Consider the following 288,358-nt stretch of genomic DNA (forward strand, 5'->3'; position numbering starts at 1 on the left):
GGTTAGCAATGAATAAATTAGGAAGGATTGAAAAAATACCAAAATTTCTGGTATGAGTTTCTTCTCTACTTTGGAATTTTTTTTATTTGATTTGGGTTTTAACAGAGGCGGTCATCGGGAGATGCGGAGATGACAAAGCAAAATAATAAAAATATTGCTTTTTAAATATTTTAGGGAAGAAGAAAAAATAAATCAGAGTATTCGTATATTTGAGCGAAAGTAGTCAAAGTAACATCATTAAACAGCTAGAAATACGCAAGAGATTTGCAAAGTTTAGCGCATCGAAAGGAGAGCCCAGTTCAACACCCACCTCCCGCCGTGCCCAACCCTCCCGCTGCGTTTTCGTTGAGTGCAATGGTGTCAGGCGGACCAGCTCATCGCAGCAGGTCTGCGAATCCAAGGTCCTTCGACCGCTTTTCCCCCGCTTTTGAAGGTCTTGTCATGAGAGACCTTTTTTTCAGCCTCCTTGTTTACAAACACGGCAGGGTTTCTGTGACATCAAGATGAAACTTCTCAGAATGTCCAGCACTGTAAAGCATTCAACGCTCTTGTTTTTTTAAGAGAAAAAAAAACATATTGAAGAGCATCGCAACGCAACTTACGCAGAATACATGATGAAGGTAATGGTGCATGGAAAAAAATATAAGTAAGCAAAAGCATAAATTTCCCCACGGTGAGTGCTAGAAAGAACTGAAAAAAAAAGCAATTCTGGATCCATTCTATTTTCTTGATAGTATTTCTTCTTTTATTTTTTTTGGGATTCTGCGGTTCAAATATCGATTTTTGGGGGAAAAAACGTTCTTGGTTTACAAAACACGAAATACTTCCTGCTGTTTTGTGTTTACTATGCTTACAAATTACAAGATTAATCAAGATTTTTGTTCTCGAGGTGATAGACATACTTACTCAAACAGAACCTTTTCCCTAACATATCTTACTTTCACACCAGGGATGGCCAAAAATATCATGATTCCGGAAATTCTAAAAATCTCGATTCAAAAATTCTACTACCCGGATTTCGGAAGCAATCGGAATTTCGGAGAGAGAAGTTTAACAATTTTTCCATTTTTTTTCTTTTTAAGAATAGATTTAGCCATCTATACTTCACACGTCATGTACGAACACTTCCCCTTCCCGGGTTGAAAGATTGACCCTGACGTTTGGCAAGTCTTGCGATGAATACGTAAAAATGTCACGCTTCGACATTGGGTTTTAAGTCTACTTTTATCACCAATATGTTAATTTGGACAGGAGATACAATATAAAGTAAGATCCGAACTATTATGTGCCTCCAATGGGTATCGAACCCGGGACCTTTTGTTTACAAGCCGACGACGTTACCACTATGGCATCGGAGAGGAAAATAAAAATGTTTTACATTCTGCATATATAGCAGAATTCTTTGGATGTTGTCTTGGGAGTATCTGTTAATCCTTTAACACTTACTATTTTTAAGGATAAAACTAGTAGAAGCCGTGTTCATTCATGGTGCTGTATCGCGAGTGGTTTCTGATAAGCAGGGTCCGGATTTTGATGGCATTTCATCTTTTAACTGGTGCAACGTAGACATTGCTAACTAGTACAGAAATCCTGAACACCCTCCTCAGGTTGAAGAAATGTAATTTTTTGGGTAATTTTTTTAATTTTTTTGACATTTTTTAAAAAAATTGCGTCATTTTAGGTCATTTTTTAAAATTTTCCGTCATTTTTAGGTTATTTTTGAAAATTTTCCGTCATTTTTAGGTCATTTTAAAAAAAAATTCCGTCATTTTTAGGTATTTTTTTCAAAATTTTGTGTCATTGCATGTTGAAACATAAGAAGTTTAACAAGTTAAGTTTTGTCCGAATGTTATCTTGCGGTACTTACTCTGTGTTTAACTACCAGCGCAACAAAGCCTGTCTGAAAATCGTGAAATGCAACATTGTCGAGTTTCTTATTCACGGTCCCTACAACACACCAAGGTGAAGAAGAAATTGTTAAATTGTTTGTTTCGGAATGAACAAAAAAGTTCATTTTGAAAATTAACAATGAATACAATAAATCAATCTACATGTGGCAGATTGCCTTATAAATACATGATTTTATTTTCAGGCATTACCTTCATCTTGCTGAAGTAGAAAGTTGACCCTTAATACAAAAAAGAACTTTGGACACCCCTGTTCTACATAATATGAATTTTCCTTTTTATTTAATGTTACGACACTTTTCTTCCACTTTAGGCTAATCACAACAATGAGGATGAATTGTGATTGGCTGAAACTAATTAAGATACATGCAAGAAGCCACGCCCAAACCAAGACAGCTGAACCCGTGAGTAGCACATCGCGCTACGACGTCAGGGGTCCCTGATTGGAATCTCGATCAGAGTTTTTTTTTTTATTGTCCCTTTGTAAATTTCATCATGTCATCACTCATTCACGTCGTCGCGATTAGTCAAAAGTCGCAGAAAAGCAACGTATAATAGCCTAATTCAGTTAATCATTCAACCATGCCAAGTTTCGAACTTGCAACCTTCGGGGGCCAGATCGTGTGTGGAGCACTCAAACGCCGTGGACAACTACATCGGGTGCATTGTTTATACGCGCATACTGTATTATCTGCCCTTTTGGCTAATCGCGTCGATATGGATGCGTGGTGATTCAATGAGACTGATGAATGGACACTCATAAAGAACACCTACGTCCAGGCCAGGACTCGAACCCACGAACTTCAGTGGGCAGTTCGAACGGTTACCGAACCGCTATGGCGATACTTAGATACTTAGAGGCATAATGAAAGCTCATATGCGTATACTGTGTGGATCAACAAAATGTCCTCTTTCACGTAGAGCTTGACTGCTTTTTTTGTTCCCTGTCCATGTGTGTTTGTGATTGTTCTTTCGTCATATCATCACCATTCATTCTCATCGCCGCTATTATCCAAAAGTGGCTGAAAAGTGATTGGAGAATAAAAAATACACTGTATATACAGTAAAAACTGCATATCTCGGAACCTCTATAAGAAAGAAACCTGTAAATACGGGAAAAAAAAGTCCCCAGAAAGAACCGATTTTATACCTGAAAATGACCTGCTTAAGGCGGAAACCTCCTTAAAGCGGAAACGGAACGCCATTTAAAGACCAACGAGATGTTTTCATTCTCAGTAAGACGGAAATTTCTTCCTTTATTTTTTTCGCTCGCAAGGAAATAATGCTATTACTGTAAGTGGAACACGCCTCTGTTGCCACTCGCTTATCGGTAACATTGTCGATATGAAAGAATGCGCTACAATACTCATAGCTGTTACGATTCCGTTTCTTTCTTTCATCTCTTACCCTCTTTCTCCACCTTTCTTTGTCTATTTCTCCTCTGTTCTTTTGTCATCTTTCTATTTTTCTTGTTATCACTCTTTGTTTCTTTCTTCACTTTTATCTCAATCTTTCTTCACCTCTCTTATTCCATCTTTCAATCTTTCTCTTTCCCTCTATGCACATCGCGCTACGACGACAGGGGTCCCGGGTTTGAAAAGATACATAAGGACGTACTGTACGTTCTTACAATACTGTAAAAAGTGAACCAACACGTTGTGTAGTTACATAATTGTAATCTCTGCTATGCTTATTGCGACTGTATCGCAATTTTATTTATGTTCGTACATGCATTAGTACTGTACATTATAAGTATTGCGAAATGTAAATCTGTCTTTCCATTATTTCCTGCAGCGCTCTATACTGTATTTAAAGTCAATCCTGTATAAGAAGGAAACCTGTTAAGACGGAAAATTTTGCTTGGAACCATCATTTTCCGGGATAGACATTTACTGCATTTCCATGCACAATGAGTGTGAAAAGTATTATTACCCCGCAAAATGTATATTCAAAGTAATAATTTTATCACCTTGTTCATAGGTGGTGCGACTTTCAATAATTTATGCAAATGAAAATTACATACACCAGAAGTTTAAGAAAATCACTAAAATTGCTCATAAATGAGGTGTAAATGTATTCGTACATGTTCTGATGGCTTATAGTAGGAGGGTGAAATATTTAGGCGCGTACTTAATTTTATATTAGGCACTGTTATTAATTACTGGACTTTGTAATATTGAATAGAGCTTAGTGTTCATTCGCCTCAAGAAATAGGCCTGACATCCATGTGCTCCTATGATCCTAATGTTTAAATTTTAATAAAAGTTGCACAATATTTAATGTTAAAAAATTAAGCACAATGGATAAAATGTTCAGTTGTTTTTAGTACATACTCCAGCAGTCTTTGTTTTTTGGCGCTGTTCACTCGAAATGAAATTTAATATTTTAGACTTTGTTTCACAATTTTACTAGATTATCAAAATACAGTTTGTTCTCGATGTTTATACACACAATAACCTGGTTGTCAGAAGATGTAGAATTGCAACCATATAGGACACAGAACTTCAAAAGTAATAGATTGAAGACTCGTAGAAGTTGAGTGGGTGGAAAAAGCAACTTTCAAGATGATATATTACTTTTTAGTAGCGCGTAAGGTGTGACCGTTTCTGAAGTCACCAAATGTCAACCTTTCTTTCACGTGGTACACCTTGGACTCCATTTTGCTGACCAGCGAAGCTCTGGCGTCCTCCTTGGGGCTCGTGTTGTGTTGCCCATATATGTTCGTGATTGTCCCTTCATCCATCTTACCTTATTACCATTCATCCTCATCTTCGCGATTAGCCAAAGGTGGCAGAAAAACGAAGTAAAATAAATAAATTAAATAAATTATTAGTAAGACCAGGATAATTATGTAATTGCCTGTTGTTTTTTTTTTCTACCATTTTCAGATGAAAAATCTGAAGTTTCATGCCATATAGAGCCTAAAAACGTGCATTCTAAAGTAACATATATATTTATATTTTTTTTACTAATAAGCACTGTGCGAATTATACTTTTGCTTTGGGGGGGGGGGATGCCCATTCCAAGGCCGCCCGCAGGATTTTTCTTGCGAGGAGTGTGGATAGTAAGGTTTCATACCTTGCCCTTAGACTTGTATTATTTTTGCTTTTGTTGTTGTTGTTAATAATAAAAATATTGATATTAGTATTATTTCTGTTATTACATTATTGTTATTGCTATATTATTATTATTACAGTGTAAATCATAAAATTCATAATAGTGACAATGAAGTTCGACCAGTCATAAATATAGGAGTGCTTTGTGAAAGAAGGAGAACACATGCATATGCTGAACATATTTTATTCAGCAGGCTACATGGAACAAAGGAAAACATAAATTTCCGCTGCAACGCAGCAATGTATGGTGTCCACACAAAATAAAACATTTTCGTCCATCTACACGTGACATTGAAGTTCGACCACTGTTAGAGGGGATCCTGTTTTCCATGGTGTGACGCCGCCCCGTCGGCGAATAACTGTGGCAATGCGTCGGTGCATGCTGCGGACGAGTCGTTCAAGGTATTCCACATCGATGCGGTGCCATTCCTCCTGCAGGCAGGCGATAAGAGCAGCCACTGTCGTGGGTCCCCTCTGTTGCACACGTCGCTTAAGAACACGCCACACATTCTCAATGGGCGAGAGGTAGGCACTCGATGGTGGCCATGGCAGAGTTCGCACGTGATGGCGAGTCAACCATTCTCTTGTCAGCCGCGCTGCATGAGGCCTGGCATTGTCGTGTTGAAAGATGAGACGCCGCCTGTGGAACAGGTGCCTTCGAACTATGGGAAGATGCCGCTCCAGTATGCGTGTATAGGCGTGTGCATTCACAATGGCCACACAGACGTGTAGTGGGCCAACCCCAGATGCCGTCATGCATCCCCATACCATCACTGACGCAGGTTTCTGTACCCGACGTGCATAACATTTTGCTTCATTCTGTTCCTCCTTCCGACAAATGACTGTTTTCCTTATTTTCCCGTACACAACATTGAAAATGGATTCGTCCGTCCACAAAACCCTGTTCCACTGCCGAAATGTCCATCCCCGGTACATTCGTGTCCACCGTAGTCGATTGCCTTTGTTCAATATGGAAAGGAAGGGTTTACGTTTCGCCTTGTACACTCGGTAACCGCATCGCTGTAGGTAACGGCGAATGGTTCTGGTTGAAACTTCAATGTGAAAGCGTTCTCGAGTCCACAGTCGTAATTCGGCCACAGAAACATGATTGTTGGTCTGGATATAGCGCCTAAATATCCGTAGGTCACGCACGCTCAGCAGGCGTTTTCGACCGGGGGCCTTACCTGGTTCTGTAGTACCCGTATTTTGGTGGTGTTTGATGATGCAGTGGACGGTTGACTTGGGTAAGTTCAGTTGGCACCCTATTTCCCGTTCACTGAGTCCATCCCGTTGCAACTCCACCACTCTTCTCCTCACGGTGTTGTCAATAGGTTTGCCCCTGGCCATGGTGATGATGCACTGCGGTTCCTCGGTGCACAGCACGCGCTTATATACGGCGGACTCCCTTATCGTGTCCGTGACGTCATGCTTCCGTCGAATGCGCCACTATCTGGAATTTCCGTATGGGTCTGGTGCCTGGTCGAAGTTCAATGTCACGCGTATAGTTCCCCGTTTTCGTTCTTTACGTGACCTTGGGTGCAACATGCTGGGATCACGATTCTTGCCTGCTCACACGCCTCCTCTTACACACATGCGTCACTTCTGCGGGTCACCCATTCCACCGCCTATGCCTCTGTGCATTTAATCACGTATTCCTTTCTGGTCAAACTTCATTGTCACCAAGGTTGTATGCATAAATTCAGACTCCAGTCTCCTATCTAGATAGAAACTGAATTCGCCTTACTTCCTTTCCATACACATCTATCACTTTGGTGATGAACAGTTCTTTGGATTTTGTAGTTCTTCACAAAGACAAATATCAATCAGATACCACTTAACCATATTGTACATGCCGAAGGGTACTGTAAAAATAAAATTAATAATTTAAAATGACTGGCACAGTATAGACAATTAATGGACACGAATAATCTATCATTCCGTATTTCACTAAATTACTGATGTAGGGAGTGGTGGCCACAATCCTACCTTGTCCAGGCGATGCACGTCGTCCTCCGTCCAGCACCGGTCAGTGTATAGGGTCTCGGGATCACTATGGAGTCCTCGGATCGAGTCCCGACAGCATGGAGCAGGAAGTCAGCGTGCCGACACTGCGATTACAGTCAGCCCGTCCTTTCGCGGCCGTATGATATCATCGTCGAACTCTAACGCAGTAGCGTGCATTCCATTGCTAAACCCAATCGCTTTCTCCCCTTCTCTACCGTTATGCACGGCCTTGCTTCACACATTCTGGAGACATAGTGTGAGGGCACGTCTTATTCTCGTCTCCAATCTTGAAATAATACTTACGGTCGCCGGCAATAAAGATGGGACACGTAGATCCCGAAATACTCGTTTCCTTCCAAGGCGTTATGTGTGTTGCCTAACCATACGGCGATAAGTGGATTTTAATAGCAAATTTTCAATGGCAACTGCTGTCACCGCCCTAGAGTTAGGCAATACACACAACACCTCGCAAGGAAGGGAATATTTCAGGATCTAGTCTCATTTTGAGTGTACATACAAAACTAACTAAACACATACGAAAACAGGCTGAAACATCATTTGTGCACGTAATACAAATACCTATAACTTACCAATGATGAATCAAGACACCACCCAGTTTGATATATCTGAATCAGTACACTGAAACCAATTCAATTTTCGAATTTTCACATAAAATAACATTTCAGCCTTTAAAATTCGTCAACAGATGGCAGCAATGATTATATAAGCACTCGCTTAATCCTTGACATCTCTCAACATTCCTTTAATTACAAATAGTCACTTCAATAGGAAGAGGTGTCTAGTTGTAGTTATATTAGTGGAAGTATGTCATAACTAAAGTTTATGCCGTTTAAACAACTTGCTGTAATTCAATTTCTCACTATTGTACGTATTGCTTTAAAGTATAATATTGATTAAAGTACTTTCTTTTGGAATATCAATCAATATCCTTAAATTTTTTATATTTGATTTATTTTACTTCGCTTCTTGTGCCACTTTTGGCTAATTTGCGAAGATGGGGATTCGAACCTCTGGCGTCGTACCGCGATGTGCTAACCACTCCGCCACAGGAGGGACAGGAAGGTGGGATCAGGGCCTCCCCGATGGCGCAGTGGTAGCGTCGTCACCTTGTAATCAAGGGGTCCCGGGTTCGATACCCGGTGGAGGCACAAGTGGTTCGGATCCCACTTTAAACTGTAGGTCCAGTCCCGATTAGCCTTACTGTGCATAAAGTGGACTTAAAACAACATATCAATCAATCAACACGAAGGTGGGATCCTCCGCCTCCACGCACCACTCGCTCTTTATTCACTCTCTCACTCAGTGTCTTCTTCTTTGCTTAGATCTTCTTTCTTCAAAAACTGAGTGCGGTTTTGACGTACGTGTCCTGGTAATAAGACGAGCATAAGTGAAACTTGAGTCTTGGTACCTTTATGAAAACCAAGACGTATGAAATTTAGTGTTGGTTCTTAATAAGTTTGTTGAGTATATATAATATAATATAATAAGAGAAAGAATATATATAAAATACAGTAAGATGATAAACGAACATAAGCAATATATATATATATATATATAAATTTATATACATTATACATTTATGAAGGAATATAATAATAGATTATATGGGTACTGGGATGATGAACTATCCAGTATAATTGGGTGTTCCGTATTTGGTATCTTCTTCTTTCTTCAGTCTAGAGTTGTCGGTGTGAATCTCTGACAGTTTGGATTCATTCCAGTGGGCCTCTTTCTGAGTGTAGTTATGTAGTATCTTCTTCTATATTTATGGAAGTAGGTCCATCCTCATAGAACTTGATATTACCATCAGGATCCTCCTCTTCTGAGTCCAAAGATTCAGGGTCAGTCCTCTCATGTCTTCTTGTAGATCTTCTTAGTTCAGCTGTGACTCTTCTCTCTGTCACTGGTTTCCCAGGATTTGGTTGGCCATTTCCGGGCACCCTTTTTGAGGTTCTGTATTCAAGCTCTTCATTGCTTGAAATTATTTCAGCCAACTTATTTACTATATCAGTCATTGTTAGATGCAATACATTCTGTCGAAGATTAGCCCCCAATTTCCTGATCCGGGTATCCTGGAATTTTGTGCAATGAATCAAGGCATATTCAGGTGTATCTAATGTTTTGCAAGTTGGACACTGGTCGTCCGTGCAAAGGTCGAATCTCTTTAAATAAGTTCTGTAAGGAGCGTGTCCCGTAATGTAGTGTGTTAGTCCCTTTGTGGGTTTTATATAAGATTTAGATGATCGGACTTTGGCCTCTGGTATGTATTCCTTGGTGTGTTGAGATCCCTGATGTTCTCTCCACTCTGCATACCAGGCACTTTGAAGGTGTTGATCAATATCTTGCAGGGAATATATAACGTCGTTCGGAAAGTAAGTTCCATCATGCAATAAAATGAAAAATATAAATAGTAATATCACGACCTTTATAGGGATGAGAATATATACATGGTACAACATTCACACATAATCGCCATAAGAATTCAAGCACGCATCATAGCGAAATAACAAGTTCGTTATACCCCTATCATAGAACGTTTCCGCCTGAATGGAAAACCATTGGGAAACTGCACGTTTCAGTTCTTCGTCAGTACCATAATGTTTTCCAGCAAGGAATGCCTTAAGGTGGAGGAACAAATGAAAATCAGATGGGGCAAGATCAGTACTGTAAGGGGTGTGTGGTAGTTTTTCCCAATGAAAGGTCGTCAGGAGTTCCTGAGTTGCATTTGCCACATGCGGACGAGCATTGTCGTGGAGGAGAATGACACCCCGACTGAGCATGCCACGTCGTTTGTTTTGGATTGCACGACGCAGGTTTTGAAGTGCCACACAATAGGTTTCGGCATTGATGTGCTGTCCACGCTCCATAAATTCCACGAGCAATACTCCATGCCTATCCCAAAACACAGTGCACATGATTTTTTTTTGTTTGTAAGCTTTGGTTTTGGTTCCGTTTTCCGCGGTGACGCGGAGTGCCTCCACTCCATGGTGCTTTGTTTCTGTTCTGGGGTTTCATGCAAAACCCATGTCTCGTCTCCAGTCACAATCCGATCCAACAACTCTTCTCCCTCCTCACTATACCGTTTCAAAAACTCTAATGCACTTCCCATTCTTTCCTTTTTGGCATTTTCGGAGAGCTGGTGAGGGACCCAACGGTTACACAATTTGCGAAATTTCAAATTCACTGTCACAATTTCATACAGCACAGTTCTGGAGATTTGTGGAAACTCTAATGACAGCTCAGACAAAGTGAATCGTCTGTTCTCCCTAATCTGCTCTTCCACTAAACGAACCAAATTGGGATTCACAACAGACGGTCGACCACTTCGTTCTGCATCATGAACACTAACCCGTCCACCACGAAACTGTCTCACCCATCTTCTTACCATTGAAGCACTCAATATTCCTTCTCCATACACCTCACAAATCTGACGGTGGATCTCCGCAGCTGGAACATTACGTGCATCCAGAAAACGGATCACGGATCGCACCTCACACGTGGCGGGAGTTTGGATTGTCTGAAACATAACAACAACGCACTACGCACTACTATCCTGACCAACCTGCCTCAAACTCAAGGAATATAGAAGTATTTTAGGAAGAGCATTCCGAGACACGGAGCTCTCCCATTGGCCAGAAGCCGCAACGAGCTCTGACGTGACCAAGGGGATCTGTCAAGGGGCGAGGCTCGCGTAGCAATGGAAGCTTACGGGAAATATTTTCATTTTTAATTGTCCATATCTTGGTTCTATTAACCATTTGAGGCAGAATAATAAGCAAAACGCAAGGAATAAGAACTAGGCAATAATATGAAGAAGTTTACAGCACGCAATTACAATAAATGGCGTTATACAAATCAAACAAAAAGTAATCACGACTATCCTCTTATATCGCCCCTACATTGAAATCTGAAGTTGCGTATGGGTAAATAAATACAATTTTACGTATTAAATATTTCGCTACCACACCAATACGTATTATCCTTCATACCATCAAATTTTCACAGATGTTTGTTATTATTAATTTGTTCATTATAATTTATATATCTAGTATACATAGGATGTCGCTGTTGTTATATGACGTCGCTTTTCTACGTATTTAGGGTAACCGCAACAATAAAATGATAAAATGATAAATTTGATGGGAGCGTAGGCTAGATGAGTGTGGCAAGTACTGGCGTACGCAAGGGGGGCTTAAGGGGCTGCAGCCCGCCGAAATTCTTAGAAAATCAAAAAATCAAATGAAGACAATCATGAAGTAAAAAAAAACAACAACTTTAAAATAACCCCCGATAACTATTTTTGTGTTTGAATAACTTTTAAAACGAAGGATTAAAATGGTAATTGGAGCTCGTATCTAATGAAAATAGAACAGCGACAACGGGATATCAGCGAAATTGATTTTCGGCCATACATTCTATGAACGAATCTCATTCTGTTCAGTAAAGGTTAGATTCATGGCACTGAACCCGCGTACAATTTGAATTGAATTAACATAATCCTTGAGTGAGGTGGAAATGGGTTTTGGATATTTTTTTTTGTAGATGTGAAAATCTTTAACTAGTGATGCACACATGCTTTCGCTTACATTAAAGTTTACACTATGGTAAAATTGCAGAAATATCCTACCTAAACTGATTTGTGTTTAAAAAACCGTAACATTAAAATATGTTTTTTAGAACTTAATAAGTAAATAATAAATGTATAAAATGCAATGTCGTGGGAAAGCGTACCAGCTCGATGGCGAATCTGGTCAACCGTGTGTTCGACTTTGAATCCCGTCACTGAAGTTCCCGACTTGGAGTCACGTCGCGGGCATTGATGTCCTTTGTGCCTGCCCTTTCATCAATTTTATGTGATCAACACTCATCGCCGCGATTAACCAAAAGTGGTAAAAAAGCGACGTCAAATAACAAATACATGAACAATAGGCCTAGCCTCTGTCTTGGTTTAGCAATGTGATTTGTTAATCACTATACGGTGGAGGCCGAGGCGGAAATAAATATCAGTAAGAATAAAAATTCATTACAACTTACCCTTCCTGGAGACTTATGATTTTGAAGACGATGCTACCCACTGTCGTCTTTTTCTCGCTGCACTTGCTTCCATGGACTTGAGTTTCATTAGTTTATTCAAATGTCGAATTCTAATAAAAGTTCTTGTTCTGACATACAGGGAAATAATCTTTTCGTTAACTTCAGGAAATTTTGACTGAAGTACTGTCTTTAGAGTGTCCATAACTTTATGTTGCTTGGAAACAGACCCATGGAAGGATGCAAACACAATCTCAAATTGAATAACTTTTTCCATATCCGAACCACTACGTGCCTCCACCGGGTACCGAACCGGAATCCCTCGATTACAAGGCGATGACGCCACCACTACGCCGTCGGGGAGGCCCTCAAAATAGAAATAGATGTGGTGCCAGATTCCTTAAAGCCCCAATTGGTACATTCTGCAACAGCACAAGAATGTTTACCTTTGGCACGCTTATTCATGGTACAGACACCGAATAAACCTAATACGACCTAAAATTACTCGCTTAATATTCAAGACAAACAGCACAAGCACTTCTGTAAACGAATACCTGATCGCTACTACTGGACCTGCAGATTTTTCTGACACCTGGGAGAAATCTGTGCCTCGAAGTTGGCTTATACCGAACAATGAAAGCCATGTCGCTTTCGGAAACTGGAAGAAATTACTTTCCATTTGAATGTTCCCAACTGCAGGTATGAACCCCCTCGGTGTACGTCAAATCGTCTGTCGTATATCCCTTACCTGGAGGAATCGCTAGCGTAACGCTCTATGAACTCAGAAGCGAACCTTGGTTGAGGCATGGGTGTGTACCATTGTGTGTCTTATCTATGTCATCTTTCATTTTCATTTCATTGCCCTAGTTTGCTCTATATGTCAAAAAGCGACGTGAAATAATAAAACAGATTGATTGAATTGGCGTTTTAAGTCCAGTTTATGTACATTGAGGCTATTTGTACCTACAGTTTAAAGTGGGATCCGAACCACTACGTGCCTCCACCGGGTACCGAACCAGGGATCCCTCGATTATAAGGCGATGACGCCACCACTACGCCATCCGGGAAGCCCTCAAAATAGAAATAGATGAGAACGTTAATTGGTTCAGTAACGATCTCGCTACCCAGCGAAGGTTTAAGGCTCGAGTCCCGCCTGGACATTGTGTCCCTTTGCGGGTGTCCATCAATTTCATCTATTCGTTACTCATCCTCGCCTTCCAATTAGGTAAAAGTTACAGGAAAGCAACCCAAAAATAAGAAAAAAATATTTGCCTCGTAATGACGCAATTTGACAAGGACGACCGCAAGATTTTTTCACAGGAGAGGCAGCAGTGCTCAAAGAGGGAAAGGTTTTGGAATGCTATCTCTATAGTTAAGAAAATCCTCTTAAAGAAAATTCCCCCACTAGGATAAATTGCATAGACATTCTCCACCCACTGCATTTTGTCTACGATTTTGCAATATACTCGTACTTATTATGTTATGCAGCAGTAACTTCAATTAATTCTTGTCAACAATAAGTCGCCCCTGCAAAGAAGTTGCTGAAATTCTACTGCTGGAAATTTTTAAAATACAACACTACCTGAATATATGTACAATATATTGACATAATTTGATGCATGTTTCTTCCGTATAAAAAAAAACAAAAACTACGTGTTAAATAAAAATTAAATAAGAAGGATACTGTTATAGACATTCGTATTATTGAAACTGATGGCATTATTTGCATTCATACGGCTTAGACGTTTATTATTGCGTAACTGTAACTTCATAATAATAATAGTTTTATTCACAGGCACACAACACCGACATTTTGGAGCTTCCCGTGGATACAACTCGACAGGACTCATACCACTGCATTTTACATACTAGTGACTAGCGAGGCTTTGGCGTCTGGACTCGTGGCCATTATAATCCTTGGTGGGGCTCGTATTGTGTTGTCCTTACATGTTTATGATTGTCCCTTCATCCGCCTCATCTTATCACGATTCATCCTCATCTTCGCGATTAGCCAGAAGAAGCAGAAAAACGAAATAATAATAAATCAATACGTATGTATGTGTCGTTCATTTAAATAGGAATTTCTACTGGGTTGATCGCTACTATGAGGAAGAATGATGAACTAATGAGTGGAGAATGAGACAAACATTGCTATATGCCTTACTATGATTCAAACTGGGGCCTCTGGCTTCCTAAAGCGTTATGCTGGCATGGAGACCGGTTATATACATGTAGAGGGACTTACTTAATCCTTTCCGTTCAATCTTACTCTCTCGATCCTGTTGCAGTTATGTCCACGCTATAATTAATTAAGTTAGTAAAATATTTGCATGAAAATATGCGCACGAGACACTACTCCCACCCCCCCTCCAGCACACACAGGCATTTCAAATTGTTTCACTTTACGATTTTTCGGTTGTTCTCTATTGTGCTCGTCTCAAGATGAGCCTCTCATCTAATAATCATTTAACTTCATTGCTGTGTCTCGTAATCAAGGGGTCCCGGGATCGATACCCGGTGAAGGCACATGGTGGTTCGGATTCCACTTTAACATGTAGGTCCAGTACCGATTAGCCTTACTGTGCATAAAGTGGACTTAAAACACCAAATCAACCAATCAACCAACCAACCAACTTTATTTCTGCGTGTAGAAGTGTAGACAAATAGTGTTAAAGAACCAAAGACATTGATTCCCTTTTTTCTGAATTCAGCATGAATTTGTTCGTTTGCTATCCTCAGTTAACTTGAGAAGGTACGGGAAAGCAGTGAAGAAGAACTACATGTTATAAACATTGCTTCCCAAGAGTTATAATCGCCTCTATGAGGCGATAAACTTGTATGATTTTACATGTTATTAAGCGGCCCGCAGCTGAGGGATCCCCTTTTTGACGTCACTCTAGCAGAAGACCTTCACGTGCCGCCGTAGCGCGGGAAGCCGGAATAGCACCCCCTGCCTCAAACTGACGTCTGCACTTCATCAAGGTTGTGGCTAGACAAGGCGCATGCGCATTCACACTGCCCCGCTTGCAGCGCCACGGTATTCATCAGTGGAACTTACTTTACGAACGACGTAATATAATATGTTGATTCCTAGAAGTTGCTCTATCTTTCGATATTCCCTTTCCTCCACCAATACCTGGCTTCAATTCTTTGGATTTCCATATCAAGGGGTAAAACTCCTTCTATGACTATGACTGCTAAGGTGGCTGTTGTTCTGAAAGCTCAAAAGATACGCAAAAGTACATTTCGTTGAGCTTCCCGAAGTCGTTGTCTTATTTGCTTGTTGATAGTGAGCATTGCCCATGCCGACGCGGCATAACTTACAGTAGGTACGAATACTGATTTGTAATAATTCATCGCCGTTGCAAATGGGATTTTATATGCGGAATTTCCCATACTCAATATGGTATGCATGGCAGTCTTTGCCTTGGACAGAGCCTTAGTTATGTGAGTTCTTAGACTTAGCTGTGCTTCCATTGTAACTCCCAGGTATTTAATTTCCTTGACAAACCTTATTGATTGTTGTAAAAGCCTGACAATTGAAGGTCTTTGTAATTTCCCTTTGAGTAGGATCTGATGTATTTTCTTTCGCTATTTCGAGCTTAGATTCCAATGTGGAATCTTCATTGCACTGTTAGCCTTCACACTCTGTCATAGCTCTTCATTGCTTGAAATTATTTCAGCATAGTTCCAAAACGGCCAAACCCTACTGAAAGTGTTTCCTCGTTAACCAATAGGTTTTTATTTATGGAGACGGGTTTCCACCATTTTGAAAAAAGTCCGCCATATTGGATTTTGTGCTTCAATTTCATTTTTCGGCAAAAATTACCATTTCATCGGCCTTTTTTTTTTCAAATAAAACTTCTTTGCACGATGTCAGGTGTAAACCGTTATCTTCCATCTCTTCTCGAATTTTGTTAACTTGTAATTCAACCTTAGAGCATGACACTGGTAGCCTACTTTAATGAAGCTGAAGTCTGCAGACACCACTCCCGTGGCGCGTCCTTCGACACCTCGTTGTTTTCCATAACAGCCATGTGGTATCTTTATCAACTCTCAAAGGCACAACAGCACATATCAGGAGACCAGCTTCACTCTCTACAATAAAAATGAAGTGACGAAGTGAAATGAACTGCAGCATTTGCAATAAGAAAAGTTCGCATGGTCACCTTTTCAAGTGTTCTGCATTTGCCTGAGTCACCGCTTTGTCACTCACGCTGCACTACTGAAACACTATCACGCCTAACAGTAAGGCGGAGTGGTTAGCACATCGCACTACGACAACAGGGGTCCCGGGTTCGAATCCCGACCCGGGCATGGATGTTTGCGAGTGTCCGTTCATCAATTTCATTATGTCGTCACTTGACCTCGGATTTTCGCGTCACTTCGGTGCTTTGTGGCATTCACGCCTTGCAAACTAACATATAAAAAAGGAAAGTTAAAAATTGTACTTACGTATGTGAGTATAGTGCTCTTATTGTAGAACGACGTTTCAGAGATTGACTATCTCTTTCCTCAGGTTCGTATAAAAAACTAAGTATTTGGCATAGTACTGCGTCAAAAATGTAATATGAGGATTGTGGTTAAGGGTTGGTTAGGGTACATTTAAAATATTAAGTTTTTGCTATTAGAAGTACGTAAAAACCAAGCCGTTCCCTAAAAAAACTTGTACAGTAGACCTATTCACAGGTAAAAAATATTACATTTTTGACGCAGTACTATGCCAAGTACTTAGTTTTTTATACGAACCTGAGGAAAGAGATAGTCAATCTCTGAAACGTCGTTCTACAATAAGAGCACTATACTCACATACGTAAGTACAATTTTTAACTTTCCTTTTTTATATTCTGGATTTGTGAGTAACACGCGACAAACCTATAAAATGCTATTGCAAACTAACATTTCAGCATTCATGTTTGCACCACTGACTATTATGTTTTTGTTGAAAGATTATTTTCAGCATATAAGATGATCATCACAGACACAATTGCGGAGTTTGACTGGGGATAACATGAAAAAAGATTGTTGTCTAACTATACGTCGAAGAGTGGATTTTAATAAGAAATTTGCAATGTTAAGTTCTGCCATCTCCGTTGGATTACGCAACACACGTAACGTTATGCAAGATAGTGCATATTTCAGGATATAGGTATCCCATTTTCATTGCCGGTGACTATACCTAATCAGCATTTTTCAGGAATTTTGAACTATTTTAATTTTTTTAATCTACTTCAGGATTTTTCGAGTCTTCCATGATTTTTAGGACCTATTTTAAGATTTTTAGAACCTATTTTAGGGTTTTTCGAACCAATTTAAGCATTTTTAGAGCATATTTTAGGAACCTAAAAGCACACTTTTAGAACCTGAAAATCCGAGGTCTAGTCATCACTCATCCTCACATTAGCAAATTAACTAAAAGTGGCACAGAAGCAAACTAAATAGAGCAAATCAATCAAGTAAGCCCGCATATATGCAATTTTCCGCAGTCACTAGTAAACTGCCTTGCAACAGTCGTGTGGAGTAGTGATTTATCCGCCCGATCCCAACACCCCCTAACGCGTTCCTCCAAATTCCGTGGATACTCTCCCAAGATTTTTCACAAAAGTCGAATTTTTGTTAATTTTGTCTCCAAATTTGCCCTTGCACCTCCATAAATTTTATAAGGAAAATTCTGGAAAAAATGTCAGGGTGAAGTTCATACCTTTCAATGGAATCCACTAGTTTGCCCACATTACCCTTTTTTGGATTACCAGAACTCTGTACCAACAGTTATACCGTGTGACAGTACCTTCGTTCGTTTGACGTTAGCACTTAAAAACTCAGACTACAAACCAAGAAATGAGGATATATGAGATGAGGAACGAAGCGGGTGTCAATATTGAGAAATTCAATGACAGCGTGTTACTTAAAGCACACCGTCAAATGTCTCCATTTCAAGAGCTGTAACTACTCGCATTTTTCGTACAATTTGTCGCGAACCAAAGGAACATAACACCAAAAAATGCTGTTTTCGGTTTTGTTTAAATAAAATCTCCCGAAGGGCTCTACGTGGAGTCAGAGCTACATATCTCCACTTCTAATCGTTAGCAGGAAGGTGGAGCCACGTTTCCAGGTTTCGAAATGGACTGGATCTGACCGGAAAAGCGTTCCGGTTCCTGAATATCTGAAACCTTCCTGTTTCGTCTCGTCAGAAATGGTAACGGGCAGTTCCGGTCGTTCATTATTATTTTTTTTTTACAGATGTTTAACTACATTCTCCATTTCAGTGTCAACTAAATTATTAATAATCTTTAATGGAAGGGTTGGCCGGGGCAAGTTGATACAATTTGAGAGTTTTACTTTTTTTTTCTTTCTTATGTTGCTAGCTAAAAAATAAAACATGTTACTATACTACTCAATAGCTTAGCTCTTTACCTTTAGAAAAAGCATATAAAAATTTCACAGATATAATTTGTAAGCTCCTGTGTAGAGTGGCATTGTGATCATGGCACGGTCTCCGTCATTCACAAGTGGAAACGAGTTACCCAAGCCTAATTTACCTGGTAACTTGAACGTGAGTTTCATTGTCATGAATCTCCAATCATCGCTCATACTACAAAGCAAATCACTGACGTCATCTCCACATGGGCCAATGCTTTTCTCTCTTTCGCACAAGGTGTGATGTCTGTAGGCTCGCTGATCGTCTACATAGAGATGAAATGGCCAGAGACTGAGAGACAATATTCTGATTGCTGCAAAAAAATTGTGAAGTACCGTTGATGTGGTTGATTTTGACATAAAATGAAATGATCAAGTACATAGATGAGATTGAGAATAGTGGGTAATAGAGAATAAGACACCACGAAAGAGAGAGTTTAAAACATTTATTGTATTGCACATCACTTCCTTTCAATCAACCGGAATTTCAACGGATCAATAGGAGAGCTAACAACTTTTCTTGAGAAGCCTATTTCTCCATGGTGGTACTCTATCTTGAAGTGTTGCACCATCTGAAAATAAAACATCACATATTTATTATCAAGGAATATCAACTTTATATTGCAGAGTTCCAATATTTGGCACTAAATTTAATAATCACGTGAAAGAATCGCATGACCTAAGTGATTACAGAATTAACAAGTATGATAAATAGTGTAAACGTAAAAAGCTTCCATGAATTTATACGAGGACCATTCAGAAATCAACTTCGGATTGGCTTGTACAAAAACTGACTTGTGACTTGATAGTGAATGTGCCACAGATGAACCAAACATGTACTGAATCATGATCCCAACATATAAGTTGGTCCTTGGGGCTCGAAACCACTGAAGAATAATTTACCTTGTTACCATGGTAAATAGTCCTTTTGAAAGTCCATAAAAAACGGATTTTTTAGAAAACACAAGTACGGATGCATTGCTGGTGTGGTGCGCACTAGATGTCTCCTACCGCTAGTCAGGTGGATTGTGTTCGTCAAGACTGTCGGCTTAGTTTATATAGCGCGCGTCGCGGCGACAATTATCTTGGGTGAGGGGGGAGTATATGTTTATTTGTATGTAGTTATTAGAAGATCTTAATAATATGGAGAAGAAGCTTTTATTTGGCAGTCGCAATTGGTATTCACAAAAATTACAAAATAAATTTACTTTATCTACAAGCAGCATCCCCCAGCTATCACCATTTTTGCAAAACACCCCCCCCCCCTAGATGCCTCATTGTCACCATATTAAAGCACAGGAGCATTCCCCCACGTAACTTCAAGGCTCCACCAAGCATCCCCCCCAGCTAACATTTTGCACTTCAAGCGTTGGCTATAAGTAAATGGAACATTGACCTGTGCCTTATACTAACCACGTACGTATATTTAAAAATCCTTCTTATATCTACAATTTGCTACTTTTAGTATTCTGTATTATACATATATTATTCGTAGTCAATCAGCATTAAGAAAATAAATATCATGATACATGGATTTATGAGATTTTTCGTTAACTTAAAAGTCCAGTGGTTGAGAACACCCAGTGTTTTTCAAAATTTGGCGCCCCTGTACTTAATTATTTACCATTGTTTTCAAATGTTCTGTTTGTATAAGAGAGAGCTGAGCTACTCTGTGATAGTAGTATACAATTTGTCCATCGGTAATTTTCTTCTTCTTTCTACGTGTTTTTGTGACATGGAATTCTACTTATGCTGTGGCAGATATTGTTTTCTGCTTATTGATTCGTCTTTTTCAATTTCTGAACCTCACATTGGGGAAATGAAATTAAATGAGCATGGTGATGGACATTTTGCCTACTATTATCTTTGTCGTTTTCTGTACAGTCGGTTGAAATGTGCTCAATAATTTGAGACCACCCTGTACATTACAGCTGTCACCATTGAAATTGAAAACCGTCCAATAATTCGTGACCACCCTGCACATTTCAGCTGTCACCATTGAAATTGAAAAGCGTCCAATAATTTGTGACCACCCTGTACATTACAGCTGTCAATTTTGAAATTGAAAAGTGTCCAATAATTTGTGACCACCCTGCACATTGCAGCTGTCACCGTTGAAATTGAAAAGCGTCCAATAATTTCTGACCACCTTGTACATTGCAGCTGTCACCGTTGAAATTGAAAAGCGTTCAATAATTTGTGACCACCCTGTACATTGCAGCTGTCACCATTGAAATTGAAAAGCGTCCAATAATTTGTGACCACCCTGCACATTGCAGTTGCTAGGGAACACTTCTGACTATATTTTTACCTTAAGAAATACCGAAAGTTGTTAATGCCCCAAATCATTATTACCTTTGCTACAAGAGTTTGTAGCTCCAACTCAGCGAATCGTCGCCCGATGCAAGTACGAGGCCCATAGCCAAAAGGTCGTGAAATGAACGGATGCACTTTCTCCCTCTCGTTGTTGCCCTTCAACCATCTTTCCGGGATGAACTTCTTGGCCTCGGGGAAGTATTCATCTTTATGGGAGAGCACCATGTGCGGGAGATGAACCATCGTCTGCGAACAGAACAACAACTGAGAACATCCAAATTACACTGGGGAACAAAATTGAACTTTTTTTGGCACACGAGGGAAAATAGCTAATCCTAATAGTACTTTTTGCACTGAATGCAAATGTGTAAGTAGTTTTTCTCCATCACCCACAGTTTCTTTGTGGCACCCAGGTTAAGTGAGAAAAATATTTGTATATCTTTACATACATACATGACACTATTAAACTTAACTAAAATGTGAGAGTCGTTGATTTCCTTCTGCATTTTGCACCTCGAACATCACTCTTCAGCATCCAATAGTAATCAGTAAGCATTCTTGCCCTCCATTGTCTCTGGCACCTGTTTCCCATGACACGGATGCCACTGACGGCAGCAAGATTGGCAGAGAAGAAATCCAGGTGACAGTCCAAGTTTGTATTTTGAGGGACATATTACACCCCCATATCTTTGTATGACTGTAACAGTTCACCCACAGTCCTAACAAATTTAAGAATAAACTAAAGAATGTTCTGTTAGATGAACAATATCTCTGTTCAAGCTCCCACGAGTAACACTAAACAATACAGCATAGACTACATACGAGCCTCGCCAATCCCATCCTTGACAAATCTTGAACTATATTGTAATATTTACGTATGCATTGTTCTATCGTATCTCACAAAACTAGCATAATCATGTACATCAATCTCAACATCCGTGCGTGAATGTCCTGCTCAAAAATGTTTAGTATGTGTGTGTACGTGTGCGTGAATGTGTTCTTTCTCTTTCCTTTATATGTGTTGTCTTGATTTTTTAAAATCTTGTCCTTGTTCTTTCCTTGTAACTATTTTTTATTGTATTTTCTTCTCTCTTTTTATGATTTTGTTAATGTACAGTAGGTAAATGTCAAACGGGGTTAGGTGGGAGAACAGCCACAGGCTGAACCTCGCTCTTTAATAAAGAAAATTTGAATTTGAATTTGAATTTGAATCTAACGGTAGTTCGGATCTTTACGATTTCCTAAAATGTTTTACACACAACGCTTTTAAATTAACTCCACGCTGATCTTTCCATTTCACAAAAGAGGCCTTCACATTTTTTATTCGTTATCAAAGCTCTAATTTGGGAACACACAAGAAACCCTTCATTGATTTTAACATCCTAACACGAGGAAATTTTTCCTTCAAGCAATGAAACCAAGCACCATTTTTGTCCATCGCCTTATCGATAAAAAGGTAAAAAAAGGTAAAGTGCTCCCCTGTGCTTAGCACCACGCCATGAAGGCGTATAGGTGGTATGGGGGTAACGCCCCACACTTTCTTGATCCGGTCGTGAGTGGGGGTGATGTGAATAGCATCACGCCCCTCTACCCCCAAGGGTTTCCCCCAGGTACCTATGTCATTCGATGTTGGGTGGGCGCCGGAGCCGCTTCCAACGTTAGAAAAGTTCACTGAGTCCATCGCCTTATCGAAGTTTTTGAAATGCCCTCCCTAACTTGATATGAAGTGGAGGAAGAAGAATCATATCAGAGTTGACTAGTGAGGTATGTAGGCTACAACATTTTGACTGTCCAGGTATAGTATGTGATTCACGATTTGGCCATTCTTTCTTGTTGCAATGATTATTCTTGTCCCTGCTGTCCCATTTCGCACAAGAAGCAGTAAAATTTAGTGTAACCAATCTGCAAACCCTTTAGAAACGCAATGACTTTTAAATCGAAGCATAAGATCCACCAATACTTGTCATATTGATTTTTTTCGAACAGCATTTTCATATCTTCATGTGTTTACTTCATGTTAGTAGAACAAACTAACGGCACAGAAGGAAATATGTTCCCATTGTGCAAAAGAAAAGCATTCAAACTAGTTTTCGAGGAATCAGTGAAACAGTCTCCGCTATATTATTTCATATTCAGGAACAAATAAATCCATCACATCGCAAATATTTTTACAATACACTATCGATTTTTCTGGAATTAAAATCTTCAAACTCCCTTCCTGTCGGTCACGAAAGAAACACACTTTGGTGTCTTTCTGAAGGAGATTCCAGGCTTTCTGCCTAGATTCCAAAAGTTCTTCTTCTTTCCCAATTTCAAATCCCGATCAGGGTTGTTTAATTCACCTTGTGTTAGCAGATGAGGTTCACAAGAAGAGGCTTCGAAAGTAGAATGATCTTGCTTCTCATTTTGAACTTTGGTAGCTGCCTCATGTTCCCATCCATCTTCTACAGTTAGATGTGTACTGGGATGTGGTACAGGTACTGGCCTCACAGCAGATGGCAAATTTGGTTAATTTACTGTTTATTTGGATTTACTATTCAGTCCTTTTACCTGATGGTAAGAGACCTGTAGGAAGGCCAAGACGAAGATGGAGGGACAACGTTGAGATGGACCTAAAGGAAATCGGTAGGGATGGAAAAGAGTATATAGAACTTGCTCAAGATAGGGAAAGATGGAAGGCCTGTGTTGCTGCAGCCATGAACCTTCGGGTTTAAGAAGGCTAGGGAGTTAGTTAGTTAGTTAGTCCTTTTACCTTCGTAAAACAGAGATAACAGTCTGGTGAATAATCTCGTGGTTCAAGTTACAACATTCCATTTCCATTCAAGTCGCATCAAATACGAGGTTCGCCTTCCCCCCCACCCCGAAATAAAATTCGCGTGTGTCATTTTGCGTTCATAAATGTTAAACTGTTTGTGCCCACCTTCTGTTCGAAATCATTTAAAATATTGTTTTACATATTACTTATCACAGAAAAAAATCCTAAAATTCCGTAAAAGCAATACTTAAAAGATATCAATTGTACAAAAACTGTAGGTGATAGAAAAATTCTGAGTGTATATTTGAATTCAGCGTAAAATTTTACATTAAAATCACAATACACTTTTCATGTGCCAAAAAGTGTGTTCTTCAGCGTTATTTTACACAAGGCATGCGTAAGCGAACCAGAAATAAACTTTAAAAGGTCAGTTGCAACAAAGGATTTGGGATGCAATTATAAATATGAAATTGAAACGAATTAATAAGGAATAGTGCCGAGACGAAACAAATTAGAAAGTCAATCCATTGGTGGCAAACTACCAATCTCCGTGGCGAAGTGATTAGGACGACGCCAATGGCTACGGGGTCGAATCCCGGCCTGGACATACGTGTTGTGTTATTTATTCCACATAGTGAAGTCAGTCAAAGCCGTGATTATCCGAAATGGCAGAAAATAACAAAAAATACAAATTCACTTCTTTAGGAACTACTTGCAAAATAGGCTCGAATTTACCTATAGTTTAACGTGGTATCTGACACACAGTCAGGCGTTCTTTGTGAGTGTCCCTTCATCAATTTCATCGTATCATCATTCATCGCGATGAGTCGAATGTGGCAGAAAAGCGATGCTAAGAACTTACCAAGCTATCACCTATTCAAAGCCATAACCAGCAAGTAACTAACTTAACATAGGCTCAAAAAACAATACTTACTCCTTTCTTAATTTGATAGTTCCCAATTACAATATCATTAATCGTCGTTCGGCCATTCGCCACTACGACAGGTGATAATCTGAAATTGAAAATATAGTACTTATCGATATAATTCCATTACAAATATGCCTATCTGAAATTACATTTATGCAGGGTGTCACCGAACAAAACCTACATTTTCACACCGTGTACAGTGTCTCTCAAAAGTTTTAGGACAACGACATTTTAAACTAGGCAACCCAATTTACACAAGCCGTTGGTGGGTTGCGTGCAGAGTTAGGCTCAATTTCAGGGTTGCCACATGCACAATAGATATTTATAAAATACGCGAAAGAAATATAAACAATTATTATTGTATAAAATTATTAAAAATATCACTATCATATCGCAAATGACAAAATTCTTTCTGAAAGAAAAAAATAGGTTTTCTAGTATTTCATCGCTGATGAGTCTACAGTAAGGAAAAGAGGTGAGAGGAAACGAAGGAGAGGAGAAAGAGAAAGCGAAAGGAGAAGAGGAAAAGTAGAGGAGAGAAGAAAGAGAGGATAGACGAGGAGAGGAGATGTAGTGAGGAGAATGGAAAAAGATTCGAGGAGAGATGAGGAAAAAAGAACAAAGAAGAGAAAAGAGGAGGAAAACGAGAGGAGAGGAGAGGAGAGGAGGAGACGAGAAGAGGGAAGTGGAGAGTAGAGTAAAGGAGAGAAAAAGAGAAGAACGAAAAAAGAGAGTGCAGTGGAGTCGGAAATCTAAGACAGGAAAGGAGATAAGAGGAGTGGAGAAGAGTGGGATGGAGATAAGATGCGAGAAAAGTAGGGAAGGCGATGTGAGATAAAAACAGAACAGAAAGAGGGGAGAGGAGAAGGAGAAGGAACTGGAGAGAAGAGGTAGTTGCAGAAAATATCGTCTGAGCGTCAAGAATGGATGCATTGGTCAAATTATCGACATGAAACATTCAATAACATTTTGAAATGTATTGGAGAATATATTAGATCGGTGCGAAATGCCTTTTGGCTGAGTTCAGAGCAAATTAAAATCTTCCATGTAAGATCTTTGATTTTACCTGCGATTACACCACTAAAAAAATTAACGTAGTTTTTAATATTTATAAGAATTATTCAATTTATCTCTACTTCTCGGTTCGTTGAAATGGAGATTTTGTAATTCAATATTTCCCCTCCCCCCATCGTTAATTCCAAACTGATTCATTCCGTTTCACACGGCGCGGACAATGAACACAATGGGATATGTCTAAAACTTACGAAAATTTTCTGCCACCAGAAGGGTTCGAACCTACGACCGTCAAACTGACAAACCTGAACGGTAGCCACTACCCTACAAGCTTTCGTTCCTTAAACCAGGTAGAAGAACCGCTACACCACGACTTTACCTTCGAATGAATCAACATTTTTTTTTAAAGTATTCTGTCCCTTTAATATTGTAAATGTCGTTTGGTATACGTGTAGTTGAACTTTTACTTTAATTTTGATTTCCTTTCTTGTAGTATAACCTATATCTTCGAGAAATAATTTTCGAAGTGATTAAAGCGAGAATATTGGTAGTTGTGAAAATGCCAGTTATTTCTTCTAACTTGTTATTGTGATTAGACATTACTAATGGAAAATATCTAGAGGCTTGAACATTACAGGACGATGTTCTTTTCCTGTGATACTGTAACAGACAAGATGCTTGTTTACTGATGCAAGTCTTGTGTCCAGAACAGTCTTATGAAATGTATTTGCTGTTGCGTAAGGTAACACGAAATAATTACACCGTGTGCGAACTACCAAATCTGTGCAACGTTATACGTAAACAGGCGGAAAATTTTATTCATAAAATCATGTCACATTTGACAGTATTAGTCAAAAGAGACTCGTGGGACACTGTGTTAAGGTCCTGGACTAAATCCTTCTAATTTTTCTTCCTCGAAGAACAACAATTTCTAAGAAAGAGCAACAGTGATGATCTTTCTTATTTCTTTTAAATCCTTATACTTTCCTTTAATTGGGTTAAAAATAAATAAGAATATTGCTTGCATTTCTGTCATTGACGTAGACCAGAGAGAGAGACAGACAGATATTACAAAATAGTTCAAATAGTGCTAGCGCCATTAAAAAGTCATGATAATTCTATGTTGCGTACTTAGAATTATTCATACAATAAAGAACATGTCTAATTATGAGTTAACAAAAAAACAATAATAAAGAGACATTTTCGCATCACGATTGCAGTTCGAAAAAGTCGGGACAGGGATTGAAAGTAACGCACTGTCCTGACTAAATCGGTGAATCGGACGTCTGCTAGCCTTGCATCAATGATTATAAAACTAAAACTACCCAATATTGCAGATTGAAGACTTTTGCGCAAGAAACAGATTCATTTATGCAAGAGCAAAATTGAAATTTTTACACATTTCAAAAATCGACGATGTTATTTTCGTACTTATTTATTTATAGGTTCACATTTAAATATTTTAGGATTCGAGGGGGGAGCATGGCCCACATGGCCCCTCCCCTGGGTACTGACCTTACGTAGACAGTGGAAGAGAAATTTTGGAGAATCTTTCTATTAAATTTAGTATTTACATTCACCTTATGCTCAGATAGATTAAACCGTTTATTGACAATCGTGAACTTTTCGTTTAATAGATACTATTTGGTTTTAGACGACGGGAGAACATTGGTCGAATTTCCTTTCTTGCTCTTTTGAGAGAATATATGCTTCTACAATAGCAATCGCGTTCGGAAACCGTGAAAAAAATGACTTGGTTTTCAAAGGCAGACAAGCTTGGTAGTCTAGTTTGCCCGCGATCAAAGTGACTCACTCACGCTATTCAAGACCGCTTCTTATCGCAAACACTGTGGTTCGATGCACAGTGTCTGCACCCAGCACGTTACAAGTGACCAGAGTCGAATTTGAAAGAGAATCTGAAGAATGGTAGATTTCATCAGAGGCGGCTAGGTAGGCACCAGCTCAACATGCAATAGTTTAAGTGATAATTCCTGACAAACAAAAAACCGTATTGAATAATTATTGGGATAGTAATACGTGTATCCGCTCCTTTTTAACAATGTAAGCTCGAAGGCAATCTGTATTCCATTTATTTATATTGGCAACTTGGTCAACCGGAGGTTATTTTATCGCCTTCGATAATCGAATTGTCTGATCGATTATTTTTTGTTTACCCAGGAACATGCCCCATAGGAGATTTCCGAGATCGGGTTACGCTACTCACTCGTAGCTCCCCGATTTCTTCACGATGGTGGGTTGCCACCGGTCCCATACACAGGCCGAGAACCTAGAGAGTGAGCATAGGCGGACTCGAATCCATGCCGTCCTGCAGTCGGAGTCCAAAGCACAGCTCCTTCGACCGCACGGTCACGGAGGAGGACTTTTCTTATTTTACCTTTGGCTAATCGCGACGATGAGGATGAATTATGAATAGAAAAATAAAGAAGGTCACGCACAAAGTAGAGGACGATCTTCAACCTCTTGGGATGACGAGTTCAAGCCCTAAATATGAGGATTTCAACCTTAGACGACCTCAATTTCAAAATTATAAACAAAATTCCTACTTACACTAAACTTCTCATCAAGGCCAAAATAGTTTGTAACTGTAAAACTACCCCTGAATACAAATTGACATTTTTTTTCCATGTGAGTAAGAATTCAATGTGTGGCATACAGACATAGATGATACCTTTTGAGAAACAATTAACTGTACCCTGTCCCAGCATCTCTGGAGCACAGCCACGCATAGCGGAAGAGAAGTGGGGAGAGGGGATCGAGTGGACAGAGCGAATCAGTGCACGCTGCTGGGAAGGCTGGTAACTGCAGTGGTTTTCCTCCCTCCACGCAATCCCGTTCCTCTCACGTGTTCATTGCTGCTCAGATACTTTTTTTCGTTCACCTGCTCCAGAGATAAGTGGGACAGAGTGTAGTTCGCATACATGTAGCAAGTAAAGAAACTTATCCCAGAATTAAAATTCCACGTAGTTTTAAAACGTTTGTTTAAGCAATGAATGACTGGAAACGGATCACACATAATTCCCTTGCCAAAATCTAGTGGTCGAAAATTAATTTCAAGACATTTCATATCTATTCACCATATTCCAAGTTATAAGGAACTATTTCGTAGATGTTCATGAAACCGTTATAAAATTACAAATAAAATATATTCACAAGCTTAGATATACTAATACGAAGAAAGAAATTCAGAGTTAAATTTCAAATGCATGTGTATAAAGTAATTCTAGAAGTACAGAGCTATATCTGAGTATTTAACTTCTTTTTTGCAGATAACGTTACAATATTGAGGCGACAGAATAATTAGGAACTGTAGCTCCAAGAAAACAAAGGGCGTAGTGTATTGGTTAGAGTTCTTGAAAGCATTGCGGTCCCACGTTCGATCCTCCATACTAGATGTTCCTTAAAAAAGAATCCCTTCCATTAAACAAGAGCATGGTAACATTATTTGTAATAGCAGTATATAGTCGCTACATTGTTCTGCATATGAAATTTATATAAAAAAAATAAACAAATAAATGAATTGACACACATTCAACGGGATATTTTTATATATAGATCGTGAATTATGATACTCTAACGATAATTGTGTACTGCTTCAAAGACATTGACAAATATTAATGAAATAACTATTTATATGTGTGGCAATTCAGGACATGCTAATTTTAGCCCTTTTCCCAGTTGAGTTCAATGCAAGGATACCTCCGCAAATATCGAATGAAAAGTTCTCACCATGTGCAATTCTCCATTAAATGTTTTCGCCGAGTCTTACTACTTTCGTTTTCTTTGTTACAAACAATACTTGTTTGCACGTTACATGCAGGAGAGTTACATCTACATTTCACATTGGTCAGCTCCTTTTACCTTGCTTAAGGAGCGAAAGCTTGTAGGGTAGTGGCTACCGTTCAGGTTTGTCAGTTTGATGGTCGTAGGTTCAAACCCTTCTGGTGGCAGAAAATTTTCGTAAGTTTTAGACATATCCCATTGTGTTCATTGTCCGCGCCGTTTGAAACGGAATGAATCAGTTTGGAATTAACGAAGGGGGGAGGGGAAATATTGAATTACAAAATCTCAATTTCAACGAACCGAGAAGTAGAGATAAATTGAATAGTTCTTATAAATATTAAAAATTACGTTAATTTTTTTAGTGGTGTAATCGCAGGTAAAATCAAAGATCTTACATGGAAGATTTTAATTTGCTCTGAACTCAGCCAAAAGGCATTTCGCACCGATCTAATATATTCTCCAATACATTTCAAAATGTTATTGAATGTTTCATGTCGATAATTTGACCAATGCATCCATTCTTGACGCTCAGACGATATTTTCTGCAACTACCTCTTCTCTCCAGTTCCTTCTCCTTCTCCTCTCCCCTCTTTCTGTTCTGTTTTTATCTCACATCGCCTTCCCTACTTTTCTCGCATCTTATCTCCATCCCACTCTTCTCCACTCCTCTTATCTCCTTTCCTGTCTTAGATTTCCGACTCCACTGCACTCTCTTTTTTCGTTCTTCTCTTTTTCTCTCCTTTACTCTACTCTCCACTTCCCTCTTCTCGTCTCCTCCTCTCCTCTCCTCTCCTCTCGTTTTCCTCCTCTTTTCTCTTCTTTGTTCTTTTTTCCTCATCTCTCCTCGAATCTTTTTCCATTCTCCTCACTACATCTCCTCTCCTCGTCTATCCTCTCTTTCTTCTCTCCTCTACTTTTCCTCTTCTCCTTTCGCTTTCTCTTTCTCCTCTCCTTCGTTTCCTCTCACCTCTTTTCCTTACTGTAGACTCATCAGCGATGAAATACTAGAAAACCTATTTTTTTCTTTCAGAAAGAATTTTGTCATTTGCGATATGATAGTGATATTTTTAATAATTTTATACAATAATAATTGTTTATATTTCTTTCGCGTATTTTATAAATATCTATTGTGCATGTGGCAACCCTGAAATTGAGCCTAACTCTGCACGCAACCCACCAACGGCTTGTGTAAATTGGGTTGCCTAGCTTAAAATGTCGTTGTCCTAAAACTTTTGAGAGACACTGTACAAGACATCAGAATGGACGACATTTCTTAATGATGTTTTCCTCGTTAAAGCCTCGTTTCGACGCTAGGAGATATTAAAAAACTATGTTTTCTATTCTGTATGTATGCAGCCATGTAGCACAAATTGAAGTTTACCACTGACATTTAATTTTCGCAAACATGAATCCGTCTGTGCTCTAGAAAAAGGCTTGTGTCCCGTTTCTGTAAAATAACAGGCAGACCGTTAAATATTAACGGTAGGGTATATTGTAAATCTTACCGTAACTCTAACAGTGCAGTGAATGGTCGGAAGCAGTGTGAGAAAATGAATGATTTATTATTAAGTTATTAAATAATTATTGAAGCTTTCCTGGCGGCGAAAATTGAAGAGGTTTCTCAGCCAGTTGATTGCCTGAGAAAATCTCTTCACTATGAAGTTATTGTCTTAATAGTTTTCTTACCTTAGTAATACTAGTCCTACAATTGCAATTAGTAGTAATAATAATTAATAATAATAATAATAATTTGCATTTTCTTGCTCCATAAAGAGAATAAGATATTCTAAAGTTGACTAGAAAAAAACGCAAAATTCCGCATAGTTGATTTAAATTTAGTGATTCATTTTTTAAGAAAATATATTTTTGACGTTCACAACTGCAATTTTTAATTACTATCCACCTTTATCAAAGATAGATTATTCAAATTTAAATAAAATAACGGTTGCGCCCCGTTTTTATAAATTGACAGGCAGACTGGTAAATTTAACGATAACTTCTAGCAATGTAGTGTCCTTCCACCTACAATAAGAAGTTTAGTTCGCATGTTTTGATTTGCATTGAATTACATTTGAAGTTGTGAATTTGAGCATCGGGCAATTTACGCCATTGGCCATATGAAAACTGTCTTTTGAAGTGTGTTATAAAAATGAAGAATGTCCGTGGTTATGTGTGTGTATTGTATCTGCAACTATCGCAAGACAACTAATCAACACTCATAAATTTAAATTACTATAATTTCAACAGCGATAAACATGTAACATAACATTTACAGAACAATAACTTGGATACCATAACATATTACCATATATTTGTAATAATATGTTTGCGGAAAGTGGTTAAAATAATTTCGGAAGAAAACACAGCAAATCTAATTGATGTGTTGTAACTTGAACAGGTCCAATTGTTAAGCAATATACGGTTAAATTAAAACAAAGAAATACTGGTAAAAGCAATTAAATGACAATAATTTAGAATTGACTATTTCTTAGTAATTTAGAGTCTGATTTGCAACATCCCTTAACAAAAGTGACTCTGTATATTTACCCCCATCTATTGATTAGTTTCTAAGGTATTTCTTTCAGAAACCGAAATAAAAAATAAACATCACCTGAACATTTCCTTGGCGCATGCTTTCAGGTATTTCATATCTTCCAAATTTTCCTCTGTGATGATTTCCTTCTTGCAAATCACCTTTGAAATTTCTTCAGCCAGTTTTTCCTGTTTGTCTTCATTCTTGGCCAACTGGTAAAGAAGATTTGACACTGCCACAGATGTCTGCGAAAGAAACAAATGAAAATGTATGGATTAAAGCGTACCTGTATTTAATCGTTTGATTTTCCTATGTGGGGTGACATTCTTGGCTTACAGGCTAGGAAATGAAACGTCTTGAAACTCATACAAAGTATTGTATGTTTTGTTGAAGAGCTTTGGAGGGAAATATGAGTGAAATATTTGGTGAGATCTATTTTAAGAACGAATTGCATCTACCAACGTTAGTTGGCAATCCTGTGTGAACGCAGGCGCGCGTGCGCAGAAATATCACATGTTTAGGGGCCGCTGCTGAGAGAACAAATGTTCCTTTGTTGGTTTTTCTATGGACATAGCAACAGCATATTTAGGTTGTCAGATAATGCAGAGCCATTGGCAGTGTGCTGCACACACGGCCAACGTTCCGTTGCGGACTGAGTGCGAGTCTTGGAGCTGCGCAAGCATGGGAGATTTCTGCGTATGCGTCCCTGTGCTCGGACAGAGTTGCCAACTGACACTGGTAGATACAATATGACGTTCAAGAATGTCATCAGTTACAATATAAATTACCCATGACAAGATGGAAGCTAGAGACGTGTTAGAGTATTATTTGCGCTACAATTTGGTAATATAACTTTTGAAATATACAGCATTACATGAAATATGGAGGGGAAGCCAAGGGACCCTTGTGAATAACTTGATGATCATCGTAATTACTGCAAATATAGATATTTCGTTCGAAACTCGATCAGTACCTTGAAGATACAGAACGAACATTTCTGGTAGTCCACATATTCAACCATGTGCAGATGTAATGGTCGCATCATTAGACCATTAGAGATAAGTCAGGACAATATGGAGGATGAGATATAACATCTTACTTCAATTTTATCAAAGCTGTGGTACGGGGACGCATGTTGTCATGAAGGAAACAAACAGAATACTGCTCTTTCATTCCCTTGGAGCAGTTGCTTCCTGGAGAGTGATAAATAATACCTTGGGAGCTATCTATGTGGCAATGGACTTAGAGGGTGTGTTTGCTGCAATCTCTGGCAATCTCATTAACATGAACGTTCTAGGAACAACATCAGCTGCCTTTAGACAATGTTGCCAAGTATTGCGCTTTAAGAGAGAGGAAGTGCAATGAGCCAATCTCCTTGAATGAATATTTTCCCTGCGCAAATGAGTGTTACTCTTTGGCAACCTACCCGTTTTGAATTCTGCGAGGAAGGAAACAATGCGCGTAGAAGAGATTTGGCAACATGAGATGTCTCAGCTTGTAGTTTGTTTGGTTCCGCGAGCAGCGTTCGGCACCTTGGGACACGAAAATAAACTATGTCAGCCGAACGCAAGCGAGCATATAGTACAAAATGCGGTCACTATAATTTTGTGTGTGTGTGTGTATGAGGGAGAGGGGGCGGTAGAGTAGAAAAGTACTTACTCACCGTATCAACGCCTGCCATCAACATGTCCAGCGCCATTATTATTGCAGTTTTGGGATTCGAGTCCTTGGCGAGGATTTTCTGGAGAACAGACATACTTTTATCCTCCTCTGATATTATTTGCTTCGACTCTTCAATGGCCTTGTGTATGTACTTGGTTGACACTCTAAAAAAAATGTGAAGAGAAACCAAATTATCTAATTTCCATTGCTACAAAATTAAATTTATTTTAAATACATTTTAGACTTGGGCTTAATATGCTCTCTGTAGTTTGCATTTTATCTTGACATCCAGCTGTTTTAAGTATGCAGGCATGGGCTGAATCGATCATAAGTTCAATCTTATTTGTTTTTTTCACGGTAACATGCTGTTAATTCTATTGTATGTTAAGAAGTTTTAAAATTGTATGAACCCACAAATTTTTATTAGTCTATTGAATCAAATACGTGGATTCACATACACTCCTCACAAAAAGTTTGAAATATTGATATATTAGGCAATAGGGATAGGTATGGCCTTGGAATTCAATAATACATGGTATCTGACTGCCTGATGGACATATATACCACTATGCCTATCACCTATTGCCTAATACAACAATATTCCAAACTTTTGTGCTTAATATACTCCAAACTTTTTGTGAAGAGTGTATTTTTAAAAAATTCTAAACATACAAAAGTATGAACAACAAATATAATTTTAAAATTATGGTCGATTCAGCCCATGGTTGCATATTAAAACTTTCTAATCTATATCACCCAGCGCGGTGGGTGAAATGATAGATGTCATTATGCAGTCATGAACTCGAATTACAGCCACTGCATTTTACACTTCGTCTTTCCATTGACAAATGGTCACTGCTTTTCGTTACTACTTTCCTGACATACTACAATTGTATTTTTCTATTCATTATTAACATTAGAGAACTTGAAATTCCCCTGGAACTTGACCCTATCTCAAGTCTTTTTAGTGTATTTTGCTTCAGAGAACAAAATCTGAAAACTAACCCTTTTATGATAATTAAGAGTATTTTTGTGTATAATGGATGCATGATTGGTAACAGTAAATACAGGGTGCCCATTAGGGTTGTTTACAATTTCACACTTTAATAACAAGAATTGTACATACGAAAGCATATTGTTGCTCATATGGTGTTCAGTCCACTTCCCTGGTTGTACGTACAATACCTAAACGGCATTCCAATTATGTCCTTTCTTCCTTTTACCCGTCAACATTAGTTATTCTGATCTCCAAATCTCAAGATTTATCAGAGGAGTTTGATACACTTTGTCCTTAGCATAACCCAACAAAAGGAGTTTAAGGATGTAATATCAGGGGACCTAGGAGGCCAGGTAATTGGACCACATATACCAATCCAAGTTTCTTGCTGTTGGGTTGTGAAGTTGTAAACAACCTTTATGGACAGACACCCTGCCGATTTAACGAGCTACAAAAGAAAATTCAATAACACAAAAATTATTCTCAGTGCTTTCCGTTAAAATTTGGACAGATCTCTCTTTCCAGAAGAAAAACATTGCTTAAGACAAGAGCAAGGTCCAGCGAAATCTTTTAAGTCGATTTTTTTGTTAATATCGGTTGACAAAATTGTAACTTACTCTAGGAAGTAATCCAATGATTCCACGTATCTCTTCCATGTGGGAGTTGAGAAGAACTTCCAGAACGGGAACTGGAAGTTGAGTTTGGAGAGCGCGTCGAACATCACATGAACGCTGTCTATCATTCTCTGAGGTTCAGACTCTGGAGGGAGGTTTTCTGCTAGACATCCCAAACGTGTGTCCAAAGCTATCACTGCTATTGCTGCAAAGGCAGAATGGTAGATAGGATTGTAAAAAAACAAATTGATGTTGTGTAAACACGATATACTCCACAGGTACGAATAATAATAAAATCATTTTAATCTTAATTATACCGTTCACTTGGTAGTCCCTGAAGGTGAGAGTGATTAGCTCCCCAAACCTCGGAAACCTTTCAGGAACTCACTTGGTAGGTCTAAAATGTGAGTCTTGTTAGTTCTCCAAAAATCAGAAACTTTTCCGGAACTCACTAGGTAGTTTCTGGAGGTGAGAGTGATACTTGGCACGGGAGAAAGGCGCCCCCAGGAGACAAACTCCGCCGGGGGTACTGGTGCTTGGGGAAGGGGGTTAGTGAACCGGAAAGCCCAGGAACGTTTCCAGGAATTCAACCCAAGAGGAGATCCCAGGTTGCGGAGTCGAAGCAGGGGAGGCGTGCCGTGACCTTTGGACCCGGCTGTAAACGAAGGGAGCATCAGGCAGGAACCAGGTTCTCAAATACTGCGATCACCTGCATGGGAAATGGTACTTTTCGGAGGTTCGAGCCATTTTTGCCCGGCGTTACCTTCTCCAGAATGTGGCCATCGAGATCTTCCTCGCCAGCCGAATTTGCTCCTCAGGTTCCAGGAGGTCAGGAGGCCCTCACGTAGCCACGCCCATCGTCTGCAACATCCAGGTAAGGTGACGCCGAGTGTGTCTGTCTTGGAAAGCAATGAGACCGCGAGATCCCCCTTCATTCAGGAATGCAAGAAGAGCGACCCTCTCGCCTGTGACTCAGTAAATTGCAATCCAAAACGAAACACCTTTGTTCAGTTAAACTTTCATAATAACAATAACAATAGCAAACACTTTAATATTGCATATCAGAACGTACGAGGGCTAAGAACGAAAACAAAACAGTTTTACCTAAGTGTATTATCCAATAATTACGATGCGGTGGCATGTTCCGAGACTTGGTTAACGTCTGCGCATGCTAGCGAGGAACTGTTTGACGACAGATACGTCGTATTCAGGACAGACCGTGACCCGATCGCCTCGGGAAAAACCAAAGGCGGAGGTGTCCTGTTGGGTGTTCGACGGAAATTCCAAGCCTCCAAAATAGACTGCAATCTTGAGGACCCTACCGTTGAATGTTTAATTGTTAAAGTTAAAATGGATGACGAAACTAACTTGAATATGTGTGTAGTATATGTCCCGCCTGATTCCCCATCTAAAACGTACGATACACTGTTTGATCACATAACCTCGCAATGCCCGACTGGGTGTCGATTACTTCTGACCATGGCCGTAGGCAGGAAAAATTTTCGGGGGGGGGGGTTCATTCATAATTGTTCCCAGGGCGTCGCCAGAAATTTGAATAATAGAAATAATAATAATAATTGTACAATAATAATTAAAATTTCATAATAATAAAACAATTTTATTCCATAATAATAATACTAATAATAATTATTATTATATTATTGTTATATCCTTGAGGGGGCTTACTCAATCCAGCAGATGAGTGAATATCCAGCATAAGTTTCTTTTTGTTTTTTTTACGTTTCATACAGTGTGTACTGAAATGCACAATTATTTTACTTCGTCATTAAACTTTAGATACCTTCAAGAAAAAAACTTTAAAAGTTAGATGGAAATTTTAGTCATAAAGTTTTTGTTGTTTGACTTTAAAATAAAATTTTTGGAATTTTGAAAAGTGTGGAACCAGTTATTCTCTTTAAAAGCTTAGCCTGGTGCATGGATTGTAACCTCAATCGCGAACGTAATGAGCTACGAAACTGGAGGTTTGAACTCCTATCAAGGGGGATTTATTTTCGACTTTATCGGACGGGGAATTTAAAAGCTGGAAAGGGAATTTTGGGACAATCATAAGGGAATCTTCAGTCTATATTCCTTGTGACGCAGGAACAACACTGGAAAGATGACAGCAGAAGTGATAATGGAGGGGTCGCCAGTGGGCTTCGATTCCGAGAATAAATCCTGTTTCACTCAACTTTCAGAATTCCAAATGTATGAAAATTCTAGCTCGATCGTTTCAACATTGTCTCCATGTATTTTTGTGATGCTTCGAAAAAAAATTGAAAATTTGTTACAGATTTTGGTTTTTGAACATCCATTAATCCAACATGTCAGAAGTTTCGGGGGGGTTGAACCCTAGAAACCCCCCCCCTCTAAATACGGCCATGCTTCTGACAGGCAACTTTAATATTCCAGAAATCGTAGGCTCACATTCAGATTTACTCAATTCAGGAAACACGTGTCTACATTTGCAAAATTTCCTCGAATTCCATTAATTAAAAAACTGTAACGATGTGTTAAACACTTATCGCAAAACGTTAGGCTTAATCATAACCAATTTGAACTACGTGTCTGTTAAAATGAATGAGCTTCCGATAGTACCTGAAGATAAGCACCATCCTGCACTAATTCTGTGTGCTTCTCACCCACAACCACGCAAAATCAAACCCGAGGCAAGACTAAAACGATGTAATTTTCAAAAGGCCGATTTTTTTAAAACTATTCAAAGAATTTCAAGTTGTAAACTGGGATGTATTAAGAAATTATACAGATGTAAATGATGCGGTCCGTACATTCTATGCCATTTTAAACTCGGTATTTGATAAATGCGTCCCCTACACGAACCTCAAGTCGCAACTATATCCATGCTGGTTCACCTGGAAAATAAAAAAGGATATAGCTCTTAAAGCTATGCATCATCGGAAATGGAAAAGACTGATCGGGGATGCCGCCTTTCATGAAGCTAAATTTAAAGAATTGCGAAAGAACGTTAAAAAACGAATCTCCAAGGCATACGATGAATATCTGCTAAACTGTGAATTAGGTATACAATACGATCCCAAAAGATTTTGGTCCTTTGTAAAAAACAAAAGAAAGAAAACACCTACCCACCCCACCACCTACCAAAATAAATCTCTACGAAGCGGAAAAGAGATTGCGGATGCATTTGCTCGTCATTTCAAATCAATCTATAGCGATGATAAATCAAGCTACGAAAGAACATTCCCCCTGGATAACACTAACGAACTATTGGACATGCTCCATATTGGTGAAATTTCCCTAAATAACGTGGAAGATGCAATAAAATCACTAAAACCGAAAAGATCTGTTGGTCCCGATGCTCGGAAAGCCTTAAGTACCCGCTACACATCTTATTCAACCTTTCACTCTCCACCTGCGTTTTCCCGGAAATATGGAAGCTTTCTGAGGTGTGTCCCGTACCAAAGACCTCCGACAAAGCTGATATCAACAACTATAGACCAGTCGCTCTTATTTCAACTCCTGCAAAACTCTTGGAACAAATCTTATGTAAATACATTTCCAGACACCTTCATCCGATACTGTCCCCTCACCAGCATGGATTCATACCTAAACGGTCCATTGTAACAAATGTATTGGAAATCTCCGACTTTATAACCTTGATGCTGGACGGGAAAGGGCACGTTGGTGTAATTTATACTGATTTTTCAAAGGCGTTCGATCTTGTTGACCATGATACACCTTTCCAAAAGCTTCACCATCTTAACATCTCAGCCCGTGTTTTAAAACTCATCTCCTCCTACCTGAAAGACCGAAAACAGTATGTTAGATATGATAATAGCATGTCTACTGTATTTCAGACCTCCTCGGGTATCCCGCAAGGATCGAACCTTGGACCACTGCTATTTCTTGTGATTGTTAACGATCTCCCAGAATGCCTGCTACATTCCAAGAACCTCTTGTACGCGGATGACCTGAAAATATTTAAGTCTATAACGAACGATAAAGATACCTTGGAACTGCAAAGCGACATTGAAAATCGTGTAGAATGGTGCGCTAAAAACAAACTAAAACTCAATTTTAACAAATGCAAAATTATGACTTTCACTCGAAAGAAACAACCCTACACGCACACTTATACAATCAGTGGCCACACGTTAGGCAGAGTGTCAAGTTATAAAGATCTTGGTGTTCAGTTTGAAGAAAATAACAGTTTCCGAAAACACATCGACCTCATTGTAGCAGAAGGGTACCGAAACCTAGGGTTTATAATGAGAATGGGAAACGACTTTAAGAAATTAGAAACATTCCAAACGCTATACAATACCTACGTAAGGTCGAAATTGGAATACGCGTCTATCGTCTGGTCCCCACAAAACCTAAATGAAACCAGCAGAATAGAGAATGTACAAAGCAAGTTCCTTCAATTCCTAGGACTGAAAAGAGACGGCGTTTACCCCAAATATACTCCTTATCATACCCTAAAAAAATACTTCAATGTACAGTGTCTCTCAAAAGTTTTAGGACAACGACATTTTAAACTAGGCAACCCAATTTACACAAGGCGTTGGTGGGTTGCGTGTAGAGTTAGGCTCAATTTCAGGGTTGCCACATGCACAATAGATATTTATAAAATACGCGAAAGAAATGAAAACAAGTATTATTGCATAAAATTATTAAAAATATCACTATTATATCGCAAGAGACAAAATTCTTTCTCAAGGGGAAAAAATAGGTTTTCTAGTATTTCATCGCTGATGAGTCTACAGAATGGAAAAGAGGTGAGAGAAAACGAGAGGTGACAAAGGACAGGAGAAAGAGAAAGCGAGAGGAGAAGAGGAAAAGTAGAGGAGAGAAGAAAGAGAGGATAGACGAGGAGAGGAGATGTAGTGTGGGGATTGGAAAAGATTCAAGGAGAGATGAGGAAAATGGAGCAAAGAAGAGAAAAGAGAAGGAAAACGAGATGATAGAAGAGGAGACGAGAAGAGGGGAGTGGAGAGTAGAGTAAAGGAGAGAAAAAGAGAAGAACGAAAAGAAGAGGAGAAGAGTGCAGTGGAGTCGGAAATCTAAGACAGGAAAGGAGATACGAGGAGTGGAGATGAGTGGGATGGAGATAAGATGCGAGAAAAGTAGGGAAGGCGATATGAGATAAAAGCAGAGCAGAAGGAGAGGAGAGAAGAAGGAGAAGAGAAGAACAGAAGGGATTGAAGATAAGAGGTAGTTGCAGAAAATATCGTCTCAGCGTCAAGAATTGACGCATTGGTCAAATGATCGACTTGAAACATTCAATAACATTTTGAAATGTATTGGAGAATGTATTAGATCGGTTCTAAATGCCTTTTGGCTTAGTTCAGAGCAAGGTAAAATCTTCCATGTAAGATCTTTGATTTTACCTGCGATTATACCACTAAAAACATGAATGTAATTTGAATATTTATAAGAATTATCCAATTTTTGTCCACTTCTCGCTTCGTTGAAATGGAGATTTTGTAATTTAATATTTCCCCTCCCCCCATCGTTAATTCCAAACTGAATCATTCCGTTTCACACTGCGTGGACAATGAACACAATGGGATAGGTCTAAAACTTACCAAAATTTTCTGCCACCGGAAGGGATTGAACCTACGACCATCAGATTGACAGTCCTGAACGGTAAACACTACCCTACAAGCTTTCGCTTCTGAAAGTAAGTAGAAGGAGCTGACCAATGTGAAATGTAGATGTAACTCTCCTCCGACATGTAATGTGCAATCAATACTTGTTTGTAACAAAGAAAACGAAGGTAGTACGACTCGGCGAAAACATTTAATGGAGAATTGCACATGATGAGAACTTTTCATTCGATATTTGCGGAGGTATCCTTGCATTGAACTCGAGTGAGAAAAGGGGTAAAATTAGTATGTCCTGAATTTCCACAAATATAAATAGTTATTTCATTAATATTTGTCGATGTCTTTGAAGGAGTACACAATTATCGTTAGAGTATCATAATTCACGATCTTATACATGAAATTATCCCTTTGAACGTGTGTCAATTCATTTATTTGATTATTTTTTTTTTAATTCCATATGAAGAACAATGTAGCCACTATACACTGCTATTACAAATAATGTTACCATGCTCTTGTTTATAATAAAAGGAGAATTAAAAAAAACACCTCCTAAGGAGAATCGAACCTCGGATCGCTAGCAGCCCAATCCAGAACTCTAACCACTACACCACGACGTTACCTTTGATTGAAACAACAATTTTTAAGTATTCTGTACCTCCAATATTGTAAATGTCGTTGGGTATACATGTAGTTGAACTTTTACTTTAATTTTGAATTGCTTTCTTGTAGCACAGCAGATATCTTCGAGAAATAATTTTCAAGTGATGAAGAAAAAAGAGAATATTGGTAGTTGTGAAAATGCGAGTTATTTCTTCTAACCTACTTTTATTTTATTAAACATTATTAATGGAAAATATCTAGAGGCTTGAACATTGCAGGACGATGTTCTTTTCCTGTGATACTGCAACAGACGAAATGCTTGTTTACTGATGCAAGTCTCGTGTTCAGGACAGTCTTATGAAATGTATTTGCTGTTGCGTAAGGTAACATGAAATAATTACATCGTTTGCAAACTACCAAATTTGCGCAAAGTTAGACGTAAAGACGCGGAAATTTTTATTCATAAAATCACTTCACATTTGCACATTTGACAGTATTAGTTAAGAGAGATTCGTGGGACACTGTGTTAAAGTGCTAGAGTAAATCCTTCTTATTTTTCTTCCTCGAAGAACAACAACTTTTAAAGTAGAGCAACAGTAGTTCCGCTCTTTTTATTTCTTTTAAATTCTTCCACATTCCTTTAATTGGGTTGAAAATAAATAAAAATATTGCTTGCATTTCTGTCATTGGCGTATACCAGGCTCGTACGCACGATTTCTTTGAGGGAGGGGCCAGACCCAAATATTTTTATTTATTATTTATATATATATATATATATATATATATATATATATATATATATATATATATATGAGAGAGAGAGATTACAAAATAGTTCAAATAGTGCGAGCGCCATTGAAAAGTCATGATAATTCTATGTTTAGAAAATAATATATTTATAAATTAAATGTTGCGTACTAGGAATTATTATCACAATAAAGAACATGTCTAATTTTGAGTTAAGAGAAAAACAATAATAAAGAGACATTCTCGCATCACGATTGCAGTTCGCAAAAGTCAGGACAGGGATTGAAAGTAACGCACTGTCCTGACTAAATCGGTGAATCGGACGTCTGCTAGCCTTTCTTTATAAAACTAAAACCATCCAATATTGCAGCCTGAAGACTTTTGCGCAAGAAACAGATTCATTTAGGTAAGAACAAAATTGAAATTTTTACACATTTCTAATATCGACAATGTTATGTTCGTAGTTATTGATAGGTTCAAATTTAAATATTCCAGGTTTCGAGGGGGGCATGACCCCCTATGTCCCCCCCCCCCGGATACTGGCCTGACGTAGACAGTGGGAGAGAAATTTTGGAGAATCTTTGTATTAAATTTATTATTTACATCCACCTTATGCTCAGATAGGTTTATTGACAATCGTGAACTTTTTGTTTATTAGAAAATATTTGGTTTTATACGACGGGAGAACATTGGTCGAATTTGCTTTCTTGTTCTTTTGAGAGAATATATACTTCTACAATAGCAATCGCGTTCGGGAACGGTGAAAAAAAAAGCGACTTGGTTTTCAAAGGCAGACAAGCTTGGTAGCGTAGCTTGCTCGCGTTCAAAGTGACTCACTCACGCTTTCAAGGTCGCTTGTTATCGCAAAACATGGTCCGTCGATGCACAGTGTCTGTACCCAGCAAGTTACAAGTGACCAGAGTCGAATTTTAAAGAGAATCTGAAGAAGGATAGATTTCATCAGAGGCGGCTAGGTGGGCACTAGCTCAACATGCAATAGTTTAAGTGATAATTTCTGACAAACAAGAAACCTTATTGAATAAGTATTGGGATAGTAATACGTGTATTCGCTCCTTTTTAACAATGTAAGCTCGCAGACAATCTATAATCCATTTCTTTATATTGGCAACTTGGTCAATCGGAGGTTATTATAAAGAACAAATTTCGTAGATGTTCATGTAACCGTTATAAAATTACATGCTATAAAATATATTCACAAGCTTAGATATACTAACAACGAAGAAATAAATTCAGAGATAAATTTCAAATGCATGTGTATAGAGTAATTCTAGAAGTACAGAGCTATATCAGAGTATTGGACTTCCCTTTGCAGGATAACGTTTACAATATTGACGCGACAGAATAATTAAGAACTGTTGCACCAAGGGAAACAAAGGGCGTAGTGTGGTTAGAGTTCTTGAAAGCATTGATTGCGGTCCCAGGTCGTCCATACTAGGTGTTCTTTTTATTATTTTTTTAAAAATCCCCTTCTATTAAAAAAGAGCATAGTAACATTATTTGTAATAGCAGTGTATAGTGGCTACATTGTTCTGCATATGGAATTTATAAAAAAAAAAATCAAATAAATGAATTGACACACGTTCAAAGGGATAATTTCATGTATAAGATCGTGAATTATGATACTCTAACGATAATTGTGTACTCCTTCAAAGACATCGACAAATATTAATGAAATAACTATTTATATTTGTGGAAATTCAGGACATACTAATTTTACCCCTTTTCCCACTCGAGTTCAATGCAAGGATACCTCCGTAAATATCGAATGAAAAGTTCTCATCATGTACAATTCTCCATTAAATGTTTTCGCCGAGTCGTACTACCTTCGTTTTCTTTGTTACAAACAAGTATTGATTGCACATTACATGTCGGAGGAGAGTTACATCTACATTTCACATTGGTCAGCTCCTTCTATTTACTTTCAGAAGCGAAAGCTTGTAGGGTAGTGTTTACCGTTCAGGACTGTCAATCTGATGGTCGTAGGTTCAATCCCTTCCGGTGGCAGAAAATTTTGGTAAGTTTTAGACCTATCCCATTGTGTTCATTGTCCACGCAGTGTGAAACGGAATGATTCAGTTTGGAATTAACGATGGGGGGAGGGGAAATATTAAATTACAAAATCTCCATTTCAACGAAGCGAGAAGTGGACAAAAATTGGATAATTCTTATAAATATTCAAATTACATTCATGTTTTTAGTGGTATAATCGCAGGTAAAATCAAAGATCTTACATGGAAGATTTTACCTTGCTCTGAACTAAGCCAAAAGGCATTTAGAACCGATCTAATACATTCTCCAATACATTTCAAAATGTTATTGAATGTTTCAAGTCGATCATTTGACCAATGCGTCAATTCTTGACGCTGAGACGATATTTTCTGCAACTACCTCTTATCTTCAATCCCTTCTGTTCTTCTCTTCTCCTTCTTCTCTCCTCTCCTTCTGCTCTGCTTTTATCTCATATCGCCTTCCCTACTTTTCTCGCATCTTATCTCCATCCCACTCATCTCCACTCCTCGTATCTCCTTTCCTGTCTTAGATTTCCGACTCCACTGCACTCTTCTCCTCTTCTTTTCGTTCTTCTCTTTTACTCTCCTTTACTCTACTCTCCACTCCCCTCTTCTCGTCTCCTCTTCTATCATTTCGTTTTCCTTCTCTTTTCTCTTCTTTGCTCCATTTTCCTCATCTCTCCTTGAATCTTTTCCAATCCCCACACTACATCTCCTCTCCTCGTCTATCCTCTCTTTCTTCTCTCCTCTACTTTTCCTCTTCTCCTCTCGCTTTCAATTTCTCCTGTCCTTTGTCACCTCTCGTTTTCTCTCACCTCTTTTCCATTCTGTAGACTCATCAGCGATGAAATACTAGAAAACCTATTTTTTCCCCTTGAGAAAGAATTTTGTCTCTTGCGATATAATAGTGATATTTTTAATAATTTTATGCAATAATACTTGTTTTCATTTCTTTCGCGTATTTTATAAATATCTATTGTGCATGTGGCAACCCTGAAATTGAGCCTAACTCTACACGCAACCCACCAACGCCTTGTGTAAATTGGGTTGCCTAGTTTAAAATGTCGTTGTCCTAAAACTTTTGAGAGACACTGTACAATCCCTAGGCGATAGAAGAAACATACATCAGTTACTATTCTTACATAAACTTTTAAACAACTCATTAGACTCCTCTCAGCTGCTTTCAGAAATCCCTTTTTATGTACCATATAATAAGGTAAGACCACGGAAAGAGCTGTTTCAAGTACCGAGAGCTCAAACAAAGTCAGCCAATGCGGCACCCACTCGGAGAATGTGTAGGTTATATAACGAAATTGCAAAGACATATGATAAGATAGACATCTTCCAAAGTTTTCGAAAATTCAAAAGGGAAACTTATTTCCAAAGCCAGACTTAACTTTGTTTATTAGTTCAGTCTGTTTATGTACAGGCGTAGAGTCCATCCTATTTTTCTTTTTTCTTTTGTGTTATTTACTAATTACTGTCATTACATCTATATATCGATAACACGATAATGCAAGTATCGTGGAAATTTCAACGTACAAAACTATTGATATTATATAACGAGAATCTGTAATCTCGTACTTATGATTAAGTATGCATTTCTGTTCTTGTTACACTGTAAAAGCCAAATTTATTTATAAAAATCTAAGTAGTATGCTATACTTGCATTCAAGAGACCATTTGCAAAGTTCGTTCGAGAAGTCATCAGGAAGCTCCATGTTTGGATCGCGCATTTTGTAGATCCTAAATAAATAAACAAGCAATAACATATTTTCAATTTGTCTTCTAATAAAGATTTTAATAACAAAACCAATCATACCAGTTCAGATGGAATAACTTGATTAGAAACTCTTAATTTCATACCAGTTCTGAGAAACTTTCTTAGAAATGACTCTGCATACAAAATCTGACCTTTCTTGGTCATGTACACTAATGTAATTAATCGTTTTATTTAAGTAACTATGGAATAGCTATGCAAAATATAATCTGTAGTGTAGCACGTAAACATGTACAAAGGTAATTTCAAGTGTTTTATTTTAGGATATTTAATAATTGCTGCTAGCCATTGAGTTTATGAATCCTTCTAATATATAGATATCTATTGGATATCGGACCTAGAACAGCTGATTACAGGACAGTAGGTTAATCACATTTCTATCAATGAGCATTCAAAATGTGCGTCAGTGAGAAGGAAGTTATAAATATATAATGATATTCAGATGTTTCAAAATCATTACATCCAATTTGTGTAGCTGAAGTGGTCTTACTTGCTCACAATAAACTTAAAACAAAAAATTAATATTTTTATGCATCGTATATTATTCCATAATAACCATATTTCGATAATTGCCCATTTCTTAAATCCAATATATGTTAACAATCTTTTGGATGCAATCTCAAACAATTTACAGTTAACATGTCACAGTTTAGTCTCATCTGTTATAACGTAAGGCAGGATTACAAACTCTACGCCTTTGGAACAAGATTTGTGTATGTGTGTGTGTTGAACAGCATGATCGTTAAAGTGCAAATTAACTGGGATTTAACAATGATTACTTATGCCCCTTACTAGAGCTAAATATTTCTGGAAACAAAGTTAGATTTTTGTCAACCGAAAGGATAATTTTATCCCACATCCCGTAACAATATAATGATTACATTTGTAACACAAATAGTTCGTGAGGTTAGTAACTTTTGACAATTTCAAATATTTTAAGCACAATAAAATGAGACCTTGCCACAGAGGTTATCTGGTTCGAGTGCTGGCCTGAGCATTGGCGTTCTCTGTATCTCTTCATCTAATCATCACCCATCGTCGTCGTCGCGATTAACCAAAAGTGGCCAAAGGGACGTAAAATAACAAAAATACAAATAATGTCACATCTATCTGTTGCGAAACTGGCCCAACATATTATGAAGGAATGCATCACTTTAAGTCAATGTTATTGTTGGCGTAAAAATAATCATTCATATAACTCGGTAATCTCTACAACCATTGCAAAGCAAAGCTTTGTATATTCAATGAACTTAAATATGATTTCCATAAAAACACAGTTTTGTTACAGAATTAAATACATAGAGTAATACATTTTTCAAGATGTAATGACAATGCTTAAGATTCAATAGAGTCAGTAAATGAACAGTGAAAGTGTGAAAACAAAATGAATACGATTTTTGTGCATTTCTTATGTTACTTATATTATTAATGTTCTTCTCTAATGTGAATTTAACTACTTCTAAACCAGAGTGGGTTGGTTTTCGTGCATACACTAAAGGAAAAGCTTTATTTATCACATTGATAAACATTGAATTAAAATAAATATTTAATACGTCTTTAGTTATCAGAACACATGTTAAGGGAAGTGTTTATTTTCTAAGAGAATTATCAGATTTCACTAATTCTTATGAACACTACAAAGTACTATATTGCAAAATACTATTCAATATTGGTGCAAGATTATATATGTGTTTGGATAGAACTGATGATCTTTAAGTAACCTTAGGCCAATGCAATTGAACCGTTCATTCTGAACATTGTCCTTCCATCTTTGCCTTTGCCTTACTACAGCTCTCTTACCATCCGGTTTCCCAAGAAATCATCCTTCCTCTCCCATGCATTAGCATGGGCCACACATTAAAAGCCTTCTTGATTTGACTATTCTAATAACATTAGGATACAAATGCACATTGTACAGTTCCGAATTATTAAACTTTCCTCACTCATCCGTTTCTTCAGTTAATGTTGTTCTACAAATCTCTTAAATTGGTTTCATCACATTTGTTAATCAATACTCCGTATGGTCCTATAATTCACATTACTTTAAGATACGATAGATGTTCATTGTTTTTGAATAACCTTTCTGGAACTTACTTGTCGATGAACTCGTTCGCCACATTGTTTATAGGTCCAATGTACGGTTTTGCTGCACTTGCATGCATCATAGGTTGATTCACCTTCCTTCGAAACGAATGCCAACGTTCTCCTTGCCTAAATTACGAACACAAGAATACAAGAATTAGCAAGTTACACGCCAGAGTATTTAAGAACACATGCATTAAGCATATCGTCGATGTTTTCACGAACTGGCGAATATGTCAACTCCCCTGCATCACGAACCGGCGAATGTGCAAAATATTGATTTTGAGAAAAACGAAGTTGAAAGTAGCCAATTTTGCGTTATTTGCGAATCATTGAAAAAAATATTCGAGCTAAACTATATTTTGAGATAACAATAAATGCTGTGTGAGAAGGCAGTTCACGTTAGAAAGAACACCGTAGAAAGAATTTTAATGAACAATAAATGAACAAAGGATTTCATTGCATCTATTCGTCAGTTCGTGAAAACAAAACAAATTTTTTTTTGGAATATTTTTAGCTTGATTCGTCATTGTAATTTTCACAAAAATTGCGAATTCTACAGTTCAAGGCTAAAAACTTCAACTTATTTATTGGATATTTATACAGAGTTAAATATTAGGCCAATCCTTAATACACTAATCATAATATACATCATAACAGTTTAATACGTAACAGTGAGAAACAGAGAAATTCACACAACACTTGACGTACCCGCACATAAATTTCAAGAATAATAAAATTCAGGAAATAAAATGCAAGGAACAAAATAGTAATACATTGACCAACACTAGTCTGTTATCAAATACAACGTTACTAGACGCAAAATGGTTGTACAATTAGTGAGGTAATCTGACATAGAAGTCTTTATAATCAGGATGGGAAATTACTGGTATTACTCCTTGACATTATGACAGCAAGTCCTGGTATTTTTTCATAGTCCGTTTTGGCTTTGAAGTAAAAGCCCTTGGTGGTAAATTGTTCTCTTTAGTACTGCGTGGATTAGGAAGTGATATACTTGAGTGTGTGTTTAGGGTATGCGATGTGTTTATATATATATTGGGACAACCCTTGCGCACTTGAATTTGCATGATTTTTGTCCAGTCCACGGGTTGACCCTCATTTGTTGTTCTAACTTTTAGGATACGCAGGTACTGCGAATATTGTTTCCAATCTAAGACGTCTTTAATATGCAACTCATGAACAGCATATGGTTGTTTCTTTTTTACCATCCTGATTTCCGGGATGAGTTGGGCAGGGATAAAGATATCTTCACTCCGTCGAAGTGCGTTTTCAATTGTACTGTGAATAGCATCACCTTCACTTTGTCCGTGACTCGTTTCGAAGATGAAAACATGTATGGTGTTGATGTTTTGTACTTGATTGTTTAAAAAATAAACGAACATAGAAGGCAGGATACTGTTTTTGTTCTGAGATGCACATCCATCGGCGAAGAACGCTACCTGTTTTACACCTTGTTCATCTTTCATCAGCAGAAACTTCCTTACGTTTGTTGCAACTTCATTCGGACCTCTTTTCGCTAATCCTTCGTGCCAAACGTAGCAATGACCGCTTTTACTAGCTAATTAATAAATTGTAAAATTGTAGGCTGATAAATTTCTTTTGTAATGCAGTTCAGTTCGTTTGCTCTGTGGTAGATTTATGACTTGCTCCATGTCAAAGCAAGCAGCCACGAACTCCTGTGGATTTTGTACAGCTGTATCTTTCATCGAACCTTTAATTTCCCTCACATTCTGTTTTTCCTGTATGTGCCTGTTATATTTTTCAATCAAGTCAGAATGATTAGATAAACAATTAGTTGATTTCAATGAGTTGTACGTACGTATCACACAAACCACAAAGATCTTTTTTTGGAGAACGAAATGTTAACTTCATACATTTAAAAACTGATCTGTATAAGGAGTAACATGCCGAGCTGTTTGGAAATTCCTTTTTGAATAGTTCATACATCTTTGCAATACTTAAGTTGGACAACAAGTACTGTTGGCTAGAACTTCTGCGGCAAAAATGAGATTCCATCCTGGGGAACATATTTTTGTGCTTTTTAATATATGTACGGATTTTTCGTATCTTTCTTTACACGTTGTCTGACGTCCACCTCTCTTTTCTTCTTCTACCATGCACTGGTTCTTTAACTTCATTAGCATTGTCCTTACCTGTCTCTCAGCAATTGCAATTGCAAGTGTATTAAGAAACATTTTACGACATACTCTTTGTCTTACGTTATGGTCATCTGGTAAAAAATAATGAAGCGTTCTTTCCTTCATCTTTTTGTCTTCTGACTTCGTTGACCTTACAGGAGCATTGGAAGCGATGAACTTAATCAACCATTCTCGTTGTCGGGAAACATTTCCTAAATTAAAATACACATTATTTATTAACTTTCAATCTTGTGTTGTCATCAAAATCGTTGCATTTCAATCCTCTTGTTTGGCATGTCCGTGACGCAGAACGTGGACGAGGCAATCTGCGAGAAGGAAGAACTTGATGACTCTTTTCACTTACATACTCATAACCCAAAGAACGACAGGCTTTTACATTTTTTCTTACTTTTTCTTTTCGTAAACCCTTCGCTTTACCAAACCATCTACTTTAAAATCTGTATGGCTTGATCCCGGAGGGTTGTTTTTCTCTTGTACACTAACACGTCTGTTGTGCTCGAATCCAATATGAAGTGATTGTAACAAACCAAATCCTGACACGTTACGCATGCAGCAAATATTTCTTCTTCACAATGCAAGGAACTACATACGGACGATTCATTATCACTAGAAGATATAAGAAAATCAGGATCCTTGTCCTCATCATCCGCTAACGTTTCTGAAGAACTGTCAACGTCACTAACTACTGCACTCGAGTCATTGATCACACCACCTGAGCTCTTCTTTGGCACTGACAGAGGAAGTTCATCACTTGTATCACTACTTTCAGAATCTTCTTGCATCCCGATCACAACACCTTCATAATAAATTTTCTCAGGATCCCACCACATTTTCACTTTCGCTCCGTATTGCAACTTCTTCATTCCATGGGGGAGTGTAAGTTCTTGGCTTCTGACGATGTTAGTACTGCCATCAGTCCACTTCACAAGCACGTCCTTATTCATATCTTCTGAATAATTTCACAACGAGCCGCACCACTAGAAGGCTATTCTTCAAAATAATATCAAAGAAATATGGCATTTCTTTTATAAACCATTCGAAGTAATTTAGTTGCGAGAAGTAAACCAGATGATTGCCAATTTCATTGAAAGTCTCAAAATATAGACTGTACATTGTTCCAATAGAAACACAAATAACTGTGCCTTACATGTTTTCTGATATCTTACAAATGGGTTATATTTCTTATGAAAAAAATGAAATGTAAAACGTTTTATTACAGCGGCATCTGTTAGGCAAAATGTAGTCTAACTGACACATCCTGAATGGATTGTAAAATGATATGTTTTTCTCCACGAAGCGGCGAATTTCATATTCGTCGGTTCGTGAAATTATCACAATACTAGTTTTCATATTCGTCAAAACGTTGTCCACCTTTATCTCCTAAGCAATATTTAATAGAAACTTGAAACTTTGTGAGAGCAAAGTACAAGTTGTTCCAACATATGCAGCGTCAAAAACTCAAAATGTCAAATTTTGCACATTCGCCCGTTCGTGATGCAAGGGAGTTGACATATTCGCCAGTTCGTGAAAACATCGACGATATGGGAGACTGGATAAAGGATACGTACTGCTGTTTAAATAACTTGTATCACTCCTTAAAATTTCAAATATCTTCAGAATAACCTAGACCTGAATCTTATAGAGCAATGATACATAATCTTTCACTTACTATCACACTCTTTAAATATCGTTTGTTTTTCTGACCTCTTAGGCATAATATTTGAAATCCTAAAGTGTACATCAAATATGCTATTTAAAGTTGCTCATCAATGGTTTTTGTTACAATCATATCATACTCGTGTTTATTGAAGTAAATAAATAATAATGAATAGTGAATAATGGCTTAATGTTATTCTAACAAGAAATGTAAAACTTGTAATGCTGTCAATACGTTTACCAAAGTTTCTGTACTTATTCTCAAGATAGAGGTGAACAGTAAAATATATTCTACACAAATATATCCTTACGATAGGCGTCAATACATTCGAGTCCTCTTCAATGGTTTTGGAAAGTCTATATTAAGCTTACCCGGGAGTTTTATAAATACACGAAGTTGTTGTTAGCCCAAATGAGTAATCATTGGCCTGAGTCTGTGTATTCGAAACTGCATATATATCATTGAACATATTTGGAGCTGACTAACATCACCATAACCTCAATATTATGACAGTATATGTGCTATACTTTAATAATGAAGTTGATAGAGATAGACCCTGGACCTACGAAGATAGTTATTCTGAAAAGGGTGTTTTCACTTACTCTGCTACCAGTCCTGCGTGTTCGAAGAAATCTTTCCTGGTGACTTTCCTATAATAGTCAAAGCTCTCTAGTCCTTCCCTCAATGGCATGTTCCCTTCAGATCTGTAAACTTTTTCCACCCAGTCCGGGTTAAAGACTATCACCATGCTTCGATTGTCGGGGAGACCACCAATCCTGCAGATGTCTCCATACTGGCTGTGCACTTTGTTGTGTAGGTCATAGAAGTCCCCTCCAGAATATTCTCCTGAAGAAAAATGAGGAAGGTTAGACCCTAAGAAATAGTGATTTACCGATGGTCTAGAGGTAACAACGTCCCATTGTAAGCAAGTATCCCGTAGCGGTTCGGATCCCACTATAAACTATAAGTCCAGGCCTGATTAGCCTATCAGTGCATGAAGTGAACCTGAATCAAAAGCCAAGCTAAAAGAAACTCAAACTTACCTTGTAATCAAGGGGCCCCTAGGTTCGATGGAGGCACAATGGTTCGGATCCCATTCTGAACTATAGGTCTAGTCGTGATTAGACTATCCTTGTCTAAAGTTGACATGGACAAAGTTTTCAAAATTTGATAGTTGGTCTCATAATTTCCCAGCCTTAGCAAAGTTACCTTTAAAATCAAGGTAGTTTTTGTTACTTACTTGAACTAGGAACTAGGTCAACTTTCAAACTAAGTTCCAATTATTGCATTGAACAAGTACCTAAGTAAGTTATTTTAAAAATTGACTCAATTGTGGCTAATTACTTAAACTCTTCACTTAGTTGCTTCGTTGAAGTTACTTTCTAAAATTAAACTGAGTTAAAGGGACTTCCTTAACTCAGTTAATTCAGAAAAAGTGAACACAAATTTCTTTCCTAAATAAATATCTCAATTAAATTTATCGTTCCTTCAAAAGTAAAATATGTGATTTAGTGTCAAATTTCAAAATACACACAAAACTTGAACTACATCAAATCAAGGTTGAAGCAGCTTTGGTACATGAATTGACTCAATTGAACACGTAATTTTGGTTTCTTTACTTTGAATACCTTTTTGAGCAGGCCTCATCTCCAGAAGATATTAACTCGAAGCACCTACCGACCTGTTGGGTGAGAATGAGTCAAGGTAAGTACTTAAGAAAACCTTTTCCAAAATTGATCGTGCGTAATCTTCACAATTCATGCATTTTTAGTGTATGGTACAGAACAGCAGCTGATTCATTTCACTGTGTACTTCGATGCAGCAAAAGTGCATCATTAGAACTTTATACACTTTAATATATCACTGAAGGCAATATACTTGCTTCAGTTGACACATTTTTGTGTTTTGTATGTAGAGAGAAAATAGTAAAATATTTCTAGTGCTGGCTCCTAGAGGAAGGAAAAGCAAACGACTGTTGCTACGTAATAGTTTGTGAAAACATGTTAGAATTAGTTGCGTTAACATGTAAAGTTTTACTTTGTGAGTTTGGAATAAATCTAGTTTATCTTCATAATGCATGTGTTTACATCGCACAGCAATACGTTTATCAGATAGTCACATTATCAGCTCTTAAACAAATATTGAACTATTAATCTACCTAATATAAATTAGTGCTAAATTTATTAAATTCTGCTATAAAAATTTCCCTACAAAGCCAATATTGAAAATTCTAGATAAACCTGTATCAATTACAAACTATTGATAGAAATCAAATTTCAGTTAAATTTGGAATGTGGCAATATTAATGGTGAACACTGGGACTTAGTGGACATTATAAGTTACCTATTTTAGGCAAGAACTTGTATCCTATTCCAATAAGTGGCAACACTCTCGGGCCAGGGATATCCTCGAATGGTCGAGCGTTATTCCACTCATCAGTGCTTGTAACTGGTGCAGTGACTACCTCAGCAGAAGTGGACTGTTGGCGGATGATTAAAGAGTAGTGCCGTGTGCCAGCTCGGGCTGCTAGACGATACGATTGCATCCTGTCCTTTGTCCTGAAATAAAGCCAACACGACAGTTATTTAACATGCAACACCTTAAGTACTCTTCTTACAAATGGTGATGATACAATTTCTATGCATATACCTGTGCATAAAATAACACGTATTCTTTGTCCGCTGTAAGATCAAAGTCAATATAAACAAATAAACATTAGTTCTGGGAAATCCTATTGGCGGAAACTGTCCCAAGATAAACCATCTGGTTTCTAAGTTATAAAAAGCAAGTTTTAAGTTTCTTTCACGATCTTTCTTGTAATCAACAAGGTTCAGTGAATTTCCAGGCAGTTAATGTTTATTAATTTGTGATTTGTGGCACTGTAGAAAAGTACCAAGGGCTAGAAATAAATATGTAGGATTGAAAACTCGTTTTCAATTTAGCGGTGACCACGGCTTGAATTTGAAACCGCGAATTTTGGAGATTCTACAAGCAAACAAATTGGAACTTCATTTACCACGAAACCGTGATAGGTTCGATGAGTACTAATCAATGAATTCGTACCCTAATCGCCCCAGTTTATTGGTTAGAGACTCCTAACGAATTACTAACGAAGATAATTTATATGGCATTATTAATTACCATTGACGTCTCTTCACCAAATTTTATCTTCCTACCGTTCGTGGTTTCCTAAATAGCAAAATGGAGGTAACATTTTTTTCTTTTTTTAATAATAATAATAATAATATTATCGATATTTAGCAGGAACGTTGCCCGAGCGCATTACCGAAGTTCTTGATTTCGAGTGATTGGCATGAGAATTCTTTCTGAGTATCCCTTCGTATCCCCATTATAAAGGCTACTTGTGATTTTGGTGAGGGCGGGGGGATATTTCTATACAATGCAAATTGTTGTCAAAAGTTTTAGATTCCTTCGACATACAATTCGATAACGGTATTACAGATTTCCCTGTACCATATCTTCTTCTTTAATTGGCTCGCACCGCCTTTAAGCGATTTCTAGCCAAAGTTGCCGAGTACTGGCTTTTTTGTCTTTGATCTTGTTCCCAACGCAGTAACATGTATGCTATTCACTTTCCTCAAGAAATTATATTCTCCAATGTCACTTTTTCAGTATTATAGACCTTTCTGTTCCTAAGGTATGGTGAGGTTTTGTGGTGTGCTTTAATATTGTTTATTGTGGGGGTTATGAACATGTTTATATTGTGATGTTATGTTTCCTGGCAAATCTATGCAAGATCCACATAATCGTAGTTTGAGGTTTGGGAGTTCCAGTCCACGAAATGTTGTCTTTGTATCTATAGTAGCGTCCGAGTAATTAAAAAGTATCAAATGGTTTCATTCTTTACATGAACCGACAACCAATAGACCATAGGCGCCGACTCCAAGCCCCCCAATGTTAACGATGTGGGGGCAGTGCCCCCCAAATAATTTTGCTTAAGAGGATATAATATATTATTTTGCTTCTCTTGTAAAGTTTACTCTGAATTGTGCCACATGAACTTAACTTTAAATACACATTTGAAATGTTCTAGACCATCAATTTTAGGGGGCTGAGACCGCTAAACCATCAACTTTGGGGGACTATGACCGGAGACAGCAAAGCGCATGACTTATTACTATATACTAAGTATATAATTATTATTTACTATTATACATATATTAATCAGACATAATGAATTTAGCCAACGACTTGTTAAAGACTGTTTTGGAATCCCCTGAAAGAATGCAAATATTTAGGAATATTTTTGATGTGAATGAGAAGGCTGGCCATACTGGACTGCGACCACTTTGCCCTCGTCGGTGGACGTTGAGAGCCTCCAGTATGCAACTGATCTTAAGGAAATACGAAAACCTTCTCAAATTTTTTTGAGAAATTTTCTGAAGAAGATTCTACTGACGCAGCATGAAAATATGCTGGATACCTGGAGACAACGTTTCACTTCAAGACATTTTTCTTTCTCTCCCTCTACTGCCATGAGATGGATCCAATAGATTGATTGATTGATTGATATGTTGTTTTAAGTCCACTTTATGCACAGTTAGGCTAATCGGGACTGGACCTACAGTTTAAAGTGGGATCCGAACCACTTGTGCCTCCACCGGGTATCGAACCCGGGTCCCCTTGATTACAAGGCGACGACGCTACCACTGCGCCATCGGGGAGGCCTGGATCCAATAGAAGAGGTAAACTGTAAGATTCAGTCTCCATTCATTGGTGCTACAGAAGTGGAATCAAAACTAAAATACTTGACTCCATCTTTCAAGAAAAGCGAATGGGTTTTGAGCAGTTCTGGCAGAAATGCACAGAGGGCAAACCCAGCCTCGTTGATGAGCCAGAATTGCCCCTGCAACGTCACGTCCCTAAGAGACTTGAAAATCCTGATGCTGCCAAACATCACAAGTTCTACACTCCAAAATAGTATTATAAATCAATATACACTGACGTGTGCGACACAGCAAAATCACGTGTTAAACAAGGACATGAATCTACAGGACTACAAAAAGTAACAGCCGTAGAGAAAGAATGCATCTCAGCTGTAAACAGTTGCACAACATACTTTCAGCAAACGCGAGAATTCTTTCGCCAAGATTTGGATGCCGATAGGCTCTCCTTACACATGTCCATGCTTGGTGATATCGCCAAACAGAAGAAAGTGGTTCTAACTACCATGCGTGACATAAGGAAGTTTCTTTTGGAAGACAGCACCCTCCAGGAGCTTCTGCCTGAAGTTGTCAAATTCATGATGGTCCTCCGCACTGTGCCAGTGATGACAGCCACAGCCGAAAGGTCATTCAGTGCTATTCGCCGACTAAAGACATATTTGAGGTCTACAATGGGGCAGAAGAGACTAAGCAGCTTAGCGGTAGTCCACATACATCAAACTGTGCTCGATAATTTGGACCTGAGACCGCTCGTTAATGAGTTCATAAAAAAATAACCCAGTGCGTAGAGCAACTTCTGCTTTATTTTAAAATCATGTTCATATGTTTTTGTTGTGTATGTTACTTTATATCTTAGTGTACATGCTATTTTTTCAATTATTGCAAAATTCAATGTAAAAAGTAAAATATTGTAGCAAGAACAAAAAAGTAAATTATTTTCCTGCGATTTGTGTTAGCATTTATATAAATAATTAAATAAAACTGTTAAATATTGTAAATATTCATTATTGTATGGGTACGTCAACACTAAGATTATTTTCAAACCGTCACATGTCTGTTGCGTACATTAAAACACACTCATGCCTTCGCCGAGCCTCGAATCCGAGACCTCTGGATCAAAGCGAATTGAGTCGACCACCCAACACGCTCGGCTACCGAGGACGGCATAAAAGTGTTAGGTTGGCCTCGTAATGTAAATACATACTTTTCAATAAAAATGTTAATTATCTAAACAACAAATGAGCAGACACAAAAGACATAAAGAGACTTTGAAACATTTTCTAAACGTTTTTCATGTTACATTTAATTTGCATGAGGAATATACATAATAGCTGCTTAAAAACTCCTATACGAAGACGTAATTTTTATTTTTAAAAAAGGGAGGGAGTGAGTCATTCATTCATTTATTTCAGTGATCAGAGCCCCCCCCCCCCCCAATAATTTTGACAAGTCGGCGCCCCTGCAATAGACCAATCGTTAACATTTGCAGAAATAAATTGTTGTTTTATATCTTTCGGTGTACAGTGGGATCCATGAGAATTACCGTGCAAATTGTCCATGACTATTTTCACTATTTTTTCTCTTACACCCTATGTGTTTTTAAGCGATGGATTTTTATGTATGCTAATGCAGAAGTTGTCAACAGCTTGGTTTTTTTTTTAATTTCTGAAGCTCTTATTCGGTCAAATAAAGTGCACAAACATGGTGATGGACAATTTGCAGGGTGATACTCATGGATCCCACTGTACCAGATTACACGTTTGCATCACTATTTAATTCTGAATTATCGAAAGTTAAAACATATATCGATTGTTGACATTCGATAGACAGGCACTCAGATCGAGAACCATCTAGAGCAGCTTCTGAGAAATCGATATGTATCGATTGGTTTCGATAGTTGAATAGAAAGTACAAATGGAGAGGCATGCCGAGAAGATAAATCTAAATCTTAAGATATAAAAGGGTTTGTTGTTCTCACTTACCGACTCAACAACGTATATCCCAAACCCTAGGATCTAGAAACATGAAAGTACTTAGACTATAAAGAAAGTCCTCAACAGATGGCACTGCGTGTATTTATTACACATTTTTATATGTTTGCGTTTTGCAGAGATCCATATAAAAGGAATAATAAACAAACCTATTATATAAATATAAAATTTGTAAACATATTACAACGCGGAAGAAGCTGCTGGCGTGCTACTAGTAGATTTATCGCACAAAATATATAAATTCACAGTTCTTTTAATACGTCGAACTTTATATTTACAGCTCGAATGACTAATATACTACATAGAAATAACATCCCGAGAACAGTGCTGTGTGACAGGAAAAAGTTGGCAAAAGATGGGATTGTTATTAAAAAAATATATGGAATAATCCACAAGCAATTATACTAAAGTGGTTTCTGTAGAAAGACACAAAACAGTACTCACGGTCGAGGTCGATATTCTCTTGTTCACTTTATCAGCGGTGCGTGTTTCCTTGCCGACAGACACAGGACGAATGATTTGGCAACTTCAAGTGACCTTGGGGAGGATGCGTGCTTATTAACTTGGCACGATGTCAAAGAGTTCGGCTCTATAATTTTCATCCACTCTTCCACTTCTTCACTTAAAAAAAAAATGAAAAAAAACATTACGAGACTAAGGTCTTCTGTACTTGTCAAGTTCAATGTTGTGGGAACGTTAGCTCTTGGTTTTCCTGGTATGCCTTAAGGCGCGTCCACACTATGCCAGTTGGCAAGGCCACGCGGAAAAGCCAAACAAGTGGGTACGTGCCGTTGACATGCGTGGACAGGTCAGTTGCCAGATCGATTCCAACCCGATTAAAATAGCGATTTTCTTCAAAGGAAATCGTGCCGACGCTCCAAGAGGGGGACGCACAGACTGGCGCCAAGCGTGGGCAGTGAAGGGAAGGATTAGATCTTGTTTCTTCAACTTTTGATCATGGAGTGGAAAGGACGGACTCATAAGTTATAGCATTATATAAATACAAAACAATATATAATTTATATTAAACCTTTAAAACACACGACATTGTTTTTTTTACAAATGTTTAAAACGTTCAAAACACAATGTTGTAACGTTTTTTAGACTTGTTTATAACACACATTGATAACTTATTTTAAACCTTTAAAACATACGACATTGTTTTTTACAATAGTTTTTTTTTACAATTGTTTAAAACGTTTGAAACACAGTGTTGTATTTGTATAGACTTGATTAAAACATATTTTGATCCTTTATATTTGACATTCTGGTTACGTATTTACGTGTTTTGTAACTTTGTATTTCCATTCACTCCGTGTCATTTTGTTTATTGTGCACAAAAGTCTGTATTGTATTTTCAGTTAACAAAGAAACATATCGTACCCGTGGAGCACGTTTAAAACACCTATCTTTTTTTTCCCCCCAAGTGCTTGAAACATTTATAAAATTAAATAGTATATGGATGAAACAGATTTGTTCCTCACTTGACACACTGCACATAGTTGTTAATGTCAATATTTTGTTGCATTCACGATAAAAAAGTATTTCGGAAAACAGAGTAGTTAGCACATGGATAGTGTGTATTAGTTAAGCATTCTCGAAGAGCTTACATGTGAGATTTAAGGTATTTTAAGAAGTTAATCAAGTGTTTACTTTATAACTAGAAACACAGTCCTTCGTTGAATGATTAACAGATTCCTAGTTAAGCATCATTCTTAGAAAATAATTATTTTTAGCATTATTTTAAACGTTTCATTTGGTTAAAACATGTTTTTTGTTCTTCATTAAATCATATTTAAAACAAAAAAACTGTTTTATTTGTTTCTTTTTTTTATTTTAAAAAAACACAAAATTCGCCAACCGTACTTGCCATGCATTTTCACGGAGTATTTCACGTGTGCTGCCAACAAGCCGTCGAACCAGACTGGTGCACGTCTCCACACCGCAGTGCTGTGGGGAAGTCCATCGAGTTCGGCAGAGCAGAACGACTTTTGCGCAGAGCCTTGCCAGTTGGCATAGTGGGAATGCACCTTAAGGGAGATATTGCGACACGTGTCATTTGGGAACGAACCAATCGACAACATTTCGCGCGATGACAAGCCGCAAAAGCGTGTATTTGATTGGTGAAATCCTCAAGTGACGCGGGACACGTATTGCTTGTAGTTTTCCTAATCTCAGGAAGCATTCAGGTCGAAGTGGCAGTGACAAGCGACACTTGTCAGGTGTCACTTGGAAAAGAGTGCAAACGTTCAGCACAGGTGCCGCTTGTAGTTTCATTCAATCCAAAGGCATCTTTTTCTCACTAGCGCGCATCGTGTCGTCTGGGTCTGTTGATTTCGAATGCGCAGTGAAAGCTTCATTTACACACTGGAACTGGAGGTGAATGTCGCTTGTCTCTTTTCTCCTCGGTTTGAACCCCCTCTCCCCGTGTCGCCTGTCTTGTCGCTTCGGTCTAGAAGCTGCCTGACGCCGTTGCATTGTGATCGGGGTGTCTGGATTTGATTCCAGGTGGTGACACCATTTCATAGCCATTCGGATCTTACGTTAAACTGCAGATCCAGTCCCGATTAGCCTATCGAACATAAAATGGACTTAAACCGCTTTACAAGGATTAAAACACTGTCTGCACATATGTTAGAGATAATCCCTCAAAATATCTACATTCTTTTTGGGCGATATAACAGTTCCTGTGCTAAATTGCTCTTGCGAGGAAAAGTCCGTTAATGTACGATGTATAAAAAATCATGCAAACAACTAGAAAAATTAAAACCCCATCCTGCATTGTAATAAGGCGGTCCCGGATTCGAGACTCGGTGGAGGCATACGGATCCAACTTTAAGCTGTATATCCATTCCCGGTTAGCTTATCTATGCATAACGTGAACTTAAAACTCAAACTTTCTCACATGTGACTAAAACGTTTGTGTTGCGTTTCTTGTGTAACCCCGAAATCGACTTTATTTCGATCCGAACCTGGCATATGCATATTCAGAAAAATAAAATTTTGACCTAATTTTAATTATACCATTAGTTTCTCAAATATGTGTAAGTGCACATTTTCATTATTGTTGTAAATACTTAAATATGGAAAATTACAATGTAATATTGCCCCATTTTGTTCAAATTTGTGAAAGTCTTCACATGCATCGCACAAAAATTCCCTATCGCAAGACACATATACGGTGAAATAGCAATCTACATACCTACGAGGTTGATTTGCACCAGACGATTAACGAAAATGTATATAGAAAATGTTTTAAGGTTTCACAAATCCACATTTTCATAAAATAATGTATAACTGTGTCAGATGACTCTTAATGTAACGCATAGCTCCAAGTATAGAGGATAGAAAATGCCGTCACCAGAAATTTTTGTAGGGGTGGTCAGATCGTGACTGATAATAATGGTAATTATCATAATTATAAACTGTTTACAGAAACACTGCATTGTATGATATGTGTTTGATTGGTGCTGCCACCTGGTGGCTGAGTGTAGAACTTATGACTGTTGGTGAGTAGTACGTGTGAACCGTGAACCACGGAGTATTCTGTGTGAGCAGTCTCGACTGCAAGGACGTTGGCTTTTTCCTTGTTCGTTCTATTTTCTTTTGTCATGCTGTTTGGACGCTAACTACAGGGTGCCCCACGAACGGCGCAACTGGGAATTAAGAGTGGCGTTACTTTGTAACCGAAACCTGTACATACATAAGTCATACACCAAATGTTAGCCCTGTCCAAGTAGATATTTTTAAACATAGAAACAACAAACGGGGTGCAGTGTTGTTCATGCAGTGTTGCCAAATGTAAGTGAAAGTGTAAATTTATTTTTCCACAAAGCATGGAAAATTGCATGTCAAACATTCGTACGGAAATTTGGACGCCAATTTCCACCTTGGATAGGTGGACTATTTCGCCATCTATAGTTCAGAGAAGAAAACCGATCGTTTTCGCGTATAGCCAATCCTGAAATGGCTCGTAAAGGCGTACCGGTGGGTGTTTTAAAAAAATTATGAGGTACAGTGGTAACACTGTTGATGTTTGAAGGCAACAAAAGGTGTGTTTAGTGATGGTCTACGACATGGAAATACTGGAAACAGGAAAAAAAGAAAATGAAAATTATGGTGAAAAAAGTGTTACTTACCTACTCCTGGCAACCATGCAATATACAATATACGCTACAAATTGATACTTTGGCCTATTTTCTTCAAATAACTTTAACATACACTAATAATAATAAAAAACTATTTTATTATTGTCAATTATTATTATTATAACCTTGAGAGAGAGACTCCTACTCGAGGAGCCTACACGAATGAAAATCCGACACAACTCCTTTTCTATATTTTTTCCGCTCCTTACATTTAATATACTGAATTCTATAGTTGCGTTATTTTCTTATTAACTTTTACACATATCGCCCAAGGAAAATATGAAAGTAGGGAGGACATTTTATTAATGAAGGTTTACGTTAGGTAACCTCTTAATATCAAAAACTTACATTTGGAATTGTGAAAAATTATGGATCTATCTGGTATTGGGATTAAGTGGTGCATTATGAAAACACGAAATTCTGATCAGAATCGTGCATTTTTCATCCAATTCTCCCTTCTAACGTATTTACTTACATTACATTTATATTGTACTTTCCATTATAATAACAACAAGCTTTTTTTCTCCTAATTTGAATTGAAGGATGCAATTTTGCAGGCAGGATCAATGGAGTGGTACGACCCATCTGCCCTCTCCTGACGTCCATGCATCTCATGCTCTTCCTACAAATTACAGTAAAACCTCGTTAATTCGGACTAATGGGGGGGGATAAGTTGACCGGTTTAACTAAAGTCCGGATTAACTGAAATAACCTAAAAGAATAGTAGAAAGTGAATTACAACATCTTTATAGCAACAAAACACGTTTATTACGGTGTATTTAAAGGGCATAGGCCTAAATACACTATACAGTACAGTAAAATGTAACATTAAAGCAATACTACAGTGCAGTACGTACATCCGTTACGGAGCAATATGACGAATGCATTCCCCCCCCTTTCCTTTGCCTGTCCGGATTAAGCGAAGTCCGGATTAACGAGGTTTTACTGTATTCTATTTCTCTTAATTATTGATGTAAGTTATCAATATTAAGTTAATACGTCCATATTTACGTCAGATGGAGGGGTAACGTAGCCTCAACGGAACTGCAAAAGGAACTATATCAACATATATCATCCATACAGTTATTATATACATATCAGAAACACTTTTATGAAGTGTTTCAAGATCACGTGTAGTAACGACAAAATGGTCTAAAAAATAGGTCCTCACCTTTTTCCTTTCCCTCCCGAGGCTATTGGAAGCGCTTCCTGAGTTGGGACTATATTCCATGGAAATATTCCGCCAGAAAAGAACAGTTCCTGAAATGGGTACTTTCGTCACACTTCCTCAGTTGGCACTTCCTGAGTTGGGACCTTAGGACAGTACTCAATGAATTGTGCAAACTTAAGTCCATACAGTGTTGCCTCCTAGTGGAGAATTTCTCTACTACTTTATTGATATTTTTTCATGGAGGGATTAAGAGGAAGGACAGAGAGGGTGGTAATCAATACCAGAGACATCTATCAATATTAATAGTGACCTTAAGTCTCTTGCAATCACAGTAACATGGAAAAACATTGTTGCCAGAAAATGTTTACACGTGTATGAATAGTATACTGCAAAGCAACAAGTTAAGCAAGTTTTATCTTTTACGCAATTGTTAGGGTTTCACGTGGATTCTTAATACTTTTCAAGTGCATGAGGTGAAAAATGAACTTCCAGCTACTTATTCTTGATGTGTTATATTTTTGTGCAGTTCTATTTTCCTATTGTATTTTTTAACTTCTTTTTAGAGCGCAAGGAGATGTTCAAACTGCTGCTAAATTTCTCCATTGATTGATACAGTGTGTTCCTTTTAGCTAAGAACGGGAATCGATAAATAACATGTTTTCTTTTTGCATAATAGGTATATCTTTTCAGTGTGAAATATTTCAGTGTACAAATATTTTATTTTTGTGGGGAAACCCCACGCCTCTCCCCTGTTCGCTGTGTGAGCCAAGCAGAGTAGACCAATTTTAAAATTTTGGGCTGACTTCCGTGGCTGAGTGGTTATCACAGTGCGCTAGGATGGTAGTGGTCCTGGTTTCGAATCCCGGCCTTGGCATAGGTGTTCTCTGTGACTGTCCCTCCATCAAATTCATCATATCACGCATCCTCATCGTCTCCACTAGCCAAATGTGGCAGGAAAAAGAGAGGAAAAATATGCCAAACCAATCTATAAATATTTTAATTTTGGCAATTTTGATTCCTTGAATTTACTGAAACTAATTGCATACAGGAAAATTGGGTACTTGTATTGCGAGCATGCTCTTGGCGAAGCCCAGGGGTCCCGAAACGTTTTCATTTCACGGCGCCCTAAGTCAAAATGTAGGCCTATTTAACACTTGCAACACTCAGATAGTGTGATTAGGTTGCATGCCTTAAGTTAAAAAATAAACACATATTTCAAATTCGGAAACATTTTATGTGTAAAAAGTACTAAATAAGCATATATTTAGGAACAATCATATCATTTCAGTGAAAATGTTGGAACATTTCGTGGCGCCCCTGTGAGCTGGCCACGGCTCCCCAGGTCCGTGTAGGCTACAACCTTGCACCACTTTCAACAGCCCCTCCCTCATTAAGAGAGGATCAGATTTTTTTCTTGAAAAATATTGTCAAACTATGAAACGCATAAAACTTCGATTGGCTGCATATTCGACTTGTGTTGAGTGGCACATTTCAGCAGGTTAACGATAGTTTTACCATGAGAATGATTTTCATTCACTCACTCACTCACACACACCATCACACACACACACACACACACATGAACTTAATTTCTAATAACTATGAAATGAAACTGAGCACATAGATAAGTGTAATATCCTTTATTTATTTATGGAATTTTGTAAAATGAAATGGTAGCCTGTGAAAAATATACAACCTTTCCTGCAATTACATAAACCTTCTGTCTTACTCCCTGAAGAATGGCTTGTTGGTCAGATTGCTATAAAAGCTGAATATGAGTCCACAGATTATCATTTTCACATACAGTTTTTCAGATGATTCATTTCACAGTTACAATACACCTTTTCTTATATTTATTTACAAAAGTGTAGTATAGAAAAGCAAAGTCCGTGGATATAAAAAAAATCAGAGCCTGCCCTAGGAGTGGCAGAAGCGTGGGACATATTACCGAAATTTTCTCTGGCCTGAGGAGATATCGAAAAAAAATAGATTTTTAGTCTGAAGCTGTCGTATCATATAATCAGTGTCATAATTATTAATGAATATATTTATATTTTGACACTTAAAAGAACTTTCGTCTCAACAACCAATTTCGGCATTTTGGGGGACCTAAGACGACTCTATCCAATTTGATGAGATGAGTGTACGTTATTTATTAAAGTATTTCTGCTAACAAGGCGATTAAAATACATATTTCACATATGAATTAACCGTTATTGCATGGCATGGTTAAAGGACAATATGGGCCTATGAGAGCCAGCACACTATAACAAACATAAAATTTTATGTTTCGTTTTCTGGTGGAACATTAAATCTTTCTGACATCTTCAACTGCACATTTGTTCACACTTTGCCACCAAATCTACGATTTTTAAATTATTATGTGATTTTGTATGTTCAGTTTCTTATTTTCCAATTACCAACCATAGTGCTTAGAAGGGGAAAAATAGAAAGTGTATACATTTTTTAAAAGATAATTAAAAGATTGTAAATTGGCGGCAAATTGTGAACGAATATTAAGTTGCAGATGCCAGAAAGGTTTATTCCACAAGAAAACGAACATAAAATTTTACGTTTTTTATAACATACCACGTCTCATATTCCCCCATTGTGCTTTTAAGGGTTAAGTGTCATTAATAACAATTTCCATGTGTTTTTTCTTACTTGCCAGTTTCGTACTTGCCACCGAACAAAGTTGGATTGAATTTACAATTTCTGCATACAAACTTTTATCCATATTAATATATCGTATCGTACATGTATAGTACACGTATATTAAGGTGGGTTATAGGGTTTGAATCACTCCGAAACATCCTCAGAGTAACTTATTAACTTACAATTTCTTATTTTATGGAATACTACACTTACATTGTGACTGCCCTACGGTGTAACTGCAGTGTAACAATCGTCGATGTGCGGACTGGAGACAACATTTGATACACTTTAGTCAAACATTACCCTACCTAAGGCGAAATCGTAAATACATGACAACATTTTTGACAGATACGTTACTTCTTGGAATATTCCATTGCTTATAGAACGATTTTAGTAATCTGCAATGTAAAGAATGTATTTTTTAGAACTGCCTAGTCTAATGGCAAAACCCCTTGACGCAGGAGCCCTTGAAGATTGTGCCCCTTTTGTCCCTCCTTAGGACAGGCTCTATCAGGTTAAACTGATCGTCGTGAAACTTCATCGTTTAACGTACAGTTCTTTGAATAATGTTTGTTTAACATATTGACTGATGTTTAAAATAACTCAATGGTCAATAATTGCAGTACGAACGATATGCCGAGTTGAAAGTTTTCAATGAAAAAATACTGTATATCAGTGTATTTAAAGCTGTGTGAGCACCTCCTGTCGATTGGTACTTGAGTTCATGTGTCCATGGCACTACTTGTTTGACGCTTGGAGTGTTGACTCTGCTGAAGACTTTCAAAGAACCGCTTTCCAGAATTCACCAATGTACAGTCACGGCCACTGTCGGCTTGTAATGAATACATTGACTTTCAATGGAATCGTTACAAGCCGGCAGTGTCCGTGACTGTACACTAGAGGTTTCACCAGCTGCAATTGTGACGTCATAGATTTCCCTACCTCAGAGAACATATGAATCAAAATGGCGTCGTCTGAATTGATACTTGTTGAGGATATTAACCTTTCACTGCGCAGTGGATCTCAGATGAAATAAACTTAATGCAATATATAAAGATTTTTACGAACAGTTTTATAGGATTTCATCCTCATTATTAAGAGACAATTGTTAATGTTGTTTCTAAGCAATAATAAAGTGTGGCACCCTGATTGCATTTGGTCAAAGGTGAACAAACTGGATGTGGACATGTGCTACAGACACCTTAAATATTGTGCCTTTATTTGCATGGAATATCGTTACTATTTTGGCAAGTAACTTTAATTATATTTATAGAAAACATCTAAGATGGAATTTCAATAAGTGTATATATTATTTCAATGAGATATGTTGGCAATTTCATCACATCATGACGTCATATATGCTTCACCAGTCTGATGTACTCTCGTGGATTCTGGGTAAAGGGTCATTCTGTCGAGTAGGGGACAATCTCTTTATTTCGATGTGGCCAATGCTTTCGTATTCTTAGCTTCGATTGCAGCCAGCTTCCTTCTCCTCAGCCGAAAGTATAGCACCACTGTCGCCAGAGCGCCTACCAGTATAAGTCCAAGCGAGAGTCCTGCCACCAAGTTCACGTGCAACATATTCCCGTAAGTTCTTGCAGGAGCGTCTTCGTCGAGTGGTATCTCGACGGAGCTGACGATAGCTTCAGCTCTCGGCAGTTCCTCCTGCTCGCTAGCGACCAGGAGACCGCGAACACCAAGAGTGATTCGAACAGTCTGCTGCTGTTCGACGTGCCTCTTACTGATTCTGTGGAGTCCCGAACTGGTTTGTGGAACCGGTGCTTCTCGTTTGCCGAAATTTCTTCTGTGTGATGGTCTCCTTGGACTTGGCTCATACATCCCTATTGAAAGAAAAGATAGAAAAAAACTTAGCACAACATTTGGTTCGTACATCCCTATTGAAGAGAAAAGAGAGGAAAAACAATAGCACAACATTTGGTTCGTACATCCCTACTGAAGAGAAAAGAGACAGAAAAGCCTAGCACAACATTTAGTTCGTACATCCCTATTGAAGAGAAAAGAGAGGAAAAAGAATAGCACAACATTTGGTTCGTAAATCCCTATTGAAGAGAAAAGAGAGGAAAAAGCTTAACACAACATTTGGTTCGTACATCCCTATTGAAAAGAAAAGAGAGGAAAACGTTTAGCACAACATTTGGCTCGTAAATCCCTATTGAAAAGAAAAGGGAGGAAAAAGCTTAGCACAACATTTGACTCGTACATCCCCATTGAAAAGAAAACAGACAGAAAAGCCTAGCACAACATTTGGTTCGTAAATCCCTATTGAAGAGAAAAGAGAGGAAAAAGAATAGCACAACATTTGGTTCGTACATCACTATTGAAGAGAAAAGAGAGGAAAAAGCTTAGCACAACATTTGGTTCGTAAATCCCTATTGAAAGGAAAAGGGAGGAAAAAGCTTAGCACAACATTTGACTCGGACATCCCTATTGAAAAGAAAAAGAGACAGAAAAGCCTAGCGCAACATTTGGTTCGTACATCCCTATCGAAAAGAGAAGAAAGGAAAAAGCTTAGCACAACATTTGGTTCGTACATCCCTATTGAAGAGAAAAGAGAGGAAAAAGCTTAGCACAACATTTGGTTCGTAAATCCCTATTGAAAAGAAAAGAGAGGAAAAGCTTAGCACAACATTTGGTTCGTACATCCCTATTGAAAAGAAAATATAGGAAAAGGCTTAGCACAACATTTGGCTCGTAAATCCCTATATTGAAAAGAAAAGAGGAAATAGTTAAAACAACATTTAATAGACAATATCATTTGATAAAATGTTAAATAATGATCAGAAAGTAAAGGAAAAGCTGCCCTGTGCATGTTGCAACATGCCATGAAGACATATAGGAGAGTATGTGGAAACAGGGCAACACACATTCACAATATCAGAAACTGGTATAGGACATGTGATCAGCAGCACGTTCCAGCCCCTCAGCGTTGTACGTCTTATTTATTAGGTAGCCGCTACGCCTGGAAAAAATCCTACCTCAAATCACCCACTTCGGGAATCGATCGCAGTTCTCCCCAGCCTCTAATAATGAGAAAGTGCAGATGGTGATGTACAAACTGAGCACTTCGCTTGCAAAATGGGATAATGTCAACTGCTGAAATCGTATGCGAGTACGTTTGTACAAGTAAAGTTGACTGCGTGTATGTCGACTTAGACAAAGCATTATTCAAATACTGCTATTACAGCTGAGGTTGGGCAATTTTCTAGTGGGCGTTACTGGTATTCAGGAAACTTATAACGGTTTTTTTATAACATCTGGAAACTATTGAACAATGCCATGTTACTGTATTTTTATTGGTTTGTACATTAATACATTAATAATAATTTAGTAATATATTGCTGTTGGTACGTATGTGCGATATGTTCAAGATAACAGAATTCTGTATTTGATTTAAATCCACTTCATGCTCAGATAGGCCAATCGAAATTGGACCTAGAGTTTAGAGTGGGATCCTAACTACTGTGCAATGTGCCCTCACAGGAACGCCTTCATTACAAGGCGACAGCCTTACCTATACGCCATCGGGATGTTTGTAGTGGAAACCATGCCCGAGACACGTTTTTGACTGTTTTTTAGAACTCCCGAGTTGCAAAGGAGCAATGAAGAGGTGAATTAGTCAAACTTTCACGTAATGACTTCAATAAATCTTCATTTAATATGTCATCATGGGTTAATCCAAATCCCTTACATATGAGACTCAAAATGAATACTTAGTTCATACTAGAGTCGATATACCAGCTGTTTAGATGCTCATTACGGCCCTCCGGAATATTTCTGTACATCCCGGGTCAACATGCAGTATTTGTGAATGAGTGCTCACGTACGCACATGTGGAATACGGAACGAACGGCGGTACTGTAGCGGTGTGTAAGATAGGAAGGAGTGAGTGAGCGAAGCGGTAGCGTTCATGTAGTGAGAAACTTTGAAACTCGTGACTGCCATGGAATTGCATTAATGGCAGAGGAAACAAGCACCATCCGTGCTATGCTACTGGCCAGTGGTGCATTGTACATACAGGGAGTTGCCATCGATACCTTCCACAAGTGCAAATTGCTCAAGCCGGTTGTTTTTGCTAACGTTGTTGCTTTGTAATCAAATCATCGACTCTGTGGAGATTATCGGTTCCAATTTCTTTAAAACTGTAAATCTAGTCTCGTGGGAACTCCTTCTGTATGCGGGCATAAAACAACCTTTGCAAAACTTTGCCTAGGAATTGTATAAACTGAAGGAAAATATGAGAATACAGGGCATATGAGAATGAATGTACATTAATTCCCAAAATCCTTTCCTCCCCGCTCTTCCTTTGGTATTCAGAAAAAAAAAATACTTTCATTCATACAATGTTTTGAACTTTCAAAAAACTCCGTGGTGCAACAGTGTCGTGGGTGTCAAGAACAGAACAGTTCCCCCCCCCCCCCTGGACCAGTCAAGGTCAGAGCACGGAGTTCTGTCTCTGCCATTATCAAACTTTCCATAACTGATTCCGCTTCTCTTCATTTCCAATAGATGTTTAATTGTCGTCACGGTGCTGAGTCTACAATCACTTGAATAGGGGATACTATCAACAAGGACTTCAGTTTTGAGATCAGTTTTAGTAATGTTAATTCATGGAACTACAAAGGAAAGTTATTTGTGAAAATATAACAAACTTACACGAGTGGAATGCGTGGTATCTAGGATCTTGGTCTTTCCCGTGGAAATCGTCACCGTGGTCTCTGCTGGGCTTTGGTGTTCTAGTCGTGGAACATCTCGGATCCGTAGAACCAGGGAAGCACTCTGGTCTCCTAGTCGTTGGAGTCGTTGGAAGACACCTTGGATCTTTAGTTCCAGGGAAACATTTTGGTGGGAGGATATTTTGAGGGAAATTAATAGAGGTGTCGCCTGTGCAGTTGGCTCCAGGAAAACCTGGAATACATCCCGGAAGAGGTTCGGGTGTGGTCGGCGCGCAACTTGGATCAGTGGATCCGGGATAGCAACGCGCGAATGTGGAAGGTTTTGTTGTAGTAGGAGTAGGTCTGCATGCAGGATCGTTGCTTCCAGGATAACAGCCAGTAGGTCTTGTTGTTGGTTGTTGACAACGAGGATCCTTGCTCCCAGGATAACATTCGAATCTTGTCGTTGGAGGGGCTGTTGTGGGTTGTGGACATCTTGGATCCTTGCTTCCTGGATAACATTGGAATCTTGTTGGAGGGGCTGTTGTGGGCTGTGGGCATCTTGGATCTCTGCTTCCAGGATAACATTGGAATCTTGTTGTTGGAGGGGCTGTTGTGGGTTGTGGACATCTTGGATCCTTGCTTCCTGGATAACATTGGAATCTTGTTGTTGGAGGGGCTGTTGTGGGCTGTGGGCATCTTGGATCTCTGCTTCCAGGATAACATTGGAATCTTGTTGTTGGAGGGGCTGTTGTGGGTTGTGGACATCTTGGATCCTTGCTTCCTGGATAACATTGGAATCTTGTTGTTGGAGGGGCTGTTGTGGGTTGTGAGCATCTTGGATCTCTGCTTCCGGGATAACATTGGAATCTTGTTGTTGGAGGAGCTGTTGTGGGTTGTGGGCACCGTGGATCTCTGCTTCCAGGATAACATTGGAATTTCGTTGTTGGAGGAACTGTTGTGGGTTGTGGGCATCTTGGATCTCTGCTTCCAGGATAACATTGGAATCTTGTTGTTGGAGCGATTGTTGTTGGTTGTGAACATCTCGGATCCTTGCTTCCAGGATAACATTGGAATCTTGTTGTTGGAGGTTGGGTTGGGTTGCGACACCTTGGATCTGGGCTTCCGGGATAGCACTGCGGTGATTTGGTACTTGTAGGTGGAGCGGATGTACCACACCTAGGATCTGAACTACCTGGGTAACAGCGACTTGACTGAGTGGATGTAACGGGAGGAAGATATGTTGGTCCACTGGTGGACGGACTGACACAACGTGGATCGGTGCTGCCTGGAAAACACCTCGGATATACTGGAGTTTCGGTTGTAGTAGTCTTGGGACACCTAGGATCGGTGCTACCAGGATAGCATTGTGGAGGTCTCGTTGTAGGTGATTGGGTTGGTTTCGGACATCTTGAGTCAGTGCTTCCTGGGAAACATCGTGGAGGGGCTGTTGTTGGAGGCCTCGTGGGTTTAGGACATCGTGCATCTGTGCTTCCTGGATAACATTGTGGAGGTCTCGTTGTAGGTGTTTGGGTTGGTTTAGGACACCTTGAGTCGGAACTTCCAGGGAAACATCGTGGAGGGGCTGTTGTTGGAGGCCTCGTGGGTTTCGGACATCGTGCATCTGTGCTTCCTGGATAACATTGTGGAGGTCTCGTTGTAGGTGGTTGGGTTGGTTTAGGACACCTTGAGTCGGTACTTCCTGGGTAACATCGTGGAGGGGCTGTTGTTGGAGGCCTCGTGGGTTTCGGACATCGTGCATCTGTGCTTCCTGGGTAACATTGTGGAGGTCTCGTTGTTGGTGGTTGGGTTGGTTTCGGACACCTTGAATCGGTACTTCCTGGGTAACATCGTGGAGGGGCTGTTGTTGGAGGCCTCGTGGGTTTCGGACATCGTGCATCTGTGCTTCCTGGGTAACATTGTGGAGGTCTCGTTGTTGGTGGTTGGGTTGGTTTAGGGCACCTTGAGTCGGTACTTCCTGGGTAACATCGTGGAGGGGCTGTTGTTGGAGGCCTCGTGGGTTTCGGACATCGTGCATCAGTGCTTCCTGGATAACATTGTGGAGGTCTCGTTGTAGGTGGTTGGGTTGGTTTAGGACACCTTGAGTCGGTACTTCCTGGGTAACATCGTGAAGGGGCTGTTGTTGGAGGCCTCGTGGGTTTCGGACATCGTGCATCTGTGCTTCCTGGATAACATTGTGGAGGTCTCGTTGTAGGTGGTTGGGTTGGTTTCGGACACCTTGAGTCGGTACTTCCTGGGTAACATCGTGGAGGGGCTGTTGTTGGAGGCCTCGTGGGTTTCGGACATCGTGCATCAGTGCTTCCTGGATAACATTGTGGAGGTCTCGTTGTAGGTGGTTGGGTTGGTTGCGGACACCTTGAGTCGGTACTTCCTGGGTAACATCGTGAAGGGGCTGTTGTTGGAGGCCTCGTAGGTTTCGGACATCGTGCATCTGTGCTTCCTGGGTAACATTGTGGAGGTCTCGCTGTGGTAGGTTTCGTAGGCTGTGGGCAATTTGGATCTGAGCTTCCTGGAAAGCAGCGAGGGTAACCAGTAAATGGTGGTTCCGTGGGTTTCGGACATCGTGCATCTGTGCTTCCTGGATAACATTGTGGAGGTCTCGTTGTAGGTGGTTGGGTTGGTTTAGGACACCTTGAGTCGGTACTTCCTGGGTAACATCGTGAAGGGGCTGTTGTTGGAGGCCTCGTGGGTTTCGGACATCGTGCATCTGTGCTTCCTGGATAACATTGTGGAGGTCTCGTTGTAGGTGGTTGGGTTGGTTTCGGACACCTTGAGTCGGTACTTCCTGGATAACATCGTGGAGGGGCTGTTGTTGGAGGCCTCGTGGGTTTCGGACATCGTGCATCTGTGCTTCCTGGATAACATTGTGGAGGTCTCGTTGTAGGTGTTTGGGTTGGTTTCGGACACCTTGAGTCGGTACTTCCAGGGAAACATCGTGGAGGGGCTGTTGTTGGAGGCCTCGTGGGTTTCGGACATCGAGCATCTGTGCTTCCTGGATAACATTGTGGAGGTCTCGTTGTAGGTGGTTGGGTTGGTTGCGGACACCTTGAGTCGGTACTTCCTGGATAACATCGTGGAGGGGCTGTTGTTGGAGGCCTCGTGGGTTTCGGACATCGTGCATCTGTGCTTCCTGGGTAACATTGTGGAGGTCTCGCTGTGGTAGGTTTCGTAGGCTGTGGGCAATTTGGATCTGAGCTTCCTGGAAAGCAGCGAGGGTAACCAGTAAATGGTGGTTCCGTGGGTTTCGGACATCGTGCATCTGTGCTTCCTGGATAACATTGTGGAGGTCTCGTTGTAGGTGGTTGGGTTGGTTTAGGACACCTTGAGTCGGTACTTCCTGGGTAACATCGTGAAGGGGCTGTTGTTGGAGGCCTCGTGGGTTTCGGACATCGTGCATCTGTGCTTCCTGGATAACATTGTGGAGGTCTCGTTGTAGGTGGTTGGGTTGGTTTCGGACACCTTGAGTCGGTACTCCCAGGGTAACATCGTGGAGGGGCTGTTGTTGGAGGCCTCGTGGGTTTAGGACATCGTGCATCTGTGCTTCCTGGGTAACATTGTGGAGGTCTCGTTGTTGGTGTTTGGGTTGGTTTCGGACACCTTGAATCGGTACTTCCTGGATAACATCGTGGAGGGGCTGTTGTTGGAGGCCTCGTGGGTTTCGGACATCGTGCATCTGTGCTTCCTGGATAACATTGTGGAGGTCTCGTTGTAGGTGGTTGGGTTGGTTTCGGACATCTTGAGTCGGTACTTCCTGGGTAACATCGTGGAGGGGTTGTTGTTGGAGGCCTCGTGGGTTTCGGACATCGCGCATCTGTGCTTCCTGGGTAACATTGTGGAGGTCTCGCTGTGGTAGGTTTCGTAGGCTGTGGGCAATTTGGATCTGAGCTTCCTGGAAAGCAGCGAGGGTAACCAGTAAAAGGTGGTTCCGTGGGTTTCGGACATCGTGCATCTGTGCTTCCTGGATAACATTGTGGAGGTCTCGTTGTAGGTGGTTGGGTTGGTTTCGGACACCTTGAGTCGGTACTTCCAGGGAAACATCGTGGAGGGGCTGTTGTTGGAGGCCTCGTGGGTTTCGGACATCGTGCATCTGTGCTTCCTGGGTAACATTGTGGAGGTCTCGTTGTTGGTGGTTGGGTTGGTTGCGGACACCTTGAGTCGGTACTTCCAGGATAACATCGTGGAGGGGCTGTTGTTGGAGGTCTCGTGGGTTTCGGACATCGTGCATCTGTGCTTCCTGGATAACATTGTGGAGGTCTCGTTGTAGGTGGTTGGGTTGGTTGCGGACACCTTGAGTCGGTACTTCCTGGGTAACATCGTGGAGGTGCTGTTGTTGGAGGCCTCGTGGGTCTCGGACATCGTGCATCTGTGCTTCCTGGATAACATTGTGGAGGTCTCGCTGTTGGTGGTTGGGTTGGTTGCGGACACCTTGAGTCGGTACTTCCAGGATAACATCGTGGAGGGGCTGTTGTTGGAGGTCTCGTGGGTTTCGGACATCGTGCATCTGTGCTTCCTGGATAACATTGTGGAGGTCTCGTTGTAGGTGGTTGGGTTGGTTGCGGACACCTTGAGTCGGTACTTCCTGGGTAACATCGTGGAGGGGCTGTTGTTGGAGGCCTCGTGGGTTTCGGACATCGTGCATCTGTGCTTCCTGGATAACATTGTGGAGGTCTCGTTGTTGGTGGTTTGGTTGGTTTCGGACACCTTGAATCGGTACTTCCTGGGTAACATCGTGGAGGTGCTGTTGTTGGAGGCCTCGTGGGTTTCGGACATCGTGCATCAGTGCTTCCTGGATAACATTGTGGAGGTCTCGTTGTAGGTGGTTGGGTTGGTTTAGGACACCTTGAGTCGGTACTTCCAGGATAACATCGTGGAGGGGCTGTTGTTGGAGGCCTCGTGGGTTTCGGACATCGTGCATCTGTGCTTCCTGGGTAACATTGTGGAGGTCTCGCTGTGGTAGGTTTCGTAGGCTGTGGGCAATTTGGGTCTGAGCTTCCTGGAAAGCAGCGAGGGTAACCAGTAAATGGTGGTTCCGTGGGTTTCGGACATCGTGCATCTGTGCTTCCTGGATAACATTGTGGAGGTCTCGTTGTAGGTGGTTGGGTTGGTTGCGGACACCTTGAGTCGGTACTTCCTGGGTAACATCGTGGAGGGGCTGTTGTTGGAGGCCTCGTGGGTTTCGGACATCGTGCATCTGTGCTTCCTGGATAACATTGTGGAGGTCTCGTTGTAGGTGGTTGGGTTGGTTTAGGACACCTTGAGTCGGTACTTCCAGGGTAACATCGTGGAGGGGCTGTTGTTGGAGGCCTCGTGGGTTTCGGACATCGTGCATCTGTGCTTCCTGGATAACATTGTGGAGGTCTCGTTGTAGGTGGTTGGGTTGGTTTAGGACACCTTGAGTCGGTACTTCCAGGGTAACATCGTGGAGGGGCTGTTGTTGGAGGCCTCGTGGGTTTCGGACATCGTGCATCTGTGCTTCCTGGATAACATTGTGGAGGTCTCGTTGTAGGTGGTTGGGTTGGTTTAGGACACCTTGAGTCGGTACTTCCAGGGTAACATCGTGGAGGGGCTATTGTTGGAGGCCTCGTAGGTTTCGGACATCGTGCATCTGTGCTTCCTGGGTAACATTGCGGAGGTCTGGTTGTAGGTGGTTGAGTTGGTTTGGGACACCTTGAGTCGGTACTTCCTGGGTAACATCGTGGAGGGGCTGTTGTTGGAGGCCTCGTGGGTTTCGGACATCGTGCATCTGTGCTTCCTGGATAACATTGTGGAGGTCTCGTTGTAGGTGGTTGGGTTGTTTTGGGACACCTTGAGTCGGTACTTCCTGGGTAACATCGTGGAGGGGCTGTTGTTGGAGGCCTCGTGGGTTTCGGACATCGTGCATCTGTGCTTCCTGGGTAACATTGAGGTCTTGCTGTTGTAGGTTTTGTAGGCTGTGGGCAATTTGGATCTAGACTTCCCGGATAACAACGTGGGTAACCAGTAGTTGGTGGCTGCGTTGGTTTCTGACATCTTGAATCCGTACTCCCCGGGTAACACCTTGGTGGAGCAGTTGTTGGAGGTTGGATGGGTTTCGGACATCTGGAATCAGTGCTTCCTGGATAACATTGAGGTTTTCTTGTGGTCGGTGGTGTGGTTGGTCGTGGGCATCTAGGATCTGTACTTCCTGGATAACATTGAGGTTGTGTCGTTGTGGGAGGCTCTGTGGGCCTAGGGCATCTTGGATCTGTACTTCCCGGGTAACATCTCGGTTGAGCAGTCGTTGGAGGCTCTGTAGGTTGTGGACATCTTGGGTCAGTACTTCCTGGATAACATTGTGGTTGCCTAGTTGTTGGAGGCTGTGTGGGCCTAGGACATCTTGGGTCAGTACTTCCTGGATAACATTGAGGTTGTCTCGTTGTTGGAGGCTGTGTGGGTGTTGGGCACCTTGGATCTCGGCTACCAGGGTAACATCTTGGACTTGTTGGTGGTGGTGTCTGTGTTGGCTGTGGGCATCGTGGATCTTTACTGCCAGGCCTGCAGATTCTTTGGGTAGTTGGTCTGGTTGTTATTTGCCTCCCAGGTTCTTCCTGACAACTGCCTTCGCATTCTCCAGAGCATATCTGTAATAAAGATAGTAATTGTTTCACATACTTAGTCCTTTCGTAAAGTATATTCGAATGATCACAATGTTCGTGCCTTAATTTTCGTTAGCTTCTTAAAATTTACACATTTCTCCATGAACACACGTACGTTTAAAATTTGATTTTATGTTGTAAATTAGTTGAATACATGCATTGCACATTTGTTGGAAAGACAAGTTTCAGCTTTTTGAATATTCAAAATGAATTCATTATGCAAGAAAGTCTGAGACTATTGATGGACAGTTGAACGCATTGTAGGTTGTTGATTCCATGTGACAAAGAAAGAAAACTTCGTCTGTGGTATATCAAATGTTGCTTTTGTAGCCATGTTAAGGTCGTCATTGGTAGTGACACTATTTCAATAACGACTACGGTGCAGACAATGTTGTCAAGACAGTTAAATAAAAGAATATTCCGAATGTCCTAGGTTTTTGGAGAAATACTTTCAATATAGAATTTTCTGAAAAACTGCAGACAGTTTATTTCTTAGTGAGAGAAGAAGTTCAACAGTAGCTGACAAGAAGTGGTTTGAGGGTTATGTAAAGTGTACAATTGGAGTAATGCATATTTTTTTTATTGTTATATTCGTCACTTTTCTACCTCTGTGGGTAAATCGCAACGATGAGGGTGAATTATACAGTGGTATGCAGTAGTAGGTGTGCTCGCTTGTCTCCACAAGTGCACACAAATTACTCAAGCCTGTAGCCTAACGTAAAATTATGCAAGAAATGTGTGTGCTTGCCTAACTTTCAGGGGTGTAAGAACCTGATAACCGAAAGTCCGAGTCAAGTATCTCTACACAACATAGCCTATTTTTCAGTTTTCTTTCTCCAGAGTGCAGGCTATGTTCCTTTAATTACATAAACACATCCAATGTTTATAATTAAAGCTTATCGCCCGCTAAGTCACACCACGCCACCTAGAAGAATGCCTGCTTCTTAGGAAATCAAATGGTGTACCACTTTAAACTTTAGGTCCAGTTACGATTAGCCTATCTGTGCATAAAATATACATAAAACAAAAACTCAAACTCAAATCAAATGGTGCAATTCCCAATGCCGAAACGCAAAGCAGATGCTTGTGGAATTTCCATGCCAGTCTGGAGAAACGCTTTCGATACTCGACAGTTGTCACTTCGATTGCCTTCGTGTATATTCGGCGTTCTTTGTAGATGTCAACGGGCAAAGGCTGACCTACTCCGAAAGCACTCAAATGTCAACCTCTCTTCCACGTAGTGCACCCTGCGGTGCAATCTCGCAGACTAACGAGGCTCTGGTGTCTGTGGTATCCACCACAGCCAGCATATTCCTATGAGAGTATTGTGCTGTGTCGTTCTCATGTATCCGTGAATGCATCCTCATCCATTTCATCACTATTCATTTCTTTCGTCATGATTACTCAATAGTGGCAGAAAATGAAGTAAAATAAACTAAATCACACCATAATTTTCCAACACGAGGCTGTTTGGAGCGGTGTAGGACACCATATGCGCCATTGTGGAGGACAAGCGTAATGAAGAGGCATTTTCCTTCATTCCAAACTTACCTCTACATTGCATGTTAGAAACACTTGCATTTTATCTGGAAATTTGAAGGCTGTAATGTTGTTGAAAGCAATTATGCTTGCTCCAGATGCCCCTGTCTCGTGTGTAGTTCTCCAGTAGTGAATCAGCTTTCTTTTCCTGAAAAGAAAATCATAATGGTGGGAAACAGTTTCAACTAATCCTTACTCACCAATGTCCACATCATATGTCTAAGTTTCTAAACATGATATCTCAGTATTAAAATTTCTATGACTAATGACATGAAAAAACTATATGTTATGTATTATTGTTATCTACGCGATTGCTAATACCTGATTGTTATATAACATGACATTTCAAATATGTTGTTACTATTATGCCCGGTGAAGTTGCAGCTATGGCCAATTCTAACAGTCTGTGCATAGCAACTATGTTAAACTTTGTTTATGTATGTGTTTATCTGTGAAAATGTTAATCCACTTTGATATAAGTTGAAATATATTTATTTATGAAGTTCCACTCTTGACATGTGTATTTCTGTTTATGCCATGAAGATTAAGACTTAACACTGATGGTTGGAATTAATACCACAACACTTTCTTCTTCTTCTTCTTCTTCTATCTAACTTAACCTAACCTCACACTAATGACGCCACATCACGTCAGCCAATCAGATTGCTTAAAACTGTTGTGGCAGCAATCACTACGAACACTGATACCATGAAATACTACTCATTTTTAACAGCACGCTCTGGATTCAGTGATGTCTGCATAATAAACCTGGTTAGAATCCAGAAATAGTTTAAGGTTCGTCAACCATGTTACATGTACACAACTCATTATAAACAATAACAAAAGAGAAGTGCTTTAAAACAAGTTGATGCTGCAGGGGAAAAATCAACGAAGAGCATCCAAATCACTCAACAGCATGGAAGTGGAAATTTATAATAATCAACCCAATGGAATTACACCAAGATGGCCTTTCAGTGTTATTCATAATCCAAGTATTCAGTATTATTTCGTATAGTGCAAACCAAGATTGGCTTAAATTGTTTCAATATATCGAGCAGCATAGTTATGAAAACTGTGATAACAACACGCACAATCGTTTTATAACCATAATAATTATCAATAATTAAGTAATAAATATTCAAATTAACTCTTTGAGTATAGAGTGAGACCCTATAATGTAATGAAGCTAATATGTAAAGGGTAAAAAACAAAGCTGCTACTGTGCATTATAACATACCATGAAGGCATATGAGGGAGGTAGGGCCCCACATCACGTAGAAGTTATGTGATCAGTATCACGCTGCGGCCGCCTCCCCCATTTATTAGTTTGACTGCTACGGCGAGACCCGGGTTAGATTCCCGGCGTGGATAATTTCAGCAACGTCCATTATAAAGCTGCTCTGCGATTCACCCAGCCTCAAATAAGTTGGTACTTTGGGGAAACCCAGGAGGAGGGTTAATCACGGCATATTGAAATATGGAAGCGGTAGCTTTACCTTTTAATGATAGGACAATATGATAATATTTGTTTGATAATTATGATTATGATGAAATCTAATATTTAATCTCCAGAATATCATTTGTCCCCATTACCTCGGGCATCCTTCCGAGTCAGTGAGCTGTAACTTGTAGGTTCCCGGGGCATCGTACTTCTCGTCGTCATATGCCCAACAGTCTCTAACTCTGATATCGTACTTATTCTCGTCATCTTTTAGATAGACCAGAATAGTAAGAGTTTCTCCAATTTTGATAATCTCGTCTATCGGTGCGGTCTGCAAGAAATTCAATATTACAATCAAATTTTCACATTTACAAATGATGGATTCATTCAGCAAAACAGTTTTTCGTTAGATAACTGACAGATAAAGATAACAATTTGTCATTGTTGCTAATTACAATTTCAATTCTAAGATAACTGCATTTATCTCATAAGTATTATCTCTCTGTGAATTTTAATAATTCGATTTCAACAATCGCTATAGCTACATTGTCAAATATGGTGAACCACAAGATTGTACGAGCTTTTGCTTCTCAGTGGCATCAATTCGTATTTTTTTATAAGGAATATCATGGTTGCATTACAACTATTGAATTTCAAATGACCATAATATCAACAACTGTGAATTTTTTCAGCGATTATATTCACCAGAAAACCTTCAATATCCTGCTTTATCGCAATAAAACAAAAATCTAAATTGTGAAATTTAAGATTTTTAGTTTGTTATGTGTGAACGAAATGTAACACAACCTATAATTTCTTACACCACCATTCAAGAAACCTACCAAATAAAATGCATTAAAGTGAATAAGTAAACAATATTACATAAGACTGTTCCATACGTTAGGATATTCTCCTCGCTGGATGTCCATCCAACAATCGACTGTCCCTGTCCCCACAGGAACAGACATAACATCCAACATGTCCACCACGAATGGACGGAATATGACTTGCTTCTTGTTGTTTTTAAAGCCGCCTCCCAGAGGGCAGGACAGTCTTTTAGCTGTGTCCCATATTTCCTGTAAAAAGTAATAATATTTTACATGTCAATTTCATTCATCGTGTAGAAAATGATTACAAGATTATACATACTAGGTCGTTCAAGTCAATCGGGGACTTTTTTTTAAAAAAAATAGAAGAACAAATTTCAAAGTGTGGTAACTGGATTTATTTTTCCACATAACCTCCTGCTACAGTTATACACTTATCCCAGCGTTTAACTAACGCCTGGAATGCTTCCGCATAGAAGGATTTATCATTACGGCGGAACCATTGTAGGACAGCATTCTTCACTTCATCATCAGTGTTGAAATGTTTTCCTCCAAGGAATTCCTTCAGGGGTCCAAACAGGTGAAAATCACTTGGCGCTAAGTCAGGACTATAGGGGGGGGTAATATCTCCCAGCCGATTTCCTGGAATGTTTGGAATGTGTGTTGAGCGGTATGCGGTCGTGCATTGTCTTGCAAAAAGAGAACACCCTTTGTGATGAAACCCGGACGTTTCTTCCGTAAACTCTTATGCACATCACGCAGAACACGGCAGTAATACTCACTGTTGATAGTGACACCATGGGGTAAAAAATCAACGTGAATAATCCCCTGTTTATCCCAAAAGACACTTGCCATCACTTTACCAGCAGACGTAACTGTTCGAAATTTCTTGGGAGGTGGTGATTCCGTATGCTTCCACTGCATCGATGCTCTTTTGGATTCTGGAGTGAAATGGTGAACCCATGTTTCATCACATGTCATGATGCGGTTCAGAAAATCCTGGCCTTCCATGTCATAGCGGTCCTTGAGTTCTCTGCACACTTCAACTCTTCTGTGTCGGTCAAAAGCGGACAGATGCTTTGGGACCCACCGTGCACTCACTTTTCGGAACAACAAATGATCATGAATTATTGTGTTCACTGTTCCTAACGACAGATTACACACCCTTGCAATTTCACGACAGGTTATGCGACGATTGTCCAGGATCAGCTGCTCCACGGGCTGAATGTTTCCAGGAATGATTGCCGTGGGCTGTGATCCACCACGACCGGGATCGTCAGTAATAGAGATACGGCCATCTTTGAAGCGCTTACACCATTCAAATGTCTTACTGCGACAGAGTGTCTCATCACCGTACTGAGCCTGAAGTCTTCTGTAAATATCTGCAGGTTTTCTGTCCTCGTTCACTAAAAACTTCATCACAACACGCTGTTCCATGTAGACATTCACACTGTTGTCCGCCATCTTGAATAACGATCTATGCAGAAACGCGGGAAATGAGCACCGCCTACCAGTAACAGCACACAGTTGCCAGTTCCTACTGCATACAAAACCTCCAGCCTAGGCGTCTATTTAAACCTGAAAAAAAAAGTCCCCGATTGACTTGAACGGCCCACGTAATTAAACTTTCTGGTAACAACCAGTTCTCAGAATACAGAAAACTTGTGCTTAAGTGTTTGCTTTTGGTTTGGTAAAATTAACCATCTTTTTATTATTTTTTTGCTGGCAACAAGAAAGAATGAATAATACAAATTCATAAATCGTGAAAGAAGTTGTCATTTCAAATTGACTTCCTAGTAATCCATAAGTCAGAAGGACGTCTGACTATCGCGGAAGAGACATGAGTTCAATCTCTAAGGTAGGTGGAAATGTTCCCGTTAATGTTCCTGCATGAGTGGATCTGTGGATCCCCTAGCCTCTTCCTGATGGATGTGTGTGACACGTGACCTAAACCCTGTCCCAACTATCTGTGGAGCAAGGCTGCACATAGCGTCATAGAAGCGAAGTAAATTGAGTGGCCAGAGCGAAGCTGTACACGCTGCTCACAGGCTGGTAACTGCAGTCACTTTACCCCCTCCATGCAACAACGTTCCCTCCCGCGTGTTCATTGGTGGAGCCGTCTCACGTCACTACTTACGCAGAGATTTGTTTTCGATCTCCTGCTCCACAGTTAGCTGGGACAGTGTGTGTGTATATATATATATATATAGTGCTTGCTGGTCCACCATGGCATACATCGAGAATGGGTGGAGCCGCACTTCCATACCTCTATGGCATAGTAATGCGCAGGGTAAAGTACAAAAAAAGTGTAAAGCACATTGCAATATGCCGTGAGAGCATATGGAGGAATGTGGAGGTAGAGCTCTACACATTCACGATCACCATCATTTGTGGAGGTGATGTCACCACGCTCTGGCCGCCTTTACTCTTCTCCCCCTGGTAGGCCTAGCCATTTATCAGAGTCTTGGTGAACTCAAGAGCCATTGTATACAAATACATTGCTGGAAAAATTCCTACACTGTAAAAAATGTTGGTGTTAAAACAACGCAGAGTGTGGTCCCTGGAGGTCTACACCACATTTTGGTCAACATTTAACCTCAGTGGTGTCAAAAAGGTGTTGATTGCAACCATTTGCCTGTGTTATTTCAACACCAGTGAGGTTAAACGTTGACCAAAATGTGGTGTAGACCTCCAGGGACCACATTCTGTGTCGTTTTAACACCAACATTTTTTACAGTGTACTGAAAATGCCCTCGCATGGTAGTCAGGCATATATACATATATATAAGGATGTAGGCGCTTCCCAAATTCGTCTGTCATTAATGGTAGCTTATAAGAGGAATGTTAAATATAAAACTATGTTCACTTTTATCAAACACTTGAGACAAAGGATTATAAAGATTTAACATACCTGCACAGCTCCATCGCTTTGTATGATGATAATGGTGTCCATTGTACCACTGCTACTTAAAGTTGTTCCACAACCATCGGATGGAACAATAAAGTTGAAGGAGTTTCGCTGGGCGTTCGACTCCACGAACCTGAAAAAGTAACGTAAGTTGTCATCATTTCATCATCAATTTCAGCTGCAAAGAGTAACAAATTTAACATTTTAATCATTTTTTTGGAAAATGCAAGTATTTATTGAACAATTATTTATAAAATAGTAAAAAGATACTCGTATTTGAAGTTAACTTTACATATTTATATTATTTACCTTGTTGTGTCCAAATATTACCGTTAAAAGGTAGTTTTTAAGACAACCAAACTTGAGTCCTGGAGTGTGTAAATTTAGACACACTGGCACGCGACAACTATGGAATAAGACAGTAAATATATCTAAAGTTAGGTCATAACTAGTGAAATGTGAACGTTTCTTTCTTTTCAAATGGGTCTTACCTGCTGATCTCATGTTTAGTTTATCATCATTGTCGCTTATAAATTACAAGTAAACATCATTCGTCCCCATCGTTGCCTTTAGCCGAAAGAGGCGAAAGAGCGACGGGGAAAAGATGAATACAGAAACCTCGTATTCTCTCTGATGCTACAACATCGTCTCATCATCTAGTTAGATATTTTTTGAGACTCCCTGTGTGCGAAGGTAAAGTATTTACAAGTTACTCCAATGAAAGTGATTTAATTTCTTATAATAACTTATTAGTTTGAATTTTGTATTATTGCAGGAAAGGTTACAATGCAACAATTAAGAGAAGAAATACGATTCATCTTAACTAATTGCAGTATTAATAAAATGAGAATTATTTTATTTTTCCAGTGTTTTGTTTTCAAATTTAAAAACCATAAAATTAATTAGTAAATTACCCCATCCCCACACTCATATGCTATACTTTGAAGAAATTACGTAGATGAATATATACGAATTTTCATTTCCAAATGTTCTAATTGACAGAAAGTGTATGCTTGCTCTATAAATAAAAAAGATCAAAAATGTTATCTAATTAAATTGAAAATCCAAATATCAATTTATCCTTATTTTTTTGTGTTTGTTTTTCAGATACATTTGGAGATTTTAAATCCAGATGCCCTTACAGCTGAAAACAACGCTCTAAATCAATATTCTTAAGATCAGAGATCAGCTTAAGGTAAGTACAAAACTTCCTCCACGACATTTTTGTTACTACATTCTAAGAAAAGTGTAAAAAGCTTCACACAATGAAACATGAAAACAGTAGAACAATTGCTCTGAACTAAATGTGAAAAACTCTCCCCAAGAAAAACGTTAACCAAATTAAATAGGACCAGACAATAAAGAGGATCATCATCATAATCGTTGCTGATGGCAATCTCTGAAGGTTCTCATAACTATTTCCAAACACGCATTAAATACTGATGGGAAATTTACTAACCTTGCATCCACACATAGTCCATCGTAATGGCTGTCTACGTGTCAAACTTATTTGCTTTCAAATTAAAAATATACGTATGTAGTTTGTCCTTTGTATTATAAATAGAATTCATTACTGGAAAAGTTGCAGAAAGACCAAACAGCTCATTTCTTGAAGAGAAAATTGAATAACATTGTATGCAATAAATTGCACATAACGTGTTTTATAGAGAAAATTATTATTTTTATGATGTATGTATAATTATTATATAAAATGTATTATTTATATAATAATATACCGATGCTTCAAGATTAGTTACTGGAATTCTTTCCACTATAAATTTTTGAAATACAACACTGTATGTAGTCAATCTTGTCCGTGCAAAATTAATTTGAAGGCGCTACAAGACATTGTTATATTAAATTCAGTAGAGAGTATCAGAATTGGTCTATATTGTTTGTTGTTCTGTAAACACAAATGAGATGACCCTTCCTTCATCAGTTTCATGAAATCACGATTCATCGTTCAACGGTTGGAGGAATTACAGCGCACATAGTACTCAGGTTTGCCGTGTAGATGTCTCTGGCCATCCTTCCCGCCAGCGTCCTCTTACATGAACTTTCGGAAATGGTGGCTCTATGCTCATGAAGTTTGTTAAAATTTCGTCTTACATCTCGGGATTGAACCGGATTTTGAACCCAGTATCCCTTACACCTGTGTGTTACAAATAGTTTAGCAGTTTTCTTCTTTGTAATTGATCAGTGGTAGAAAGAGATAATCAGCCAGTAGTTGTGCACAAATCTTAGGGTCCGTATTTTGATGACGTCATATTATTTCCTTATGTAGTATGCATTGGTCTTAAGTATAAAAATCATGACTATGAACCTCTGATTATAAAAATGCTAATTTTATTGTGCATTTTTCGTCACATTTTCTATTTGTTTAAGTTTAGGTCATTTTTTCAAGTTTTACTTCATTTTTCGGTAATTTTTCGCGTTGTCTTTCGCGAAATTGCAAAAAAAGAAGTAAGTGAGTGAAACGTAACGGAATTTTGCAGGAACGAAGTAACATGACGCTCGACATTACCTACTGCAATAATTTTGAATAAGTTAAGATTTTTACAGATTTTTATACTTAACATTCACATACATCTTGAAATTTCAGTTCTAACGTTACAGAAATAAGAACTATGCCGTACTGACTGTAATACCCTGAAATAAAGAAAAAAATTAAGTCATTTCTTTAGGTCATTTTATTGATATTTTAAGGTCATCAGAATCCGGGCCTTGGACATTCCAATCCTGAAGTCGTCACTCCACGTTCCTTGTAACATGTTCCTTACAAGGACCCCTCCGACTCTTGTAAGGACCACAGATTCGTCAAAAGACGGACTCCAAGCGGTAGGCACAAGGATCGTAGAATCCATACTGCAAGGAAAACACCAGTGAACCAGCCAACACCAAAGAAATTCAGAGAAACGAAACTTTCCAACAATCGCTAAATAACCAGTCAGTCAGGTGGTTGATTCATGATGAATTGCTTGAATGTCCCGGCCTTGGACATTCCAATCCTGAAGTCGTCACTCCACGTCCCTTGTAACATGTTCCTTACAAGGATCCCTTCGACTCTTGTAAGGACCACAGATTCGTCAAAAGACGGACTCCAAGCGGTAGGCACAAGGGTCGTAGAATCCATACTGCAAGGAAAACACCAGTGAACCAGCCAACACCAAAGGAATTCAGAGAAACGAAACTTTCCAACAATCGCTAAATAACCAGTCAGTCAGGTGGTTAATTCATGATTAATTGCTTGAACTTTTATACACTGATTTTTTTTTCAAGCTACATACCAACGTTTCAGACTAGTTCCGTACTGTGCCCTGTATGTGACCACGTGGCACAATAAAAGTGTCCCTAAGATCGGGACAGAACGAGTCTCTGAAACGTTGGTATACATTTACGAAACCAAATAAAGTGCCTAAACGTCTAACAAACAGTTTGGGCTTCCCCGATGGTGTGGTGGTTAATGTCGTTGCCTTGTAATCAAGAGGTACTGAGTTTAATACCCGGGGGAAGCACATAGTGGTTCGGTGTCGTTTTTAAAATGCAGGACCAACCCCGATTAGCCTATTTCTGCATAAAGTGGACTCAAAAGCACAAAAACGCAAATCCAAAACAGTCCTGCTCTGGCTGATTTGTATGAAAACTTGTAATCTCTCTTGTCCAGTTCGTACCCAATAAGTTTCCAAGTGACTGGGTTTGCCTAGTGTTTATGGCTTCCTGGTGAATGAGTCCTGTTCGAGAAAAGTGCCACTTCTGGGTGTAGTGTTCACCACTGGTTAGAATTAAGACAAATATTCCTTAATAACTGTGGTACTAAAGGGATCATTTGACGGACCCCTCTTTGCTAGACTCTTATCAACGCCGCTGGTTTCTTAAAGTTTTTGCATTTAGGGCTTCCCTGATGGCGTAATGGTAACTTTGTCGCCTTGTAATCAAGGGGTCCCGGGTTCGATACCTGGTTGAGACACATAGTGGTTTGGATCCCACTTTAAACTGTAGGTCCCATCGCGATTAGCCTTACTGTGCATAAAGTGGACTTAAAACACAAACTCAATCAATCAAACTCAAAACTGCTTTTTTCGCGCTAGGAAATCAACTCTTTTTGGGGCGTATTAATCAGAGGAAAACATGAAAATAGTTATTACTATAATAAATCATTCATTTTCTCGCACAACTTTTTCTGTAACTTTCGCTGCTCCAATACTATTTCCAAGTTTACATCCATATTTATTGTCTAGAAGAAGCTGAGGTGATCTGGGGAGACTATGGTTCCATTCCCGGGTTGGTTGATTTGGGATTGGGATTTTTTCCAACAATGTACCTGTTTGGAGCCCTTCTGGGATTAATCCAGCCTCTATAAACAGTCGTAAAGGCGACGGACCCTGGTGCTGATCACATCACCTCCTTCAAAGGAATGGCCGAGATTTTGACTATGTGGGGCTTCATGTGCCACGGGGACGTTACTTATTTGTGTAGAAATCTCGTTTATGCACAAAAAAGTCTAAATGTCCCCTTTTATAGTCGAGACTTAAGCCCGCATCACACGGAACTGGTTTCCAGTAGGTATGCACTAGTTGGCGCTGGACTGGCTACCAATTTGCTAGTTTTCGCCTCACACGATACTTATCAGCGTACTTGTCGATAGACTTTTGTTCCCATACGAGGGAAGTTGGAATGGCGGCCGCGTGAGATGTAAACAATGTATCACTTCACATTTTTAAAAGCCGATAACTATTCAACGGAGAGGAATAACGTTTCGTGTAAAACGTTATTAGGTACAAAACAATGGCGCTGCTTAAATACATACTTTACAACGTTTACTGTACACGTATGGAAGAATATTTTAGTTGTTTCAAATGTAAACACCGTGCACTCAGCATAGATGGTGTAACTCAACGCCCCTTTCATGCTGTATACGTTATACATTGCTGGAGCAACACTCGGAAGCCACAGACAAAAACGCTCCTTTGACCACTCACAGATTATCTTCACATGGCGAAACTTCGCTCTGATTGGCTGTTCCACAGAATCCAGTCGAGGAAAGCAAGTAGCAATTAGAACATGTCCTATTCCTCCAAACCAGTTAAGCAGTCAGCCAGGTGGCCATGATTGCTACCTAGAAAGTTAGTTCAGCGCCAACTAGGGCATTCCTACTAGAAATCCAGTTCCGTGTAATAGGGGCTTTAGGTACATTTGAACATGGGGCAGATTTGGACTTCGTGAATTTCCCCGTAAAGCGAAGAAATTGTGCGGAGTTGACAGCAGTGGTGGTAGATGACATCACTGCTTACGGTAGTCGCACCATTGATTAGTTCGTAAACATTCAGGATGAGATAATTTGTCTTAACTCCTTGAAGAGTAATTCTTCTCCTCAAAAGTTGTAAGAAAATAATAACGACGTAGGCTAGAAGGCCAAGAAGTGTGTTTAGTTACAGAATATTAATGCTTATGGATAGGTTTCTGTGGTACTATTGTGAAACGTATATATCTACTAGCTTTTCCCTATGATGTGTGGATTTGCCTGTCATAGCCTTGTGAGACTGATTTGAACAGTCCTGTCAGGGCACATTGAACAGCACTCTTGGAGCACATTTGAACAGCGATCTAAGTTCCTGTAAGTTCATCAAAAAAATATTAACTAATGCGATTTTAAATGATAAACAGCCAATGTAGTTCATGAATGACAGGAATTTTGTTGACAAAATTTCTTGAACGTTTTAAGAAACTTGCTAGATGTAACAAACTATTTAACTAATGCATAGCCACGAAAACCATTTCACTCTTAAAGCTATTCTGGTTGCAGAAGAGAATGGTTCTAGTACCATAATTCATTGATGAGACTTTTTAAGGAGTGGCACTAAACGCCCGGATGCCAGCCAATCCTGAAAAAACATATCACTATTCACGATCTAGCATTTTCAAAACACAGTTTATATAACTTTATTTACGACGAAGAATAAGGTAGTTGAACCAAAGGTAGCCCTAGTTAAGTTTCTAGGGCAATTTACAAATCTCTAATGAGAGATAAAATTTCTGAAATTAAAAGAAAAAAACAAATGGATATTTTGAAACATTGCTTGTAACTTTGTTTTTAAAAAATAATTACAAAACCGTTACATCTGTTCTCAAGGTGGCCCACGGCTTATAGTTGGCTTAGAAAATTATGCTTGTGCTCAGGAAAACATATGTATTCATGTTTATTCACGTTTCCACTTCTCCTTAGAGAAAATTGTTGGTGTCAAACTTTTGATTGTTGACATGCATTGTATACAGTAAGGACGAACAGCCGACCTCCGTGGAGGACTGGTCTGAACAGTCCCTAAGACGCCAGCGTTCCACAAGAACTTAAATAAAATGGCTGCTGGCAGCTCGAGACAGTTCGTTTTCTGCATGGTGCACCTGAGGGGGACTGGGTACATTAATACAGTGCCATTTGTTAGCTGTGTTAATATGATTTTCGTAATGTGGGCCACCTTGGGAACACCTATGGCTTACCTACCTTATTATATCAGCATATTCTCTTAAAGATTTCGAGATATCGTCTGTAACCAATCGGCTTTAACCAACACGAGAGCTAAGATCATGTAAAATAATAGCACGTACGAGTATTAAACATTTTGTTTCCAATAAGATTAATAAGAACAGGACATTGTTCAGAAGTGCCCCATGTCTGTTCAAAGGTCCACCATGCATGGGACAGATTTGAACATATTACCGATGTTTTGTTTAAGCATTTAACGTGCAAAATAACTTTGACTCTTGTATGCAAAAATGTTTACATGTACTAAAACTGCTTTTGTTTGTTTTTCTATTAAAAAGTAATAAAATAATTTTTACCATTTGACCTTAGTGTTCAAATGTGTCACAATCTCCCATATATGGCCTTGTGTAAGCGTTTCATGTTTGAGTAACTAAAAAAAAAGTCTTCCATTAAATTCATACCCTTTGCACCTCTGTAATCAATAACAATACAATAAATATTGTGTATGTTCTGCCAGTTTCACAATGATTCCAAGTAATCCCCTTTGTCAGTTATTGTATGGCCATAAAGCCTTTCCCCGATAATGAACATTTACAACGTGTAAAAACTATGAGTGAGGAACATGCAGCTTGCGACAATACATAACGTAGTGATGCACGTTTTTCATATTATGTCTATGGTTCTGACAACTGTGAACCGCATTTGTGACGCTGCAGTCAGTAGTGTCCAAAATGGTCCACACATACTGAGTGCGAGGGCAAATTTCTTTAAAAAGATTACCCCCATTCTTACATGCTAGATGCTCATGATACCTTTAAAAGATAAATGGTTCTTCCTCATTGACTGTAAAGTTTAGACCCAAATGATTTATTGGTGTTACATTACATCATAATAAAATTGTTTTGATGAGGGATGGAAATTGGTTGCCATGGATACTTGAGTCTGGTGGGGGAGGGTGGCGGCATTTTAAATAACACCACTTTTGAGGAACTGGTCATTGGGCATCCGCACAAGAACTACGTCCGTCAAGGACAGAATTCTGAATCTGGATTCCTTGAGAAAACCCTGCATTACTCTGAACACCTATCCTCCACCTACTGAAAGAACAAAGTCAGAGTAAGAAATTCTATTGGTTGATTCCGATGGTGAGTTTCGGCAAAAATGTTACGCGTAAGAAAATAGTCCGTGTGTTAAAGCCAAAAGCAACTATTGCGAAATTGGTGAGTCAAGCTGAATTAAGAATAAACCAAAGGTAAAGCAGTTACTTTTTTTCGCGTGCATATATTTATATTGATTTTGCTCTTGCAGTGGACGAAGAATAGAATCTAAGCATGGGCAGGTTAGAATTTGATATTTCTTGCCAACGTCTGTGAGTTCTAACAAATAGTCAAAAATTTGCTTGCGTCGACCTTTGTATGCCAAGGTCCCGAATTCCACGCTGTTCAAATTTGATTTCTTTGTCCGAAGTAGACGTTGATGGAAAGACAATCGCTAGGGGACAAACACAAGAAGCCTCGCATCACCTTGGCCCATTTGCTTGCTTCTTGTCTCTTGCTGTTCTTTTGTGTGGGGGTGTACATAAAGTTATTTCTACTTCATTTGTTAACTTCACGGTTCATGACCAAGATGTGCTAAATTCTATTCGACACTCCTGCATCTAGAAGGACTATTCTGAAAGGTGATTTAAAGATATGGTTGCTGATTTTAAGGACTTCTAGGCTTGCTTAAGTATTTCTGGGACAGCGTAACCACTACAACAGCCTCGACTTTTAAATGTAAACAAAATAAAATTACATAATTGACGTTTCTTCTGGATACTTTCATTTGATTTCAGTGACTTAACGTCACTTTTCTGCGAATTTTAGCTAATCGCGACGATGGGTGATGAATGGTGATAAAATGATATGGATAAAGAGACAATCATAAATAAATATGGACGCAAGCCCAACAGAAGATTGTCTCGGCTGTGGGTCCAGGCGCCAGAGCCTCGTTAGTCTGCAGCAATGCAGTCCAGATGGAAGAAACGTAGACATTTGGGTGTCTTCATGGAAGATCACTCCTTTCATCTCTCCACAACATTTTGGATTAAACTGCAAAAAATAATGGAATAACATGCAGTTCCAACATATTCTTCTACATCAGTCAGTGAACGACGATTGTAAATTTCCTGATTCTGGCATTTTCTTTTCCTAAAGGCATAAATGAAACACAATGGGAATTTCTCACTAATCGGAACATGCACAACCAACGGTAAGGCGGGACCTATTTAATGTTACGCCATTTATTTTTCACTTTCGGCTAATTGCGACAATGACTATGTAACTATGCTGTGATGTCACCAGAGAACTGGAAGGCTGGAAGTGAACGAAATATCTTCAGGTCGGATAATCTTTAGTCGTCACAGATTCATTTCCTTTTTCTCTCATTTATTCCCTTTTCTCCTCTATTTATCATTTTCTGTCATTATCCTTTCTTCCTCTCTTTGTTTCTTTCTACACCTATTTATCTTTATTTTTCTCTTTATTCCACTGTTTCTTATTTCACTTTCACTGTTTCCCTATTTTACTTTCTGCGTTACGCTACCCATTTCTTTCCTTTAGTCGCATCCTCCCTCATTCTGTTTGTCCATTCTCTCTATTTTTCTTTCTGTTTCCATATCTTTTTATTTTCTTACTTTTGTCTCTTCTTCTGTCTGTCTTCTGTCTCTCTCTGTATATCTATCTTTTCCATTTACATCCTTTTCCTTCTGTATTTCTCTTATCTTTATATTTTCTTCCTCTGTTTCTTTTTCTGTTTCTCCATTTATCTTTCGTTCTCCGCATTTCTTTCTTTTCCATTCCTTAATTCTCTCTCTCTCTCTTCTTTTCTATTTGTCTGTCTTTCTATTACTCTCTCTCTTTCATTTTCTTAATTCTCTCTCTCTTCTTCTCTTTGTCTGTCTTTCTCTTACTCTCACTCTCTTTTTCTGTCCTTCTCTTACTCTCTCTCTTTCTCTTTGTCTGTCCTTCTCTTACTCTCTCTCTCTCTTTCCTTTCCTTAATTCTCTATCTCTCTCTCTTTCTCTGTGTGTTTCCTTTCCTTAATTCTCTCCCTCTCTTCTTTTCTATTTGTCTGTCTTTCTCTTACTTTCTCTCTCTTTCCTCTCTTTCTCTCTGTGTTTCCTTTCCTTAATTCTCTATCATTTTCTCTCCATTTCTTTTCTTTTCATTCTTTCTTTATCCTGTATAATGTGTGTGTGGAGAGAAATCCTGTCATTTGGATAGGCAGGAGGGGTGTTAAGACTTTTTTCAAGGTGGCCTAGACCCCTCCCGGTGGCGACGCCTCTATGATGAACGCTGATTACAGGATACTTTTGGAAATGGCACTTAGAAGGTAACAAAACAGTGCTCAGGCTAGGATTCGAACACGGAACCTTCGGTGGTCGTTTGGCTTATTCGTGTAAAGTCTTGAAACAGCCAATGGTTTTTTACCTTGTATTCATAATTTCGATTCGAACTGAAGGAAGATGTGCTTCCTGCAGCAACAAATATAGTTTTGCGCTGTAATTTATTGTTCAGGAAAGGTTAGTGATTATCTGATGGCTTCTTGTATTACTGGCCTCTGCACATTGAAATGAAGGACAACCGGTTTCTCCAATAGCTGAAGTGTCTGATAGCCTGCTCGTAAAATCCAGTATAAGTATCTATTCTTTCCCTGCACATGCGAGCGTTGCGAAAGATATGCACTAAATCACAAGGAACGGCCACAAACAACGGCCACGGCGGGATCTAACAATTGCGAACTGCTGCGGCACGTATGGAAGTATCTTCATTGTTTCATTTATCGTATTTTATGCTGTTGCTTCACGAATTCCTGTGCACAGCTTAACCAAGAAGAGAAAAGAAAACTCGAATTTTCAACTCTAAGCGATCTAGAACTGCTTACAATGTAATCCTGCTCCTGCGTCAGACCCGTAACCATTTGGGGATGAGGGAGCCATGTCCTTCCCGAACTATGAAATGTTTTAACAATCTTCGAAAATTGCAATGACGATTTTTCAAATGTTTCTACAATTTCGATTTTATCCTTGTATAATGAATGGGTTGAGGGTGACGAGAGGCAGGCTCCAGAAATCTGCAGCCTGCAATATTTGCTATTTTTAGTTTTCTGACCACTGATGCAAAGCTACCAGACGTCCCCATTTTTTTTCGAACTGCAGTCGTGATGCGAAAATGTACCTATTTTTGTTCACACACATATGAAGGCATTTTCTTCATTATAACAATCAATATAATTTATAAATGGAGTATTTTTTTCTATTTTAAAAAATGATTCTGGTTGTTCAATTGTACCGATCAAATAAAATTAAACGACATTCGAAGCCATTGTTGATTGTTTGTCTGGTCAGGGGGTCTCTCGGTGAGTTGATTTCTTTCCCAGTTACTTTGGGCCATAATATTGCAAATCTATAATTGTATGTCTCGCCCAACACTAGCGTAGTGCTGATGGTCACATCTAATACCTCAACAGCATTTCGGATCTTCTCTTTGTTCCATATTTTCGGATCTGCTCCCCTGTTCTGCCTTGCCAAAATGTTGTGGGGGTTCTTCAATGCATCGTAGTCATCTTCATTCAGTGCCAAGTGTTTGTATCATTTACACAGCGAAAGTGTATATTTAATGTCCAAGTTTTTGACAGCGAAGAGAGACGGAAGTAATACATTTGGAAACACGGGGGTGGGGGCGGCACTCGGGCTAAAGCGAAGGGTAAACGAGAGGGTCTCGCTAATTTGCCGGGGATATTCTCATCTTGGTTGTGCTATAACTTCTTCTGAAAGAAGGTCTCTATAGGTCTATACTCAACAGTATTAGACCTATACAAAGTTACCAGTATGTGTTTCATGGTGCCGAATATTGGTGAAAGCTACTCTCGTGTACCGACTGATCATCTACGCTCATCTACACCAAACAATGATCCTGGTAAACCCTGTGATAATTGTAATTCCTTTCATCCTAACGGAAAATGCCCAGTTTTCGGGGCTAATTCTAGCAAAAACAAATTGGTTTCTAGTACAAACATTGTGCTTAACACACGTGTTAATGAAAGATCTATCAATGTCCCAGCTCATTCAAAACCTACGATTGTACCTAACAATCACTGCAATTTCAACCATATGTTCCGATAATCATCCATTGATTATTCAGATTTTGATGTGCCATGCTTTCCCACAGATCACAAATTTGCAGATATAAGAAGAAAAATCTGAGAACAAACTTGTTGATTGCAGCGCCACTGGTATCCATTGTAATGCTCAGTGTCCTAAAATTTTCACTGCTCTCGTTACTAAAGGAAGTGAGTCTGTTTGGCATACAGAGGGATCCTTATTAATCGACTTCGAAGTCAAAGATTCCATTCCTAGTGGATACAGGTTCCATTTATACTTTGATTGACAGTAGACAATTTGAGTCTTCATTGCGAGGTTGCACTATACACAATTTTCCTATCATCTTGAAAGCAGCAAATGGTAATAATCTTGGTGTTTTAGGACAAGTTAACGTTGAAGTTGTATTTCAAGGAATGAAGCATAGCTTAGATCTGAATGTTGTAAAGACAAAATTGAATCGTGCTATCATGGGTCTGTCTTGGATTGACATTTTCATGCCTGAATGGCGAAACATTTTTGTTTCTCATGTTCCTCAAATGGTTGCAACTACTGTTGAATTATCACCAATACAGGAACTGGTTGAGAATCTAAGGAAAGATTTTCCTATACCTTTTGATGGTGATATGTCCAAGTCAATCAAGCGCTTTGAGATAGACTTGCCATTGAAAGACGATGCTACACCAGTGTTCAAGTTATATTATGACGTCCCGTACTCGCTAAAGGAACCGGTCAAAGATGAATTGCAGAAGTTGGTTAGTGACGGGGTCATTGAACCGATCAAATCATCATCGTGGGATTCTCCTCTTGTTGTTCGTAAGAAAAACGGTGAATTAAAGCTATGTGTGGCCTACAAGAACACTGTAAATCCGCAACTTAGGAAGATGGGTCATCCATTACCTAAAATAGAGGACCTCTTCAACAAGATGGTTGGTTGCAGTTGGTTCGTTTCATTTGACCTTCGAAGGGCTTACCTTCATTACGCCTATCTCTACAGGCTCAGATGGTCCTTGACGTCAACACGGAATTCTGGTTATTCAGACAGTTGAAGCTTCCCTTCGGAGTAAACTCTGCCAGTGCAATTTTCCAAGCCACGATGGAGCAGATATTGATGGGTGTAGACAAGGTTTCCATTTTCCAAGACGACATTTTAGTAGGAGTTACTCTTGAGGAGTGATATGATAAAGCACGAAAGGTGATGAATCTTTTCTCCGATTATGGCGTCCGGGTAAATGAATAAAAGTCTGTGTTCTTCGTGCAAAATGTGAAGTATCTGGGACATTCTCTTTCACAGGAGGGAATTCGTCCTCTGAAAGAAAACATTGATAAAATAATTCATCGTAAGCAACCCAATAATGTCGGCAAATTGAAGTCATTTCTCGGTATGGTCACGTATTACGCTTCGCACCTGCCTAAACTAGCTGACTGCGTTCCCAGTTTATATGATTTGTTGAAGAATGGGGTGCGCTGGTCATGGACAGATGTTCATCAGAAGGCATTTCAAGATGTAAAGTATCTGCTGTCTAAGGATTTAATACGCACGGTACATGATCCTAACAAAGACTTATACCTGATGTCAGATGCATCTCCTACTGCTACGGGAGCAGCCATAATGCACAAGATAAACGGAGTCCTAAAGCCTATCATGTGTATGGCCGGTACTTTATCCGCTGCGGAAAGGAACTGCACTCAATTGGAAACGGAATCACTTGCATTAGTCCGTGGAGTTAAATACTTTCACAAATACCTCATTGGACGACATTTCGTTGCGTTCGCTGACTCGAGACCTTTATTTCACCTGCTGGATTCTAGAAGTAACCTGCCTGCTCTAGCCATCAGCAGAATCAACAGATGGAAGTTAGTGTTAAAAGAATACAATTTCAAAACAGTGTACACGCCTCATGTGAAGTTGGCTGATGCGCTGTCTAGAATTTGTATTGTAGATGATCCAGTCAATGATAATTATGAGGATTTCGCATGTCAGTTGACAGCTGAGCCTGTTGTCCTTAATCTTATTGAATGGTGTTGACACGCATTGCGCTGGAATCACGACGTGGTCCTGAGCTTTCAAAAGTCTTCGAATATGTTCAAGAGATATGGCCGCTATTCATTGGAAGAACAAAAGGGCATCCTCTTAGATAGATATTTGACAGACGATACAGAAGGGATGTATTTTCGTGGGCGAAAGACTGGTCGTACCTGAATCTTGTATCCAGAGTGTAATTTCTCTGTTGCACAAATTCCACCTAGGGAACATGCAAAATGAAAGAAATTGCTCGTTCGTCGTTCTTCTGGAACACATTGAACGAAAACATTGAAAGGCCCACGCCTTTGTGTGACACATGTTTGCGTTAGAATAACAGGCCGAACGTACCTGGTACCGGATTCGAAACGTTGCCTATTGCATTGCAGCCTTTTGAGCGTGTCCATCTTGATTTCTTCCATTTCTCAGATATGATTATTTTTTTGGTTGACGCTTATTCTCATTGGATATCTGTGTGGAGAATGAAGAATATGCAGTTTGACACCATGATCGGTCATTTAGATGAATTTTCGGCATGTTTTGCATATCTGTAAACCTATGTTACTGACAATGGTCAACCATTTGCATCTTCAGAGTTTAACGTTTATTGCTCAAAGAGGAACATTAAGCTTCTTCACTTAGCTCCATACACCCCCAATCAAATGGTCTAGCTGAAAGGAATGTTGAGGTGGTGAAGAAAAAGCTCGAAAAGAACTTTTCGAATCGCTCGTGTAGCACTTTGCGGGACACGGACAAGTTCATTCTTGAACTTTTGTGTAGATTGAGAAATACTCCAGTGCATGGGTATACTGTAGCTGAACGCTTACTGAAGTTTCGGCCAAGAACGGATATTTCCACTTTCCAAAAATCAGCCTATTGGTTCTGTTCCATTTATGCCGGGGAGAAAAGTGCTAGTGGAACGTTGCAAGAAGAAATTCAGCCATGGTTCCAAATACACTATCGGCGAAATTGTAAAATTTATGGGCCGGAAAATGGCAAAAGTAATTGTCGAAAATGACGTGGTTGTTGTTCATCTTTCGAAGATCAAGAGATATCCTGCTAAGGTTGGGAAATACATCATTGTCCAAAAGCAAAGTCTCTCGCGCGACAACAACCCGGTCCTAGTTACAGAGGAGGACTATCTCCCAGTACCTGCTGCTGAAGATCAAGTAGAGCCTCCAAATGCGACAAACGACAATCAGCCGATTAGAAGATCCCAGAGACCAAGACGACCGCCTAACGCTATGGGCAAATTCCGTGAAACAGGACAGGGAGTCCTTTCTGCCAAACGGGGGAGAGTGTCGTGTACCGACTGATCATCTACACTCATCTACGCCAGACCTAATCTGCATCATCAGTGTGCGCCAGACCTGGTAATTTTATGTTGTTTAACATCAGTTTTCTGTCATCTAGTTTCCATCATATATGACTCAAAATCTATACCGTCCTTCGTGACGAGACGTCTAGCGTCTATACCATAATGTAAGTTCTTTATACAAATTGTGTTATATTGTTCGTGAATTATACACTTTTGCTTGTGTCTATACTCTAGTCGTATTCTTTACTCCATACTCCGGAATATCGAAGAATCCAAAGAACCCAAACTTATCATCTACGTATTTAGGTATGTAGGTTTGCTAGACCGACCGCTGTAGGGGTAGGGGGTAGTGCACTACGAAGCCAGAGCTACCAGGTTTGAACTCTTCTTAAGGGAGGATTTGAACTCATTATCCAACAACAGGGAATTTAAACGCCGGTAAGGGAATTTTGGGGAAATCATGAGGGAATTTTCAGTCTGAACTGAACCAGGAAGAGGGCGACCTGAAATAAAAGTAGAGGGGTCGTAGATGGGCTATGTATCCAAGAATAAAATCTGTTTCATGCAATTTTCAGAAATTGCAAATTCTGGTCCAATTGTCTCAAGAAAGTTCTATGCTTGAAAAGCTTAGAATAAATATTGGCCGGAACCCGGTTTTGTATTTGGCTGTGTCGAAAATAAAAACCGGGTGTACTCTAGAGCCGCCTAATGCAGGATATGGTCGGAAAAATTCCCTCTTACATCACCTACCCGGGAATTGAACCCGAGTCTAGTGTGCCAGTCAGGTGCTCAATTGACTGGACCACCCCAACTCTTCCTCTCTATGTTGTACAGTGACCGGCAATACAAAATGGGACACACAGATCCTGAAATGCTCGCTTCCGTGCAAGGCTTTGCGCCTATTTCCTAAATACGTATATTGCGTTAGTAGAAGTTGCCATTGAACATTTGCTATCAATATCCACTTATACCTGTAGAGTCTACCCAATTACTTCAACTTTATCTTATACAGTGGACTCTTCTTAATTCGAACTCCAAGGGGCTACGAAAAAATTGAATTATCCCAAATTCGAATTAACCAGAATATAATAAATAAACACACCAATGAAATAACACACTGTATTAAACATAAAACTCCATTAATACGCAAACAGTACACCTTACCTTACAACTGCTATGTTTTATCCATATCTCCATCCAGGAACAGTACACTTATTGGAATATTCGCATCACGTGATTGTTTTTCATTCTTTTTAATTCCTCTTTCTACCTTTCTAAGCACTTCAACTTTCTTATCTAATGTTAAGCTACTGTACGCACCACGTTTCGACACTGTGACTCAACTAAAACACACAGACAAATGACCCCTTGTGTCAGGCTTGTTTCTGAGAGGGTGAAGGTCCCATTCCTACAAACAAAAGCTCTGGGGATTCCCGCTGCCCTCTCTTATCTGCCGTCGGCACATCTGTTAACCATAAAAACAACCTTTTCAAGAAGAAAAGGGGGACGAGGCATCTGTTGGAATTTCTTATCTAGCAACCACTTTGGTCTTTCTTGGAAAGATTTGTGTTAAATTATTGGAAACCTGACTTAGAATTGTCCAAATTTAACTTACAAAATTCGAATTAAGTAGTCATTTTTAACATTGTTTTAGATAGGGGTTTCAAGGGTAATGTGCTTTTGTTCGAATTAATGAGAGCGCACAGTATTTCTATAAATTCACATCTTGTAGAAATTGTTACAGTATATATTTTGATGCATGTATGGTGCATACGATTTGAGTTTTTGTTTTATGTCCACTTTAAGCACAGATAGTCTAATCGAGACTGGACATGCAGTTTAAAGTGGGATTCGAACCACTATGTGTCTCCACAGGGTATTTACAATTGATTACAAGGCGATTTACGCCAACGGGGAGCTCCCCAACCCTCATATGCAAATATAGGGACGCGCATGTCACTCTTCAAGCATGCACATGCTCATACCTACCATCAGTCTTTATACATGTGTGTCAAGTCAATATGCAGAATTACGCAGCTTCGGAAGGTATTTAACCAAAGAGGGCCGAAGTGTTAACAAATTATGCCGTCGTCATTCCAGCCAATGTCACAGCCTCATCCACTACCTTGACCCGTAACCTCTCGACAAGCCTTGACATTTTACGTGTGGAGACGCGTGTGTGCGCACACATACACACACTCACACACATTTCTGCTTGATGGAGAGCTCAAACGCCGGAGAGACAGAAAATGCGGTTGGCATTGGAAAGATACGCTTCTTTATTGGACCCGTCTTCCGGGTGTGGAGGGGACGAGTACGATGTCCTGGTCCAGCTCACGTGTCAAGTCTCAGCTGGGTATTGACAGTATCTCTGGGGAAAAGACTACATAACTATATATGATCTTTCTTCATGGATATTAAGATCGTATGAATTTATTTCATGGTATTGCTGTCAGTTTGGTGAAGTTTTAAAGCTTGGTCCTCTGTACATCTTTACTGCAATCCGAAACCAATTATCCATTAGCATATTTGGTAAATTTCTCGTAAGGGACAGACAGCTGAAATTTGCTAGTTCATTGAATTTGAATATTCGTACTTACGTATTCTGCATTGAGAAACATTGCTGAAGGTGGCATTTCGCTGATTTCACGGAAATAAGCTCCATTTGCGACATATCGAGTAAGTTTTCTTCGTTTAATTTTGCCTTCGGTAACACGCAAAATGGCGGTCACAGTTTCACTACCGTACTCGGCATGCAGTGTTTCCACCCCACTGCACCCAAAAATACCTACGTAGCCCCACAAAACCATTGACGCATAGTCCCACGAACCATTCATACATAGCCCCACGAACCATTTCCGGTAAGGTTAGGTTAGGTAGGGTCACGTATAAGTTACAATAGTTAAAAATTGGTTTCGAAAAAAATATGCGTAGCCCCACACACCATTCTCGCATAGCCCCACGAACCATTGACACATAGCCTCCACGAATCATTGACACATAGCCTCCACGAACCATTGACACATAGCCCCAGGAACTATTGACACATAGCCCCACAAATCATTTGCGGAAACGTACCTTCTTCAGTTACAAAAACACATGTTTGGAAACACTGACCGGGATTACGTCATCACACACAGGCTACATCCACCTGGAAGTAAATGGATGCAAGAGCTTTCGTGCATCGGTCACACATTTATATCGAAAAATAGATGATTTACCGGCAAAATTCAATGAAGGATGCGAGAAAACACTTCCCCGAACTTCCACAAGTATAAAGAAACTGCATTCGGTAAGTAATTTCTCCTGTAAATTTGATGAAATCTGTCTGTTCCTTACGAGAAATTTACAAGGCTTGGTCCTCTGTACATCTTTACTGCAATTCGAGACCAATTATCCATTACCTTATTTTTCAAATGTTTTATCCCCGTTATTCTTAAATACTGCTCCCCTATCTGGACTATGGCTTCTGAAACTAATCCCTTCAGGATAGTTTCTTGTCCTCAACATTTTTCGTGCTATTGCTCACCATGGAGATGCCTACATAAAACAGGCATTACTATGTCCGTTGTGAATATCCAGCCATCACACACTCGTCGCGAACTGACAGATATAAAATTCCTGTTTAAAATCATCAATGGTAAAATAAAAGCCGAAGTTGTAATCAATCAATTTAATCTAAGAGTCCCCAAACGACAACCAGCAACGTAAAGCTCTTTCACAATCCCATTACGAGGCTCTCCCTACTACATAGGGCTCTGTCATCGATTGTAGAAAAAAAAAGTCCTGGCAAGAAAATGTCAACATTTAGAGGCAGTTTATTTTATAAACGTGAAGCCTACATAAAAAAGTTCTATTGGTGAGCCCAACTTAAGAGTTCAGTATGGGGCTTATGGCAACAGCGTTGCCGCATGGTGCGCAGTGGAAGAAGGCTCCAGCGCGCATCGTGCGTCTGGTGTAGTACACGCCGCAACAAAAGTAAGTGGTCAACGGGGCTGTTCACTGCCAAACTTTTCCACTAGAGGCGCTAGCCCTGTTGTGTCCCTAAATAATTTCGTTCGTCATCTGGTTGCCCTCAGCTTTACACTGGAGCGCGATAGGATGGCTATTCAAACGTTATTTTCAACGAAGGTAAGAATTTCTCGTGTAAATCGATAACAAAAATTGTTTAGCAAACCTTTAGGATTATGTAGCAAGTCATAAGTTTCTGAAAATTACGTTCTCCTGAAGCTAAGAATTAATATATTAAAGCGCAACGACAGGGTAGTTCAGACGGGCTAAATATAGTATATTTATGCACAAAGAGCACTAAAGTTGACGTTATTTTGATCGTCCTTAGCTGCCATGGGTCTATAATAAAAGAAAATAGATTTTTGCACTACGCTTTTATGTTTCTTCTTGTTGCGACTTGCGAGTATGTGCAATTCAACGGCGGGAGTAGGAATCTGAGAAACTACCCAAATTACAAAGAGAAAATGTATTAGTGGATAAGCGCATAATATTTATTATTATACACTATGCCCTATTCGGTAATTTAATATGAACGTTTTCTTTGTATGAAGCAGACATTTCGCCCTCGTATTTTCGTCCTATTAAAATTATAATTCCTGTAAATAAGAAAGCCCTAGAGGTTGCGAGATATGAAACAGAATGTAACATATTTTTTGTAATAACTATTCTTCTCGATAAATGCGTATGTATAAAATAGACAACCATATTTACTAGCCATGAGGAAAAGTATGATATCACGTAAAAAATGAGTCGGTATTAATAACAACTAGCTATAAAAAAAGTGCAGTCGCGTGGAATTATTATGTATTATTCTTTACCAGATTCACAAGAATAAAGCACTTAAATTGTAAAAATTCAAAGTGACGTAAACAAGTGCTGTGCAAATTTTAAGATTTTTTTTACTTCCGATATCTTTAGTTTGGTTTGATGTTTTAAGTCCACTTTATGCTCAGTAAGGCTAATCGGGACTGGACCTACAGTTTAAAGTGGGATCCGAACCACTTGTGCCTCCACCGGGTATCGAACCCGGGACCCCTTGATTACAAGGCAATGACGCTACCACTGCGCCATGGGGGAGGCCCCCTTCCGATATCTTTTCTGTTGTTGACGATCGTCTTATTAAAATTCTTAGTTTCACAACACTGATATTCCGACATAATTTCCGATGTTAAGATGAAATTAAACTTGCAATTTAATGTAATAGCAGCACGTTCAGCATCAACTTCCCCATATATTTAAATGGGAGAACAATTGCCCATCGAAAGCGTGGGGTCACAACAGGGGTTCTGGCACCTACAATAGTTTGCTTTGACTAGGAAAATACAAGAATGCATGACTTGGTGGGAAGCTGTTCATTCTGGTCCGTGGAGGAAGATTTGAAAATAACTGTTTCCGAATATACTTTTCATACGTCTTGCTCTCTATTTTATCACATGCGTCGGCAGTGTTTTTCTTTCCTTTATGCACAGAAAGGCAAATCGGGACTGGACCTACAGTTTAAAGTGGGATCCGAACCACTATGTGTCTCCAACGGGTATCAAACCCGGGACCCCTTGATTACGAGGCGACGACGTTACCACTGCGCCATCGGGGAGGCCTCTTTCACATTTTTCGGTGCACTGTCTCATTTGAAACGGAACAGTATTTATTATAATACCGGCATAAACCAAAGCACCCCGGTCGTGGCAAATTAGTTAAGGGATTAGGGTTCCATACCCGGTGGAGGCATATAAAGGTTCGTATCTCACATAAAACCGTAAGTCCGTCCAGTTCCAATTAACATATCTGTGCTGCAGAATAGTGAATTTAAAACTCAATTAATCAATTACTAGAGGTGTGAAATAGATGAAGTTCTGTTGTATTTGTGTGAATAATGATAACAGAAAGAAAGAGATAGACATTGGAAATATTCAATCTAAAATGCTCTCGCTTTGTGTCCATCAGTTAACGTTATTGCCTTGCAAGCAGCAAGTCCCGGATTAAATTTACTTAGGTATCTCATAAATCTATTCCCTATTTATGCATTTGCGTCAAACTTTACTATCGGGAAAAGAACTGCTCGATCATTTTATGTTCTTTTAATATAATGCTATTGTATAATAGTTAGTCATCCTTTGGGAAGAGCAAGTGAACCGGAGGTATTCCCGCTAGACCCGCCAATGCATACAATATGCCTGTTTTCACAGAAAAATTCCCCAAAACGGACGGAAGCCTATTCACGAACTTTTGCCTGGCCATTCCCCACCCCCTTCCCTCTTCCCAACACGTGTTTGCAGCGAGTGGCAACAAGCGGACGGCTGTTATTTTTGACTCCCCAAATCGCGCTTAACATAAGAAAGGAAAGCGCATTTTTTGAATGTTCTGAATTGTAATAGAAGGTATAGGCCATCAAAACCTTACATTTCCTCTCCTTTTTGCATATTTATTATTTTCTCTTCGCATGTTAACGACTTTTGTTTCTGACAGAATGGGGGTGGGGATCTCAAAAGTAAAAGCCCATAACAGCCCATACTGAACTCTTAACTTGGGCTCCTCTATAGTACATGTAACTTTTCATTTTCACCCACGGCATCTTATGTTGTTAAAGTTCAAGAATAAAATGGTCAGTTAATACTGTATCTGAAGATTTAAGTAAGTAAAAAAAAATAATGATAGTTTTCCATTTCTTTACTTTTTCCGGAAAGGCAAAGGTTCGTGCGTAAATTAATGAGTGGCTGAGTAAACCCCACGACCACTTATACATCGATATTAAAGTCCTGCTTAAAATCATGCACTCTGAGAATGGAATCTGAGTCTCTCTCGAGGGATAATAAGAAATAATAATAAACGCGATTGGCGAGGCTAGACTGACAGATTGGGGCAAAGAAAGAATAAAATGCTTATTTCTTCATGTCTATTATCAAGCGAAGTGGTTCACGTAACACTATCTCACTAATTCGATCTTAGAATATTGCAGTTCAATCTGGAATCCTCAGCATAAGACTTGCGAGGACGCAGTGGAAAAGGTACAAATGAAAATGGTCAAATGGTTGTGTTTTAAAAGCGATATTGAATATCATAATATAAATTATGTAACTTTTTGTAGCCATTTTGGTATAAATACCTTGAAAGATAGAAGAGTTTTTAATTATATAATGTTTTTACGTAAATCAGTAAGACAAGATTAGCTATGTTCTGAGCTGTTAGAGAGAATGAACTTCCATGTAACACCTTTTAGAGCAAGGAACAGAACACCTATCTACACGCCATTCTCAAGGTTAAACATACACAAAAAAACTCGCCAATAATAAGAGTTCAGGAATCGTTTAATGAATTATCCTTAGTGCATGATTTGGATATATTTTTTGATTCATGTTATGCTATCAGGCGCAAAATTTTTGTAAAACATTATATTTTATCGGATTTGTCTGTCAAAGAGTTTTGACTATTTATATGTTGTCACACTATCATAAATCTTAACATTATTTTATGTATTAACATTAACATTTGTGTATTTTATCAAAATTACATTGCTAAAGTTATATTTGTGTACATTATGTTCAGGATAAATGGGACTTCGGTCCAGTAATGGACTAATAAAGAAATGAAATGAAATATCAACTCAGAAACCTCTCAACGAATATGGCCTATACGGAAGAAAGGAAGAAAGAAATATATTTTTCGTAGTTAATCATTACTTCACAAATCCAACATGCTATAACTTTTCACGATACAGTACCTAATGTAAATGAGTGTCTAGAAGTCCACCAAACCTCCGATAGGGATATCACAGCTTACAAGCTTAACTGCACATTGCTGTAATTTCGTGCCTACTCGACTATAACTAAACTCAATGTTGATGGAAATGCAGCGTTAAATAAATTAAATCAATTAACCTTGCAATATTTTATACTTTAGAAATTAATTTTTATCACGGAGGGACTACGAAAGAGTTAAAATCTTAGAGGACCATGCACACCCATCCCCTACGCGGTCCATTCTTCGGGCAGCGGTTGGGCAAAAAGATTTGTTGATTGATTTAATAGTGTCAGTTATTCATACCGTAGGTTAACCGTGACGTGGTGAAAAAACAAGGGAAGGAAAACTACAAGGAGCGTCGGTAGCCTTTGTTAGATCTGTCATCCTCCGGGGAAAATCTAGCCTAAATGCTGGTACGTGAACACCAGAATAAACACAGGATTAAAACAAAGAGGTACACACAAGCTGTACCCTGAAGCTAATGTATAAATGCATGAGGTATTGAATATTCACTAAAACGCATATATTTGTATAAATATTATTTATATCATATTACTCGACTCGAAAAATGCAGGAAATATTTCATGGACTCTCTTTCAATTCCTAAAATAAAAATTAATATATCGTGATAGTTAGAATCAAGTTTACATATTACATAGCGTGTAAAATACTTCTGATCCTGAACTTTCGTTGTGTGAGATCTTTAGCAATAAATTGACAAGAATGACAGCAATAATAATGGAATGAAAAATGTATAGATACCAAATCAGCCGTATCAATGCTGATGCGATTGAGCTTATAAATAAAAGAAATGCATTAAAGTTTGAAATGAAAAAAACTAGGCCTAACTTTGTGGGGAAGGGCGGGGTGGTCAGAATCAAACTAACTTAACTTTGAGGGGCAGGATCGACATATTTACCATTCCATAAAAATAGCGTCCAGGATCATTTGGCTATATAACTGTTATATTAGCGAAATAAAAAAAATGAAAACTTCATTACTCAGGTCCCTGAGGATAAACAAAGTATCCTTATTTTTGATTTAATAACTTGAAAATTTTGGTAAACAATTGCCCCTCCCCCCCCTCTCATCCCTTTCACCCGCCAAGTTGCGCTTATGCCCGCTGTTAGTTGTGATGGTCCTCTACCATCCACAGCCATTGGAAGGGCACGGAATCCAGGCAACATGATCTCGCCTGGGGTTCATTTCCTGTTCTGAAGGTCGAATTGTTGGATTCGTTTTGTTTAAGTCATCGGCGCTTTACGAGCGATTGGCTGTGAATGCAAATTCGCTTATCTTTCGATGACTTTTAAGCGATGAATGGGAGATCGGCCTTGGGTCGCTTTCCACAAAGAAAAGGCCATAAAACCTAACGGGGAGGGCCGAGGCCGACCAGATTGTTCAAGAAGATGCTAACATGTGTCTGGAGATGCATCCTGGAAAACGATAACGGAGGGAACAAAATATGCTGCTTCGGGGAATTTTTATCATGAGTAATGAAACACCTTGATGTAAAGAGTAAAATTGTAGATATGCTTTTATTTTTGCCTTATAATTTGGCATATGTAATGAATAAGACTCGACCAGGACTAGCGCCCGGGTCTTTGGTATACCATGCCATTTCTCCACCAGCAGCTCAGTTAGTAAGATCATTTTTTTTCGATGAAATTTCTACGTAACATTAGTTTGTCCTTCATGAAAATGCATCTTTTAAATATATCAGTTCACATCAGTGCATTTGGATGAAGATTCACAATGCACATAAATGCATATTTTAGTGGATAGTGCATATTTGAACTTGCCATATAAGTACATTCGAATATTGTATTTCGTACATGAAATGAATGGGGTGTAAGGTTTGGTCCTTTCGAGAGGCAACTAAATTGTTGCAGACTGAAGAGGCTCTGACGTCTGGATAGCCGCTGTAGTCCTTTGTGGAGCTTGTGTTTCTCCCTTCATACATCTCATCTCATTACCATTCATCCTCATCTTAGCAATTAGACAAAGATGATAGAAAAGCGAAGTAAAATAAAGCAAATGAAGCGATTAGAGGAAAGGGGAAAATCCTACAAATTATTGAGCTCAAGTCCGTGGCGGAATGGCCTAACGCATATCAAAGCCAGATATCCTAGTTTGGCGATATGGTTTAGACCGGCGAAATTATTTGTTCCTTCATCTAATGAATCAATTCACCATTAATTGTCACATATAACCGAACGAGTTAGACAATCCAAGCAAATTGACGATTTTTTTTTAAGTAAAAACCTTTGAAGTCACCAAATTTTTAGTTATGGTCCTAGGAAATTACTTTAATCCAGTCTTAAGATTAGACACAGAGCTTCCAAATTTTTGTAAAACATATTTTTTGACGAAATAAGCATCCACACTTTAAACTGAGTAATTTTAAAGATATTTCGTGCCTTCATTGCTCTGCATAAAGGTGACATTTCTACAGGTGGAACCGTCCCGGATATTCGACGAACATACGTCACACGGAAGATTTTCACTTTGTGGATAATAATTGTATTATAATATTAAAATCTGTATGGGATTAGTTACTCAGATAAGGGTTAACGTGCAGAAAAGCCGAAAAAATAACATAAAAAATATCTATAGAGTGAAAAAGGACAGCCAGGATTGTCGTTTCGTCCAAATTTCTGAGGGAGCCCCATCTACATCACACGAAATTCCTGCACTCAAAAAACTGTCAGATGTGCCTCACCTGTATGTATCCGCCTTGACAATACGTGAAGGAAGTAGATATCAATAACGGATATTGAGACAATACTTGTTGTTCCATTGTTATGCATTGTAGAACAAGATTATTATTTAGGTTGCAGTGATATGGTGATATCTTAGGAAACTTCCTTATAACTGTCCAATGTTATAAACCAGATTGATTCGTGTCTATTTACCCAGGTTGAATTTAATGCTCAGTGGAATTAGAATTTATGCTTCAACATGTCGGTTATGATCACTCGTCACCAATGCATATGTGTTGAAGCAAGAGCATATTTCCAATGGAGTTGCGTTGCGTCTTGGAAATTATTCAACGCAGGGAATTGAATGGGAGGAAACCATTCAGGTAAGTCACCGTTTTCTTCCTACTGTCCGACATGAACTCGTCAAAGGATTATGAGCTAATCGGTTATGAATCTACAGTTCAAAGTCGGATCCGAACACTGTGCAATGTGCCTCCACTCCTTGATTACAAGATGACATTATTATGCCATCGGGGAGGTCCGAAACTACGTATAATATGAACTCGTTACTAAACAATTTGCACCTACAAAGTAATGAGAATGTATTGGCTGAATTAATGACCGTTGCTTATTACCATTCGGTTAATCTGGGGGGAAATGGGGATTAGGAGGAAATGGGTCAAGAATGTGGGAAGTAGCGTGTGTGACTTTCGTTAAAGATAGTCTTCTGCAAACATAACTGTAGGCAATCAGCATGTTCGGTCGCTTTGATTTTCGCAATAGTAGGCTATTTATTTTTACCTAATTGTTCCAACGAAACTGAGGAAAACTTCTGCTCTACCAGGAGCCCAACGGTTAATGTAAAAGGGGGTCAGAATGGACCACGGCTCCCCAAATCCCTAAGTTTAATTTTTTTGGCAAGGTATAATGTATCAATCCCATACACAATATACTCTCCATCCTATGATAATTTTTGTGTACCCCCTCTCCCACTCTGCCCTCCCTAGCCCCATCTATTTTTTTCCTGTCGTTTCTACTACAATAGTACATAAAAATAATCTCCAACTCACTGATAGAGACGATAAAATTCTAATAAACTTTCCCGCTTCGATACAAAATGTACACAAGAAGCAGAAGTTTATTTTAATGAGGAAAATTATAGTTTCAGAACGCTGTAATGGACACGACTCTCTCTAACTGACCTCTATGTCGTAAAATGCATGTCTAAGGTCAAGGTTGTCTCCAGTCTGCTGTTGAAGTTCAAAGGTATCGTATTTATATGTTTTCCGTGATTCTTACACCATTAAATATGAAACCGAAGGTAATAAACTCACTTCCGTCATTTCAAAGTTTTCTTGTGTGTTTCCTATACACAATCATTAGAGTTATGAAGAAATGTGCAATGGCTATTTCCTAGATCTTACATAATAAAGCATGTTTCAAATATGAAGAATACACCCTTTGTTTTTCTCTTGATACACTTCCGATTTCTTACACTTTCCACAGCCTATAAACTTTATTACTTTGTCGTGACAAGAATTGTTCATTTTTAGGTTGAAGAAGGTCAAGGTTAAAAAAATCTTAAACTTGGGTTTCTTTACATTGACTTCACATGAAATACGAACGTTTGAACATACGTATAATGTGGAGATTTTCTATTGGGTTTAACTACGGTAGGAACTTTCGTGTCTACATACCATACATCGGACAGTATTAAGTTTTGTTTCAAATTTTTAACTTAATATTGGACCTGCAGTTTAAGATAACCCGAAATAACTTGAACAATCTTTCAAGGAGAAATGGCCTTTGTGGTGTGGTGGGTAACTTACCGCGTTTCGAATTTTGAGCAAGTTATTTATGTGTGGTTGTCCAATTTATACCGTAATTCATACTCATGTTTCGATTAACCTGGAAAAGTAGAAACGTGACGTAAATTGTTCAAAATATGAATGTAAATAAAGAAATCAACGTGATACCCTTGAAAACTATTGAGGGTGATCACAAAGTTCCGATACTCCTATAATAAAGAAACAAAAAGTAACGATTAATTTGTAGTCGTATTTATTGACAACTTGAAATGAATTTAAGACACTCTTCCGTGATACAAACCATCAATTACCCAAAGGCTCGGTGTGTGGGCCGTTATGACGAAAGAAAATATGCTGCCAAGTTCTAAGGGACATTTTTCGTAGCATTGTCGACGAGTCTGCATTGTTTTCCTCTGGTTGAAGGTCTACACTTCCTTCGTTATCCCTGACTATTTGTGGAGAAGAGTTTAAATTCCAAATATAAAAGGGTTTCGGCTGAAAAATGCTAAAGAAGTCAGTAGCAGTACGCATTTCTTCAATACTGTGATTGGCTAATCGGGACTGGATCTACAATTTAAAGTGGGATCTGAATCACTATATGCCTCCATCGGGTATCGTACCCGGGGACACCTTGATCACAAGGCGACAACGTTATCACTGCGCCAACGGGAATGCCCGTTGCTTAGTATGTGAGCTAACACTTTATTAATTTCTAATAAAGATTAAGAGAAACTCATCATCAGGGAAGTAAAGTTTGATTGTTCTCGTAAGAGTACTCATCTTTCGCTCTGAAGCACGAGCACATGAATGACCTACTTCGGAGAAAGTTCTGGTTGCATCAAAAAGCAAAGACAGTCTCAATTACGTCATTTTAGACATTATTGTTAACATCAAGTGCCATCGCTTCGTTGTACTTGGCATATTAAAGTAGACAGATTTCTGGTTCCTAACTTCAACTAGGAAGCGACATTTCTCCTTCTTCAGAGGGCAACAATGCATATTTATACCGAGAATTGACGAATATAAAAGGAATAATTAATTTTCACTGTGATATACAGTTATTGTGCATAATTTTCATTAGCTGTAAGACTGAAAGGATATTTTATTGATTTTAAAGCGCCACTTTTGGCTAATCGCGTTATTATGAATGGTCATAAGATCACAAACACAAATGGACAAGATACGACGCAAGGTTCACAGAGGATTGTACTGGCTGTGGGTACAGACGTCAGAGCCTCGATAATCTGCAAAATGCAGACCAGAGTACACTGCGAGGAAGAGAGGTTGACCAGGTTGACCTTCCGAATAGGTTACCTTCTACACCCCATTAAATGTTATTGTAGCTCTGGTAGATATGAGAGCGAATCAATATCACCTTTTTAAGCAGAGGGGGTGGCAGTTTTCTTTCACACTCGCCGGTGTGTATCACATTTGCAGTGATGTTCCTGAGTCCTTCCATTTCATAAAAGTGTTTACATTTAATACTTTACATCATCTTACGAAACAAACCATGCTTGACACACACCACAGATAATTTGAATCATCCTTTTAATTCATATGGTTTCCCGCGTGCAGTCCATCCATATTCCTGACTAGTTATAGACATAACAGTATACTGTACATGTAAACAATCAATTCATAAATTGAAAGTTTATTTCGTTGGATGTTGTTAAAATATGGTAGAGGCTTACCTGAATAATTACATATATAGCCACAGTTGTCCTCGTGTCTCCTCGCCTTTGCATCAAAATTATCCAAAAGATTTATACAGTTAAGGCCACACTTACCTTCCATGAAATCACACTGAAATAAAATTTTCAAGTTTACTATTTATGTGTTAAGTTTAAAAACAATTTATACTGGTTTTTACAGGTTGAGCAACTGAAAAAAATTATACAAGATTTTTTTACAAATATATTTTATTATAAAACTTAGTAAAATGTTTATAATCTACAAAGACTGTTTTTTCTTTTTTTATGGTACACAACACCTGAGGATTTTTCAAATGGAGGACATTTTTTTATTATGTGTTCTATTTACAATATGACCACATATCAAAAGTGAGATAGAAGATGCGAAAAAGCAAGATTACTCTATAGCGCAAAGCAAAATCTTATAGTATACATATGTTAACATTTTCAAAGTGTGTTATTTCCAAACAATATAACACAATTTAGATATACATTATTCATGTTCAAAATAACTTTCAAGTGTCCAGAATAAATGTCATTTGGTACATAACTACACCAGAAGGTTTTTGCACATATAAATACATAAATTTCGTACACCAAGAAATGAGAAATTCAAAATATGGCACATAGTGAAGTGTTCATTATATATTTATTTAGCAAAAGCCTCTATTGTATTTAACGTTAACAAAAGTGTTCATAATCGAGTGCTAAATATGTCTTATTTTCATGTTATCTTGCATTCGTCTTATAGTTACATACAAAAGTGTTGCTTTTTAATGTAATTTTACATTTAATTTGCATTTAACTTGAAAATAATTGCTGTGTAGTTTGAGCTCACTTTAAAAATTTATTAAGAAATTATGTTTACTACACTTAAAAAGATTACTTTTACCTGACAGCATTCAATTGAAAACAATTAGCATATACATAATATCTTTGAATATTGTGTCTGGAAGTGATTTACTAAATTGCTTGTGTCCCGCTAAATGTATAAAAGTGACTAATAATCAAGATTAATGGACTAATTTTGACATTTGGCATGTGGTTTCAATAGTGCTTATGTAGTTCTGTGAAATAATTCATTCTAGGACAATTGTATATGGTACTATCGTGAAGTTTAACTTTTGTTTGTCGAGGTTAGGTAGAGCATTTGAGAGTTTAGCTCGATTGCTTTAGAGTTAGGCTTAGTTATACGATAGCCTATGTTCCAAACGTCACAACCTATTGTGGAAAGATTTAGCGAATTGGAAACTATAGTTTTATGGTTATGTGAAAAAGCATTTATACTAATGATTCACAGTAAAATTATCCTTAATATATTTTTGTGTGTTTTTTCATACTCAGAAACTTGATCATGTAATAACATGTAGTTAAATGATGGCATGAAATTAACTTAAGGCAAGATTTGTAAAAATCTATGAGACAAAATATTTTGGGAACCCTTGAAATATTTTTTAAATGTACTTTTATGACCGGTTGAAGTCTGGAATTTTGTGCCAATTATAGCGAAATCTGGTATTTTGCATACAATCAAAAGATTTGTTCATACACATTATCAATGCATTTTTCCACATTTCAGTATAGTATTCCACACATAGCGCGTAGCTTTTTGGAGGACATATTAATTCGCAATTCCTTGTAACAGACCTGGTCAAGCAGCTGTATTTGTGAAAATACACTCTCGTATGCACGCGTTGACTGCAAAGCGAGCAGCGTTGAAAGAGAGGCTGAGAGAAGGGAGGGAGGCTACGTCGGTCACGTTCGTGCGATGAGCAACCTCATAATCTGATTAATATGGAAGAATACAGTGCATTAAAAGTATGGCAGAAGAAACAGGAGGTGGTTCCAAGAAAATGAGGGGGAATTCGCCCGGTACATTTTTTTACCTCTCAACTCAAAAGGCTTCGCCACTCCTTTGCTGCTTACTGACCTTGAAAGGTTGTGTGTAGGTGGGAAGCTCGTACTGGCCTCCACAAGTGCAACCGAGTTGCTCAGGCCTCACTTATCGATTGTTTCCATTCTATTATCTGAAACTTTCCTGTCTGTTATGTCAATATTATCCAGGTAATCTTGATGTTGTTAACTTCCTATTTAGCCGTAGCACGTATACTTTCTTGGAAAAGGGCTTTGAAAGAATAAATTTATAAGTTAAAGTAAAAAAAAAATATTATTGTATATGTCAGAACCTGCTGACCTTGGGGACAAACGGGAAGGGCAGTAAAATATTGAGCACTTCTTGGGTTTTAAGTTATAGTTTCAGCCTTTCTGATCATTTTCCAACCCTTTTAGCCCTAATACATGCAATTGTCGCAACGAGAGACGACGCCGTTGCAAGAACAAGGAGGGCAGACAGCACGACCCCAACTGTGAGCGATGATAAGCAAATATCGTTGTCCTGTTTGGCTAGTGATGAAACGCGGAAAAGGTTTTGTTCCGTTTCCTGAGATTCCAGGTCGCTAGCAGCTATAACCCTATAGCCTCTTAAAAGGCTAACGGTGATGTTGCCTTCGTTCAGAGCATCTCGACGAACCCTGGTAACTGTACGTTGATTGGCGCTTTGGCCGCTACGAAGACCGGTGCCAAACCGTCTTCTCGATCCGCCACTTCGCTGGTATTGCCAGCTGTGGAAGGCGTGGTACGGATTGTACTTGCCTCCCTCAAAAGTAAGACACTCGGGATCTCGTGGATTATTTTCGCAATCTGGGACGTAACGTGCCCCTGGTGTGGTTGTTGTTGGTTGGGGGCACCGTGGGTCTTTGGAACCTCGTGTGCAAACGAACTGAGTAGTTGGAGGCCTTGTTGTTGTAGTCGGACACCTAGGATCTCGAGATCCAGATGTACAAACAGGAGGACACCTGGCATCAGTTGAACCAGGGGTACATACAAATCGTGTTGTTGTTGGCCTTGTAGTTGTGGGCTGTGGGCATCTGGGATCTCTTGATCCAGGAGTGCACACGAATCGTGTTGTTGTTGGCCTTGTAGTTGTGGGCTGTGGGCATCTGGGATCTCTTGATCCAGGAGTGCACACGAATCGTGTTGTGGGTGGCCTTGTTGCAGTTGTAGGTTGTGGACATCTAGGATCTCTTGATCCAGGAGTACACACGAATCGTGTTGTTGGAGGTCTTGTTGTAGTTGTGGGCTGTGGGCATCTGGGATCTCTTGATCCAGGAGTACACACGAATCGTGTTGTGGGTGGCCTTGTTGTAGTTGTAGGCTGTGGACATCTAGGATCTCTTGATCCAGGAGTACACACGAATCGTGTTGTTGTTGGCCTTGTTGTAGTTGTGGGCTGTGGACATCTAGGATCTCTTGATCCAGGAGTACACACGAATCGTGTTGTTGTTGGCCTTGTTGTGGTTGTGGGCTGTGGACATCTAGGATCTCTAGAACCAGGAGTACACACGAATCGTGTTGTTGTTGGCCTTGTTGTGGTTGTGGGCTGTGGGCATCTGGGATCTCTTGATCCAGGAGTACAAACAAATCGTGTAGTTGGTCGCCTTGTTGTAGTTGTGGGCTGTGGACATCTAGGATCTCTAGAACCAGGAGTACACACGAATCGTGTTGTTGTTGGCCTTGTTGTGGTTGTGGGCTGTGGGCATCTGGGATCTCTTGATCCAGGAGTACACACGAATCGTGTTGTTGTTGGCCTTGTTGTAGTTGTGGGCTGTGGACATCTAGGATCTCTTGATCCAGGAGTACACACGAATCGTGTTGTGGGTGGCCTTGTTGTAGGTTGTGGACATCTAGGATCCCTTGATCCAGGAGTACAAACAAATCGTGTAGTTGGTCGCCTTGTTGTCGTAGTTGTTGGAGGAGGACACCTAGGATCTCTAGAACCAGGTCTACAGTCAGGTGGGCATCTTGGATCTGTAGATCCAGGAGTACAAACAAACCTTGTTGTTGGTGGCCTTGTTGTTGTAGTTGTAGGCGGTGGACATCTTGGGTCTCTAGAACCTGGTCTACAATCAGGCGGGCATCTTGGATCCGTAGATCCGGGAGTACAAGCAAATCTTGTAGTTGGTGGCCTTGTAGTTGTAGTTGTTGGAGGAGGGCATCTGGGGTCTCTAGAACCACTTCTGCAGTCAGGAGGGCATCTGGGATCTGTCGATCCTGGGGTACACACAAATTGGGTGGTGGTGCGTCGTGTTGTGGTTGTGGGCTGTGGACATCTTGGATCCGTAGAACCCGGATGACACACAAATCGTGTCGTGGGAGGCTGCGTAGTAGAGTATCTATCTGGGAACAAGCTAGTTTCGTTGCCAACATACCTAGGGTAATCGGGATCTACGCAATGTCCCTCACAGCCTCCTTTACAGAGCTCTACTTCACAGGACAAATATACATCCATTTTGTCCGGAAATTTAAAGGCTGAAATGGGGGCAAATGCTATCAAGTCGGCACCTGTCGATCCCGTTTCTCTAGTTCTGACGAAGTAACCCATCAGTTTGGGTTTCAGAAGACAACCAGAATCGTCAGTTAATCTTAACACGGTTGTGGTTGGTGCGTCAAAATCAGCGCTGTCGAACGCTAAGCAATTCTTGACTAAGATATCATAGTGGGAACCGCTATCTTTAATGTAAATCACTACCGCCATCTCGTCGCCGATTTTCACAATACCCTCCACCGCTTTGCCAAATGGCCCCTTGCCCAGTTGAATGTCCATCCAGCATTTTACGTCGTCCGCTTCGATCCTGAATTCCTCAACGTCCAGCATACCGACCGAAAATGGGTTGAAAGTGACAGTCTTTTGAAATTGCCTTTGCCAGGCGCAAGAGATTTTCCTTGCTGCGTCCCATATTTCTTGTACTTCCTCGTCGTTCTGAATAATAATTATATTCTCGTATATTGGATTCCCCTTATCTTCCGTTGGTCTCGTTCCACATCCAGAGGTTGGCACGACGAACTCGAAAATGTTGGTATGGCTGTGTGCCTTAACGTATCTGCCCATCACAGCAGGAAAAGAAAATTAGTGATATGTATTTCACATGTCAAACAACTTGTACATAGACGATTAGTCGCTGATGAGAAGAAATTAAACGAGAAGTGACTTTCTGATTTTGATAGAAAACGAAAATGGCGAAAACAAGTGTGGAAAATGTTACGAAGTATAGTTCAAAATGTGTTCTCAATTATTATTTCACTTAGTGAAGTGTTATCACAATGGTGTTAGTTCATCATGAGGAAATGTAAGATGCATCATGGATGATTGTGATTTGACGATAATGTAATTTAGTCATGGAGATGACTGTACAGTGTCAATGTAGAATTTCGTGCACTCCTGTGATTTCCGAATTGCTTGAGTACATTCCATTATATCTCGCCTTGCATAAATGTACGTACCACGTTAAATATATATAGCATCTCGAATGACAGTATGATGAAGTTACTAACCGTTGTATTTAAGGATAAATATAGTCATATATCACTAAATATCTATTGAACAGATTTTTTTAACTTGCTTACCCCTTTGCTCTTTTCTTATATGGAGAAATAAACTGTTTATAATATGAAACGTGGTGGTGATAAACATTTTCTTACAAAACTGTTAATTACATGCTATCGAAGTAAGGACTGTAAAATTTCTCCTAGCTGAAGTGACTAGCGGCTTTAAACAACCTGAAGATATACTCTCAGCAGTGTGTTCTCACGTCATGTATTTATCACCTCCTGTGCAAGTTACTCTAGGAGCACCAAACCTAACCTACCAAACCTACTCACATGTTTATTCCTTCCACTGTATGCTTACGTGAGGCACGTTAGGTTTGGCGGTCTCGGTATACATCTCCAAGTTGCTAAAGCTGTCGTTAATTGCTTGTGGTGAAGTGTACCTAGGTATATACCCTTAATTCCTCACATATCATGTAAACTAAAAGGCATTATATTGGATAAACTTGAATCCAGTTCTTTTTCCAGAAAGAAAGAGTCAGTTGTTGCTCTTACAGATCCTCGCGAAATTTAATTTTTCTGATGATAAGGTTTGCTTTGACTTTAACCATGTTGTTGCTCACCTTCTACTTCAAATAATAAAGTATATTGCCCTAACAATAAATTGCAGACTGTTATCGATAGTAAGAAAATTGTAAAAGCGCAATATTAAATTGTGTTAAATTCAAAAGTATTATCAGCAAGCCATGTTTGATTATTGGCATCAGAAAGAAACTTTCAAGAGAAGAGAAAAATAAAAAGAATGGCCAAACCTAACCTTGTCGCATCGAGCTGAAGAAGTATATTATGTCAAGTTATAATAAATAGAAAATTCAAAACAAACTTCCTCTGGTTTAACAAAGACATTATAATGTAGTGAAGATATTTTAAAATGCTCGTGCCCTTGCTGTTGTTGCCAAAACAGATGGTATAATTGTGCATGTGCTTTATAGAAGTAGTAAGAAATTGCATTTTATTGTTCATTTCATTCGTAATGTAAGTGTTCAATGCAAATTAATAATACGAACATGATTTCGGGGCCAAATCCATATTTTACATTGACAATTTCTAACTTAGAACTGTGTTTAAGCTGAGTACCTTGACATGATTACATTTTGAATGCTTTAACGTGTATTCTAGACTGAACGTTCTTTAAATGTGAACATAAATATTACTTGAAAAGATAATCTAACATCATTTATAAATAAAATTCTGAAGATGATTTCCGGCAATTTTCTTATGCAGACATTGCTAATATTGCACAGCTCTATACAGATTTGTAAGAAAATGTGTTGTTAACATTTAAAAAAATGTTTGTTAGTAAAAAGAGGACATGTAACAAGTGTGAAAACAGATTTGTTATATTTTAGGATCGCTTAGATTTATAAACACCGTAAACGTTGCATTCAGACTTCCTGAGTGAGATGCTCTAATTGCATATGTACAGAATAAGCAAGGTTTTCATGGAAAAGTTTAGTCTGTGAGAAATTGTGGTCATAATACGATGTGCATGAAGAGAAAGGGACAAATGAACATGCTTGTTGAAAGTCTTTGGTTTGATATCAAAATAGCGGCATCATCTTCCGATGTTCTCTGTTTCTGATACACTCAACTGTTGCTATCATTATGCTAAATACAACTAGAACTAGTAATGCGCTGAGACCTAGATAAAAAGAAGTTACTGGCATGCATACATTGTTGGTCTCCTCCCTTCGTTGCTGGTAAGTCAGTTTCTCGAGATCCACTGTTAAATCTACGAGGTCTGTTGGAGAAATGACCTGCACAGAACGCACAAGTCTGACGTGCCCCTTGTCGTTGCCTGTGCTGTTGGCATGCCTCTTGATTCTCCTTCCGTAGGCCGGAAATCGATTCCTTCTGCCGTCTCCCCTTTGATACTGGAATGACTGGTAGGGGTTGTTGGCTGGGATTGAGTCATCCTTGAAATTCTTGTGGTTGCTAGGGGAGCTGATTGATCTTGGCCGTGGAGTACTGGTGGTTTGGTGGTTTTGAGGTCGTCTTGTGGTGATCGGTGGTAAGGTTGGGATTATGACTGTACGGCGTGGTACGGTTGTTAGAACCGGTCTTGACTGCGAAAAGGAGAACACTCTTGGGGTCGTTGCTTGGTCGCACAGCGGACTTCTGGAGCCTGGAGAACAGAATGGTACTCTCGGATTGCGGGTTGTAGAGATGATCTCGAACGGTAACCTGGTTGTGGTTGTCGTGGTGGTAGTTGTGGTCTTCTTGCCCGAAGAGCCCATTGGCTTCCTCCGTCCGCAAGCACCAGTGTAACATCTGGACAATTGTGCATCTGCAGAAGCAGACGTACAGTTTGGATCCGTTGAGCCTGGTACGCATGGACGAGGCCTTTGTGTTGTGGTGGTGAAGGAGATGCATCGAATGTCTGTCGAACCTTCGACGCAAGCTGTTGATATCTGAGAAGACGACGCGCATCTTGGATCCTTTGAACCTGGCCGACAACTTGACCCTCTCGAGGTTAAGTTAGGACATCTGGGATCAGTCGTACCGGGAGGACATTGAAGAACTGGCTTCCTGTTCTTGTTGGACGATTGCACCGGAGGTAGGTCAGTCTTGGACGGAACATTTACTGAAGCCGCCGACAGTGGTGATGAGCGAGGTACCGGAGTAGTCCTCCTGCTAGAGAACGTGAATGGTATCTTGGGAGGATCGTACAAGTATCCGGGAACTTCTGGGTGAACATTCACGGATATCTTCTGCTCAGCTCTGGATAGACACTGATCGTCACATTTCTCCTTACATATCTCGATGTTGCAAGTGGTGAACACCTCCATGAAGTCAGGGAACTTAAAGGCTTGGAGATGGGAATAAGCCACCATCACAATCCCTTGTGGACCATTCTTCCTCATCTTATAGAACGGAGACATTAATTTCTCTCTCAGGACACAACCCTGGTCGTCAGTCAGCTGAATCTTGATGGTGGACGGAGAGTCGAAGTCAGGACCGGAATACGCGTAACAGTCTCTGACCAGGACGTCGTAGCTCCCTTCGTCGTCCCTCTCGAAGACGACCAGTGACAAATTCTCCCCTATCCTCACCACAGAGTTTATACTCGTAGATTCTGGATATTTCCCCAATTGCAAATCCATCCAGCAGTCTACCTTCTCGTCAGCCGTAAACTCTACCTCCACCGTTTCCAACGTCTGAACTTCAAACGGCTGGAAGCTCACCATCTTTTGGAACATGTTGGGCCAATCGCAAGAGATCTTCCTGGAAGCATCCCATATGTCCTGCACCTTTGCGTCGCTCTGCATTATGATGGTGTTGGAGTAAACCGTCTTCGTGCCGCTACCCTCGTCTTGGGGGACCGCCTCCGTGATAGTTGTCCCGCAACCAGGTTTCGGGATAGTGAACTGGAACTTTCCCAATCCAGAACCACCTTCCACATACCTATCTTTGCGAGTGAAGGACATTCACCACACACGCACACAGCAGGGCGGAAGCGATGAATAGCAGACATAAGACATGAAGGAAAGCGAGAGAAGTAAAAGCATTAGTGAGAATAAGCACAAGCAAACACACAAAAAATCGAACATATGTGCGTATCTTTTCAGAACAGCCTCGAAAATTGCATATATTAAGGTTCAGTTGCACCTTTGGCCGACGTGTCAGGGCAGCTATCTTGGAATTTTCCTCTCATTTCGCAAAACCGGTAGATAAATCAAAAATCGCATTCGCGTGAACCTTCGTGTGGTTTGCTTTCGCTGTTGCCTAGATATTCTCAATAGTTTCGTGGCTGCGTAAGTCTATTAAACTATTGATAATATCTAGACAACAGCAACATGAAGCTACACGAAGGCTCATGTGAATGCTCTAGTAGGAATTCTAAGCTGATGTAAGTTCTCAGATTTTGTAATATCGTAGCGGTTTTTTCGAAAAGAGACGAAAATTCGAAGAAAGGTTGTTCTGGCGTCGGCCGAATGCCCAGCCGAGCCTTAAGTATTTCCAAACAGAGAAAATTGTATATGTGTACCATGATGAAGTTAAGAAATACTTCGCAAGAACTGTATCGACAATATAGTCCATAGAGAGCTGTACATATCTTTCATTACTGTACGTGAATGTACGTGTTTTTCTTAACAGAATCTGAGATACATATTTGTTACAATTCAAGTTGTAATCCACATTATCATGAACGTCTATGAAACTCCCAGAAATCTTTAACCAGTACACAGTACAGTTCTTGCAAATGATTTCTCGAGAAAACAATTGTTAAATTCATTATGGTATTGCGGCATGTTCATAAAATTTCGAAATGCAAAAAGAGTTCATTTCCAAGAGACGCACATGAAACACATATATTGGGAGTTAAGGATTCTTGGGTTAGGTAAAGTTTCTTGTTAAGTATCCATTCACCAATTGTTAGTGTGCTGTTAGTGCAACTTTCACTCCAATCTACTTCTCTACAGTAACTACTCAAACCAATAAACTATAATGTTTCAACATTGTCCTCCATTAGTTTGATATTCTAAACCTACTACCAGTTGCAACCCTCTAGAAGTAGGTCTTCTTACAGAAGTTTCTGATGCCATTTCCTGGTTAGATAATCCAGTGTAGTCTCTCCAATATTGTCCTCAGGTGTTTTGGATCAATGTTTATTGGATTCTTTTTAAACTTTTGTCATTACATGATTCAGTTTATAGGTCATTTAAAAGGTCATATCATGCAAACATTTATAAAATAAGGTTTTTATCTTGTTGTTTATTGTAAAGCATTAGTAACATATTTAAACAAAACTTATTATATTTGTGAAGTTAAGTCTCATAGCATAGAACGACATTGCATCACACTAACTGAAAACTGGCGGTTAATTCATGCATGTTTTTAAACTTAATTTTAATGCAGAAACATGCTCGCAAGAGCTCATTCTTTTGTAATCTACGAATATCTGTTCTACTGAACACAAGAACTACACTACATGTAATTCGGAAACGACTTATCTACAAAGTATTTTAACTACTTCTAGAAACTACTCGTGTGACGCGCGAACGCTCCCAACAAACTAGAATACCTATACAGTCCGTGCTGTTCCTGGTCCTCTATATGTGTCTACTTTAAGTGAACACAAAATCAAAAACTGAATGGGGCATAATTGTATTTGAACTTTCCATTGGGTCAGTCCATGTCAAATCAACGGGGAAAAGGACAGATTTGCTACCACCTCCTTCAATTTTTGACCAAATCCTCAGCATTTCTGCCCTAATCCTCTGAAAAAGGATATATTTCCTAGCAAAGTATCTCTCCTCAATGGATTTTCAGAGTTTGGTAGATACAATTTTCCTTCCAAAGTACAAATCAATTCCACAAATAGCAATAGTCTTTTCTTAAACCATTGAATTTTTTTAAATGCTGTTACTCAGGAAAAGGTAAAAACAATAATGCTGGATGTAAATTTGGTCATAATCATAAAGAGTGGTAGGAGATAGTTCGTCTATTTGACATAGAATAACTCCTTTAGTAAATAATTTTATACATTCCAATGAAATAGAAAGGTTTGTATGTTTACTGTGGTTTTCTGTTTTGTCGGAACTACGTTTCGGGACTTCAAACTTGAACCTTCATTAACTCCTTGTTTCATTAGACCATGCCGAAAATACTGAAATAGTCATTCACACTCGCAGGCATGGGTTACCCTTGCATTGTAACGTAACAAAAATCAATATTGTTTTGGTAATGGCATGGACCAGTGAAGCGGAACTGATGAAGGCTTTCATTTGATGAGCCTAAACGTAAATACACGCATATTCCTTTTCATATAGACAATTGGCTGTGGTTACGCAAGCAGCTAGTATGAACTTATATACATTTCACAAAAAGTACTTTCGAATGAAAAATGTGAACGTAGTTTATATAGTTATTTTTATAGTTTTCAGTAAAACAACTAAATCCGCCTGTCATTAACAGCTATTTAATTTAGGACACCATGCCACAAGAAGCAATGTTTAGCACATAACTCTAATGCTCAAAAATATTGCTCTCATACCAAAATTGTTCCAAAATACAATAGTATACTTTTAATAATTTAATAAGTACTGCTCTCAACTTCTATACAACTTAGAGCTTCTAATTAAAGGAAGGGAACATTAACTTTCACTTATCTTTGTTTGCCATTTGTTTAATGTAGCATTTACTATTTCTTCACTTATTTACTTGTGTCCTCCAGTGATATTATCCAAATATTAGTCACCAATGTCGTAACTAGTAACTTTGAAGAAGAGTAACATAAATATGTATATAGAATTTGATTTTGTGTTCACTTCATGCACTTTCTGTCATTACAAGAATGTCTAATGATTGATGTGATTAGTGCGATCGATGGAGTTGATAATTCAATTCTCTTACAGCGATGGTTTGGGTGTAAAGTAGTGGGTCGTAAAGGAAAGGTGTAAGATTAGAGAAAAGTGTTTATAGGAAAAGTTTATGACAATATTTTAAAACACAAATATCACTAGGATCATATAATAAATTAAAACATAGACGTTATATCAATGTTTACATGCATTAATTTATTTGCTATTTTAGTATTTTGTGTTTAATTGAAGCTTTTTATATTTGCATTTTTAATTTATTTGTTCTTATAGCATTATGAAAGTAATTTTACTGTGCAGTTTATATTGTGATATAAGCATTATCAACTTGAATTTTATTTCTAAGCAATGACAACATGTATCAGACAGATTTATTTCAAAATAGAATTGTAACGAAAATAAATTTTATTTGCCTACCTGCAGTTTGGATCTGAGAAGTGTCCCTTGCTGAACACGACGCCATTGAAGGGATTGTCGAACTCCAGTTGGACAGTCATCCCCGTTTTCTCGCACTTCACGTCCAGACGCGTGATGTGCGTGTGTGCGTGGTCGTGACTAGCGGGGGGGCCTACAGCATTGCTCAGCCCGTCATCATCATCTAGCTGAAGCTGTCCTGCAGCCAGCTGAAATGAAGAAACAAAGGAAATGCAGAATGCGAACTTCAATCTCCCTTGGCATGGTGAGCACAATGTGATGTGTTTTTTTCTAATATATAGCTTCGTGTCGACGGTGTAGAAATTGTGACTAAAAAAAACTCAGGAGTGTCAAGATGTAAATTGGCTTAGATTAAGACTGCCTTTACAATATTTTCGTACTAAACAGCGTTTGCAATTAACAGTTACTACGCAGTAACAAGTAACAGTCACCATTCTTGAGGAAATTACCTTTTTGAAGTAACCGTAACACAGTTACCGTTTCGCAATGAAAATTACGTCATCAACAATTACTTTTACAGTTACTTTACGATACTTAAATTGTTAACTTGAAAACTTGTAACGAGGGGGAAGAACTAAATTTAGAAACCCTGTTTCCAACTATGTGTCTTCTCTGGAATTTAAGGTGAAAGGGTTTCGTGAAATCGCCTAAGGCAAGGAAGCTAGGCCAGGCACTATTCGCCGGCATTTGCTATTGACAACATACAAAGGAAGAAATATGTTAATTACGTAATCATTCAGATCCTGGAAATGAGTCAGTGGATTGAAGCAAGTTGCACAATGTTCTTGTCAATGTTCTTTCTTTCAGCCAGCCAGGAGGAGGTTGGAGGGTTGTTTAGGAAGGTATAATGTACCCCTGTACTCCCCTTTCCTGTGCCACTGCTCACATGCTTGCACGCATGTAGTTAAATGTACACTTTATTTAAGTGAAAACGGTATTTTTGTTTTCTGCCAGAAATGTTCCCTCATGTTATTGGCAACACTGTTATCTGTTAAACAGAACAGCCATTTGCAGCGACACAGATCGATGAAGTGGATCGCAATTGCTGTTAAGACCAAGTTATCAGCCTTTTTATTCATGACGCACATTCTCCAAAAGATTGAGAAGATGCTCCTTTTCATTAATACGACCCAATCACTTCGAAACCTTTCATTTCTTACATGCTAAATTGGCCATACTCGTCTGCCCAGCACACTGACATCTTTACGAGTGTGAATATCACTTGCTGAGTACACTTAAAGATGAAAATGATTGGGGTCAAGAGGCGAATCTGGGTCAGAGATCCATCCACTGTGGTCAGGCACGTGCAATGGTTTGATCAACCTGCTGGTGCCGGACCATCCCACGACCTGAAACTTGTATCTTCGGTGTCAGCCTCCTTTCAGAATCTTTGATTATACACCGCTCGTAGCTTTTGGAAAATGATGGTACCTTGTCTCCGGAGATGACAGCGGGTTGGTTCTCGTTGAAAGTGAATTGCGTCTTCATCGTGTCCTTGAGGGGACGACACTGTTGCACTTTGACATTTTACAGGTTATGTCGTGGCCGGAAGCCATCTTGGTAAGACCACTGGTGCAATTCCCTAAAGATCTTGTAATTAAGCATTGGCTCAACAGGTGGCGCTGAAGATTCTTAATAGTTTGAACGTGAATAGCCGGTCACAGATATTAATGTTGTGGATGAATCTGTAAGAGTTATCCTAATGAGGCAATTACTACAATCGTTGATACGGATCAATCGCTATTTTGTGGAGAAATATTTACGCTTTTACTTTTATTCACGGCTCTTACATACACTCTTATTCTGTTGCACCTCATCTTCAGCCATAGATGTCACGCAACCAAGAATTTTAAAGCAATCCTTGTACACAAACCGATAGAGGTATAAGTGGATATTTTTGAAACATTAAAGTAGAAAATGATTCTCTACTTAACCTTCAGTATTGTGTAAAAAGAAGTTTTTGTACGAAGTAAAAAGAAACATGGATAAAAAAGAGCCATTGAGTCGCAATAAATTCGATGCGATGGTATCTGTGGATATTTATCGAATTGAAAAAAAAAGAACGCATTTACGCATTTATGCATTACACACGATTTACGGGATTAATTACGACATTTCCACAATATTAGGAGGTGTACTGGCAACATTGGGCATGTCAGAGTACCAGGTGTGCCCGATATCTGGCTGGCTATGTTATTCAATCAGTGCCCAGATGAAATATAAAATAGTTGAAATTTATCGTACAAGAAGATAAGTACGTTAGTTAGGTTATAAAGCCCAAATGTTGCTTTGAAAATGTGTTAAATTTTAGGTTCAGGCCCAACGGATTAGCAGAGTGCACTCCGAATCAGAGATCCTGTGTTCGATTCTTCCAAGATCTACCCGTCCTACTATCTTAACACTTTTATTTTAATTTTGTCGAGAAAATTGCCAGTTGTATTTTGACAGGGTGGACAAGCCTGATTTTTGGTGAGCCATGGCCCCCCTTTTTCCCTACGCCCCTGACCGCACCGTTGGATTTATCCAAATCTTTCAACGTGGGGCGTAACTACCTTTTTTGAAAGCTGTAAAGGTAAATTTAGCATCAAAATGGTTGTAAATATTTGACTTGTATCCATAGGCGCCGACTCCATGGGGCTTGAGGGGGCTCCAGACCCCCAATGTTATCGATGTGGGGACAGAGCGCCCAAATAATTTTGCATAAGATAATCTAATGTATTATTTTACTTCTCTTGTAAAGTTTACTCTGAATTGTGCCACATGAACTTAACTTTAAATACACATTTGAAATGTTCTAGACCATCAATTTTGAGAGTCTGAGACCGCTAAACCATCAACTTTTGGGGGGGCTATGGCCAGAGACAGCAAAACACATGACTTATTACTATATACTAAGTATATAATTATGAGTATTGTTAACATTTTTACTAAAAAGAGTTTCAAATGAAGATGTGCATGAACTAGGAGTGTGGATGGGACGTTCGGGCTACAAATGGCTCTGACATGACATTCAGAACGAGATAATTGATATATTAGGGAGATCTGTTTTGCGCTCCGTGGTAGCAGATATTAAAAGTCGGGAATATTATACTATTATGGTTGACGAAACTTGTGACATATCCATCCGTGAACAATTGACATTTTGCATTCGAACTGTAAATGAAAATTTTAATATTCTTGAGGAATTCATGGGCTTTTACGAGATTCCGAACACTGAGGCCAAAACTTAAAGAAGGGAGGGAGTGAGTCATTCATTAATTTAATTCAGTGATCAGAGCCCACCGCCCAATAATTTTGACAAGTCGGCGCCCCTGCTTGTATCTTATTCCAAAGCTAGTCGCGACGATGAAGATGATTAGATGAATATTATGAAATAACATCAACAGAGGTATGCCCAAGTTGGTACCAGGTCAAAAACCCATAACCTTTAAGGGAGATTTCGCACAAACAATTAGGGGGGGGGCGGGGTGTTAGGGGATTAAGTTGGAGTGGGCGGATTTTCGAAGTCCTTAGGTCGACGCGTGCGAAATTAATTGTTGAGCATATTAGCTTTGCGCTGAAGTAGGACGTCCCAATTGGAGAAGTAAATAGCAAAGCAACTGGTTAAATGTCAGAAGGCGATGTGCATAATGACCACTAGATCACAAGTGCATCGCGGTGTTAGGAGTGATTGAAGAGATCACGATTTGCACAGTCAGCGAGTAGCAGAGTGAACAGACTTCCTATGTTGAATCAGTGTTGCCAGATCAATATTTTTTAAAAGTCGGAATTGCTTAATTCGCGTAGAATAACTATACCCTGTTCCATCTATCTCTGGAACAAAGCCGCTCATAGCCTCATAGAAGGGGAGGAAAGCGAGTGCGCAGAGCAGTTGCTTCCTCTTCCATGCAATCTCCGTCCGTCTCACGTGTTCATTGGTGGAGCCATCTCGTGTCACTACTTGCGCAGAGACTTGTTTTGGTTCGCCTGCTCCAGAGATAGCTGGTACGGGGTATAAGAACCTACATTTTTTGCCGAAAAATATTACATTGGCGGAAAGTGGTTGTAATGGATAAAATTATATTAAACTATATTTGTATGCATTGTAAATCGCGATGTTATATAATTTTACTCGATTTTTGGTGTTCACTTTTTCAGCACTAAGTAACGAAAAATACTGCGAAATCCTAAAATTTGCAGCCACTCTTTCTCGATATTATCACTGTTGATTCTAAGGGCACAGACCAGCAAAGCTGGAAAAAGTACTCTCATGCGCCTACCGTGTCCGTCCGTATCTCAAGAACTATCACAGCTATAAATACACTTTTTAGTGGACTGGTTGATCTACCAAATAGTAACTCAACTAGGAAGGTAAGAAGTACTATTTAGTGGACTGAAAGATGTGTCTGGTACTACGTTACTGTGATAAAAAGAAATAATCTAGGGTATTACATCATTCTGTCCATTGCAGCCCAAGAATCGAAACTTGACGATCGATATGTCTTGAAGCTTCGATATCTCGGAATCAAAGCTTTGTATTTTACGAGTAATAAAGAGGTATAAAATGGTTCCATTGTTGCGACTAGTCAAGAATATTTTAGCGAATGTAGTTGTTAATTATATTTATCTTGGTACAGTCAATTACATGTTTGTATCTGTGATTGGCGTATTTTTACAACGTTTGCTTATTTTTTTAACATTAATATTTTTCGAGGTTTCGTAGCATCGCATCGAGGCGTCAAACAAAAAAATGTTACTGAGAAAAGTTGAATTCCTTTGTGTACCGCCTCACTGATGGCGTAGTGGTAACGTCGTCGCCTTGTAATCAAGGGACTCCGGGTTCCATACTCGGTGGAGGCACCTAGTGGTTACGATCTTACTTTAAACTGTAGGTCCAGTCCCAATTAGCCTTCTTGTGCAATCAAATTCCTTTGTGCACATTATACGAGACCGAGACTAGCCCTACGAGACCTGAACGAGAACGAGACGGGTGTTTATAAATAGAGACCAGAGGCCTCCTCGATGACGTAGTGATATCGTTCTAACATTGTAATCAAGGGCCCCGGGTTCAAGTTCCGTGGAGGTATAGCTACAGTGGTTCGAGTCACGCATTAAACTATAGGTCAGATCCCGATTAGCCTGTCTGTGCATAAAGTGGACTTAGAACAAACACTGATAGAGACAAAACTGAGAACGAAGTAGGAATTTGGGAGAGACCCTCACAAGAGCACGCTAGTAGCTCTCTAAATGATCTCACGATAATGAGTCAACATTCGAATTTTTTGAGCTCCCGCTGGGGATCGAACTCAGGACCGCTTGCACAGAGGCGAGAGCCCTAACCATACGGCGGCACCTTCGGCGGTAATTTTTTTAAATAATCAAATATTCTGAAAAATCTTGATAAGTTAATAGAGCTGGCAACCCTGTCGTGGAATTCCTAAGGCGTTGTCGAAGAACCTCTGCTTCTTCACTTTCTTCAATTTCCCCATCCCTCTTTGTGCCTTTCCCAAGAAGCCGCCGGCGAGAGCGTTTACCTCTGGCTAACGGCGTCCAAACAAGAGTTACGTAAGTGCTAATGAATGCATCTGCAGTGATCTTCCTACGGGCTGGTAGGTACCTTCGGACACAAGAAAAGTTCAAGGGGCCTGGGCCTTCTACTCCTATACCTATCTGCATCCGCTTATGCTGGTCACTATTATTATCGATTCTAAACGGGATCAGTGTTTCCAAGTCTTAAATTTATCCCTAAACACTGTTTCTCTCTTGCCACATCAATGCCCCAGATGGACGCTAATTACAGCGTAACAGTGTTACATCCTATCAATTGAGCCCCACCCAGGCCAACCAACATTCTGAAATAAGTATTTGATTCAATCTTTCACGAACATTACAAAATATAATTACTATGTTCCCCAATGTACATTTCTAACTGATAAATAAAAATAAAATATTCCTACTACCGGCGCCAGGACAAAGTAAAGAGGAAGGCAGGATATTTCTTGGAGCAGTAGTCTCATTAATTATTTTTAAGCAAATACCTTACAAATATACATATTTGGACGAAAAGAGCATTTATTTACATAGCTTTTCTGGACCAAGGGTCCCGGGTTCGAATCCCGGCCTGGGCATGGATGTTTGGGAGTGTCCATTCATCAATTTCATCATATCATCACTCATCCCCATCTTTCCAAATTAGCCAAATGTGGCACAAAAGGCGAAGTAAAATGAAGCAAATCAATCAATCAATCAATCTAGATTTAGAGGAGCATAGAGGGCGGAGAGGTCAACAGTAATGGCTGCACACATACAGAATAGAATATTGCAGTTTTCCGATTCTCGTAGCGTCGAAACGAGTCTTTAACGAGCAAACCGTTACAAGAATATTCGTTCGTTTTGATCTACACGGCAGAACTGCACGCAGTCCTAAACGCATTACTGACGTTCACTCCACGAAGAAAGTTTTTGTTTGCACAGATTCGAATCATTCGACCAGTGTGCTCCAGAGTCTGGAATCATTGACTTCCACGCATCCTGTAGTACAGTGCATCTTCCGACGCCTCGTGTCCTTATCTGCCAGGTGCTGATGTCCGCTTTTCCTGGGTCCCTAGTCACGTAGGTAAGAAGGGGATCGAGGCAGCCTATCCTGCCGCCAAGCCAGCTAATTCAGACGGCGACGTTCTCGTCCGCCTTCTGCCAGCCAGGGACCTGCAGGTTCACTTCTTGTCTTGACATGTGGCGGGAAGAGTGTGAAGCGGTAACGGGAAACAAGCTTCACGCTATCAAGACTTACATTCGTGCATGGTGTTCCGTCCCTCACGTCGAGAAGAAGTTCTTCCAACTCCACTGCGGATTGGACACATTCGTCTCTCTCGTCCATGGTCACTTGCTGCAAGGGTTGGACGCTCCAATGTGTCGTGTTTGTAATGTCGTTTTAAGTGTTCCGTATATTCTTCTTGAAAGGGCCGAAGTTTTATATCCTCAGGCAGATCTTTAATCTTCACACATGTTTATCATTTATCTCTGTTGGGAGATTACGACAGTGTTTTACCAAATGTTTTAACATATTAAGAGCAGCTAGTACCTATCTTCCACTGTCTATGAGGAAGTTTTTTCTTGTTAATACTTACTTTTTAATGTGTTGTGTTTTTGTTTTCTGCAGGTACCTTTAAAACCTCGCACTAACCTTTCCCAAGAGGCTACTCTTAAGTAAGTATTTTACATAAGCCCCCCTTCCCCCCCCGGTTTACACTGAAGAGTTCAAAACGTCCATATGAAGCACCCAACAATTTTTATTTCATTCATTCATTCCATCCAAAATAAAATTTTGGGTCACACAGAGCTGACAATATTTTTTATGCATCTGAGGCGTACCATACGGTTGTGCTTCAACCGTTATGGGAGAAAGATTGCATCTGTATACTCTTCACACATGCTGATCATAATAGTTTCTCTACAAGGTGTAATACTAACGTAGGCACGCCCCTTGCTTTTATTTAACATGGCACAATCATTCCTACCATGACAAAAAAAAAGGTAGAGTCCAGCGCAGATAATTCTGCCGTGCGATGCGCGAAACAACTAAAGAAGCAGTGTTGCTAATGGAGCAGATAGAAAAATCGCTGCAGTGCGCCGATGCACAGCTGTTACGTACAACAATAAAATTAGAGAATTCAGGTCTATCTAACGTTGAGTTTTAAACGTCATGCATTATACCAGGACTAGGATTAATATGTACTAACAAGTGGCTTTGTATGTAGCTACATACATATGGACTAAAAATTCGCAAAATATGAACTAACACATAAGTAAAATTACCAAAAATGCTGCAAAGAAGACTTCTTCATACGATTCCTTATTTGAGTGATTTCAAACAAAATAAAAAAATATATATATTATTTTTCATTGCATTAATGCACTGGTGGCGTTCTAACTTTTCACTCCCAAAACCCGTATACACTGGTATGGAACTGCAACGGCAGATAATAACATGCCAACGTGTTAAACCGCTACAATTGCACCATAACACTCCTCCTGAAGCAGTATTATTATTTCCTCTCTGAGATCGGCGACAGTCGGTTGCCTTTGTTGTACATTTACAAAGGATGCCGGCTTCCACAACAATAACAAGTACATATACTGCCACTAGACGATAAGCTGCGCGGCTTTTTCTTTTGTTATGAACCAGGGCCGGCGCTAGTCATTTTGCCTCCCTGGGAGGTGGCGGCAGATGCCGCTCTATTTCGACCCCCCCCCCCCGGTCATTACGCAGCAACGGAAAATTGAAAATCAATATATTCCTAACTAAAACATCAAAATATAAAATAAATAATGAGACTTCGTATGCTATTTCAATACTATTCAGCGCAAAAGAATATCTCGCTCGATCACAGTTTTCAATAGGCTTATTTTTTTCTTCTCTTCAAATTTTGCCGCTCTGGCCGATGGGACGGTTCGCCCTCCCCTTCCGCCGGCCCTGCTATGAACTTGCTCACCCATCAAAGCATGGCAATTTTAACACAGAAAACAATATGTATCGCATTAAGCAGCAAAAATGACAGCCTCCTCTATGCAATTTCTACAAGAACACGTGCCGGAGCCAGAGTTGAAATGATGTTGGAGCCACATAATTTATTTATTTTGAATAATTCCAAAATTATGAAATATGAACAATTTGTTGCTGCTGTTCGCTGCTCTCTTGCCAAAATGCTTTATTGGGATGCTAACACCATGACTGGCTTCCTCCTTCATGAACTCGTGCACGTTGCTTAGAATTTCCCGAGCTTGGCTATGCAAGGTTTTTGATTTCAACTTCGACAGAACTGGAGGCATTATGGAATTTAACGTTCATTAGCAAACACACACTTTTACATACACACACGCAATACACGCACACAACGTCAAACCGGTCAAATACTTAGTATAAAATAAAAATATGGTGCTTCCAATCCAACAAAACTCACCGCCACTTTACCTGCCTTTTCCCCTTCCGTGACAGAAATAGTGCTTCATTATTACAGTTGGCAACACTAGTTACTAGCTAGCCAATGAACATGCACTGCATAAAAGAAGCAAGCACTACGCCGTGCTATATTGCCACATTAGCGTCCCTACCGAATGGTGGGAACCGCGAGCTGGAGCGCTATTCAATTGTTTTCAATGATGTTTGCGCGAGTGTGTCCAGGAATGGAATGACAATGTGGCAACAATAGCGAAGGTTTTCGAGCAGGGTAGAACACATGATGCTAGGAGAGAGGGAGACGAAACGAAAATTCGTTTCTACGCAACGGCAAATTTACGTGTGTGGCACTTTTTTTTTTTCTATACATATTTAAAATGGTTGGGAGTACTTCCCTTAATTTCTAATTATCAAATTGTGCGACAAATTTGCAAATTTGATTAAACAAAACAAAGTAATCGTAAAATGATGAGTAAGCAATTCCCACGCATTGTTAATATAGTTTTCAAAGAACTGTATCATTGTTGTTTTCACTTTTACAACAAAGATTCAAATTTCATTGGTATAGACTTCCAAATCCAAAAGGAATATAATTATTGTAAACCCTGCCATCTAGTGGCAATAATTATAAGTTTTTGAGAATGTTACAAAAAGTGATTTCGGATAATGTAGCATTGTCTAGCATTGGAGTGGCATGTTTGAAAAATCCACGTGTATGCAAATGAAAGTATACAGGTGGTTGAATGAGGAGATTTCTTGATCTGAGATTACATCATGTTGGGTAGAGGGTTTTTAAAAGTTGTAAGTAGTAGTAAGTTACATCCGAGTAACTGATTACTGTCAGATGATGTTCTTACTAGCTAGCAAGTCTCTCAACAAAGGTCAGTAGTGATAAGTAAAAATATTTATAAGACAGACACAAGGTGAAAGTGTGTTATTTTGCAATTATATTTTAGTTCGATTCGAATCTTTCGAAATCAGGAAAGAACCACCTTAGGTACAGTGGGATCCATGAGTATTACCGTGCAAATTGTCCATCACCATGTTCGTGCACTTTATTTGACCCAATAAGAGCTTCAATAATTAAAAGAAGAATCAAAACAAGTGGTTGACAACTTCTGCACCAGCGTACATAAAATCGATCGCTTAAAAACACACAGGATGTAAGAGAAAAATTAATGAAAATAGTCATGGACAATTTGCACGGTAGTACTCATGGATCCCACTGTACGTGGTTCATTCATAAATGAAACAGACCAAGCATAGTAAATTAAATTGTTGAAAACATTTTGTGATAATATTTGAAGTAATTATTGAGCTCTCTGTTATGAGAGAAATGAAGTTATTCATAGACATTTCTTGTACGGCAAAGCTTCACTACGATCCATTTTGTACGGCAGTATTTGATCACATATCCCAATTATTTACGGAGGTCTTCATCGCATTTTCATCATAAATTTGTGGGAGAAAGTTCTTGTATAACATTCAAATGTTAATTATAATCCATCTAGTGTTTCTTCAAAACTGTGCCTTTTAGATCAATAATAATATAGTTCTGTAACCTTGCTCTTTTCAAAGATTTAGTTATTTCTTGCATTGTTTTATCGCTGTTTTGGAAAAAAGGGTCACAAAAGCCTGGATCCACAACAAATTGTCCTAAAAATATATTTGTGTACGGAATTGCTTTGCTTCTGTCTGCTGGTAAGCGTTGGTGCTTCTAAATTTTCTTTGGAAAATAATCAAGTTTGTGTCACGTAGAATGTTCATTGTTGTTAAATCCTTATCACCAAGGACGTATTTTGAGGTGGTCCGTCCCCCGAAAGACTTACTAATTATAAAAATTAAATAATGGAAATAATGAAATAATAAAAAACTAAAATTAAATAATGAAAATATGCTTTTTGTTTAATCAAGAGTTATTTATGTACACCAAACTCATTTGAAGGAAAGGATTATATTGTGATCATACGACTTTGAATGACAGTGAAAAGTAGATTTATGCAAGATTTATTATTACTTATAACGTAACCTTCATAAAATATCACCAGACACTTACGTGAACTGGATCTAACTGGATTTTATATTTAATAAACATTCAATTCTGTATCTATTTGACATTAATTTCCTTGCCAGGGCAGTTTATTTTTGTACACATTTTGTCGACCTTAACTACACGTAAGCTAGATAATGAATACGTGCTGTTATAGCAATATCCTTATACCGTCCTTTTACCTATTCATGTAATAAAAATACAGCATTAATTAATTTGAATATTTAATTAATACCATTTTAATTAATTTAATATAATAATAATTTTTGTTTAAATATTATTATTATTATTTTGGGATTCTTGGTTCGGACCCCCTTTCCGAAACATATTTCTAGATACGTGCCTGGTTATCACCCACGGAAATAAAATTAAGGATTCATCATACATGTAATAAATATATGGGGAAAAAATAGATAAAGAATAAAGCAACCCCCCTGCACATTGCCATATGCTATAAAGTCACTAGGGAGTAGGTAGGGTGCAACACATCCACAATCTAAACCATTTGTGATGGTGATGTGATTAATACCACGCTCCGGCTACCTTTACTCCTGGCGAGTAAAGGTATTCTTTTATTAGAAGCTGAGCCGCTCCATACAGAGGTGGCACAGGTGGAAAAATTTCCACCTAAAATCAACCTTCCCGGGAATCCAACACGGGACTCCCACATGAGCATTATAAATAGTTTTAGATATATGTATATATTCAATATAACCAGATTTATTTTGTAATTTATTTTTGAACCGCTACTGCATTAAAATTTATATATTTGCATAGTCGACCTCTGTGGCTGAGTATCTAGTACAGCGCACTACGAAGCCAGAGATCCCGGGTTCGAATCCCGGCATGGGTATTCTTTGCGCGTGTTCCTTCCTCCATTTTCATCATATCATCACTCATCGTGACAATTTGCCAAAAATTCCAGAATAGCAACGCTAAATAACAAGAATCAAGTCATTCAATAGCTGATCCATTATTTACACATCTTTGGTTTCTTTTATTAGAATCTGACCTTGTTTTAACATGAGAAGGAATGCAGTTCTTTCACCCACTTGCTCTAAAATCACCCGCCGTCCGCGCTGTGCAAACCACTCCGCCACGGATGTGGGCCCATTGTTCATCGACACACCCCTTAAAGATTTTCAAGGTTACGTGATATGTGAATATTGTGGATTAAAATGCGACTACACAATCTGAAAGTTCGCCTGACAGACATTAAGGGCGAGAAGTGGCTATCTTTCCAGTCATCCGATTGCCCAACGGAGTCTCTCCACCTGACCTTAATCGTCGACGACTTCCAAAGGTCATCTTTCTCCAAATGCTGCAACTCCACTCGTAGAAACCTTTGACATTTATTAATTATTTTGCGTGATAATGCTCAAGGCCGGCAAGGAATCTGAAAGGTTTTTTGGTAAACAATGCTCACGATTTGTCAACCAATTATAAGGCTTAGAAAAGAACAGATTTCATTTTCCAGTGGTTGCGGTCGCACGTGCGGAACCGGAGAGGACGAACCTGTACGGCTTTGTGGATTCTTCATCTTAACTTTTCGTTGGCCTGCGGAAATTCCTGTTGCTTTTTCTGCTCAATTTTCATGCATGTTTTCTGAGCATCCGGGGTTGCCCAGAACGGTGGAAAGAGCCAAGGGTGGCAATTTACCCTGGGCCCCCTGAGGGCATCGAAGACAATACAACCGTTTTTGTGACAATGACATAAAATTTAGGGGTATTGCTTAAAAACACTTTACTGCACACGAGTGGTGATTATTAGAATGTAGAGTCACGGACATTTTTAAAATCGGAAAGGTCAAAATTGAAAAATACATATTTGTGAAGTTGCTTCTCTATTTATATTCACTTCTTTCCTGAACAGTAGAATGACTTATGAACACACTTGCTCTTTACTTCCTTCTCTATTTTCCATCACTTTTTTATTGAAGAGTAAACTAACCTATAAAGACACTTGCTCCCTACTTGTTACTCTATTTTTCTTCACTAGTTTCCAGAAAATAAACTACTTACAGTATAAAAACGGGTACTCTCTAATTGCTACTCTATTCTTCTTCAGACCTATGAACACACTTGCTCTCTATTCTGCTACTCTATTCTTCTTCACTAGTTTCCTGAACAAGAGCATATCCTATGAGAACACTTGGCCTCTACTTGCTCCTCAATTTCTCTTCAATCATTTCCGGGACAAAAGTATTACCTACAGTATGAAAACACTTACTCTCTATTTGCTACTCTAGGTTATTAGTTTCCTGAACAAAAGCATGGCATTCTGTATGAAAACACTTGCTGCCCAGTTGCTTCTCTATTTTCCAAACAAGTGCAGGATCTACTGCATGAAAACACTTTCTACTTCGTACTCTCTTCTTCACTAGTTTTCTGTGCCTGTGAAGACATTTGAACTCTACTCCTTACTCTGTTTTTCTTCACTTGTCTCCTGAACAAGAGAGTGACCTGTGAGTACACCTTCTCCCTGCTTGCCACTTTTATTTTCCTTCACTTCCTGAACAAGAGCATGCCCTCTGAAAAGTTTCCTGAACAATATTACGATTTAGGAAGATATTTTGTCTCTCGTTTGTACACTATTTTTGTTCACTAATTTTTTGAAGAACGGAATACTCTATGGATACACTTGCTCTCTACTTGCTTTTACCTGAACAATAGATTAACCAATGAAGAACTTGATTTGCTGGTGTAAGAGCATGTACTTCAGACGACCCCACAACCGTCAGTTATGTTTGATGCCAAAAGGCCTTAACTCTACTCAACTTGAGTTAGAGAAAGGGTAAAAGGTCTTCTTGGAAGAGTCGCGGAGTCCTTTGTTCAATTCGCTTCCACAGGGGGATACAGCATTACCGCGGGCGTTACTCATCATTAGCGGACTCCCAATACTTCACCATTAAGCGTGGACGAGCCAGGAGAAAGCGGTAACCTACATAAGGATGAATGATCCAGCTATGCTACTGCCTTCTTCGACAACTACCATCATCAAAAACGCCAACATCTCATTTCAAGAAGCCGAATGCAGCATGATTATTGGCTCCGAGAGACCATATGCTGGCCTTTTGTCATCTGACAAGATGATTGAGCTTTTCGGCGTAGATTGATGGTGTAGTGTTCTTTGGAGAGTGATCGTTGGTCGTGGTCGTTGATGATATCGGAGTTTCATTTGCCCAATCTAAGCTTCGCCTTAGATTCACTTAGTCTGCTTCTTGGCATCGTCGCGTCGTCTTCAAAACTTCTATCAAGAGGTAACCGAAGTCCAGAGTCACACAAGTCTCTTGCTCGTAACAAAGATCAGTGACGTATAAACTTTTTTTTAATGTCGAATAACTTCAGTTTTAGTCACCTCTATATCAATATGCTTTTATAATCTTCACTGATGATTAATTGCTAATTTTAACAATTAAGGGTTATCAAGGGTTATTGATGTTTTAGGACTCTCGTCCCTCTCGTAATATATTAATGGCGTGCACGGCTTTGGGAAAATTTTGGAAAATCATTAACAATCAATGTCTTCACAAGTGACAATATTGTTGCTGCGATATGAGTTATTTTGTTAGTTCATTAATTAACTAACAAAAATTAAGAATAACTTTAATTTTATATAAGGTGTAATTCCTTAAAGAGAGATAGAAATGTGTAATTATTTTCAACATATTGAAAAAAATAAGTGGGGCAGCCACTCTTGCCTCCCACCTCATCCGTCCCTACGAAGTATAATCTGGGTAAATTAAAAGTAAAGTGCTCCCCTGTGCTTAGCACCACGCCATGATGGCGTATAGGGGGTGTGGGTGTAACACACAACACTTTCTTGATCCGGTCGTGAGTGGGGGTGATGTGATTCAGCATCACGCCCCTGACCGCCTTTACCCACAAGGTACCCATGTTATTTGACGCTGGGTGGGCGCCGGGGCCGCTTGCAACGTTAGAAAGGTTCCCGGATTTGAATCGGCCGGGGATCGAACCCGGGGCCCTTAGCATGGTAGTCAGACGCGTTACTGACTGAGCCACCGGGATCACCAAAACATTTCCAAGACGCTTATAAGTTATACAGATTTACACGTAGTTAAATCTTGGGGTGCAACAAAAAGGGTATGAAGAAGATATGCAGACCAACGTTGCATAAAAAGCTTCTCCCATTAGCTGCAAGTTCTGTGCAGGCGTTTTGAATCTACTGCGCACAGCATTGGGCACCCATTCTTTAACGGGATGTTATCTAGAAGCGTGTGCTTTAGCCGAGACCATCGATGCAAGAGCGCATGCGCTAACTGGGCGAGTCCAATTGCCACATAGGGGTGAGAGCTGCAAGTGGAACACAGACGGGGAAGCAGGTTCGTCTGCTGCTGGAGTTATAGTAACGTCGACGGCAAAATTCCTTAAGAGAGGATACTAGTTAAAGTAAGGGATAAGAAACAAAACAACTGAACGCATACAAACTAAATACTGATCTGAAACCTACAGCGTTGTTTCGTGCACGTTTGTACCCACCTTCCCTATCGAGTTTAGACCCGTTCTCTCGAGCTAATCTTGTCTTCCACGGTCGGAAGGTACAATCATTTAATTCTCGCTGACTATAAGTCCAGGGACGTTATGGAATTGTTCGAGCTGTACTCTTTGTTATTCTTCTATCGCAATCTCTTCCGAGGAGAAAAAAAACGCGTGCACAAGCTCACGTACTATAGAGATGCAGTCCCATAAATTTCGAGATGACGGCGAAAGAAAAATAACGGGAAAAATGATGTCACGCCTCCTCTCTTCCTTTTTTCTTTCTTTCAAACAACGAGCCTTTTCATCGGAACAAGCTTAAATCACGACATCAGACCTTTCAAGCGAAGGAGCAGTGACGTAACAAGCGTATGACGAAACAGAGAAAAATCCCGTACATGTAAAACAGGTGTGGAGTCTTTGCGAACGTGATTGTCTCTTTAAAAATCACGAAGGAAAAAAATAAACATAGCTGAATATCGTAAAAGGCTATATTTATCTCGTCAAGCTTGTAAATCGTCCGTCAATTGTGATAAATTGTTTTCTCTCTCGTGAGTTGGCAACACTGCTTTTGCTTCTCTCCGCTTCGGCTTGATAGCATCTTAGGATTAAGGATTGCAAACTCATTGTTTAAAAAGTGCCTCTTAGCTCTTAATAATGATGATACGGGCGATGACCCGGAAAACAAGCACTCTAGGAAGTGCATCAAGAGTCTTATTGTTGGAAAAGGTTAGGTTCTTGAAAGCATTGTTAGGCAATAATTTACATCGTCGTGTGGAGGCAAGAAGCTGTCGGGCGTTTTTGACTGTCATTGTGTTATGCAGTAACTTTATTACTATAAAGGTCTGCAACTTGCAATATGCATCGAAGGCATGTGGGCGTAGAGCCCGACACATTAACGATATTTGCCATTTGTGGATATGATGTGGTCAGCACAACACTCCAGCCGCCTTTAACTATTTATTAGAGGCTGAGTAAACACCAGAGCTGCTTCATGCAAGTTCATTGCTGAAAAAATTTTCACCGGGTCTCTCGCGAAGCAGTCAGACACCCAACTGTTGATGGCTATATTATTGATCTCTTTATTATTTAGGTGCATCTTAAATATTTTATTAATTGTACTTAAATCAATCATTATCTTGCTTGACATATGAACCAATTCTTACGGATGTGATATCTAAATTTGAAATTAAACATCAATGCATAATCCGGAAAGTCTGGTTGATTTATTAATTTGGTTATTTTACGTCGCTTTCCTTCCAGTTTTGGCTAATCACGACAATGAGGTAAGAAGTTGAACTGTATGAAAGGGCAATCACAAACACGCAGTTCAGGACACAACACAGAATCCGCAGAGGATTATATTGGTTGGCAGTCCAGACGCCACAGCCTTGTTAGTCTGCAAGAATGTAGTTTAGGGTACTACATTGGGCAGAAGTTGACACTTGGATGCTTTCTGAAAAGGCCACTCCTTACATTCTGGATTATCCTTACGACAAATATGAGAATAATTCTTATGTAATTCGGGTGCCAAGTCATTAAAATAAACACCTCGTATGTGGACAAAAGTAAATATTATCCGGTAATCGATTTGTCTTCCTCTAATTTGTTCATGTATTTTTAATACAGGATGGATGATAAGAAAATTGCTTAACGTTCTTCTGCCATTGTTGGCCATGATGATGTAGAGTGATGAATATTCGGAACAAGCTAACTTTTAAATTGAACACCCTGTAGTAAAGAATCTTCATTTTGACCAAATTTTCATTCTAATGTACTAATTTAAATTCTACTATAGATGAGAGTGTACAATCTGTCTCCGAAACTAAAACCTACACATTTTTATCAACATAAAACTAGATTCCAAAATTAATATTTCTTGTATTCTTAACTTAGACATGGTACATAACTTTTTACAAACTGTTTACTATATTCGATAGTCATTTTTTCCATTTTGAACACGTACGTTCATAAATGCACATTACAAACTCATCGTAAGTCAACATAACACAACACGTACGTTCATAAATTCACATTACAAAATCATCATAACTCAACATAACACAACATTGTAACTATTGTGCTCGTCACAAAACGTAACAATTTTCTAATGGTAATACTCATTTAGAATAAAAATAAAGGACCTAAATACAGTGTCTTTTCCGGTCGAGTCGGGCGCGGAACGGCGGCTAGGTCGGCGGGAAGTAAGATAGCATCTGCCGGCATTTAGACCCACAGCTGTACGCTGATTTGCCACTAGACGCTTCAGTGCTTCATTATGCAGATAGCTGGTGTCCAGTTTGCACGTGTTTGCGAAGTGTTGCGGTGTTAACAAGTGTTTTAGATTGCTTTGTTTTACTTTACGTATTCCTGGTGCTTTTCTGCAGACTAATAATGCCACGCTTACCGTACAATTTGAAACAACGCATTTTCATGCACGACTCTTTTACGTCATTACGAATTCTTGTAGGGAAGTTAAAATACGTTTTGCAGCAGAATTTCCAGATGTTCCTGTTTCACACAGAGACTGTGAATATATGTAATTCATTACATAGCTAGCGGCTCCAGTTGCGCGGATATTGCATCCTGTTTGCCTGCAGGCGCGATCTTACTTTCCGCCGTTCCGCGGGCGACTAAACCGAAAAAGAAACTGTATAAAGTAATAAAACGATGGAAAATAGTGACTTAACCTCAATGATACCACCGAAACTGTGTGTCAGCAGTTCTTGATGGTTGTTCACTGACATCTTCGTGCTCGACGTGCCACTCTGCCCAGGCCCCCTCCTTCCGCAAGTGAAACCAGTATGCCTCTGATTCATTTTATTTCTGTCTTCTCCTTTTAACTTGTACACATTCAGTGTCTGTCCAGTATTTGAAGTGGGATTTCCTAGCTGTGGGAATACTTATGTAAATTATCCTGGCTTATTTTCTTAACTGGGGATAACAAGGATCTAATCTTGGACCTCTCTTATTTATTTTGTATGTAAACGATCTAGAAACTTGTGTTAAGAACTCACAAATTCTTTTGTATGCTGATGATATTAAATTGTACAAAGTAATTAATGATCTAGACGATACAATATATCTCAAAGAAGATATAGAGAAACTATATAATTGGAGCTGCTTAAATGATCTCACATTTAATACAAATAAATGCTATTTTATGCAACTAACGAATAAAGGAAATAATTTGAGGTGTACATATTCAATTTGTGGTAAATTACTTCCAGAGGTGAACTTAATCAAAGATCTTGGTGTTTTCATTGATTCTGCTTTGACCTTCAAAGAACATATATCATATGTGGTAAATAAGGTCTACAGATCATTAGGTTTTGTTATAAGGAATTCTAGAGATTTTAAGAGTATACATTGTATTCCAACTCTATATAATAGCATAGTTAGAAGTAGACTTGAATACGCATCCGTTATTTGGTCTCCAATGTATAGATCGTACGAAAATAGCATAGAAAGAATTCAGAAAAGGTTCCTAAGGTATCTCTTTACAAAAAATATGATATGTTCTCACGACAAAATTACTTAAATTATTATATTATGCTTGACATATTAAGTTTTAAGAGTCTTAGTAATAGGAGGAATATATTGGAACAGTTGTACTTGTATAAGACTATTAATGATGTTTTAGACAACAGCTCCTTTCTCGGTCAAATACAATTCAATATAAGAAAAATAATCCGCATAATAGAAATATTCTAACTTCTAAAATTTCAAAAACTCAGGAATATAGAAACTCACCAATAAATAGAACGTGTCATAGTTACAATATCCTTGTTGCAAACAACCAATGTGTAGATTTTTCACTTCCATTTGACAGATATAAAAGAATAATAGATTCAGTGCTATAGAAAACGAAACTCTGATAGAATATAGATTGTTTAATATAAATGTTACCATTTTCAGTATGCAATACTTGTGAATTACGTACGTATAAACTTCTTGCCTAAATGTATGTAGATAGTGTATATAGGCCTATATATATATCTCATGTGTTACGTATGTTTTATGTTATATATATTGTACGTGAATGAATGAATATGTGATTGTATATTTCCATGTAATTTCTATTGTATTAATCAAACACAGTGTACGTCTTCTGTAATTGGAGGTTCAATCCTCTGTAGAAGTGCAAAGCATAAATAAATAAATAAGCATCCCTTTTATTCCTCCACTTCACAGTGTCTGTCGTCAGAGTATAGTAAATCAGATTCTTAAAAATGTAATCATTTGAATGAATTGGGACATGACGTAACACAACGATATCTCACCAAACAACACGTAAGGTGTTACTCGTGGTTGTGAACCCTGTCACTTTTTTAATGAATTAATTAGCTTTTGGGGACGTTCCGTCTTTTACAAATATCCTCTTGTCTTTTTTCGCAGCGTGATGGGAATGGACACGTAATTTATAAGCAACTGCGGATGAAGGCAATATTTACGACCGGTGCTAAGGCAAGGCTGAGTTATGCGTGCTGGATGTAACACTTCTGCGTCACACCTTAGGTGTTTCTGTGTCACTGCCACTAGGTTATGGCAGGCCTGCGGCGATACTTGTTCTCCAGCTGCCGAACCCTAACTTGATGCATTCTCTGTACGGCAGATGAGCAAAGAAAGGCATAAACTATCGTTGACGCTGTTTCTGGTGAGAGGTACACAGGGTGTCCACAAATTTCTGAACATTTTTCAAAAATATTAAAAATCACACTCAAGCATGCGATTAACCGGTAAATATATATATAATTCCTCACCAAAGAACAACATTGGAAAATTTTTAATCGTATTTTATATGTGTACTATTCATTACGCCAACCACATCTAGATGGCAATGATTTTGTAACCGTGTTCATTGTGACGTATCTTCAAGAGTCTTGGCTTGTGTATCAGAAGCTATTCGTTTCAGCTAGTTCTACTTCATATCTATATTCTGACCTTTTCTTAAATATAAATCTTTTATAGTTAACATTTTTATATCTATAATAGCAGGTCCCACACAGACAAATATATTGTAAATATACATAAAGTTTAGCAATCCAATTGAAATATATTAAGTATGGTAAATTTGTGATGCCTTTGTATGTAGAAATTCATATTTCATAAGCATCGAAATTTTTATTCCAGTAACTTTCATTCCAAAAGTCAATTATTGTCATGCGCCCTCTGTTTTGCCTGTCAGCAATAGTTGCCACTTCTTTAATCCACCTTACACCTTTCCTTTCCCTTCTTGCGACAGCAGCAAGAAGACGCCATCGCATATCCAAGCGTCATCAGGTTCCGCTGCATCAAACGACATCCAACAACCTTAGGACGCAAGAATTCCGCTCAACTCTGTTCACCACCGGCCTCATATGGGGAAAGAGAACAGTTCGCTCATTTCTTCTTTACCCTGTCTGCCATTACACAAGTAACAGTGCATTTCGGAGTATGGTAGACCAGGGCATTACGGATCAATTTTTCTTTACAACAGTTTTTATTGGCCAAGGAATTATGCTAGCAACACAAAACTCTACCAAAAAATTAATTATAGTTTCTACTACATGTGCATAGCATTGAAAGAACCAGAAGTTGAAAATACAATTCAGAAAAAAATATTTTGTGGGACACTGCAATTGATCCGTATTGCCCTGATAGCAGGGGTAAAACGGATCACTAACGGGGCAATATGGATCAGTTTAATTTTATGTATATAACATAAGATTAAAAACATATAAAACATAAAAACAAGTACCGTATACTGTATTACAGTTTTGGGATCTGACATATACCGCACACAAATTGTTTTCTTCCGACAGCATTTAAGCAACGCTCATGATACCATTTACGACAGGACTGACATTGAATCCAATCTCCCATCTGTGCACATCTTGGATCATCATATGAAATCTTACAAAAACTACAAGAATTGCTAGCAATCATGTCTACATTCGACATTACATTTGTTCGTACGCCCTGACTAGTCCTTTTTCTTTATTAAAGGGATGCGGTATGTTCTCTTTCTCTGCAAACTTGAAAACGTATCTTCGCACAGCTTTGGGTGTTGGCCCGAATCCTCTTCGAGCTAAATCACACAATCTCGAAGAAAGAGCCTGCTCAAACTCATCACTAAACACTTGCTTTACACCAGGACGACCAACGTCATCTGATCCACCAGATGTTCTTCGTTGCAATGAAGTATATGGCACACCACAAAGTTCCGCAGCTTGCTGAATAGTCTTTTCTCCGGATGTCACCAAACGCACAGCTTCACACATTCCTACTAAAATAAGGTAAAGTGCTCCCATGTGCATAGCACCACGCCATGAAGGCGTATAGGGGGTGTGAGGGTAACGCCCCACACTTTCTTAATCCGGTCGTGAGTGGGGGTGATGTGATCAGCATCACGCCCCTGACCGCCTTTACCCCCCAGGGTTTCCCCCAGGTACCCATGTTATTCGACGCTGCGTGGGCGCCGGGGCCGCTTCCATCGTTAGAAAAGTTCCCGGATTTGAACCGGCCGGGGATCGAACCCGGGACATTCCTACTACAGACCACGAATTTCTGGTGTACTTCTTTTGATAATCGCGAACTATCTGGAAATTGAAAACGTCGTGTTAGAAGAGATACTGTTAAGTAAAAGTACGTAAAACGTACTGAAAGTGGGAGATCCGTTTTGCCCCGTGTTGGCCGATCCGTAATGCCCTGATTTGCATATTCTCGACATATGTCCATTTAAATAATAACAAATAGGGTTAGTCATATCAAATACTGGCACATCGCAAAAACACACCCTACCTTATCACATGTTAAATTGTAGAGCACTTAAACCCCTACATTCTACAATGCAACCTTACCAAACGTCGAACAAAACTTACAATGGGTACTTTTTCTGCACCGTCTCCACCAACTTGCTTACAACAATCACTTGTCACAGACGCGCGCCAACTGCCACAGCGAAGAAAGACAGGCAGCTAGTAAGCGGACAGATGGCAGCATGATCCGCTATATTTTTCAAGTTCGTGCCTGCAAAAGTTTTCTTTGCAGGTCACGTGAACCTTACATTGATCCATAATGCCCTGTGATCCGTAATGCCCTGGTCTACCCTATATTTGACGGCCTATGATACCATGCGGATTGCCACAATCGGTCTAATTTCCGTCGTTCTTGAGGAAATATTTCGCCACAGGATTTTTCGGAATACATTCGTATGGTCCATAGGCGTGGATGGAAACTTTCCATGAGTGACCTTTGCCTTTATTCCCATGAGAACAGAACGGAAAGAGAATTCGGAGCAATTTTTTTTTGAGCCGAAGCGGACGTCGATTTCGGTGAAAGTGAACTGTGGGAAAGTGTTCTGTGTAAATCGACCATTTATCACGCGGTCGAGCATTCCATAAGCCGTACGAGTGATTCCTCGCGTTTCGCTCGGCGTCAGTCACTCCGAAGGAACGACAGCCTGGTGATACATTTCGGACCCGCCCTCTCATGCATCTTGAGTAGTGGTATTTATGATACTATAAACCCGAGAAAGTATGAACCCCTCTCCAGCAGATTTGCTATACTTAAAACAAGCTTAACATGAGCATATGAGCTTTTTGTTCAAGTGTGGAATCTTGTCTAATCTAAGATTTTTGTGAAAATGCCCTCGGGAATTTCCTCAGAAAGTATGACCCTCTCAGATTGATTTGTTTATACTTACAAAAGGCACTTTTGTGAGATTGTTATCCATAAATTTGTTAAAAATATGCCCCTCTTGTGGCCACACTTAAAACTGGCCATCCACACACATACACACACACATACACACACACACACACATACATATTTATTTCTGGTTTAAGTTCAATTGGCCACCAGGCTCAATTTACATATCTAATATTAAGACAATGTAATTCTTCTAGAATTGCTCCGTGACTCTCTCATTTCTTACATCATAAACATATGATTTTTCACCTATGAGAATGACACTACAAATGGTGTCATCGGGTAATGCCTCGTGGAATTCACAGATAATTTTAATGTTTGTCCTGTCATTAACTACAACCTGTTTCCTTTTTGAAGTGTTGATTACAAACATGGGTCTCCGTGTTTTGAATTCATCTGGTGAGTAATACATATCAGTACTGCCAGTAGTGACCCTTTTGAAAGCCGAAAAAGCCTCATATAATTTGAGGAAATCATCCTTGGACATGTCTAAATTGTAATTTTCTCTGGGAAATACCTCATTTCTACCATTTTTAAGATATATGTTCTTGATGTTGCAGTTATCAAATCTACTTGAATTTTTTTCCTGATTGTTGTGTCTCCCAGTCTGAAACAGTACCACCACAAAATCAGGCATGTCGTATTGTATGCTGGAGAATGAATTTGTAGCATCAAACTCATAATAAGTACCAGCGGCAGGCTTCTGTACACATTGATATGTGTAAAATTGCAGAGGAATTTGTGGATTTTTTAGGATATCTGCTTTGTATTTAAGAGCGTAACTGGCCTCATATTCAACAACGGGGATTCTTAGCTCCATAGTCTGAATAATGCACTTGCCTGCATCTGGTAGGGTATTAGGCATAGCTTCCCCTGTAGGGTTTAATGTGCTGTACCTCATCAAAGTATTATTATCATTTGCAGCTCTTCTAAATGTAATTCTTAACCCACCCTTCCACATAATATCTTTGTAATCTGAGAAGAATCCTGGCAACAGGCGCATCGGGAACAGCACAGTGTGGTTCTTAGATAATATTTTATCACCAGCCTCAAATCCACCTATTTTGTAGTATGAAGCCTCGGTTTTGGATAATTTTAATGTGGCCAAAGCTGTGGAGGTAATGCCGGGATAATCCACTCTGTTTATAACAACACCATGCTTTCTGATCTCAATTTCAGAGAACAGATGCGGCACAAAATTATCTACCAATCTTATATTTGAATTTGCCGGATAATCTGTTCCATCGAGCTTTACAACATCAAATTTGATGTATAGATCTGCTCTGTGGGGGTGTATAAATCCGTCCCCTACATCAAGATCAACCTCAATCTCTGTGTTGGGTTGATTTAAATTTGCAAATGTCCTCCTGTTTGGGGGGAATGATTGTAGCTCATAACTCTCAATATTTTCCATTTTTTTTGTATGTATTTTTATTTAAATATTAATTTCTATGATTGCAGTTGTTGTGGCTCCAGCAAAATCAACTAATTCTTCTTTTTCATTAGTGACCATCAATTCAATGTAATCTATTCTATTATGGCACACAGGAAAATATAATGTTGGGGATGGATTGTAGATGATGGGCTCCATGAATTCGGAGTTAGGTTTGAATGTTGCAATGATGCCAGTTTGTTTGTGAGTGCCTATGCCATTTGATTTGGTGATCATACCCTCGGCCACATTACAGTGAATATTGAGAGTCTCTATGGCTAAGAATTTAGGTATATTCATAGCAGTATGTTTGATGGCTGGTTCAAGTTTTGTGTTGTTCTCAAATCCTAACAGCTCTCCTATAGTACCCAGATGCACTGTTTCTGTAGCAGACACAATCTCTACTCTGTGAGTGACAGAATTTTGACTTAACACTATACCTCTGGGTAATTGAGCATTTAGAGTGGATAGATTATACTGCCCTGGAGTGATGACAATTTTTTGATCCCCTACTGCAATTGTGTTGTTGTGGTGTGTAATATTAGGGATCAAGTACATGCCATAAAATGCTCTGAGAGCTATTGTTTTGGGATACACTATGTCATCATGCAATTTGAGTTTCAATATTGAATTTTGGCTGGTGAGATGGAATACCCCCATGATGTTTCAGATACCACAAGGCTTTTTGAAAATTTTCAATTGATGGTTTATTTATTTGAGACATATATCTAAGAACAGATAAACACAAATGTCCACAATTAACATCTTTGAAGTTTTGAACACGGGCATTATTGTAATAAAGATTAGCTGATTTTAAATATTTTACTAAATTTTCAGGTGGAACACCTCCAAATGAATCAAACACAAATGCCTCATTTTTTAAATATTTAAGATAGCAAATCCAGTGAGTGCCCTGATTTTTGTACTCATCCAAATTAACAATGCCACACTCTTTGTTGAGTGGTTGTTCCGGTAAAGAATCAGACATGTACACACCTCTAAAATGTTTGATGCCCAGTGGCTTGATTAAAGCTTCAATATCTTGGTTTGTAAGCGGCTCTTGTTTTTTTTAAACTTACTCATGGCTCTCTTAACACCTTTGCCTTTTTTCTCCATTGCCAGGTTATGGCGCCTCTGCTCATCTAATTCTGCCCTATTCTTCTTGGCATCTATTACTGTTTTTGCTATGGCAGCTGATCCCCCAGCCAAGCTCCCAACAGCCCCGAGAGCAGCTAAGATGGCCGGGATGGTAAATATGAAACCCCCCACATGTGATTTTTTCCTAGATTGCTGTAATTTTTTTAATTGGGGTGTGCTAAGCAACAATTTCATACCATGGCCCTTTGCAAGACAAGAATTTTTTTTCTTGCGCTGCTTTTTGGTTAAAAGACTATCAATAGTTTTAAGAGATTTGAGACCTGCATAAGGTATTTGATACATAACACCCTTGGCCTTCATCCTATGTTTATTATATACTTATTCACAGCCCCCACCCCAGTTTTTGTTTGGTGCTCATAGCTATGGTGGTTCCCAATGCTGCTATTTTTTCACTCAAAGAAGCATCTTTGCTTACAAATCTGCCAAATGCAGCCTCTTCTAATTTCTTGTCTGCAACATGTCTCTTGTCAAGATCAGAATGTGTGTTGTATGCTATGTCATGGTCTCTACAAGCAGCATCTAGGGGATTAACACCAGGATCACCTCTGTTTAATCTATGGTCCAATTTTGTGCCGGGACCACAATATTGATAGCCTGGAATGTGTAGTTCAAATGGCAGTTTGTTTATAATGTCATTAACAAGCCCCCGACCCTCAGAAACATTCCAAAATTTAGGTGGTAGAGTATTAATAATTTTTATGAGATATCCAATCCCCTTAGGGTCATTCACTATAAAATTAGACAATTTGGTGCTTATCATGTCCATAATTCCAACTTTTTCATTGTAAAAATTGTTGTTGCCAGCATTTTCCTCCCCAGCTATGACCAGCAACCTATCTACAAGTTTCCTGACATCATCAACCCACACAAATTCTTTAGGCAGGGTGTTGTATTGTTTGATTCCACTGCCAGTCTTGATCTGTGACCATATGGGCTTGATTAAATTATTGTATTTTGCTCCACTGCTCGACTTGACTCTTTTTTGTGTGGGATCATTGTTCTGGTATAGAGCATCTGATTTTATTAATATTTCTTTGTAATGCTCATAATCTTGATCTGTATAGCTGCCAGGCCTTTTCCTAGTCATCAGTTCCCACAACCCAGGTGTTCCGGGGTACTTAACAAAACCACCTTTTTCTCCGAGACGAGATTCTGAATAAACAATCAGATCATCTCCCATAAAAGTTACTCTGAAATTACCAATTCTGTGTATGATACTGCCATCAAGCTCTGTGTCGGCATATAAGCCAAACACCTCATCTTTGTTGTCTTTAGGTGTGGTTAAATATTTTTGAGCAAGAAGACCCAATTCAATAGGATCCTGAGTAGCTTCAATTCTTCTAGGAGCAACAGGACTAGGTGTATGAATACTGGAAAGTGGGGTGAATGGATAATCTAATATGTTCCTTGCAGCTACAGGCACAAGCTCCGTGATCAAATCTTGATTTTGCTCTGTAACAGTTTTGATATTCTTACCTAAATTATTAATAGCATCAATGACAGGCTGTTCTGTTTGTTTGTGTTTTTCATAAATTCCACGGTTCTCTGATTTCCATCCCTTAAATCTTTTTACAAGATAATCTCTTAACTTAAGATCATCAATGACTGGTCGTTTCATGGTTGTTTATTTATGTCTCAACGTCTAGAAAATCGTTGATTTTATTTCTGTATTTGCCACTATTAGGTGTTCTTGTCATATCAATTGTGACAAACCCATAACTGTCCTGGTTCCAGCACCTGCTGCAAAACTTGGAAAAATCATTGTAGCTCAAGTCCCCACCTACATATTCATCATGTATGTGTTTGAGGTTGGTATGATCTTGATGAAACACACATATAAAATTGCTGTTGTCTCGGATCAGCTGCTTCGGTATTTTAGAAAAAGTTTGTGCCAGGTAGAAACAATCTATGTTTTTGTGTCGGCCCTGTGTAAAAAAATTTCTAACCTTGTTTTGATTATCCAGTATAATGTCATCAAACACAACAACAGAATTATCGAGACATTCATCAAGTGGCTTAACATCTGATTCAAAAATGGCTATATCCAGTCCATCATATAGCTTCATCAGCTGCTGATATTTTAATTGTTCCAAGCTCTTAGAGAAGACATACAAGTGCCTGTTTTTCCAGTCTAACCAGTTGGGTGCCAATAAAAAATTATCAACCATTAGTGTAGTTTTACCACAAGCAGATGGCCCAACAATAAGACACCTAATATTATCAGGCAGCAACTTGCCATTTCTCTTATTCTGCTGTTCAGGTTCTGGCAGCCTTTTTATAACATCCCAGGTGTTCATAGTATCACTTTGTCTGCATCGATCCAGCTGTTTTCCGGATGACCCAGCCATTTGACAAATAACTTGTTGCCTTTTCTGCGGATGATTTTTTCTATGAGATATGTGTCAGGCTGTTTAGTTTTGCTGAGTTCTTGTTCATAGAACCTACCTTTGAGAATTTCTCCTCGATGATCTTTTATTATATATGTGTTAAGGGTCCCAAGTTTAACTTGAACCACTGTAAATAATTCGGTGCTCCAGTTTCTCGTAAAGCCTCTCTTGAATAAGTGCTTATATTTGCTGATTCTTACTTGATCACCCACCTTGTATTTGGCCCTTCTTGTTGTTGGCTGGTATCTAGGATAATAAACAGTCCTGATCAAATTTTGCTCATCAGATGAAGTTACTTCAGAGGGCTTCATGTTGATTGTGGAATGGACCGAGTTGTTATATTTATGTAGAAGTTCTGGAAGAATATTAATCCATTTATAATTACCTTGAAGTGTAAATTGTTTATACATAAGATTTTTTAGGGTTCTGTTGAATCTCTCTACAATTGAGGCTTTGAGATCACTGTAACTCGAGTAATGTTTTATTGCCTGGCTTTTAATAAATTGTTGAAACACTGAATTATAAAATTCTTTGCCATTATCTGTTTGCAAATAGCGCGGTGATCTTCCTGAATGATTGATGATTGTCCTGAAGGCTTCTGTAACACATTTTCCAGTCTTGGATTTGAGTGGCAGAGCCCAGGCAAATTTTGAAAATGTATCTATTACAGTGAGTAGATACTTGTAGCCCTTGTTGATTTTGTCTAAGTTTTTCAACTGTCCAGTTGCCATTTCAATCAAGTCGCTCTGCCATAAATCATCTATGCCCTTTGTGACCACTGGGAGTCTCTTAAAATTATGTCTGGCCTGTCTGTGTAATTCATCAACAATAATTTGTCTAGACATAATATGTAAACAAGAATATTGCAACTATGGGGTATTCAGCAGCTGATACTACAGGATTTTCTAAATACAGTTTGTCCCCTATTTGTATTTTAAATTCCAGAGAGCCATCATCTTCAGCATAGGCTGTTTCTAATGTATTGGGATCTGTAAAATCCTCTAATTCTACACTGGTGATTTTCATTTTGTTTTCAGCATTTGTTATTGATAAGGTGGGGTAGTGGTGTGCCTGTGGCTGATGCCAATATTTGATCTTGATTGGTCTCAGTGTACCCCCAACAAAAAACTGGTAATAAAATTGTGCAGGGGACAGCATATATATTTTGCCACCTGGTGTAAATGGTGAATCATATTCTTTGTTGGGGATGCTGTACAATTCAAGAATTACTGTATGTTTTGGATTCTCGATTATGCCTGTTATTTCCTTTTCTGCTGTAAGCAATCTGCTTGTTACAGATTCAAGGTGCTCATTGATGGTCCTAACAACATCATCATGGCCTGGCTTGATCTTTACGTCCACAACAAGTTTCTTGTATTGTTGCACAATCTCTTGAAGCTGGGTGGCAAAAACAGACAGAGCATTAGCTTGATTGGATTCCATGGTTCCTAGCTGTTGCTTGATATTAGCTACAATTTGTTGCAAATTTTCAACAACTGCCAATTTTGAATTTTGAGCAGTAAGATCATGGACCTGTCTTCTGATATCCTCAAACAGGGCATGCAGTTCATTAATATGTTGATTGGTTGGTAGAGTGGCCACTGTCTGAGTGAGTTGTTTGATCTCTGCTTGGATATTCTTGATATCTTCTGATTTCAATATCCTATTCACAGCTCTCTTAATATTTTTAAGTTCCTGTGATGTAGGGAGATTCGATACTGTATTTTGCAAAAATTCAAGTGCCAATTTCACATTGTTTAATTCAGAAGCATCAGCCACATTTTGCATAGCATTTTGGAGCAGGGCTATATCTGCCTGAGAGGGTGTTGATCGTTGTAAAATTTCAAGCTTTGTTTGGATATCATCGATCAAGTGATGAAAATGAGATAGTTCAGATTCAGTGTTGAGGTTTTCAAGCTTTGTGATTTGTTGCTGGACACTGTGAAGAGTGTCTACAATCCCAGGCAATCGGGATTCTAATACATTTGCCAAATCACTTTGCACTGCTGCTATGGTACCCTCAAGATGGGTTATGGTACTTTGAATTTTTCCAAAATCTTCATATGTTTCAAGTTGCAGCTTAATATTTGCTACACTCCGAGTTATTGCATTCAAAGCATCAGAAGATGGCAAGTTGTTCATAAAATTTTCAAGCGTCTCAATTTTTTCTTTAACCTCGGCTATGGCATTGTGCAGAGGATCCAGATTAGGTATATGGAGTGACTGAATCTGTTCTTTCAGAGTGGAAATCACTAGATCAAAATCTTCTTGTGATTTTATGCTTTTGACAATTGTTTGGAGTTGTGCCTGGACATTATTTATCTGCTCTTCCAATTGTTGTTTCAATTGCTCAGAGTTGGTAGCCTGAGTCTTAAATTTGGCTTGAAGAGCTGCTACAGCTTCTTCTAAACTTTGAAAATTATCCAATGTTGCCAAATCAGTATATTTCTGAAGCAGCAGTTTGAGTTCGGAATCAATTTTAAGAAGAGGGTCCATGCATTGTGATTGTAAATTTGTAATTTCTAATTGAAGACTGGCATTGAGTGTGGTTTGTAAAGCTTGTAAATCACTTCTTAATTTCTTGACTCTGACATCAAGCATCAGAATCTCATCACTGTGATCTTCATGTCTTGTATGGCCAAATATATCATTAGGCATTTTCTTTTAATGGTTATTTATTATAGAGTATCTGATTCTTAATTCTATAAAAAAGGGTATAAGCTTGTCATAGGATCCAGGGACCTCAATATATAAGCAGTCACCAGCAGAAACAGTATATACAGTGCCAGAAACCATGTTTGAGTGCTTGATTCTATAAATATTTCTCCCCACTGAAATCTTGACATCACCCTCAGGGGTTGTAATAAATTGTAATTGCCCACCTACAGGTAATTGGTAATGATTTAAATTATTGTTAAATATGTACAATGTTTTGCCTGTTTCTTCATCATTATCTGTAAGTATGCTGTTCAGATGAATAATTAACAAGCCACTCAGTTTAGACATTACAGATTGTAAATCAGGAGAGGGTTGTGGTGTCGGCAGGTCCATAATAGCTTGTTTTTTGAACCCAAATAAGTTCATAGGCATGTTTATTTATTTCAAATCATGCTCTGGAATTGGGCATTGTTTCCCACTTTTCAAATCACAATGCCCCCAAGGTAAAGTATGTATGTTACATGACAAAATGCATCTCTTGTCATCATGTGGGTCCAGGGTCACTTTTGTTACAATATTTGAAGTCAATAAGTGATTCTCACTCTGAATTCTATTTTCTGATGTTCTGATTGAACTCTGTGATTTGATGCAATTTTTATAATCTTCAAATACAAGCTCTTTTTCAACAGTTACTCTGCCAATGCCCTTGGCCTTTTTGGCAACAGCACCACTACATGTTTCAAAACTGTACATCTTGGCACTTAACCCAGCAAATTCCACAATAACATCACCAAGTGTCTCATCTTTTAACTTGCCAGGCACCTTTTTGTTGTGGGGTTGAATCTTTGTATGTTCACTGGTATCAAAGTATTGAAACAATTCAGGCTGTGACATATCTTGATAAACATCTTCTGTTTGAATATCAAGAATAAAACTATCCGTGTCCATGTACAATAATTTTACACGATCACCATAAAAAGGTTTCAGCACATCATAATACAATGTTAACATATGTAATTTGGACAATTCCAATATCACAGCCCCTACATAAATAGGTTTATCAAACTTAATCTTTGTTTTCATCATGTTGAAAAGTGCCATGTACTCATCATAAATTCTTCTGTAATTGAAGTTGGGCTTTGCAACCAATTTTTTGCTCCGGCTGGGGTCAGTAATTATTTTAACATCGGTATGTTTTCTGACATTTTCAATTGTTTTGCCATACACTGAATTCACCATCAATTTAAACAAGCTCTTATCAAATTCGCTCTTTGCAGATGTTCGAAGCTCCGTGTTTGTATCAATGTATGGTTTCAACCATTCTGAGTGCCTGAACCTCAAAACTTTGCCAACTTTGGTCACTTGGACACCATGTTTCATCAGGAACTGGAGGTTTTTATAATATATGACATAACCCTGTTTTGGCTCCAGTGTCATCATGAGCTTCTTCTGTTTAGAACCAGGTGAACACTGAACCTCGGGAATTGGGGGCAGATCAGAAAATTTATTGTGCAAATGATCTGGAATTGTCAGATCAAGAAGCTCTAAGAAGAGGCCATATTCACTGTCATCAAAGTCCTGAAGATCTTCAATCTTGAAATTTTCAACCCATTCAAGCCCTGCATATGCCAGTTTTTGCATCATGGCATAACCATAGAGGTTGTTTGCATCTACATACAGTATATAATTTGATGGCCGTGCTGGATCATAATCAGGCATATATTTGTTATTTGCTCTGGCATATCTCTGGGAACATTGCACCATCCCTCCTCTTATACATTTCTCCATAAACAGATACATATCTTGATCTTGGATCAGATCCAATTGCTTTTTGGTGTTGAAAAACATTGCAGACCATGCTAGGCCCGGGGCACTGTAAAAATACACTGGGTCCAGTCCATAATTTTGCATGAAAGATTTTCTGAATGTTTGCAATATATCAGCTAAGAGGGTGACATCAAGTTTCAAATAAGCCATGTGATAATCACCAAATGTCTTGCATTTTAAATTGTTCCACATCAACTGAGCATGGTAATAATCTTCATCAGTAATTCCAGATCCTCTGATTCTGCTGTAAAATGCTTCTTGTGGTGGCAGAGAACACTCATCAAATTTAGAAAAATCTGTGACATGGTCATATGGATATACACCCTTCCGCCTAATTAATTTCAGGTCCTGATTTGGAAACAATGCACGTGTGATTTTCAAGTCATCATCAGATAATTGAGAGGCCAGTGTAGCCAGGCTAGCAGATAAAAATCTGTAAGAATCAAGAAATCTTATGTGAATAGGAACACCATCAACTTTAATTATCTTGCTAATAGATATATATTTTTCATCATTTTCAGCTAAAATATTTAAATTCTGCTTGTCAAACCCCTCGTACCTGATCAGATGATGGAAATCATAATTGGATGCTCCATGGCAGAATATGGGGATAAATTTTGGTCTCTTGATCTTAATATTACAGCTACTACACAGGGCCTGTTTATATCGACCATCTGTATGAGAATGGTGTTTCACCTTGATATTTTTATCTGAAAATTCAGAATCACATACCGGGCATTTTTCTGCATTGTTGAAATCTTCAATCTGTTCCTCTGTTAAAGGCAACATAGGCTTTGATATTAATAAGATGTTAGATGCTATGTCACGGCACTCATTTTCTATTCTATGTGCAAATATTTTGATGGCATTTTTCCCCATGTATGAATATTCTTTAATAACAACACCATCCTGTACAACCACATAACAAAAGCTGGAAGGTTCATGTAGCTGGTACGGTGTAATTGATGATTCTTCTGGATCTGGGCTACAGAATGCAAAAGGATTGAGGTTCGATTCAAAATCACAGACAATATATACAGGGTGTTCCAACAAGGCTTCATACTTTTTGAATTCTGCTTTTTCACTTGGATTGGGCATTACCATATGAACAGGTTTATGGTTGCCACAGTATTTCAGATGCTCAATTAACTTGTTTTTGGCAATTTCTGCATTACATTCAGGAACCCCCTTCACCATTTTTTGACCATCAAATACAGTTAAACATCTTCTGCACAATTTAAATATTCTATGAGTTTTGTCTAGTTGTTTTCTGACTAAAGCTTCAAGACTGTGTATCAGAGTGTAATGATATGTACCATCCTCTTCAATTAAGAGCAGATCAATCGGAATTGCAGCTTCATCATCAAGTGTACTGATTCTGAGAGGTTCTATCAAAGAATTGCCACGTCCAGTAGAACAAATAAAAACATTAATAGATAATTGTTTGCCATTGATGTGCCTGGCCCTTTTTTCAAATTTATTAATATTCTGAACTGACATTGGATATTCTAAACCCTTCATTGCATCGTCAAAAATATGTTCATGCTGTTTGTAATAACTTATTCTCTCAGGATGCCTTGAAACTAGAAACAAAGCAGCTAATATACACCACAGAAAACATTTCTGGTCGGTATTTTCTATATTAACCACGGCTCTTCTGTTTTTAATATTGGCAGGTAAAGGCAGATAAGTGGAACCTTGTAATGGAGTGAATTCAGAAATATTAACATATAACTTGTGTGATGAACCGCATAGGCTCCATCCGGACTCTTTTGCCGCAAATTCAGAGTGTTTGATATTTAATTGATCAATCAACCTGCTTATTATTTTGTCTGAATTTGCATTTGAATATACCGGTACAGTTTCTGTTATGTGGGGCTGTGTAAATTTTGTGCCATTTGGTTTCTTATATTGTACAAACAATTTGAGGGAGAGCTTATAAGAGCCATTTTGTGCATTAAGAATTGCCTGCAGATCAGAATTTATACTGTTCAAGAAATTCTCAATGCCGCATCTTAGCTCTGATACAAACTGGTAATCCTTAAGTTGGGCATTAAAACTGCTACGGGTAGGTTCATGGCGTGGCTGTTTTGCTGCTCTGGCATTAACAGGTGCTTCGTGCCTTCTTTTCAGACCAGATGTAGATGGTTGAGAGGGCAATGCAGAGCAAGTATCTTTATGTTTATATGTGAAATATTCCATGTTGTATTTTCTATTGCATTTGGGGCAAATTTTTGTGGGAGTTTTGTATTTGTCTGGATTACAAATTTTTTGATGCTTGGCCCAATTGGGGCTGGATATATTTTTATTGCATTGATTACAATATTTTTGATTCGGCATTTTTGTTGTTGTTTATTATATACAATTTCCTGGGTTTCAATTCAAAACTTTATACTGGATAAAAATATCAGTTGGGGTTCAGCACTGTACTTTGTGTGTGTGTATGTATATATGCGTGTATACACTTAATATTTTTGGCTTTGGTATTTATATAAAATTTCCTGGGATTCAATTCAAAACTTTATGCTGGATCAGTTGGGGTTCAGCACTGTGCTTTGTGTGTGTGTGTATGTGTGTATGTGTATTAATAGTTTTGGCTTTGGTATTTATATACAATTTCTTGGGGTTCAAATTCAAAACTCTATGCTGGATCAGTTGAGTTCAGCACTGTGCTTTGTATGTATATGTATATATGACCTTACTTGGATTATTCTGCCAAATTATGTGCTTCAAGTCTCCTATACTTTGGTGGAGCAGTGGCCTCCACTGCCAATCCAGCAATGGTGAAGAAACTGCACTGTACCCTAGCTTTTATAGTTTTACAGAGCCAATAGAAACACTGTAGGGGTATATTCAGAAACATGAGCTATTCTCTAACATTTTTGCCGAAGTACTTTCTTCTGAATGAACCTCCCGTTTTTCTGCTGAGCATACATGCAATCCCGACCGCAGCGCCTCCACGCTTAGGGGAGCGGAATTGTCTGGAACTAATTTGTAAAGGATCGCTGCTCCAAATATTGATCGACACGCCGGTGCTGGGCTCGAAATGAACTGATCGCTGTGCAGAAAGTATCGATCCCACCGCTTTGGGGCCGTCATGCGCACATATTGTTCAAGTATTGATCTTATATTTTCTCGGGGCTTGATTTTATATATGAACAGATTACAACAAATAAATTGAATATAACAAATGCAAAATATCCTAGTTTCTATTCAATCCTTTTATGTGAATTGAAGAAACCAACAATTCACATATCCCCATACCGCCATATGCTTGTCCTATTATTTTACTAATAGGCAATGTTCTCGAAGAGTCCTAATAGGCAATGTTCTCGAAGAGGCCTAATAGAACAAGATACAGCGGTATGAGAAATATGTGAATTGAAAATATTTTAGTAATATACGACGTCTAAGAAAAGGAATATTCAGCTCCAAAGTACTTTGTCTAATGCTTGCTACCAGTTCCCTATTACTGGCAAAAGAAGTTAAAAATGTTGACATAATGAAAAAAATGGACTTGTTCCCAAGTGTTCACCGAGTTCAGGCATTTGCACATAGATGGCTCTGTTGTCACGGAGCAATTCTAGAAGAATTACATTGTCTTAATATTAGATATGTAAATTGAGCCTGGTGCCCAATTGAACTTAAACCAGAAATAAATATGTATGTGTGTGTGTGTATGCGTGTATGTATGTGTGTGTGTGTGTGGGTATGTGTGTGGGTGGCCAGTTTTAAGTGCTGTGTTCAAAATAAAAATATAGTGGCTGGTAGCTGTATCCAAGCCCTATTATAATTTTTGTTTCTGCATTCTGTCACTAATTTTGATCCTAGGCCAGTAATATTTTATGGGGTGACTCTGCATGGCCCCCAGAGCAACATACTGAAATTTTGAAAAAATCGATTGTTTTATTTTTGCTATTTTCACTAATTTTGATCCTAGGCCAGTAATATTTTATGGGGTGACTCAGCATAGCCCCCTGAACAACATACTCAAATTTTGAAAAAACCGATAATTTTTTGGATTTTGATTATCTCTGGAACCATGAATCCTAGAGACATGGGGTTTGTTGCTTTGGACTCAGCATGGCAAGATGCAACTTTTTGGTCTCTATAAATTTTTCAAAATATCTTGTTGTTCTCTAGATCTTGAATAACTTACCTATTTTTCAAGATAGAGGCATGGGAGTTGTTTATTTCAATTCTGGATGAGATTTAGAAGTTTTGTTAAAAAATCGATAAATTTTTTGGATTTGAGATTTTTCAAAAACTATCAGTACTGGAGACTTGAAATTTTGTAGGCATATTCTAGACATGATTCTCTACATTTTATGTCTCTATAATTTTCCTGATATATGCAATACTTAAGCTGTAAATGTCCAATTTTTATAAATAGAATTTTCTGAAAAATGCAATATTAACAAAATTTTGAAATCTATACATGCTAGGGCACTATAACAGTTACTATACTTAAGATATCATACAATATCAAGAGGGGCATATTTTTAACAAATTTATGGACAACAATCTCACAGAAGTACCTTTTATAAGCGTAGCCTCATCAATCTGAGAGGGTCATACTTTCTGAGGAAATTCCCGAGGGCATTTTCACAAAAATCTTAGATTAGACAAGATTCCACACTTGAACAAAAAGCTCATATGCTCATGTTAAGCTTGTTTTAAGTATAGCAAATCTGCTGGAGAGGGGTTCATACTTTCTCGGGTTTATAGTATCATAAATACCACTACTATCTTGCATGAGAGGTTCGTGGTTAATATTTCCTAGAGTGAAGAAACTTAAGCATGATGAAAGGATTCACAGGGACCGAGTGTTCTGCATCAGCTTGGAACTCTTCTCAGACGACACTTAATTCATCCTTGAAAAACATGCATGTCTTATGGTTCGAACTCAGTACACCCGACTGCTCAGGAAGTCCCCGATTTACTTCACGGAATAGTTACACGAGCAGAAGGACAGGGCACTTTACTTTATATATATGGTGTTCGGTAAAAAAAAACAAAAAACACTTAAGTCAAAAAATGCAATTTTGCAGCAGTTATTTTATGTTAATTCTTTTAATAGAAAACATTGCAGGCATGATAAACTCGTATATGTTGGATTATCACTGTTGAGAATCTTTACACATATGCCTAATATAAAATCATGCTTATAATATATTCTCAGTGAGACTTAAAGCAGCAAAAAATCGCCGTTTGTGTCTTACGTGCCTTTCCTGATATGCAAACAGCAACTTGGCTACAACTCATGTATAAAATAAATGCGCTAAAAGACCGAGCAAACCGTCGAAAGCCTAAAAAAACAATGAACGAATAACTGGCTCATAAAACCAGTATGATGCATAATATTGTTACCACAGTCAGAAACGTAACACGTGGAACAAACTGCCACTGGGAAACAGAGTCCCGCATAACATCCCCACTATACATCAAATCAAAGTTGATGCACCTTTAACAGTGTAAAATTGTAAGTTTAGATTCTTTAAATAATGTTATCTGATCTTCTCGAATGATGCGTTTTAGCGCATCGCACCAAGCAGCAGCTGCCGTGTGTATTTCATGCACCAAAAGCTTATCTTTAGCTGTTTATGCACTTTAATGTGGTACCGCGAGCCAAAATATTTATGTCAGACACATTTTCGGTTTTGTTTGTATGTCATGTCATAAACTACCAGTAGTATATAGACAAAATTTATTGTGCTCTTAAAACCTACCAAATAACACCAACTCAATTGTTGTCTGGTAGTGAGAGGTAACAGTCGATCAAAATTAACCTGGCAATGTATTACAAACTAAAATTTTCTGAAGTTAAAGACCAAGCAATAACGGGCGCAAAATAAATCATTATGATTGATCAATTCATTATGGAGTCAATTAGAAATCAACAAAACGAACATTTTTAACAATGCAATATTTCCGAAAATATCATAGCAGTAAGTATGAGATTTGGTAAGCTGATAGACTTGCGAAATATCACTTTATCAACGATATTTGTATTTTTGATTTGCCTTACCATTATAATGCTGTAGTTAACAATCGAATCCGGTAGATATATAGCGATTTCTCACAAACTCCTCCATGTGAAGACTTAAAATTCGGTGGAGTGAAACATATACTCTAACTAACTAACTAACTAACTCTCTAGCCTTCTTAAACCCGAAGGTTCATGGCTGCAGCAACACAGGCCTTCCATCTGTCCCTATCTTCAGCAAGATCTATATAGACTACTCTTTTCCATCCCTACCGATTTCCTTTAGGTCCATCTCAACGTTATCCCTCCATCTTCGTCTTGGCCTTCCTACAGGTCTCTTACCATCAGGTTTCCCAACAAGAATCCTGTAAACTCTTCTTTCCTCTCCCATTCGTGCCACATGGCCTGCCCACCTAAGTCTTCTTGATTTAATCATTCTAGTAATATCTGGACATGAATACAAATTATGTACTTCCAAATTATGTAACCTTCTCCACTCACCTGTCTCCTCGTCCCTTTTAGGCCCAAATATTTTCAAATACTCTCAATTTATGTTCCTTGTTTCAATGTAAGGGACCAAGTTTCGCATCCATATAATATTACAGGCAAAATTACTGTTTTGTATATTTTAACTTTTAGTTTCTTAGATAATAAATGAGAAGACAAAAGTTTATGAAGAGAAAAGTAACATGCATTTCCTGAATTAAGCCTGCTTTTTATACTCTATGGACAATATAAGAGCATGGATATTTCCATCACCATGGCGATGTGGTAGCATCATCGCCTTGTAATCAAGGGATTTTGGGTTCCATACCCGGTGGGGAGACATAGTGGTTCGGCCACTTTTAAACTGTAAGTTAAAAGGGTTGAAGTAAAAAAAGAACATCTAAGGGGGTAAAACTGAAATAACTATCGGCAATTTGCCTACTCTGCTGTTAAGACGCTGTTTCAATAAATATCACACTTGAATATTGAAAAGCTGGCAACCTTTCGTTAATCGCCCATTAAACCGCCTCTTATCTTGGGTGGACCTCTTACCTCACTTCATACAGGAACATTTTATCACTCAACACACGAAACCGGTTTTTCATGATAAACTGCTATGTTACTCGGCAACAATGTAAGTATGCTGATCAACGATTATTACAACAATGCCTTATTCTTGTACGTAAGAAGGAGGAAGTTTATTTTTCAATAACTTTTCATTGTCAAGCCATGGCACTAAGATCGTAGACTACGTACAAGTTTTCTCTGGAAGTTTTTGTGAGCTTTCAGACCGAAGCTACATGCGACTAGCGACGCGTGTCGCTTGGAATCAAACCCTAAGTAATCAATAGAACCTTTCGCACTTAAGCGACAACAAGCTACACCAATCGCTTGGACTGGGCCATTTCCTCAATACCGTGCATCGTGTCGCTTCAGTATTTCGTCCGCGCATGCGCGGTGAAAGTTTTGCTTTAGACTGAAGGAAACCTTGTCGCTTCGATGTGAAATCTCCGTGTCGCCTGTTGCTTCGGTCTGACAGCTCTCTTACTGGCGGGAGAGGCCCGTGTTACTTGTCACTTCGATGTCAAACTCTTGAATCGCGAGTTACTCTCGATCGAGCGGTAATATTAAAATGTACTTTAAATATACCTGTACGAATACGAATAATGTCATAATGTCTAAGATAACAGTTTTGTATTTAAGCTTTTGACATGCCACAGAAATAATCATTAAATAAAAGGGAAAATATTTATCTATCAAACTTGAATTTGCGTTATGTAGCAAAATAATACTTTGTTTTCATTGGAAGAAATTATGAATAGCACAGCAGACTTTACTCATTCACCTGAGAAAACTAAAGCACTCACAATACCATGTGTGGAATGAGAAAAGGGAAGATTACTTTAGCCTTTAGCCCACACATATAGTTAAGTGAACATACATATAAACCCTCTCTCCAAAATAAATTTTTGAAGCTATTTCTGTACAAAATCGTTTCCAAACAATATGAATTTAGTAGTTACGAGATGTTCAAAAAGGAGGATGATTATTATTGAACTCACTTTATTAATGCATATGGTAGTACATTTTTACAAAAATATATTTTTCAAATATTGCTATTAAATTCTTAAACTTTTTACAATAGTATCTCTAAGACAAGGAGCGCCATCTATGAGTGTAGTTTGTACTTCTTCCTTAACTGTATTACCGTTAGGTCTCCGAACGTGAATAAAGAAGATGAATCTTCGCGTGATGTTGTTTTGTTTATCCATGCTGCACGTATACATTTGTTTTCTTTTGAAAGTTCAACCTTTTGCATTTAAAGCGAGAGTGGTGCATCTAATTGGTGTTGCAGAGGAGCTAAAAGAAGCCGGTCACGATCTTCGGCTGCATTCGCTTGTTCTCTGTCATCTTCCTGCAGATTCACGTAACTACGCCTACATGATTCAGTGATGCCAACTCACATTAAATGAAACTTCATCTGGTCAAAAAATAATCTTTAGGGGCAAGATATTTGCCATTGTAGGGCTCTGCTCATCTAAACCCACGTAGAAAGGGGTGAGAGGGTCACGTGTTTCCATGAGGAGTAATGAATGCGCCCCTCTTAGATCCTTCAATTTAATTTATGTGATAATTTCCTGCAAATAATGGCGACGCGGTAAACCGAGGCAGTGGCGCTAACTTATATGGGCTTGTAGGGCCCGAGCCCACCCAATAGTATTTCGTGATATTATTTTGTTTTTGTTATCGTGATTAGTGGTGGAGTGTTTGGTGGAATCAATAAATAACAGATTTTTCAAACTAAGTAAGGATACATTGCTGGTATGTATTAATACCATGATGCATGGAAGGGAGGATTTATGTCTTTGAGGTCACCCAATTCAAAACTCGGCGTCCCTAGTCCCGGGTTTGATTCCCGGGGTGCATATTTCAGGTGAGAACATCTGCTTGGACCGGTCTTGATGTTCACCTGGTCTCCACTACAGGTTGCGTCTGGATAGGGGAGGGGACGGATCCTGTTGCTGCGATCACATCATCCACACAAATGGCCGAGATCATGAATATGTGGAACTCTTGCTCCACATTTCCTCCTCGGATACCTTCACGGTATGTTGCCATGTGCAGGGCATAGCTTGCGCTTCAATTTGTCAATTTCCGTTTGTTTTACAGAAAGTAAGTCCTGCTATGTCCTTCCAGACAGGCCGATATCGTGAATGTGGGGCCCCTTCCACCACATCCTCTATATGTGCTTACGTGGCAGGGTACAAACATATATGTGCTTACGTACATTGCCTGGAAATGCCTTGTAGCCAGCCAGATGCCTACGAACATTGTTGAAAATGGTACGTTTACTTCAAACGGGAGCTCTCTAGCCCACTGTGAAATAATCTCAGCCCACCCAAATAGTTACAAGACATTTCAACAACCATTTATAATGCAGCGGGATTCATACACAGCTGGTTACAGAGAGAGAATAAACGAAGGTGGGAAAGAAAGAATCTGAGACGAAAACGAATAAAGAAATAGAAGAGGAAAGAATCAGAGGAAGGCACGCGGAAGGAAATTAGGGAGACAGGAAGAAAAGTAGAAGATGAAAAGGAAGAGATAGAGAAGTATAGGAAGACACACGCAGAGAGAGAGAGAGAAAGATGAAAAAGGAAGAGACACACAGAGAATGGGAGAACGGTAGAAAGAAAAGCATCTGAAGAAGGAACGCAGAGAAAGAGAGAGAAAGGTAGAAATGAAAGTAGAGAGAAAGACAGAAAGAAAAAGACAAGAAACAACTGTGGAAGACAAACATAGATAGAGAAAGGTAGAAAGAGATAGGGTGATAGAAACGTAGGAAGAAGAGAGAGGGAGAGCAAAGTAGAAATTAAAGCAAAGGTTGATGGATTAACAGAAGTAGAAAGAAAGTGTTAGTGAAACAGAAAAAAACCATGGGAAAAAGGAGTGAGAGAAAGATGTAATGGAAGCAAAAAGTTAATCTCCACCCTTCCCTTGCAATCAATGAAAACTTTGTGGTAACGCCTGTTCAAAATATTGTTGCATACTAACTTTCAGTGTAGTTTATATTGTCTGGGTAGACTATGTAAGTAAGATATAACCCAATCTAATCTACATAGTCAAAAGCAAAGGTAGGCAACACTGAATCATTTACTTACATCTTCTCGCCTGTGCGTGAGGCAGAGAAAGTCTCCTACGCCCCCTTACCAAGTCTCCCTACGCGTTTGAAGGTGCCGAATAAAGAAAAGACTCACTGCCCCCCCTCCCTCTTTATGCAATGATAAAAAATGAGCGAAGATATTTATGAGGTCTGTCTGCGAAACCAAAGCACTCCTATACTACGGTGTCAACTTGAAATATTGGTTTGCCCTTTCTTACACTTGTCCTTCAGATAATGTTGCTTGTGAAATTCTACTTGTACATTGCGAATTATACTGTCCTTACGGGAGTGAAAGTAATGGAGGGAGTAGACCATGATTGCTCATGTATTGTGGTTGTCAGTGGAGTGTGTAAGAAAATACGCTCAATGCAATTTTGCCAACTTGCAGACAGAAAAATTGCTCATAATTGTCCTTATATTTGCTGTGATGATAACAATAATAATAGTTTATTTTGCAATGATGTGCGGACAGAATCTTTACATTAATTATGCTCTGGATTTAAAATACATAAATAATATATATTTCTAAAGAGATATATAAATGTATTGTACAATTAAAATAAAATAATACACTCGCTCTATAACTAATAACTTATGATATCAATCTTGGAACAATTTTCGTTTCCAAGAATTAATAACCATGACTAAAGGGGAGGGGGATTATAATATATCAGAAACATCTGATTCTTGGGCTTTTAGTGACATAAAAGACGCTATTAGCTACCTTAAAAAGAAGAAACCAAATCTCTTGCATTTCTAAATATAGTTTTTATTGCTGCAATAATACAAGGCTCCATCTATTAGCAAAGGTAATGACTTTAATGACCTTTTAAATGTCCATGTAGGAGATAAATCAGAAGTAAATGAAGTCCACACAGCAGAACCTTTAGTTCCAGAACCTAACTTGACTGAAGTTAAAGATGCTATTAAAAGGCTAAAGAATAACAAAGCACCTGGCATTGATTTAATACCAGCTGAGTTAATTAAATATGGTGGAAATTCATTAATATGTCAAATTCATAAATTAATTTGTTTAATATGGAATAAAGAAGAAATCCCTCAACAGTGGAAAGAATCCATAATTGTTCCTGTGTTTAAAAAAGGTGATAAAATGAACTGCAATAATTACCGTGGAATTTCTCTACTCTCAACAACATATAAAATATATCTAACATTCTTTTAACAAGACTAACCCCATATGCTAATGAAATTATAGGTGATTATCAATGTGGATTTAAACGCAACAGATCAACTACAGATCAAATTTTTCACATCAGACAGACACTTGAAAAAAAGTGGGAATATAATCAAAATGTCCATCAGCTATTCGTTGATTTCAAAAAAGCATATGATTCGGTCAAAAGAGATAAATTATATAATATATTAGTAGAGTTTGGAATACCTAAGAAGCTTGTTAGTATGATAAAAGTATGCACCAGTGAAACAGAAAGTAAAATTCGTGTGGGTATTAATATGTCTGACAAATTTACAATTCATGATGGGTTAAAACAAGGAGATGCATTATCTCCATTGCTCTTTAATTTTGCCTTAGAATATGCTGTTAGGAAGGTAAACGAAACTAAAGAAGGACTAAGGACTAAAATTAAATGGTATGACTCAGTTGTTAGCATATGCAGATGATGTAGACTTACTGGGGGATGATGTGAATACAATTAAGAATAATGCTAAAATATTTTTCAAAACTGCTAAAGAGATAGGTTTGGAAGTTAACAAAGAGAAAACTAAATATATGCTTACAGGACGAAACCAAGTGTTAGGTAATAATCAAAATCTAATTTTTGATAACAACTCGTTTGAACCAGTTTCCAAATTCAAATACTTAGGAGTAATATTAACAAATGAAAATTATATTAAAGAGGAAATAAAAAGCAGGCTTAATTCAGGAAATGCATGTTACTTCTCTCTTCATAAACTTGTGTCTTCTCGTTTAATATCTAAGAAACTAAAAGTTAAAATATACAAAACAGTAATTTTGCCTGTAGTATTATATGGATGTGAAACTTGGTCCCTTACATTGAAAGAGGAACATAAATTGAGAGTATTTGAAAATAAGATCCTTAGGAAAATATTTGGACCTAAAAGGGATGAGGAGACAGGTGAGTGGAGAAGGTTACATAATTTAGAACTACATAATTTGTATTCATGTCCAGACATTATTAGAATAATTAAATCAAGAAGACTTAGGTGGGCAGGCCATGTGGCACGAATGGGAGAGGAAAGAGGAGTTTACAGGATTCTTGTTGGGAAACCTGATGGTAAGAGACCAGTAGGAAGGCCAAGACGAAGATGGAGGGACAACGTCGAGATGGACCTAAGGGAAATCGGTAGGGATGGAAAAGAGTATATAGATCTTGCACAAGATAGGGACAGTTGGAAGGCCTGTGTTGCTGCAGCCATGAACCTTCGGGTTTAAGAAGGCTAGAGAGTTAGTTAGTTAGTCCATCTATTAGAGAAATTTTCTAAAAGTATACTACTGTTTAATCTGTCAATTGCTATTCTTTTCTGCGATATTTTTGAATTCTATAACTCGTTTTCAGTTGTGATAATAAATTAATTCGACTAGTAATCAAGGGGTGCCAGGTTCGGTTGAACACAGTGATAGCATAATGGTGCTAAACCTAGCACAATTTGAACTTCGTTGGCACCTAGGACCCTGCACTTGGCATAATGGTAAAACACAGGGCCATAGGCAGGTAGGGGTCGGGGGGGGGGGCTGAGCCTCCCCTCGCATTGCCGTCAGCCCATCTTTCGAAGTTTGGTAAAATTACTTTGCAGGTTTGTTTGAAAATGTAGACAGCAGACATTATTTGATTCAAAACTTGATAAAGGTTAAACTCACAGAATACAAAGAACAGACAGGCGTAACATTATTCCATCTGATTTACGAGCCGAAGTCAAAGTAGCACGAAGCAATTAGCATATTTTATCTCGGCTTCGACTATGAGTGGGAAAAAGGAGTGTGTGCAAGATATTGAAAATAAACTATATTTGAACGATATTTCTAGATTTTCTGTGTCCCATATTCACTTAATGAACACCCCCATCACACACACACACTTCACTTTCATATAATACTGTTGAACTTTTGAAAATGGACTTCGATTATAAAGCCACCTGATAACCCATGATCCCCCCTGGAGATCAATTTTGGCTAGGGACCTGGTAAAATATAGCATCATCTGGAAACGATCATCCCTGGGGGACAAATAAATTGAATTCAAGGGAATATATTTTTAAAAAATATATATAAATTCACATGTTTCAAACAAAAGCTAGCATACCGATCTCCAGATATTCACAAATAGGAACGCCGTTCCGGTCTGTTCCGGTCCATTTCGAGCCCTGATGCCGATTCAGGGGTACATTTTTCCATCCACACCCTGGTCCACCCTCTTCTATTAATCTTTTCTATATCTCACGAGGAACATTTTATTAAGGAGAAACAGTAGTCGAATTTTCTCAAATTTTTTTAAGCGCTATATTGAACCCATTTTATTGGTTAAACCATTGTAATTAATTTAATGGGAAAAATTTCCCAATATTGTTTGATTGAGCTGGTATTTTGTCCACTCTATGCACAGTAAGGCTAATCGGGACTGGACCTACAGTTTAAAGTGGGATCCGAACCACTATGTGCCTCCACCGGATTTCGAACACGGGACCCCCTGATTACAAGGCGACGACGTTACCACTGGGACATCGATGCACAAATTGAACTTAAATCCTAGCAATCCTAAAAATAATAATAAATTAATATTTATATTATTATTTTTATTAATATTGATATTAATAACAATACGTTTTAGCACGATTTAGTCGCATTTAGCATAATTTAAGAGTTTAATTAGCACTTTTTCTGATCGAAAGGTTGGCAACGCTGGTTGGACATATTTCAGTGGTTCTGATCCCACAAGTGGGCTTTGTTCTGCAAGAGAAGAAACTAGACAGAGAAAAAGACGAAGGGAAAAGACAGAGAAGCAAGGAAAGAAACTGTACAGAAAAAGAAGAGAGAAACAGGAAGAAATAACTCGAATTATAGAAAAGAAGGAAGGAAGAACAAAACGAGAGAGAGAGAGAGAACTAGACAGAGAAATAGAGAAAGAGATAAAGATGGAAACAAGAAAAAGAGAAAGAAAGCGAGGGAGATGTAGACAGAGTAATAGAGAAAGGCAGAAACACAGATAAAACATAAGAATAAAGACACAGAGGTTCTTGAATGCTCTCCATTCTCTAAGATTTACCCAGAAAGATGTTCGAAAAATCATCTTTGTAGGTAGTGGACAACAGTAGAATTTCTTGTAAACAGAAACTGCTTTCTCTGAAGGAGTCTTGTTGCCCTGCATCGCGGAGAGTAGAAAAAGTGGATGCACGCAAGGAAAGTGCTAAAAAAGACCACACACACAAGATCGTCTGCATACACATTGTGACGTCGGCCATTTTCTCAACGCTTCCGCGTGACTGCTCTTCCCTCTGCAAACTGAAAATGGTACTAAACAAATTAAAGCCGATGCACATTGCGGTTAACCCTTTCCCCCTTTGCATCGTGGCTTTGAAATGAGACGGGGTTTCTTGTAATTACTTGCGTACGCCTTTCACTGAGTCGTTTCCACCCTAAATCTCGGTTAACATTTCTAATATCCATACAGGGACATCGACACCAGGTGGTGTGAATGGTAAGACCACACAAGGAGCTTAGAGGAAAGTTTTCAGAATCATATTGAGGAAGAATCGCAGAGAGAGAGAGAGACAGAGAGAGATAGGAAGGATAAAATTGCGAAAAAAGAAAGGGAAAAAGAGAAGATCAGGCAGGAAATATAGAGAAAGAAAAAGAGAAGTGGAGAGGAGAAATAGAGAAAGAAATATATGAAGAAAGAAAGGGAACTAGAAAGAGACAAAGAGGAAGGAAGGAAGAAATAAACAGAAAAGGGGAAAAAAGGAAGAAATAGAAAATGGAGAAGAAAGAGAACGAAAAGAGAGACAGAGGTAGAAAAGAAAGAAAGATAAAAGAGAGAAGAGGAGAGGAGAAAAAGAGAAAGAAATATATGAAGAAAGAAAGGGAACTAGATAGAGACAAAGGGGAAGGAAGAAAGAAATAAACAGAAAAAGAGAAAGAAATAGAAAAGGGGAAAAGGGAAAGAAATAGAAAATGGAGAAGAAAGAGAAAGAAAAGAGAAACATAGGTAGAAAAAGAAAGAAAGATAGAAATGGTATCGTAGAAAGAGAGAACGGAAATTAGGAAGAAAGAGAAATATTGAAAAGGGAAAGGGAGAAAATGAAGAAAGAAAATAGAAAACGAGACAGAGGAAATGGGGAGAAATGACGACAGAAAACAGAGGAAAACAAAAAATATAGAAAGAGAAAGAAGGAGAAGATGAAGGAAAATAACATATTAACAAAGAAAAGCAAGAAAGGAAAGAGAGATAGAAAGAGAAAATTAGTATCATGACCACTAAAGCAGAGCTCAATTGAACGATCTCACTCGAGAAATCTCGACCAATGAACACGTGAGACGGGAAGAGCATGGAGAGGAAAACGCAGCTGCAGCTACCAGCCGTTAACAGCACCACGGACTGCTTCGTTCCGCCCACTCGGTTTCTCCCCTTCTCTACCATTACGCGCGGCTTTGCTCCACAGATTCCCGGAACAGAGTATAAAATACAGTAAAAATCAATTAGAAATGTACTAAAATTTTGACTAAAATTATTCATTTCAATAAGATGGTGGTGGTGAGTCTCGAGTTGGCAACCACATTTCTTAGGAGTTTGCAACCTGTCTGCCGCTGTGTGTAACTGGCGTTTAAGCAGGCCTAATCTTCTCCCTTCCTGCATAGCCTAGGGCTAACTGCCCTAGTTAGATCGCCCAGTACTTGGATTCAGTATACGCCACTGGCATCATATATTTATCCCACTTTCTTCAGCTAGGTCCTTATAAAATGCATTGGAGAGTCACCAATTCGGTGGAAAAGTACGAACGAGACATATTAATCATGGCAGACCCAGCACGCGCATGAAAAAGAAGAGGCGGTGAGTTGCTGCATAACTGGTAGTACAGCAGGTTCAGAGTTGAAATCCTTCACCCACTCCAAACAAGTACTTCTTGCAATTCTAGAAATTCAGCTATGGGAACTCACGTACGTTTGGGCAACTGCTATTAAATCATTGTAAATATGGTAATTCCTTCACCTATATCAGTTACATGTGTTCATCTTGTCTTTAGACTTCTATATTTTGTTGTTTAACATCACCGTTAATAATCCACGACAAACAAATCGTGGTTTCTGAAACTGTACCCCCTCTAGATTTATGTAATGAAATAGCTATTTATAATAACAAAAGTTGTCTGGTTCATAGATCGTAATACATATTTCGTCAAACTTTGGAATACCTCAGAAATTGCTTTAGTAAAACACTAACATAGTTTTGCGGGGCCGCGGTAGTTAAACATAGTCTGGATCACGATTGTAACCGAACGTACCTATACTTTAGCCCTTAAAGCTCAATAGTGCAGTAAATTTACACTACGCTATTTCCTTTAAAGCAATAATTTATAATGGCCCTTACTTTAACACGCTATGTTGACACATAAGCGGAGAATTCCCTCTCCACATAAAAATTCAAACAAAATTTTAGGTAAAAGGGGAATATATAAATTTCATGAAAAATATGAAGGTTACATGGAAATTTGAAGATATTCAGCTTACATATTAAAATTGATCTGAAATGTGTAATTTGTCACGTAATTCATTCTTCCCTAAACGACATATCGTTGCTTCTTCCTATTACAATTCTAAGTTTAAAATTATTGCATAAGTCTGTACATTTTCATATTTCGTGTATTAGTCACAAAGTTTACAATCGCTATCAATAAATATTCTTCTCCCATTCTTTTCACGTATTCATCCTAAAATATTTGCGAACTGATTTTTACGAGTAAGTAGGAACTACAATAACAATACAAGTAGTTTTACTAAGAACAATGATAATATTTAATGAAAACTTGTCATCATGATTTTAATTGAGTTGATGGCTAAAATTGTATTACAAAGGTAAATTTTTAAGGGAAAGATTGGTTTTTCTGGTTCCGGCAACGCTGCCACTGACTCTCACTCGGCATATAAAAATAGTTACAAACCAAAGAACATCACATAGATAGCGAATAGTGCTACTTTGACTGTAGAAAGAAATGTTTACTTACCCGAGCGAAGAACATCAAGACGAATAACCGCATGGCTGCGTGTCCTGGGGTCCTATAAAAAGAACGAAGGAGAACTTTTAAGTGCAAGTGTTTAGACAAATTCGTTCGTTACAGCAATTCTATGCTACAAATTGTTATCTCTATTCTAGTCACACTAAATTCCATTTGTCTATCTAGTAACTGTAGTCGATCGCATCCCATTTCGCCTAATCCTGTCTCTCCTAATGGGTTATCAGCACCCGTCAATCAGAAGTGACATCTGTCCACCATTTTAGGCGAAATGGGATATTCCGTTCCCCTGCGATGCATTGTGTGTGTTGCGTAACTCTACGGTGATAAGTGAATTTTTAATAGCAAATTTTCAATGATCGTCTCTTCCACTGCCGTGGAGTTATGCAACACACACAACGCCTTGCAGGGAAGCGTGTATTTCAGGATTTACGTGTCCCACTTTTATTGCTGGTTACTGTACGCTTAGTGGAGCCGAACATGTAGTGTGGCAAGCGTGTGGCTAGGTTCGAAAGTAAGAATGCCAGCGAAATAAGACAGAGACGGCAATGGCATTGTAAAAACCGAGTGGAGAATGACACCATACTTATCGAGACGAGATCGAGACATAAATCTGTAAAAACGAGACGAAACTAGATTTCGCGTCAGTCTCTCTCGTACTAGTTTGAGATTTCGGTATGATACAGTAAAACCTCGTTAATCCGGTTCACACTAAGCCGGACTTCGTTTAATCCGGACAGGCAAAAGCCAAAAAGAGAAATAAATAAACAGAAGCCAAGGATTTAAATGTGGCTAGAAGTCAACAATCGCATTCGTCATATTGCTTCGTAACGGCTAACAATACGTACATCCAAGTATTGCTTTACATTTTACTGTACTGTATAGTGAATTTGGGCCTATGCCCTTTAAATACACCATAATAAACGTGTTTTGTTGCTATGAACGGAGTTTTAATGCGCTTTTTATTGCTCTTTTGGATTATTTCAGTTAATCCTGCTACCTTCATTTGGTGCAAAGGTACATAAACCTTAATCTTAGAACTCAGCTAGCTTATCTACAGGGTAGGGTTCTTTGTAGACAACGAAACCAGACAGGATGCCTTCCAATGGAGACGTTTAAACGAATATATTATTTAAACACAGGATACATGGAGTAAGAATATTTACATGATAAGCTACATTCTTCTATAATTTTCTCGTTTACAGTCAATTTTCATCTCAATATGATTTTTATTATTTATTTTCTATATTTGAATATTCTTCTATCCTGACTTCCTTCGTTATGGACAGATCTGGATCTGGACTTCCTTCTCAATAGACGGTCTGGATCGGGACTTCCTTCTCAATAGGCGGTCTGGATCTAGACTTCCTTCTTAATATGGAGGATATGGACTTCCTTCTCAATGGACGTTCTGGATCGGGACTTCCTTCTTATCTTCTTTGTAAACTTCCCTCTGGATTTCAATTTATTTAGGTTTTGACTATTTAACGAACGCCTTTATCCTTTTCCAACTTTTTCCTTCAAGCTTTGGGAATAATACTAATATCCTCCCTTGGGTCTGCGATCGGAACGCGCCACCACTAACTAGGTACAACAGAGTGTATACTTGGTGCAGCCGATTGACATGCGCATCCAAGTAGGTGCTACAGTTAAACTGCGCAACCAAAAAGTGCTGTGGGGCGTCGATCAGAACGCGCTCGCCACTGATGTAAGCAAAATTTCCGCTACGGGAATGGTAAATCAACCAAACAGATGAAATATCTGTTCAAAGACACAAACTTGTATCAGTGCTTTGACTTCCTTAATTTTCATATTAACTTACATGTGATCACTGATTTGATTTATAAAATATATATATTAATTTACTTCTTTCATATTTATTCTTTGTCTTCTTATAATATATTCTATTGTTTTTCATCTTTCCAATTTGCTTTGTTCTTATTTATAAAGTTTTTCACATATATTATGCCAATTCTTAACCTTGCACGCCTGGTGCTGCCATCTCTATTCGTCTTTGGCAAACTATTCACATTACTTGGTCCAATTGGGTACGTAACACAATATTCCCCCCGTTGGCCATAAAAAAAATTTCTCGTAATATATATATATATATATATATATATATATATATATATATATATATATATGAAGGTACAATTTTTTTTCAAATTATATATGTACAAGTCTATTATTTCTTCTTGACGCTTTCTTTCTTCTCTTCTTTACAATTATATCTTCAAATGTTATCTAAATTCTCTCTCCTTTCTACGTCTGTTTTTATGTGCTTTAGAAGGACTGTATTTCTAAAAGTACTTATCACTTCATATGGGCCTTCATATATGAAAAATAGCTTTTTGCTTTCACTGTGAAATTATATCTCCTGGCATGCAGCATTTTTCCTCATCTCTCGATTTATCTCTTATTTCTATTTTCGTTCCTAGATATCTTTTCACCGTTCCGGAAATATACGTGACATCTCAGGTTATTTCTAGATAGAAAATATAATTCTTCAATAGTTCATCTCCTGCAAGTCTGCTCGTCTGTTCTCTTCAAGATAGTCTTTACCTGATGATGTCTTGCCAAAATAGTAATTTTCGTTTCACCCTTTTCTTCTTTCAGCAATCTCTCTACAGATTATCAGTTAGCTCAGATTTTCCCTTTTCAAAGAACTCTCTCTCTTCTCTAAGTTGACCATCTAAGTGTTTCTATCAGCTACAATGATTCTTCACATCAGCCTTAGTTTCATATCAGCATGTATCTAGATATATTTATTTTCTTGGATTACAACCCATTCTCGGAATACAACCGATTTTCATTATCTTCTGGGATTAAAACCCGTTTCATTTGCACTTTTCTAAATACACGATGACTTTTAATCGTCTAAGCTTACAAAGAATATATTTTACTGATACTATTCGATCTTCTTTCATATTTTCTTCTCCTTTTCCTGAGAGTTTTCTTCGTAATTAACTTCCTTCTATGCCTAACTGTTCTATCTTCTTCGTTCTTCTGTTCGTACAATTCCATATTACTTTCTTTGTCATCTCTTCTTTTACAGGTTTGATCTTTCACTATCAGTCTCATTGTTCAATCGAGTGGTGACATAAATTAGCAGTTATCATTCTTTCTTAAGATATCACTTGCAGAATAGATTTTCCTTAAAGGATGGGTATTATATATCCTTTTACATGAACTAACATTAAAGAACTAAAATTTTCTTCTTTCAAATAGATCATTAATATTTGCCCAAACCAATAATTCCACGAATTTTTCTTCTGGTGAACTGGAACCTTTTCATACACTTTATTAATTCTAGAAACGTCTGCTTGTCCGTCTGTAAATCATAACATCTCCTTCCTTTGCACTAGTCAGTCTTATTTGTTTCTTCCAATTCTTTCAAATACTCGCTGCTTGTCACTATCTTGTTTTCTTTTTCTCTTCCTCTTTTTCTTCTCTTTTCTTTTCTATTCTTCTCAAGATCCTTCTTCCTCCTCTTCCAACTTTCTTCTAATAAAGAAATTACTTTCATTTCTCTCTTCTTCCAATCTGGTTTCTGCCAAGACTTCTTCTGTTCTAGATCTTCATCAAATGCATGCTCTCCTTGTCTTTTCCGTCTCGTCGTCTTCTTCCTTCTCTTTGGCGAAGTAGAATCAAAATCCGTTTGATCTATGTCGACCCTTCTTAGCATATTATTAACTTTCTTCAGGTTCTTTTCTATTTTTAATTTTTTTCTCTTCTTCTTCTTCCATGTCTTTACGTGAATATATCTAAATCTCATTTTACTTTTCTTCCTTCTTTGTTTACATCTTCGGTTATGTGTATGCTTCTTTTCTTCCTCCGTCAGAGACTCGTCACTGGAACTTTCTTCTTTCATCTTCATTTCGACCTGGATTTCTTCATCATTACATTGAAAAGTAAAATTTTCATCCCCTGCTATTCCTCTTTCTTCTTCTTCTATTTTCTTATTTGTCTCTTCTTTGTTTACTTCGCTTAACTTTATAGCTTCTTCGTCTATCTTGCTGTCATGCTCGTCATTGGAACTTTCCTCCTTCATCTTCCAACTTCTATCTTCTATAAGGACCTTCGCTACTCCTGTCTTGCTTTCATTTTCTTCTATTCTGGAAATAGCTACTTCTATCTTGTCTTCGTTTTCTGCTATTCTGGAAACATCTACTTCTGTCTTGCTTTCATTTTCTTCTGTTCTTGAAACAACTACTTCTATCTTGTTCTCATTTTCTTCTATTCTGGAAACATCTACTTCTGTCTTGCTTTCATTTTCTTCTGTTCTTGAAACAGCTACTTCTATCTGAGAATCGCTTTCCCCAATTTTCCTTTCAGGACTTTCATTTCTTTGTTCATTTTCTTCTCTAATCTCTGAAACCTCATCTTCGCTTCTTCTATTCATATCTAAACTCGTACTCTCGATCGACAGCATTGTTCCTTCTATTATTCTCTCCCTTTTGTCAAACACTCCCAAAATCCTTCTGTAGTGCTCTTCTATCTGCATCGATAACTTCTGGAACATTTCCGTCACGGTCATTTCTTCTATTTTCTCCTGCTTTTCTTTTAGCTTTTCCTTCTTGCATTCCTTACATGTATAATCTTCTTCCCTTTTACTTATTGATATGTATTTCTCCTTTCTTATTAATTCGCACGTCCAATGTTTCATTTCCTTGCATGTGACACAGAAAATAATTTCCTCCTTGTTTCCTTCCTCTCCGCAGCAAATGAAAGTTTCCCTTTTTTCTCCGTCTTCCTTCATTGTAGCTTCTCCATTATCATTTCCATCTTTATCCTTTTCCTCCATTTTCAATTATTCTTTCTCTCTTCGCTGTCTGGTTCCTAATTCTCTAGCCCCAAAAGTTGGTCGCCATTTATTTAGTGCTACCTTCATTTGGTGCAAAGGTACATAAACCTTAATCTTAGAACTCAGCTAGCTTATCTACAGGGTAGGGTTCTTTGTAGACAACGAAACCAGACAGGATGCCTTCCAATGGAGACGTTTAAACGAATATATTATTTAAACACAGGATACATGGAGTAAGAATATTTACATGATAAGCTACATTCTTCTATAATTTTCTCGTTTACAGTCAATTTTCATCTCAATATGATTTTTATTATTTATTTTCTATATTTGAATATTCTTCTATCCTGACTTCCTTCGTTATGGACAGATCTGGATCTGGACTTCCTTCTCAATAGACGGTCTGGATCGGGACTTCCTTCTCAATAGGCGGTCTGGATCTAGACTTCCTTCTTAATATGGAGGATATGGACTTCCTTCTCAATGGACGTTCTGGATCGGGACTTCCTTCTTATCTTCTTTGTAAACTTCCCTCTGGATTTCAATTTATTTAGGTTTTGACTATTTAACGAACGCCTTTATCCTTTTCCAACTTTTTCCTTCAAGCTTTGGGAATAATACTAATATCCTCCCTTGGGTCTGCGATCGGAACGCGCCACCACTAACTAGGTACAACAGAGTGTATACTTGGTGCAGCCGATTGACATGCGCATCCAAGTAGGTGCTACAGTTAAACTGCGCAACCAAAAAGTGCTGTGGGGCGTCGATCAGAACGCGCTCGCCACTGATGTAAGCAAAATTTCCGCTACGGGAATGGTAAATCAACCAAACAGATGAAATATCTGTTCAAAGACACAAACTTGTATCAGTGCTTTGACTTCCTTAATTTTCATATTAACTTACATGTGATCACTGATTTGATTTATAAAATATATATATTAATTTACTTCTTTCATATTTATTCTTTGTCTTCTTATAATATATTCTATTGTTTTTCATCTTTCCAATTTGCTTTGTTCTTATTTATAAAGTTTTTCACATATATTATGCCAATTCTTAACCTTGCACGCCTGGTGCTGCCATCTCTATTCGTCTTTGGCAAACTATTCACATTACTTGGTCCAATTGGGTACGTAACAATCCGGACTTTCGTTAAACCGTTCAACTTATCCCCATTAGTCCGGATTAACGAGGTTTTACTGTATTTAAAAGTTTGCCTAAATCAAAAACTCTGTTATGCGACTTCTGTGGATATATCAAGTTGGTATACATACTCGATTATCGATTGATTGATTTCGTGTTTTAAGTCCACTTTATGCACAGTAAGGCTAATTGGGACTGGACCTACAAATTAAAGTAAAGTGGGATCCGAATCACTATATGCCTCCACCGGGTATCGAACTCAGGACACCTTGATTACAAGGCGACGAAGCTACTACTGCGCCATCGGGGAGGCCCATATTCGATTATTACAAGCTAAATCACATATTTTGTTTATAGTATAGTGACCTAGGCGAACGAACGTGTTGTTAAGTGGTCAACTTTCGATGTTGCCACCAAGATTGCCGGGTTCGAGTCCCGGCGTGGGCATGGATGTTTTTGTTTTTTTTTCGAGTGTGCCCGCATAAATTTCATCTTACTAATTATTCATCCTCATCGTCGTGATATATAGCCTATGTAATCAGTGTGGACGCGTCCCTCTATTCTTAGCTCCCATGTACAGTCACGGACACTTTTGGATTGCAACAAACTCAATGGGATCATTACAACCCAGAAGTGTCAGTGACTGTACGGGTTAGTGAAACTATCCTCACAAGATTCCGCGGCCGGACATCTTGGCTCAGGGTTTTGTTTTCCTTAATCACTCCAGGACAGTGATGGGATGGTACCTTTAATTAAGGAAACGTAAACTTCGTTGCAAACTCGGTTGCGTTTTCATCGTCCTCTCACTTCCGCCGTGAAGTTAACCTCACCTTAAATAACCTGAAGTGATATTTGTAATACTGTATTAACCACCGGTTAAGGAAAAAGCTTTGTAACTAAGGATCTCACGTTTTTGTCAGTGAGAGTACATATTATTTATTCGGGTTTGAGATTGTACCGCGACGAGTCTAGACGAGACCTAGAACAGATCTGTCTCGTCTCGTGAATGAGAAAGCTTATCTCACTTTCTATTTCGTCTCAACATCTAAATTACATTTTTGTACTAGTTTTGTCTCGACGAGAGAGTGTCCACCTAGTATCATTTCAAGGTACTACATTGTAAAAAAAAAATTAATCAAACTAAAGACATGAGATACAACATCATCTGGGGGTTCGTCGAGCTGACCACACGTCACCCGCAACTGGTTGGATGATGTCCACCTCTCTTGGGATTGATGCCGGCAATCGGTAGGAAGGCACTGGCCCGACGGACTTTTACGCCACGGATTATTGTTATTGTTAAAGACATGCTAATTTTTGTAACAATGAACAGGATATGTATAAACTTCAAACACATTACTGACATATCTGAAAAGGCCACATAGTAAAGAAATTTTGATTTTGGTGAAATTTTCATTTACCTCGAGAGCGACGAGATCTTCGGACAGAAAGTATCGTCTTTGCACAATCTCGTACTGACTCGTCTCAAATGACTCAATTTATATTTTTTTCTATCTCGTGAGTTAATCGCGACGATGAGGAAGGATGATAAAACTGAAGAAATGGATGCCTAACCCAAGGTTCGAATTCGGAGCCTCTGGCTTGGTATCGCGTTGCTGATCACTCTACAACTGTTTGTCTCGGTTTTGAATCTTGGTCTTCGAGACGATACTTCTCTCGTCTCGGTTCGTTTCTCTCGGAATCCAAATTAGAACTGTAGGACCATACCCGATAGATCGTTGTGCAAGGTGAGAATTTTTAAGAGACTGAAATGTTCGGTCTGGTGGTTCAGCATTATTTTTTCTTTCTATCTGCTCCTGTAAGATGCGTGCCCGCCAAACTACACGTTTCGCTTTCTAGTCACATTACCAGACAGACACACCCACTCCTTCCCCGGGCAAGAAATTAATCCAAACTTAAAAGTGATTACTATTGTCAATACTTTGTGACTTACAACTTCTTGTTTTATGAAGCATTACCCCGCTATTTGATTCCCTTCAGGTAATCAAAACCTTTCGCGTAATGTACTAACAAGTTCACATACTGATTGATGCGGACTTAAAAGATAGAAACAGATCATTTTAAGCCCCAAAACTAATCGGAACAGTTCGATTTTTTAAGCGGAATCGAAGTCTGAAAAATTAGAACCGGTATGAACATACATACGTAAAAATATATATTTTTAAAAATTTAGCGTCGCTTTTCTGCTACTTTCGGTTAATCGCGACGATGAGTATGAATGATGAAATTGATGAAGGGACACTCAGAAAAACACACACATGAGCAGACCGGGATTCCAGCCCGAGACCCCTCGCACCGCTGTCCTAACTACTTCGCCTCGAAGGTCTCGGCACACGCAAAAAGAATGAAAATTCCTAATTATTGTAGATAAATTTACATTTCAGTTGAAAAGCATATTTTCCGCTTAAGTTACTATAACTTCTTATTTTCGACACAAGATGAAGCTCAGCTAATATCTCTACTAATTTTTAAAAATTAGAAACGATTTTCTTTCCTAAATGATTATCTTATCCAATTTTTTGCTTCAAAATTACTCGCTCTCACCACAGAAATCGAAATTGTACTTACGTCTGTAAGTTGTATTTTTCCTTACCATTAAATAAACCTCTCTGAAAGATTAATGTAAGTAAATTCTTTATTTACAGAATAAAGGAAGTTCATAGATAATTTAGATCTAGTCATCATAGTATCTTTGCGGATGTTTTTAAGCATATATCATGCAATTGAAGGAAATAAAGAAGAATGTGTATGAAATATGATTTTACACTTTTCAAACTTTTCTCGTATTGAATTTTAATTCAATTCTTGCACAGATAGGCTAGTCTTAACTGGACCTAGAGTTCAAAGTGGGATCCGAACCACTATGCAATCAATGTGCCTCCACCGAGTATCGAACCCGGAACCCATGATTGCAGAGCGACGACGGGAGGTCCCAAACTTTTTCTTGAGCTGCTATTGTTCGTTAGATATCCATAATTTACATAGACAAGCCCGCCGATTACATAAGGAAACACAGCTTTGCTGAGCCCCACAGATTGGATACTATAAGAAACGACGTTATTGCTTCCTTTGGAATTTCTAAGGTAAGAGGTTAATGCTGAAAAGCGTAATGTTTATATCCGCTCAATAAAGACTTCTCTGGCATAATCCAACGTGAAGGCTTTTTCTTTGTCACACTAACACAATCTGTTTCCAGTGTTGAGTAAATTTCAATTTACAATAGTGACGAATTCTAATCGTTCTGTTGTCTTGTACGTACAAATATTTTGGAACCATTTTCTACATCCGTAATTAATTAAACAGGATTCGACTCTGCGGGGGCATATTTCAGAGATACTGACCGCATTTAATTTGTAGGTCCAGTGTCGATTAGCTTGCTGTGCATAAAGTGGCTTCAGACGTTTTCTAATAGAACGGTTCCAATAGTGAGTTCTCGAAGAGGAAATTGTTGGGTGTGGGATGTTTGCTTCAGCCTCGAGGCTAACTGGGGTAGGAATTCCCTTACGTTTTAACATGGGGACAAAGGGTGCAATTGGGGGGGGGGGCAGGCTATGCATAATTTTTGCCAGCTAGGGAGGGATACCGCCCCTCCACAAACCCCCTACACTATCATCGCTAGTTTTGGGCCCTTTTTAGTTTTAGGTCCACTTTATGCACAGATACGCTAATCGAGACTGGATCTAGACTTGAAAGTGAGATCCGAACCACTATGCGCATCCACCGGGTATCGAACCCGGGACCCCTTGATTACAAGGCGACGACGTTAGATATGGCAATTTAGTTGCGTATAAGTGCGTAGTGGTAACGTCGTCGGCTTGCAATCAAGGGGTCCCGGGTTCGATATCCCGTGGAGGCACATAGGGGTTCCGATCCCACTTACAAATCTCAAACTAGTTACGTATAATTGCAATCGTTAAAATAAGGTAAAGTTGCCCGTGCATATAACACATTTAGGCAATGTGGGGGTGGACCCCACATATTCTCGATATCGGGCATTTTTGAGGTAATGTGATCAGAACCAGGCTCCGGCCTCCTTCATGCCCCAGGGGTATCCATTGTTTTGAGGCTGAGTGAACCAAGGAGCCGCTTTATGAGGGGACAAGGCGGGGAAAATTCCGACCTTAGATCAGCCAGCCCGGGAATCGAACCCGGCCTCCCTTCTGACTAGACCACCGCGGCTCCTGCAAACGTGATGTGATTTGAAATAGAAGTTCGCGCGCGACGTAATGATCAAATCTAAAATGTTTCTTCTGCTTTCACTAGAAGAAAGGGGTATTTTTATGCATCGCACATATCCTGTTGCTTTTTTCCCACAGAATCGTTGAAAATTTCAGCGGAAAAACACGTTGACACTGGATTAAGAGTCACATCTTGAATATTCCAAAAACTCCAACAGTCCGTGGTCGTCACCTTCGAGTCCAAACACTTAGATTACCACTTCACAGAGATATCACTGTATTCGAGGTCGCTATCGGCAATTTTTGAAAACGGTCCAATTTTATTATTATTATTATTATTATTTTACGGATCACTGATCTTGAGAAACACACTCACCTTCTTAACAATGGACTCCTCAAGACGTGATTGTTGAAACAGCCAGCAAAACGTGTATGCTGTTGAAAATAAGAGGGAGAAAGTATTTATACGGCGGAGATGGTCCTCGCTTTGTTGGGAGAGGGGGCTCATGGAGGGGGCACTCGCGACGACGAAAAGAGGGGGCCTACAGTTGATTGTTACTGTTGTTTGGTGATGCTTGGAGAAGCCTGTGTGGGTGGTGGGGAGAAGAGGTGGAGGAGAGATTTCCCTTTCAATCGTTTCTGCCAGATATTCTGAAGTAGTGTTGCCATTCGAAGGGAAATGTAGGGGAAATTTTGTGTGTGGAGGGAAAAAAGGAAATTTTGTGAAAGATATTGAAAATACAGAGACATTTGAAGATTCATTAGACTCGAGCTATTTTGAATTACACTTTTAAATTTCGCACTCCTAAGCCCGAAGGTTTATTGCCGCAGCAAGACATGTCTTCCTCCTCTCTTCAACTTGGGCAAGACGAATTCACTCTTGGAGATACTTATCAATTTCTTCTAGATCCATCTTGCGTCTTCGTTTTGACCTTCCCACAGGTCTCTTACCATTAGGCTTCCCAACAATGATTCTGTAAACGTTTTTATCTCCTCCATATTTTCGTTAAGTGTATAATTCTATATAATTAATCTTATTTATTTTATTATACTCTACTTACTTTTAGGCCTCCCCGATGGCGCAGTGGTAGCGTCGTCGCCTTGTAATCAAGGGGTCCCGGGTTCGATACCCGGTGGAGGCACATAGTGGTTCGGATTCCACTTTAAACTGTAGGTCTAGTCCCGATTAGCCTTACTGTGCATAAAGTGGACTTAAAACACCAAATCAATCAATCAAATCTACTTACTTTTATATTGGTAAATGAAATTAATAATATTTTTTCTGGAAATTTTTATCTGTTATAATTTTTCTGGCACGAAAGGAAAATTCGTGTGAAAAAGGGAAATTTTATGACTAGAAAAGGGAAATTCTACACTCTAAAGTTGGCAACACTGCTGCGAAGAGCTGACCCGACGACCAATCGGCTGGCTCTCGGAGGAGCATCTCCGGTGAGAGTATAACACTTTCCTCCCAGACGATGACCCACTAAGCGCGTTCTGAGAAGAGGATTCCCGATCTTAAGCCTTTGCTGGGACATCGAAGGCTTCGACGAAATCGTGCCTTGTGGCAAGTCACATTGCCGACATGCAACGACCAGAAGCCAGCGAGTTGGAGCTACGTTTACGGTACAGGAATTGCGTTGGAAATGTAACTGGGTCGCAGGTACCACGTAACAGTAACACGTAACTGGTTAAAACAGAAATTGATTTGTCGTTAATTTATTGGATAAGTAAATGAGTCACATAGTTGCTGAGCCACTGTTTCTATATTGAAATAGTAACTGAGTCAGAGGTTCTCTGTTGATTCGTGGGTTTTTGGTTACTTCACTGAAAAGTAATTGAATCACATTCATTTCACCGAGTGTGACTCACTGAAACCTCGTTGAATAAGTAACTGAGCCATATGAAATTCGTTGAAAGTAAGTGACTCGAAGGTATTTCTTTGAAAAGTAACTAAGCCACAGGTAATTTGTTCAAAAAAGTAATTTGATCACAGATACTTTGTTGAATAAGTAACTGCGGCACAAGGTAATTCATCCAAAAAGTAAGTGGCTCGATAATACTCTGTTGAATAAGTAAATGAGTCACAAATAACTCGTTGAAAATGTAACTGACTCGCAGATACTCCGCTAAAAAGTAACTAAGCTTCAGGTATATTGAAAAGGTAACGGGCTCAACTACTTTATGGCATAAGTAACTGAGCCACACGGTTGAGAAAGTGAGTGACTCACTGATACTTGATTGAATAAGTAACTAATCATACGTAGCTCTTTGAAAAAGTAACTGACTCGCAGATACTCCGCTGAAAAGTAACTAAGCCTCATTCATATTGTAAAAAAGATAACTGCCTAAATAGTTTGTTGAATAAGTAACTGAGGCACAAGGTAATTCATCCAAAAAGTAAGTGGCTCGATGATACTCTGTTGAATAAGTAAATGAGTCACAAATAACTCGTTGAAAATGTAACTGACTCCCAGATATTCCCCTGAAAAATAACTAAACCTCAGGCATATTGTTGAAAAGGTAACTGGCTCAAATACTTTATGGAATAAGTAACTGAGCCACACGGTTGAGAAAGTGAGTGACTCACTGATACTTGATTGAATAAGTAACTAATCATACGTAGCTCTTTGAAAAAGTAACTGACTCGCAGATACTCCGCTGAAAAGTAACTAAGCCTCATTCATATTGTAAAAAAGATAACTGCCTAAATAGTTTGTTGAATAAGTAACTGAGGCACAAGGTAATTCATCCAAAAAGTAAGTGGCTCGATGATACTCTGTTGAATAAGTAAATGAGTCACAAATAACTCCTTGAAAAAGTAACTGACTCGCAGCTATTCCCCTGAAAAATAACTAAGCCTCAGACATATTGTTGAAAAGGTAACTGGCTCAAATACTTTGTGGAATAAGTAACTGAGCCACACGGTTGAGAAAGTGAGTGACTCACTGATACTTGATTGAATAAGTAACTAATCATACGTAGCTCTTTGAAAAAGTAACTGACTCGCAGATACTCCGCTGAAAAGTAACTAAGCCTCAGTCATATTGTTGAAAAGGTAACTGGCTCAAATACTTTGTCGAATAAGTTACTGAGCGTTAAGCCACATGCAGTACTTCATTAAAATAATAACGCAGTTGCAGTCAGTTCATTCCTTACCAGCTCTGAATGTGTTTTAATCAGTGGTTAGTCCTAAGGCAAATTGTGTATACCCACACACAGAAAAGTAAAATCATTAACTAAAGCGAAAAAGGGCATAAAAAGCTTTATTTGACTCGATAAATGGTCAAATATTTTATAAACTTGTTTCCAAAGAAATTTAAGTAATTGTGAATTCTTAGAATCTTTGAACGAAATAAATAATGCTATTTATTGAATAGTGGATTAAAATGTTACACATTTTTAACTACCTCAGAAACGAAATTACCAATATTTCGCTATGAGAAAGGGTATTGACTGCGTTATCCCATAGAGGGCCTAAGACAATACGGATTGTTTTGGTGTTTCAGAGTTATCGTACGTTGCATAACTCGTTTAACTGCGTTTCATAAGTGTCTCATTGCAGACAATCTCTCTTTTGTTCTCTTGTTGACACTTTGTGACAGTGTGGAAGACATAAACACAAGGCCTTTGTGGACGCAGCCAGCAAACGTGCATTAGGATAAGTGCAAAGAACCCCGTTCTGTTTATCCACATCGTTGTTTATTGAATGCAATGGCAACTGCAGAGAGAGTTTCAGGTAGACGCCTTCTTCGTTTTTTCCCTCTTTCTTTCCCTTTTCCTTCAATTCTCTCATTTTCTCTTCTCTTTTCTTTATTTATTCGTCTCCTTCTTGACGTTTTCCTTTTGTTCTCTCGTTTCTTCATACTTCCCTTCTCTTTTCTTCCTCTATTCATCGCCTTCTATCCCTTTTACTTTTGTTCTCTCGTTTCCTTCTTTTATTTCTTTATTCACCTCTTTGTTGCCGTCTTCCTTTGTTCTCTCGTTTCTTCATCCTTCCCTTTTCTTTCCCTTCCCTATTCATCGCCTTATTTTCCCTTTCCTTTTGATCTCTCTTTTCCTTATCTTTTCTTTCTCTATTCGTCTCTTTCTTGCCGTTTTCCTTTTGTTCTCTCGTTCCTTCATCCTCGTCTCTTTCTTCTTCTGTTTCCTTATTAGTCCTCTTTTCTCGTTTGTTCTTTATTGCTACTTTCATTTTATGTCTATCTCTAGCTTTTCCTGTTCCTTTTCACTTTTCTTCTATATTCTCCTGTATCTTACTTATTCTTCTGTTTCCGATTTGTCTTTCCTATTTTCTCTCTTTCGTTCCATCCCTCATTCTGTATTTCTGTCTTTCTACCACTCATTCCTTCTTGCTGCTATCTTTCGCTGAGCCTGGTGGAGGAATTGTCAACACAGAGAGCTACGACGCCAGGGGTCCCGGGTCGAGTCTGGGCATAGGAGTTCTATGTGACTGTCTCTTCGTCAATGTAATCATATTAACACTCATAAACATCGTCGCTATTAGCCAAAAATGGTTCTTTGTGAGTGTTCACCCTCAATTTTATCCAATCATCGCTCATTCTCATGGTCACGTTTGGCCAGTAGTGGCAGAAAAAAGACGCTAAATTAGAAAAATACGAGACATACTTTTCACAACTTCTGGCTATTATTGTTAGGTGGTATTCTTAAGGTAGTCTTGATTTTGCCAGAAATCGTTAGGTGATATCCTTAACTTGTGAGGAGTAGTCTAGGTTTTGGCAGCAATTAGTGTTGCCTACGAGACGAGACTTTGGCCTGTCTCGTCTCGTGGAAATGCTGTGAAATGCTGTCTCGTCTCGAAAATATTCGTTCGTCTCGGGACACATGATCAATCTCGTCACGTCTCGAATTTTTAAAAGCCTGTCCCGTCTCGTCCTGTGGGCAACACTAGCAGCAATCGTTATGTGATATCCTTAACTTACAGGGACGGAAATAGGGGGGGGGGCACGGGTGGGCAAGCGCCCACCCAAAAATTCCTGTGCCCACCCGATTGCCCACCCAATCCTAAGTACATATACTTAGGGATATGTGAATGTTGCAATAAATAAGTGTATTCTGTTGTTCATTACATGTATATTTTACTACTAATGAATATTATCTATATACTAGAAATGTTCTCATATCATCATCCCATAAAAAGCTGATTTAACTTTGTCATTAGAAAGCAAAAGGAATTACTAGAGATCTTGAAACAAGAAAACTGTGACCAATTGAATACTTCTATCATTAGAAGCAGCTAGTAGGCTTAGGAGGAGCAAAATTATGCAGGGTATGGTAAAAATGACGTCAGGATTTAGGGTAAAGCTTGAGGGCTGCAGCTCCGGGCCTTCACTGGGAAAAAAAACTGCTTTGAAAAGTACCACATAAAGAAAAAAATTGGTACTTCGAATGTGATGAAAAAATGTAGAAATATGTATAACTAACAACCTCATGTAGCTTGACGAAAAGTTATAACTGAAATTGTGGAGGGGATTGGGGTGGGGTCTTTGTGTTGTAAGCTCCGTGTCTTCACATATAAATCCCGGCCTGCGTATGATTAAAATAATCTCTAAATAAACCTCCGCGTTGCTTCCTCCAGCAACACAATAAATTATTTCGACTTTTTAATTAGGTCTACATCGAAATTCCAGAAGAATATACGCGTATTTCTTTATCTCATTACAATTTTCATATTTATATTTTACATACCTGTCATTTTCTAATAACTATCGCACTTCGACGCCAGGGTCCCGGGTTCGAATCCTGGCCTGGGCATTGATGTTTGTGAGAGTCCATTCATCAATTTCATCACATCATCACTCATCCCCATTTTCGTAAATTAGCCAAAAGTGGTACAAAAGGCGAAGTAAAATAAAGCAATCCATCAATTTTCAAATAACTACATGGTATAGCCTACAAAATAACAACTTTGTATTCGTTCTACTAATAAATACTAATAAGAAGCAATGACAATAACCACTACAGTACCGAGGTATATTAATTATGTAACAGTTATGTGGGTTTGGAGAAAGCAACAGAATTATTGATTGATAATGGGTGGCTAATTCTATTTAGAAATCCTAGTTCCACACATAAATTTTGCCTATCAGTTAAGTAATCATGCGATTTTTCTTGTGATTAACTTACGTAGAAAAAAAGAAGGGGTTGGAAGGAGAGCTTTGTTTTGAGGGCGTCAGAGAACTAATCAATCACGATGAGAATAGTTTAAACTTTAGAAGCATCAGAGGTTCAGCCGAAAAGGTCAACAGAATCTGTAGATGCAGATGAAGTAAAGAAGAAAAGGTATGCAACGAAGTATCCATAAGAAATTTTTGTTTATTTGTTTTTAAGTCGAATTTTATGCTCAGATAGGCTAATCGGGACTAAACCTACAGTTTAAAGGAGTCCGAACCAGTGTGCATTGTGCTTCCACCAGGGGAGGGACCAGTAGAAGCCAGAACCTCTTCATTATAAAGCGACAACGTTATGCCATTGGAGAAAAAATATATATATACAAATAACTCACAGGGAACGTGTTATATTATCACCATAGAAGATACGTTCATTTAAAAGGGTGTATTTCAAGAGACTAATATTTGAGACTTTCGGAAAACAACGTTATTGTTCAAGGAGTTAGCTGCCTTGATCCAACAACGAAACACTGCGAAATTGAAACTACCACCTCACCTTTCGAAGTGGTATAAACTAATGAAACTCCACTTTTGGAAGAGTGAGTTGTTGCTCATTCGACTGATTTGTTCTATGTGAAGTCACTTTTCTGCTAATTTTGGCTAATGGCGACAATGAGGTTCAATGGTGATTAGATGAAAGTGACGAAGGGAGAAAAACAAATACATGCAGACATTGAAAATACAACCCCCCCAATTATTATTTTGACTGTGGTTCCAGGCGCCAGAGACTCGTTTGCCTGCAAGATTAAAGTTTCCAGGGTATACTGCGCAGGATACAGGTTGACATTTGGGCGCTTTCGAAAAGGTCACGCCATACAACCCAAGTCGTCTGTGAAAAAGAGATGAATTACCGGGTATGGTGATCAATTTCGATGAATTCCTTGTGTCCAAAATCACATTCTACAAAATATAAACTATTTGCTACCTCAGTGCATGTGTTCATCTAACCATACGTGTATCACTTCTCCCGCATGAGTAACGAAGACTTGCTTCAGAAAACAAATAACAACTTAGCTCACAAATTTTTCAATGTTACTTGATTATTACTTTTGGACGATATTTTGTCAAAATAGCCTGTCATCAGCCTGGGGATACTTTATGCAGACTGAACAAAGTATTGGTTTTTCCGTGTGTGTGTGTGTTTATACATTCCCAATAATACATTAATTTTAATCCAAATATCCAGTGGCGGCGATTAGGAGGAGCGAGAGTTTAAATTACGAGAAAGTAATTTAATCCTTCACCATTGTCTACCATCACAATTTCTATCACTGTCGCCTAATATATAAAGTGCCTTGTATTCTTGCACTTGGAAGGACAAAATGTGATGCAACCAATTCACATTTATTCCACTACATTGACATGAAGAATGTGATTTGTATGGATGCGCACACACAAACTCTTACGTACCTTGAAATAATTGTGTCCATCCATCGGAGACAAAGACAGTGAAAGAACATGCGAGAATAGATTAGAAGTGAAGGGAAATCGGGAGTGTAAGAGAGAAGGGGATACATATGCATGTGTGTCGTACATATATGTGTTTTACATGCATATACAGGGTGACTGGTAATTAGATGTATTCCCTGAAAGGGGTTAAAGTAGAGACAATTTGCAATAAATTTGACCATATGATACCCCGTCCGAAAATTAGTAGTTTTCGAGATAATCGAATTTCAATTGTTTTTTTTTTAAAAAAATGACAATTTTCCACATAAAAAGATGAATTGAGAAAAAACTGCTTATTGTATGGAACTTATTTCAGCGTTTTCTGATAGCTAACAAATAAGTGGTTCGTTTTAAAAAAAGTTGTTCCCAAATAACAATCACATGTAAGTAACGGGTGGGTCTAAACTTTCAAGTGATGCTAAAAAAATGCACTCTTAGTTTACTTGGCAACGTATTAATAACAAAAATGGTACGACACGAAGCGTACAAATTACTTAAATTACTTCCTTGTGACATCTGCTATCCAACAAGGTACAAATGTTGCTAACATTCACATTTGTGTACAAGAAATAATACTTCATTCATCTTCATGTGAATAGAATCAATGAACAATACAATTGAAGAACATTACACGTCTTGATCAAAGTGGGCACCTCCATTGCGAATGCAGGTACGAAGGTTTTTACGGACATTTGGTCTCTTAACTCGTGATGTGAGGGTGTCCTTGAAGTGTTGACCAGCTCTTGAGATCCTCTCCCTGAGTTCTTCTTGCGAGTTTACCGGCGTCTTGTCATGTGGCTCCAAATGTAAAAGTCGCAAAGCGGCAAATCGGGGGGTCGAGCCGGCCAGGGAATCGGACCACCTCGGCCAATCTATTTCTTTGGGTAATTTTCATCCACCCACTGTCGCACGCCCAGGCAGAAGTATGGATGGCCGTAATCAACAATCATTTGATCGAGGCATTTTTCCTGCCCCAAATCTCAAAATAGCATCACTTATGAACATTTTTTGAGGAACGGGATGGCAATGTTGTTGGAGGATATGTCTCTAGCTACAAGACGTGACATGATTTATCAGCATGATGACTGCCCAGCTCGATCCCCCGATCGATTTGCCGCTTTGCGACTATTATATTTGGAGCAAAAGACAAGACACCGGTAAACTCGCAAGAAGAGCTCAGTGAGAGGATCTTAACAGCTGGTCAACACATCAAAGACACCATCACATCACGAGTTAAGAGACCAAATGTCCGTAAAAACCTTCGTACCTGCATTCGCAATGGAGGTGCCCACTTTGATGAAGACGTGCAATGTTCTTCAATTGTATTGTTCATTGATTCCATTCACATGAAGATGAATGAAGTATTATTTCTTGTACACAAATGTGTATGTTAGCAACATTTGTACCTTGTTGGATAGCAGATGTCACTAGGAAGTAATTTAAGTAATTTGTACGCTTTGTGTCGTACCATTTTTGTTATTAATACGTTGCCAAGTAAACTAAGAGTGCATTTTTTTAACATCACTTGTAAGTTTAGACCCACCCGTTACTTACATGTGATTGTTATTTGGGAAAAACTTTTTTTAAAACGAACCACTTATTTGTTAGCTATCAGAAAACGCTGAAATAAGTTCCATACAATAAGCAGTTTTTTCTCAATTCATCTTTTTATGTGGAAAATTGTCATTTTTTAAAAAAACAATTGAAATTCGATTATCTCGAAAACTACTAATTTTCGGACGGGGTATCATATGGTCAACTTTATTGCAAATTGTCTCTACTTTAACCTCTTTCAGGGAATACATCTAATTACCAGTCACCCTGTATATATATATATAGGTCTTACATTTATACCTGACCAGCCTAATATATCAAAATATAACTTCTGCCCACCCGGCCGAAAATTTCTGGCGCCGCCCCTGTTAACTTATGAGGAGTAGTTTTGATTTTGCCAGCAGTCGTTAGCTGATATCCTTAACTTATGAGGAGTAGTCTAGATTTTGCCAGCAGTTTTTAGCTGATATCCTTAACTTATGAGGAGTAGTCTAGATTTTGCCAGCAGTTTTTAGCTGATATCCTTAACTTATGAGGAGTAGTCTAGATTTTGCCAGCAGTTTTTAGCTGATATCCTTAACTTATGAGGAGTAGTCTAGATTTTGCCAACTACCGTTATGCGATATCCTTAACTTAATAGTTGCCAACTACATTTAAGCAATATCCTTAACTCAAGGGTAGTTTGCATTTTGCCGATTTACCGACATTGTCAGCAACTTACGTGCACAAGGCATGATTCACATTCTCATGAATAGGCGCCGTTTAAGCTGTCGTGTAAATCTACTTAATAATCCCACATGTGTTGTTTCACAACCGAATACGTTACTGCGAGATAGCTAACTGGACCGTGAGAACAAACGGGATCATGATATGCTCACATTATGTAATGGATTCCGTATCGTTTTGCGGACCGATTTGGTAGAACAAGCCATTCCCAGAATTCGGACAAACCACTGGGAGCCGCACGAAAAGGGACCCATTATTGTCCCCCGGAGGGCAATCGGTTTCCACAATGCAATGCGTGGGTTTCGTACGGTACAAGTGCAAGCGAGAGGTCCTGAAAAAAGGATTCATCGCAAAAGATGGCCTTGGCCAATTCGATTGCAGCCTTTCGATTGTGATTTGTGGAAACGCGTCCTACATTTCCCAGCGGTGTTTTGTCTCCTCGATTGCTGCGAAACAATGATCCCTAGCGATTGTTGCTCTTCCAACAATTGTATTTCGTCAGTTATCCTCTCTTGATAGTGCTAGTGTACAATACAAGGACGCTCTCAACCAGGGTCGTTGTTGGGGAGGCCGAAGGTGTTTGGGGTTTTATGTTCCATCCTGAAATCGCCAGTTTCTAAGAATTTTGTTCTTTTATTCGTATGGTGAGCAGTATCAGGCAGTATTACCTTCACACCCACCTCTCCTACCGAACACAGTCAAAAATAATTTCGTGCTGTATTTATAAGCTTGGTTCATGCAAGCAAAATGCCAAAATGTACACTCAAATGTGCACTACAGTCAAGGTTGTAGTCGAGGGTATACGGCGGTCTACGCCATATACCCTCAAATTAACTTTACTCATTACTGTAGTAAATAATTCATTCTTCCGCTTAACCATTTATGCCCCAAGGCTCGAGCAAACTTCACCTATTTATCAATTTATGCCCCAAGGCTCGAGAAAACATCACCTATCTATCCATTTATGCCCCAAGGCTCGAGAAAACATCACCTATCTATTCATTTATGCCCCAAGGCTCTAGAAAACGTCACCTACCTATCCATTTATGCCCCAAGGCTCAAGCAAACATCACCTGCCTATCCATTTATGCCCCAAAGCTCGATCAAACTTCACCTACCTATCCATTTATGCCGCAAGGCTCGAGAAAACATCACCTATCTATCCATTTATGCCCCAAGGCTCGAGAAAACATCACCTATCTATCCTTTTATGCCCCAAGGCTCGAGAAAACATCACCTATCTATTAATTTATGCCCCAAGGCTCGAGAAAACATCACCTATCTATCCATTTATGCCCCAAGGCTCGAGAAAACATCACCTATCTATCGATTTATGCCTCAAGGCTCGAGGAAACATCACCTATCTATCCATTTATGCTCCAAGGCTCGAGAAAACATCACCTACCTATCCATTTATGCCCCAAGGCTCAAGCTAACATCACCAGCCTATCCATTTATGCCCCAAGGCTCGATCAAACATCACCTACCTATCCATTTATGCCCCAAGGCTAGAGCAAACATCCCTCCACACGCACTCACATATAGAAATACGTAAGTATAGTGCGTTTTAAGGAGAGAAATATATTTATTGACTCGCATACCTTCGACGTGACCTTCGGCAGCGTTTTAGCTTCCTCAATGCTCTTAATGACTGAAAATTCCAAAATGTTGGAGGAAGGGAAACGAGTGAGTACGTTAGCCTATTTGAAAATTTTAGAGCGTAACGGTGTGTGGGGACGTGCTCTAATATTTTACAAATACTCAAATTACCATTGTCCATTTTCTTAATAATAAACTGGGTAAGTACTTCCGTGGTAGCTTGTTCGATGTTTTATATATTCAATAGCGACACCAAACTGGAAAAGCAATATTTACTTATTTTGTAATTTTGTACTTTTTAAACAAATTCCTACCTTGCCTCTATACTAAATTCTGACCTTCACATTTCGAAATACGAAAATTCAAGTATCACTCACTTACCGTAGTTTTATGGGCAAACATAACATTTCTCTAAGTTACCTAGCAACGTCCGTTTCCATGATCAACAATAAACATTGCAAACACGACAGTGTTAAATCCCTAAAAATGTCATTAGAACAGCAATGATGTAGCTTTTTCATATTTTGCTTGTGACAATAGTTACTTTATTTTAATAAAGAAAATGTCAATGAAGCTCTAAAAAAAAACATGCCAACCCAAACTTGTATTATAGAAAATTGTGGTGTTTGCGTTACAAACAAAAAAAAAGTCGATAGTAGCAGTGACTATTACATAATCAGTAAGTGGTTGATAAATGCAGGCGTACGGACTCAAAAACATTGAAAGTACATTAAGAAGGCAGAGTTCAAAATATTTTGCCGAACGTCCTAACAAGATTTATCGATGTATCGTTTTCTCACAAAGCAACTTTGTGCTAGGAATGCAGCACGGAGAAGGTATGTGAAAGTCTGTTTAAGATGAATCTATACTGCATCGAAGGATAGTATGCATGATTTACGTGACATGCTGACGTAATTTTAATTTACTTTTGGTGTACGTGATGTATGAGTATTTGGCGTCGCAGATAATTGGCATTTTGTAGGTGTTGAGGTTCACTAAGTTAGATATTTGCAGCTTGATATGTCGAAGGTCAATATCGAGATATCGAAGTTTGAAGAAATATCGATTGTTGAAAATCTATCGTGTGATTCATGTAGGCAGACGGAAAGATGCCAGGCTGAACCCAGTTCGAATGGTGATGGCCTAACTTAGGACGTCCCAATTCAGGAACTATGACGAAAGTTCCCAATTCAGGAAATAATATTTTCTCATAGAACGTTTGAAGTGGATTGTTCCTAACTCAGGAACCACTGCCTCGAGAGGAAAGGGGAAGAGGAAAGGACCGGTTTTTGAGAGGTTCTCACAGTTACTGCACGTTACCCTGAAAGGTGTCGTGTCGTTTGCGCCGAGGCTTCTTATCGGTTCATTTCCGCCGTGACATATGTCAAGACCTTCCTCGGCGGGTTTTCCCACAATCCAGAGTGTCATCACCGCCGCGCGCACGTGTGTTTATGGGCACACGGTGCATAGTGCATAAAGTGGACTTAAAACATAAAATCAAACGCGTGTTTATGACGTTGCAAAGCTGTGATTACACTGAAATGTTAAACCTATCCAGAGAGTCAAATATGACTTTCCTTTACTTATTTCAAAAGACGTTACACAGGATTACTTGTATCAATTTTATTCCACAACAGAAAATACATAAATCAGTATCAGTCTATTAACTATTAATCATTTATCGTTAATCGTCAAAAAAACATTGTAAATACAGTATTGTTAAAATATTGAAAGCATTCTACAAGTACTACGTAAATGTACACTTTGGAAGCAACATAAATGTGCCGGTCTATTACACTTAATTATTATACACTACATAAAATCGTCAAAAACATGATAAATACAGTGTAATTTTTTGCAAACATTATATACGTAGTAGCTACGTATATAAACACAATATTTCGATACACTTGCACAACAACAATACAAACGTTATTTGAATGCTTGTAGGTATGCAAATGCTCGAAAGCATTCCACGCGTTGTTTCTATCATTTCCATATTCTCAGCCATCTTGTCGTCTCTCTCAAGTCTCAGTTTTACATAAATACTAATTTCCCAATGTATATCACTCATATATACTTTCATCTTACATTCATTTACCAATCACCTTCGTTTTCAATCGAAGATAAACACCGCTGGTGCTGGGCAACGTCATAAACACACATGCGCGCGGCGGTAATGACACTCCTGATTGTGGGAAAACCCACCAAGGAAGGTCTTCATATATGTCGCGGCGGAAATGAACCGATAAGAACTCTCGGTGCAAGCGACACGGACTCACCCTGAAATACCACGTACGTATGTATCCATTTGCAGAAAAAAGTATTGTGCCATACGGGGAGTTTCTTCTTTCCTCTAATATATTTCGAGTATAATGCAGATCTTTTGCTTGTAGGTTAGGTTAGCAGATACACAGTCATGTCAAACTATTTCGAACGCCCATTCATCCTTCCCCGAGGCAATTAGTAGGACGTCCTGAGTTGAGAAGACATTTCACCGAGGTATCGAATTGGTATAGACCAGTTCCTGAAATGGCATTGTTTCCATTGGAATTTCCATAGCTCATGAATTTGGAAGTCCTAAAACGAGAATAAACGTTCGAATCCCGGTATGGGTAACTTCAAGTCACTATTTTTTCAGCAATGTCCGGATTCGAGTCATTCGACTTCAAGCTGTAGACTTGCTCTCGATTAGCTTATCTGAGCATAACGTTGCCATGGGAGAGTGGAAGAGAGGAAAATAGTAGAGGATGTTACACAAAGGGGAAAATTGCACAAAATGGGAGAGAGCCAACAGACAGATAGGTAGAGAGAACGAGAACAGACAGAGAGTGGCAGAAAGACAGGACAAAAGAGAATAAAGAAAGGGAGATTGGCACACATAATATATATATATATATAAAAGGAGAATGGAAGAATGAAATTTTTAGAGAGAAATAATGAATTCTGCTTTGTTTATTTGAATTTGTTGTTAAGTTCACTTTATGCACAGAAAGACAAATCGGGAATTAACCTACAGTTTCAAGTGGAATCGAAACCACTGGGTATCGAACTTTGAACCACTGGATTAATTGGCAACAACTTTATCACTTAGCCATCAGGGAGGCTGAGGCAGAGGCGCCGACTTGTCAAAATTATTGGGGGTGGGGGGCTCTGATCACTGAAATATATTAATGAATGACTCCCTCCCTTTTTTAAGTTTTGGCCTCAGTGTTCGGAATCTCGTAAAAGCCCATGAATTCCAATAGTTTTAAGGGTTAATGAAGGTTGATTAATTTCATCTAATAAATATAATAAACGTAGAGAGGGTAGTGCAATAAAAACTAGGGTAATTGCTGGTATAATTGTTCATATTGTTTCTAATTCTAATAATATTATTTTTTTTATTTACAGATCGAATGCAAAATGTCAATTGTTCACGGATGGATATGTCACAAGTTTGGTCAATCATAATAGCAAAATATTCCCGACTTTTAATATCTGCTACCACGGAGCGCAAAACAGATCTCCCTAATATATCAATGATCTCGTTCTGAATCTCATGTGAGAGCCATTTGTAGCCCGAACGTCCGATCCACTTTCCTAGTTCATGCACATCTTCTTTTGAAACTCTTTTTAGTAAAAATGTTAACAATACTCATAATTATATTCTTAGTATATAGTAATAAGTCATGTGATTTGCTGTCTCTGGTCATAGCCCCCTCCCCCCAAAGTTGATGGTTTAGCGGTCTCAGACCCCCAAAGTTGGTGGTTTAGAACATTTCAAATGTGTATTTAAAGTTAAGTTCATGTGGAACAATTCAGAGTAAACTTTACAAGAGAAGCAAAATAATACATTAGATTCCCTTAAGCAAAATTGTTTGGGAATCTGCCCCCACATCGATAACATTGGGGGGCTCTAGCCCCTCAAGCCCCATGGAGTCGGCGCCTATGGGCTGAGGCTTTAAAAACGTGTATTGAATTAACCTACGAAACTCGATAGGATCAAGCTGCCATCACAATAAAAAATAATCACAGCCATAATATTCCCCCAATTGAAGAATAAACCTAGACGTATTTCGAAGATAAGGAAACGTTGTTATTCATAATATCTTAAAAACATGATTCCATTTGCTCCGTTATTGCGCTGTTTTCATGTCAGTTATTTGTGTCACTATAACAGCTGCAACTATGGAAATAGATCATCCAAATGCAATGGATCACCAGCAATAGTAAACAGCCATCTGTTGTCCACGGTTTCAATCAATAACCGTATTTTCCCATCGTGCTGCATTTTGTCCTGAACGGTTTCACAACATAACACCTTCCTGGGCGTTAAGAAACATCCCAAGATGTCAATCACAATATGCTTTGAGGTTCGATTTTTTTTTGGAACCTCCAAGAAATTGTGCGTGTCATGCTGAGCTGAGAACTAACATGTGTTAAAGTTTGCTGAATACATGTATGGCAGTCACGAAACTCGTATGTTCGGGCAGCAACATATGTTGTGTAAGTATCGCATCTTCTTACAAAGTGCGAGACTTTTAAGGTCTATACACCGCTCCGGTTTTGTTCTGCTTTCGGATGGAAGTTCAATAAACCATGGTTGACAATCTTTCCGTGTCACTGTGGGCGAATATGTACACTGAATCTTGGTGACATCAAATTGTCGCATTTTCTTCCAAAAAATGTCTTAAGCCGGCGTCCTTGATGTAATGTGGAATTGAAGAAAGAGGTTATGGATTCAGATCTCGTACCTTTACACAACTTTGGAATTTTTATTTAACATACAAGAACATACATACTCACGCAAGACGTGCAATTTGCCAGCTCAAAAAGTTTTCTTGGTTACGGAACCAACTACCAAATTCTCCATTCCGGAACAGGCTACCAGATTTTCGGTTTCGGAACAGGCTACCAGATTTTTCCCCCGAAGCAGGCTACCAGATTTTTGGTTCCGAAGCAGGCTACCAGATTTTTGGTTCCGAAATAGGCTACCAGATTTTTGGTTCCGAAATAGGCTACCAGATTTTTGGTTCCGAAATAGGCTACCAAATTTTTGGTTCCGAAGCAGGCTACCAGATTTTTGGTTCCGAAATAGGCTACCAGATTTTTGGTTCCGAAATATGCTACCAGATTCTCGTTCCGAAGCAGTCTACCAGATTTTTTGTTCCAAAACAGGCTACCAGAGATTTGGTTCCGAAACAGGCTACCAGATTCTCGGTTCCGGAAGCGGCTACCAGACTTTTCGTTCTGTGGCTGGTGCCTATCTCAGTCTTGTATCCAGGTACCTGATTCTCGGACTCGCATCCGGGCACCAGGTGCTAGTTTCCGTTGCGGGAATCTGATTCGATTCCGGATGTGAGTACCCGACTCTACATTTCGATACGAGTACCTGATTCGATTCAAGGTGCGGATATCCGATTCTCGGTTCCGGATTCGGGTTTCTGATATCCAAATTTCGATTCCGGATCCAGGTATATCCTATTCTCGGTCCCAGTTCCGGGCTCGCGTACTTGATTCAATTCCGGACGTGGCCAACCGTTTTTCGATTCCGGTATGTGAATACGCGATTCTCGGTCCCATGCCTCATTCCTTGCCATAAGAACCTAGGATATTTTGTTTTGAAGTGTGCAGGGTCTTCTGTATGTATCCACTTTGGTCACGATGCTCATTAACACTCAAGGAGCAAATGAGATTACATGCTGTAAACACAGATGTAACTTATTCACTTATTAGAACTTTTGATGCCCATTTCCTTCATTTTTCAGTCATTATTGAAAATTGCTTATTAATTGGAGAATAACGCTGTTCTCGGTGCGAAATGGATGTTGAGCCAGGAACGTGTACTTCGTTGACCCGCCAAATGAATCTAACGCTCATTGAATATTCATCGCGAAAAGAACTGCGCGACAGGCGAGAGTGACGGTCTGTCAGCTGCTGGCTGCCACCTTGACATAAAAATTTGCCCACAAAGTAAACACTCGACTGATGACCCAACGTGAGGTTTTCAGCAAGTACCATTTCTATGTACAATTTTGTTTGCTTGCCTCATTCCTGTAACGTCACTTTTATATTCGTTACGATAGCTTTGTCCCGGCTCGTTCCAGGGATGGATGAGTTCAGGTGGGAATTTCCCCAGTAATTTCCTTACATGAAGCGTCTCTGCGGTTCACCCAGCCTCCAGTAAATGGGTACCTGGGGCAGTGGCGTAGCGACCGCCCCCGCACACCCCGCACTGCGGGAGGGTCTCGAGGTGTAGGGAAAGCGCTTTGTTCTCTCCCTGTGCTCCTGAAATTTTATATAATCCCAGAAATTCAACAGAGAGTGTTGCTTAATTAAAAAATGGATTTACGAAACTGAAATCTGGTTCCCAGTAACACATCATATGACGACGTCTGCGATAATAAGTAGTGGCGTATTGTCTCAGCCAGAGGGGGCCGGGCAACTTGACATATGGGTCTCCTACGAAGTGCAGAATTAACTTTCTTGATCACAGATGATAATCGGTAGGAAAATTCTCTAAATCGCATACCTTTATAGCTACACAGTTTGTCGTAAACGTAGTATAGTGTAGTGTAGTGGACGAATCCAGTAGAAAAATTCAGTTGCTGAACCAGTCGATGTCTTATTGTTACACAATACCTAAGCAAACAAACTTGATAATCCATTGCTTTTTTTCACCATTAGTATTTCTATTACATGTGATATTTAAAATATAACTTTCCACCAAATATTTTGAAGGGGGCCCCAAGCCAATATCAAATCGAAATACGATCTGAGATAAATTTCACACATTGGCCACACCTGTTACGTTTCACTTCAAAAGGGCCCCAAATTCAGGAGGTAAAGCCCAGGCACAATTCGAGTTAATGTGCAAATTTTAGCTGGTGGGGTGGGGCTATATGAATGTTTTTTTTAACTGGGGGGACAGCATCCCCCTGCATCCCTTACCTTCCCCTCACACACACTCTTTGAGCACTGATGATCTATTAGGAAAACGGTTCTTCGTTTCATGAAAAATTCTTTTAAGAAAAATATCAGTGGTCTATCGAAAATAAATGGCATCGTTAAAATTATGAATAATAATATTGAGGTCCACTAACATCAAAATTAAACACCGTGCCCGTGTGGCAAAAACTTTTGGCGGGGGGTTCAGTTCTTCCAATCGACATTTCATTGAGTGACGACGTTTCAGTGAATAAAGTCCCATCGCCGCTTTATTATCAATCTCTCAAGACTGGAGTCCGCTGCTATTTCTTTGTAGCTGATTGCAATTGATCTTATGATGTTAGATCACTATCGTCAATCTAAAGGTCCGGTTCAACCCCCATAACTGAAATGATAAGTTTGGTTGAGTATATGATCCATTATTAGTACTAGAAGGGTAATGTGAGCGGCTCCTCCGTTGAATCTTGGTCTGGTACAGCCAGGGAATGGCCTTTGGGGCTGAAGGCGCATCCAATCTCCCCGAAGTGAATTATATGTAACCTAGTTTTATTTTAAAAAAAATGTTTCGAACAAAAAATACAACGGATCACGAACAAAATATTTGCCTGTGTGAAGCCTCCCCCTCCTCCAAAATAGAATGCTGGCTATGCCACTGCGTTGAATATTTCTAATTTCTTCTAGTTATTTCTCAGAGATTCGGACCATCCTGATTTAGTTGCTAGGAACTACTACCCTGATAGCGAAAGTCGATGACAAGAAATGGGAAGGTAGGATATTTGCGGTAAATGTTAGTTTATTTTACAACTGGTGGGAGGTGGGGGGGCTTGCAAATCATTGTACAGTCTTGGACACAGCTGGCTTGTAACGACCCTATTGAAGAAGCACTGAAGCAAGCCTTCCATGTCTGACCACCAAGCGCCTTGTGACTAGACAACCCAAACAGCATTGCAATTCTGCGGCTTGTATACCAGTCACGGGTATACATCTCTGTAAATTAAGTAGTGATGCCAAAGAGAAATACGAGATGAAGATTGTCGATCGTAATGTCTCGTGTTCTCGACATGGAATAATACTCGGTCCACGTTACGTTCCATTATTTAATGTTGTTTGGGAACGAACCTGACAGACTGGGTTTATATTTTCACTCCTTGAATTACAGTAAATTCCATATTTTACAATTACATTAATGCTTTGAACGAAAATAATGCCCAGAAAAACATCGAACACACATGCACGCGAAAACAAACACACAAAGCTAAGTTTTAACTTCCAAGTGAATGTCCAAATAACAGTAAATGGAGAAGCACGATGTGCGAAACATGGGATTTTTCACAGAAAGAATGCGTCTATTTGTGACATACGTGGTTTCTATTAATAGACAATGAAACAATTATGAGAGAAATTAACATGCATTTTCGTCTTCAGGTGCTGAGGAAGGAAACAGACTGACTGGAAAAAAGAAAGCATGGTGCTATTGATAGGCTGTTGGTTAGCGTACAGAGCTTTCATCAGTGAGGTCCAGGTTCGATCCCCACCAAGGACATTTTTTTTTATTCTTTTCTATTAGTGAAGAAGTATGTAATATTGTTTTCTAGGCATTTTGACGAAAGGATACGCATCAAACTTGTTCGTTTAATCTGTATTTTCATTCTTCTAATAAGTTCTCTATCGCAATGGGATATAGAGATTCTCTATCTAGGCGATGGATATCTTCTCAATGGTTACGTAGCTGCGATTCTCCAGTCGCTTACACCCACTTGTCTTATTTATTTACTTCATTTCATATCTAACGAAAACACACAGATATAGTTAGAACAAGAAACACACCTCGTGTCGAAGGTTCCAGACTCGAGTTCTGGCTTTGTTTTTGCGAGGGTGATTATTCTTGTGTGTCTATTTATCATCTTTGTCAAAAAAAATATTCCTCATTATTGCCGTGATTAACCTAGGGAGAGACCAAAGCGACTGAAATAACAAAAGTACAGAAAATGCAAGACACATCTGCCTAGGCATGTTATACCTTGGGAATTAGCAATCTGAAAATTAACTTGCGTTTCAGTCGACTACTTGCGAAAGAGTTTCGTATTGTCTCGTTTGGAGTGTTGGTTATCGTGTCGGACTAGCATGCGGGCAACACGAGTTCGAGCCCAGCGAAAGGCAAGTTGTTTTTTTGTCTAATTTCATCCAACCTTATTTATAAAACTGAAGTTTCTGCAAAACCTTTTGAATTGCCTGCCACTTCGTATGTTGGTAATCTGAAAACATGAAAGATGAAAATTCGATGTATTTGTGTATGTGTTGAAAAAACGCAGTTATTTATTAGTGAAAAACATGCAGCCACGTGATCATTGAGAACGCTTCCTAGTTGTCAGTGCTAATATGGCAGTAACTACAGTCTGTCAACACACACCAACTTTCACGTTTCCCGTAAAATGATTACCTTTCCACGTTTCAAAATCATGAGTGCTGTCTAAAGCAATACTTTGATACTTGCGTTTGCATGTTCGAATCTAAAGTAATACGAAACTTTTTTCCCAACAAATGACATTCAAACCATTAATAACTGTTTGAAATGTGATACTGATATCATATATGGAAAGAATAAAAATGGAGAATTTCGCTTAATACAACTTATAAATAGGGAGCGGAAGTTGATGAAATGTCATCTTTTTTCTGACAGGACGCGATGCCCATTAAATATACACAATATTACACTTCATCTAGAATCCAAAAAAGGTAATTTTAAAGTGCATTTTTTGGCATTTGTTGCCGTTTGTCAGGCTTTAGGTCATTTTCCCGGATTTTCGGCATTTACCCGTCATTTTTTGCAATATTCGGTATATTGTTTCATCATATTTTGTCACTTCTTTAATTTTGGTAATATTCTTGAATCTTTTCACCAAGGTATCAGGATTTTCATCAAGGTATCTCACAGGATTGCAATTTACGAGCAAAAGAAATGCTGAACTGGTGAAAGTCTTTGTTGTGTTGGGGGAAACCACCAGGTGCCCGTCTGGTGCAAACTCAGATTTAAGATCAGATAAGGAGAGGCTTGAAATACCATAGCTAGACCCAGTAGCCTACACAGGATTTCATCAAGGGGGGTGTTATTTCGAAAACTTGCTACAAATTCGCATTACCATTGTTTCATTATACTTTAATTAATTAATAATAATTAATTAATAATTCTTATAATTAATTAATTAATTAGTTTAATTACTATTAATAATTACTACTAATGCAGCTGCTATTTATGAAAGAAATAGAACAAAATTACATTTCTTTTGTTTCTTGGTTACAAAATAATTGTCTAGTCAACGGTTTTTTGTATATGATAAATGAGACATTTTAAGAGTGAAGAAAATCCATAAAAACAAGCAAATATATTAAATTTTTTTAAATAATCGAAATATGAAACTCATTCAAGGAGCCGCGCTGGTCTAGTCTGACAACTTCGTGGGATATCCGGGTTCGATTTTCGGAATTGGTTGGAATTTATCCAGCCTTGTCTCCGCACCCAGCCTCATAGCAGTGGGTACCTGAGAACAACCCTGGGAGATGAAGGCTGCCGGAGCATGGTGCTGATCACATCACCTGCAAAATAGTTCGAGATCGAGAATCTTTGGGGCCCACCTCACCACAACATGTGCCTTCATGGCACGGTGCTATATGCACGGGGGAATTTACATCTATGGAACTCACCCAGGATGATGATGAGGCGCGAGAATAAATGTTGCTAAATTCCACTGAGTCTATGTTTTCGTTGAAAAGTACGTTTATAGACATTCCAACACATTTATCACTTCTAGGTGATTCACAAAGCACTTCAACATTATTTAATGATGTGGATGTAGACTCAGCATCACTTGAGAGTTCACGAGGGGAAGTACCGGGAAGAACGTTGCAATATGGTCGGCACACAGCGACGAAGCAAGGAATTTTCACAATTCTCGCGAAAGTCACTGCGCGATTTTTTGCAAAAAAAAATTTTAAAAAATGCAAAATTGAACTTTGTGGCCGCTTAGATTGTGTTTGGAATGTTGTGTTTTTCTTCATGCTGCATGGGAATAATAATTCAAATTATTATTATTATTATTACTGTCGCAGACCTTTGACTGTGATAAATTAGCCATTTTTAATTTTTTTTACAGCATTTTCCATAATATTTCAAAAGCTCAAAGGGGGGGGGGGGTTAAACCCGGTAACCCCCCTCCCCTTGCGTACGCCACTGGCTAGATCCCGTTTGCACTGAAAATCCTCGTTGCATATTTTAATTGAATGTGCATGTGCTATCAGTTGGTGCCCTTTTTTTAAAAAGAAATATTGCATTTTGTTTAATTTCATTTTCATTTCAATTTTTAAACTGAAACTAACAAATTTGATGGTCATTTTTTGCATTTTACATCATGTTTTCCCCATTTTTTAGGATATTCTATAGGTCATATACCTATATTTTTTTAGGTCATCAACTTCCGCTCCCTACTTATAAATATATTAAATTATGTGGATACCTGATGTGAAACGTACGATGCACGATCAGAGAGCCTGAATGTTGCATTGAAAACTGCAGAGAACAATGACTGACTTATGAACAGTGAAAGGTTTATCCATGTTCCAATGGGATTTTATTTTCTAACTATAAATAAACAAGGGAGAAGGTCACAGGTTGGTATGATGAACTAAATTGTAATCTAAAAGTTTTAATTGAAGAAACAAAACACGTTCGCGGTTAAAAATAGGGCATTCAATTTCAGGCACATTACACTAACTGAAAGACTATTTTCAAAATTAATAATATTTGGATAACCGGCAAATCCAAACTTGATGTTAACCACGTAATGCACTTGATAATCAAAGAAACATAATTTTTCTTGAGCATGCCCTTTATTTTTGTGTCTTGATTGTTGAAATAATACGTTGAAACGAACAGTAGTATGTTTTAGAGTGTGTTTAGAATCTCTTGTGTACTGCATGTAAATACTGAAGTCATTTTAGTATCCTAATCAAATAACAATTATTCAGTGTAATCCTTTAAAAGGAAAGCCTTTGTTTCTTTGAAGCTGTTCATGACAGAAATTCAATTGCAAGACAAGTTACCAAATTAGCAATAGTTCTCTTACATATTTGTGGTATGTGCTTGTCTGCCTTATACCGGATGATGAAGGAAGCAGATATAAAAGATAGACAATTACTGTTCTTGGGTAGCTCGTCCTGCTTTTGTCAGAAAACCTGATCAGCATACTGAACCAAGCCATCACACGAGATACGACTTCAATAATATAATCCCGTTTCTGTGGCCAAATACCTCCAAAAAAAGGCAATAAAATTGTCAGTGTGAGGAGACGGAGAAATAATTTCCTTTTATCTTACATTATACTCTGTCTGTATGCCTAGTGTGGTTTGTCTGTCCCAAAGCTGAAGACAAACCTCTGTCTGTTGTAACGCGTGGCATGTTTTCTTCCAGTTTACAAATCACGTAAAATACCTTCGTTCACTTCAGTGTGCTGGTTCTGCAGGCTCAAGATCATGTCGACTGATAACGAGATAGACCACGTGACTCCGGGGCCAACTGTCAGCACCGAAGACAAGCTTCAGTAACTTTTGCGAGGTTCCTTCTAGTCCTTGACAGAGCGCATGCTCCGTAATTATGTGCAGAAAACCCATGTTTTCTGTGTATAAAATTTACGTATGTTTGGATTGTGTGCTCAAATGTTGCAGTAAACATAACTCCGTGACACACAACAACAATTACAAGCGCTTCAAAGATTAGAAACTTAGCAAGCGTTACTCATAAGATGATTAGATTGTCCGACTGACAGAAGACCAGGTGGTGGGTTGGTAGCGTGTAAGTTTGACACGAAGGAGATACTGGGTTCGATTCCCCTTTGATTGCCTCCAATTTTTTTCTTAACTCGAGCGACTATATATTTGAATTTATTTATTGCGAACATTCTTATTTTATTTGCTGTGCGAATTGTTGAATTTTGTTTTCCAAACGATTACGATAATTTCTTGTGAATAGTATTATATGTATTTCTGGATCATTTTCTCGAAATAAATGTATACTTTTCGCCAGGCATAATGTTTGTAAAATGATGAGATATGTGGAAAAAATAATTTTCACAAATAAAATTTAAAACGGTAAGGTAAAGATTTCCACCCAAAAATAAAGTAAAAATGTATTTAACTTTTACTCAAACAAATTATTTAATAAAATGCAATAATTAGTTGCTCGAGTTATATAAAAAAAATAGGGCAATAGAACGGGAATCGAACTCAAAACCTTCTGTACATGAAACTTATCCGCTAGCACGGGGCCACTTGACCACTTGAAAATCATCTAATAGCTTCGCCTCATCAAGGCACTTGGAACTCATCGAAACCTTCAAGCGCTTTTCCTCGATTTTTTCCTTCTTTTTAAGTCCACTTTATGCACAGTAAGAAAACTGGATCTATAGTTTAAAGTGGGATTTTAACCACTTGGAACCACTAAACCGCGTATCAAACTTTTCCTCTGGAATTGTTGGCTAGCGTGCGATATTACCAATACTCGGTTCGGGCATGGATGTGGGTGTTTGTCCCAATGAGAATACAGATAATAGAGAGGAAATTGACATGTGTCATAACTGAGAAAAAGGTGAAGAACGAGGATACTATTAATTTTGAAAATACTCTTTCAGTTAGTGTAATGTGTCTGAAATTGAATGCCCTATTTTTAACCGCGAACGTGTTTTGTTTCTTCAATTAAAACTTTTAGATTACAATTTAGTTCATCACACCCAACTGTGACCTTCTCCCTTGTTTATTTATAGTTAGAAAATAAAATCCCATTGGAGCATGGAAAAACCTTTCACTGTTCATAAGTCAGTCATTGTTCTCTGCAGTTTTCAATGCAACATTCAGGCTCTCTGATCGTGCATCGTACGTTTCACATCAGGTATCCACATAATTTAATATATTTATAAGTAGGGAGCGGAAGTTGATGACCTAAAAAATATAGGTATATGACCTATAGAATATCCTAAAAAATGGGGAAAAATGATGTAAAATGCAAGAAATGACCATCAAATTTGTTAGTTTCAGTTTAAAAATTGAAATGAAAATGAAATTAAACAAAATGCAATCTTGCTTTAAAAAAAAGGGCACCAAATGATAACACATGCACATTCAATTAAAATATGCAACAAGGATTTTCAGTGCAAACGGGGTCTAGCTATGGTATTTCAAGCCTCTCCTTATCTGATCTTAAATCTGAGTTTGCCCCAGACGGGCACCTGGTGGTTTCCCCCGACACAACAAAGACTGTCACCAGTTCAGCATTTCTTTTGCTCGTAAATTGCAATCCTGCGAGATATATATACCTTGGTGAAAAGATTCAAGAATATTACCAAAATTAAAGAAGTGACAAAATATGATGAAACAATATACCGAATATTGCAAAAAATGACGGGTAAATGCCGAAAATCCGGGGAAATGACCTAAAACCTGACAAATGGCAACAAATGCCAAAAAATGCACTTTAAAATTACCTTTTTTGGATTCTAGATGAAGCGTAATATTGTGTATATTTAATGGGCATCGTGTCCGAGATGTCAGAAAAAAAGATGACATTTCATCAACTTCCGCTCCCTATTTATAAGCTGTATTAAGCGAAATTCTCCATTTTTATGCTTTCCATATATGATATCAATATCACATTTCAAACAGTTATTAATGGTTTGAATGTCATTTGTTGGGAAAAAAGTTTCGTATTACTTTAGATTCGAACATGCAAACGCAAGTTTCAAAGTATTGCTTTAGACAGCACTCATGATTTTGAAACGTGGAAAGGTAATCATTTTACGGGAAACGTGAAAGTTGGTGTGTGTTGACAGACTGTAGTTACTGCCATATTAGCACTGACAACTAGGAAGCGTTCTCAATGATCACGTGGCTGCATGTTTTTCACTAATAAATAACTGCGTTTTTTCAACACATACACAAATACATCGAATTTTCATCTTTCATGTTTTCAGATTACCAACATACGAAGTGGCATGCAATTCAAAAGGTTTTGCAGAAACTTCAGTTTTATAACTAAGGTTGGATGAAAAAAAAAACAAAAAAAAAAAAAAAAAACTTGCCTTCCGCTGGGATCGAACTCGGGTTGCCCGCATGCTAGTCCGACACGATAACCAACACTCCAAACGAGACAATACGAAATTCTTTCGCAAGTAGTCGACTGAAACGCAAGTTAATTTTCAGATTGCTAATTCCCAAGGTATAACATGCCTAGGCAGATGTGTCTTGCATTTTCTGTACTTTTGTTATTTCAGTCGCTTTGGTCTCTCCCTAGGTTAATCACGGCAATAATGAGGAATATTTTTTTTTGACAAAGATGATAAATAGACACACAAGAATAATCACCCTCGCAAAAACAAAGCCAGAACTCGAGTCTGGAACCTTCGACACGAGGTGTGTTTCTTGTTCTAACTATATCTGTGTGTTTTCGTTAGATATGAAATGAAGTAAATAAATAAGACAAGTGGGTGTAAGCGACTGGAGAATCGCAGCTACGTAACCATTGAGAAGATATCCATCGCCTAGATAGAGAATCTCTATATCCCATTGCGATAGAGAACTTATTAGAAGAATGAAAATACAGATTAAACGAACAAGTTTGATGCGTATCCTTTCGTCAAAATGCCTAGAAAACAATATTACATACTTCTTCACTAATAGAAAAGAATAAAAAAAATGTCCTTGGTGGGGATCGAACGTGGACCTCACTGATGAAAGCTCTGTACGCTAACCAACAGCCTATCAATAGCACCATGCTTTCTTTCTTCCAGTCAGTCTGTTTCCTTCCTCAACACCTGAAGACGAAAATGCATGTTAATTTCTCTCATAATTGTTTCATTGTCTATTAATAGAAACCACGTATGTCACAAATAGACGCATTCTTTCTGTGAAAAATCCCATGTTTCGCACATCGTGCTTCTCCATTTACTGTTATTTGGACATTCACTTGGAAGTTAAAACTTAGCTTTGTGTGTTTGTTTTGACGTGTATGTGTGTGAGAAGAATGGTGTGAACGTGTGTTCGATGTTTTTCTGGGCATTATTTTCGTTCAAAGCATTAATATAATTATAAAATATGGAATTTACTGTAATGCAAGGATTGAAAATATAAACCTAGTCGGTCAGGTTTATTCCCAAACAACATTAAATAATGGAACGTAACGTGGACCGAGTATTATTCCATGTCGAGAACACGAGACATTACGATCGACAATCTTCATCTCGTATTTCTCTTTGGCATCACTACTCAATTTACAGAGATGTATACCCGTGACTGGTATACAAGCCGCAAAATTGCAATGCTGTTTGGGTTGTCTAGTCACAAGGCGCTTGGTGGTCAGACATGGAAGGCTTGCTTCAGTGCTTCTTCAATAGGGTCGTTACAAGCCAGCTGTGTCCAAGACTGTACATCCGTCCCACTCTGGTATCATCTCAATATTTTTTCGCTAAGCCCCCCCCCCCCAATATACTTGCAGTGGGGCCCCTAGAGAACTGCGCTGCGCCAGAGGAATATGCATTTAAAACAACTTGCTTGACTTTGAAGAGCTTTTCCCTTCGGATGATGCCCAAAATAACACTCAGGCAAAAGCGTGCCCTGAACAGCCGACCTCGATTCAGCCATTATCGCCGCTGTTATAGCACGATTAGCAATGAATCACGATAAAAGGTTTAAAATAGTGGGATGTGGAACACTGGTATCACCGATTCCACGCGCTCTGCAACGTATTCAGTCTCTCTGGAGTTTCAGTGTATCTTCAAAGCAATAGACATCCCAGTTGGCGAATCTGCGGATCCAAGTTCGTCTGCACAGTGATTGCAACCGTGCAATGGATGTATCATTTTGTCAGCATATTACAAATTAAATAACTGTTTTCTTGCGAGTATGCAGTTGTGTCGGAATAGAACCCGTCTTAGTGGGACTATATTCTGCGCGCACGTTTGGATCTGCATATGCGAAAACCTGCTGCAAAGTTAACTTGACGCGGAGCTTAGATCCTGAAATATTAGCTTCCCGTAAGGCGTTGTGTGTGTTGCCTAACTATACGGCGTTGATAGAAGTTTCCATTTAAAATTCGAAGTAGAGTCAGCCAACACACTAACGCCTTGCAGGGAAGCGAGTATTTCAGGATCTAGGCGTCCCATTTTTATTGCCGCTGACTGTACAGTGGATACCCTACTCGTAATGACAGCCCGCATACACCACGGTTCAACGAACACTGCTGCTTAGGTACAGCGTGTGAGGTGTTGGCACGTTCAACGCACATCGCTACTCCATTGAATATTAATCTGCATCGGTTTTGCAATTTGAGTTCACCGTGGTGATGGGTTTTAAAAAACAGCTGCAAAAAAATTCAAAGTAAGACCAAGATCGTTTTGTAGGGCCAATACTAAGAAAAAGTTGTTTCACAAAATTGATACGCGCGTTTTATTGACCAATTTTTAAAAATCCTAAAATTAAGAATTGTGTTCAAAACATTTCTAACTACACTGTATTTAAAGTTCATAATGATCGGACCACAAATTTGGAAAACACCAAGAAACCAGCACTTTTTTTGTTCTCACGACGATAAAAAATTGAAGGCACACTAGAAAAAAACATTGGTTATAATTTTGATGTAATTCGTTATTATGTAGATCTACTGGTTAAAGCCGCTGTAGCTCAGTCGTTAGGGCGTCTGACTTCCATGTGAGAGACCCGCGTTCGATCCCCGACGGGGGAGAATCGGGATTTTTTCCAACTGTACAAGCTGCTCCCGAGCCACCCAGCTTCGTATAAATTGGTACCTGGTGGTAAAGGCAGCCAGGAGAGTGGTCCTGATCGCATCACCCTCACATTCGGCCGTGATAAAGAAAGTGTGGGGTCATAACTCCACACCTCCTATACGCCTTCATGACGTGGTGCAAAGCACTTGGGAGCACTGTACTTTTTTTACTGGTAAATTTTAAATCGGAGTCCCAACTCGATAATACATAATTTTTCCCGCCCGACTCTATTTTCGAAAGACGATCAAAACATTATTCGAATTGGTCAATGTTCTCTGCCTTGTCAGGTGCCAGTTCCGACGACACAATGAAAAATGCAAGGAAGAAATGTTTCCCGAAAGCGACGATAGATGGCAGCACGCCATATAAAGAAGAGAAGAGTTCATTATAGAAACTAGGAGCGGAGAAGAGTGATTATATATATTATAATAAATGCAAAATACATAAAGGAAGAGTATAAAAATTATAGAAGGAGTGAATAAAATGTTGTAAATAGCCAATTAACATAATTAAGAATATGCTCGTATATGAAACAATCAGGAAAGTTAATAAGTCAGCAAATGAATTCAGAAATGTATCTCCTTTTTTATCCTAGTGATCAAAATTTGATTTAATACCTCTGACGAGGAGAACATCGTCAGCTTTTGTATTTGTCCGTCCCTCGGTGGCGCTGTGTCCAAATTAGACGCCCCGAAGCACTTACGGTTGCGCTTCTTATTAGACGCACTAGGCCATAGGTAGCGCTTGCTGTTAGCGATCCTGGGCTATTCCCCTTTTGGTCGTTACATAGGAGGTGGCGCTATTGTCAGTTTAGTCGACCCTACTCTTTCTATAAGTATAGCTGGTGTCGTTTGTATAATGCCAAAGAAGCGGGGAAAACGAGCGCACATATGTAATAAATAAGATCATATTTAAAAGGAAAGACAATAAATTAGAAGAAAGAAAAGAAGAATAAGCCTTTTTCAAAAATAGAAGGAAGAAGGGGAAGCCTTTTCCATAATCAAAGATAGAAAAAGAAGAAGAAGCCTTTTACCAAAATAGAAGGAAGAAAAGAAGAAGCCTTTTCACTAATCAACGATAGAAAAAGAAGAAGAAGCCTTTTCCCAAAATAGAAGGAAGAAAGGAAGAATAAGCCTTTTTCCAAAAATTGTGAGAAGAAAAGAAGAAGATTTCCTTTCAATTTTTCATATATATATATAAGAAGAGTATAACCGACGTAAATTTGGAATCAGCATATATATATATATATATATATATATATATATTTCAATGTATATACAAGCTTCGCTATATATTTTCTCTGTATTGTGTACAGTTTTCAGAATATAGATCCGCATTTAACTATATCCTCTTGGCTATAAAACGCTTTCTTATTTGGAATTCTCGAATAAAGAACCCATCCCCCTGAGATTAAGATATATCTGTAGCCGTGGTATGTTTATTTTAAGAGGGACGTTGCAGCCTCTAAAATCAGTCGCCATGTATAGACGTAGAAACGTGGTAAAAACTTTATATTAGCTTTTCACAAGCATCCCCCTCTCCTTTTCAAGTGACATCATTGCAATCACGATGAACATCACCCTCCAAGTTGTTGAATTTCAGAATTTCACGCCATTACGCACATGCGTATTTTAATCGCTTGCTACGCAACGCACGCATCTAAAACAGGCACTACCTCTGTCCGAATCGAGTCAAGGACGGAACCGTGCAAAGCAATATTGCAAATAGCAATTATTTTCCTTGCAAGTGCGATGTAAACATATTTACGTTCGCGCGTTGCATCACTTGGTAAGCAAACCTAACCCAAACGGTACGTATACATTCCACACTACAAGAAGCTGGAATATTGCTTCACGCCATAAAGAATCGCTCACGAGATGGCGCGCTCATGAGTGTACAGTCGGAGAAAGAATTACCTGGGCCACGGGACCTAGAATATTGTAACGTCTTAAAGCCTGTTGTTTATGCAACCCAAATAACAAATTATTCACTTAAGTTTGTCTGGTGGATCTGAGTTCTCGGGAAGGATTGAGCATTGATAGCATGAGTCACATGACTCATGCCCCAGCAACAACAAACAACAGCTGGGTGCTACGTGGCCTCAAGAAGAACATTTCAGCAACTGGTTTCTTAACAAGATCTACTCGTAAGAAAATATTTTTCGAGTGATACTAGTCATTGTCAAGAAGGTTCACTGAAATGATGGTTCTCATCACATGCCACATGCCACACGCTAATGGTTTAAGTCCAGTTTATGCACTGGACCTACAGATTAAAGTGGGATCCGAACCAAATGTTCCTCTATCTGGTATTGAATTCGGAAGCCTTTGGTTACATGTCGAAGGCGTTACCACTACGCCATCGGAGAGGCAATGGAACGCCTTGAGAAAGAGACGAGTGAAACCATATTTGGCGTAAATTTTAAAAATAAGACAATATTTTGTGGTCACAGTTTCGAACCGTGGGAGAGGCATTTTTTGTCCCATCGTCCATTTCACGAGTTTCTAATTCTTCCTCACGGACACGATTAACGCCAGTGGGAGAAGAAAAGCGAAGTAAAATTACTGAAACAGAAATAAAAGGAAAAAGCGAAACAAATTTTATCCATAATATTCTGCAGTCACTTCAGTCGTGTTCAAGGAATCCTACCTTTAAAGAGAGCCGTGGCCTCTAACTTGTCTTTTCCCCTTCCTTTGTGCTCTCGATTCCCTCTGTCACGATTGGTCTAAAACTAATTAATGCGACGTTAATTAAACAATCCAAACAACGAAACAATGCACAATCAACTGCTCAACATTCCAATTTTTTTCGAATCGGAAAACAATTGAGATGCTGTAAAATGAAGCAAGATGCAGTAAAAAACTGGGAATTTGTTACGGTATAGAATTAAATCGGTGAAGATGTTCCATTTGATTGGATGTTTGTTATTTAGTGTCACTATTCTTTCCCTTTTGGCAAATAGCGACGATGAAGATGAGTAATTAGTGATGATATGATGACATTGATTAACGGACACTCACCAAGAACACCCATGGCCAAGCCGAGATTCGAACCAGGGGTCCATGCTGTCGTAGCGCGCTGTTAGAACCACTCCGCCACGGAGGTTGGTTAGGAGTGGACATTATACCATATTTTGTGTGCGCAATTGGGATCAATCAATGGAATGACTAGGCATATTATATTATTAATATATTCATATCATAGTATCACGTCATATTATTCGGCACGAAGTAACATCAGAGACATTCAATCTTGCATTATTGCCTTTCAACTATTTCTTCGACTTCAGGTTAATAAGATCAATAAGATAAATTATGAAACAAATGATAATGAATGTGGGATATTGACAGTTATTTCGAATTACCTGACACAAGCAACATTAAGCAGACTCGGTGGGCAAGCTCATTAAGTGGTCAACCTTCGATCTCGTCACCAAAGTTCCCGGATTTGAGTACCGTCCTTGTCACAGGTGTTTGAGTATTTCGTCATTAATTTCATGTAATGGTCACTCTTCCGCGACTAGGAAGAAAAGTGATGTTACGTAACAAAACTAATAAAAATAAACAGATAGAAGAGTACTTATTTCATCTCTCACGAAATCTCCTATAAAACCGGGATATATGAAATATATGTATCTTCACATACTTTTTCGATTTATATATTTAACTAGCTGAGACCGAGAACGGGAGAGCAATTTTCAATTCGAGAAACCGAGAGACGGAGACACTGTAAAGTCTTGTTTCTTTCTTGACATCTCCCTAATTGAGTTGTTGTTCTGTTCGTTATTGGCTTTGTATTGGCAATTGTCATTATTCTTTCCCTGTAGGTAAACCTGAAAGACGATTTATGATGAAATAAAGCAGATAAAAAGGCAAGAACAAGAAAGCCATGCCTGCCCGGGACTTCAACCCAGAACCTTACGTAACGAGATTTGAAATTCTGGAGAAGGCATCTGTGTTTCGCTTGGCTTTATCTTTCCTCAACTTCTGTTATTTTATCATGCACGTATAATTAAAATGGATCTGAGAAAATATGTTGCGATCCATAATTGTGTTGGTTTTTGTATGTGGTTGAACATGAAATTTTCTTACACTGTGACAATTTCTTTTGTAGTTTTTCTCCACAGATAAGCTAATCTGGACTGGACCTTCAGTTTAAAATGACATACGAACTACTACGTGCATCCACCGTGTATCGAACCTGGGATCCCTTGCTTATAAGGTGACGACGTTATCATTACACCATCGAGGAGGCCCCGTGAGAAAATATTATTCACTCGACCTATACAATAATTTATTTAAACATATACATTTTCGTTTTCTTCTTTCATTTTGTTAAATACTCTTCTACGACTCTTTTTTTGTCTTGGAATTTCTTCTTGTTTCAGGAAAAAAATAATACATGCAGGCTGTATACCCCCCCCCATACAAATAGATAGAAAGCTCACTCTCGAGAACTAATTTATAAATAACGTAACAATTAGGAAACAATTCGAACGTTAACTGATATAACTGCAGAGGAAACAATACTTACAGACGCTAACGAAATATCTATTCTTGTATTCTTGTATAAGCTCACAGGCAACAGGTATCTGGTGAGTCATTCACTCTTGCTAACTACGAGCGAAGGTCACTGAACCAAAGGGTGGCGAACAGGCGTCTGCTCTACGAAACTAGGGTTAGCAGACGAGCCCCGTGTTCCTGTTATCAATGACGTACGAAATAAAGAGGAACACAGCTTTCATATCAAACTAGACCTGTGTTTTGGTCCCGTTATTGCATGTAAAACACTTTCTCGTCGTAGCCTTGAAGGCCTACGTAAAGGCTTCTCTGCAAGAAAGATATCTTACCATTGAGGGGAGGAAAAGTGTGTGTGTGTGTATCGAGGTCCTTCAACTTTCGTATTCTTCTTCATTTCAGAACGCGTGCTGTATCGTCGATTTAATCCAATCTAGCCGTTCTAGGTTCTGTTTCTGTTCGGTAATTTCACATTGTCTTCTTGCTTATGTTATTCGCGACAAAGCTTCTGGTTTCGATAATCTGGACGATAACGGGATTGTTTTGTTTGGTTGATTTGGTGTCTTAAGTCCACTTTATGCACAGTAAGACTAATCGGGAATGCACCTACAGTTTAAAGTGGTATCCGAACCACTATGTGCCTACACATTACTTTGTTGCTAGATATTTGCATGCTAAGATGTAGGAAATGCTACATTTTCAGTGTGTGGAATTAAGATTTATTTTTGATACGAAGAATCGGAGAATGGAGTAGTGAGAAAAATATCATCTCACATGTTTGAATTATAGCCCCCTCCCCCCCACACACACAGGATATCGGCCGTGGTTTTTATAACGAAATATAATATGGATGAATTGTGTCAAGAAAAACTGGAGCCTATTCACATCCCTACGGAACTTGGAAGAAAGTCCACATAGAAATTAGAAAGTTCTGTTCCGACAAAATCGGGACGTATAGTAAATGAAAAAGCAATGTGCTACCTTGTGCTTTGCACCAAGCCATGAAGGTGTGTAGGGGGTGCGGAGTTAGGGTCTCACACTTTCTTATTACGGCCGAAGGTGGGGATAATGTGATCAGCACCACGCCCCTGGCCGCCTTTACCCCTCCCCCCCACATGTTTCCTACAGGTACCCACTTTATACGACGCTGGGTGGGCGCCGGAGCCACTTGAACAGGTGGACAAAATTCCAATTCTCCCCAGTCGGAGATCGAACTCAGATCTCTCGCATGTTAATCAAACGCCCTAACGACTGAGCTACTGCGGCACATATAGTATAGTAGCCTTTGTAATTAAGGCAATAATTATTTTAGCGTTTCGTTCAACGGTTTTAGGGGAATCATTTTCGGACATAGGCTATAACTCGTGTCGGTTCTGCGACCTGGCTTGAGAAAAGGCGATTTTATGACGAACAACATTCCACCTAACAAGTCACGTGACTTTCCTACATTTCCTGTGTCTGTTGGCTATTGCATGAAAGACGAGTTGCTCCTTGAGACAGACAGAATCACCCGATCACCTAAAGGTGCAATGTGTGTTGCCTACCTTTCCGGCATTATTTACTGCCATTAAAGTCTTATGCGAAAGAACTTTTTTCCACCACTGTACATCTACTTAGAGGAATTTTCTGTAATGACTGAAATAGAAATTGGTTTTCAGGAGAACATTGTTAGGATTTTGTTAATACTTGTGTGAAGTCTCGTAAAAATTGCAGGCTCGTGAATCATCGATACTAATACTAACTCCAAGACCTAAATATAAGACCTAGATGTGGATTGAGGAGAAATGTTAATTTTATACATCCTATTGAGATTGTACCGAGGAGCCCGCAGTGAAATAATCTTATATCCTGTCCCGGCTACCTCGCGCATAGCGGTAGAGAAGGGGGAAGGGGGTTGAGTGGCCAGAGCGAAGCAGTACACGCTGCTCGAAGGCTGGTAACTGCAGTTACTTCCCCCTCCACGCAATACTGTTCCCTCTCGAGTGCTCATTGGTAGAACCGTCTCGCATCACTATTTGGGCAGAGACTTGATTTCGTTCCCTCTAGAGATAGCCGGGACATGGTATAGCTCAATATCGTCCCATTGAAATAGACCTACGTACATGAGAAATTGTGAGAAGCATTTTACACACGCGGGGTGTAAGGGTTGAGCTTCTGGTTAGGCACCAAAAAGTCAACCTCACGTCAAACTAACCCCGGTAACTGCTTCTTGGAGGCAAACGAGGATCTGGCGCCTGGATACACGGCAAGGATAGTCCTCTGGGAAGTCGTGCTGTCCTGTGTTTGTGCTTGTGTGTGCTTAGTAACCATTTACGGGCAAAAATAGCCTCTGTGCTGAAATGCCCATAATCTAAAAATCAGTCAATCATATTACACACGCGGACGTGCTTACACTACGATAGAAGCAGAAGCTGTAAATACGCCAGAGTCTTGGAAGCTTGTAAATATGCAGTTTCCACAATAGGATCTGATATGAGGAAGGGAATTCGCATTTCAGCCAGGCACGTATCTAGAAATATATACTTTTTTTGTGGGGGGTCCGAACCAAGTGTCTCAGGAATAATAATAATAATAATAATAAACGTTTATTTTAAGTGTTGAGCACAGTATGAAACCTAATACAGCACTAAGTCAATTCGTAAGTAATAATATTAATAATATTAATAATAATAATAATTACATTAAAATAATTATATTAATAAATTAAATTAATACTAATTACAATACATAAATTATTATATTATTATTACACGATTAGGTAAAAATACTATAAGAATAGATATATATCAGCGCACATTCATTACGTAGCTTACCTGTAGTTAAGATCGGAATAATTTACATAAAAACAAGTGCCCTGGCAATGAAATTAATGTTAAATAGATGAATAATTGAATACCTATCGAATAACAAAAATCATGTTAAATGTAGTTGAAGAAAATTTTCTGATTAAAATTTTATGCACATTATTTTGAGTAATAGTGTACATGAATCATCTTTTGTAATGTAATTCAAAGCCGTATGATCCCCATATAATCCTTGCCTTCTAAAAACTTCAGAGAAAATTAATAACCATCGATTATGCAACAAATGCTAATATTTTCATTACTTAATTTTAATACTTGGTAAGTCTTTCGGGGGGTTCGGACCCCTGGACCACCCCTAAATTCGTCCTGTCCTTCAAACCCCTTTAATCCCAATATAATCCTTATGTTCCAATAAGTTCAGAGGAAATTAAACAACAAATGCTAAACGAGTATATTTCATTATTTAATTTTATTAATAGTACTTGATAAATCTTTCGGGGGGGGTCCGGACCCCCTAAATACATCCTTGATTCCAGCACGTCCACAAAATTTACTTACACATTCACACACACACACATATGAATACATACATACATGTGTATGTGTATGAGAATGAGATAGTAATGCTTGAAATGCCTAGGCTATCAGTTTGCACACACATAAATAAATTGATTGTTTTGAGCACATGATGCTTTTTCACTGACCTTGCGCGTTGGAGACCATGCTGAGATGAATACGCGGAAGACGTCTCCTAACTGACACTTCAAGGTTGCAAGAACTCCTTTGAACCAAACTTGAACTTTGAACTGGAAGCCATTTGTCACTGAACACTATCCGGTAACCAGTTAAACTTATATATGGGGGTGGATGTCATTAAAAGTAGAAGAATATCACTTGGCATGCATGTATACAGATTTATATTAAATTAAGTGAGTACTAAAATGATTTTGCAATGAAAATTCTAAAACGTTCTTTAGAATTTTCAATAATTCTATTTAAAATATTCAATTAAAGATTTCAATCCAATAGTTTCTCCCTAACAATAAAATAAACTACATCTGAAACGGTTCCAAATTGTCATAACTCGAAATTTGTTAAAGTTTATTTTAAGTTACTTATAGGTAGGTAGGACAATTTTTCTTCGAGATGACACATCCAGATTTCTCGCACAAAATTTAGCCTCATAATTTAGTTTTAGATGTATATTACACTTTGGATATTGGAAAAACGAACTTGATCAGATTGTTTATCATTTTTAATTTCTCTTCATTGTTTATTTTATATTTTTCTACAAATTTCCACAATTGGCTCCCAACTGTAAGTAAGAATCCCTCATAGATTTCACTTGTGTCTGTAAGATATAACTATTTCCCGCCAAGAACTCGCGCCAAAATTAAGCGCGCCAGTAGAAGAGCCAATCTAATATCACCTCACCTGATTCGCTGCTTTAGTCACGTGAAGATGTTACTTCAAGCGATTTGGCACGAAGGGAAGGCTGTGGCATGCTCAAGGGGGACTGGGTTGGGTCATAGCCACCCTTTGAGTCAGTTTTGCTGAAAAAACGACAAATGAAAGAAGAAATGGCAAAATACAGGACTGGCTGCATATCCCACTACGAAATTCTTGCACACGTAACTGAGCATCATCGAATATAGACAGTGGCGACCGGCGGCAACTATGATGGGTAGTGCCAACGTGATCAAGAAATCGAAAAAGAAACCTCCGCAATGCCCCGCCCCCACCGCCCCCTCCTTGAGGTTGCGAAGATGTTTATCCTCGTTTGGTAACGTGGAAAACAACGTGTGTTTAAGTAATAACGTACTAATCCGATTCATCTTCACTCACTAATCTATCTTTATACACTACAGGACACTTCCCTAAAAATATAACAATTTCAAGAGATAAGGAAAAACAAATCATATCACCTTTTCCTCCTCCATGCACACGTATTCTAACTGGATGTCGAAAATATCTTTGTTATGAAAAGAAATTGTCAAAATGCCAAAGGAAACTCGCATCATCATAGGATTTTTTACTTCCATATTTTTAATTATCAAAAATGTTCATTTAACTTTGGAAAAATACTAGGTTCGTTTCTCCAAAAGTAGGCAGAAATTACTTCCCCAACGGGTCTTACAAATCAGTCGTATTTAGTGACTTTTCTCTGAAGGTGGCAACTGTGTCAACACTGTGAAAATTCCCTCGCCGTGCCAGGTTAAGACGGGCACGGTTTATTATGGGCTAACCTCGCACACTGACAGTTTTTTCTCTGCTCATGGTGGAAATGTTCCTCGCTGAGACTTCTTCAACCCTCTGCACGTGTGTCAACTGGGTTAGGCCAGCTCTTGGGCGGCACGGACTGTTGCCTCACGAGGGTACGAACGAAACCGCTGGCGATGCGGTGAGGAGGTTGGGGCGGTCGTCACGTCAGCTTGGCCGATTGCAAGATTCGAATCTCCTTGTCTGTAAATTATCAATGTATTCATTTAACAATACTTGGCGAGGTATGCGTTTCTTCTGAGGGTAGTGCATGATACGGCGGCTGTACCCTTTGAGCCGCCACTGACTATAGATGTAGTTAGATCAATGGAAGGCTGCCAGAATGGACTGCGATTCTTCCCATGATACTATTCCTTGTCGCATTCACCTGACTGCAATGTCAATTCACCGCAGGTGTGTTCTCACATAAAGGCTCCCATTCGCACATCCAACATTCAGAAGAGCAAAGTGCAGACCAACAAAGTGGAAAGTCCAGGGATGACAATGCAAGGTTGTTCTGCGGCCGGTCCTTCCGGGGCATGACGGGAATCGCCAATGGACCGTTACAGCGCGAGCACCCTGTTGTCGTTTACGTTGAGAGAGCAAACATTACGCAGAGTAGGACAGCGGTGACGAAAGGGAAAGCAAATTGAAGCGTTATTGACAGTCGGTAGGTAGGTAGGTACCATAGATTCAGTTGTGCTTTCTGCAAGTGCGTAGTTAAACTCGCACAGGTCGAGACCGAAAGGGGACTTTTAAGAAATCGAAACGAAAATTATTAATCGACCATTTGAGATTTGTCCAGACGAGAACGAGTAGACGTCCGTGGCGGAGTGGTTACCACAGCGCGCTAACAGCCAGGGGTTCAAGGTTTGAATCCTGGGTAGGACATGGATGTTTGTGTTCTCCTGAATGTGAAAATAAAGAATTGTGCAAAACTGACTGATAGAATTGAAAGATATTAACAAGGGAAACCCGGTTCGATTCTCGGAGTGGGTGGTGGAATTGTTCCAGCAATGCATCTGCATGCATCGCCTCTGGGTTTCACCCAATCTGCAATAAATTTGTTCCTGATGTGAAGTTAAGGCTGCCGGAACGCAGTGTTAATCACATCACTTCTTGAAATGTAGCCATTTACAGAGACTAGCTCTACCTTTTTATCTTTCAGATTTATTTTCAAACATTTGGGCATGCGAGTGTCCACTCGTCAATGTTATCATCAGGATTAACCAAAACAAGTAGAAAAGAGACGTAGAATAATAATAATAATAAATATATATAGAATATAATAATACATGAATACAGATAGATACAATGTCTAAAACTAAAGAGAAATAAATAATTTCATATGCCTACATTGCAAATACAAAAATGTAGAAAAATATGAGTAGAGAACAGCTGAGGAAAAAATTAAAACGTGAAGGTTAACATAAGGTTGCCTTTAAGCAAAATTAATGTAATGATAGTAATAATATACCAATAGTTATAATTACAGGATATAAGTGTCAAATCGTTTGTTGAATGTCAGTTTACTTCTAGTATGTGACACTGTTCTGCTGCTGTTTCTGAAGAAGCATTTCTTTCAGTTTAATTTTGAAACAACACAAAAACACGAGATAAAAGAGCAGAGTGTTAATGCCGCCGCAGTCTGCAATTTCAGACGCCACAGCCTTGTTAGCAGGTGTACTGCGAGTGCCTTACATAAATGCCACCCCTCGTTATATAGAAAACCTCGTGTAAGTCTTTTGTAAACTTTTATATAACATCCACCAAGCAAACCACTTGCCTAAACGTGATCTCTCTAAATATGGTCCCAATCAACTGCCACGGAGGTGGAGAGCAAAATGATTGTTTCTTTATTACTTGACTATATAAGCAGTTTAAGCACAACATTGGACGCAGATTTACATAATTCGAGTTGTGGGTCCAGCACACACTGTAGACAAAGTGCATGTTCATTGTGGGCCTTATTTTTCTTGGTGCGAGAGCTTGTTGAGCAGGTATTTCTTGTATTCGTTCGCCTGCATCAATGGAGAATCCTGCTCAGGAGAGAGAGTTGATGCATTGTTTGTCATCTCGCGCGTGCAATGTTCCTCCAGCACCGATTGTTGTGTCTGCAAGGACCACCTCTTCGACTGAAATCTTTGATGGATGGCTGGCCACGCATTATGTCTCCGAGCAAGTGCAGATGATTTGTGAACAGTTGATCCTCTGCATGAAAACTTCTATCTCTTTTCCTGTCAGCTTGCCTGGGATCGTTTCGGGTTTAAGAATAAAGTCTTGAACACTCAAAAGTCTACTGATCGTTGTTGTCAGTGGATACTGTCATGTAGATGCACAGCCGGTCTTTGCATAATGCGGAGAACATGTGCCGTATCTTGACAACGGAAAACATCCCAGCTTCTTGAGGTAGAACTTGTCTACCTTAAGAAGGATAGCATATTTTCAAAACGCGAAATCAGGACTTTTGGAGGAGAAACTCAACTGAATTCTCTCTCAGGTTGGCGTGTCACTGCGGCACAAAATTTTTCATCCATTTGTTTCGAGGGGACACTTGTCGCTTCGGTTTGAAAGCTCATTTTCAATAAGTAAACAAATACTTTTATTAGAGGAAGTTTTTCCCCTATTCTTGAGGCTTTCATTCAGAGGAAAGGATAAGAACGAATAGAGAATTTAAAAGATTTTAACACAACCAGAACCGAAATGGAGAAAGACTGGAAAGGAAAAATTAAGAGAAACAAAGAAGCGCGCGTACAAAGGACAGAAACAAAGAGAAAGACAGAAATAGAGAAAAGAAAGGGGGGGAAATCCATAAGAACAGACGAAAAGAGAGAGAAATAGGTAAGGAGAAAAGGAAACAAAGAACAGAGAAAGAGAAGTCAAGAAACAAGAAAGACAGAAAAGGAAAAAAGAATAAAGAATCGAGCACACGAGAGAAAGAAACAAGATATGGAAAGAAAACTCGCGCGCACGAGAGAAAAGGAAAGGAAGATAGGGAGAGAATAAATCAATAGAGAGAGGGAATAGGGAAGATATTGAAACAGAAAACGGGAGGGAAAGCATAGAAAAGGAATATATCATGAGAGCAAGTAAGCTCAAACAAAGAGATATTTAAATTTTAAAAAAAGGAATAAAAATCTGCAAAGGGGATACAAGAAAATAAGAAGACAACAGAAAAGAATAATGCGTAGCCAATTTCCATATTCCAGGCGGTCCAGTGACCACCCCTTCTCCCTCATTAACTCTCCATGAGATCCCCGTATTCCGCTTAGCAATTTAACACCCACACATCAAAATTATCAGGGTCAGTACACACGGCACAAATATTATTGATGTCGTATGGTTTCATATTTCTTTGTTAGCGTTTTTTCCCAAACATTAGAGAAGTTCATCTTCTTCGTATTGATGTGATTGAACACCTGTATGATGTTAACGATAATAGTTCTTCACAACGGCTCCCCAAGGTCATTGTCATATATATATCATCAGGCCAGAACTCTACTTTAAAAAATTACGTCATCATAACCCCACCTGGAAGGAATTGCATATCATACGGATATTCTGAGTGTTGACGGATGTATTGATAACCTTCAGTGAATGAGTTTGTCTCTCTCTCTCTCTATCTCTCACTTCCTTCTACTCTACTCTCCCTCTCTCTTTCTTTTCTTCTTCTTATTCTCTTTACACCTTTTATCTTCCTCTTTTCTCTATCCAATTTTATTCTTCTCTTCTCTGCTCTTCTTTTTACATTTTTCCTTTCTTTTCTGTTTCTGTCCTCTCTTTACACCTTTTCTCTCTCCTATTTTATTCTTCTCTCTTCTCTGCTCTCCTTTTTACAATTTCCTTTCTTTTCTGTTTCTTCTTTTTACACCTTTTTTCTTCCTCTTTTCTCTATCCTATTTTATTCTTCTCTCTTCTCTGCTCTCCCTTTTACATTTTTCCCTTTCTTTTCCTCTTCTTTCTTTTCTTTACACCTTTTTCTTCCTCTTTTCTCTGTCCTATTTTATTCTTCTCTCTTCTCTGCTCTCCTTTTTACATTTTTCCTTCCTTTTCTGTTTCTTTCTTCTCTTTACACCTTTTCTCTTCCTCTTTTCTCTCTCCTATTTTATTCTTCTCCCTTCTCTGCTCTCCTTTTCACATTTTTCCTTTTCTTTCTGTTACTTCTCTTTACACTTTTTTCTTCCTCTTTTCTCTATCCTAATTTATTCTTCTCTTCTCTGCTCTCTTTTTTACATTTTTCCTTTCTTTTCTTCTTCTATCTTCTCTTTACACCTTTTAACTTCCTCTTTTTTCTCTCCTATTTTATTCTTCTCTCATCTCTGCTCTCCTTTTAACATTTTTCCTTTCTTTTCTGTTTCTTCTCTTTACACCTTCTTTCTTCCTCTTTTCTCTATCCTATTTTATTCTTCTTTCGTCTCTGCTCTACTTTTTACATTCCTTTCTTTTCTGTTTCTTCTCTTTACACCTTCTTTCTTCCTCTTTTCTCTATCCTATTTTATTCTTCTTTCTTCTCTGCTCTACTTTTTACATTTTTCCTTTATTTTCTGTTTCTTCTCTTTACACCTTTTTTCTTCTTCTTTTCTCTATCCTATTTTATTCTTCTCTCTTCTCTGCTCTCCTTTTTACATTTTCCTTTCTTTTCTTCTTCTTCCTTCTCTTTACACCTTTTCTCTTTTCTCTCTCCTATTTTATTCTTCTCTCTTCTCTGATCTCCTTTTTACATTTTTCTTTCTCTTCTGTTTCCTTTTCACTAAATTTATCTACTATCTTCACTTTCTTATTTTTCTGTCTAACTCCATAATAGATCTGTCGCTCCCAAAGCATGATACCATTCAATACAATAATATAGAATTTGAGGTGTTAGTTACGATAACGTTGTTGCCATGTAACCAAGGAGTCCCGGGTTCGATCCGATGCAAGCAAATAGTCGTTCGGATCCCACTTGAAACCGTAACTGTGCCTGGCTGTACACAAATAGACCACTCCAAAATACAAACTCGATTTAAGCTACTTGCGATACCAGGGGTCCCGGGTTGGAATCCTAGCCTGGGCATGGATGTTTGTGAGTGTCATTCATCAGTTTCATCATCTCATCACTCATCTTCATCTTCGCAAATTAGCCAAAAGTGGCACAAGAAGCAAAGAAAAATAAAGCAAATCAATTAATCTATTTACTTGCCGAAATTTTCTTTTCCCCCACTTGTTTTTGTTTTAACGTGTTGTTTCTCATTTTCCACGATTTAATTGTGTTTCCAACTGTAACATTTTGCATTATTTACCGCACTTTTCATTATCGGATTTCTTATTACTAACACAGTCGGTAGGCTGAGCTTTGTGCACAATGTATAAATGCGATATCCATTTGGAAGAGTATGGAATCCAATATGTTCTTAAATCACAACCTGCTGCTTCGAAAAAAATCTACTGGAACCGCTTCCCCTTCGAAAAAGACCAAATTTATCAAAAGCTTCACTGGCTGTAAAAGAGATATTTGAATAGAATTGATTCAAAGATCTACACAATTCACTGGCGTATGCAGAGGGGGACTGATGCCCCCTCCGAAATTTTCAGAAAATCAACATTTTCAAATGAACTCGGGGGGAAAACACAGTGGTGAATGCAAAGCCCCCTTAAAATGACCCCCGATTCATTTTTTAAAGTGGATGTTTCTAAATATAGGTAATATCTTACTGTGTGTCTCGTCCCACTAGAACGTAGCTATGTGCTACACACCATTATATTTGCAGCCTTAACCCAAAAAAGAAGTCCTGCGTACGCCAGTGACACAATTGCCACCACTATCGCACTCGGGGCGTCTGTGCGTGGTTTCTCATTATTCCCAACGACATGCACATGAAGACAAGAAAACGTGAAAGTGATTCCTAACGGATTGAAAGTGAAAAGGGGCGGGGTACCTAATGGTTAAAGAAGAAGAAACGACAAATATTTTCTTTTCACCAGAATTCCGTGCGATACGCAACGCGTGAGCATCCAACACGCAAAAATTGAACATGCACTGGAATTTCGAAGTTCTCACATCTGAGAACGGTTGAAAAACGGGAATGGATAGTGCCATGCGAAGTCATTCGGTTGCGCAACGGTGCCGTTACGACGATGCTCGTCTGTTTGTTTGTTTGCAGAAATGCATTTTGTCATCCTCTCCTCGTTAGCGCATTTGCACGATTCTTTTGTTCCTTCAACATCGAGCCCCTTCTACAAATGTATGTGTCACAGTGCAGATGCAAGAACTTGTAGCACTGCTGCCACCTAGCGATTCATTTCGAAGTTACGTCAATTACTCTGTCTTACAAATTAGGACTCGGTTGTAAATCTTCAAAAAAATATATTTAAAATTATATTTAAATGGAGTTATTTTTTTAATTAGTTTTGAAAGCATTGTACAGTCACCAGCAATAAAAAATGGGACACCTAGATCCTAAAATACTCAGTTACCTGCAAGGCGTTATGTGTGTCGCCTAATTCTAGGCTGCAGGATCGGAACCCTTTTTCTCGCACAATTTGAATTCGGTCCAAGTTGCGTATTGTTACATTGAAAAAAGGTTCCTGGACCGTATTTTAATTGATCCGGGAAAAAGGTTCCTGGACCGAATTAAAATGATTGAAATATGAAAAGGTTGTACACTGTCTAGAAATCATTTACGTTTGCTGATTTTCTCTCACAGTCCGGAATTGAATTTATTTACAATTCCTGGACCAGGGTTGACCGATTAAAAGTTGTCTTCTAAAAATGTCCGCGAGTACGTTTACACTGGAATGTCACACTGCGGTTGTAGAAAACGTATCGCAGGGAATAAATCAAAACGCTGTTGTTCTTTCGTGGGCCAGGTTCAAAAACTCCCTTGTCGAAGAGTTACTGTACATAACGCAATGGACTATATTAGTGTGGCGTCACATTCAGTTCAAACAAACCCGTCACGTGTTGCTCCGGCATCCGATCCAGGAACCGCGGCCAATAGGAGCCGTCGATGAGGCAACGTGAGGCTGCTGTGTTCCCGACAGATATCACAACAGGAAGGGCAGTATTGCTACAACCAAGTGAAGGAACGCCACGATAGAATGGGGCTACATTGAGAGGGGTAACGTGACTGCAACGTTTGCGTTTCGCCCATTTCTACCTTGTACCTCAGATTCTCGAGACAGCCAGTCTTTCATGCTCACAAGTGGATAATTGTTTATCGTCAGGTCCGTATTCGATCCAAGTTGCGTATTGTTTAATTTCAATACGGAACTTGGACCCTATTTAAAGTGATTCGAAAAAAAAAAAGGGTTCCTGGACCGTATTTAAATTGATCCTGGAATAAAGGTTCCTGGACCGTATTTAAATTGATCCTGGAATAAAGGTTCCTGGACCGTATTTAAATTGATCCTTGAATAAAGGTTCCTGGACCGTATTTAAATTGATCCTGGAATAAAGGTTCCTGGACCGTATTTAAATTGATCCTGGAATAAAGGTTCCTGGACCGTATTTAAATTGATCCTGGAATAAAGGTTCCTGGACCGTATTTAAATTGATCCTTGAATAAAGGTTCCTGGACAGAATTTAAATTGATCCTTGAATAAAGGTTTCTGGACAGAATTTAAATTGATCCTGGAATAAAGGTTCCTGGACTGTATTTAAATTGATCCTGGAATAAAGGTTCCTGGACCGTATTTAAATTGATCGTGAGAAAAGGTTCCTGGACCGAATTGAAATTCTTTACAGATAAAAAGGTTATTTACGGTCCAGAACCCATTTATGCTTGCTGATTTTCTCTCCTGGACCGGAATTTAATTGATTTAAAATTCCAGGACCTTTAACAACCCTGGCAACGAGTGGATTTTATTAGCAGATTTACAATAACAAGTTGTACCACCGCCGTAAAGTTAGGCAACGCACATGACGCCTTACAGGGAAGCTAGTATTTCAGGATGTGGGTGTCCGATTTGTATTGCCGGTGACCGTACATATGGGGAAGGTTTAAAAGCTGCGTAAAACTGAAAAATACAATAGAATCTACAAAATGCGCTCAATAAGTGTGCAAGTCACTAAGAAAATTAGTAACGAGTTTGTGTTCATTCGCCAATGCAGTTGTGTTCTCTATTTTAGAGTGCCTGTTTTCCAGCCTATTTATACACGTTTCTAGTGCCTGTAATTCCTTATCAGCAGGAATGGTTTCAGAAGAATCCAAATTTTACTGTTCTCCCCTCCCCTAATGCTGTAAACAAGTGCACGTTTGTGCACACGTGTTCGTAAGTGTTGTAAATAAGTTTGACATGTACTGAATAGAAGTGGAGGGTGAAAAGATTATGTTCTTTTGATATACACAAGAACATTCTTTTTATTTAATTTTCCCCTTCGTCCCTTGGGTGCACCACTTAAATTACTATACCACGGCTACAAATGTCTTCAAGGTAATTAAAAATGCCAAGCAGAATAGCCAAAGGATATGATAAAATGCGAGTCTAGATTCTGAAAATATTCACAGTTTACAGAGATTATATGTTCTGGATGATAGGCTTCTTCGTCTTTCCTCTAGATAAATCTTATTTGGATTTCTTCTTCTATGGCCCAGGCCTTCTTCTTGTTTCTTCTACGAATATAAGTTTTCTTTAGGAAAATGACAGACATCTTCTTCTTTCCTCTAGATAAATCTTATTTGGATTTCTTCTTCTTCTATGGCACTGGCCTTCTTCTTCTTTCTTCTAAGAATATAACTTTTCTTCTATCTTGGAAGAATGTATCCGCATATATTTTCTTCTATCTTTGAAGAATATTTCATCAATCATATATTTCTTCTATTTACATTTCTGCTCGCTTCCTTCTTTTCTTAGACACGGAGAATTGAACTAAAGCTCCAATGGATTCAGGGGCGACAAATATGGATATAGAGCCACCTCCTATGCCAAACCGAAAAGAGACAGCCCAAGATCACTAAAGAAAAAGCGCTCGCTACCTCTGGCCCAGTGCGTCTAAAGTAACTAGCGCAACCGTAGTGCTTTGGGGCGTCTAAACTTGACTATAGCGCCACCAAGGACCAAGCAAACAAAATCTGACGATATAGTCCTCACCAGACGTAATAACAGTTTTGAACTAGCATCTCAACTTCTTAACTTTGCTGTACGTTTAACATATGGGTATATCCTTAACTATCGTGATTTCTATTTACCTTTATGTTTCTTATGCTTTATATACATTTTTATAATCAATATTAATTTATTTCCCATTTGCTTTAATCAATATCATACTATTCCGTATCCTCCTATTTCGTCAACCAACATTCTTTCCAGCTTTTCTTCGCGCTGCCATCTGTTGTCGCGTTCTCTAACTAGTTCCTTCCATATAACGATTGTGAACGGCTTACTAGGCACGTGACACACTACATGTCAAACTTATTGACAACATTAGGGGAGGGGATTCTTCTGAAACCATTCCTACTCTTATCATCAAGATAAACGACTCACTGCGTGCAGCAAACCTTAAATGAACTTAAGGAGCTTTCACACCGACATGACATTGGACTCTTCTTTCTGGAAAAAGAAAAACTATGAATGCGCGACCATATACTCAGGCGACGCGATGCACGGGCCAAGTCCGAGCCAATTGCAAGCGCTAAGCGACACCTGCGCTTGTGTAGTACGAAAGGTTGCATTTATTTCTGAAGATCCGTTCCCAAATTACACGGGTCGATTGCCACTTCGCTCTGAAAGCTTTTTTATACAGTTTAAAAGTGGAATCGTGACCTAACTGAACCCGGAAACCCTTGATCACAAGGTTCCGGGATCGATACCCATTGGACGCACATAGTGCTAAACTGTACATACAGTCCCGATTAGCTTATCTGTGCATAAAGTGAACTGATAAAACCGCACTATCGGAGAAACCCATACTTAATAATTCAACTCGTAAAATGTGACGTAGGTGACCAGGAGCGTTTTCCTCATGAGGCTGCACGCATTGACCAGTGTAACTCAATTCGTGAAGTACCCCAGGGCGCTGGTTGATGAGCAAATTTGACAAATGAACTGTAGCCGGCACGCACTTCAGACAGGCTTGACCTTGCCCTGGTATTATGGAGCATGTTTCGCTACTTTGGAGGCCGACTTAGCCTTCGTGGTCGTAATGAAGGTGTTGCGAGTTGAAGTCATTACTTCTCAGTTCGCAAGTTCGCCAGTTCATGTGTGGTCGAGTGCGACGTGCAGTGCCGCTTGTGATTGTGTTTCAAAGACAGCGCAGTTTGCAAGAAGCTGTCGAACTTTAGTGCTGTCGTGAAAAAGGCAAAGAATTTGTCGTTAAAATCCAAGATTGCTTACGTGCAGGTGGACCTGTGTGTTTGTGTTTATGAGATTTCGTGTGTGAGATTGAGTCCCTCACTAATTAGTACAAAAGGAGTATTCCGAATAGCTTTTTAGTGCATTGAGGACACATCGTGATACAATCTGTTACGGGGCTTTCAGACTGAAGCGACACGCGCCACTCGGAAACGAACTTTCAGAAAGAAATGTAACCTTTCACACTGAAGCGACGTGTCGCTCGGACATAGCTCCCGCGTATGCGCAGTGATTCCGTTTCTACAGACTGAAGGTGTCACTTGTCGATTTGGTCTGAAAGTTTCATTACGAGACAACCTTTTAGGGAGCTTACAGGCCAAAGCGACACGCGACACGGCGGTTTCCTGCCAAAGTTACAAGCGACATGGTCACCCCCAAGCTGTAAAAATAACATTCACTGCCCATGCGCTTCCACCAGACCGAGGCGACACTATCCGCGCTGTTGAGAAAACGGTAGAATCCAGAGCGACACGTCGCTTCGGTACGAAAGATTGCATTTATTTTGAAGTTTCACTTAGAAATGACACGTGTCTGTCATAGCCTGTCGTATGTCGCTTCGCTTTGAAAGCTCGCTCATGACTGACCTCAAGGTGTTGAACACAAATCTGCCACCAAGTAGGCCTACTGTTAAAAAATGTCCTCGGTGTCTGTGTGTGTATGTTTCCAGGGAACGAAACTGGATGACTCTCAAAGGGTTTGTGTGGGCCACATCTTCAAATAAAAATGTACAGTATTTCCGTGTGTATTTTTGGTTTATATGAAAAATATGCTCTAATTAAAGATATAATGTGTTGATTTGAAATGTGGAAAAATGCTACAGTTCAACATGATCCAGAATTCATACAGTGTGTTCCTGTACTAGAGATCATTATCTAAGGTTTTCCATCATCATTGTCCATATACTTGCATTTTGTTCTTTGTGTCATGAAATTTGTCAATTTCATTTTGACAGGGTGGACCAGCAAGTGGGCCAGCCTGATTTTGGTTGCACTGTTGTTGCCCACTCTGGTTCATCCTTGGGGATGCCCCTGTATAGTAGAGGCAGCAGAGCAGATACTCGGGGAAAGATTAGTTGAAGAAATTTAATACCCCTAATCTTGTTCTCTTGCCATAGTTAACGATAATTCTGCTGCTGATACTACTACTACTATTACTATAATAATGATGATAATAATAATAATAATAATAATAAATTAGATTTATCTGTCCCAAAAGAGAGAGCGGATCCCCTCACGTAAAAATGTCCGTTTCAAGAAGACAAGAAAATGTTCTATTTGACATGTGTGTATTGTTTTAAGAGGTTGGCAACATTGGTTGCAGGCCAGCATATATCGCCTCCTGTAAAACTGTAAACGCTTGATTGTGTTACGAATCAAGCCAGTCGTGATGCACGTCGTACATTTCCCCTGTTCTCAGGCACACATCGTTGTGACAGTGTATCAACAGATGGAACAGTGCAGGTAAGAAAGAGCATTTAACATTAAGCGAGGGGGGTCACCGGGGTGACGTGCCATTACATAACTCGTTTCAGAAGATCTCCAACCCGGTTGCCCTCGACCCAGAGTGCTCAGTGCTCCCTCCAGGTGAAAGTAACAACAGGCGATATTCCACTGCCCGACTAGGCAGACCGTATCTGTTCGCAGTGTTGCCATGCAGTGAAATTTTTCTTGCTAGAAACAGGTGGATTTCCATCTTTGAGCAACTTTCCCCGAGTTCTAGGAACGACTCGTGCTGATATGGTTATCTCAGGAACTACTAAAGCTAGAAATAATGCCGACCTCCTTGTCGGAGGGGTTAGAACAATGCGCTACGACATCAGGGGTTCCGGGTTCGAATCCCAGCCTGGGCTTGAGCATTCTTTGTGAGTGTCCCTTCATCAACATCATCATATCACTCATCCTCGTTGTCGCGATTACCCAGAAGTTCCTCAAAAGCGACACTAAATAACACAAATCAAAAACAAAGCTAGAAATATACTTGGCTAGACCCTAGTGAGGATTTATACTCCAGAGCTCCCCCATCCCTTCATTAATAAAGTCTGTACATTAGGTTAGTGTTTTCTTCCAGTTATTAATTATCAGCGCTTGAAGAGGAGCTGGGGGATGTTTCGTCGAGTCTTGGTACTAGCTGTACAGATGTTCTTATGGTTTGAGATGGTAAGAATAAGACAGCTGGGGGATTGCTTTTTTTAAAAAATGCCCCCACCCCTCCCCCTTCACTTAGAGCAATAATTATAATAGGCCTAAATTGCACATAACTTCCTCTCGAAAAAGGAGTTCGTTGGATTTTTTTAAAAAATGTAAGTACAGTATTTCTTTTTTGACATCTGATCCCAGCGAAGAATAATGCCGATGTACATTAATATCATATCTTCACGTGAAGTTGTCGGGCAAATATTCAAAATGTGATTTCTAGAAAAATTCAGTAAATTTTTATGCTATTGTGACAGACCTGTCACTACTTTGACTTCATCTTGTTTTAATCCATGAAAACCACATTTTTAAAATCAAGGTTCTGTGTGTACGTCGTTCTTCACTACTGCCATATTAATATTATTACATATTTTGTATAGTTCAGTGATAAATTTCACATAAGTATGTACATATTTTGCAAGTTTTGATTACATATAAATCCAACTAGTAGGAATACTGATAACATTTTAGGAAAATTATAATATTTAGCTCATTAAATACGTTTATCCTTTCTGTTAATAGCATTCATTTTATAATATAAAACTCGAAACTGAAGATATTACTTCGGCGCAACTTCCCATCTTCATTTCATTAGTTACGCTTTTTGGAACACTTGAGTTTGGAAAACATTCACAAGGACGTCGCATAGAATGTATTGTCTGTATGATGGAACTGTCTGACATATTGTGTAACAGAGCAGTTTGGAAAATTTCAACATACACACGCTAAACACCTACATATATTAGCGCACAAGTAACACACTCGTCATTGAATCATGGTGATAGTGGCTACATATCAAACACGTGAGCCCAGAAGGGACGTATATCTAACTATAATATCTAACTACCTTTTAAGGAACACTATAGTGCTACAAAAATCTAAACTTTGGGTGTTCATACATGTTGGTAACGTAAAAATACGAAAATAATATTACCACCGCCCTCTTTTGTCAAGAATTTCGAAAAACCGTCAATAAGAATAATTGATTTATTACTTCCGTTTCATACAATGTTTTAACTGTGTGTTATCTACTATTGAAAAGTAACTTCACAATATTGTGTTTTATGTTACATACTAATTACATTATACGTTTCTGGATTAATCGTGATGATGGGGATGAATGGTGAATTGATTAAATAGATGAAGGGACAAATGCAATGAAACGTCTTTACCCCAGGGGCGTAGCCATCGCGTGGGCATGGTTCCCTCCCGCTTAATCCAAATAACTATTGGCGATCCCCAGTTAAGCCCGCTTTAGACGAAAGCATTTTCCTTAGCATTTTTCTTAAAATTTGTGCCATGACCAAAAAGCTACCGTGTAAAGTGAGAAATCTTACGGCATTTCAGATGCCATGGCATATTTCATGGCATTTCTCAAGGATAGGCTCGGTCCGTATCATTTTTCGTAGCGTAACCAATCAGAAGCGACCTCTAGGTCACGAGCGCAGTTGTAATGGCGGCCGCGTGAGATGCAAACAACGTATCACTTCACATTTTTAAAACACGATAATTATTCAACCGAGAGGAATTACGCTTCGTATTAAATCGTTTTAAGTAGAGAAGAATGGCACTGATTAAATATATACTTTACAACGTTTACTGTACACGTAGGGAATAATATTTTAGTTTTTTCAATTGTAAACACCGTGGACTCGCCATATATGGTGTAACTCGATGTGCCTATCGTGCTGTATATATCATGCAAAGTAATGTATAAGATTTTTGGAAGCATTTACATAGCATTTAAGCTAGCAAAAATGTTAAAGGAAATGCTTTCGTCTAGAGTGTTTAGAGCATGGGGCTTTCGGAAATCGCAACGATGAGAATGAATGATGATGAGAGGACAATTACAAATACACAAGGAGAGCTCACCACACGAATACGACAGAGGATTATACTGCCTGGGACATAGGCGTAACTTGGCGAGGGCAAGGGGGGCACTTGCCCCACCAAAATTTTCAGGGTATTAAATGTTAAAGTTTATGATACTATTGTTAACCTCATGAGGCCTGAGAAGAAAAGTATAGAATATTATTTTTGTGATTTCGCACATTCATCAGTTATTCAGCAAAATAATCCTGGTCGCTATTTTTATGGGATGGAAAGCTTGTTCATTCTGCCTGCCGAAGTTAAGTCCTAGGTTTGATCCCTCCCCCCAACGACAAGTCCCAAGATAGATTTTGCCCCCCCCCCCCCCTCATCCCAGAGTTAGGTCTCAAGTTAGGCCTGTGAGTCCATACACCAGAGCCTCGTTAACCTGCAACAATGCAGTCCATGGTGTAGTACGTGGAAGAGATGTTGACAGTCCTTACACTCCTAATATTTAGCATTGTCGTGTTAACATTCATAAAGGAAAGTGCCCAACAAAGATATACTTTCACATATCGGCGTGCATAAGAAAATTATATACCTATTGCACGCGCAGGTATTCGAATGTAAACAAATATTAATACATTCCCTTTAACCGTGTTGTTTGCGTTTCGCAATCCGAGCAAGAAAAAGTTCTTCAGAACTTAATTGATCAGGCAAACCCTCCCGAAATGCAAATGGCGTCACTGGCCTGGGAAAAATCAGTTTCACAAGTGTTGGAAATCGTTGGAGAAATGGTGAACAGACAAACACGCACCAGGTTGGTACAAATCGTTTCTTCATAATCTTGGAACCCTGAGAAAAGATTCAAGAGGCCAGACCCTTAAGATGGGCCATTGCGAGACCGTAATTCTGGAGGATGCCATGATGAAGAAAGGTGCGTGTGCGTTCGAACGCAACTTCGAACGGAAATCCATAGCTCTCTTGAGGAAAATTGAGTTGATGAGTGATGAAAGAACGAAGAATGGAAACCGAAAAAGATGACCAAATTCGCGTGCGGAAGGGAAAGCGGACGATGAAAGTGACCGTTTTGATCGTTGCGTCAGTTTGTTCTGTGTGAGATTCAGGTTCAATTTACGAGCTAGTCCTGACCACGCAGGGTGCGCTAGAAGATTCGATTGGGTTCGGTGCGAAACGTAATGCGTGTGAGTTTTTTCCACTGGAAGAAATGGTGTTTCCAGGGAAGTGCTGAAAGGGGTAATCCTGTGCACGAAATCGTGGGCGTTGGGTTTTTGCGCCGTGGCAACACTCAGGGGTTATGCAAGGGGTAGGCTGGGGGGGGGGGGGGGGGGGCTGGAGCCTAGGGCGCCACGCACAGAGGGTGCGAAAACTATCAAAAAAATACAAGAAAGTAAGGATATTCGACGGAGAAATTTACATTTGGCAGAAGTGTATTCTTGTAACACACTGCTGGAATTTTCTACTTTCCAAAATAGTAGTAATAGTACGTTTATAAAAATGTTCTTCAGAATCTAAGACGGCCTTCCCGATGGCCCAGTGGTAGCGTCATCGCCTTGTAATCAAGGGGTCCCGGATTTGATACCCTGTGGAGGCACATAGTGGTTCGGATCCAACTTTAAACTGTAGGTCCAGTTCCGATTAGCCTTCCTGTGCATAAAGTGGACTTAAAACAACAAATCAATTCAGAATCTAAGGGAGAAATTTTCTAATCAGAAATTAAAACTACGATTATTTCAATAAAATCTAGGCTATATTACTTTTTAATGATTTTTTGTTTTGTTTTGTTTCCTCATTTCAAAAATGTGTAGGATGCAAATGTCACTAACCATGACACAGGAATAAAACATCGAGGGACGTACATAAAATGCCGATGCTTGGTAGTGCGGGGGGGGGAGTCAAATCCCAATCCTGCCTAGGGCGCTAAAAAAATCTAGCTATGAGGCTGAGGTTATGTCTTCTAGTGGTTTGTCCAGGACTTTCGTTTTGGGGTCATTTAAGACACTAGAGAGGTGGGTGGGGGTGCACACTCACGGGTCGAGTAGATTGCTCCGCCGCCTTGGTGACTCACGGTCTCGCTACCTAAGGTTCCAATACAAACCCTGCTCTATGTGGTGGTCAGGTGGTTAAAAAGCTACGAATAATAATAATAATTACCATAATAACATAAGCCGGCGCCAGTACTATGTGTGAAACTTCAACGTTCTTTCATCAGCAGACTATTTCCACGGAACCTGTTTCCATACCTATTTTGCCACTGGACTCGTCCAGCCAGCGCATGCGCACTTGCGTCGATGGGAGCAACTGAGGCACACGGACCTATATATCAAATCAAATCCGCGATACCAACACGAACGAGAATTTCGTGATTCATAAAGCTTAACGAGACCTATATAATTTGAAATAAATATTTATACGAGACGAAAAATGGACAGGGCTATCGAAACGGGAGCGAGAATGTATATAGTATTTAACTTAAGCCTTCGTTACGTCACAACCTCTGTGAAGAACGTGAACATTTAGATGCATTATTATTAGCCCCTGTGAGATTTTCCATAGACATTCTGTCAGGATGTAATTGATACCTAGATCGACAAGAAGGCAGAGGTAGAAGATCCAAGGCTAAGGAAGTTCCGGGAAACAACTCGAAACGTCGATTCTGTGCAAATTTAATTACATGGAACATGGTTCTTCTTGTATTGTACACGGACAAGTTCTCCTTCAGACGCTGAAATTATGAAGCTTCTCGCCTAAAGCAAAGCTGTGTTATATTTTAGAAATTTCTCGTTCTAAACTGCAGGATGAGTCATACTGGAGAAATTACGGTCTATTCCACTACCATCCTACGGCCGTAAAAGAGTGACCATGACCGTTTTTTGAAAGTTTTAACGACGCTTACACAGTTAACCTAATTAATGTAATTTTAATGATTACGACTTTAAAAATATATTTGTGGTGCATGCAAATGTAATTTATAATTATTGTTGTTGTTGTTGATATGCTTTATTTTACTTCGCCTTTTCTGCCACTTCTGGCTAATTTGCGAAGATGGGGATGAGTGATGATATGATGAAATTGATGAATGGACACTCACAAACATCCATGCCCAGGCCAGGATTAGAACCCGGGACCCCTGGCGTCATAGCGCGATGTGCTAACCACTCTGCCACGGGGGGCGGCTATTTATAATCATTATGTACCATTATAGACAGTAAAATATTCATATTTAAGTAAGAAAAGATTGCGTCCCGTTTTTATAAATTGACATTCTAACAGTGAGGACAAAGTTTAAAAACTTAAAATTTTTTATCGCACTCCGTAAAAATTAACATCATATCTCAATTTATGGTTATTTCGGATCTAAATTTGGGCTTACACCACACTAAATACAGAATAACACCCTCGGCTGTTTATATATCGTGACGATACCTTAGAACGAGATGGGTGTTATAAATCGAGACAAACCGAGAACTAGCCACGTGTATTTCCCATTTGATTACATTGCCTTCACTCTTACGACGGACAGAGAATAGTCTCTTTCTCGTTTAGACTTTTACAGGATTCGGAACCTTTCCTGTGTGGTGAGGGGGGGGAGGAAGTAAGGTGGGAAGAGTAAAGAAGACGTAAACAAACTGAGGCAGGAAGCAAGTTTAAGCGACGCAGCTATCGCCCCGAGGAAAGTGTGCAAGACAACAGATGAGAGACCGTTTAGGGTATGCGTCACTTTCACCGAATCAAATGCACGCGTGGCTCCATTGCAAGTCTTAAAAAGTGCCATAAAACCTGAGGATTTATGTTCACAGGAAGCAAGCGAAGTGGACACAGCTGGAAAGTTAAGGTTTGTCTCTGAGCATGAAGATACAGCGTGTTTCAAGAGTCCTGCTTTTTGCTTACGTGGTCGGCTAGTGACCAGCCTTCGGACGAAGGTAATCTTATCTCTCACCTCAACTTACTTCTGATCTTGTTCAATCTTTTGGAGTAACTGTTTCCTTCATGATCGTTAAAATACATTTAAAAAAAGAATTAAAAACGTAAAGTTCCCCGTCCATATAGCACTGTGTCATGAAGCATGTAACGAGATGTAGGGTCCCGCACATTCTCGATCTCGGTCATTTTAGGAGGTGGTGTGATCAGCACCATGCAGACTTTACCACCCAGGGTTACCTCCATTGACCCATTTTTTTTAGCCTGGGTGAACAACCCCAGAGTCGCTTTTTTGCAGGGACAAGGCTGGAATATTCTTACATCACCCACGCGGGGAATCGAACCCTGATCTTCCTCATGCCAGTCTAATGACCAACGGAGTACACCATCCCGACTCTTCTTTATGACGAGTTACTAAAAGCTGAGACTCCATTTTCGTCGACGTTTTACTAATTTAACATTTACTTTAAGTTTACTTTCTTGTATATTACTTGTTTTATACAGTAAGACCTCGTTAATCCGGACTTCGCTTAATCCGGACAGACATTAAAAGCAGAATGCAAGGTTTTAAATGTGGCTAGAAGTCAACAAGAGAACTTCCCAAAGAAAAGGCAGTCAACCACTGATGAAATTCTGTTTCCCGCAGACTTTGCACTGTAGTGTATAGTGTATTTAGGCCTATGCCCTTTAAATACACCATAATAAACGTGTTTTGCTGCTATAAACGAAGTTTTAAAGCACTTTCTACTGTTATTTTAGGTTATTTCAGTTAATTCGGACAACTTATCCCCACCCCTTTAGTCGGAATTAACGAGGTTTTACTGTACATGAGAAAAAGATGCAAAAATATTAATATGCTACGTTTATTGGAAACGCATACTAAAGATGTACATTTCTAGTTCGAAATTTGCTAAAGCGGTAAGTTATTGCACAATTTCAAAATGTTACACGCGTGGGAAAATATTATTAATTTATCACGTAAAAGATACATTTAGGTTTGAGTGTGTGATTTTTCAGTTATTGATTAATTTTCTTATTTGTAGGAGTTCCTTATACACACATTACCTTGTTTATAACTTTGTTAACAGAATACAAACGTATCAGCTTATGTAACGATGCTGACTGGTAGATTATTTGGCGATTTTGTGAAGTTTCGTTTCCCTTACCTCCATTGGTGTTGGCTGTTTGACTGGCATTCTTGCAGTTCGAACTCGGCGACCCTCTACGCCTGTCGTTTGGAGAACGTCTTGTGTTGAATATGTGGTCCTTACAAGGGCAGAATTATCCTTTGTAAAAATAAGTGTTTCCAGGTAAGTAAATATTCTGAGTGCCAATTCTGACCTTAGGGTTGCCGTGTTTTCAGGCTTCTCCAGAATTTTTCTACTTTCTGGGCGATGGCATCCAGATGTTGAAGTTCCAGGAACTCCTGGATTTGCTTCTTGCTGGTATGTCTACCGTGACCACTGATAATTCTCGCTGTCCTATTTTGGAGTGTCTGTTTTTGGAGCAGGTTCTAATTGCCTATGTTGTGCCGCACTGAGATAGCCTAATATTGCTGGTCGTATCATGGCCTTGTAGATCCTGAGTCAGGTCTACAATGATAGTTCTAAGTTCCTGAAGATTGAGTACGGTACAATCCTCCTAGCGTCTGGTTGCCTTTTTGCTGAAGCTTCTCTTAGTGTTGTCTGATGATAGTTAAACGGTTTAAGGAAATGTGCAACACTGCTATACATCCACGATTCACACATAAATTATGTTATCACTAAACATAGAACAACCTCAAAGTTACTTAACAGTAACTTGACTGACTCGGTTACTTTCCCGAGTAAATAAGCACAGTTATAACTGAGTTAATACTTCGATTAAATATCTGAAACAGGTATACTTTTGGAATGCAATTTTGCTATGACGGTTGAGTTTATGATGAAAAAATGCATACCACTCCATCTTTAATTCATTCTCGCAAACACAAGTGGCTTTGATACGAGCGGCTAGCGACAGCCTTAGGAACTTGGGAGACATGGTTAACAGCAACAAACCTGACCTGCCTCCGTGTAGACATATAATAGCAGAAATAAGCGTGTAAATAGCTTAGGCAGGTTCTAAATAGCTTACCTTGCCTCTTTTTAGGGGTGATTTAGTGTAAATCGAGACGAGAACGAGAACGAGAACAAGACTACTGGGTATAAGCCGAGATGAGATCGTGTTACCTCCTCATCTTTGGTGGAGTAATGTACAATTAAATGCATGTTCCAGCATTTTAATGCATATTCATTGTCAGTAAGCATCCTTTTCCTGACTTTAGTGTATTTTAAGTGTTTTTAAGTGTCCTTAAGTGATATTTTCCTCGACTCCATTGCATTTTAAGTACTCTCTTATCTTTGGGGCACTTATTTTCAAAGGTTTAAATTGACTCCATCTTCTTTCAATGGAAATTTTAAGTTTTGGAATCACTCTGCGCATTCGATGCCATCCGTGACGAAGATGGATTCCTCACAAGACAACAATTACTTTGCATTTGCAGACAAGGTCTTGAAGATCGCGATTGTTAATTGGCTCCCATTGTTGTGTCTCCGGGGCATGCGTCCTCCTTTCCCTCGCACGAACGAATCGTGGTCAACTTGACGTTCCTCTGAATTGTTTTCTTAAATGTCAAGCAGCTCGGGGAAAAAATAACAAGGAAGTATCTAGGAGGAAGCAGCCGTCATTGTTCTAAAGCTTGGAGCTTGGTTCTCTCGGTTGTTTGTACGAATCTCTCTTCGTTACGGTGCGATATTCCGCACGGCTTGTTCACCCAGCGACATTTAAGGATGCGATGTGTCTTTGTGTGCGTTGCTCTTCATAAATAATGTTCTTGGAGGATAGTGGATGCTCACGGGAAACTGGTAAACTAGAGATTTTCTTCCACTATCGTAGGATTTTTTTTCCCGAGGGGGGTGGAATTGTAAAGGTTGATATTATCTAGGTACATTCTCATGGGAGGGGGAGGGATACACAAATAACATATTTCGTAATTACCATTTCAATCTTCGTTTTAAAACTTATTCAAAGTAAAAAAAAAGGTAATCGGGAGTCATGTAAGGCTGGGTGGGAGTTGAATTTACTACTGTGTTTTTTCCTGAGTTTCTTATTGCTTTCATTTGAAATCTTCAATTTTCTCAAAATTATGGGGGAGAGCTGTAGCCGCACCAGTTTTTCCCTGCGTGCACCAGTGTTCTCTTCATATACCTATTTACTTATTTGTGTAATTAGATATTATTGCTGCAGAACAACCTACAAGCCTAATATACGGAGGCAAGATACGTTCAAAATTACCAATAAGAAGCTAACTGCACAGTGAAACTATACTAAAAAGAAAAAAAGCATGTTCCTTTCATTATTGCATAGTTTACATTAGAGTGCTGCATTGAGGAGTTTCTGCTCGATCGTCTAATAGTTCGCACGGATGACGCTAGATGGCTTACGGAATCCACTGTTTCTTCGCTCGAGCGAATAACGCTCGAACATGCAAACGATCAGTATACGCTCGAAACCCAGTAGTTCACGTGTAGTAATTTTTCTGTAGTACTGGCCCTTAAAACATGGATTGTGAAGTGAAAGACGCAGTGAAGTTGAATATTAAGTGAACATAGTCATCACCTCCATTGTAGGGGGCCTCCCCGATGGCGCAGTGGTAGCATCGCCGCCTTGTAATCAAGGGGTCCCGCGTTCGATACCTGGTGGAGGCACATAGTGGTTCGGATCACACTTTAAACTGTAGGTCCAGTCCCGATTAGCCTTACTGTGCATAAAGTGGACTTAAAACACCAAATCAATCATGTTAAATTGTAATTTAGTTTATCTTACCAATGCATAGCAATATATGAAAATGAATAGATGATTATGGGCTGAAACTACCAGCACGAATTTTATATTTGTAGGATTATTGTCCCATTGAAATGATATTTAATATTCTATATATTCGAGCGAATTACGCTCGAGCGAAAGTGGTCCAATGCAGTACTCTAGTTTACATCCTTCAAATAATCATTGTGATAGAAAAAAATTATAATACTTAGGGCTATTTTTTATACAATCTGACGTAACAGAAATAGGCGAGTAATTATTTTTTAGTGAATAATGGTGACCAATAGCGTAACTAAGAGTTTATTATCAAGGGCTTCCAAGTCTTATCATTGTTCGTGCAAATTATTTACGTGTATGTGGTATGAGGAATTCCAACGTCCAACGAGAACTTCCAGAAAGGTTAAGTCAAGGGGCTGAATGAATTAAATGAAAAGTTTGGGTGTGTCAGCACTTGCGCTATTTGCACCCGTCGCATTACACCGGGCTGAACCACACATTTTTTTTTACCATAAACAAAATTTCCTTACCTAGAATAAAAAATAAAAGGTGTGAAGAGGCGCTCTGCACAGGACAAACACAGGACAACATTGAATTATTCTGACTTTAGGTCCACACGCCGTAGCCTCGTTGGCCTGCAAGACTGCACATACCGGGGTGTGCTATTTCGATCAGAAGGTCACTACACCCCCACTGTAAACTGTAGGCCCAGCCCCCGATTAGTGTGTCTGAGTCTGAAGTGGACTTAAGACATACTCTGATCATTCGAATTACAGTTTAAAGAGTTACCTGAATCGCAGTGCAATGTACCTCCATCGGAGATGGAACATGGGATCCCTTGATTACAAAGTGACGGCGTTACCACTATATCGAAAAGGGAGGTGTAACTTCTTAAGGAACCAAAACATCTGCCTAATACTTAACCTAACTGCATTTGTCTCATAAGTCCTATTGCCTGTATTAATATTGAGCAAATCCACCAATGAATAACCACAGAATTGCAAAGCGAATAAACACATGGCAGTCGTAACAGAATCGTTTCCTTTGTGGAAAACACGAGGAGAAAGCGACACGAACCTTTGGGTATGATAGGTGAGCATTTCATGTCAATGGCGCCTTTGAGCTTCTTTTCTGGGAAGATGCAGCCAGTTTAAAGGCGGAAGTTTCGATGTTTCGAATGGACTCACGTACACTTAGGACAATTGAAACTTCTCTCTGTTGTATGGTTATGCAACAGACGTATTTTCTTTCTTCGCTCAAGATTGTATTTATGTAGTAAATTTGTGGTCAGTTTCGTTGGAGGCTTGTCTTTCAAATGTTTATTTTTCTCCTTTATGAAAATGGTTGAGAGATCAGCCCGATAACAATACGCAACAGGGATGAGCTGGATACCTAATCCAAGATTCTGAACTCTGATATATCATATCCAGGACTTGAAATATGGTTATCGGATTCAGGTTCAAGAATTGTATATCAGATCCAAGATTCAGGATTAAAGATTCAGATATCAGATGAGCGAGTCCCTGCGAACGAAGACCATTGTCGAACTTCAATCTTTATTCGTAAACTTGCTTGTTTTGTGCAATACAAGTTGATTCCATATTGAATTTTCATTCGCCAAAGAATTTATATAGGTTTTAGGCTTTCAGAGGGTGAAGAACCATCCCTCTTCAAGTGTGCGGAGATGGCACCATCTTTAAAATAACAAAAATGACGTATTGAAATTCATTTGATCAGTGTTGCAACTTTGAGGTAGTTTTTAAAATAACAGTTGATACAAATTTCAACAGTTTCTCCTGCAATTTTTGTCGGACTTTTAAAGTTTTCATTTGAAAAAAAAAAGTAAATGAAGAAATTTCTCATATACTTTGTTCGTATTGGATTTCTTTCTGCATATTTTAGTATTTGAAATGCTTGAGTGGAAGATGCACGAGTTCTCTGCCTAAGATTTCCTCTTCGAGGCCTAGCCTGCGCTTAGGAGTTCCTGTGTGAGTGTCAATTTTATGTAATAATCATGGTCGTGCTTATTCAACAGTGGCAGAAAAGCAACTAAATATAAGGAAATTACTAAAATAATACGTTAGAAATCTAAAACGATGTTTCTTTTTGTGCAATACAAGTTGATCCCATGTATCTTATTCTTGAGGAACCATTGCCCGTAGAAGCTCTTGCATCCAAAGCATGTTGCAGCCTTTTCAGCTTCTACAAGGAGTACCGTTTGCATTTAGGAAAGACGTCGACGTGACCCGAACTAGTTCAGACGCAAAGATACCAGCGCCACATCTCGTTAATCTACTTGTATACAATTCTAGATCGTGATGACCTCTGGTAGCCTTGTGGCTCAGCTGTCTTCCCTGTTCCTTTCGATTCTCGCTTCCACAATAGTCGCTCAAGCAACGAAAGAGAAACTCTTGCTGCTTCGGCAAACGTACAGGCAATTCTTTTAATCCCAGTTGCTCTCAAACACGAGCGAACGTCACGGTTTTCTTCGTGGAGCGATGTCTTCTGATTTTACAACCAAATCAATCACTTCCGATTGATTCTTTTTATAGATTCATCTTCCTGGTTTAACTTTTTTTTGGCAGAGAATTTTAAACTTCACGAGTGGTAGTTACCAATTTTATGACCTCGTCAATTATCCTAATCGTGTTCCGTCAGCCGCAAGGATATGGTTGCGTAACTTGTCCACCACGGCACGACAACCAGTACAAGATACGTGCATAACAGGTGAGCCGATTAAGGAAACTAAATGGGTATTGGCCGACGAGAAATTACGTCACTTGAAGGTGACCGGGGAATTTAAAATGCATGGTTAAAAAAATTCAAAACTTGTGCAGAGCTTGTGAACAGCTTGTTCGGCGTTTTGTTTCAATTTTTTGAACATCTCTTTGCATAAAACAAACAGAATAAATTTGGTGATGGAGAATTTGCTTGGTAATACTTATGTATCCCACTTGACATTCAGAAATACACGAAACATGTCAAGGGGATGTATGTGGCTAATAGAATCTGCTCAAGGGAGATGGCCACAATTCATGGAGAGAACAAAAGGTCATCCTCTCAGAAAAATATTCGACAGGCGATATGATGTCCACATACAGAAGGGATGTATTTTCGTGGGCGAAAGACTGGTCGTACCTGAATCTTGTATCCAAAGTGTCCTATCTCTGTTGCACAAATTCCACCAGCGAACATGCAAAATGAAGGAAATAGCTCGTTCATCGTTCTTCTGGAACACGATGGTTAGAGCAGGCAGGTTACTTCTAGAATCCAGCAGGTGAGATAAAGGTCTCGAGTCAGTGAACGCAACAAAATGTCGTCCAATGAGATACTTGTGAAAGTATTTGACTCCACGGACTAATGCAAGTGATTCCCTTTCCAATTGAGTGTAGTTCCTTTCCGCAGCGGATAATGTACCGGCCATACACATGATAGGCTTTAGGACTCCGTTTATCTTGTGCATTATGGCTGCTCCCGTGGCGGTAGGAGATGCATCTGACATCAGGTATAAGTCTTTATAAGGATCATATACTGTGCGTACTACGTCCTTAGACAGCAGATCCTTGACATCCTGGAACATCTGTCCATGACCAGCGTACCCCATTCTTCAACAAATCATATAGACTGGCAACGCAGTCAGCTAGTTTAGGCAGGTGCGAAGCGTAATACGTGACCATACCGACAAATGACTTCAATTCGCCAACATTAGTGGGTGGCTGACAATGAATTATTTTATCAATGTTTTCTTTCAGAGGACGAATTCCCTCCTGTGAAAGAGAATGTCCCAGATACTTCACATTTTGCACGAAAAACACAGACTTTTGTTCATTTATCCGGACGCCATAATCGGAGAAAAGATTCAGCACCTTTCGTGCGTTATCATTGCACTCCTCAAGAGTAACTCCTCCTACTTAAATGTCGTCTTGGAAAATGGAAACCTTGTCTACACCCATCAATATCTGCGCCATCGTGGCTTGGAAAATGGCACTGGCAGAGTTTACTCCGAAGAGAAGCTTCAACTGTCTGAATAACCCAAATTCCGTGTTGAAGACAAGGACCTTCTGAGCCTGTAGATATAGGCGTAACTGAAGGTAAGCCCTTCGAAGGCCAAATGAAACGAACCAACTACAACCAACCATCTTGTTGAAGAGGTCCTCTATTTTAGGTAACGGATGTCCCATCTTCCTAAGTTGCGGATTTACAGTGTTCTTGTAGGACACACATAGCCTTAATTCGCCGTTTTTCTTACGAATAACAACAAGAGGAGAAGCCCACGATGATGATTTGATCGGTTCAATGACTCCGTCACTAACCAACTTCTGTAATTCATCCTTGACTTGTTCCTTAAGCGAGAACGGACGTCGTAATATCTCTTGAAAACTGGTGTAGCATCGTCTTTCAATGGGAAGTCTATCTCGAAGCGCTTGATCGACTTGGACATGTCACCATCAAAAGGTATAGGAAAATCTTTCCTTAGATTCGCAACCAGTTCCTTTATTGCTGATGATTCAACGGTAGTTGCAACCATCTGAGGAACATGTGAAACAAAAACGTTTCGCCATTCAGGCATGAAAATGTCAATCCAAGACAAACCCATAATAGCACGATTCAATTTTGTCTTTACAACAATCATATCTAAGTTATGTCTCATTCCTTGAAATACAACTTCAACGTAAACGTTTCCTAAAACACCAAGATTATTACCATTTGCTGCTTTCAAGATGATAGGAAAATTGTGTATAGTGCAACCTCGCAATGAAGACTCAAATTGTCTACTGTCAATTAAATTATAAACAGAACCTGTATCCACTAGGAATGGAATCTTAGCATTGTTGACTTGTAAGTTGATAAACAACGATCCCTGTGTATGCCAAACAGATTCACTTTCTTTAGTAACGAAAGTAGTGAAAATTTCTGGACACTGAGCCTTATATTGGATACCAGCGGCGCTGTAATCAACAAATTCGCTCTTAGATTTTTCTTCTTGAATATCTGCGAATTTGTGATCAATGGATGATTCTCGGATTATATGTTTGAAATTGCTGTGATTGTTTGGTACGTACATACTTTCTTCTAATTTACGGTTGTTGCAAGGATTACGGCCCGTTTCGTCTTATTGCGTTTTCACCCCCCCCCCCTCAATACAAAAACAAAAAAATCCCACCAGGGAATATTATCGACATGAAGGGTGCATTGCGCGAAGTGGAAAAGACACCCTGTGGCACCTAACATAACCTAACCTAACCCAACCCTCTATGAATTACCCTTCGAGCCGATAATATTCCCAGGTAGGAAATTTTTTGTGTGTAAGGCGAAATGGGATGTCCCGTTTCGCCTTAGAAAGTTAGTGTCATAAATAATTTGAAATTGTATCGGGGAGGTGAAAACGCAATAAGGCGAAACGGGAGGACACGGATGCAAGCTTGTATAATCGTATAAATTATTGTAGATAAATGAGGAAAGATTATGCTTATGATACTTAATGAATTTAATACATTTATTAATCAAGCAGAATAACATGTGTAGCGAAGAAATTATGTAAGAATTTAATGTTTTAATATTGTACGTATCACTTGTTCCAAGGAATAAATGGTTCCACACAATATGAACGCATTTACTAAAATTTATGCTTTTCAAAAGGGCCTCCCCGATGGCGCAGTGGTAGCGTCGCCGCCTTGTAATCAAGGTGTACCGGGTTCGATACCCGGTGGAGGCACAAGTGGTTCGGATCCCACTTTAAACTGTAGGTCCAGTCCCGATTAGCCTTACTGTGCATAAAGTGGACTTAAAACACCAACCAACCCAACTTATGCTTTTCAAAAGATCTTTTCCTTGAATAAGGTAGGTCGCTAGGGTCCGTGGCGGAGTGGTTAGCACACCGCGTTACAATGCTAGGAGTCCAGGGCTCGAATCCCAACCTGGACATGGATGTTGTGAGTCTCCATTCATCAATTTCATCATGACATCACTCATTCTCATCTTCGCAAATTAGCCAAAAGTGCACAAAAGGCGACGTAAAATAAAGCAAATCAAGCAATCAATCAACTACTTGAGCAGAGACTTCTTTTCATTCTCTTGCTCCAGACATAAGTGGTATTGGATATAATGAAGAATTATGTGATTGGGAGCAAACAACAGGCTTAGTAGACTGTAGCCAAGGTGTTCGTTTTATGTAAGGCGCAAAATTATGTGGGTATGATAAGGTCTCGATTTATGGGGCTGCAACTCTGGGTCTCCATGTGCAAAATGACCTCTTCTGCTGGGCAAAATGCTTTGAGAAGGGCCACATGATGAAAGACATGTGATACTTTGAATGCGATAAACATAAAAATAATATTATAACTAACAATCTGATATAACTTGGCAAAAAAAATGTTTTTTTCTTGAGTTGGTGTTTTAAGTCCACTTTATGCACAGTAAGGCTAATCGGGACTGGACCTACAGTATTTTTAGAATGTGCCTCCACCGGGTATCGAACCCAGGATCCCTTGCTTACAAGGCAACGACGCCACCACCACGCCATCGTGGCAAAAGACTTATAACAGAAACTGTGTATACCGTGCCTCTTGTACAGAACTCTGTATGCGACGTGGTCTTCCACGTCGCTTTCTCCGCTTTTTATTCAGATTTTTCCCCCAACCCGTGTGCCAGTTGACAACATTTGTATCGTTTTGGAGAGCTTATGAAACGAGGAAGTTTTTTCCGTAATTTTTACGCTAAGTGTGTTAACATTTTTTGAATAATCCTCTTCGATTTAAACGATAATTTACAAATTTCTTCATGACGTGTGCACCAATGACTGTTTCTTTCTGTGGGTATGGGAATTTTGGGCATGATTTTTTTCCCCAGTAGTAACTCATTCGTCAGCTGTTAGCAACGTGTCGATTAAGTGTCCAGGGTGTAGTAGTTTTTTCACAATTAGTAGTTTTTTGGTCGCAAGTCGGAATATGTTACGAAGATCTACAAACTGCAATAACTCTAAACCCATTGATTTCCGACCCCCGATGCATAGGGTCAAATTTGTTGCAAATGTGCTCTAGTATTAACCCTTTCCAGGAATAGGTCGAATTACCAATCACCCTGTATATATATACCAGATATTTATTAAGTAGCAAACTAATTCCTTTACCAAGTGGTTCAAAACGTCAATATATTGCAAAATAGTTGAAGCTGTGTTATTATGTTTGTTTTCCTTTAATTTTTGCTTTTTATTAATGTAAATAAATTACATTTAATACTTATATTTTTCTTGATTTTTTTCAGCTTTTATTGTGTATTTATGCGGTCTCTTGAAAGAGTGAGAAAGCATGCAACACACACACACACACACACACAGACACATACGTAGACATTATCCGTCCCTCTTTCTGTGTTTTTTATTTGTTCTTAGTAAAGCATATTGGAATTTTAAACTAATTGCTTATCTTCGTTCGAAAATCAAAAACTTTCCCCCCGGAAATTCTTGGTGGGGGGGGGTTGGGATAAGATTGTTTATTGAGGAAATCTCCCTTGTGCCCCAGGATTACGCACATTGCGTTGTCAAGGATGTGACTACAAGGTCTCTTCTTTAGATGAATTGCAAGAATATAGAATAAATCACGTTAAAAACAGGTTCACTATTTGTGTGTGACTTTTATTCCTCTGGATGAGATACCATCACAAAGGAGGTTCCCACGAATTATGGTTTCAATTTCCATATATGTAACATTAGTATTCCCAGGAAATTAACATTTTTTTAATAGCCAGGAGGAGGAAAGGGGGAAAGAAATTAAGGGCACGTCTAGTCTATTTTAAGTTTTACTTCAAGGTTACAAAAAAACGCAAGATTTTTTTCTGTATAAGGTATTCACTTCCGTTCAGAGTGTACGACGATACAGTAGTCGATCAGCATCTGAAAATACAGTTGTGTTTCCCGGGCATCGGATTATAATTATGTTGTGAATAATTTTAGAAAGACTGACTTGAGTTTAGAAACAGGGATTGGAACTCTGAATGGGGTTGGAGTTCAGATACCAGGACTGGAGTTCAGAATCAAGGACTTGAGTTTAGAAAGAGGGACTGGAGTTCAGGAACTGGAGTTCAGGTACGAAGACCGGCTTCTCATCCAATTCGCTTCTTGTCTCGCTACCACATCTTAAGAATAATTATATCCAGCGGAATCATTTTCAAACTTGTTTTGTTGTGTCATATCTAACCTTGTAGCAGCCTTCACCTTGTGAGAAAGAGAGTGCTCGTGTGCAGGGGAGAAACAATGCTTCCTTCATTATAATAGGACTTGCTTTTTCCTCATTTGGGAAGGAGGCTCGATTTTTTGTGTCTTAATCAAACACACAATCAGTTCCCACACCACGAAAAGGAGTGGATCTTGCACATGTGATAGAATTTAGTTTTCCAATATACAGTGTCCCATCTTGACTGGTCTTGGTGAAGGTGAGTGCAGACGTAACTAAACCTCTGCAAGCAAGCCCGTACCCAGGATTTTTTGGAGGGGAGGGGGGGGGGCAAAAATGTGGAACACATTTTTTTGTATAATATTTGATTTGTTTTTATTAGTTAGCTTTCATGCAGGGCACAAAATCATTGAAGATTCGGGGGAGGAAGATCTTAATTTAGTAACTATAGCTATATAAAGGAATTCTAATTGTTACTTTTATATGTTTCAAATATTTATAAAGTAACAAACTAACTGCTTTACCAGCTGGTTAAAAAGGAAAATTGCAAAATGGTTGTTTCCTTTTACCGCTCTAAAATAATGGAAATTGTAAAACGGGGAACTGGAATTCTTTTTTTTTCCCTCCGCAGCAACGCAATGGAGATGTCCTACTCAGACCAAGCGAGCAACATCGCAGCCTTCTTCAGCAACCGGGCCGTTCTCGTGACGGGGGCCACAGGGTTCATGGGGAAGGTCCTCGTGGAGAAGCTCCTCAGGTCATGCCCCGGCATCAAGACCATCTTCGTCCTGGTGAGGCCTAAGAGAGGATTTGACGTTAGCGAGCGGCTGAAGACAATGCTAAGCTCAGGCGTACGTAATTGAATTCTGCATTTAGGGTTATTTTAATATGACAAATATTGTCATAAGGGTTATCAGTTTTGATGTGTTTACCTGCATGCGGAAAACTTAAGATAAGAATTTCTTGTCCTGCATGTATAAGTGCCTATGCAGAAAGTATTAACGACAGGGTGGAGCTGGAATGCTCATCGTAGTCAACTCTGCATCTGATATTACGTGTAAAAGTCGCTAGATGGCATTGGCTTTTGTACACGTAAAACCGAAATACAAAAGCTGTGTCTTATTTGGTAGATTGTTTAAATGTGAAAATTAAATTCAGGGTTAATTAAGCTTCATTGTTACTTATTACGATCTTAAATTGAACAAACATTAAGTTCCTTAACTTATATGCATTAAGTTTCGTATGGAGGTACGCAACGGGACATTTCGGATAAAAATTGATTTGATCAGGTTTCGCAATCTGCACATGAATAATGGTGTAAAATTGTATACAACATATTACACTTTTATGTCAAAATGGAAAACTCAAATGATTGTCATAATGCTGCATTAATGCATGAAAATGTTAGTGTTAATGTTAGTAATTTGGATCCCCATGCTCTTCTCCAGCACAATATATCGAAGTGGATAACATTAATAATGAAGAAAATCAATGTAATAATTCACAAGAGAGATCAATGACTCAAAACAGAGAACTATATCAAGTCTCAGAAGAAAAGGATCTCCTCTCCTTCTCAGAATTTATATGGTCTCAACAGTTCTGGCCCATACATTGTCTTCATAGAGGGCAGGGAAGAATATTGGAAATCTAGCTGGTGGAAGCCTAGGAATTAAATTTAGGAAGGCAGAAATACCAGTGAAGCATATTGATCAATGTGGCCGTATATAGAGTTAGAATTACGTTCAAATCCGCTCCGGAGGCGAACAATTTCGTCAAAAATACGAAATTCCAAGCTGAGCTCTCGATCAAGCCTCGCATACCGCAACCTTTACTTCAACAAGAGGGACTAGTGTACGGGATAGAATATGATGTTAGCGAGCAGGATGTACTTGATGGCGTTCAATCGCCTATCCTAGTCATTGACGTCAAACGTATGAAAAATAAATTGTGGAAAAATGATCGATCATTTTTGCTACGAGATACAAAACTTGTATGTCTGACATTTTTGGGGCGTATAATTCTCTAAAATATAATCATAAATAGCATAATACATGAAGTTAATCCCAGGCAAAAAGCTGTTCTTCAGTGCAGACAATGTTTCAGATATACACACATGGCAACTCAGTGCTCTTCCCAACCAAAATGCGCAACCTGCGGAGTCAATAAGCATGGTTCCTCCTTAACCTACCAGCGAAATACTCTAATTGCCAAGGAGCTCATTCAGCTCTTGATAAAAATTGTCCAATGTGGCAAAGAGAGCAACAAATACAGGAGCGAACGGCGAAGGATAATCTCTCTTACCGTGAGGTTAGACAAATTATTGAAGGCGCATATATACAACCGACATCTATAGAGGAAATTCTGAATCCCATTGTAAACAAAACAGAATTTCCTCCCATTCAGTTTCGTGCCCGACTAAATGCTTCACCCAGTGTCTCAGAAATTCTAAATCATAATGCACAACCCACCCTCACATCTAAACCCATCACAATTGCAAACCACAGTCCTAGCATTAATAAATGGCAAGATCATTCTGTTGGATCAAATCTAACTCCAGTTGCTTCAACGATTCATCATCCTATTCCACACACACCAGGGAAGTCGATAGAAGTACATAAAAATATCAGAGTGACATCAAAAGAAAAAAGGAAACATTGTAGGAAACCAAGGATACAGACTCATTCCAACCCTTCCACATCATCAATTACAGATACTTCTTCTGCTGAGTCGGAACCCAAGACCTCTTTAAATATAGCACAAAATGCTTATTCTAATTCTAGTTCAAGGATACAGCGTGCTAATTCAACAGATAAAAACTTAGAACAATCATCCTCTTATCATCCATCTGAAAATATTCACGAGGTTTACACCTCATTATTAGAGACAATACCGCTTCTACTCTTGTGCAATTAAAAGAGCTTCAGAAACAAAAACTTATTTTACAACATATTAATAACCTATCTACAAACCTGCTGGCCTTTTTACAGAATCTCACATCTTAATTAATCAATTATATAAAAGTTGACTAATATGACAGTATTACTTCAATGGAATGTCAATAGTTTCTCTGCACGTAAACTAGATCTACTAAAACTAGTGACGGAAATACATCCTTTAATACTGTGTTTACAAAAAACTAAGGGTCGTCAGAAAGAAATATATAGAATTTCACATTATCATTGTATAGGACCTCCATACAAAGACACGGAACGGGTAATTGGTATATATACCCATGAAAAAGTAGCCTACCAGGAAATACAATTACCTAAACATAAAAAACTATTTCGGATTTATAAAGTAGAATCAAGAGCAATCCAAATTTACATAGCAGGATATAAAATTACGATAATCAATGTATACAGGGTGGCTCAATAAGTCACTTAACACCCCCAGTACAAGGCCACTGCGGCATGGGACGTGAAAATGGCAATGACCAATCGTTATCAGGCCAAGGGGGAACCACACTGACGTCACCCGCATGGTCGGCAGCCATCTTGATGTCCGCCATCTTGAATTCAACTTCAGAAATTTAAATGGGAAGGGGGTCGTGCGACATATCAACATGGGCTAGAATTTCACCAGGAAAACAACTGTGACATTTGTTTTGACCTAACTTTAATTGTTGCAGAGTTAACAAAAACTCAAAGTTATGGCTCAATAAGTCACTTAACACCCCCAGTACAAGGCCACTGCGGCAAGGAACGTGAAAATGGCGATGACCAATCGTTGCCTGTCAAGGGGGAACCATATTGACGTCACCCGCATGGTCGGCAGCCATCTTGATGTCCGCCATCTTGAATTCAACTTCAGAAATTTAAATGGGAAGGGGGTCGAGCGACATATCAAAATGGGCTAGAATTTCCCCAGGAAAACAACTGTGACATTTGTTTTCACCTAACTTTAATTGTTGCAGAGTTAACAATACCACAAAGTTATAACACATGCTCAATATGACGTACCTCTTGCGCAACACACACGTGTAATCGTCTCTCCCATGACCTTACCACATTCTGAAGAACCTCAGGAGTTATTGCAGTACAGGCATCCACAATGCGCGTGCGCAAGTGGGTCAGATCCCTGTTTTTCGTAGCATACACCATGGCTTTCAGGTGTCCCCAGAGGTAAAAGTCCAATGGTGTCAGGTCAGGTGAGCGTGCAGGCCATTCCACAGTCCCTCGGCGACAAATCCAGTGGTGAGGGAATTGTTGACCCAGGTACTGACGGACTATCATCCCATAGTGCGGTGGAGCACCATCTTGCTGGAACCATTCAGGATAGCTCCCATCCTCGGACAGTAAGGATGGTAAGATCTGCTCCCGTAGCAGAAGCAAGTAGCCCTCTGCATTTAAGTTGCCCTCAATGAAAAATGGACCAACAAGTCGGGAACCCCAAGTACCACACCACACCATTAGCTTCCCGCCTCCCGTCACCTTGCTGGGATCTGTCCAATGTGGATTTTCGGGTGACCAGTACCGCAGATTTTGCTTATTCACCTCTCCCGACACATAAAAATTAGCCTCATCACTGAACAGAATCTTGCTACCAATGGCAGGGTCACATTGCATTTGTGCTATAGCCCACTCACAAAACTGCAAACGCCTGTCTGGATCGTCCTTACTAAGGTGCTGCTGCAGCTGTATCTTATACGGATGCCAGTGGTGGTCACGTACAATCCTTTGAATTGAACCCCTGCTGGCACCGCTTTCCAGCGTCAGTCTCCGTGTGCTACGGGTTGGGGACTTTGCAAATGATGCCAACACCGCTACAGCAGTACCCTCATCCGTTGCTGTTTTCGGACGTCCATGTCGCGGATTGTCATCCACAGATCCAGTATCTTGGTACTTTGCCAGCAACTGGCTGACGGCCACATGTGACACCGGTTGTCTTGCAGGACTGCGGTTATTGAACTCTGCGGCAATGTCACCCGTACTTCTCTCCCCTGACATCAATATGATGGCAATCCATTCCTCACGTGTTAGTGGCATTTTCGTTCAGATCAGTGAAAAAGGAAATATGCTACTCTTGACAGGATCAATTCACATCATCACTCTTTTAAACTTTTATGTAAAGACAAAACACAATCGTAATTCCCATGCCAACCAATACTACAAGATATGTACATATCGGTAAGTCATTATCCGGACATTTTCAGTGATTGGTCTAACAATAAATACCACATAATCACATACTAACGATTATTTGAACAATAAACATTTAAGCAAAAAGGAAAGGACGTGTCACTCTCCCATGCGGAAATCGCCCTTAAATTTAAAGTTAGGTGAAAACAAATGTCACAGTTGTTTTCCTGGGGAAATTCTAGCCCATTTTGATATGTCGCACGACCCCCTTCCCATTTAAATTTCTGAAGTTGAATTCAAGATGGCGGACATCAAGATGGCTGCCGACCATGCGGGTAACGTCACTGTGGTTCCCCCTTGACCAGGCAACGATTGGTCATCGCCATTTTCACGTTCCATGCCGCAGTGGCTTTGTACTGGGGGTGTTAAGTGACTTATTGAGCCATAACTTTGTGGTATTGTTAACTCTGCAACAATTAAAGTTAGGTGAAAACAAATGTCACAGTTGTTTTCCTGGGGAAATTCTAGCCCATTTTGATATGTCGCACGACCCCCTTCCCATTTAAATTTCTGAAGTTGAATTCAAGATGGCGGACATCAAGATGGCTGCCGACCATGCGGGTGATGTCAATGTGGTTCCCCCTTGGCCTGATAACGATTGGTCATCGCCATTTTCACGTTCCATGCCGCAGTAGCGTTGTACTGGGGGTGTTAAGTGACTTATTGTGCCACCCTGTATATCCCTTCCAATTACAATTCTCCAAAAATAAAACAAACTGATTTACAAGCTTTAACGTTCAACATACCTAGTTGTTATTTAATTGTCGGGGATTTTAATGGGCATCACGATGTTTGGGGTATGCATGCAAGAGATAGACTTGGCACTAGTATAGTGGATTGGATAGACAACAACTCTTTCATTGTCCTAAATGATGTATCACCAACACACATACCTCGAAATGGAAGTAATCCAACATCAATTGATTTAACTATAACATCGGACTCATTATTCCCTCAATTTCAGTGGTTCATAGAGGATGAATTCCATGGTAGCGATCATTTTCCCATCTGTATTCGTGCCCAATTTTTACCAAGCCAACCTTCCCCTCCCCCCGCCCCATTACCAATTCTCCGCTTAAAAACAAACAATTTAAAATGGGAATTATATAAAATATTAATAGATTCCTTTATTCTAAGTGAACATCTTACTGCCTATATCTTATTCACTGCTACTTCAATATATTACTAAAGCTTTAGATACACTAACCTCGCGTAAAAATAATCATTGTGAAAGAACGTTTCCAAAGATACATTGGTGGACGACAGAATGTGAAGAGACAAAAACAAATAGGAAAATCAGAGAAAACCAATATGCCTCATGCCCCAATCCTGAAAACCTCATATCATGGAAAAAGTCCATAACTCAAGCACGGAGAATATATTTACAAGCCAAACGACAAGCTTGGATTAACTACTGCAATTCCATAGACATGCAGGAATCATCCCGAAATATTTGAGCTAAATTCAATTCTTTACTCAAACCACGTTCTCCTCAAAAAAGACCGATATGTGACAGTTGGCAACATCAATTTCTTTCCCAATTAACTCCATCATCTGTTCACCTACAATATGATATTAAAGAGAATTTCCCCTCAAAAATTACAAATGATTTTCCCCCTGTAACCCGAGTGGAATTAACAACAATTTTTAGAAATTTGAAAAACACAGCGCCAGGTCTTGATGGTATTCCGTACCAGGCCATAACATATTTACCGAATACCGGATTAGATATTCTTGTCTTACATTACAACAATATATATCGAACCGGCATAGTTCCGTTAGAATGGAAAAATCATGTAGTTGTTCCAATTTTAAGAGCAAGCAAATCTCCGCACCATGCATCCTCATACAGACATATAGTACTTATTTCAGTCTTGGAAAAAATTTTGAGTGCACAATGGAAAATAGACTATCCTGGTTATTAGAACGTGAAATTTTTTTCATCCCAGACAATTTGGATTTCGAACTAATCTTAGTAGTCAAGATGCTATAGCCACTCTAACAGCAGCAATTCAAAATAGTTAAATTACACGTTCCTACTGTTTCAGTTTGTTTATAGATGTTGAAAAAGCTTACGATTCTATAAATTTACATAATTTTGTCATAAATTAGAGAATCTTCATATACACGCAAAACTTTCAACAATTGTGTGGAATCTATATTCCAACAGAATTATGTTTGGATGGTTCTCCGATAAATTAAGCGATCCTCGTTCCACTTAATCGGCATACCTCAAGGCTCACCTCTGAGCCCTCTCTTATTCAATATTTATACGAATGAAATAATGAAATATATGCATTAGCAATTTAACCATTTCATCCCCTTCAGTATGCAGATGATTTTTGTTTCTATAACATTGCAGATGATGCTACTCAAGGTATTACAGCAATGCAGAATTTAATCTCCACCATAAGAGCGTGGCTTTTCAATGTAGGTTTACCCATCAGCGAAACAAAATCAAAAAATATTTGTTTTAATTATAAGCGATTGAGTACTTATCCCAACAATATATCACACATTTCTAATATCCCAGTAATAGAAACACATAAATATTTAGGTATACATTTTGACAGGAGATTCACATGGAATACACACATTATGCATTTAATCAATAAAGGCCGTAAAATAATAAATTACTCCGTAGTATGACAACAATTAAATGGGGTGGCCACCCCAAAATCTTACTTCTATTTTACAGGAATTGTTTTCGATCAAACTTTGAGTGTGCAGCCTTTAGTTATGGGGGTGCAAAAGTAAGTCTGCTTAGGTCTCATGCAGTACTGTCCTAATATCAGTGCATATATGGAAAGCAAAGAAACTAGTTTGACAGATGGACGGATCCAATTAACAATAAAATTTCTGCTCAAAACCTGGGAAAATCATACGGTGTCGTGGGAGAAGCGCACGTGGGAGGAGCGCACAGTGTGATCTGCGCACAGAGAGAAAAAGATCGTGGGTGAAGCGCACATTCAAATGTTCTTCTTTCTTTCCTTGCAGGTGAATGCGCAATGGATGTTATTACCACTGCCAAGGGTAAACCTTGTCTCTTCGAAAATATGATAACGTAAAAACCTCTTTGTGTGAAATACGTAGGAAAACACTGGAAACAACCCAAAATCCGATTGGTAATTCCGAAATCTCTTTGGATGAAAATGAGTTGAGACTTTCCGACGGGACGAGCTTCCTTATGCTTGACCTGACAGTGGACAACGAAAAGAAATGTCTGGTGTTTGCAATTAACAGTGGCAAGAAATTATTAACATCTTGTAATTCTTTCTACCTTGACGGAACATTCAAAAGTTGTCCGAAACAGTTTGAGCAATTTTTTTCAATTCATGCTGATGCAGGAAGTTCCGAAGAGGAAACCAACATCTGGCCAGCCGTTTATGTGTTACTAGAAGATAAAAAGAAATCTACATAATATGCAGTAGTTTACGGCGCTCAAACATTTTGGTTGGACTCCGTAGCATGTTAAAGCAGACTTTCAGATGGCAGTAATAGAAGCAATAAGAGAAGTGTTTCCTCAAGCATCAGTATCATGTTGTAATTACCATTTTAATCAATGCCTTTGGCGTCATATACAAAACATAGGTCTAGCCACAACATATAAGGAAAATGAACATATTAGGAAAATATGTCGTATGTGCGCAGCTTTAGCCTTGATACCACCTGAAAAAATTGACGAAGCGTGGCTATGCATCATGCAGATCACTCCCCAGAATGAAAAGTTGATGCAGTTTCTTGACTATTTCGTAGATCAATGGCTGGACAATGCTTCTTTGCCAAAAACCATGTGGAATGTTTATAGACAAAGACACAGGACAAACAACCCTGCGGAAGGTTGGAATAACATGCTAAATAGGATGGTGGGAATACCAAACCAAACGTGTATTTCGTCATTCAGAAACTGATGGAAGACGCTGAGGAGATGAGCGCCAACATTATAGCTAAAGACCTAGGCATTCCAGGTCGCAAGAGAAGAAAACAGTATAATGAAACCGACAGGCGTATAAAAACAATTTTAGACAAATATGTCGAAACTGAAGATTTATTTCGTTGCCTCAATTCTCTGTCGTAAGTTGTAAATTTGATTGAAGATCGTTCTGAAAAGTTGACGAATCTGTAATAGAAGCTGCTGATAGAAGAACTTTTAAACCACCTTCGTGTATTAATCTACACGTTGTCCAGTCCCAAGTCTGGAAAGAAAAGTGCGAAGGGAAGTTTCTTATTGATAATCATACTGTGCGCTAATCCCACAACACCTGAGATCCTATGCGCTAGTCCCACGAAATCTTGCTGTGCGCTGATCTCACGTGCGCTCCTCCCACGTAATCAATCATACGCATCCATTCCATTTGTTCGAAATACAAAAACAATGGACAGAAACTATTTCAATCCGCTGGTAATACATATAAATGGTTTGTAGAACGTTCACAAAATAAACCTTGGTACTACTCAAATAATCTTCCAAGATCAGTTATTATTTTTATAATACGTCTACGTACATGTCATGTTCGCACTAATAATCATTTAGCACGATTACATATTACAACAAAACAAGCCTGCACATGTGGAGAAGTTAATCAAGATGCCACACATCTCTTTTTACAATGTCCTAATTTCGACAGAGAACGAGATAAATTATATAATGGTTTGCGTCGCCATGGAGTTCCATTCCCTACATCTCTAATTGCGCTGGTCACGGATCCCATTCCTCCAACTATATGGCTTCTTTATGGATATGCAATAAGATGTAATTTGACGATCTAACAAACAGTATATAGTGCATAATGAACTAAATATATTTTGCAAGAAACTCAGAAATATGACTAAAATCGACTAACAGTTGATAGTGTCAGAAAAAAGAAGGAGAAGATTTATGTTTTTACAAAATATAGTTGTTAAGGGATACTAGGGTTCAAGGTATACATTGAGATCCTTGACATACTCACAAATGTCAATTTTTAAGTAAGTGCATTCGGTGGTCTGCCAGATAGGCAGAGGACAAATATGAAGTACAAAGGAGTGCAAGAAATAACGCGGTTCCCGGAAGAAAGATGGATGAGAAGCGGAATGTGAGATCAATTTCACGGAGGGAGAAAAGCTTTGGTTTCGGCGGTTGTGTGAATTATTTGTCCTACAAATGGGAAGCAATCGTGAATAGTTTAACGCAAGCGTCAGACTTGGTTCGCCAGCTGGTTGACCGGTAATGCGTTGCACAAGGTGTGAAAAGGACAGTCCCTGAACTCCCCATCTTGCTACAGAGGTAAGCTGCATTTTTTCCTAACGTGTTGCATGAGCTCATGTCCATACACTCGTTAGGTAGATCTACCATTCTTCGCAAAAATAAATACGTAAAGCATGCTCGCGTGTGCACCGTGTGTTGCGCGGGATACCGGGAAACGCTCGTTTTGATCAACGTGGCTTAAACGAAATGGCGGGCGACGCCATTGCAGAGAAAATCTGATTTGGTATACAAGAAGGATTTGAAATCAATCTAAAATACCTTGTAGGATTGAAAGATAACGTATATGTTAATGAACATTACTCATTTACCAGTTCTAATAGTGCATTTCTGCGTTCATTCTTAAGTCAAGGTCACATGACCATATTGTGGTATGTTCGTACCTGGTAGGGACAATACGTGCTGATGTGCTTCTCTGGTATCGCAGTTATGTTCAAAAGAAACTGACTTTTGCTGATTTGATCGAGTTGCAAAACCATCTCGTCATATTATAAGCTTATTGGGTTTGTGCAACCTGTCTAATGTTATATTATGGTGTTGAAACAGGGTGTTGTTACCAAATATTCCTACTTGGTGTAAATAAATAAGTTGGTACTTTTGAAGCTCAAAACCAGCTGTTCCTTGCATGGACAGATAGATGTTGTTGTTGTCTTTTTTTTTAGTATTACAAATGAGTCTACCTTGCATAATGATGGCAGAATTGTACCTTGTTTATTAGAATAAATGTAATCCATAATATTTCAGAGTACCATTTGTCCTATGAATATACACCAAAGTAGTACGTTATATTGTTGCATGCATTTATGTATTAATTACTGTACTTTCCTTTCAGGAGGGGAATTTGTGTGCTCTGGTCATGCAACCTAACAAGTAGGGACATTGAATTTTCGCGATGCGCGAAATCTCGAATGTGAAAAAAAGATGCAATTTTGAACATTCTGCACGTAACTACACTCCCAATGATGAAATATGCATGAGTTTTAATCGCGAAGTAATGCGAAATGTGTGGTTTTCACGAAATGAACGCTTTTTCGCGAAATAACCGTGAAATATCATCAAAATAAGTAGAAAACACGTAAAAAACCGGCAATCGAGGTTGTGCGCGCAAACTGTCGATTTGTAACGAAACGTTTGCCTAAAGTTTCCTACTACTTGCAGCTGAAGAACGTTCTATCTTCGATCACATCAGGAAGACGCTGCAAATTGGGATTTCCCATGCACATAATCTCAGTTCGAAAACTTCGCTCCCTGTCAAGCTGCATTCCTTTCTTCCCCCGAATGTCTACTCAACTTCCAGTTTCATTGAACTTGCTAGCTGTAGTAGCGATAAGATTAGTCTGTTCCCGCACATCAAGGGAAACAATGGTGTCATTTGTGTTCAGTCATGAATGAAGTTTGTTTATCATCAAGTGATTTTCAACATGTGTTTGTGTATGTGCATTAGTGATTATTTTATTTGTTGGACAGCAAGGATATCCTTTAAATACATACAATGAATAAATCACTTGATCTATGCAATTTAGAAATGAAGTGATTTTATGTTGATGTTTTCTTTTTGGTTGGACAGCTAAGTACTTGTGTATGTGTACAGTATATAAAAAATAGAAGTTGTTTATCAATTTATAGCTCTTTTGTATGTTGTTTCCTCTCAAGATGAAAAAGTGTGTGCCAATTTTGTTTCCACCGCTGGTATATACCGCTGATCTAACGTTTTATTTACCGCTCTCCTCAGTTTTTATTTACCATAAATTTGTCTCCCTACTAACAAGGTATTGTTTTGAAACAAGGTTGTCAGGCAACTTGAGGATAAAGGGAAATTGTCAAATATCCTTAATCCACTTTTGCATATTCATTAAGTCAGTACTTTGAAGCATAATTGTGTTCAGATTTGAACTATAAACATCATTACGATTGGATTTGCCAATAAATGTGCATACATGCAGGGCAGGTTTCAAATTTAGAATAAGTTGCAAATCAGATGTATTGTGACATATCTAAATATATACGAGGTCGGTCCAGTATGTGTGCAACACTAGCACAGAAGTCATAGCACCAGTCATTACGGTGGTCATTTACATGCTAATAGGGAGATAAATGTGTAATTAGCTCATATAACTGCACTCTTTAAAAGTGAATTGAATTTATTGTTTTTTCTTTTTATTATTTTCATTCCTCTTAGTACATATCATAACATAGTTGCTAATGCTCATCTTAGTAAATTCCTCTTCCGTAACCTTCCCATCAGCGCTTTCATCGCTACGAGGGGATCACGCGAAAGACCTTTGGGGAAAGTAAAATTTTAGTAAGTTGATATTGTGGAAAGTTGTGTTTAAGTGCCGGCCCTTTCGTTACGTCATTATGTGAGGCTCTTCCTCACCTCTAAAGTACCGTGATATTAAGTTGGTTTTTCTTCTTCCTACTATGAGAAATAACCCCCTCCACTTAGGCCAGTCTTGTGGCGAGGGGCAAGGGTGCCCGCAGGATTTTTCCTCGGGGTGGGGGAGATCAAAATTTCACATGTTGGCCTTCAGTTTTCGAAACCTGTATTTTAACTTTATTATAATAATTATTATTATTTTACAAATTGATGGAAATTGAATTATTGACAAAAATGCAACTTGAGTCCACTAGATGTCAACATGATTCTAATTGAATTTGAATTGTTGTTTGAAGTCCACTGTATGCACAGATAGGCTAATCGGGACTGAACCTACAGTTTAAAGTCGGATCCAAACCACTGTGCAACGTGCCTCGAACTGAACGCCTTGATTATAAAGCGACGACGAACATGATTCTAATGTCTGTTGTGAAAACGATCTCTCGATATTTTGTTAGACATAATAGGTAATTGCTCTAACTTATAGCCTGTAAATCACAGAAAACAATATTATTTCTAATAAAATATCGCTGTTCGAATTATATGAGCTTTTACCAGATATCTCAGGGAGGGCACTTTACTTCGAATTTATGAATTTGTATCCTTTAGCTTTTAAAAATCACTGTGATCTCATGTAGAGGGCCTGGTATAATTGTTATATCGTATTTCATTTTGTTAGAGCTTCTGGTAATTTTCACGTTCCAGCTGTTTGCAACACTGGTGCGTTCTCAGCCGCAGCTTCTGCAGAAGGTGGTGGCAGTGGCGGGCGACGTGTGTGAAGTGGAGCTGGGTCTGAGCGAGAGGGACCGGCGTCTCCTGCAGAGAGAGGTGTCCGTGGTCTTCCACTCTGCAGCCACCGTGAGGTTCACAGAGAAGCTGAAGAGAGCCATCCTGCTGAACGTTCGAGGCACCCAGCAGTTGCTGGAGCTCTGCAAGGACATGCCGAACTTAGAGGTGGGTGGTACAACGTTCTTGATCAGTCAGCGGTTCCTTTAGAGCAGCATTTCTCAACTACCGGACCGCTGTCCTTTTTCCTGGCGTCAATTATATCGGGCCGCGAGATGTTCTCATGAAATTTAGGAGAACCTTAAGTTCACTTAGGTCTATTGTGGTGGTCATAGAATCTGAATACGAATTTTTCATTAAAATTTTTATTTTCCTTTTCTTCTTTTCTAAACTTTCATTATTCGTATATAAATTTCACCTCCGCTATCATTCCTAAAAAAATAAAAATATCTTTCTACTACCAGTAGTTCCCTTGCTACAATTTTTTTTCATTCCGTCAAGTTTGAAGTAAATCTACCTGGTTACATTTACTTTTGTAGGGAGGCTGGGTATTTTACACATGGTGATCCTACTAATGTAATTCCATGTCGTCTAGGCTTTCCCATTCCTGCTCAGGTTATAAATATACAGTACTGTACGACTTTCTTACACGTTAGTAGCACACCTTTGCTCCAAATAAAATCCTCATGTAAAAATTTTACCTTACTACCATGTACTGTTTATTCGTGGCTTTATATGTTTCTTTTACATTCTTCATCTACAGTCCTTTGTACACGTTTCCACTGCTTTCGTCCATCCATCAGAGAGGAAACTTGAGGAACGATTCTACACCACAACCCCAGAAGCAGAAAAGCTCATTCAGATCTTCGATTGCTTAGAAGAAGAGGCTTGCGAACTGCTCAGCCCTTAGTAAGTACATTACATTCAGTAATCCTACGACTTCCAGAAATCTATTGAGATTACTCACAAAACTATAACTTTATGTTGCAGTTCTGAAGTTCAGTTCTGCAATTTTTCATAGATTGTAAGTTAGTGTCAGTTAATTATGTTCATACTGAGCATTCAAAGAGACATTACACCAGTACTTCTAACGAAAAACTAGTTACTTTTTAGATATAACAATACTTACTTTACCGGCGTCAACAGGCTAATTTATTTGTTGCGGCTGAATAATTTTAATCTGTCTATATTGTATGAAAAATTGACACGTTGCTAACGTGCTCCTTTCACAGTAACTTGTTACCTTCTTAGTGACTCCTCAACTCTGGCTACACCTAATTCCATTCACCAGTGTTGCATGTAACAATGATCTCAAACACTCCACATGCACCTGATCGAAAGTCCAATCAATGTTTCTTGAGTATTTTGTAGAATCAGTCATAAGATAGACATGGAGTAAAATTTCATCAAAATATCATTTTTCCCTTCCACGCCGATATTTGCAATATTTCAAACTTCTTATTGCATATATTGTCCAGTTGTTTGGTTCAGACTTTAACTGTGGTTCTGATACGTTCGAGTGAAGGACATGGTAATGTGGATTAATATACGTTGCACAAGATAAAAAAAACAGACGGTGAACAATTAACACATTTAATAGAAACTGGACTTATGTCCGGAACATTCAGATACATTGAAACATGATACAGCAAGATTACACACAGAATACATCTGCTTATGATTTCTCTTCTTCTGGCTGTGAAGACCAAGCCTTGTAGCCATACGCTTAATAGCTGGGCCGTATCATTCCTCCGGGTGTCCCATTAAAAAAAAATCAGGTATGCTGATGACCGTATTAATCTGGTGGGCGGCGATTCCTGGTATACCTTCTCGGAAACGAGTGAGGCATGCTAGTACCAGGTCCTGGGTATCCGGCTCTGCCTGGAGAAGGTTCTGATACTTTTCTGCCGTGGTTGGTTGAATTTCCTTCTGGGATCGAAATATCGAAGTCGACTTCTTCTTTCGTGTCGCGTGAAACACGTCTCTTCAACCATCTGGGATGTACCAGTCGTGTGATTCCATCTTCTAACATGATTTCGTAGAGGATGCTATCCCCAATACGACGAATAACAACTCCTGCGATGTAATTGGAGTACCGTGTTTAGGAGATTGAACCCAAACTGCTGAGTTGATGGCGAAGGCACGATATCTCGACGAAGAGTCGTTCTGAAACTTTGCTGGCTTCCTCGGCTTGAACGGAGATTCACTCGACAGAGGCACATTGTTTGGGTCCCACCAAAATCTGGGTTGGTGTTTTAAGACCGAAAGTGCTGGTAGGCTTCCTTTTCCACCCAGTCGCGTGTTCCGAAGAGTGAAAAGAAGGTTGGCGATTCCCATATCAAGTTCAAGCGCGCTCAGGTTGGGTTTGTCAGTTATAAGCTTGACAAGAGCGGTCTTAACAGTACGAACGTATCGTTCGACTATGCCTTTGCTAGGCCTGTGATAAGGTTGTGAAGTAATATGTTTGATACCATTCTTAAGGCAAAAGTTAGGAAATTCGAGAGAAGTGAACGTTGGGCCGTTGTCGGATAAGATAGTATTTGGTATCCCTAGCGTGGCGCAAGATTGCATAAGCCAGCTGATTGTTTCCTTCGTGTCCAAAGTATGTACAGGCCATACTTCCGTCCACTTGCTGAAGGCGTCTACTATGAGTAGGAATTTACGCCCTGCAAAGAAAAAGTTGTCTATATGCCATCTCTCGTTCACGTACGAAGCGAGAGGCCATGAAGAATCTGGTCCGTTGCGGACCTTAGGAGCATTAGCTCGGCATGTATTGCAACTCGCTACAAAATCTGTAATCTCAGCTGATATGCCTGGCCACCAAAATCTGGATAGACACAGCTCTTTCATTCGAGTTGAACCTATGTGTCCACCATGTAAGGCTGTAAGAACGTCTTTCCGTTTCACTGTGGGTATGATAAGTCTACCCGACCACATGAGCGTTCCCTGCTGATGCGTAAGGTGAGCTCTTCTTTCCAAGAAAGGTGCGAGCTTCTTTCGTTCAGTAGACGTGTCGAGTTGATCTGGCCAGCCGTTTACTTCACAGGAAACCACTAATGAGAGCAGTGGGTCATCTGAAGGGGCGTTCTGTATTGAGTCTCGTGAAAGAGGAGCTACAGCGTCTTCAATGGACCCGAAATATGCATGAAGTTCTTCTTCTCCAGCTGGTATTGTGTCATGTGTTTGCGTAGGCAACCTGCTTAGCATGTCAGCTACTTCTACCTTGCTGGAATGAATTATATTATATCGGTATGAAGATAAAAGTAGAGCCCATCTCATCAATCTATTGGATGAATGTTTTGAAATGGCTCGATCCGGAGAAAAGATAAACTTTACAGCACGTACGTCTGTAATAATCTCGAACTTGGATCCGAGTAAAAATTTGTGAAATCGCTTGATTCCGTGAACTATGGCTAGAGCTTCTCTCTCTACCTGGGAGTATCTCCGCTCCGTCTCACTGAAGGTGGTAGAAGAGCAGGCGATGGTCTGCAGACCACCGTCGATCCGATGACACAATTGCGCGCCACATCCGAAAGGAGACCCATCGGTGATAAGTACAACGGGCTCTGTTGGATCAAAAGGTACAATAGGACTGACCTGTCGAAGTTCCACCATGATGCTGTCGAACTCGTGTTGACATTTATCGTCCCAGTTCCAAGAGACGTTTTTCTTGAATAAAGAAAGCAAGAAGTGAAGTTTCGAAGCTAAGTTGGGTACGAACTTTCGATGAAAGTTGATCATCCCGATGAAGGAACGTAACTGTGATTTGGCTTGAGGTGGTGGAGAATTGAGGATGGCCTCTAAGTTCTTGTTTGACGGCCGTATACCAGTCACGTCAATCTTGTATCCTAGGTACTCGATAGATGAGGTTAGGAATTGACTTTTGCTGGCACTCGCTTTCACATTGTGTTTGGCCAGACGACTCAGGACATCGCACGTGCGTGTGAAGTATTCTTGCAATGTTTCACCTACGATGATGACGTCATCAAAGTACAAGGAAACTCCGGGAATGTCATCTAGGATCTTCGCTAGGACCATTTGATATAGATCTCCACTTATGTTGATGCCAAAAGGTAGTCTGTGAGGTTTATATAATCCCCAAGGTGTGTTGACGACAGTGATGCGTTTGGCAGCTTCAGAAAGGTCCAACTGTCCGTAAGCCATTTGAAGGCCAATTACCGTAGATTATTTACACCTGGCCAACTTAGAGAAAATATCCTCGACTCTAGCAATGGGAAACTTGACATTTTCAGTCATTTTATTCACCGTTCCTGAGAAGTCAGTGCAGAGACGAAGTGAGTCATCTTTCTTGGTAACAACGACAAGTGGTGAGATCCAATCAGAATATTCGACCGGTTCCTATAACCCTACTTTTACTAGATTTTGAATAGAGTCCTGAACACGGTCTCGAATACCGTAATGAACTTCGTAATGTCTACGAAATATCGGTGCAGAGTTGGATCTCAGTGGTATATGGACCAAATAAGGTGCAACGGGCTTGGTCAAATCACCATCAAAGATTTTCTCGTATCTAGAAGAAATTTCTCGCCTTAGGTCGTCGGCACCAGCGTTAGTAATAGTACCTTGTACGGTGTTCGTTGAAGGAACACTAGCTGTAATTAATAATCGCCTCCAAGATAGTTGAATAATGTCCAACCAGTACGACCGATCAATGGATATAAACGTTTCTCCTGACAGAGAAAGTCAGGTAAAGTATAATCCCTATTGTCTAAGTATAGTTTGACGGATGTTTGTGCTGTAACACGTGCATATCCTTCGTTTACACCTCGTAATCGTAGGCTGGAATTAGATTTAACATAGTGTGGAAACAACTGGTCAAAATACTTTTCGTTGAAAAGAGTAACAGCAGACCCAGTATCTACTTCACATTTAACAATACATTTATTGATTTGGAAATTTATTATGAAGCTATCTGAACTGAATTGCTGCTCCAAAATGTGTTGAGTAGAGGTAACCAGTGTGGAATGATGACTGAGCGCATCAGTGTTGAGATGGTTGAAGCTGAACGTAGACAACTCATCGGATGTTGTGCTCCGTGAGGTCGAACTGGACGTTCTATTCACGGCTCTATCTTTCTGCTTCTGTCTGCATCGTATATTCCAATTACTTGTCGTTTGCAGTAGCTACAGGTTGCGTTTCTTGCCGGACATAGACCTTGTGGGTGATTCTTGGTGCAGTTGCCGCACTGGAAGTGTGAATTTTGCCTGGTATCTGTCAATTTCTGAGATTGATTGCGGCTGTTCTGCTTCATTTCGCCCGGGCGTGAACTCGTTGAATAGCCTATGTGATGTTCTGGATTCATCCGCGTCAAATTTCTTGAGTTGTTGGTAAAAGTCACAGAATCTGCATTGTACTTATTCGAGAATAATTTAACTTCTCGTTCTAATAACTCACAATGCAGTGCAATCTCTTGACATTTAGCAAAGGAAAGAACACTTTCGGGCAATAATCTTTTTCGAATAGAATCTGAAAGTATACCAAACTTGAGTTGTTCAATAAGTGCCTCATCTAAATACGGGTCATACACACATTTGGCTGCTTGTTGTTTGATTCTCACTTCGAATTGAGAAACTGATTCATCTTGAGACTGAATACATTTTCGAAACTTGAATCTTTCCGAAAACTTGTTGGTTTTGGGCCTGAAGTGCTGAACCATTTTGTCGTAAATGACAGCATATGTTAGATTATATGGCATTTCAGGAGCCGTAATATTGCGAAGTACTTGGAAACACTTAGGACCAACGACTGCTAATAAAACTGCTGCTTTTCTTTCATTTCTTACATTCTGGGCGAGACAGAGTTGATCAAAACGCATGAAATAGTTCTCAATATCTTCATTTACTTCAACAAATTCGCTGAATGTAATGTTGAGAGCCATGCTGTTGGAACTTCAAATTGCATTAACTGATATAAATCACTGGAATGTATGAAAGTTACGATGTGTAACTGAAACTTGCTTTTGCTTAAGCGTGAACAAAATTAGCAAACATAAATGTTACCTGTAAAACACCATCTTGTTGATTTGCTACATGAAATCTTACTTGTCACTATCCCTTGCCGACAAAGTCATAAAGTCACCCTGACGATATGATTAGAATCCTTCAAATCCTCTGTTCACTGTCCACAGCGCCAAATTGATAGGTTTGAGTGAAGGACATGGTAATGTGGATTAATATACGTTGCACAAGATAAAAAACAGACGGTGAACAATTAACACATTTATAGAAACTGGACTTATGTCCGGAACATTCAAGTACATTGAATCATGATACAGCAAGATTACACAAAGAATACATCTGCTTATGATTTCTCATCTTCTGGTTGTGTAAACCAAGCCTTGTAGCCATACGCTTAATAGCTGGACCGTATCAGGTTCCAGTCCCGATCAGCCTATCTGAGTATCAAGTGAACTTACCTTCATTGAATCATTTTCATTGCCTTTTTTTGCCTAACATTTCAAATGCTTCGTCATTGTTAATTTTCTTCTTTCTATCCGGTGTATCCATTCCTCTTCACGTGTCATGTTTTCAACCATCCCATTTCTTCAATATGCACAAATAATGTACTTTTTTTTGCTTCCTTTTTGTAGTTTCCTGCGGGACTATCCAAACACCTACATCTTCACCAAAAGCATCACAGAAAATTTAGTGCAGAAATACGCCGGAGTGATCCCTGCAGCTATTTTCAGACCTGGGGTTGGTAAGTAGAAGTGCAGAGGTTTGAAACTGAAGGCATTTCAGCTAAAAGCTTCAAAGCATTGTTAGGTGAACTTAATGGACAGGGGAACGAAGCTGTGCTTTAAAGTGGAACATGTACTGGGGATTAGTGGTGGCACAGAGACCAAGACCAATTGGGACTAGAATTACGTCTATTTTACCATGCGACTATTCAGAAAATCAAACTGGTTATCTACCTGATTATATATGAACCTATGTAGTGTTTTATACATTAATTTATCTCGTCTCAATACCATTGATACTAGGAATTGCCATGACATGGAAATGTACCAATTACTATTAATTACTACTACTACTACTACGGCTCTATCCGAAGGTACAAAGTACAGACTTGAAGTATGGTATTGGCGGAAGTGACGTCACCTAGTACATTTCGAAAGCGCCAAGAACAGAAGTACGCAAATGCACAGCTCGCAGTGCAGATTGTTGGTGACGTGGTTTCCGCACTCGTTGTTCAAAATCACGGAGGTAGAAAGCCAGCGACACAGGTAGATATACGTTATGGGCCAGCAAGTTGTTGGTTATAGTTCTTCTAATGTGTGGAAATGTTTGTGTACGAACATTTGAAAATGCTATGTGATTTATATGGTGAAAAATAAGTGTTTAAACGCGACGAGAACAACGAGTACTCAGTTTTATCTACTGATCGTATTTGGCGCTGCTGTCGAAGTGCAATTCTAAAAACGTGTACTTCAGTCCACGACTTGAAGACCGCACTCCAAGACCATACTCGGAGGATGCTTCAAGTACGGTCTTGCACCTTTCGGACACGACCTAAAACCTTAATTTTCTTCCGCACCCGCTTCAGCACCCCCTACGTTCAACTGATAACACTAACCCTTAGAGTGTTATATTATGTCGTCATATTGAGCACCGAATGTTAGGTACTGAAGTAAGGCCGTTATTATTGCAAACAGACAAGCACTGAAAGAGATTCCGATATACATACTTTCCTGTACTGGCGTTTATTTCAAATTTCGTCACTATCGTTGTTTCTTCAAGTGATCTGTTTGGTTCTCGATAATTGCCTATAGCTTAATGTGAGTTATCCTTCTTTACGTTTATTTTTTGATAAACGGTTTATTTTCCACCTGCTTGTTCTTCCTCGCACTGAAGCAAAAATTTCAGCTGCTTTGAAAGGTATCATCACCTCGTCGTGCTAGGGAACTTATATTTAATGCGAGTTGTAACGTGAAGCTTAGTTTTCTTCTTAATGCGTTCTATGTATTTGTTTCACGTAACATGTCTACTAAACGTACACTTTCAGGCTTTTTCAAAAACTGTTACGAAGAGTCCCAATGTTCACGATTAAATTTTACAGTTCGTTGGGATAGTACGGCAGAAGGGATTTTAACGAAGGCGAAGTTGCTGTGCACATCGCGTTTTGTCCTGAAGTGACATACGGAAACCTCCATTGGTTACATTGAAAAAGTTCAAAAATTGGTCCAATAAGACTGCAACGTGTAGCTGAATGGTTGCACTATATGACCACTTTCTTGGATCATAAGACTTAATACATATCGTCATGGACGTCCAGGGGGAGGGCAAGGGGGCATATAGAGTGAATATCCAACACAATTGATTTTCGTTATTAATTTTACATTTCATGCAGTTATCGCACTGAAGTGCATAGTTATTCTATTTCGTTATTAACTTTTACACATCTCGTTCAAGAAAAACGCTTTAAAAGTCAGAGGGACCTCTCGCATAATTTATGGAATTTTGAAAACTGTGAAACCGTTTGTTCTCTGGATTAAATGGTAGAATATTAAATGCAGGAAGATAACTTGATTCCTGTATTTTTTTCGATCTAACAAAATATTTACTTTAGTAATTCAGTGTGAATGCTAACTAACTGAATTGTAATGCTATTATTAACATACTTTCCATTTCTTAGTTTCAGGTTCTCTAAAGGAACCAGTTCCTGGATGGTTGGACACTCTAAACGGATCAACAGGTTCCATCGTCGCTATATGGACAGGAGCTATGCACGCCGCACAGTGCAATCCAAATACTTGCTTTGGCATCGTCCCCGTAGACCTAACAATAAATGCCATTATAGCAGTTTCTTATCAGACAGCTCTACAAAGGTATGCACTAAGTAACCAGTCTTTTTCACAAATAAGATTACTAGATTAGTACTGTGCACATTCTTTATTCTGTTAAAAACATTGTTTTATGCAAAATCTGTAAAAGATTCAGCATATATGACAGAAATTATTGGTTAATAATGTATAATAAATATCCAGAAGTTACCTACGTGAAGTTATGTAAATTGTAATTGAAAAGTTTCTAAGTCAGAATTCTCTGTTGTTCATTGCAGTAGTTCACCTCAAAACTTTGAATCTAATATGTAAAAAATTCAAATGAATGATATTCAGCGAACAACTTTCCTCATAATTCATTGCACGAAAGGACGCTCCGCCGCCATATTTCGGGCAAAGAAATCAGATCCTGATGCCGGGTAAGCATTGTGCGTATGATCTTCGCCGAAGTGATTCAAGGTATAATTATAACGATCATATGAAAGATGTGTACGTACTAAGTATCGCAAATATCTCACTGTAAGAAGGCTTCTCCTACGCTTTCCTTAACACGTGCGAATCGGTTTCTTCCCAAATTGCAATGTGTGATGGCGTCAAGTTGAATATCACAAATTGCTAAAGAGTTCTCATATTGAGGTTCTCATAGTCGCACACCCGATTGAGTTCCCTCGTGAACCGACATTGCGTGGAATGCCTTCGTTGTTAGGTTAGGCTTATCAGGATTTAGTTCTCTTCGCATAAATACACTGCAATATTTCAGGCCAACTATTACGGTGACCAGGCCCGTACCCAAGGGGGGCCAGGGGGGCCATAACAGCCCCTCGTGCCAGGAAAAATTTTAATTTGAACTTATAAAAACCTAGAAAAATTACGTTGATGGTTTTTCAAATTTTGCATGAATTTCGATTTTGTTCTTGCACAATTGAATAGGTTGTTTCTGGACAGAGGCAGGCTCTAGAAGTCTGCAGTCTGCAATATTGAGCCATTTTAGTTGTATAACCATTGATGTAAGGATATCAGACGTTCCGATTTAGTCCATTCCTTTTAATCCATGTCCCGACTTTTTCGTCTCAGCTCGGACACTTCTTGCTATAAGGGAAGAAAGACTCTGTGCCAATACAGACATTGTACTGGTTATGTAGGACATTCTGTAGAATACTGCGTACATTTTTAAAATTGTCTGAACTTTTTATTAGTCAAAAACAGTTGTTTGACACTCGACAAATAGGAATCCTTTGATTATGGAATGGTTTCTTCTTTTACAGTGTCTCTAATGTTTCACATAATTAGAATAGAGGGGAATTTTCTATACTCTTTACATTATGGAAGAAAAGTTCCTCAATGACTGCAATGCAAGACCAACCATATAAGGGGCAGTTAGCTCTCCACCCACACCGCAAGGTCTGTGATCCCTTTTCGCCACCACTGAGCAGAAGGATAAAAAACTTTGTTTTCCTTCTCCAACATCAGGGTTTTTCTGCAACTGATGTCCATTCTGCCACTCAATGGCTTATGGTTAATTAATATTATGTAAATGGCAGAATCCACTTCACAGCAGAATCGTTGCTAGATTTTTGGGTCAAAAAATTGCCTGAAGAACTTTTAACATATATTGTTATTTGTCCAAAACACTCAAGAAATTAAGTACATTATTAATTACGAAATTCTGTCAATCGGAATTTGTTTTACTGCAACATTTCATCTTTTCTACTTGTAATTGTCTTGAACATAAATGCACAGTGCTGTGACCGTACAACAGACAACTTTCACAGTGTGCAGAGGCCAAAAATTTCGAAGCTAAGAGCCGTTGAAAATGGCATTTTCTATCCCACATGTATGCAACCCCATTTAATAGCTTCTTGGTTACCACTGGCATTTATTTTTACTGTCGAATAAGATTCTAAAAGCGAAAATACGCCATAGAAACAATACTATGCCAGCAGACACACTGCCAGGGTGAAGTCACTTAGTCGTTCCCTTCAGATAATTTATTTACAGGGTTCGCAGTGACTCCAAAGTCCTGGACAACTGGAAGAGTCAGGAAAACAAGGCTAGGACTGAGGTCATTGGAAACAAATTATTTTTTTAAAAAAAAGCTTTCAAAACCTGGAAAAGTCAAGGGAATTAAATGATTTTTGCTTGGCAGAATTTGTAACCGGAAACACGTTTCGTTTTATCTTCCCAACAATCTTTCTACACAGTTATGTAAAATACCTGGAAACGTCAGGGACTTTGCAAAATGGGTGTGAACCCTCATCTATCAACCCCACTCACATATGTTGCTTTTCGTAGGCTATTTCAATTGTTTGTATTATGCACACTTGTAGTCTACTCGTATCATACACTTTTTTCCGCTCTCTGACAGAAACAAATCTTAGTGTCAACAGCAAATGTTTGTCACGTGGTTGCATACATATAGGTTAGAAAATGCTTTTCTTCAACATTTCGTAACAAAATGAGCAAATTTCTCTGCCCACCTTCTCCCATACACCGCCCCCCCCACACACACGCGCACACACACACACACACACATATAATATATATATACACACACACAGTGTATAATATGAGAGAAAATTTATGAAAATTCGCCTTTGGGGCTGGCCCCCCCTTCGAAAAAATCCTGGGTACGGACCTGACGGTGACGTCAGTTAACGAAGGTGCTCAATCGGGTGTGCGATAAGTGAGACCCTGCAATTGAATGGTCCAGTAAATTATTTTCAGCGAAAAGGTGTGTGGAAACTCAGTCTATTGTCATGGTTTGGTTGCACGACCAATTAGACTTGTTAAACTTTTACAGGATATGTCCAGAATGGTAAAAATAAAGATACTTTTCATGTAGGGTATAGAATTCCAATTACTGATTTCAAGCATATGACCTAAAACTTAAAATATGTATCCATTTGGGTAACACATTTGATGTTATAATAGATATATGAAATATTGTATAATGGAAATAAATGGCTATCTAATTTTATTTATCTTAATGCTGATCGACATTTTCTTGTGCAAACAGCTACCTTTCACACTTAATATGTTATAATCTGATTGTTTAATAATTTGTACTAATTTAATACAGTTAGTTACAAAAATGTTTTCACTGTGCATTTTTCTTATAAGACTACGTATATTAAGAACGACATTAATAACTAAGAACGATAAAACATTTACATGTTGTACGAGAACAGGTATTACTTGATTCTCTTCGATTTGACCAACTAAACCATGTTATTATCATCTGACTAGGCTTTTGAGTAAATCTAAATTGTCTTAATTGTGCAATAGAATTGTCTTAATTCTACTGAACAAGAATTCCTTAAACACTTGGCGTATTATTATTATTAGTTTTGTTATTATTATTATTCGTTTATTTAACCGCACAAATATTGAAATCAAATGTTTTAATCAGCTATCTTTAATTGAAGCCAGTACAACATTACTACATTGTTTGTTCTCTCAATTCCATCGGATCTCATTATACAACCAAGACGTTTGAGTTCTGGATATGTGCGTTTCTCTTCATCAATTCCATCAGCATTCATCTCCTTTATCACGATTAGCAGAAAGTGGCACAAAGTGACACAAAATAAGAAAGGAGAATTACAAAATATGAGAAGTTTGTGAAACGTTACTGCATGTAATAATGGGGAGTGTATTGTTAGGATTTTCAGTTTTAAGTGAAGCATATATGCACACACAAGACTACATATATATATATATATATATATATATATATTGATTGATTGATTTGCCTAATTTGCGAAGTTGAGATAAAGCGATGATATGATTAAATTGATGAATGGACACTTACAAACATTCATGCCCAGGCCAAGATTCGAACCCGGGAACCCTGGCGTCGTAACGCGACGTGCTGAACACTCCGCCACGGGGTCGGCATATATATATATATATATATATATATATATATATATATATAATATCTCTTTCTTTCTGTGTATGTGTGTATTCTTGTAATGTAATTTATGATTTTATATTTTTTTTTTTCAGAAGCGGGAAAATTTCATTGTACAACTATACTCCACACAATGTAAACCCAATCCCATCTCAAGATTGCCACAATTTTGCCCTTTCATACATGTCGAAGCATGCAATCGACACGAATAGGAATGCCAAAGTTTTTATACTTATGTTCACTAGCTCAATTTTCTATCATCTGTGGTATTTCATCCTTCAACTGTTTCCGGCTTTTCTGATGGATACACTGGCATTTTTACGTGGTAATAGGAGAAGGTACGTTGAAATTCAATACATGTACGTCATTGCAAAATGCATCTTTAATTATCACTGAAATATTACCTTGTGGTTTACCCTTCATTTGTAAGATGAACAAGATGTAAAAATATAGAGATGTTGAAGATTGCAGTACTGGGTCGGAAACACTGAATTATTCATGTATTTTTGATAAGGCCATCAATGCACAGAGGTACTTTTATTTCGCTTAAACCTATTTCTTGGCGATGTTGGCATTTCTGAAATATTGTCAGACATCGACTGGTTCATTTTCCAAGTATTGCCCACATGCTAACTTTGCTTCAGTCCTACATTTTTTTTTTTCGTCCAGTTAATTCTGTCCATGAGAGTAATCGCTTGTAGTGTTGAGTTAATGAAAGAACGACCACAAATAACCATGTCTGACTCAAGATTCCAACATAGAATTGGGGGGGTGTAGGGGATGACATTCTGGTAACGTACGCAAAAAGTCAACCTAATGCAAGTTTAACCTACAAATCTTATTTGTTTATTTACATTTATACATGGCAAGAACATTGCAGTAGCAATCAAAACTGCAACCACAAGAATCCGATTTATGGAAGAGCTCTGTGCAATTTTTAAAGTGATAATGATAGTGGTTTAATAACGGCAAATAGTAATTATGAAAAGTTGTTTCTATTTACATTATTTAATGAGAGTGATTAATCTGATATTACCTGTACAGATATAGCATTTCATTGTATTCCATTAGTTAGACTTAGTTATTCTGTACCAATATTCATTTTAAATTGTTTACTTTCATCATTTAAATAATATAAATATTGTCGTAATGTTAGGAATGCTGAGGGATTAAAATTCTAAAATTTCATCTTCATGTACCTAATACGTAGTTTCTGTGAAAAGGACATGAAGTTACGACATACGCTAACATTGTCCAGATAGGTAATTAAAACTTCCAAATAAATTAGTCTATGTTATGAACATGGTGTACAAGGGTCTACCATATCGAATGACCTAAATAACGATTATTATTATTATTATTTCTGTTATTACAGCATGGTGAAGCTCCAGCTGAGAATATATCGAGAGATGAAGAACCTAAGTTGGGGCGCTCTCCGCGACGACTGGGATTTTCCTTATGACAACGTGAACAATCTCTTCAGAAGCCTTAACCCTGTTGACCAAGAAGTGTTCAATTTTGATCTTGCTAAATTGTCTTGGAAGAATTACTTAGAAGTGTATTTGGAAGGGATTAAGAGCTATTGGAGGAGAGAGTTTTCCTCTAAATTCTAATTTCTGCCGTCAAGGATAGTTGTAGTCGACGAACTTTTGTTGTTGTATGTTTACCAAAACTGCATATTTTTCACAAATTGAAGTGACTGTATTAATCATTTCACATGATTTGAAATTCAAAATTCAGCATGTTTATATTGGCATATACATACCCCCAAAATAAACTAGCGTGAATCATCAGTAAAACATTGTTTACTTGCATTTTCTTTATTTTGACTTGGAAATTACGCTGACTATCATTGTTGGTTGAATCCATGGTCGTCTCTGTCTCACACACATACACGCACACGCATAACCGTATGCAGACCCTCTTATTAGGGGGGACAACAGCCTTAATGAAAGTTGAATCGGAGAAAGAAAAACCTAATTTCATCTCGCTGTTTTATTGTATTGATGGATATGAAACAGGGGCGTATAAAAAGTGTGTCTGGACTAGGGATGGCCAAACGGATCCGGATCCGAAAGTTCCGGATCTGGATCCGGATCCGAAAATTCCGGATCTGGATCCGGATCCGAAAATTCCGGATCTGGATCCGGATCCGATAGTTCCGGATCTGGATCCGAAAGTTTCGGATCTGGATCCGGATCCGAAAATCCGGATCCGGATCCGAGAGTTTCGTATCTCAATCCCATTATAATATTACCACACCTTAAAAGGTATTATGATCTTCGATTACAAAGAAATTTTTCATTAGTTAGTCCTACAATAATTTTTTTCAAGTGTTGTTCCTAAAATACTTTGCTAAGCATCGGCTAACACACACGTGCACAAAAATAATCTTACTTGTTTAACATAAAATGTCAGAGGTGATTTTGTAAATGCCATTGAAACGAATATGTATTCATTCGAATGTATTGGAAATGGAAACAAACATAAATGTGAGACATTCCATTCCAGGATGAAACCTTTAACGCATATAACAAGATAGAAATGTTATACAAAAACTATACAATTTTTCTACAGTTACAGTTTTACAAATTGATATATGCAGTGTTATATAATTACAAAGTATAAAACTAACAAGGGAGGTGTTCTAAGTGTCCCCCTCCGATTTCCATGAAAATTGGTAGGTTCATAGTGGAGCCCAATGGAAGAAATACGTATTTTTTGTTTCAGCTAAAATACTGTCTTAGGGGCAAAACCCCCTCAAATGTCAATATGAGGACAAATTGAAGTGAGGATCTGACCCCTGTGTCCCCCTCCGATTTCCATGATACTTGGCAGGTGTGTGAATAAACGGGCCCAAAGAAAGAAATACGTATTTTTTTTCGGCTAAAAACTGTTTTAGGGGCAACCCCCCTCAAATGTCAATATGAGGACAAAGTTAAGTAGGCATTTGACCTCCGTGTCCACCTCCGATTTCCATGAAACTTGGCAGGTGTATAGAGGGTCCCAAAGGAAGAAATACGTGTTTCTTTTTGTTTCGGCTAAAAAACTGTTTTAGAGGCAAACCCCCTCAAATGTCAAAATGAGGACAAATTTAAGTGGGCATTTGACCCCTGTGTCCCCCTCCGATTTTCATGAAACTTCGCAGGTGTATAGAGGGTCACAAAGGAAGAAATACGTGTATTTTGTTTCGGCTAAAAAACTGTTTTAGGGTGCAAAACCCGCCTCAAATGTCAAGACGAGGACAAATTGACGTGGGGATCATCTGACCTCTTTGTCCCCCCTCCAATTTCCATGAAATTTGGCAGGTGTATAGAGAGGCTCTATGCCCCCTGTTTCTTCCTATGCCATATTTACGTAGTTTCGCGGTCAGATCCCCACTTCAATTTCTCATCATCTTGACATTTGAGGGGGGGGGGTTGCCCCCTAAAACAGTTTTTTTAGCTGAAACACAAAAACACGTATTTCTTCCTTTGGGCCCCTCTATACACCTGCCAAGTTTCATGGAAATAGGAGGGGGAGATATAGACCTCCCTTGTAAGTGTATTAATTAATTACATATCGCGCACGCGCACACACACACTATATATATATGTGTGTGTATATATATATATATGTATACTCGCGTACTTTCGAAGTGGCCTTTAGCCACGTCTTGTACGCTCGCATGCATGACCTTCGGCCACGTTGTGGACGCAATCACGTTATAGATGGGGTTCCTCAATGACCTTAATGACTTTGAAAATGTCTGCATGTTGTATTGGATGATGGGGAACATGTGTACAAGTTCACTAATTTGTAAAGTTTAGAAAGTAACTTTATGTGTGTATGGGCTCTAATAAGGTACAAATATTCAAAATATTATTGTATATTTTCTTAATAATGAACTGAGTAAGTAATAACCGTTTCAAGGTAATTAGTTGGATGTTTTGCATAAACGAATTGAATAGCGACTAAATTGAAAATTCAATATTTACATATTTTGTTATTTTCACATTTTTGAACGTAATTGGATAATAACTGTTTTCCGTCATTCCCCTCAAATCCCTACCTTGCCTCTGTAATAAATGCTGATGCTCGCATTTTGAAATTCGAAAAGTCAAGCATAATTCCCTTTCAGTAGCTTCCGGGGTGAAAATAAACTTTCTCTAAGTTCCCTAGCAACGTCCGTTTCAATGGACAAAAACAGGCACGGCAAGCTCTAAGGAATTGCATGTCATTATACCCCCTAAACATTTAGTTAAAACAAGCACGATGTAGATATTTACGCATTGAGTATAACGTAATTGTATCTGGGCTGAAACTCCTTATTATGTAGATGTCACCCTTGTTTCAGGCACCTTTTCAAAGCCAGGAGTTCATTCATCTGTGTGCTATTGATCTGTGAGAAATATAATGTATCTCGACAATTAAGAATTGAAGGAAACAATGTGAGCAAAAAAGAAAAGCCTTGGAAACGGTTGCTAGGAACGTGAGAAAAGGGCATTTTCACCCTTAAGGAAGGGCCGATTGAGCGATTTTTGAATTTTCTCGGTCATTTGGGACGATTTCATGGGGGGTCGTAATCGGGTGTTTTTCGCCTCCGGGGCTTCCTTCATGGAGAACATTTATGTCAGTGAGTGAGTGAGTGGTGGGATTGGGGCTATATATATATTGGACTCGCGGACTTTCGACGTGGCCTTTGGCCAAGTCTCGTGCGCTCGCCGACGTGGTTCTCTTATTTGGAAAGTTTTGAACGTAAATTTGTGTGTGTTTGCGCTGTAATATGTACAAATAATCAAAATATTATTGTTTTTTCTTAATAATAAGCTGGGTAAGTAATAACAGTTTCAAGATAGTTAGTTAGATGTTTTATGTAAACGAATTCAATAGCGACACTAAATTAGAAAAGTAACATTTTACTTCTGTTGTCAGTTTTACATTTTTAAACATAATTGAAATAAAGAAATGTTTTCCTTCATTCTTCGCAAATTTCTATCTTTCCTCTGCAATGAATTCTGATGCTCACATTTTAAAATTCGAAAACTCTAGTACTGTGCACAAAGTGAACTTAAAACACCAAATCAATCAATCGAAAACTCTAGCATAATTCCGTTACAGTAGCATTCGGGGTAAAATAAACTTTCTTTAAGTTCCCTAGCAACATCCGTTTCCATGGTGAACAACAAGCACGGCAAGCACTAAGGAATTGCATGTCATTATACCCCCTAAACATTTAGTTAAAACAAGCACGATGTAGATATTTACGCATTGAGTATAACAATATATACGTAATTGTATCTGGGCTGAAACTCCTTATTATGTAGATGTCACCCTTGTTTGAGGCACCTTTTCAAAACCATGAGTTCATTCATCTGTGTGCTATTGATCTGTGAGAAATATAATGTATCACGACAATTAAGAATTGAAGGAAACAACGTGTGCAAAAGAAATGCCCGTGGCAACGGTTGCTAAGGACGTGAAAAAAGGGCATTTTCACCCTTAAGGAAGGGACGATTGAGCGATTTTTGAATTTTCTCGGCCTTTTGGGACGATTTCATGTGGGGTCGTAATCGGGCATTTTTCGCCTCCGGAGCTTCCTTCATGGAGAACATTTATGTCAGTGAGTGGTGGGATTGGGGCTATATATATATTGGACTCGCGTACTTTCGACGTGGCCTTTGGCCACGTCTTGTACGCTCGCATGCGTGACCTTCGGCCACGTTGTGATCGCAATCATGTTTTAGATGGGGTTCCTCAATGATCTTAATGACTTTGAAAATGTCTGCATGTTGTATTGGATGATGGGGAACATGTGTACAAGTTCGATAATTTGAAAAGTTTAGAAAGTAACTTTGTGTGTGTATGGGCTCTAATAAAGTACAAATATTCAAACTATTATTGTCTATTTTCTTAATAATAAACTGTGTAAGTAATAACCGTTTCAAGATAACTAGTTGGATGTTTTGCTTAAACGAATTGAAAAGCGACTAAATTGAAAATGCAATATTTACGTATTTTGTTATTTTCACATTTTTGAACGTAATTGGATAATAACTGTTTTCCGTCATTCTCCTCAAATTCCTACATTGCCTCTGTAATAAATTCTGATGCTCGTATTTTGAAATTCGAAAAGTCTAGCATAATCCCCTTACAGTAGTTTCCGGGGTGAAAATAAACTTTCTTTAAGTTCCCTAGCAACGTCCGTTTCCATGGACAACAACAGGCACGGCAAGCTCTAAGGAATTGCATGTCATTATACCCCCTAAACATTTAGTTAAAACAAGCACGATGTAGATATTTACGCATTGAGTATAACAATATGTACGTAATTGTATCTGGGCTGAAACTCCTTATTATGTAGATGTCACCCTTGTTTCAGGCACCTTTTCAAAGTCATGAGTTGATTCATCTGTGTGTTGTAGATCTGTGAGAAATATAATGTATCTCGACAATTAAGAATTGGAGGAAACAATGTGTGCAAAAGAAATGCCCGTGGCAACGGTTGCTAAGGACGTGAGAAAAGGGCATTTTCACCCTTAAGGAAGGGCCGATTGAGCGATTTTTTAATTTTCTCGGCCTTTTGGGACGATTTCATGGGGGGTCGTAATCGGGCATTTTTCGCCTCCGGGGCTTCCTTCATGGAGAACATTTATGTCAGTGAGTGGTGGGATTGGGGCTATATATATATTGGATTAGCAGGTAACAATATGTTATAAACACATTCTTATTTTCCAAAGAAGCGCATGTGGGATGGCAAAAGGGATCCGGATCCGATCCGGATCCGAACGTTTTGGATCCGGATCCGAAAGTTCTGGATCCGAAAGTACCGGATCCGGATCCGAAAGTTCTGGATCCGGATCCGAAAGTTCTGGATCCGGATCCGAAAAATTTTTGGATCCGGATCCTTAGGATCCGGAACCAACCGGATCCGGATTTCGGATCCGCCAGGATCCGGATCTGGCCATCCCTAGTCTGGACCACCAAAAATTCCATGATACTGCACCAATATTGTTTGGCCCCCACCTCATTTATTTCCGCTCTCTGTATTTCACATATAAACTTGATTTTGCACAGCAGATTGAAAACAACTACACGTAATTTATTCATTTTCAACAGTGACGGCGATTAGGCAGGCGTGGGGGGGGACTGTTGCCCGCGCACTATGGCCTCTTAACCCTAAGCCTTGTCTACAAAGAAAAACTTGGTTGGTTGGTTGATTTGGTGTTTTAAGTCCACTTTATGCACAATAAGGCTATTCGGGAAT

General features: G+C 39.0%; 4 protein-coding genes across 5 annotated transcripts; 1 reads left to right on the top strand and 3 right to left on the bottom strand.

Annotated features, from left to right (window-relative positions):
• Positions 1-18,931: 18,931 nt before the first annotated feature.
• Positions 18,932-63,911, bottom strand: LOC145988625 (putative cytochrome P450 49a1). The gene is made up of 12 exons (XM_083123647.1): positions 63,776-63,911; positions 58,901-59,077; positions 54,124-54,338; positions 52,383-52,626; positions 47,956-48,072; positions 45,751-45,827; positions 35,120-35,321; positions 33,507-33,669; positions 31,922-32,088; positions 24,502-24,580; positions 20,852-21,058; positions 18,932-19,068 (listed from the first exon to the last, which is right to left on the bottom strand). Exons 3-12 carry the CDS (start codon positions 54,323-54,325, stop codon positions 18,958-18,960), a joined length of 1,569 nt encoding a protein of 522 aa, XP_082979773.1. The 5' UTR covers positions 54,326-54,338; positions 58,901-59,077; positions 63,776-63,911; the 3' UTR covers positions 18,932-18,957.
• Positions 63,912-65,461: 1,550 nt separating this feature from the next.
• Positions 65,462-186,126, bottom strand: LOC145989021 (uncharacterized). Its single transcript, XM_083124321.1, has 9 exons — positions 186,089-186,126; positions 175,555-175,606; positions 125,551-125,756; positions 84,457-84,586; positions 81,618-81,794; positions 80,871-81,049; positions 79,290-79,425; positions 71,105-77,723; positions 65,462-68,271 (listed from the first exon to the last, which is right to left on the bottom strand). Exons 2-9 carry the CDS (start codon positions 175,585-175,587, stop codon positions 67,862-67,864), a joined length of 7,890 nt encoding a protein of 2,629 aa, XP_082980447.1. The 5' UTR covers positions 175,588-175,606; positions 186,089-186,126; the 3' UTR covers positions 65,462-67,861.
• Positions 113,675-119,108, bottom strand: LOC145988938 (uncharacterized). The gene has a single exon (XM_083124244.1). The coding sequence runs from the start codon at positions 118,311-118,313 to the stop codon at positions 115,635-115,637; it is 2,679 nt and encodes an 892-aa protein (XP_082980370.1). The 5' UTR covers positions 118,314-119,108; the 3' UTR covers positions 113,675-115,634.
• A 68,425-nt stretch (positions 186,127-254,551) lies between the features above and the next one.
• LOC145989275 (putative fatty acyl-CoA reductase CG5065) lies at positions 254,552-282,902 on the top strand. 2 transcript variants are annotated; one of them, XM_083124603.1, is made up of 8 exons: positions 254,552-254,762; positions 255,482-255,701; positions 268,316-268,564; positions 269,160-269,305; positions 275,007-275,116; positions 277,052-277,244; positions 281,208-281,450; positions 282,488-282,902. In XM_083124603.1, the coding sequence occupies exons 2-8, from the start codon at positions 255,489-255,491 to the stop codon at positions 282,723-282,725; spliced, it is 1,392 nt and encodes a 463-aa protein (XP_082980729.1). In that variant the 5' UTR covers positions 254,552-254,762; positions 255,482-255,488; the 3' UTR covers positions 282,726-282,902. The 2 variants fall into 2 exon arrangements, with proteins under 2 accessions (XP_082980729.1, XP_082980728.1); XM_083124602.1 differs by lacking the exon at positions 254,552-254,762 and adding an exon at positions 255,024-255,109.
• Positions 282,903-288,358: the final 5,456 nt, after the last annotated feature.

The sequence above is a fragment of the Lepisma saccharinum genome, chromosome 6 (genome assembly GCF_977018435.1).
Source record: "Lepisma saccharinum chromosome 6, izLepSacc3.1, whole genome shotgun sequence".
Classification (NCBI taxonomy): domain Eukaryota; kingdom Metazoa; phylum Arthropoda; class Insecta; order Zygentoma; family Lepismatidae; genus Lepisma; species Lepisma saccharinum.

Bases quoted from the DNA above. Each gene is read 5' to 3' on its own strand.
- LOC145988625 (XM_083123647.1), bottom strand. From the start codon at position 54,325: ATGCAATCGTATCGTCTAGCAGCCCGAGCTGGCACACGGCACTACTCT. The intron at 24,581-31,921 runs GTGATGTTTATT...TTTCAATTTCAG, and splicing joins TGCGCCAAGGAAATGTTCAG to ATTATCACCTGTCGTAGTGG. The intron at 19,069-20,851 runs GTAATAATGATT...TTTTATTTTCAG, and splicing joins TACAAACTCTTGTAGCAAAG to ATGGTGCAACACTTCAAGAT.
- LOC145988938 (XM_083124244.1), bottom strand. From the start codon at position 118,313: ATGGGCAGATACGTTAAGGCACACAGCCATACCAACATTTTCGAGTTC.
- LOC145989021 (XM_083124321.1), bottom strand. From the start codon at position 175,587: ATGCGGTTATTCGTCTTGATGTTCTTCGCTCGG. The intron at 77,724-79,289 runs GTAAGTTTGGAA...TCTTTATTACAG, and splicing joins TTCTAACATGCAATGTAGAG to ATATGCTCTGGAGAATGCGA. The intron at 68,272-71,104 runs GTAAGTTTGTTA...TTCTTTCAATAG, and splicing joins ATACCACGCATTCCACTCGT to GGATGTATGAGCCAAGTCCA.
- LOC145989275 (XM_083124603.1), top strand. From the start codon at position 255,489: ATGGAGATGTCCTACTCAGACCAAGCGAGCAACATCGCAGCCTTCTTC. The intron at 255,702-268,315 runs GTACGTAATTGA...TTCACGTTCCAG, and splicing joins AGACAATGCTAAGCTCAGGC to CTGTTTGCAACACTGGTGCG. The intron at 268,565-269,159 runs GTGGGTGGTACA...CTTCATCTACAG, and splicing joins AGGACATGCCGAACTTAGAG to TCCTTTGTACACGTTTCCAC.